This window comes from Sturnira hondurensis, unplaced genomic scaffold (assembly GCF_014824575.4).
Source record: "Sturnira hondurensis isolate 20B ecotype Veracruz unplaced genomic scaffold, ASM1482457v3 Scaffold0000880, whole genome shotgun sequence".
Lineage (NCBI taxonomy): Eukaryota > Metazoa > Chordata > Mammalia > Chiroptera > Phyllostomidae > Sturnira > Sturnira hondurensis.
Genome location: NW_028073511.1, coordinates 3802166 through 4012806, shown reverse-complemented (window position 1 = coordinate 4012806; position 210641 = coordinate 3802166). Strand labels below are relative to the sequence as shown.

Genomic DNA, 210641 nt, shown 5'->3' with positions numbered 1-210641 from the left:
GTTTGCACGCTAAGGACTATACATTGATTCCATTTATGTGAAGTGTCCCAAAATAGAGGCAATGGTTTAGTGATCGTCTTGAGCTGGGGGAAGTGGAAGAAATGGGAAGTGACTGCTAGCGAGCTGGGGCTTCTTAAGGAAAGGTGTCGGAAATGTTTTAAAATTGATTGTGGTGGCTCTGGCTCAAACTCAGTGGATTGAGCACTGGCCTGTGAACCAGAGGGTTGCCAGTTTGATTCCCAGTCAGGGCACATGCCAGGGTTGTGGGCAGGGTCCCCAGTGGGGGCAAGTGTGAGAGGCAACCACGCATTGATATTTCTCTCCCCCTTTCTCCCTCCCTTCCTCTCTCTAAAAAGAATAAATAAAATCTTTTTAAAAATTTATTGTGATAGTGGTTGCACTATTCTATGAGTGTACTAAAAATCACTGACTGGCACGTTTTTTGTTTACTTTTTAAAAAAAGATTTTATTTGTTTTTAGAGAGAGGGGAAGAGAGGGAGAAGGAGAGGGAAAGAAACATCAGTGTGTGGTTGTCCCTCACGTGGCCCCCACTGGGGACCTGACCTGCAACCCAGGCGTGTGCCCTAACTCAGAATCAAACTGGCTGGTGTAGCTCAGCATGCAGGCTGCTGACTTGTACATTTAAAATGAGTAAATTGTATGGTATGTGTGAATTATATCTCGATAAATCTATTACAATTAAAAAACAACAACAATAACAAAACCCACCCCAACAAATCCATAACTGAAGCTCAGAGCTCTCCAATGTCTCCCCCGCATCCCTGAACGGAAAAGTCGCGGTTTGAAGGCTTGGGAGCCCACACAGCCTTGCCGTGGGCAGAGGTGTTCTCGACCAGCCTTTGTCTGCAACCCCTTCTCATGCTGGGAAACTCACCACCATAAATCTAGATGTAAGAGCCCACCTCCCGCCATGTGAAACAGCAGGTACTTGTTGCCTTCCCAGCATCCTCTTGCAATCATGTAACCAAGGCTTGGCTAATCAGATGCCTCTGCCAGTACTTTCTAAATTTAGAGCCAAGCAGGAGGAAAAGTGGATCGTACTCTTGGTGACAGCAGTAACATCTTCACATCAACACTCCGGTTCCAAGGGAGGATTAGAGTGCTTTTCACTGCTCAGAACCACCTCCCTTCCCAACACACACTTTTGAAAGCTACTCTCCAACCTTCTTAGTGTTTCTGTGAACCTAGTAGTTCAATAGTCTTTTTCTGCTGTTATCAGCCAGAATCTGTTCTTTGCCTTTAAAATAGCATTGTCACATGTCATTGGGGACCCTACAGCTCTAGACCCCTCCTCCCTCTGGGCAAGGCAGACTTGCCCTGTACTTAGCCGTCTGCTTACATGCTTCGTCTCAGTCACTGGAACATCTTGTACCCCATTCCAGAAGTATCAAGCAATAGGCATCCTAGGGTTTTTTTGTTTAGTTTTTCTTAGAGTTTATTTTTAGACAGAGGGGAAGGGAGGAAGAGGGAGAGGCAAACATCAATTGCCTCTCACATTGCCCCTACTGGGGACCTGGCCCGAAACCCAGGCATGTGCCCTGACTGGGAATCGACCAATTGACCCTCTGGTTCTCAGGCCAGCAGTCAGTCCACTGAGCCACAGCAGCCAGGGCACAGCCTAGTTTCTTCCACCTTTCCCCTGCCCCCTGCTTTTTTTTTTTTTAATTTCATTTTAGAGAGGCAGAGAAACAAACATTGGTACATCGGTCTGTTGTTTATGTGCTCATTTGTTGCTTCCTGTGTGTGCCCTGACCAGGGATCAAACCTGCAACCTTGGTGTATCAAGACTGCTCTCAACTGAGCTACCTGACCAGTGTGCTCTTCCTTTTCTTTATAGCTGTTTTTTAGATGTTAGTCTTCCTGATGTCCTGTTAATTTGTGCTTTATCTAATATTTTTTCCCCTTCTGCTTGGAATTTCCTGAGCTAGGGTTTATAAATTTCAATTCTAGAAAATTTTCAGCCTTATTCACACCTTCTAGAACTTTGGTATGTCACACCTCACTCTATCTCGTTTTGGAGGGGGCAGTTTTGGTATTTTCCCCCCATTACCATTTAGTTCCCTTATATCGTCCTCCCCACTGGTGTTTTCTAACCTCATTTCCTTAGTCTCCACTTCTTTGTATCCTTGTGCTCCACCTGTATAACATCTTTGGATTTACTTCCGGGTCATCCTCTTTTCAGGTGTGTCTAACCTACTGCCTAACCATGAAGTTTCTAAATTTGTATTTTCACTTTTAAGTTTTAAACAAGCTAATCTGGTGCTTTTCTCATATCCTTTCCATTTGTCATACTTTTTCATTAAACATAAGACATTTTGTACTTTGCATGTTTACATCTGTCTTTGCTGGTCTGATTCAGTTATGTATTGTTCCTAATGACTTGCTCATAGTGGTTTCTTTCCCTGTGTGCATGCTGTTTCATTGTAAACTCAGAATCTTTGAAATCTTATCTGAGGTACCTAATTCTTTGAGGCCTAGGTTTAAAGGACAGGTGTCAAGAGACCTGCTTTTGCTGCAGCCAGGTGCCTGGAGGCACTACCAAACTGAACTGTCAGCTTGAGGATTTTCCAGTCCACATGGGTAGTGTGATTCCGAGATCCAAACAGTATGGAGAGCCAGCTGTGCTTACATCATTGGGGAAGCGTTTTTCCTACTTCCTACCTCCCCTTGCATCCAAAATAAAGTAGGTGAGTTGTGGGATTGGTTCACTATTTAAATGATCGTATCATCTTTTGGGTTTAAATAAAAGGGATCTCTGATCTCACTTCCCACTCTGTAGGGGCCTTAGGTCTCCACTGCCTCCACAGGTGACGCACCAAGACAGTAGTTCTAGGCCACCCACAAACCCCAAACAAAAAGCAGAATAGAAAGATGAGTGACAAGAATGTTTATGAACTGGCTCCTACATAAAGTCTGAGTCCTGGGAGCCATCAATAGACTGCATGGCCTTCTCCAGCCCGAAGGCCACTGACCCTTTTTTCCTCAGTCAGAATCATTGGTTTAAGGCAAAGACTGGAGGCCATGAGGACACGATGCACCAGGTCCAGGCAGAGTAAGTGTGGCATGGCAGAGGCTGAGTTGCTGTTATTGTCCAGCCCCGGGGCAGTCCAAGAACCCTCAAGTCATTTCTAAGCCAGTCTAGCTGAAGAGCAGCTGTGATTCATGTCCTCGAATGGGAAAGAACCAGGGCAGGCCCAGCCCGAGTTTGTCCCCACAGATCCATTTCTCAGCTCTGGGGCAGCGGCAGGGCTGAGGACAATTCCTCTAGTCTTTGTTCAAAGGGAGATGTCTCCTGTCCTTGCCTGCATTTCGGCGCCTTTTTCGACTCAAGAAACTGTCTAGCTTCTTGCTGCGTTTCAGCTCCTTGAACTTTTCAGCTAGGGCCAACTGGCGCTGCTCAGCTAGACAACAGAGAAAAAAAAAGTTGGTGAGCCAAGAAGGACGCACCCCTCTTTCCCTTTTCCCAGCAATAATTCTCAACCACTGTGCTGAGATACACAACTTTATGAGTTCTCTGGTGTGTGTACGCAAATCAATGTTTTCTGACTCTACTCTTTCTCAGTTCAACTGTTCGTTACCTCCGGTGTTTCCAGCCCAGCATATGTCGGGAGTAGGACAGAGATAAAAGCAACATCCTCTGCCCACAATCTAATTAGGGAAACAAGAATTGTTACAAATAACTCCCGCCTACTACACTTCTTTCCTCCAATTTACCATGGGATCATCTTCATGCCCCCCTTAGGGAGCTCATGGACCTCCAACACAGTACCCTACTATGGCCTCCGACCCCGTCCCTGTAACTAGCCTGTAACAGCTGTGCCCCACTCACATTTCTTCAGGAAGTATGGACGATGGCCCTGCTGTGCCTGAGCCCGCCGCTCCTGCTTCAGAGCCAGGTGCAGCTCCTGCTGCCGCTTTCGTTCCTGCTGTGCCATTTCTTGCTGCTCCTGAGGAGCAAAGGTGAAATGGGTGAATAGGAGACTGAATCATCTCTTGCCTTGAACTACTTTTACCACTCACCCACAATTCTGACTCACCATTCGCTGAAGCAGCAGCTGCAGCTTCTCATGTTCCTCCCCTGAACGGTGCTTCTTCAATTGCTTTTTCACAAGCTCCACAGTGGAAAATCAATATGATGGTTAGCATTCTGTAAATGTTAGCTGAAATTCTGGGCCAAGCATTACTCTAAGAGGTACACATACATTAACTCAGTAACACTATAAGACAGGAATTATTACTCTTTTTATTATTAGAACACTGAAGCAAAGCCGGGGTAAAGAACTTGTGCCAATGATCAGCTAATAAACTGACAAGCCAGGATTTGACTATAAGAACCAAATTAGGAAGCATTAGCCCCGACTGGCGTAGCTCAGTGGCTTGAGTGCGGGCCTGCAAACCACACGATCACGGTTCAATTCCCAGTCAGGGCAAATGCCTGGGTTGCAGGCCAGTTCCCAGCAGGGGACTCACGAGAGGCAACCATACACTGATACTTCTCTCCTCTCTCCTTCCTTTCCCCTCTAAAGATAAATAAATAAAATCTTAAAAAAAAAAAAAAAAAGAACCGAATTAGGAAGAATTAAACCTGCCCCACCACATGTTCCTGGTTCCCTCTGCCAGACTCTCTGACCTGTGCCCTAGTTTCCTACCCCTCAGAACCCCGTGAACCAGCGTCACAGAGCATACCTCTTTCTCTTTGGCTCGGATATCATCCAGGAATTGGTATGTTTTGTCAAACACTTCAGGATTATATTCCCCTGACAAATCATCAAAACGAGGGTCCCGGGCTACCTTTGGGGAGAACACAAAATATCTTAAAAAACCCAGTTCAGTCTCTTTTCACACGAAAGCATTTCCTGCCTTTTTCTTACCTTCTTACTGATGGGAACAACTTGACGCAAAAATGGCACCCGGACCTTGGCTGACATTTCCAGAGGCCTATGGAAAAATTGAAGGACAGTTTAAGGGGACCCTAGTCTTGGTCAAAAGCCTACCACCTGCCACCTGAGAAAGCAGACACCTACTCAAAGTCCCAGTATCCTCTAACTCCTGGGGCAAGCCTTGCTCCTCACCTGTGCTTATCTGCAACACACGCATTTTGGACAGGTGGTCTAGAACCTTGCTTCTTAGTGCTGTTTCCAGCTACCAACTGTTTGTAATTCTTAGTCCCCACTTGGCTCTGCAATTCCAACAGCTCCTCAAATGACATGTTAGATGTGTCTGTGGAAGAGGGTAAGGTGGGGAGGGACACACAACTCAGCTCAGCACCTCCCGGTGCTGGAAAGACACCATCCCATCCACCGCCTCACCTCCTGCAACCATTGCTCAAATGTCACATACTCAGTGAGGCCTACTCTCATCACTTACAATTGCAACCTCTCCCCTGCTTTATTTCTTTCCATGGCCCTTATCACCTTTTGGGAAGACTGAGATACAATTCACATGCCATAAAATTTCCCATTTACAATATACAATCCTGTGCTTAATGTTATGTGTGTGTGTATGCACTTTTTAAAAGATTTTATTTCTTAGAGGGGAAGAGAGGGAGAAAGGGCAAGAAACATCCATATGTGCTTGCTTCTCAAACGTCCCCAAGAGGGACGTGTAACCTAGGCACGTACCTGACTGGGAACTGAACTGGTGACCCTTTGATTCACAGGCCAGTGCTCAGTCCACTGAGCCACACCAGCCAGGGATGTCTTTTAATATAGTAAATACGTATATTCATACGTATTTTAAAAAAGATTTTATGTATCTTTAGAGAAGGGAAGAAAGAGAGAAAGAAAGTAAGAGAAACATCAGTGTGTGGTTGCCTCTCATGCACCCCCTACCGCAGACCTGGCCTGCAACCCAGGCAATGCCCTGACCCGGAATCCAATCCGAAACCCTTTGGTTCGCAGGCCGGCTCTCAATTCATTGAGCCACACCAGCCAAGACACGTGTTTTTTTTTATTTTTTTTTATCTGCCTTTTCTAAAAGGTAAGTTCTATAAGAACAGGGGCTTTTGTCTGCTTTATTCATTACTGTATCTCCAGCATCTAGAGCTGTGCCTGCATACAGATGCTAAATAAATGTTTGCTAAACTTCTTGAATATTGACCTACTAATCCTTCTTCACCAGCAACCCATGCCCTTTTCTTTTCTTTTTAAGATTTTATTTATTGGCCCTGGCTGGTGTAGCTCAGTGGATTGAGCGCGGGCCTGCGAACCAGAGGATCGCGGTTCGATTCCCAGTCAGGGCACATGTCTGGGTTGCAGGCTGGTTCCTTGCAGGCCAACTACCAGCAGGGGACGCACGAAAGGCAACCATACATTGATGTTTCTCTCCCTCTCTCCTTCCCCTCTAAATATAAATAAGTAAATAAAATCTTAAAAAAAAAGATTTTATTTATTTATCTTTAGAGGGGGAGGGAAGGAAAGAGGAAGAGAAATATCAATGTATGGTTGCCTCTTATGGGTCCCCCGCTGGGAACTGGCCCGCAACCCAGGCATGTGCCCTGACTGGGAATCAAACCGCGATCCTCTGGCTCGCAGGCCCGCGCTCAATCCACTGAGCTACACCAGCCAGGGCAACCCATGCCCTTTTCTGACTCTGCTTTTGCAGCCACCTCTTTTCCTTAGGGAATATTCCTTATCCTCGCTTCGAGAAACTGCTCAGGATGTCCTAGCCCGGTGAGCATCCCCTCTGACTCCTCATTTCTCTTTGTGCTGGGGACGCTCCTCTTGTAGGCCTTAAAGAGAATTTAGCAGGCTCACAGTAATTGCGCTGCATGCAGACTCGAAGCCCGCACCAGAGAGGGAGTCCCGCATCTGGCCCTCCTTCCGTCCCGCGCTACCGCGCGCCCTCACCCTTCCGTAGGTCCCCGGGCCCCACGTCCCCGCCGTCCTCCTCGTCGCCCCGGGCTCCGCCGGGAGACCCGGGGAGCGCCGGGACACGGCGATTCGCTCTCCTCATCGGCTCGCTACGCGCGGCGAGGACAAATGGCGCTACTTCCGCCCCGAGGACTCCCGTCCCGCCTCTTCCGGAGGCTCCGGAGGCCGAGTCCGCACAAGTAACTAGACTAACGTGGCGACTGCTAACTGCTGGGCGAGACCTGGGAGGGCGGCCTGGAAGCTCTAGGTCGCAAGTGACGCCCATTCGCACCTTTTTGTGGCAGGGCCCTGGCCTCAGCGCCGGAGAAGCTAGGGCCTGGCCCCAGTGGTATTCCATTTGCGGATGCTCCTGGCTGAGAAGCCAAAGTCAGCCCCCAGCCCCCTTTGCAATCTCATTCCACAAAAAACAGATTATTGCGTTTGGAGGTTTTTAATTCATTTTTATAAAATCTGAGCTGGCTGACAGCATCAGGGTTACAGCAACAGCTCGGAAGGGGGGTGGGATTATCTGCTGGTCCTCGCCTTCCCCAGGTCAGGGAGAAGGAGGTTTCATGGCAACAGTTGCAACTTCTCTCAGCTCCCAATCAGTTCTCTTGGCAACAGTTGCAACTTCTCTCAGCTCCCAATCAGTGCTCTTGGCTTAAGCAGGGACGGAGTGAAAATAGAGCTGGGGGAAGCTGCTGAGGCCCAGACACTGCTTGCTTCTCCCTTCTCCCCATTCCCTTCACTTCTCAGCAGAGCCGGGCCGGCCTGGGGCAGAGCAGAGACCCAGGAGCAGTTGGAAGGAGGTGGATGGGACAGAGCACCAAGGGAAGGGGCCCTCGGCCCAAGGAGGGAGGGAACCTACCCCTCCCCCCACAGCTCCCCACTGAGTTCACAGCACTAAAACACCTCTAGTCCAACAACTCCACGTAGAGGTAAACCAGGGTCCAAAGGGGCAGGCAGGTGAGAGATGGGCAGGGGCAGTGAAGACAAGAGCAGGCTCAGTAGGGGTGCCGGCAGAACTTCCTCCTACCCATGGGAGGAGACAATGGGGCGACTGATATTGCTGTTGGTGGTCATGGCATTCAGCTCCCACCTGGAAGGCAAATGGTGACAGGCATAAAGGACAGAAGGAGGAGCCTCTACCCCTCCAAGCCCAGAACTGTTAACAAAACTATGAATACACCAGTGCCTTCAACTTCTTTAAAGCTTAACTATCAACAGCCACCTGTTCCTTACAGCCCTACTATGTTTATCGGGTCCCACCCACCACCAAATCCAATACCACCCACAACTCCACCTGCAAGCTCAGGTGAACTTCCTGTTTATGTTTATATACATACTCTTGGGCCCAACACTTGGAGAAAATCATAGGTGTACACATCTCAGTAAAGTTCCCAACCTACCTTTTCTCTTCAGCTCAGATCCTACCAGGTAGCTCCTCCTCCCCACATCAGGAATGCCCATTTTGCTCTGAACTACCATCCCTTTCAAGGAGCCTAATTCCGCTCTTCTCTCCCTAATAAGTCCTTTCCCACTCATCCCATTCACATTAAAATTAAATCTTTTTGACAATTCTGTCATTCTAAAAAGATATACCAAGAACCTCCTTATGCCAAAATCCTCACTGTAATCTACTTGGTATTAGGTGCCTGCATGTCAGTCAGTCCTGGGCCAGCCTATGACCCACCAGTTCAGCCTTGTGCACACAGACCCTCAGCAAGTAACAGTTAAATTAAACTGATACAAGGAGAGGAATGTGTCATAGAATGACCCAGAAGGGCACAATTATACACAAAGGACTTTCAGTGCTTGTTTCGGACCTAAGAATGATATTCAAAGGAAAGTAGCTAGGAAAACTTCTCTTAATTCTGGCGCTTCTCTTTACTTTGCAGCTAGGTCCTAAGATTTAACCAAACTTTCTCAGCATGTTAACAAAAGCAACTGTATAGGCTCAGAGCTCAAGAAGTGATGCTTCTGCCCTGGCTGGGTAGGCCAGTTGGTTAGAGTGTTGTCCTGACAGGCCAAGATTGCAGGTTTGATTCCAGGTCAGGGCACATACAAGAAGCAACCAATGACTGTATGAGTAAGTGGAACAATAAATCAATGTTTCTCTCTCTCTCTCTCTAAAATAAAATGAAACAAAAAACAAAAACCCCTGACTGGTGTGGCTCAGTTGGTTGGGTGCAGCCCTACAAAGCAAAGGGTCGCTGGTTCAACGCCTGGTCAGGACACATGCCTGGGTTGCCTGTTGCGTCTAGTCAGGGCACATACGAGAGGTAACTCACTGGTGTTTCTTGCATCAATGTTTCTCTGACTCTCTGTGTCCCTTCCTTCCTCTCTCTCTAAAAATAAATAAATAAAATCTCTTTAAAAAAGTAATGCTTCTGATCTTGGTTTGAAAAACATTTTGTTTCATGTAATTTACCCAGCGGACGGTTTATGTCCCCTTCCACCTCACTCTTCACAAGTCTGCTCCACCTCTAGCGGAACAAAAACTCTGTTCCGCACTGAGACCGAGCTAACCAGGTCGTGCTTGTGCTGCCTCCCACCCTCAACCAATCCCTCCTCTCCAATCACTCACTGTACCTGATGTCATGGGGCAAACAGGACTGGTCTAGGTTATACTGAATGACAGCCAGTTTGCACAGAGTCTTCAGACTAGGGCCTTGAGAGGAGGAACGAGAGAGAGGGAGATGGTCAGAGCTGAGGAAGGGTTTGGTCCTGGATGTCGCCACCCACAGACAGGCACCTGATGGCGGGAGCACTTTGGGAATAAGTATACTTACTAAAGTCCAAAATGTGTAGGTCAGAATGATCTATGAGGTCAAAGTCATCCACCAGGCCTTCCTCAGGAGATGGACTACAGGGGTCCAAAGAGAAAGGAAAGAAGAAAGCAGACCCATGAGGCCGTCTTGCTCAAACGCCTCCCATGTCAGCCACAGACTTGGTCCCTTCCCTGAGCCCTCCCTGCTCCCTTACCAACCTGGTACCCCCAAAGAGGACAATCTTGTCACCAACAATACAGCAGCACTGGCGCCGGCGAGGACATGGCCCCTTTCCCTTCGGTTCAATCTTTTTCCAGGTAAAGGACACTAAAGAGAAGTTTATATGGAGATTTAATACCTACCCAGTCAACATCCTCTCCAACCTCGACCTCTCACCTACTCAGGATTATTTCTTTCTTTTACGCCCCCTTCAATTGCTCCTTGTTTCTTAAAGGCAGTGTTCTTTACCAGGGTTAAACTTCCACAGGTCATGGAAGTGCCGGTTCAACCTTGCGTTATAGCCACCAAAGATGTACAGCTCTCCATTGTAGCCAACTGGAAGGAGACAAGAATGTCCAGAGTGTGAGGACAATGGGCAGGAAGGGGAGTCTGCAGGGACATAGCAGATACTCACAGGCTGAGTGGCTCCGGCGCCCCTCTGGCAGCACCGGAGTGGGCGGACAGTCCAGCCAGGCCTCAGTCCTGGTGTCAAAGACTCGGATGCGGTTGCAGTAAATTTCATTGTTGGAATGGAATGGCCCAAAGCGGTCGGCGCGGCCCCCAAAGACATACATGTGACTGCCCAGCATTGTGGCTGAGTGGAAGTCCCTCCAGCGTGCAGGATTGCCCTGGGCAGGAGCAGAGAGATGAGGGTAAGCACGAAGGCTGCGAGGGGATCTGCTCTTACTATCTGAGCTTCCTACAGTATCTTCAACTGAGGGTGGGGACCTGGGATAAAGAAGAAAGGGCAGACCTTTGTACAGATAAGGGTCCATGTCATGGTGCTGGTGTCCAGCTTGTGAATGTCATTGGAAAAGCAGTCAGCCTAAGTGGGAAGAGACAGGAAGTAGAGGAAGGAATATAAGATGGGGTCAGCAGTCACTCTCTGACCCTCCATGCCTCCTCTCAAAACTCACAAAGCAAGCCAGAGCCTCCCGTCCCACCCTCCTCAGTTGCCCTCCTCTTTCTTATTCCCACCCTAAACTTCTACTTTCTTCCCAGACCTACCAGCTGCTCGTAGCCTCCGAAAATGTACATGGTCTTGCCCAAGACACAAGCTGAATGTCCATCCCGGGCTCCAGGAACTGTTCCTGACACACGGGGCGTGGACCACTTGTGAGTATCTGAAGGAGGTGAGAGTGTGGGCCAGGTAAGCACCTCTGACAGTCCTCCTAGACTCTGGAGCACCCCCTTCCCAGCCCAGCCGACACCTTCCCAGCCCCACGAGGCCCCATGTGGGAGAACATAGCTCCATACTCACTGACGTCAAAGGCATAGAGCACATTGCAGGCCCCTTCTGTGTCATTCCGCCCGCCCCAAAGGAAGACCGTGTCGTCGATGAGGACGGTAGAGTGTCCATACCGCATGTATGGTACCACAGGAGCATGCCCACGGATGGTGGGTCTCACTGGGGGCAGCTTTGTCCAGCGCAAGGACACTGTGGACACAGCTCAGCTCAGCCCTGGGAACCTTCTTCCAAGGCTGTCTAACTTCTCTCAAACAAGATATCATTCTCTCATCCCCGGTGGCCATGGGGCCCACCACCAAAATTCATTCAACCACCTATTCCCCTCCCTGAGGTGGGCGCCCAAGGATGTTCCCAGCATTAGCCTACCTGCATTGAAAATGTGCACATCAATCTGACGCAGTGTTTCATAGTCTTCACCAGAGCAGTAACCTCCGAAGGAGTAGACTCGGTGCCCAACAGCCACTGCAGCATGGTTCACCCTGCGGGGCCCGCCCTCCAGGTGCACTGTCCACCGTAACATCCCCTGGGCCACTGGTCACAGCAACATGCCCCCCCGGCACGGCCTGCTGCCTCTGCTACCTGCGCACAAATTGGGGCCACAGCCTACTCAGGCAAGGCTCTTTGCCTGCCTCACTAGAACTCTGCCCAGGACCAGCCCTTTCCTCTATGTGTCACCCTGGTGTCCGTCCCACACCAGCCCTCCACAGCTCAGGTGGCTGGCCCTGCCCCAGAGGACCTGCTGAGGTCAAGGAGCTAGCCCTGGTTCTGTGTTCTCCAAAAGCAAAGGGTGGGGCCACTCTGACCTGCCTGCTGGCCAGCTCAGAGCCTGCTGATGGAGGTCTCAGCACGATCATCCCTTACTCACGGAGGCTCCACCATGCCTGTGGTCTGGCACAAGCCCCAAGCTTCCTTCCCAGGGTGATGGCTTCTCTTGTATCTGACTCTGCTCTGCTTACTGCCACCTCTCTAAGAATCTCTGTGCTCTTTAAGGTGGGGAGAGGGATCTCAAAATACTCAGAGCTATTAATAGCCTAGCCAGCCCCAAAGAGTCCACTGAAAGCTGACAGGGGTGCTTCCAGCAGAAAAGCTTTTAGGCTTTTACAGTGGGACAGTCCCACTTTCTAAGACAGGGTGGGATCCAGGATAGGGACCTCCGTGTTACCATGGGTAGGTAGCCCCTCATAGGAAGCTCTTGTCAAATCGAGCTGTTGTTGTTGGGGTCACCCAGGGCACCTCACAGGCCTGGGGAGTTCCTCTGACAGCTGGGCCTGGTATGCTGCCAAAACTAGGATCTTAAGCCAGAAAGGTATGTGTCTGCTGTAGACTGAGGGAGTGGGGGCGGGGAGGAGGGGTTTTCTTTTCCTGCCACTTCCCCAACCCTATGATTGTGGTAGAGATACAGTGTTTCCAGCAGCTGTTCTCCCACTTGGGTCCCTGAAATGGGGGTGGCGATGTGGTGTGCCCTAGAAAGAAAGGGAGCAAAAGTGGCAGGAGAAGAAAAAGACCCAAGTATTAGAGGTCATGATCTCTTTAAGACAACCTGCAACCTAGTGAGAATGTATACATTTGAAAGCTCTGACAGGCAAAGCCTCCTGCAGCTGGCACTGCCTTGGCTGGCAGGCACCTGCCGTGCTTGGATGAATCATTTGCTCTTTGTTCAAGGCAGAACTTCAGGCACGGAGAAAGCTCAAGTAAAGGAGGCCCCTTGCAAAAAAAGACATGGCTTTCAGCTGGCTTGCAAGTCCCCTACCCCTCACCCAACTTCCCTCAACCCCCACCCCAGGCTTTAAATAGACACCCTGCCAAACTTGAAAGAGCACCAGCGGGAGCTCTTTATTACTCCTGTTTTCTATCCAAAATATCTTGGATCTGGACTTGCAGAGATGTTGAAGTGCTTAAGAATGGGAGTCCGTTGCCTTCCCTCATAGCTTCTACTCCCCTTCAGCTGTGTCAAGGTAAAGAATTCATAGGGGCAGAGAGAAGCGATTCCACGCAAAGTTGGAGAGAGAATCTTAGCTTCTCTTCCACAAGGAGCACTCAAGCTCATAGGAAACAAGCCCCTACAGTCTCAGGGTCTCTGTTATCTTGGGGTTTCCCCCATACTCCATGATTACCACATTCTTAACTTCTTTAATTCCCTCCACGTGCCTACTCCCTCCCTGGTCTTTTGCAATTTTCATCCCCCATTTCTGGCCCTCTTCGATTTGGGAGCTTTGCGGTTTTCTCCTTTTCCCAACACTCCAAGCTCCATCCGACAGCTCTCCATCTTCCCTCTTCCACTAAGGATGAAAATGCTAATAGTCATTGACATCTTCCGGCCAGAAGTATTCCTCCCTGTATATGACGCGATCTCTGGATTCTTCCAGTCATCCCAACCTCCCCTCCCCCACAGCGCCAGACAGCCCCTCCACCCGCGCTTCCATTATCCTCAGCTTCCCCGTTCTCTTCATAACCAGCCTTCCTTCCAATTTCTTCAATGCCTTCTCCAGCATTGAAGGAGAGATCTCCACCAGATCTCTCTCACCCTTCACCTCTCCATCCTCCCCCGACCCTTCCTTCCCCATTAACACTCTCCTTTCCCATCATTCCCTTAGTTCCCTCCCCACCCCCACCTCATCACTCTCAGGCCCCTTCCCCACGACTCCAGCTCGGGGAAGGACGTCCCCAGCACCTCCAATTTTCCTTGTAACACCACCCATCCCGCGCTACCTTGCCAGGCCGGGCCGGGGCGGGGTCGCGGGCAGCCTGGAACCCGCTGCGCGTCAACCGACGACTCGGTCCCCAACAAGATAAACACAGCCAAGCTCGATTCTTCCGGCGGGCAGCTGAGTGCGCACGTACAGTCAGAGCTAAGTTCCGGAAGCCTACCGGGACTTGTAGTCCCCCGGTTTCGGGACGGACGCGAGGGGCTGAAGAGTGGGCAGGATCCCAAACAGATTCTACGCCTGTGTGTAAACAAAACAAAACAAAACAAAAAAACCGCACACACACACAAAAAAGAAAAAACCGTGTGGAGGTCATTGGGTAGTGTAGTTCTTTGTTTTCTGGACCAGGAATAACGGGGGGCGGGGCAGGGGGCGGAGTCGTTGTCCTCTCTCGCGTCAATCATGAGCATGGGGCGGGGCTGGAGGACTAGGCACCCAAGCACTTCACACCCCGCCGGAAGTGAAGGTGAGGTTTGGGCCCTGGGATCTGAGCGGGTGAGGCGCGCGGAGATACCGGCGCGGACAATCGGTGGGGGCGGGTGGGGAACGCTCAGCTGGGTCCATTTAAGGGAAGCCCCTGGGCCTGAAGGGCCTTTGTCAGGTGGTACAGAGGGGAACGATATTGAGAGGGGAGGAGGGAACGGGTACTCCTTGTCTGGGGGAGCTTGTTTGGTGACCCGGAGTTCCCGAGTCAGGAGTAGGGGCGGGGAGGCGGGGTTCTGGTAGGGGGTGTGTTTTGGAAGAAAGCTTGGTCTGCGGTTGGGCTGTTGTTTAAGATAGGGCCGAACGAGGCGAGTGGGCCTCGTCTTGAAATAAGAACTGACTTAAAAGATGGAAGGCCAAGGAGATGCTGGGGTGGGTTGGGGGGGTTGAGATGTTTTGTGGACCCAGGAAACCACAAGAAGTTGGATTGGAGGCTGAATGTAAACCTGATTTCATCAGAGTCCTATCCTGCCTCCCTGTTCTTGCAGCCCTTGCCCGGATGGCAACAGTACTTCTAAGGGGAGACATCATGGGCCCTGAGCGTATCTTCCCCAATCAGACTGAGGAACTAGGGCCGCAGCAGGGCCCTACAGAAGGCACTGGGGATTGGAGCAGTGAGGAGCCTGAAGAAGAGCAAGAGGAAACCGGGGCAGGCCCAGCTGGCTACTCCTACCAGCCCCTGAACCAAGATCCTGAACCAGAGGAGGTGGAGTTGGCACCAGTGGGGGATGGAGAAGATGTAGTTGCTGATATCCAGGATCGGATCCAGGTATGGTGGAGGAGGCATTGTTCTTGAGCAGATAAAGCTGGGACCCTTGAAGGGCTGGCCCTGAACTGTCTTCTCTCTGGCTGTTCAGGCTCTGGGGCTTCATTTGCCAGACCCACCATTACAGAGCGATGATGAAGATGAGGAGGGAGCTACAGCATTGAGCAACCACAGCTCTATTCCCATGGATCCAGGTAAAAGAGGTCCATTTTTATGTTTATTCTGGCATAATTATAGAGGAAAGGGACTGGCCAGAGTCAATAGAGGTCACAGAGCAACACTCTCTTCCTAAAATGAGTTTGTAATCTGTATTTTGTAGACTTCAGAATCCAGGTGAAATGCCATTCCGCTAGACTTAGGGAATGGGCAGGATTGCCCAGAAATACCAGATGGGTTTGGTGACTTTGCTAACCCAATGGCCCTGGTTTAATTCAACAAATAGAGAGGGAGCTGGTCCCATTGTTTCTATCCACTAATTGGTCTCTACCTGTGCTTTCAGAACACGTAGAGCTGGTGAAAAGGACAATGGCTGGAGTAAGCCTGCCTGCACCAGGAGTTCCTGCCTGGGCTCGGGAGATATCAGATGCCCAGTGGGAAGACATGGTACAGAAGGCTCTCCAAGCCCGGCAGGCATCTCCTGCCTGGAAGTGACCCATCTTGAGAGCTGCCTTACCTGCCAGCATTCCAGACTGGAACCAGCACAGGACTGGACACATCCTTGGTTGTAATGTCCATCTCCATCCTCCCCATCTCCCTTTCCACATCAAGGCAAACCAGACTTCTTCTCAGAGATCCACTTTATTCAGTTCTGTACATATGGGGACACTGGCCCAAGCCCAACCCACCACAGCATGTATCACTCTGGAGAATAAAGCACCCTGTGTACACAGCCACAAGCTGCACTGCCTGTGCCCCTGGAACCCAGGCCTGGCTCTCCCAAGTCCCTTGCTCCTCCATGATGCCTAAAAGGGACAAGTGAGGGTCTGCCCATCACAAACAAACAAATAAATAGGTGTTGAGGGGGAGCCATGCTTAGGACACTGCTCCCTGCTTCCTTCTTCCTAACTTTGGGAACCAACAGCACAGGAAAGCAGTCAGCCCCAGGTGGTCCCTTCCATATCTATGATCCTAGGGCTGCTGCTCACCAAAGACAGGGCACAGGTAGGGTGTTTGTTCATCCCCTTCTCTTGATCCAGCTGGGCTCTTTATTCATCACCTGTTGGCCACAGCCTATGCAGTTCTTTTGACCACCTACATGGTCTTCTTGGTCAGGCAGGGGGTAAGAGGAAATAGTACAGCCCTGTCAGCCTGCACATTGCAGGGGCTGGGGGCCTCTGTGCTGTTGGGGGCTGGCAACCCTCCAGCTACTGACGTTAGGGGTCAATGGGGCTTGATATAACTTTGGTGAGAAGAATCTCCTGCTGCTCCCTGTGTGCTCTGCAGAAGAGGAAAAAAGGAGACCCCTGGAGTTCAGATGAGGATGAAGGGAGGAGGGGAGGAGCATATGGATTCCTGTGTGTGTTTCTCAGCAGCCTCAGATAGCTGTGGGGTTGGGAGCAGGAGGGGACCAGCATCCCGGCTGTCTGAACACTAAATGTCTCAGACAGTGCTCAGCCTGTCTGCGCTAGCCACTGGGAGGCATGGACACATTTTGGGGAGAAGAGGGACCACTCTGTGAGTGTCCCTGCTTCACATGCCCCATCACCCTCCCTAGAGCAGCTAGAGAGGCACTGCCTTGCCCCAAGTCAGCCAGTGGGGAGCAGAGGGTGGAGGGTGGGGCAACGTCCCAGGGCTGAGTGGGCTGTGGCCCTGCGCAGGGAAGGTGAGGGCGTCAGAGAGCCTCCTGGCTGGCAGTTAAGAACTCTTCCGCCCGCTTGTGAGCCTCTAGCGCCTTAATGGTGTACACGTCCTGGGGCAGCTCTGACTTCCTCCGAAGCAGCACTTTCTCCTTCTTGATGTCTTTTAGCATCTGTGTGTAGACATGGAGAAAACAAGGAATGGTGACCAATTCCCAGGAAATTCTATTCTATCCCCCCTCCCTCCTTGGCTCTGCTATTCCTGTCTCCTCCCCCTTCCAGAGCTGTCTTTATTTCTGCTCCACCCCCCCCCCCACCTCCCGCCGCCTCCCTCTGTGCCCTGTCACCTGCACAGCCTCTGTCTCCACTGTCCTCTTCAGAAGCTGGATGTCCTCTGCTGTGGGGGTCTCTGTCTCCATGGAGTACACAGGAGGCAATGGTGGTGGAGCTCGGAACATGGGATACTGAGGAGGCACCAACAAGTGGGGGGGACCACTTCAGAAGCCTGGACCTGTTTGCTCTAATCCTCCTCAAACCTGCCCCCAGCCTAAGTAAGAGGGTCCTCAGTTCTGGGCAGTGGCAGGAAAACCTCACCTGGGGATTAAGCCGGGCCAACTCTTCAATCTTTTGCCACATCTCTTCTCTTTCCTTCATTCGGAACCGGCCCCTGAGGGAATGAAGACAGAGGAGTTTGAGAGAGAAGCCGAGGGGGCTGGTGATGGAGGACCAAAGCCCACAGGCACAGACACACTCACTTCTGCTTTTCTGCCTTGTACTGCTGTGTGCAGTCATCGAACAGCTTCTGATTCATCTCCATAAACAGCTTCAGGGCATTGTAGATCAGTCCATGGATTGTCCTGCCACCGGGGGAAAGGTGAAGTGTGGGGCCAGAGCCTGTCCTTAGTGCCAGGTCCTACTTCGCTCTCTTCTAGGAGTTGTCTCTGCTAAGAGCTTTCTCATTTACCACGCCCATTTCCCAAACCTCTACAGTGTAAATCTCTGGTCAAATCATGTGACGAGCTTGACATTTCAGGGTCTTCACAGATACTGGTGGGCCTGTCCATCCTTCCCCTCACCCTGTGCTCCAAGACCTGCCTTCCTCCCACCGTCTCCTCCGCTGCAGCCCACACTGATGGCCTCCCGGCAGTGGGACATGTGTCTGCACTGCACTGTGTTTGTGTTTAGCAGGAAAGTCTTTTTATAATACGGATTCAACACATTAAAAAGATCACATCAGCTTCCTAAAGCATGGAGTTAAGTCTCCCAAAAGACACACTATCTGAGTGCAGGAAGCGGTGTAATGCAGGCCACTGCTCTGCTGTTTGTTGCCCCAGAGATCTATCACACAGGTATCTTTTCTCCCCAGTCAGTCCCTCAAGGTCCTAGGAACGTACAGTGGGCACCATCCCTGCTTGCAGAGTGACCAGATGAAATCATCGGCTCTTTAGATCTCCCACGCCCTCACAGCGTACAAAACTAGAGCCCCACCGCAGCCTCCTACTTGTTCCAGTGGCTCTTGGAGTTCCTGTAGAGTGCGGGGAACATGATGGGGAGGACTCGGGCAGCGTTGTCACTTATCAGGCTCATGATGTACTCGTTGTTCCAGTAATAGAGGGCGCGCTCTGCCACCTGGTGGAGACAGGCAGGACTCGGTGTGGGTACAGCTTGCTTTGCTCAAGAACCCCGTCAGTTCCCGGGAGGCAGGGCTGGGATTCTGCTGGGTCTGGATCTCACCTGGAAATGGGGGCTAGAGACACACTTGGCCAGCTGGCGGAAGAGTGGTTCCATCACTTTGCTGAACTCTGAAGGTTCAATGACATCCAGAATCTCCTCTAGCTCATTCAGGAACATCACCTCCTTTGGGCTGTGGGTCTTTGGCCAGAACTTGAGAAGTCCCACAATGACCTGTGAGACAAGAAGGACGTGGGGACAAAATTCTCAACAACTACCTGGTTCTCCAGGAAGTCTCCCTCCCCCTCCCCACCACAGTAGGCAGGGCACGGGTGACCTCAGCTGGCTGCTGATGTCTCTGGCTTGGATCTATCTCCTAGGTGTGTGTAGGTTTTTCTTCTTCAGAGAGGAAGCCATGTCACCTGTTGGGCTATACCCCTCCGCACCTGCCTATGGCAGTGCGTGGCAGATACAGACTGGCAAGAGCTACTGACAGAGGAGGACACTGGGGCTTAGAAAGGAAATTACCGGTTCAGTGAGACTGCTCTCCTTCTCCAGGAATTGCACCACGCAGTATGCCAGCTGCAAAAGGTTGAGGTAGAAAGGAGGTGAGATGCAGGGCCCAGGTCTCCCGCAGGTCAGTGACAGAAGCAAGACCCCAAATGGAAAGAGGTGTACACAGGAAATGACCCCACCCACTGGCTCTGCCTCCCCATCCCAGCTAGAGAGCGTCCTTCCCTGTCATTCCTCTGCTCTCAGCGTCAGGGATAGTCAGGAGGAAGGCAGCTCACCTGAGGGTGGTAGACACTCAGGGACTTGACTTTGTGAAGGGGAAGCAGGACACGAATAAGGAACATCTTGTGCTCTTCCTTAAGGGGCAAGGCAAAGCCATTGATGATGCTAGGAGTTAAGAGAGGTTTATCAGGACCAAAGGGCCTGGTTTAGCTGAATGCACCAACCTCCCAACCTTCATCAGGCATATGCGCCCCCACCCAACCTCTCACCTGCCCAGGATCTCCAGGAGCTCGGCAATCCCGTTGTGATGCTCCGTCTCGTAGATGAACCTGAGAGAAGAAAAAAGGGTCTCTTGACAACCCTGATGCCCCTTCTGAAGTCCCCCTACCTCCCTCTTCCCCCAACTTAGTGGTGTTTGCTTTGCTCCTGAACCTGGGGTCCTAGCCTCACCTGTAGAAGATGTGGTTGATCTGCCTACGGATATAAGCCCGGAGCCCCAAAAACTTGCCATAGATTCGATGCAAGATAGTCTTGAGAAAGTCCCGCTCTCGAGGGTCCTCGCTGTCAAACAGGTCCAGGAGCTGGGAGCAGGCAAGAGGAAAGGCAGCGGGTGAGGTGGGAGCTGAGAAAGGCAAGGCTGGGGTAACTTAGGGTCCTGTTGGGAGAAGCCCAAAGGCTCTGTGGAGAGGGGGCCTGGAGAAGAGTGTCTGAGGGGAGTGATTTTATACTGCTCTACCCAGGGTGACATCTGAGTATGCATGTTTGCATACTCCTATTGAGGGGGCTGGATAACTTGCTTTTTTGTTTCATTTCATTATGCTGGAAGCTTCTGAAGGCAGAGTAGGTTGGTTTAACCCCCAGTCTCCTGTACAGACACAGCTGAAACCCAATATATTCGCAGAAGGAGAAAGAGCAGCTGGGACTAGAGTAAGGGAGGTGGGTCTAGAGTTCACATGCTAGAAGGAGGGAAAGGACAGGAACTTCAGGGACTCACAGCAAGGACAAACTTCTGGTCAATGTACTTCTTGGCTATGTTTGGCTGGAAATCAGGAGACTCAAGGAAACGTAAGAAAAACTCGTACACGAGCTGTGGGGAGAAAGGAGCGTACACTCAGGGAGTATTCCCAAGGACCAGGAGACACCCCTGTCTCAGAGATACTGGTCTCAGAGAACCCCAGTCCCTGCAGCCAGTGCCAACCTGGAGATGTGGCCAGGCGGCTTCCAGGGTGGGCTCATCTTCCTCTGGGTCAAACTCGGCCCCGGTGGGATTTGATGAAGGCGGCAGTGTCCGGAAGAGGTTCACTGAAAACTGAAGGTTGGGCCCAGGTGAGAGCTCTGGTCGAGCTTCTCCAGAGTCCCCAGCCCTGCCCACGCTCCCCTTTCCCTGTGCCCACCATGGTGACAGCCTCAGGGTAGATGGCCTCAGTGACAACGTCTCGGCTGTGGGTGATGTACTCCACCATTTCATTGAGTCCTGCCCGCTTCACCTCCTTGAATTTGAGGTCACTGAGTGGGTCTGACACAAAGTCGAAGAGGACACAGCACTGGCGAAGCTTCTGGATGAACAGCTCCTCCCGTTCCTGGGTTGGGGAATCTAGAGGGGGCCCAGTAGTCAGGCTCTCCTCCCCAGGGCATCGCCGCCACTCCCTCCTTGTCTTACAGGGCTTCTGCCAACCCACCCCGCTCCCTGGCACCCTCAGCCCAGTGGAACTCCCCTTGCATTTGCTGAAGCCCCATCCTCCCAAAATACCTCAAGCCGCCATTCGCCAATGCCCCATGCGCCCAGGCCTGGTACACCAGCCCCTTGACCTTCCCCAGGTACCTTTCAGGGCAGGAAGCTTCTGCAGCTCCCGGTTCTTGCTGAGATTGAAGCGAGAGGAGCTTTGCCGTCGCTCTTTCTTGACAATCTGGGGGCCCCCTGAGTACTTGATTTTGCTGAGCTGTGTCGGGGGTGGTGTGCTGTTGCTGGGACGCTTGTTGGACGGTGGGGGCTGAGACTGGGGCTGGGGCTGTGGCTGGGGTTGAGGCTGCAGCTGGGGCTGAGCCTGGTCAAAGAAGTGAATGGTTGAAGTCCACTCCCTAAGTGATGTCTGCCACCCTAGGCCTGGACCATCCCTCACCCCCCAGCCCACTTATGTCCCTGCCCTGAAGGATTAGAGATAACTGTGGCTTATCCCTGGAAGGGAATGTTCATGAAGTCATGTCTCTCAAAGTAATGCCCACAGCCTGTGCGTGAAGAACCTTCAAAATGGTCACTCCAGGCCTGGCCAGTGTGGCTCAGTGGATTGAGCGCCAGCCTGCAAACCAAAAGGTCACTGGTTCAATTCCCAGTCAGACAGAGCACATGCCTGGGTTGCAGGCTAGGTCACCAGTAGGGGGCGTGCAAGGGGCAACCAAATGATTCTCTCCTCCTCTTTCTCCCTCCTGCTCCTCTCTAAAAATAAATAAAATCTTAAAAAAAAAGCCACTACAGTTCATGAACAGGTGGTGACAGAAGTCAGAAAGGCAGCTGCGTTTCCAGGGCTGGGCTAGCACGGTGAGGGGTTTGTGTGCGTACTGACTGAGAAATGGCAAGAGGAACCTTCTGAGTAATGGGAGCATTTTACATCTTGACTGGGTCTGGGAGAACATCCATAGAAAAACGTATGTAAAAACTGATTGATCAGAAACCTAAGATTATGATACTGTATGACTTTACTGAATGTGTGACATTCTTCCATTAAAAGTTAAAAGAAATCCATTCCCATTTCTTAGTGGTTTAACTACTAAAAATAAATATGGCTTAAGAAAAATTGTACGTATAAAAAAAAGGCTTTGGCATTTTTATACTTTTTACAACCTTATTTATAACAGCAAATAAATAGATGGAATATCATGGACTTAAAATTATGTTTGTGAAAACTATGTACTAAATGTAATCACACATGGTTCAGCTGTGAAAAATATTTACTCAGTGGCAGTCACATACCCAAAATTGATGGCAAGAATTCTGAGAGGAGGGGAAATGTGTGTGCAGAGTTATAAGACAGAGGTTTTAATTTTCCACACTAGCGAGTCACTAGTTAATATGAAAACCTCAAAAATTTTGGAAAAAAAGCAGTAAAAGAGTCTTATTTGGAAGTACAGAAGTCACTCTCCAAAGAGAGAGTTAGGAGTTGGAAGTGGTTGCCACAGAGCAGCGGGAGGAGCGGGGCCCAGGCATGGCTGTCCTCCTCGCCACAGCCCCCGAGTGCCACCCACCTTTCTGAAAGCTGTATGTGTTCGTGTTTATCACACTGATAAAAATTCACCATAGGACAAAAAGCCTAAAACTACGTAGTGACAGAAAACTGCTTGCTAAGGGAAGTAAGGGTAATACCAAACTGGACATGCCTGAGCCCCCACATCGCAACACACGGAACCTGCAGCCCACCTAAGACGGGAGATCAAGAGAAAGCCCACCGCTGCGGTCGGGACCACCTCCTGTGGCAGCAGAAGGATGGTGACTTTCTTCTGCTTTTCTGTATTTTGTAAATACAGCTAATTATGAAAAGCTATCTCTTTACTTCTTCCCAGACACGGGTGTCCGAGCCCCACAAGGCCTGTCTTCAGCAGCCTGCACACAGACATGGGCAGGGCTGCCCCGCCCCCACGCAGTCCTGGTACCCCTCCTGGGAGAGCGGAGGGGCTGCGCTCCAGGATGGCCCTCACCCCCAACCAGAGACCCGCTGCAGCTGGACAGGTGGCCACATCCAGCTGGGCCCCGCCCATAGGAGAGCAGTCCTCCCTCCTGTCCCCACACCTGGCAACCCTACCTCCTCTCCATATACAGCACACACATACTGTTCATTTAAACCCCTTACTGTTCACAGTTCTATGAGATAGTTATTATTATTACTTCCCATCCCCTGGGTTTTAGGAATGCAGCCTAGAACTTCCTTCCTCAAATGCACTGTCCTTGTTTTAAAATGGGGACAGCAGAGGGCACTGCATCTTTCGAAACCCAGTTTAAGTCCCACCTTTTTCTAAAAGCCTTCTCAGATGACCCCAGGCCCTGGGTGTCCATCCCCTGTCCCCAGCCTCCTGACACTACTTCTCTATACCACTGGCTCTCTGATCATCCCCAGTGACACCTCTTTCTTGGTCTGTTTGAGTATCATTCCCCCACTGGACAGCGAGTCCCTTGGAAGCCTGAACGTTGGTTTGCACTGCGCTGGGTCTTCTCAACACTGGCACCTAACAGGCCTCCAGCGAATGTCTGGTTGGTTGATCGGGGGCCAAGGCCTTTCCTGTCCCAGCTTGGGAAGCCTCAGAACAGAGTCCCCAGCGGCGGCAGAAGCAGAGTGGGAGGGAGAGACATTAGTGATAGTAGGGTGAGAGGCCCCGAGGAAGCAGAGGAACAAAAATCAGGGAAAAACAAGTCCCTCTTCATCCTCCTGGGTAGGAAGCAGACAGCCTGCACCTCGACAAACCTCACACCAAGAGGACATACAGGGGAAGGAGGCACTCCTCCCAGAACATGCTGGGAAAAGCGAGGTCTCAGTTTTCTCCACAAATGAGGAGGGGGCGGGACTAGATTACTGGTTTCCCAACCATTCTGCACGTAGGTTTCAAGATAAGGTTGCATGGCTAAAAACAAAATTTAAAAACTACACTGGTTTTGTAGGGACCACTGGCTCCCAGACCCCAGACCCAAGGAGCACCCCTGGTCTGTTCTCCCTTCGCTAGGAAACATGCTGGCCAGAAGAGGGGTGTGAAGATACGCCAGAGACTCACTTCACGTTCAACACTTTCCCCTAAAAGCTCCAGCTTCTGACCCCCACTCCCTGACCGGGGCTGGCTGTGGGAGGCAGGTGGGTCCCCTGAAGGACCCTCTGCAGCTGTCAGAGCGTGAATGGACCAAAGACAGCTCGGCCAACCTGCTCCCCACCTTCTACCGTGTCTTGCCTGTTCCCACTTCTGAGAATGGCCCACTCTGTAGAGGGCACCGTCTCTGCCTGGACTCCCAACAGGATCCAAACTCCAAGAAGCCCTCCTGGTCTCAGGCCTCCAGCTGTCCAGTGGCGCTTTGATTTATACACCATGCTGACACTCAGGGAACGACAACTGCACTTGCTCATTCTGAACCAATGCTGGTCCGACCGCATCCTAATAGCCACCATTAATAATTCAACCCACATGTGGGCCAGGTCCCCCATCAGGGATGTGTGAGAGGCAACCCCACATTGATGTCTCTCTCCCTCTTTCTCTCTCCTATCCCCTCTGTCTCAAAATAAATAAATAAAATAAAATAAATTTCAACCCACATATTCAAGCATAAAAAAGGAGGAGGTAGGAATATTATTTAAGCACTATAGAAAGTGCTGAAACAGAAAGATGAAAGATAAACAGTGAAAGATGCCAAGACTAAGGTTATAGATTTTATATAATCAATTAACTAGCCAAGTAAAGATCATTTTAGTTTAAAACCCTGAAAATCACAGAGGTGTTCCCTCCTATACTGACATCTAGAACTCTATCTAGTTGTGCTTAATTTTTTCCTTCCTTCACTCATTCAATAAATATCACACTCTCTGCATGATATTTAATCTCAGAGATTAAAAGGTGGATGATGGGACACAGCCCTTGCCCAGGACGAGCTCAGAGTCCAGTGGGTGAGACAGACACAGAAAGCAGCTGTTAGAACAAGGGAAATGCAAAAGCAGAGAAAGCAACAAAGCATATGGAGGGGCCCGGAGGGCTGAACTACAAACTCTGCCTAAAGGTTTAGGGAAGATGTTCTTGAGGAGGTAACTTATTTTGGCCCTTAAAGGATAAATACGACTTTAGGCAAAGGAAGAAAGGAGGAAAATAAAGCAGTCCAGGCCAATGGAATCATATCGATAAGAACTGTGAGCCGTAAAAGGGCTCATGCGACCAGAAACCAGGCTGGGGGTTACAGGAATGGGTAGGCCAGCTCGGCGGGGGCGAGGGCGTGAGTCTGAGTTTGTGAACAACGAGATGCCAACAGAGGTTTTGAAGTGGAGGACCGATATATGACCAAACATGGTTTCAGGGTAACAATCTGGCTACAGGGAGGTCAGGCTAAAGTGAAAGTGGGGGAGAACAGGATAATTTCTTCCTCCCTCCACCTCCCCTCCCAGAACTCAAGACTGGGCACAGTGCATAAGAAAGCCCACAGCCCCGAACTGCTTCCTCCAAATACAACCGAACAAGAGCCCAGCGCAGGTCAGAGTAAGTCTGACTTAATCTCCTGAGGTCCCTTTCCAGTCTGAGACTGTCTCCAGAATCTCAGGGCCAGTACGCAGTGTCATCAAGGACACAGAAGAATTGGCTTCTGAGCCGCACAGGCCTAGGGAAGATTCTACCTCAGCTGTTTTATGGCCACGTAAAAGCTACTTTGCATTATTAAGCCTCAGTGTCATCTGTTGAATGGGGATAATGATAATGAAGTGACCCGATGGGAGCACAGGGATTAAAAGAGAAGGTTATAAGATTAAACGCACACAAAGTACTCAACACAATGCCTGGTATAGAGTGTAGTGAGTAGAAGAACAGTGTCCCTCCCCGAATTCACATCAACCCAACATCTGTAAGTGTGACATCACTTGGAAATAGGATCTTTGTGGACGTAATCTAGTTAAAACGAGGTCATACTGGGTTGGGGCGGGCCCTAAATCCAACAGGACTTGTGTCCTTACTAAGAGGAAAATCTGGACACAGAGACACGGGCACACACACAGGGAAGAAGGCTATGTGAGGCCGGACGTGGAGAATGGAGTGGTGCATCTACAGGCCAAGGTGCACCAAGGATCCTTGGAAGGAAGCCGGGGGAGGGGCGTGGGAGGGGCGTGGGAGGGGAGGGGCGTGGCTCAGATTCTTTCCTAGAACCTCAGAGGGAAAGGGCCTGCTGACACCCTGATTTTTTGGAGACTTCTGGCCTCCAGAACTGTGAACAAACAAACCCGTTATTTTCATCCACCCAGTTTGTGGTCATTTGTTCTGGGTGCCCTAGGAAACTAATACACGCAAATTCAATAAAATCAATGTTGCCTGCTGTGATTGTTAGGGTCAACTGGAAAGACGGGCAAATGACTAACACAGGGCAAATTTGGCTCTAAGAGCCCAGAATTCTGGACTAGATGAGGGGCGAGGACAAGACTGCACCAAACAGCTTTTGATGAGCTGGGCCTCACAGCCTGGCCACCAACTTTTTCACTGTCCCTCTCCCTGGAGCCACACGGGTACATCTCTAGAAAAGCGTGGAGCGGAATTCCTGCAGCTGCCGTACAGTGAAGCCCTGAACAGTGTTGCACAAAACAGAGCCAAAGGTGAACTCACTCCTTTCCCAGAGCGCTTGCCACTGACTTACTGCCTTTATCAGATTTGTCCGGAAAGGTAGTGGGGAAATCCTAGGAGCTGGTCTTGGCATGTCTCTTAACCTGCTTGGCCTTCGTTTTCTCACCTATGAAAGGAGGGGTTAGACTCTAAGGCTCCTTCCAGCTCTCATTTGAAATTGGTTTATTTGCTCATTCATTTTTCACTCACCGATGCATTTAAATGCCGGTGTCTCTGGCGTGCCAGGTCCTCTGGCATTAGAGGTCATCTGCTAACAAAGGAGCCAACCGATAAACAAGGAATTCACGTGGAATTGCTGCACTACAGCTCTGATGAAGTGCTGCCGTGGACGGTACTGGGTGCCCGAGGAGCAAATAGCAAGACCCCTGACCCTGTCCTGGGGGGCTGGGGGGGTCAAAGTAGACCGATTTCAGGAAATGACATCAATGGAACAACGGAACAAGTATGAGTCAGTTAGGCAAAAGGTACAGCTCCTAGCTATTCCTTTCTGTCTCTTTCTCTTTTAAGGTTTTATTAATTTTCTAAAATAAATAATACAATTTATTAAAATAAATATTTTTATTATTAAAAAATTAAAAATATTAGGGGAAGAAAGGGAGAAAGAGAGGGAGAGAAGCATCAATGTGTGGTTGCCTCTCACACGCCTCCAACTAGGGACCTGGTCCGCAACCCAGGCACATGCCCCGACTGGGAATCCAACAAGCGACTCTCTCTCATTCGCAGGCCAGCACTCAGTCCACTGGGCCACACCAGCCAGGGCCTTTTGTGTACTTTAAATCCTGTTTCTAAGGCTCTCTTGATGCTTTAAATTCAGGTGCCAGTTCCCAACTACCTTCTCTGTGGGTTCCACTGATGTCGTTGTTCCTAAAGGGGAGACGGAACCCAGAGGGAGTGCTCCCCACCAGTGTTTACTGAGCTACTGGGAACCGCGTGCACGAGCACACAGGGCGGGAAAGAAGCCACTTCTTCCCTCTAAGTCCACAGTCCAGTGGGGAAAAATGCTTGGGAACAAATAGTTACAACACTCAGTGATCAGGACTATTCTGGAGACCTAATCAGACTGCTATATCAGTGTAGAGGAATTTATCTTCTGTGGTCCTCAACTCTCGTGTTTGTAAAATGGGGGACAACCACCCTGATTCTTTGATGACTCCAGTGAGGCCCAACGCAATAACCGCAGGTGTGAAGAGTGCTTGGTTTTCTTTAAAGGTGATAGGATGGAGACAAGAACTACCCGGAAAAATCTAAATCCAGAGTTAACCCCAAACACTTGTTCATAGATCTCTTTTCCCCGAAACACCCCAGAGCTGCCCCTATTTCCTGTGCATCCCTCTGAACAGTCTGGAAGAGGAGACAGGAAGCAGAGAAACAGAGGACCACCAGCCCCTGGGTAACCCAGGCACGGGCTCAGTGTGTTCACAGGGCCACCCACCACCCCAAGCAGCCCGCTGAGCACCCTCGCAGACCTTCCTGGACATACCCTGGGCTTCCTTAAGGCCCTCCTCCCTGCAGTGTTCTCTCCGCTTGCCATTTATTGCTTTACAGCCCTAGATTACTGGGTTGCACACACCTCTGCTCATGACTGTCCTTCAGTAGCTCCCATCTGATCAGGACCAAGGGCAGTGGGGCCAGCCCAGCACCACTGAACACCCCAACCAGGAACACCAGCCACTTCCGACTCCCTACCCCGCCCAGGGCCACTTGCCACCCCACTGAACACCCATGTACTTCTTCTCTTCCCCAGAACCTGGTACCCCTAGATTTTGGCCCTAAGGAAAAGGAATTCTCAATATTCAAAGCTGGTAGGCAGAGAACCAACTTTCACAGGAACCACTGGGGAGTCTGAAGAGTAGGAGAGCTTCTCTGCTCTATACCAGCCAAAGGGACGGGCTGCCTGAGAGCAGGCTGAATGGGCAGTCCTGGGCCTCCTGGGCTGTGGAGGCTCCTTCCCTGGAGCTGGTGCTGGCAGCATGACCAGGGCAGCTCCCACATTCGTATTTATTACCTCCTCAGTGCTCTCGCCTCCACCATCCTTGCCTGAGCTGCTGGGCTTGGCTGTGCCTTTGGCAACCTTGGGGGGCTCCTGAAAGAAGAAGATGAGTTAGAGTTAGTACATGCCAAGGGAGGGAGAGGACTTGTCTGGACTCTTTCCTTAGGTCTTTGCTGTAATTATCCTCTGTCCAGTTGAATCAATCGATCAATAAGAATCACCAAGAACCTACCTTGTACCTAGCCCAGGGGAGGAGGGGTTGGAATACACAGAGGGAAACTTAGCCCCTCCAAAGAGTTTAGAATCTGGTTGGGAAGACATCTCTAACACACAGTAATTAAGCATGATAACGCTCTTCCCCTCCCAAGGCTGGTGTGTGAATTGGGGCCAGGGAGGGCCTCTGTCAACATCCAGAGTGAAAGCACCACGGAACAAGCTACCGTGGGCAGAGGGTGCCTGAGGCTCTCACACTGGACAGGAAGGAGTCACTCCTCCCCCGCCAAGGCCATTGGGAAGAGCAGGAGGCTTTTCATTTTTGATGTCACAAACTGTACCCACACAAGAGGGTGCTGCCGGCACAATGGGTGAGGCCCAAGAATGCTAACAGGCATAGGAATCGTCCCAAGAACACCTCAGTGGACAAGCACAGGAGTGGGGGTAAGGCCCTGAGTTGCTGCAAAAAGTGAGTGCTAGTCCCAGTCTCCCGTGGGGACCTGGCCATTGGCTCAAAGCCCTGCTTAGCAACTCCTTCTATGCTTCAGGCCAAAAAAAAAAGCAACTGCACAGGGACAGGATGGGGGAAATGTGAAAAAGATTTGGGGATCATGGTCTGACTGCAAGCTCAAAACCAATCATCTGTGTGCCACAAATGTCTCGGCAGTCCACTTGACCTTCCCTCCAGTTAACAGTGTGGAGTGCTTGGCACAGGGGTACATGAAAGCACCCCTGTCCTTGGCACTGATAGCCACTCTGGAGGCTCTGGTTCAGCTGTGAGCATCAGACTTTGGGAGGGACAAAGACAAATTCTAGGTTTTCCTAGGGGCGGGGGGGACACGGAATATAACCCATAGTGGGAGTAGATTCAAAAGCTTGCCCTAAGAGCAACAGCCGCAGGAACTGGGAGAGGTAACAATGGAAAGGAGGAGTCACGGTGGGAGGGGGAGCAACAGGGAGCCTCACAGATGACTGAAGGGCTACCCTGTGGACAAAAGATGCAACTTATTCCATGTGGATCCAGAGGCTTAAGAGCCACAAGCTGAAGTGGCAGGAAGATGGGATGACACTCCAAACAAGGAAGAATTTTCTCCCAGAGCAGCTGCACAGAAACAGGCTGCCTGGTGAGGCTGCGAGCTCCCCAAGCCCAAGAGCAATCAGGCAGGGGGGTATTCACGCCTGCTCCAAGGCATGTCACTGAAGGGACTCATGCCCTAAATGAAGACAGGATGGGGGGACCTTGGAAATCACTTCCAGCTCTGAGATTCTGTGACTCAACGACATCCAAGCCCCCTTCCTTCAGTGAGAAGTGTTAAATCAAATGACTGTGACTATGGGGGCAAAAGGATTTTGGAGAGAAGAAAGCTCTGTGTGGGCTGGAGTAGGGGGAACGCTTCGTGGGGGCGGGGAGGAAGAAAGGCTTTCGCAGGTGCGGAGCAGCTCCCGGCAGTCACATCAGCAGGCAGGCTCCTTCTTGGTGCTGAGTGCTCTCCTGGGGCCTACTGACTGGGCTGGGCACACCGACCCCTCCTCAAGGGGCCAGAGAGTAGCTCAGACCATGGGGTGGAGAGGAAAAGGCTGAGGGGGTGCAGGCAGGACACAACACGGAGCAGGCTGCATACACCCCAGTTGTGGGCCTCTTGCACAAAACTGACCCCTCTTCATATATGTCTCATCTTTCTACTTAACATAAGCTCCTGGATCTCTTTTGTGCCGCTCCACCTACCTACCTACCCTACAGCATGTCTCTCAGGAAGTGTACCTAAGAGAGATCTCGGCTGCCTGGGTGTGTGCAAGCGTGGGAAGACCAGGCCCGCAACTTGCCCCGCTTGCTGGCTCCTGCAGAACAGGTGAAGTGCACACACGTGGGCCCAGCCCAGCAGTCCAAGGCTGTAAGGCACAGTGGGACTAGCCCTGTGTTCTGGGCCAAATTCTTAGTAGTTATATAATCAGAGCAGCAAGTTAACTAGCCTCTCTGAGCCTCAGTTTCCTCATCTGCCAAATGATGACAATCATGGTACCTAATTCCCTTAGCATAGTACCTGGCACATGAAAACCTTTTTTTTATCCTCACTTGAGGACATTTTTTTCCCACTGCTTTTAGAGAGAATGGAAAGGAGACACAAACACATCGACACAAAAGAGAAGCATTGATTAGCTGTCTCCTATAAACACCCTGACTGGGGATCAGAGGCGTCCAGACCAGGGCTCACAGGCACCCACACACAGACTGGGGATTGAACCCACAACCTTTCGGCTATAGGATGATGCTCCAACCAACTGAGCCACAGCAGCCAGAGCGAGTACATGAAAACTTTAATGTTAGTCAATGTTATTACTATCACTATGAACAAGAACAACAAAGCTGGAGGGAGCAGGGGCACCTGACTCAGGAACCTGAAAGCTGTAAGTCCCAGGTCAGAATACAAGGGAAGAGGAGGGATGCAAATCCCACGCAAGGGTTTGACTCAGCACCCATGCACTGAGCACCTACTGTGTGCAAGGAAGATGCCAAACCATAATGGAACTTAGTTATTACCTCAAGGAGAAAAAAAGACTTATCCATAATTAATTCCAGTCCAAGAGAACACAAAAGGGGCATAAGTGACCTAGCAAGTGTTCTGTAAATCCAAGGGAGGAGGGAGAGCTCACTCCCAATGAAGGGGCCAGGAAAGGCTTCAGGAATGAAGCTCTGAAAGATGCCCAGGATTGGGAGCAACAGAGATGAAGGAGAAACAGGAGAAGTGATGGATGAGCAATAAAGATGCTCTACCCACCCCTCCTTTTGGTCCCCACTCCATCCAGGAAGACCTCAGTCACATATCACCTTTCTCCTCCTCAGGACCTGCCAACCAAGGAGGAGGCCAAATGCAATTGGAAATCAAAAGTGGAATGTTAAACCTTGAAGGGGGTCAGAGATGCCTGGCCCCTAATCCTTCCAACACGCTTTTCCAACCAAATACTTATACCTGTGGTCCTAGCAAGTCTAATCAAAATTTTTCTTCTTCTCCATCATCTAATAAAGAAAGGCTTTCTGTGGATGGGACAGTGCCTGTTCCGTCCGACTAAAAACTACCAATAGGTAGAAACCTCACCAGCTCATCCTGAATTCCATGCCCCTCCGCCCTTTTGAAGGAGCCCTTTCGCTCCCGGTGTGGCTGACTTGTGGGTGTATCATCAAAGCTAAGCTGTCCAAACCACGGCAGCATGCCCACTCCCCAAGGACAGGGTCTGGGTGAGGCACACAAGGCTGACCAGCTCAGCAGCCCAGGAGGTTCAGTGACTACTACAACACCGCCAACCCTACGTCAAGCCCTGAGAGGTTATGGGGACAACCCTGACAGATCTCCAACAGCCCCAGGATAAAGAGTTTAATTAATAAGGTCAGAGATGACAGCCCAGCAACCCAACCAATCAGAGGGTAAATGAAAGCATGACACCTCTGGGGTCATAAAGTGGGTTGCTTTATATTGGTGCAGAACACCAGGCCAGAGCTGCCCCCCACCAGGAGGGGCCAGCCCAAGAGAGGAAAAGCTGGGGGAGGCTGGAACTGGTATTCTAGCATCCTCTGTGTGAGTCTGTATCTCAAAGGAACCACACCTCTGAGTCAGACCTCAGCAACAGCAGGAAACAGAGGGTAGAGAAAGGCAGGGATGAGGAACAGGGGAAGGTGGTATAGAGGTAGATGGGGAAGGTGAAACGAAGGCAACACCAAGAACAGCCTGCGTCAGGACACCATAACAAAGGTGAGGGTGTTCAGGGGTGGCTAGTCCAGGGAGTAAGAAGGAAAATTAATCTGTGAGGATAGATTTCAGATTTGCGGACAGTATGGCCCAGGGAAGACATAAGTCCAGCACTGATGCAAAACGGGAAAAGTGCAAAGGATTAAGGGAAGGAACCTGCACAGATTAGGAAAGGTGACTGGTTTAGAATGAACCTGGGAGTCGGTTGATGCCTCTTAGAAGAGCCCCGATATTGCAGCTGGGCCTCCAGCAGGCTGTGTGACCTTGGCCAAGTCCCTTTCCCTCTCAGGGCCTCAGTCTCTTCATCTGTATCACTCCCAATTGCACTGACTGCATTCAGAGGTCCAGTCCAGCACCGACATTCTGAGGTTCCACGGACAGAAGGAAAGGCTCAGTCCAGCCTCACAAGTTTGTATGTGAAGAAAGAACTAGAGGGAGGGGCCTAGGCCAGATTTGATGGAGAAGAGAGAGGAGAGCTGTTCTAGGTCAGGGAGCTTGGCAGAGCAGGAGAAGGGGCTGTAGGGGATGGTGGAGAAGGCCGGCCCAGGCCCAGGCGGGTCAGAAGGGGAGGGAATGGGCTGGAAGGGGGAGTAGTTCTAGAGGGACTACCCCAGATGGCAGGCTGTCCCAAATGGGCAAACGGGTGGGGGCCTGGAGGGAGGGAGTGAGTGGTAAGGGGAGAGAAAGCAGGGAAGTGACCTGGGAGTGGGGCAGATCTGCAGAGAGGGGGTTACCCAGAGCCCGGGATAGATCGGGAGGTGTAAGTGGGGAGGACTCTATCCCGAGCAAGGTGAGGCGCTTTCCCAGCTGCAGCACAGGATAGAGGTGCGACCAGCAGCGGGGCCTGAGGGCTGGCCCAGGGAGTCCTGCGGGGGCCGGACGGGAGGGTCAGTCTGGGGCTGTCCCGGGCCTGGCTCGGGCCCCTCCCAGAGCTCCGCGCAGGCCCCAAGGCGGAGGCGCGGGTTAAAGGGCCAAGCTCACCTTCTCCTTCTTGAGTTTATAGGGCATCTCGGCCGGTCCGGACCCGGCCCAGCTTCTGCGGCCCCGCTCCGGCTCCGGCTTTGCTCGGCCGCACTCGGCCCGCTCGGCGTCTCTTCGCCACCGCCTGCGCGCTGCACCCGGGTCGATCGGTGTCTGCGCCTCCAATTGGCTCGAACTCTTACAAACCTGCCTGACAACCAGGCACCGCCTCTTCGGATTGGTCATTGGAGCCAAGCTGCTTCCTTTTTTTCTCATTGGGAAGGAAGAGTACAAACCGCCAGGGTTAGACTCCAAGAATTGGCTCAAGTGGGAGGTCCCGCCCCAAAGTGGGTCGAGCTTAGAGAAAGAGGCGGGGGTAAGGGGAAGCCCAAGCTTAGTACAGAGTGCCGCACTCCGGCGTCTCTGGTACGTTGGCCTCGGCCTTTCTTCGCAGCCAATTCTTTTCTAAAGTGGCTCTCACTCATTCCCCACTCTGCTCCTCCTCCCAGTTCAAAAGAAGACCTAAAATGAAGGGGACCTATCTTCATTAGGGTATTGCTGCACTAATTGCATGAGCAAAATCAGTGCAGAGAGCGCCCAGGAATACTAGAGGGCATCCGTTTCCTAGACAGGGCTTGCAGAGAGTCAAAGGGGAAGCCCGGCAGGCCAGGGCATGGGTAAGATGAGATGAGAATCCTGGGTTTGTTGCACCTTTGGAAAGAGGATCAGTGTTTCTACTCCAAGTGTCCCGGGATTGGCGAACCAGCTAGATTTGCGCACTTGGGAACGCGGTGGAAAAGCTACCTCATTGTTCAGTGTCTTGGGAAGTACAGCCCTTAGGACCCACCCTTGCCTGCCCACACCAATGTCCTAAAAATGGATAAGATCAGCTCCTGCCCTCAAGGAGTTCCAGCGTGATGAAGTTCACAGACGTGTATAAACAGGTGATTAAGATACAGTGTAATAAATTGCACAAACCTAGAGGCTGCTGGAGGAATATGTTTCACAAAGTGGATGCCAGTATCAGATTGATTACATGAAGCAACTGGAGAAGGCTCAAGAATAAGCATGTGGTCCTTGCCCAGCAGAACAATGTTATAAAACAATGGCCACGGGCATGGAGAAAGGATGGAATTGAGAAATGTGTAGAATCAACAGGATTTGCTGATTCACTGGATTGTGGGGAGGATGGATGGTAAGGGAATGGGAGGAGTTGAGTATCAGAGATGTAGGAGGAAAACTAGTGTCATAATGGCAAAGGAAGTGAAAGAATTGGTCAGTAGTGTAAGATTCCAGAGAAAGATAAAAATCAAACAGTATCACCTCGATTCCACAGTTGAGAGGTTGTGGGTGATCTTTGCAGGCAAGTTTCAAAGGAGTAGAAGGAAGCTTATAGGAGATTGAAGAGCCTAAAGAGGTGTGGGAATAAAAACAAATAAATACAAGCTTCTGGCTGTCTTACAGAAGTAGTATTTGGCTCCCAAATGACTAATGATGATTTCAAGGTAATGCAGAGTGGCCTGCATGCCAGCCTTTATTTGCTGGGGGCAATGCCTGAAAGGACATTTATTTGTGGATGGATATTTGTGTCTTTATGGGTGCCAACAGAGACAGGATACCAGATGTATTTACCAGTTCCTAAGGCCTCAAGGGGGACCATAGTTCTAAGGACTAGAGCTTGCCTGCTACTGTACATGAAGAAAGCAGGCATATCCTCTTTGGACCCACACTACCATCCTCCAGTCCTTGGTCCCTCTAGTAGGAAGCGGACAGAGGCACATAATAGTTTAGAACTACCAAATAGGAATTTTTATTAATGCAAATTCAGCTGTCTAGTACATTCTCTATACATATATATTCTCATACACGTATACATTTTTAAAATATTTTATTTATGTATCTTTAGAGGGGAAGGAAAGGAGAGAGGGAGAGAAATATCAATGTGTGGTTGCCTCTCGTGCATCCCCTGCTGGGAACTGGCCTGCAACCCAGGCATGTGCCCTGACTGGGAATTGAATCCCGATTGTCTGATTCACAGACCCACGCTCAATCCACTGAGCTACACCAGCCAGGGCTTTACATTTATTGATTTTAGAGAGAGAGAGAAACATCTATGTGAGAGGGAAATGTTGAATGGCTGCCTTCCACATGGGGTCCAAACCCAAAAACTAAGCATGTGCCCTGACGCAGAACTAAATGCTCAACTACCTGGTACAAGGGATGATGCTCCAACTGGCTGACCCATACTGGCCAGGGCTACCTAGTACATTCTTGCACGCTTCTGTGAAGATGTAGAATTGGGCAATTTCAGGTTTAGAACTAGAGGTACCTCTGGGAACTATAATCAGGCATTTAAAAATATATCTTCTGTCCTGGCTGGTGTAGCTCAGTGAATTGAGTGCAGGCCGGCGAACCAAAGCATCGCTGGTTTGATTCCCAGTCAGGACACACGCCTGGGTTGCAGGCCAGGTCCCCAGCAGAGGGCAAACAAGAGGCAACCACACATTGTTTCACTTCCCCTTTCTCCCTTCTTTTCCCTCTCTCTAAAAATAAATAAAATCTTTAAATATATATATAATATATATAAATAAAAAATATATATATAAAATCTTCTTGTGGCTTTAGGGATGGAAATACCTTATAACATGTAAGTCTCATATTCAACTCTTGGATTTCCAAGAATGCATAATGTTCAGAGTAGAAGACTGCCTCAAGATGCTTGATGTGAAGGAAAGGGGAAAGTTGGGAAGGAGTAGCTGGAAAAGAATGTAAGGTCCACAAAGACTAGATTGCCACCAACCAATCCATTGCTTCTAAGTACAAATATATTGTTAATAACTGGAAGTATGGCCTACCAGTGTCTTGTACAGAGCAAGGGGACAGAAACCAGTATGGGATCCAAGTGACAGAACAGGCAGGAAACAAGCTGTTAGTTTGGCGCTCATGACTGAAGCATTGAACCCCTGTCTTCTGCCTGCTCTGCTGTCCACTGTCTCCCCAAGCTAGAAACAGGAAATGGATCTCGGGTTTGTAAGGATTGGCTGGGGGAGAACAACTGGTTTTGGAGGATGGAAAAGCGAATCTGCTTTGTCTTTGCTTCACGCTTGGTGGGAGTAAAGAAACAGGACAAGAAACACTGGAACGTGGGTTTTGTGTAGGATGTGTGGGAACAGGTGTGGCAGCACCAAGCACTCCAGGGCCACATGAATCACACTCAGTAATTCAGCCAGCAGGCACTACATATCCATAAGCATGTCAGAGACAGTCTTATAATCCTACCTCTCCCTTCTGCAACCTTCCCACAACCCCCAAACCTCACTGCCTACAGTTCCACAGTGGAAACAGTGGGAAGTGTAGAATTTTTACAGAGGAATGCACTCCTTTCTTACCGCTCCACCCACAGCTCCCAGCCCCAGGCCGAAGCTGGTCCACGGATGGCTGACCCTTCATTGATCATTCAATAAACTGTCAAGTATATGCTATGTGTAAGGTAGTTGAGAGGACGTTACTTCCCTAGCAGGCGAGAAAGGCATATTCCCCGGAAACAGTTCAAAGGACGTGTGCGTAAAGACCTTGCAACCGCGGTAATTAGGTTACCGCCACCGACGCGCTATTCAGGTCTGGCCGGGGGGCAGCTCAGCCTCTCGGAGCAAGCGCGCTGCACTCGACGCCCCACCCACTCGCCTCGCACCTCCCCCGACGGAAGCGGAAACGGCGTGCGCGCCTGTGCTATCCGGCTCTCGCTCCGGAAGGTGCGCTGCTTCGCTTTCCTCCCCGGCCTTCTGTCACCATGGTGTTGGCGGTCTTGCGGGTCCTGGAGCCTTTCCCAAACGAGACAGCCCCTTTGGCGGTGCTGCTGCCGCCTGGGGGCCCGTGGCCTGCGGCGGGGCATGGCCTGGTGCTGGCCCTGCGGCCTGCAGCGGAGAGCCCGGCGGGGCCGGCGTTGCTAGTGGCGGCCCTGGAGGGAACCAGCGCAGAGACCCAAGAGCAGGGTCCTGGGCCTCCGCAGCTGCTGGTTAGCCGTGTGCTGTTGCGGCTTCTGGCCCTGGGCTCTGGCGCGTGGGTGCGGGCGCGGCCTGTGCGGCGGCCCCCGGCGCTGGCCTGGGCGTTGCTTGGCACCTTCCCCGGGCCGGGGCTCGGACCGCGAATCGGGCCGCTGCTAGTGAGGCGCGGAGAGGTCCTACCAGTGCCCGGACCACGGGTGCTGGAGACGCGGCCGGCGTTGCAAGGACTGCTGGGCCCAGGGACGCGGCTCGCTGTGACTGAGCTCCGTGGGCGGTCCAAACTGGGCCCGGAGACTGGGGACAGCAGCCAGCCCACACCCCCGCCCTTGGTGTCCTTCTTCGCGGCTTCCGGTACAGTCCGGAGACTCCGGGGAGTTCTGGGAGGGACTGGAGATTCACTGGGGGTGAGCCGGAGTTGTCTCCGTAGCCTCGGCCTCTTCCAGGGAGAATGGGTGTGGGTGACCCGGGCCGGAGAGTCAACGAACACTTCCCAGCCACACTTGGCCACGGTGCAGGTCCTAGAGCCTCGCTGGGACCTGTCTGAAAGGCTGGGACCCAGCTCCGGGCAACGGGGAGAGCCCCTCGCTGATGGACTGGCCCTCGTGCCTGCCACTCTGGCTTTCAATCTCGGCTGTGATCTTCTAGAAGTGGGAGAGCTCAGAATTCAGGTAGGATATAGGATTGAGGTCAGGAATTCTTATCCCCCTTATCCCCCCTTCTTTGTTTTAACTGATTGGAAGACCTGAGCTGTGATATTGAGGTCCCGTACTCCTTAGATCTTGGATTTTTCGCTTAATGTCTCAGCTTTATTCATATTCTACGTTCAAAGTATCATTATCCTCCAGAGTGTGGTGGTGCATGGGAAGGGCTGTCTTCTATTCAGGTGAAATGTGAGATGCACAATGTATTAATGTATACCAGGGGTATACATTAATCTCAGTCTAATCAGAGACTTGTTGAATTGCTACAGTGTATCCAGTATTGTGCTGGGTAATATGGAGGATGATACTGAAAGGCTTTTGCCCATGCTCATCCTTGGCTTCAAATTCCTTCCTATTCTTCTCACCTTTATGTGTTAAAATGCTACNCTATTCAGGTGAAATGTGAGATGCACAATGTATTAATGTATACCAGGGGTATACATTAATCTCAGTCTAATCAGAGACTTGTTGAATTGCTACAGTGTATCCAGTATTGTGCTGGGTAATATGGAGGATGATACTGAAAGGCTTTTGCCCATGCTCATCCTTGGCTTCAAATTCCTTCCTATTCTCACCTTTATGTGTTAAAATGCTACCATCCTTTCCTTCAAAGTCCATCTAAAGATACCACCATCTTCACAAAGCTTTTCATAATTTCACCATCAACACTTTAACATGACATCTTTCTATAGCATTTTGTTTCTTTATTTTTTAAGATTTTATTCATTTATCTTTAGAGGGGAAGGGAAGGAGAGAGGGAGAGAAATATCAATGTATGGTTGCCTGTTGTGCATCCCCCCTTGGGAACTGGCCTGCAACCCAGGCATGTGCCCTGACTGGGAATCGAACTGTGACCCTTTGGTTCGCAGGCCCGCGCTCAATCTACTGAGCTACACCAGCCAGGGCATTTTGTTTCTTTTTTATGGCGTTTATTTTATTCTGCCTTATTGTGTTCATGTAATCTGTCTAATCCCCAATTATATATTGTAAATTCCTTGAAGGGAGGGTTCTTTAATATGTTTGGTGCCTAGTGTTTCATTTTAATATCTTTTTTTAAAGAAGTTTCTCTTTTTTTTTAATTAAGATTTTATTTGTTTATCTTTAGAGGGGAAAGGAAGGAGAGAGGGAGAGAAACATCAATGTATGGTTACCTTTCGTGCGTCCCCAGCTGGGAGTTGGCCTGCAGGGAACTGGCCTGCAACCCAGGCATGTGCCCTGACTGAGAATCGAACCGTGATCATCTGACTCGCAGGCCCGTGCTCAATCCACTGAGCTACACCAGCCAGGGCTCATTTTAATATCTTATTAAATACAATAGCTCAAGTGAGATTCTTGGTTTCTGCCTTTAAGGAGGTTACTTCAAGAAGATAATTGTATTGGGGGGGGGCAAATATATCCTCCCAAATGTTTAATGTTTAGTTAAGCACCTAGATGGATAGTTAGGCCTGCACTGTCCAATATGGAAGCAACTGTCCACTTTGTGACTCTTTAATTTAAACTAAATAAAGTTAAAAATTCAGTTATTTGGTGGTTTTAGTCACATGCTGAATGCTCAATAGACACATGTAGATGTAGAACATTTCTATCACAGCACAAAGTTTTATTAGATGATGCTGGCATGCCCAGTTAGGGGCATGCGGTGTCAAGAAGAGATACAAGACATGCATGAATGGGAGCCAGGAGTGGGTTTCCTTCTGAATGGGGGAAAAACTACTGCAGTCCTCAGACTGGAGCTCATCCAGCTAAACCAACCCTTTAAGCTTCAGCGAGATCGTATGCTTTTCCCACAGCCTGAATTCAAGAGTGTACCCACTAATGTCCACTCAATATCAATCCCAGTGACTGCCTGGTGCCATTCAAAGGATGGTGGGAATTAAATGTCCACCATTCTAGTGGCTCTGGCCCAACTTAAATATAAGCCTCAGAAGGGGGAACTGGGGAACTTTACTGGGGAACTTTTTGGAACTAATGTCAGAAAAGTCACAGAAACCTCTTTCTGGTGCTCACTAGGAGAGGTTTCTGTTTTCTAGGGAAGATACTGGTATTCAGCTCTGCTACCCTAGGCCTCTCCTTCCATAAGCCTTGTGGGAATGAAAGAGGATGAAAGTAGAAATACTGGCTGCTAGGAGATAGGGCAGAGTGTGACTCTTTGGAAGAAGATTATAAGGTGGTGGATATTTCTTTCATAGAGATACTTGGAAGGTTCCAGCACCCCTGAAGACAAAGGAAGCTGCTCGGTGCTGCCTGGGCCTCCATTTGCCAAAGAGCTACACATCGAAATTGTGTCATCTCCCCACTACAGCACTAACGGGAATTATGACCATGCTCTTTACCGGCACTTTCAGACACCCAGGTTAGCTGGCCATACCCCCCCTCCTTTTTTTTTTTACGATAGCATCTTTTTTTTTAGGAGGATAGCATCTCACCCTAGTTGCTCTCCCATCCCATCATACCTAGATCCATGCGCCATGGAGCCTCCAATTTTAAAGAGCCACATTTTAAGCAATACTGTGGCTAGAAGCCTCTTGGCATGTCAGACACTAGTAGAGAAATCTGGACATTTCCAAACTGAGAGACTGCTTTGGTTTGAGAGGGCTCCAGGAGAGCCAGGATCCTGCTTCACCCCTCTCTGGTTTCTTTCTTATTCTTTTTTTAGATTTTATTTATTTCTAGAGAGTGGGGAAGGGAGGGAGAAAGAGAGAGAAACATCAATGCTTCCTCTCACATGCCCCCTGCTGGGAACCTGGCCCACAACCCAGGCATGGGTCCTGACCAGGGATTGAACTGGCAACCCTTTGGTTCGCAGGCTGGTACTCAATCCACTGAGCCACATTAGCTGGGGCTCTCCCTGGTTTCTGATTCCCCTTTCTAGCCATTTCCTCCAGTTCATTCTAGGTCAAACTTGTTCTCTGGGCAACTGCTTGGGATCTCTGGGTGGGCAGTAGGCTCCCAAGAACTAGTCTTTTTGTTGGGGGTGGGAGTGGGGAGGAACATATCAGGAACATGCTCTTGACTCCCAGTGTGAGCTGACCAGGGCCACTGCTGTGTTACAGGGCAGTCCAGGAAGGGGATGTTCTGTGTGTGCCAACAGTTGGGCAAATAGAGACCCTGGAAGGAAGCCCAGAGAAACTGCCCAGGTATGCAGCTGTCTCCTATATTTCAGCTGGAATTCTTAATCTGGGTGCAAGAGTTCTACATCCCCCTCTTCCCACGTGGTATGGAATGATTTTGTGCATAAGAACATTATGTTGCTACACACTTTTCTGGAGAGAAGGTATGCAATCTTCAGGTTCTCAAATAGGCACATGACTGAAAAAATGTGAAAAATCACTGCCTGCCAGCTTTGGGAGGGGTTTATCCTCAAATTGAATGGTGGTCCTAGATAAAGTAAAGCATTTAAAATAACTTAATGGCCTAGACCAAAGTGGAATACCTTTTTTTCATTCTCAATCACAACGTTGTTTGGGCCAGGATTTGGGCCATACCTCCCACATACCCAATGGCAGGAGACCCTAACTGTTGGAGGTTACACAGCCTGCTTCTCAGTCTTATGTCCCAAAAGAAGGAGAGAAGGATCGTGCTGTCCTTGAGAGCCTTCTCTCTGTCCTTTTCCTCAGCCGAGAATGAGAGATAGAGCAGAACTGAGCCAAGGTACAGTCTCTGGACCTTAAAACAGGAAGTCCAACCTTTCTGTTGACTCTCGACCCTGGAAGTTTCTTGTAGAATCGTCAGGCAAGGAATTCAGAGACTGCTTTGGCCTTATGTGACCGGTGAAGAATATGAGGCCCCTATACCCCAACCAGTCCCTCTATTCAGGACTGATTTCCTATAGCAATTTACTAGGAGAACACAACTGGTAGATACATACACCCAACTTTCAGGGAAATCTCAGTGAGGTGGTGGGACCACCTTGCGGGAACTTGGGTGTAAGAACCATCAGGACCAATGTCTTGGGCCAGCCAGCCAGGGTCGTCTTCCCAGAGAGAGACCTCGTGTCTGGCCTGATTTATCCTTGACTGACATACAGAGTCTGGTTCTGGCCATTGCCCAATCTCAGGGCTGTGGTGGTGCCCTGAGAAAGCTCATGGCACCTCTGAGCTTTCCCAGGTCAAATCTACATCGGGCTGGGTGGAAAATGCCATGCTGGCACATTTCAGTCACTTCCTCCTTCTGTCTAACATCCTAAATATAGCAAGTGTCTGTGAGCTGGCTTTCTGCAGGAGAACTACAGAATGTCTGCCCTTCGTACTTTCGAAGGAAAACAGGCACTGGGCCCTCCTGAGACAGCAGCAAGCCAATCCTGTTCCTGGGTGTCTGCCAGTCTAACCTTGTAGAGATCTGTCTCCCTCCTCTGGGTGCTGAGCACATCTTCCCCCTGTGCAGGTCCTGGAAAGGGGTGGGGATGGGTGGCTGGGTCCAAGGACAGATGAGGATAAGTGCTTTAGCCCTCTGCCCTGGACTTGGTAAGGGACGCTCTGCAGGGAGCTTCCTATGATAGAGTAGCAGCTTTAGATTCTACCCTGTGTTCTGCTCCCCTAACCAGGCTGATAGGAGCCTGCTCCACTGTCTCCCATCTGGCTCTTAAAAACATAGTCAAGTGTTTTCCAGCAGAGTCCAGATATATTCCAAAGTTCCAGAGTCCACTATATTCCACAGTCCGTGAAGTGGCCCAACCGCCCTCCAAGGAAGAGAGGAGTCTTTCCCTAGCCCTCCAGTGCAGTGCTGGTCCTCCTTGGGCCCCCGTGCTGGCCACATGCACTATGACTCAGGATGTTGGCATTGAGTGAGAGCCTAGGTTGTAGACCCGCTCACTGTTTACAGTGATGAATAGTGAGACACTTTTCCCTGTGTACTAGTTCTTAGCATAATCACTGCCTACTGTAATGGTTCCAAGAATTTCATGGTCCTAACGTGGTGTGCTTCCCCTGCTGCCTCGAGTCGTTCCCACCCCTCCCCATGTGCTACCAGAGGGAGCAGCTTTGTGACCGGGGGACACTGTGAGCAGAGGAATTAGCACCTTGACTGGACCTTAACCAGGTGGAGGCTGTAGACTGACTCTCACTGCCTTGCTGCCTGAGGATTAAAGAGGGGAGTGATTCGTCATTTCTTTATCTGGAAAGGTGGGCTAGTAACTGCTACCTGCAGTAGCAGCAGCAGGAGGTTGAGTAACCCTGATACACTCTGACACTGGGCAGTGACTGTGTAGTCCTGTTTATGACTGGGCGGCTTTTGAAAAAGACAGGTGCCTGAGCCCCACCCCAGACAGGTAGGGGAGAATCAGGTGAAACTGGGGCCTGTGCAGTCTTTTGATTTTTTCCCAAAGAATGGGGAAACATTAATTTTTTAAAAATTATTTACTTCAGAGGGGAAGGGAAGGAGAGAGGGAGAGAAATATCAATGTATGGTTGCCTTTCCTGCGTCCCTTGCTGGGAACTGGCCTGCAACCCAGGCATGTGCCCTGATTGGGAATCAAACTGGTGACCCCTTAGTTTGCAGCCCGCACTCAATCCACTGAGCTACACCAGCCAGGGCTAATTTTTAATCGAGAAATAATTCATATATCATAAATTCATGCTTTTGGAATGTACAGTTCAGTGGTTTTTACTGTATTCGCAAGGCCGTGTAGCCTAATTCCAGGACATTTTCAGGACCCCTAATAGATACCTTGACCCGTTCTTGGCCACTCCCTACTCCCTCCTTGTTTCAGCCCCTGGCAACCACTTATCCCTAAATGGAATTGTGTGAGAGATGTTGATTTTTAAAGGTTTCACAGTTCCAGTTTCCTTGGATTATTAGTGTCTTTGTTGCTGATTTCTAAGAGCTTATTTATTACTAAAATGTTAACCATTTCTCATGCATTGCAAATGAAGTTCCATGTTTTTTTGTAATTTTGCTGTGGTGATTTATTTTTTGGTTGTACAGAAGTTGTGTATTGAAGTATGTTCTGCTTTGTCTTTTTTTTAAGTTGCACATATAATTCTAATGTGCAGCCCAAATAGAGAGTCCTTAATCATTAGATGTCATTATTGAAGAATCCGCCTACAGTAACGTTTTGTGGATTATTGACTAAGAACCAAGGGCCCTTCCCTCTGAGGTTTTGCCGGCATAGGTGGGTGCATGCCTGGGAGAAAGACTGTATTGTGAAGCCACTGGAAATGGCCAGATGACCACTGCTCCAGGCAGCACCGTCTCCCATTGGAGCGAGCGGGTAGGCCATTTGCCTAGGCAACCTCCTACGGCTCTCTAAGGTTGCCATGTGGGATGTGGAGGACGGGCATAGCTCTGGCCCTCGAAGTGAGTGTGATCCAGTGAGAAAGATAAGTAGGAACATCTGCTTTTCCCCTACTCTCCCCCAGCCCAATCCCCAACATGTCTGGGTACTTTTTTGTGCTGCTCTTGAGTTTGTCCCCACAGTGGACCTCTGTAGTGGAGACAGCCACCTTGTCCTTGGGGAGGGGATACGTGGGTCTGGATCTGGGATTCATTGGGCCTCTTTCCTACAGGTGGCAGGAGATGTTCTTTAAAGTGAAGAAAACAGTTGGGGAAGCTCCAGGTGGGCCAGCCAGCACCTACCTGGCCAATACCACCCACACCTCCTTGTATTTGGTGAGGCTCTGGGGTAGGAGTAGACCTGAGGAAAGGAGTAGAAACAACTTTTAGAAACTAAGGGTTCTCACGCCTTTCGCAGGTGGGTGCCACCCTGAGCCCTGTCCCGAGGGTCCCTTCAGGAGAATGCAGTCTCTGGAGCAGCTTATCTCCTCCAGGCCTGGAGGCCTTGGTGACCCAGCTGTGTGCTGTCCTGAAACCTCGCCTCCAGCCGGGGTGAGTGAGGCTGCAGCCTCAGAGAGTGAGGAAAGCCTGCGTGCAACATCCCTGGGTGTGGTGGGTGGGCAGCAGGCTGGACACGTAGTTCCTAGTGCCCCGGTGGAAGCTCTATTGGGGGAACCTTCCTCAAGCCATTATGCCAAGGCCACTAGCCCACACGCTTTCTGTCAGCCGATCCCCAGACCCCTTTCCTAGGATAATATCCACCCTCCAAGGTTGGCTGTGGAAGAAGACTCTCCACCAGGGACAGCTGTCTCTGAGACTACTTTTGCCCTTGGGGAGCCAACCAGTCATCCCAACCTTCACCACCCAGACCCTGAAATACGCAGTCCCCCACACCACTGGCCCAGGTGTAGACACAGACCCCGCCCTGATTCCGATATGGTCCAGACCAGACACAACAGTCAAGGCTTTATTGAAAACAGCAGCGACGAAAGGGACTTAGTCCTGGCTGCCGGACTTGGCTGTTTACTCTTGGCACTGCCAGAGCACCACAGGCGGTGTGGGAAGTATGGCCTCACCATGTGGAGACAGCCCTGGGGGAGGGGTGCCTCAAGGAGGGAGAAACGGGGTGTCTGCGCTCTAGATCCAAGGGTACCTCTGTTCCTGGGGACACCTACGTTCAGGCAGAATGAAGGAGATGAGTGTCTGTTCTCTGGCTGCAGGGGCGCCCTACTGACAGGAACTGGCACTGTCCTCCTACGGGGCCCCCCGGGCAGTGGGAAGACCACAGCAGTTGCTGCTGCCTGCAGCCGCCTTGGGCTCCACTTACTGAAGGTGAGGGTACCCAGAGGGTAGAACCCCAACTGCTTCCCCTCCCCAACCCAGATTCTGCCTCTCCCTCTCCCCTCTCCCTTCTGGCTACCAGCCTGGCCCTGACACTTCAGGCCAGTGGGTCAGCTATTTTTCCATGATGCTCAGCTCCTGAGAGATGATTTCAAGGAGGGGGTTTCAAGATTTTGGTGGACAGTCCAGGGAGTGAGGTTGGGATAGAGAAGATGTAGGACTTGGCCAGCATTACCTTCTCCCTCCATCCCTGCCCTTCAAAAAGAGATGGCCTGCACCTTCTTCAGACTCCTCCCCCCATTCTCCTGCCCCAGTCACACCTGCCCCTGCTCACAAGCCCTTTGGGACCCCCTCCCCAGGTGCCCTGCTCCAGCCTCTGTGCAGACAGCAGTGGGGCTGTGGAGGCAAAACTGCAGGCCACCTTCTCCCGGGCCCGGCGCTGCCGGCCTGTGGTTGTGTTGCTGACAGCCTTAGACCTTCTGGGCCGGGACCGTGATGGGCTAGGTGAGGACGCCCGTGTGGTGGCCACGCTGCGTCGCCTCCTCCTTGACGAGGACCCCCTCACCAGGTAATGTACAGAGCCAGGCCGCGCCCTCCTCCCTCTCCTCAGCCTTTCATCCTCTCGCCCTCGCCAGCCAACCTCGACTGCCAACTTGGCTGCTCTCCCGAGGAGCTTAGGGACGTCAGAGGGAGAAGGATGTGGCCCCTAGTTTTTCTTAGGGGACATTAGGACACAGGGTCCCCTCAAGGAATTCCCATGGAGCCCCATCCAAGAAGCCTTGGGGTGCTCATCTCCCTATCCCATCTCAGCACCCACCCACCTCCCCGCCCTTCTGCACCGGCCTCAGGCCTAGCAGTGCTCAGGGGCTGCCAGCCACACTCTCCCTCAGTCCCCCTCTGCCTGCAGCTGCCCTCCACTAATGGTTGTGGCCACCACAAGCCGGGCCCAGGACCTGCCTGCCAACGTGCAGACAGCGTTTCCTCATGAGCTGGAGGTGCCTGTGCTGTCAGAGGGGCAGCGGCTCAGCATCCTGCGGGCCCTCACTGCCCGCCTCCCCCTGGGCCAAGAGGTGAACCTGGCACAGCTGGCTCGGCGGTGTGCAGTGAGTACCTCGTTCTTTGTCATGGGGACTCACACCCACTGCCCTGCCAGTGAGGGCAGAAAGCCCCAAGGCATCAGTGTTGGGCCTCTCCTCCAGCTGGGGGACCAGCCGCCAAGAGCTCCTGCCTGCTGCACCCTGTTCACCTGTCCTTTCCTGTGGTTCCCCAGGGCTTTGTGGTAGGAGATCTCTATGCCCTTTTGACCCACAGCAGCAGGGCAGCTTGCACCAGGATCAGGAACTCTGGGTAAGAAAATTGGACACAGAAGGGCAAAGGAGACAAGAGGAAATAATGGGTGGTTGGGGCCTGGTGAGGAAGGGAGTAGGAACAAGGACCCGGGTGGGGAGAGGGGAGAGAACCTCCCGTCAGGTCCTCCAGACAGGTTCCTGAGTTTCTCCTTGCAGTTTGGCAGGCGGCTTGAGTGAGGAGGATGAGGGGGAACTGGTTGCTGCTGGCTGTCCTCTCCTGGCCGAGGACTTCACGCAGGCCCTGGAGCAGCTGCAGTCAGCTCACTCCCAGGCCATCGGAGCCCCCAAGGTAGACACATTCCAGGCCCTTGGAGGTGGGACCTGAGCGTACCCGCCCGTGCGTACCCGCCACTGTGCACTTTGCTTTTCCTAGATCCCCTCGGTGTCCTGGCATGATGTAGGCGGGCTGCAGGAGGCGAAGAAGGAAATTCTGGAAACCATCCAGCTCCCTCTAGAGCACCCTGAGCTTCTGAGCCTGGGCCTGCGGCGCTCAGGCCTCCTGCTCCATGGGCCTCCAGGCACTGGCAAGACCCTCCTAGCCAAGGCAGTAGCCACTGAGTGCAGCCTCACCTTCCTCAGGTGGCCAGGGGCCCTGAAGGGGTGAAGGGTGGATTGAGCGCTGCACAGGCTGGGAACCAGCAGGGCAGACCGAGAGGCCAACAGTGTGTTCATGCACCTAAACAACCATTACCCCCTCAATCCTCTCCCTCAGCGTGAAGGGGCCAGAGCTCGTCAACATGTATGTGGGCCAAAGTGAGGAGAATGTACGGGAAGGTGAGTGGACAGAGCAGGCCTTCCAGTCCCTTCCAAACCCTGGAGGCCCGTGTCACCCAACCCCCTCGCCTTGCCAACCCTCAGGCTGCTGGTGGTTATTCCTACTCTTCCTTTCCACAAGTTGGGTTCCTGCCAGTGGGGCCTATCACCTGGAGTGCTAGTTATGATTGTTAAACCTGGGTTTTCTTCCCCCATATCCTGATTTCAACCCCCCCTGATCATCCCCCTCCTGTGGGCCCTCTCTCTCTCCTCAGTGTTTGCCAGGGCCAGGGCTGCGGCTCCATGCATTATCTTCTTTGATGAACTGGACTCGTTGGCCCCAAGCCGGGGGCGGAGTGGAGACTCTGGAGGGGTGATGGACAGGTGGGGGTGTGGGCCAGAATGGAGCCTGGGGCCCAGGACCGAGGGATGGGAGATGGGCGGCAGAGTCTTCAGAACCCAGAGTCCCTGCCCTCCGGCTCGCAGGTGGTGTGGTGGAGGACAGGGGGTGTGGGTGTGGGTGTGGGTGTGGGCCGCTGAGGAGAGTGGGCACCTGCACAGGAGGGTACACAGGACACGGCTGAGCAGGGGCCCTGAGGAGAAGGCCTGCAAGGAGAGGCACCACAGGCAGGCGGAACCTGAGGATAGGCCAAGGACTGTCTCACCTTCACGCCTCCTTTGCAGGGTGGTGTCTCAGCTCCTGGCGGAGCTGGATGGGCTTCATAGCACTCAGGATGTGTTTGTGATTGGAGCCACCAACAGGCCAGACCTCCTGGACCCTGCCCTTCTGCGGCCTGGCAGGTGCGCACCCTGTACCTCTCCTCTACCACGCCCACTTAGGCTTGTTCCTTGAGCCCGTCCTGTGTCTTCTCCACTCACCCTGATGCTGGGCTCCCTGACATGTGTGCCCACCTCTCTCCTTAAAGATTTGACAAGCTAGTGTTTGTGGGGGTGAGCGAGGACCGTGCCTCCCAGCTCCGTGTTCTGAGTGCCATCACACGCAAGTATGCCCTGTCAGAGATGCCCAGGGGGTTCGGGCCTTGGGCTGGTTGGGTAATAGTGCAGTGTGCAGAATAGGCTGGTCCAGGGTGCCTTTGGAGAGAGTAGGGCATGCAGGGTAGAACTTTATCCCCACAACAGGTTCAAGTTAGAATCCTCTGTGAGCCTGGTGAACGTGCTGGATCACTGCCCTCCCCAGCTGACCGGTGCGGACCTCTACTCCCTCTGCTCTGATGCCATGACAGCTGCCCTCAAACGAAGGGTTCAGGGTCTGGAGAAAGGTGAGCCACTTGCCAGCCTCAGAGGTCAACCAGAATGCTAGCGGGAAAACCAGGCCCAGTTCCAGATTGCAGAGGAGGGACTCTGGGCGAGAAAGTGCTCCTCCAGGGAGGAGCTTGCTTGGGCATAGCTAGAGTTTGCCAGCGGGGATGGGAACCCTGGCCTCACCTTCCCCCTGGCATCCCCCTAGGGCTGGAGCCTGGGAGCTCAGCGCTGCTGCTCACCATGGAGGACCTGTTGCAGGCTGCCACCCGGCTGCAGCCCTCCGTCAGCGAGCAGGAACTGCTCCGGTACAAGCGCATCCAGCGCAAGTTTGCTGCCTCCTAGGAGCCTCCTACAGTCCGGGACCCAACCTGCCTACTGTGCTGAAGGTACCTAGGTATCTCCAGAGACCTGAGACAGCAAAGAGCTCTTTCCCAGGCTGCTGCCAACTCCTCTGAAGGCTGCCTATCTCCAGGAGATCCCCTGGGTGCCAAGTGGGGGAGTCCTAAGAGATTTCAAGAGGCATCCTCTGTCCATTTTTCCATGCCAGCCCCAAGACTGAGGCCTCTCTGCTTAGGTAGAGGGGTGGGAACCTGGAGTTCTGGGAACTGGGCCTGGAGGGAGCCTGGTCTGTGGCTGAAAATAAAGTGTATGCTGCCCTCTGCTGGTGGTGTGGTCTGAGAGATTGGTGTGGTGTGGGGAAGAGTAAAATTGTGAGAGGAGGAGTCGGCCCCAAGGGAGGGAAGGGTGGGTTCCACCCAAGCCTGATTCTTCTGACTTAAACACAAGGCATGCAGGAACTGAAAAAAGAGCGACTATATTGTCATCCTTCCATTAGCCTAAACCCAATCCCTGCACCCCAGTTACAGTTGGCCTCTGCCCACACCCCCAGGATCTATACCTGGTGCTGCTGGTGTGGGGCTCCCCAGACAGAGCCTGGCAGCGCCTGGGCAGAGGGTTGTGGGAGCTGAGGCCACGCTCAGTTCATCTTCTTGAGCACGTGGATGAAATAGCAGGGAATGTAGGTCTGGCCTGGTTTGTAAGGCTTGAAGTCCCCCAGGATGCTGTGCTGGCACTTGCCCCCAAAGGCTGCTTGGAGCAACTCCGTGAAGGACGATAGACAGTGAGGATAGTAGGAGAGCCGGAACTTACTGCAACAGAGATGCTGACCAATCAGGAGGACTGGTGGCCTCGGCACTCCCCCCAACTCACCCCCACCTAGCCAAGCGGGTACCTCAGACCAGGAGAACCGTCCTCGCCAGCCCCTGGCACCTGCACTGTGTAGTCCAGGGTCACCATGTGGGCTTTGTTGTTCACTGTCAGCACTGATGTCGTAATGTCCTTGGTCAAGTCGCTCTGTAAGTGGTGGTGCAGGCTGCATTAGTCTCCACAACCAGTGTAGAGGGGTGGCTGGGCCCCAGAATCACACCTCCCACTCTGGGCCCTCCCTCAGGGACCCACCTTATAGTAGATGTTCTTTCCTGGGGGCGCGAAGCCTGTGCTGAGGATGTGGTCGTAGTTACGATGGTCGATGACCAGCAGGCCCCCGGAACACACCATGTTCGCAATGTTCTTCAGCGCCAGCCGGTGCTCACTCTGGTCCCCTGAACTCCGAGCAGGGGCAGAGCGGCTGTGTCAGCACCAGTCTCTCACCCGTGTTTCTACTCCCCAGGGCAGCAGTGCCAAGGTGAATAGGGGCAAAAAGCATAGTCTGCTCTGGCAGGAGAGCAGGCGCCCAGGGGTCTGTGCAGAGGGGTATAGCCCAAAGCAAGGACCGTGCCCAAGGCCACACCCTCTCTCACCTTTGCAGTCTGGCAAGTGGGCAAAACTGTTTCCAAGGCAGATGACGGCATCAAAGCCACCCTCTGGAGGCTGGGGCACATCTTTGTCCAGAGTCATCCAGTTGGCTTCCTCAATGACTGGGGGCCAGAAAGGGGCGATCAGGCTGGTACCATGGTACCAGCAGAACCCATCTGTGCTGAGTGCAGTTCTGCCTCAGTTTCCCCTTCAAGAGACACGCAGGGACTCCACATCCAGTTAGAGGAAAGGGATCATTATGGAGATGGAGGATGAAGGGGGGGCGGGGTCAAGAGAGAAGGGAGACATGGTTCAGGAAGATGACTCTGTGCTTATGGGGTTTTAAAAAATTATTTTATTTTATTTATTTATCTTTAGAGGGTAAGGGAAGGAGAGAGGAAGAGAAACATCAATGTATGGTTGCTTCTCGTGCATCCCCTGCCGGGAACTGGCCTGCAACCCAGGCATGTGCCCTGACTGCTTATGGGTTTTTATTTGGAGGGAGGGACAAGACATTACGAAGATAATTAAAACTAGCCCCTCACACCTGATACCTCATTGTGGTAACTAAGTCTCCCTTTTCAGGGAAATGACAGTAATTTTGCTTTGCCCTTGAAGAAAACAAAACATCCCACCCCAGGAGCCCAGGGCAGAGAGAACTGTGTCCTTGGTGGCTGGGCTGGGAGGGCCTGCCTGGCTGGACCCACATACCCCACTTGTCAAAGGCGGGCTCATGCCGCCGGTTCCAGCGTTCTTTAAGTGCGTATTTCAGCATCTTGTCACTGGCATCCACGCTTGTCACGCTGAATCCCTCTTCCACCAGCATGATGGAGTCCACCCTGGGCAGGGCCGCAGATGAGAGGCGGAGAGAAGCAGTCAGTGGGCCTGGGAAGGCGAGGAGGCCCTCCAGACCCCATTCCTCTGCTTCCTCTCCCTAGGCCCTCTCCATGGAACTCAAATGACCTGACAAATCTGGTTTTTATCACCAGGAAGCAATATTGCATTTTGGTTTTTAGCACCCATTCAGAGGTAGTCTACAAATGTGCATTCATCCTCTTGGCAATCCTGTGAAGTTCCCCATTTGAGAGCTGGGACAAACTGAGGCTCCCCAAAGTTAAGTAACTTGTGAACAGAAGGTAGTTCTCAGGGTGGTTTAAAGCCCAGGCCAGACCCTAACCACCTGATCTGGCCCTCCGCTCCACCAGGTGGGGGGGTCTCTATTTCTCTGAGACAGAACCGCCACAGCGTAAGTGTGATATTGCTACCCCTCGGGTTTTATGAGGATAATTTTTAAATAGATTTTATTGAATGTTAACTTCCTTTTTTTTTAACCCTCACCTGAGAACATGCTTATTGGTTTCACAGAGAGGGGAAGGGGATAAGAGATAGAGAGAAATATCGATGCGAGAGAGAAACATCCATCAGATGCCTCATATGCGCCCAGACTGGGACCGAACTTGGAACCCAGGCATGTGCCTTAACCAGGAATCAAACTTGTGACCCTTATGTTTATGGGCCAGTGTTCCAACCAACTGAGCCACACTAGCTAGGGCGGGTCTTCTGAGGATTTTTTTTTTAATGTGTTTCAAAAGTTCCTGGCAGAGTGCTTGGCATGGACAAATGCTGAGCAAACATTAATTGTTAGCAATTATCATCACCCTAGGAATAATGCTGGATCCAGGCTTGGGTCTCCTGCCACAGTGGCCCAAAACAAAGCCCAGCTCTGGCGCTGCCGGGGCGAACCACCTTCCCCACCCGCTGCGCCTACACCCTCACTCCCAGCCTCGTCCTGGCGCCCTCCAGTCCGCCTCGCCCGTGCGCCCGCCCAGCCGTTCTGCCCGCGCAGCGCAGACACCGTTCCTGGCCCAGGCGGCCGGGGCTGCTGGGACGTGTCCGGCCATGGTCCTGCAGTCCTGCGGCCACGTTCCCCGGATCCCGGCCCCCCGGACAGGCTCACCCAGTGCCACAGGCCACGTCGAGCACTCGCCGGCAGCCGTGCTGGTGCAGCAGCCCGAGCAGCCAGGACTTGTACTCGGCTGTGCGGCTGCGGGTGTCTCCGATGTAGAGCTGCCACACGCGCGCCGCCTCTCCATCTGCGTACTGGTCCGGGACCCCTTCTGCCGCCACCCCCAGGGAGCGGGTTCGGTACACACTGTCCACCATCCTGCCACGCACCTGGCTCTGGGGCCACCGGCCCGAATTTATAGACTGGCCCCTGCGGGAGGCCCGGCAGTCCCACCTGCCCAATAGCAGGTGAGAGTTCGGACACGCCCCTCCTGGGTCAGGGCCCGGCACCCGCCGGGAAGGCGCCACCTCAAAATCCCGATGAACCGCTCTCTCCCGCCTGAAGATCAAGCCCTCAGGCCAGTCCGTGGCAGGAAAGGACCACCCCAGCACCCTGCCCACTTTACCCAGCCGGCAGGACGACCAGGGAGGGTCCAGGAGAACGGGGAGCAGTGAGATTGCCCACCCCCCCAAACTGGAAAGAAAGGAAAGAATTTTCTTCGGTGCCAGCTGGTGCCCACTCTGGTCCTCTGAGTTCCAGATGCGGGGTGGGGGGGCAAAGAGGCTGTGTCTGCTCAATCTTCTGTCCGTATGGAGCTGAGTGCCCAGGACTGGACCATCCTTCGTGAATGAAGGTATCCGCATATGTAAAGCAGAAATACCCAGCTGAAGGAAGGCCTGGTCAGCCAGGAGAGGGTGGAATGAGGGGTCTGTGGGGATGAGACTGATCTGGCCACCCAAGTTCAGGAGCAGTTCTAGATCAAAGGAGGCTGGTGCTCCTCTGTCCCGTAGGTGACACACCAAGCTCCCCGCACCGCCCCCCCCCCCAGCGGAAGTCTTTGCTAACCAACCCTGCTTCTAAAGACCATCTGCTTTCTGCGGAGGTGCCCACAGGGTAGGAAGTCCAGAGTCAGGGGTGAGAGTACTTGGTGCTCTTGCTACTGCTCATTGTCACTTCATAAATTGGTCTTGGTTTGGTTGGTGTTTTCACCAACTCTTCCTTCCAAAGCAGAAGATCTTAACCTAAAAAAGACTCTGGACTGAGGTGGATTCAGTAAAATGATTGCACCTGGTGAAGCCCGAGGCAGCAAGAGCAGCTTTCCCCACCCAGTCCGAATTGTTCCGCTCACTTATGCATCATTGCTTGATTCCTGTATGTGCCCTGACCACCTCAACTGGGGATGGAACCAGCAACCCAGGCACGTGCCCCGACCAGAAATTGAACCAGTGGCCTTTTGCTTTGCAGACTGACACCCAACCAATTGAGCCACACTGGTCGGGATATAATCATTAACTCTAGTACACAGACTGCCTCAAATGGGCCTGTCCATGACCAGGTAACAGAGCCTTGTGTTTATGCTGACCCTACAGGCAGGTCTTTGGCAACAGGCTTACAAAGGCATTGTATGGGGGAGCTGCAAGTAAACCCAGGGTTTCCTTTTGTCAGAATAATCTGGGGGAAATCTGCTTCACCATTGCTTGACTTTGAGAAAAATCTCAGGTTAAAAGAATTATCCTCAGTTGTGGACAGCAGAGTTCTGTATCTTTGCATCAAGGCACAACACAGCGTCCAGCACAAACAACGCCCCCCCCCAACCTGTTTTGTAAATCTTTTTAAAAAAGATTTTATTCATTTATTTTTAGAGAGAGGAGAAGGGAGGGAGAGAGAGAGAAAAGGAGAAAAACATCAATGTATGATCGTCTTTCATACACCACCAACCAGGGAGCTGGCCCACAACCCAGACAAGGGCCCTGATTGGGAATTGAACCAGTGACCTTTGGTTCTTAGGCCAGCACTCAGTCCACTGAGCCACACCAGCCAGGGCTAATGCCCCATTTTTTTTTTTTTGGTTATAAGATCATAAGTATGTAGTTCTGTAACATAGCGACATCACACTCAAGCACACCATATGACATTTCAGGTGAAACGTTCAAATTAAAACTCTAGCACTGTCTGGTGTGGCTCAGTGGACTGAGTGCCAGCCTGCGAACCAAAGTGTCACCAGTTCAATTCCTAGTCTAGGGCACATGCCTGGGTTGCGGGCCAGGTCCCCAGTGTGGGGCGCATGGGAGGCAACTACACATTGATGTTTCTCTCCCTCTCTTTCTCTCTTGCTTCCCTTCTCTCTAAAAAGAATAAATGGCCCTGACTGGTGTAGCTCAGTGGATTGAGCGCAGGCCTGAGAACCAGAGGATTGCAGTTCTATTCCCAGTCAGGGCACATGCCTGGGTTGCAGGCCACTTCCCAGCCGGGAATACACGAGAGGTAACCACACATTGATATTTCTCTCCCTCTCTCCTTCCCTTCCCCTCTAAAAATAAATGAATAAAATCTTTAAGAAAAAAATAAATAAAATCTTAAAATAATGAAAACTCTAAATTATTATACCCATATTATTACCCTACCAGCCACACTCAAGCAGGTGTTACTTCTACTGGACTCTATAAGCCACCTGTCTCTATGGGGTGGCTTTTTTTTTAATATGACTCTTTTCCAAGAAAATTAGTTCCTCCCATGGGAAAAAAATCATTCTCGCTTTTTTTTTTCATTTCTTTTTCTTTCTTTCTTTTCTTTTCATCAATGTATGGTTGCCTTTTGTGTATCCCCTGCTGGGAGTTGGCCTGCAGGGAACCAGCCTGCAACCCAGGCATGTGCCCTGACTGGGAATCGAACCACGATCCTCTGGTTCGAAGGCCTGTGCTCAATCCACTGAGCTACACCAGCCAGGGCTCGCTTTTTTTTTTTAAAAAAAAGGAAAATACGCCCTGGCTGGTGTAGCTCAGTGGATTGAGCACGGGCCTGCGAACCAGACAATTGCGGTTCGATTCCCAGTCAGGGCACATGCCTGGGTTGCAGGCCAGTTCCTGGCAGGGGCCAGTTCCCAGCAGGGAATGCATGAGAAGCAACCATACATTGATGTTTCTCTTCCTCTCTCCTTCACTTCCCCTCTAAAGATAAATAAATAAAATTTAAAAAAAATAAAAAATAAAAATAATAAAGGAAAATGCATTCTTAAACTGATATTTATTCTACCCCAAATCAGAAGGAAAATAATTATTTGGCTGTAAATTACTGAGCTGAGAGTAATATCTGTTAACTTACAATTTGGCCATAAGAAATAAAATTTTAAGGAAAAATAGACCTACTAAGTTATTTGCTTTTGCATACTAGAGTTCTGAAATGCACTTAAGAAATTTGAGGAAAGCCCTGGCTGGTGTAGCTCAGTGGATTGAGCACAGGCCTGCGAACCAGAGGATCGCGGTTCGATTCCCAGTCAGGGCACATGCCTGGGTTGCAGGCCGGTTCCCTGCAGGCCAACTCCCAGCAGTGGACGCACAAAAGGCAACCATACATTGATGTTTCTCTCCCTCTCTCCTTCTCCTCTGAAAGTAAATAAATCAATAAAATCTTTAAAAAAAAAGAAATTTGAGGAAAAATGATGAATTATATTAAATTGGAATGACAACCACAATAGTAGAAAAATAATTTCTTTGTCACTATTTATAAATTAATTTACTAGATAGAAAATATTTGAAAATTAAGTGGCCAAGGGCAATTTATTCTTTTTCCTTTTTGTTTTATTTTCCACTTACTTTTGCCTCTTAACCTTCTCCAAATGAATCTGAGGTAAACCTGGAATTTCCTCTGGACTCCAAATGCTGTTGGGGAATGTCACCTTTAAAAGACTAGAATAGGGTTCTGGCTGGTGTGGCTCAGTGGATTGAGCATGGGCCTATGAACCAAAGGATCGCAGTTCAATCCCTAGTCAGGGCACATGCCTGGGTTGCAGGCTAGTTCCCAGCAGGGAATGCACGGAAGGCAGCCATACATTGATATTTCTCTTCCTCTTTTCTTCCCTTTCCCCTCTAAAGATAAATAAATAAAACCTGAAAAAAAAAGACTAGAATAGGCCCTGGCCAGATAGCTGAGTTGGTTGGAGCATTGTCCCAATATACTAAGGTTTCGGGTTTGATCCCTGGTCAGGGTGTGTACAAGAGTCAACCAATGAATGCATGAATATGTGGGATAATAAACTGATGTCTCTCTCTCTCCCATTCTCCTTTCTCTCTCTAAAAATAAAAATAAATAAATAAGAAGACCAGGATAATTATGTCAACAGGTTTACCAGATTCTTTGGTTCTCAATATTTAAGGACAAGTACTCCTGTGATTTTGAATCCTCTCTTCTCCTAATATTTTTATATATGTGTGTATATAATAGTGAAGCTTGGGAGAAGAGCATTTATTGGTAAATTTAGACACCTCTGCCCACATTTTCATTTAGAAAGCGTCATTCCAAGATTAGATTCTGGAGCTCTTTTTTAAATAAAGATTTTACTTATTTTATTTTTTAGAGAGTAGAAAAAAGAGATAAAGAGAGGGAGAGAAGCATCAATGTGTGGTTCTCCACTGGGGACCTGGCTCTGAACTCAGGCATGTGCTCTAAGACTGGGAATCGAACCTGCATGCCTTTGGTTCACAGGCCGGCATGCAACCACTGAGCCACACCAGCCAGGGCTAGACTCTGGAGAGCTCTTTGGTAAAACTAAATTTAAAAAATTACTTTGCTTTTCTTCTTTTATTTTATCTAGAAATAAAATCACCTTGGGGGGGAAACAGAGAAAAAACTACCTAGAACAATTATTTAAGTATTTTGCATTTGAGTTGGTGTAACATGATTACCCACACCCTTCCCAGAAAAATTTTTTCTTGGCCAGAAACTGTTTCAGCTCTTTTTCCCCGTTTTCTGTTCTAAAACAAAGTTGCTTGAATGTTTATTTAGCATTTTTAAGGAGTTTTTTAAAAAGATTTATTTATTTATTTATCTTTAGAGGGGAAGGGAAGGAGAGAGGGAGAGAAATATTAATGTATGGTTGCCTCTCTGTGGCTGATAGCCTTTGTGTCCCTGTTCCTGGGCACAAGATTTGGTGAACCCTGGCCAGCAGAGTCCACCTGTTGTGGCTTATGGTGAGAATGAATGCACAGGTGACAACAATCCTGTGGAGAAAAAGGGAACAAGCACGACTACTCTCTCAAGCGGAGAGTTGCCTATGGGTGCCTCGGCCACTCCCTCAAGAGGGGAGTGCCACGACCCTTGCCTAGACAGGCTTTTATTGTTTTCCTGGGGTCTTGCATCCCAGGAAAGATTTATTATCTATTACATAGAATATTATTGTCTGCATTTTAGGTACAATAAAGAAAATGAAAATAACATGCAGAGGGGAATGTCAATGAGCTGATTAGCTCTCCTAATCAGCTTGGGAGAACCAACCTTGGGAGAACTCATACTGGCTTTGGAAATTACCTTGCAGATAGACAATACACATTTGTTGTTTTAGACCAGGGTGGTGGAGTTTTAGCAAGAGCAAGCCATTAACAATCTGTATGCATTTTCTAGGCCTGATTCCCGTGGGAAAACTCAGTTTGAAAGTCTGGCTCCTGCCCACCACTTCGCTTCGGTAGGTTTTCCATACAGAACTGAGTCACATTTGCCAGGCCAAAACAACCTGGTCCCCTACACCTCTCGAGTGTCCCCTGCTGGGAACTGGTCTGCAACCCAGGCATGTGCCCTGACTGGGAATCAAACCGTGATCATCTGGTTTGCAGGCCCATGCTCAATCCACTGAGCTACACCAGCCAGGGCTATTTAGCATTTTTGTGATTGTTTTCAGCTTTTTAAAAAAAGGACCTTATTTATGTATTTATTTTTAGAGAGGGGAAGGGAGGGAGAAAGAGAGGGAGAGAAACATCAGTGTGTGGTTGCCTCTTGCACCCCTTACTGGGGACCTGGCCAACAACCAAGGCATGTGCCCTAGGCTGGGAATCAAACCGGTGGTTTGCAGGCCAGCACTCAATCCACTGATCCACACCAGTCAGGGCTGGTTTTCAGCCTTTAAAGGCTAAAGGCCATACTCTCCATAATGATAAGAAATTTCATTGAAATATTTGGTTTTAATTTAAATATTCATGCTTAAGATTTTTTTGAGAAATATAAAATCTTTACTCACATAACCATAATACAGTTTTTAAAAATAATAAAAATGCTGCTGTTAAATCTGGATTAAAAATTATAGGTTGTGAGTAGCCTCTAAATGTACTTTCCATTTCTTGGATGAAAATTTTTGTTCCTGAGTTTATACTTATTTGATTTCTTTCTCATCCAGAGATATTTTTTAAAATGTCAAGATATAGTGCACGTGAAATTTCATGGACCTCTTTTCTTTTTTTAACTATCAAAAGCATATTTTCTGGTTTTGATCATACATGTCCTTAAGCATCTTTTTAGTGGCTACACTGAGTGGATGAGCTGAGACTTGTTCATCATTTCCCAAGTTCTGAACATTTAAGATGTTCCCACAATTTTTTGAGAGGGTGAACATGTGGGTGATTATGATCAAATAATTTCCCAAATGGAATTTTTCTATTCATTGACACTATCACCCAAATTGAATGTTTGTTTCAATTCTTCTCTACATGAAGATATTATTCTTTGATATTTCATTAGGTATAAAATTATATCTAATTGTTTTAATCTTCTTTAATTACTACCAAATGTACCAAATAATTAGTCCTTTATCTCTAAATTGTCCATGTCCTCTGGCCACTGACATATATTGAAGCTGTCTTTTGTTTTCCTTGGTTAGACCCTGTGAATTTCAGGTAACCCAAATGTGAGGCCCTGGGCCAGGAATAAAATATCACAGAATATAAACTAAAGTACAGTTTGACTTCACAGAAAGTAAGAATAGGTATTATTTTACATATGCAGTGCTTATTGTTTGGAATTGGCTGAAAAGGCTAAATTCTTCATCCCAAAATGTTTACAAAAAGGCATTTAGCTGGTATAGCTCAGTGGATTGAGTGCGAGCCTGAGAACCAGACTATCGCCATTCGATTCCCAGTCAGGGCACATGCCTGGGTTGGGGGCCAGTTCCCAGCAGAGGACCCATGAGAAGCAACCATACGTTGATATTTCTCTCCCTCTCTCCTTCCCTTCCCCTCTAAAGATAACTAAATAAAATCTTTTAAAAATGCATTTAGCTTGAACTGTTATATGATCTAATGCTTCCACTTCTGGATATTTATCCAAGTAAAACAAAAACACTAACTCAAAAAGATATATGGATGCCCATGTTCATCGCAGCCCTATTTATAATATCCAAGATATAGAAACAACCTAAGTGCCCACTGTCAGATGAATGGATGAAGATGCGATATATGTACACAATGGAATACTACTCAGCCATAACAAAGAATGAAGTCTTGCTGTTTGGGACTACGTGGATGGACATTGAGGGCATTACCTTAAGTGAAATAAGTCAGAGAAAAATAACATGATATCATTCATGCAAAATATTAAAAAAGGACAAAAAAACCTCATAGATACAGAGAAGATATTGGTGGTTACCAGAGGAAAAGGGGGTTGGTGGGGCTTGGGCAAAATGTGTAAAGAGCGTCAATTATATGGTGACGGATGGAAACTACACTTTTGGTAGCGATCACATTGTAGTATATATACGAGTTGAACTATAAAGCCGAACATCTGAAACTCATGCGACGTTAAAAATAGATGTTACCTCAGTCAAACGAAGAGGAAGAGGGGCAGGGGCGCGGGGAGGAGTGGGAGAAGCAGCAGCAGGGAGGCCTGTGAAAAAATGGAGTGGGACGTTCTTTTAAAGGAAAAACACGAGGGGTGAGCAGTGGGGAGACATTTGGCAGCTAGTGTGTGTGTATGTGGGAGGTGAGTCTGGAATCCAGTCTTTGAGTCGACCTCAAAGATAAGATTTAAGATAAATGATTTAAGATAAGTGATTTAAGATAAACTTGGGGCGGAGCTTCCAGGATGCTCCCGGGTGGCAATCCGTGTAGCCCGTGGGAACTGCCCTCAGTCTCCACACAAGTGGAGACATTGGAACGTGCGGGTCCCCGGAGGCGAGCAGGCTAAGCGCTCAACACTACGCGCTCTATTTGCGGACTACAAGAACAACAGGAAGTATAGCGACAGCAGCCGCGTCGTATCACAACAGAATTTTAACTAGTGCATCGTCTTGTAACTTTCAATCCAGACGGCGCCCGGAACCTTTGTGCACTACTGACGTTGCAACTCGGGCGGAAAGACAGACGGATTCGAACTCTGAGAGGCGGAGGTGGAGCTAATAAAAAGGGCGAAAGTTAGATCCTGTGGCCAATAACAGAGGCAGAAAAAGTGACGTAAACGGAAGTGTGCGGGGACGGTCGCGGCAGTTCGGTAAACAGGGATCCTAAACGGTTCTGTGCTAGAGAGAACAGAAGGCCAAGATGTCGGAGCGAAAAGTTTTAAACAAATACTATCCCCCCGACTTTGACCCATCAAAGATCCCCAAGCTCAAGCTCCCCAAGGACCGGCAGTATGTGGTGCGGTTGATGGCCCCCTTCAATATGAGGTGTAAGACGTGCGGAGAATACATCTATAAGGGTAAGAAGTTCAACGCGCGCAAAGAGACAGTGCAGAACGAGGTCTACCTGGGCCTGCCCATCTTCCGTTTCTATATCAAGTGCACGCGCTGCCTAGCAGAGATCACCTTCAAGACAGACCCCGAAAATACAGACTACACCATGGAGCACGGAGCCACGCGGAACTTCCAGGCTGAGAAGCTCCTGGAGGAGGAGGAGAAGAGAGTGCAGAAGGAACGGGAGGACGAGGAGCTGAACAACCCCATGAAGGTGCTGGAGAACCGAACCAAGGACTCCAAGCTGGAGATGGAGGTACTGGAGAACCTACAGGAGCTCAAGGACCTGAACCAGCGGCAGGCCCACGTGGACTTTGAGGCCATGCTGCGACAGCATCGCCTGTCTGAGGAGGAGCGCCAGAAGCAGGAGCAGGAGGAGGATGAGAGGGAGACGGCGGCCCTGGTGGAAGAAGCTAGGAAACGAAGACTGCTGGAGGANAGCCACGCGGAACTTCCAGGCTGAGAAGCTCCTGGAGGAGGAGGAGAAGAGAGTGCAGAAGGAACGGGAGGACGAGGAGCTGAACAACCCCATGAAGGTGCTGGAGAACCGAACCAAGGACTCCAAGCTGGAGATGGAGGTACTGGAGAACCTACAGGAGCTCAAGGACCTGAACCAGCGGCAGGCCCATGTGGACTTTGAGGCCATGCTGCGACAGCATCGCCTGTCTGAGGAGGAGCGCCAGAAGCAGGAGCAGGAGGAGGATGAGAGGGAGACGGCAGCCTTGGTGGAAGAAGCAAGGAAACGAAGACTGCTGGAGGACTCCGATTCCGAGGAGGATGCTGCTGCACCTGCCCCACCCCCACCGACCCTCCGGCCCAAACCCACCGCTATCCTGGACGAGGCCCCAAAGGCAAAGAGGAAGGTGGAGAGCTGGGAGCGGAGCGTGGGCACCCTTGGCAGTAGGCCCCAGCTCTCAGGCCTTGTTGTGGTGAAGAAAACTGATCTGAATTGCAGCACCCCACAGGACCAGCCGGCACCCACCCTGGGCACTGTGAAGAACGGGAAGGCGGCAGTCCCTGCACTCAGGACACCTGGCACCTCCTCCCTGAGCCAGCTAGGTGCGTATTCGGATAGTGAGGACAGCAGCAGCAGCAACTGAGGCCTTTATCCAGTCCAAGGCTCATATGTCCAATTCCAACTGGTGGTTGGGGCAAGAGGCACCAATCAGAGCACAACCAGACAAAATGAATGTCTTCTGAGGTTGGCAGGACCAGCCAGGGCTTCCGCTGAGGGACTGGGTTTCTCTCCTGTCCCCTCAACCACCAGTCGAAAGCAGCTCTTGCTTTCCATCCACCTGGCACTAAGTCAAGGACTGCAACATCCCTGGAGTGATACATCCTTTCTTGGACAGCCCTTGAGATGTTAGCCAAGGTTTTGGGCCTACCCCACTGTTGGCTCCATCCCTTTACACCACAAAATCGTCTGGAACCAATAAAAGGGACCCCCACCCCCCAACCCACAAAACCATTTTCGCTTGGGAATATTGCTGCCACTGGACATAATTCAAGTCAGTTCCTACATGAGGACACATTAAAATCCTAGAACTGTGAAATATACATAGTAAGTCCAAATGGAAGACATCCTGGCTGTTTTCAACTTAACAACAGGTAGAAATTTATTTTTCAGATGATGGATTCTGAACTCTAGTCCAAGCTACTGGAAAAAAGTATTTCCTGCTGACTGCCTACCTAGCTTGAACACTGGGATGCTGTGGGAAAGGTGGGAAGCCATCACTTCCATGGACTCTGCTAGCAGATTTATTACGATGGATCCTTTTTTGGACTGTTTAATATACCAAATAAGACTCAACTTGTTTAATAAAGTTTCTTTAAGTGACTGTAAAGTTGGTCCCTGTATCTTTGGGTTGTGACACTAATTAATGGTGTCTACATTTCTATTAGCTGTGTGCATCTATGAGAGTTCCACCAATGTGTATGAGAGAAGTTCTTTTTGACCTTTCCACGCTTTGTTAAAAGCAGTTTTAAGGTGTGCTAACCTCCAGTGATATCTTCTTGGTATATGCCAACCTGCTCTCTGAGCTATTTTTCCACATAAAAGTGACCCACTTCTTGACCCCTGGTAACAGGCTAAGCATTGCTTATGAAACAGGTGACTTACTACATGCCATCATGTATAGGTGACTTGGAGAGTAAAACACCAAGATCACTTTGGTAAGTAATTCCTAACAAAATAACATTTTTTGGAATGTTATGTTTTTTGTACAGAGCGCCTTTTGTATTCAGGGGGTGGTGTGGTTAGTGGTTAAGTATTGCCCCTGAAACTGGTGATGGGGTCAGCCTGCTTCTCTCCCCTCCCAATGTGCAGCGACAGCCCCTATACACCATCAAAATCATTTTGTGGAATTTTAAGTTCTATTGGCCTGCACAATCTTAGTAGATGGAGGGTGCAATTTTAGAGATAGAGTGAATAAAATTGGATTCCTCTTAGATTGTGAAGAGAGGAAAGCCAGGCTTTGGGGGCAGCTTAAGGATCAAGCTGGCTTTAAGTTATATGCAAATATAAAATTCGAGAAGATAGACTTGAAGGTTAACTCACTGAATTCCCAACATTCAATTCGGAAGACATAAATAGACTAGCAGACAGCAGCTGGTCTACTTTCTCGAAGAGAGCTGTCTAAGAAAGGGGAGGGGGGCGGCATTCAAACCAGCTGTAGCTGCAGGGTACTATGGCATGTGGCTGTGTCCCAGGTTACTGAGCCATTCCACCTAGGCTTACCCTGATTGGGCCACTTACTAAATGTGTGACCTTGGGCAAGTTTAATTTTCCTATGCTTCATTCATTCAAAAGATACTAATTAAGCAGCTACTCTATGCTAGGCACTATATTAGGTGTTGTGGGAACAAAATAGACAAAACACTTGTTCTTTTTGTGGGGTGTGATGTTTCTGGGGTGACGGCAATAATGTTTCATGGCCTGGATGCTGGTGACTTAGGTAGTGTCTGCAAAAATTCATGGAGATGCACTTTTCTGTAAATGTACTTCAATATTTTTAAAAAGTCTATGGCCGTATAGCAATCACAGCTATATTAGATGAGTAAACCATGTAGAGCTGTGTGCTTGCCACATAACACTCAGAGAAAGTGGCTTCTATTATTAATTCAGTATAACTCCTTAATGAAACAAACTAGGCCATCGGGGATGGCCTAGAGATCCAGCTGGCTCTGCCTCGAGGATTAGTTCACAGAGCCCCTCCGTAAGCCAGTTAGGCATGGATCATGCCTCCGTCATGAAGAATGTGCTTTCTTTTTTTCAAGATCAAAATATAAAAGGAGTTTTGTTAGCACTTTAAGCTAAACAATGCAGAGCCGCTGTGAACATTTCGGGGGGCTGTGCGCTTCACAAGGGCTCCATCTTTAAGGGGCTGCCATTCATATCACAGACCTCATGGGTTTGTATATTACATTTTTCTGGCAGAAATTCTGGCGATCAAGTGTCCAATTTTAACAACATTTGTATTAAAACATCTTTCTGACAGGAGTCAAAGGTGTGAGGAGCACCACTTTCTAACTTGCAAAAAGATGCTGCGTGGAAATACCACCCAGGGACTTGGAAGCAGAGAGGAATCTGCCTTCTGGGAGCTGCCCTTTCAAATGGATGCAGAGGCCCAACCCCTGAGACTCGCCTATTTGGGCCTGTGGTTCTTTTAATCATTGAATTGGAACAAACTGGCCTTATGCTTTGTCCATTAGCCTCTGTGACTGTGGCTGATGGAAGTCTTCCACAGAGACAGGTCCTCTCTGGGGTTCCGACCAGTCATGTTTCTGAGGATGAGACCCTGACTGTGAGACTTCGGTGAAGCCTGCTCCTTCCGAGCACAACACCCCCAGTTCCTGCTGGTGAAGTGGGTTGCAGCTGGCCTCAGCTTAGTAACCATGGGAGACCTTTGCGAAGTGTGCCAGCTCCTAGGTCGCCAACCCAGCAAATCTGAGGTGGGCCCAGACATCCGTATGTTAACAAGCATCCCGGGGGACTCTCTTGTCCTATTCTAATGGGGTTTCTAAGAAGGGGGCTGAAATCAGGCTAACTTGAGCTCAGGCAGTCCCTTTACCTTATGGAGGGAAAGGGTGTGGGAAAGTGGGAGACAATATTCAAATTCAAAAAGGCTTATATGTGTCAGGGGGAAGAGGAAGAGAAAAACCTGGCAAGCTGGAGCCTGCCTCCTGCCTTTTAGGCTGGGCTGGGGAAGAAGCTGCCTGCTGGAGTGCTGGTGAGTGTGCAACATGCTCGCCCTTGAGGGGGCTGGGAGGAGGGTTCTTGTCATGGGGCAGCTGCAGGTCGAAGAGCAAAGTAGTCATATCGCTGTCTGCCCTCTGGTCTGGGCCTGGCTTGGGATTGGGCCACTGAGCCAACACCCTGTTAAAAGGACAGATCTTTGTCTCATCCTAGTCTAAGGATCAATAAAACTTTGGGGACAGACGTAAGCCAGGCACTGAAGTGTTGTGGGCTCAGGTTAGTGACAGAAGGGGGGGGCGGGGCGGGGGATCAGAGACTGGTCATCAAAGCCTAGACAGCTCAGGGGTTTGCAAATGGTTCTTCAGCCCTGGGTTCCAGCCCCCAACCCTCCCCCCAGTCATCGTCTATGCTCAGAACGAAGTTGAGGTCAGGATCCCACAGCCCTTTTAACAGGGCAGTGTGAGTCCTGCAGATGGGGCAGTGGGGGGCTAGACCAAAAAGTATCATCCTTCAAGGACCTGTTCTACTCAGGTGGGTGGGGCAGGAAGGCTTTGATCTCCACAACCTACTGATCAGAGTGTACTTACATTTGTCACGCTGTTTGTGTCTGACCCCCCAGCTTATGTAAGATCCCTGCAGAGTGAGAAAGTTCAAAAATGACACCCACTCAGTGCTCACCATCCAGTCTGTTAGCACATATGACTGTTAACACGGAGGCTTGCCTGGCTACTTTTTAACATATTGCTAAGTAATATTAAAATCATGTCTTTCTTGAAGGTTGGAGAAAAATAAAGCATCAGCTCTAAGCCTCACTGGTCAGTTTGTTCCACTGTCTCTGGTCTTGGCTACCCGACTTGGGAAAGGGGAAGGACTGAGCCCAGGCTGCGAGGGGACTCCTTACCCCAGGAGTTCAGACCCCAGAGCTGAAGAATCGGGGCACTTCAGCAGTGCATCCCCTCCTGCCAGCTGGGCCCAGCCACTTAGTGTGAGGAAGCCTCTCAGAGTGGGCGCTGGCGGGAGACCCCGTGGGGGCGCTGCGCTGGAGGGTCCTTCCACCATGCTCTCTAAGAAGCAAGGGCTGCTTCCCATTTTCCTTTTAAAAGAGGCTTGTCAGTGGAGGTGGGTTGTGGCCAAGAAACCAAACCAAACCAGTTCAATGTGAATCACGCCTCCTGTGCCAGACAACGGAGGACAGCGCCCCGGCAGCTGTGGGGAAATGCGATGGCTGGGCTTGCAGCCTGTGGAGAACACCAGAGCCTGCGGGCCAGCTGTGCACTTAGTAACAGCAGGACTGGGCAGGTCACCTGACTTGAGCCTCAGTTTCCTTTTCTAGAATACAAGGTTAACAGCACCCAGTCCACAAGCACACTAGGGGGAACGCACAGCACTTTGAATATGCAGTTGTCCTCACCACTGCAACTGCCTGCCCTGACCCCTACCCTCAGGGCAGGTGCCCGAGTCCCACCCCTCATCCCCAGAGGCCAGCCTTCCTGTCCCCTGCGGCTCCCAGGAACATGATGTAACCAACTGCTGTTAGATGACGAGGGTGTCCTCCCCTTCAGGCTCCAGGAACAGCCAGAGCAGAGTAATCAATTAGGAAACAAGGTTCAAGACCAACAGTCAGGGCCAGATGGAGGTGGGAATGAGGGGCAGGAGCTGGTGGAGTCACCAGTAAACTACACAACGAATGTGAAGGCCTTGGGGGAGAGAGGAGAGGCAGGAGGAGGGGAGTGAGGGCAGCCAGGTGCCCAGGGTACAAATGAGGCCCCCCCTGGTCTGGGGAGCTCAGGGAGCCGGAGGGCAGCCCAGGGGAGGGGCCGGAGCACTGTGCTGGGCCTCACCCCATGCCCATCCTTCACCCCTCAATGGCCTGGGCCCTCCTCATCCTCAGCTCCCAAGCTGGAAGATGAGGGGTGGGGAAGAGCAACAAGGGGCTTCAGGCCCCTCTGAGGGGCTGAAGGTGACTCAGAAATCAGAACCAAAAAGGCCAAAAGGTGTTTACTCTGTGAGCCCTGGGGAGGACCAGGCAGAGCACAGGTGTCCACAGGAGGGTGAGCAGAGAGGAGGAGCTAGGGCCTGTAGTCTTGCTTTCCTGTGCAGGCAAGGGGAAGTGAGGTCAGGTGTGCCCTCCTCCCACGCGCCAGAGGGCTCCAGTCCCGGGGCCCAGCGACACCTGACCCTCCTGAGTTCACACTGGAGTCCCTGGCAGTCCTGAAATCGCATGGTCTGCCTGAAGCCTTGAGGAGACAGAAATGCTTGCCGGAGGGAAAAGGCTGGTGCGGACTGACTGCAGCCAATCCGAGTTGTTCCCAGGATAGTGTCTTTCTCTGACAGGAAGAGGACACATGAGGCAGGGAGGACCCGAGGCCAGGAAATCTGTCCTTGCCGGCTGGAGCCATGCCCCAGATTCTTCAACTTCCGTGCCAGGGGTCTGGGTTCAGGGGGTGCTGGGTGAGGCTCAAAGCTCATCAGGGGGGCTGTGTGTGAGGGGAGATGCCTTCTGGATGCCCTCATCCTCCTCGGGGCTGGGGTCTCCCTCGAGGCCACCCAGCTCCTTTCTCTGTTTGCTGCTGCCGCTGCCACTGCCACCGGATGCTTTGGCTCTGTTGCTCTTCTTCTTGGACTTCTTCCCTCCTAGGGTGGCTGTGTCCCCCTTCTTGCCAGACCACTTCTCTGCTAGGCAGCCTGGGTGAGGAGAGACACCCTCAGCAGACTGGTTTCCTGGGAACTGGAATTGGTGCCTGACGTCACCACCTCCACCTCACTGTGGCTCCCAGGCCCCTCTGGGGGCACCTGAGTTCTCTGCGTGTTATTCTGCACCTGGTGCTGATGCCTCTGACCCTGCCCTGTCACATCAAGCTCCCTGAGAGCAGAGATCCTACAACAAACTCTGTTTCTTATTTCTTTCCCATCCTCTGCCTACCCGCCTCGCCCAAGGGAAAGCAAACAATGAAATGGAAGGCCAACCCACCCTGCCTCCTCCCTCACTCAGACTCACTGGTGTCCTTGCCCTTCAACACGTGGTTGGCACAGAGGAACTGAGTCAGGTCCTCCTCCTGGTGGTTTCTGTACCAGTCCTCGATCACTTCCTCAAACTCTTCCACCAGCACGTCACACTGTCAATCACAATACCGCAAATTGGCAAAGCCCTGGCACCGACTCTCATCCGGAGGAGCTCGGCTGAGCCTCACGACCCACCGCAAGGCAGGCAGGTGGCTGTGACTCTCCCGAGGAAACTGCAGCCAGACAGGTGAAAGGACCAAAGTCCCCCAACTCTTGGTGGCCTTCCTCATCAGCAGAACCAACTGTCACCCACCCCTGAGGGCCCCCCCACACCGAGAGCCAAGGGCCTGTACCTGCTTCTTGAGGTCGGCCACTTCTGCAGAGGTCTCGTTCCACAGCTCGTAGGGGATGTCCATCACCACCTTGACCCCTTTGTGTACCAGGTTGTGCAGCGTCTCAAAAGTCTCTGACATGCCCTGGAGGAGGTGACCACACATGAGAGGTAGAGTCACTCCTCCACCCCCTGCCCTCCTCTCCAGGTGGCATCAGAAGCCCAAGGACCTGGCTCTGAGGAGTCGAGACCTCCCAAGCTTCTCACATTTAACCTCTCCTTCCTCTCCTGTCCTTTAGGCCTACCTCCCCTAACCCTACACACACACCGCCTGTCCTGCCCCCTCACCCCTCGTCCTTTCCAAAAGACCTGCTGTGGCCCTCGGGCCCTTTGAAGGAGTACATACTCCTTTTCCAGGAAATGAGTTTGTCTGGGCTCTTCTTCACTGTGGCTGGGCACACTCCCCACCTAGGTTCTTCCGAGGGCTTGTGTCTTCCCTTGGTGGGAAGAGGGCATGGGCAAGGCAGGAAAGACTCTGTTCTATAAAATGCGTTTCTGCCAGCTACCTAGGTTTCTCCCAGGACACAACACACTATCTATCCTTCCAGAGATAATGTGTACAAATACACCCTCCTCTCCTCCACCCCCACATTTACACAAGCAGTAATAGATCATTATTATGCACCTTGCCTTTTAAAAATTTAATAACACACCTTGGAGCTAATTTTAATTCAGTTTGTGAAGAGCTACCCCATTCCTGGTTTTTCAGGTGTGGAACAGTCTCCCGAACGGCCACACCAATTTATTTACCACTCCCCCTACAGGTGGATGGTCAGGTTGCTTCTCATTTTCTTGTTATGGAAAATAATTTCTAAAAATTTTCCATTAAAGCAGACATTATTACCAACTAGGGTACAAAATGCATACAAATTTAAAAAATAAAACCTAAGACTTCTGTTGCTTGACCCTATCCCTCTGGGTTCCCCAGGGGTTTCTGACTCATCCCCTTTGCTAGGAGGGGGCTTCGGTGGAGAAATGTGCCAGGCACGGAAGATGCAGAGATGAAGAAATGTGTGCTGTGCTGCACAAAGCTCCTTGTCTGGGGAGAGGAGCATTTATCCACACATTAAACACCTTACATGGCCCAGAGGCACCTGAAGGAGGGGAGGGTGGGTGCCCTGCAGGCCAGAGGAGGGACAGGAGTCACCACCCGCTAGGAGGCTCTGAGCCTCTAAACCCCTACATCCCGATGCCTCCTGCACACGTGCTTTCGGTCCTCCTGGGGGCTGCGCCTGGGAGCATTTCTGCCTGTCTGAGACCAAAGCGGGACCCTGATGGGCGAGCCCAGGCCATCACGAAGGTGCCTATTGCCATGGAAAAGTCAGACCACCCAGCAGAGGAGGGGTGCAAACGGCAATCNTTGCTTGACCCTATCCCTCTGGGTTCCCCAGGGGTTTCTGACTCATCCCCTTTGCTAGGAGGGGGCTTCGGTGGAGAAATGTGCCAGGCACGGAAGATGCAGAGATGAAGAAATGTGTGCTGTGCTGCACAAAGCTCCTTGTCTGGGGAGAGGAGCATTTATCCACACATTAAACACCTTACATGGCCCAGAGGCACCTGAAGGAGGGCAGGGTGGGTGCCCTGCAGGCCAGAGGAGGGACAGGAGTCACCGCCCGCTAGGAGGCTCTGAGCCTCTAAACCCCTACATCCCGATGCCTCCTGCACACGTGCTTTTGGTCCTCCTGGGGGCTGCGCCTGGGAGCATTTCTGCCTGTCTGAGACCAAAGCGGGACCCTGATGGGCGAGCCCAGGCCATCATGAAGGTGCCTATTGCCATGGAAAAGTCAGACCACCCAGCAGAGGAGGGGTGCAAACAGCAATCCGCGAAGAATGGGAAGAAGCCAAGGAGGGAAGCTCCTTCGGCAGGATCTTCAAATCGCACCCACGCCAACAGACATGCTCAGCCACATGCAGGCTGAGCCCAGCAGGAGGAAGGACAAGCCAGTCCCACCTTGGCAAACCGGTTGCTGCCAGTCCGCTCCTTGTGTAGGCTGTAGTCCAGGAGCCGTTTGCAAATGGTCTCAGTGACTTCGATTAACCGCAAGTCCCTGCCGAGACAGCAGCGCAAGGGGCTGAGTCCCCTCCCAGCCCCGCGGGTCAGTGTCCGTCCCTCCAGCCCTGCTACCCCAACGCCTGCGAATCTCACCAATGGGAAGTCAGAGCTGGAAGGAGGATAGGTCATCTGGTCTGGGTGCTCTGAAATGCTGGAACACAGACCAGAGAGACAAAATTTTAACAGCTCTACTGGAAGGGATTTTTTTTTAAAGCTCAATGAGTCAGTAGATTTTTTTATAAAGTAAAATGTATAAAAGTTTGATGTTAAAATACTGCATTTGAAAGGATGATCATAGCCGAGGGAAGTTTTTTGTTTTTAAATATACCTAGCGAAAGTAAAAGTTGGTAATCGTACGTTACCAATATTTTAAAAATTGCACTGGTCTATGAAACCTAAGAGTTTGGGAATCACTGATAAGGTCCAACAGTCCTTCTTCCTTTACGGATGGGGAATGTGAAGCCCAGAGAGGTTACGGGATTTAGGAAGGCCACCCAGGTAGCTGGGTGAGAGCTGCCTCCCCCTGGTGCGTCTGCCTGGCTACAAGGGAGAATGGAACTCCAAGCTGCTGAAGCCTTGAGGAGCAAAGCAGGCCAGGCCAGCGGGTCCCCGTTCACTTACGACTTGGTGTATTTGACGCCGGAGGCCTTTCGGTCCAGGATGCCATAGCCTGTGTCAATGACCTCCTTGGTCTTGCCAGTTTCCTCAAAGGCTGACTTCAGCTCCACGGCGACATATTTACACACTGGGGGAGGGAGACACAGCACAGCCTACTGAGTACAGGTGTCTGTTGGCAGCCAGCTCCCAGCAAAACACTCAAGCGCAGGCCTCTCCCAGAATGGGCTGAGTCAGTGCTCCAGGCAGGGAAGGGGTTAGCACCAGACCACCGAATGGAGTTCGGTGGGTGAAACCTGGCCTCAAGATCCATGGCTTCATGTCTACTCTCGGCCCTTATCCCACGCCGACCTCATTTCTCCCAGCTCCATTCTGCTCCTCTGCTCCCTGCAATCATTTTTCCCTTACAGTTTTCAAACATACAGAAAAGCTGAAAGGGTACAACGAATGTATTATACCTTCCATTCATATTCAACAATGGTTAATGACGCACCAAGGGCTCTCTCCAACATGCAACATAAAACAATGTGATAATGTAGCAACAGTGTTCAGGATGGGCCAAGCAGATTTACAGTCACTACAATCAATAACACAGGAGTAACTGTTTGTGCACTCGCAACTGTAAACCTACTTTTGCCCACACCTGGATACATTGCTTCTGCTAAACCATTTGGAACGTTGCAGACATCACCATCTTTCACCCCTAGATATGGCACGTGTACTTTTTTAGAACAAGACCTTCTACCTACCCATGAAACAATTTTGATACTTGAAAAATTAACAGTAATTCCAAGATCATCTAGTACTTAGTCCATATTCAAATTGCCCCAATCGTCCCCCAAATGTCTTTTATGACTGTTTCATCACTGGGTTTCATATGCTGTGACAACCCCAGCTCACAATCCCTGCGAAGTTAATTTGTTCAATCCCCTCCACAGGCCTTGTTTCTACTGTTTCTGTACATTTATTTCCTCATTTCCTCTTACTCTTCCACAAATAATTATTACGCAACTCCCATGTGTCAGGCACTGCCTGGGAACACAGAAATAAAAACAAGTTCCTCCTTTTCAGATGCTCAGTCTAACGGAGCAGAAAGAAGTATAAATGAATAATTTTCACTGCATAAGGAGCGCTACCATGGAGGTGTGAGGTGCCTCAGCCTTAGGAAAGGGCTTACTGCTCTCTGGGGCCTTCCGGCTTTGCGGCCAGCTCTCCCAACCTCACCATAAAAGGCTCTCCACCCAGGAAGCCTTTCTGAACTAATCCCAGAAAGGGATTGCTCTTAATTTCATTCTGGGACTGTGCAGAACCCATGTTCTCACTAAGGGCCTTTGGTCATTTCACACGCCTCTCCAATTAGACTACAAGAGTGCCCCAAGTGAGCGTCATGGCCTGGACTTTCTCTGTATCCCTCCAGTCCGGGACTCTGTACGTGTCAGATACACGGTGAATGTTGCCAAGAGAGACTGTGGCTGAGCAGCTTCTGATGCATCTGAATAGAATATGGCCTGCAGACTAAATGCCATCAGCGTTGTTATAACACAAACAGCAGAGTTAGGGAGAAAACCAATTTACCACCAAAATGAATACACCCCCTGGAGGCTTGCTTGATGAAATTTTATAACACATACATTACTAGATGGCTTGGAGAACTTGGAACACACAAACATTCCAAAATATAAGCTGGTGATCTCAGAGTCTGCAATGAATTGAGGGCGTCTCAGCTCCCTGGCTCTCCGTCCAGGACCATCTGGGCTCCCTCCCCTCTTCTGTCCTGTACTCTGTGCGAGGCCATTTTTCCTGGCTCTTCTGTCCCCTTCTCCCACACCCCAATGTGCAGTATTCTAGGTTCAGGAGGTTGGAACCCTCAACTCATCTCTCTTATACTCAGTAGCCACAATCTTGCTTCTCAGTTCTTCCAAACCTTAACTCTTCAAGAGCCCCTCTGGGTTACCCACCCAGAATCACTTAAAGGAGACTCATGACACAGACCCCGGACTCCCATGGACATCTTCCTACTCTTTTTCTGGGCAGGTTCTCCTTCCTGTGTGTCAGGGCCTGTTCCAGTAAAGCTACTGAGCCAGGAGGCAGGCTTTGTGGGCCAGATGCAATTGGCATTTAATAACAAAGGTGGAACCTGACCAAGAAAAGTAAATACACTATTAAGAGAAGCCTAAGGGTTGGAATTTGCCAAGCCCTCCTGTGACTGCAAATCCCTTTTAAAGCAACCTTTATCAGTTACCTCCAAAATAAGACTGGACAAGAATAATCTCAAAGATCCTTGCCTGTTCTATCCTTCTATGAGTCTGTCAATACCTAAGAAAAAGAAATGTGAGCTTCTTAGGCTGAGAATAATTGGAGAAACAGTAGGGGCTATTTGGTATCAGAATAAAACAGAAAACAGAGAAGAGGAAGCGAAAGCCCCAAAGGATGTCTGTTAGCACTAGAGGAAGAGTGAAAAAAAGCACAACCCTCTGCCTGTTTGAGGGACGGAGGGAGAAGGTGCGGCCGGACTGTGCACCAGGGTCCTACTGGTGAAGCTGGCCCAGCTCTGAGCATCTCCCCTTTAATCTCACCAACGGGAGGACTGTGTGTCCCAAACCAGTCCACCCCCACTTCCCAATGCTCAGGGAACATCTGCTCTGCTGTTGGCTTTGAACTAGGATGGAATAAATTTATAGCCAACTTTCTGGATGGCCTGGGGTTAGGGAGGTGAGAAGGAAGGAGTGACTATAAAGGCCTGAGGAGGGATGGAGGGATGGAGGGGAGGATGGAGGAGGGATGGAGGGGGTGGAGGGATGGAGGAGGGATGGAGGGGGTGGAGGGATGGAAGGATGATGGAAGGATGGAGGAAGGATGGAGGAGGGATGGAGGAGGGATGGAGGAGGGGTGGAGGAGGGGTGGAGGGGTGGAGGAGGGGTGGAGGAGGGGTGGAGGGATGGAGGAGGGGTGGAGGAGGGGTGGAGGTGGGGTGGAGGGGGTGGAGGGGAGGGCTACCTGCAAAAGGTAGCCTTGACTTGGCCAGACAGCTGTTGCTTAGGGCAGCATCCTGATATGCCATTGTTACAGGTTTGATCCCTGGTCAGGGCACATGCAAGAACCAACCAGTGAATGTATAAATAAATGAAACAACAAATTGATGTCTCCCTTCCCCCTCTCTCTAAAAATCAATAAAAAAGAAAAAGAATAAACAAGAAAGGGTAGGCCCTTCATAGTCCTGGGTCACTGCTTTGTGTGGTAGCACCTCTCTCTCTGAATCCTACCCTCTGACATCGGGATGCTCTCTTTGTCCATATCCCTAAAATCTCCCTCCCTCATCAAGCTCTCTCAGGCTCTATTTTTCTCCTAAAGTTACTCCTTAGGCTTCAGACCCTCCTCTTTCCTTCTCACACATCCGCAGTCCCCCGTTTATTTATATGTATTTTAAAAAATACCTGAGAGAAGGTCCCTGTTTTCAAGGAGCTCAAAGCTAGTGAGGGAGACAGACAACTACACAAATTAGGTGTCAGTGAGCGTGCAAAGAGGAGTCTCAGGTTCTCCCTCCCCTCAGACTAGTCATAGGAATCTTTTCAGTTCCTCAAACTTGGTCTTTCCATTTGTCGTTTCCTCAGTGGGGCCCTCCCTTTTCACTTCTCTTCACTCAGCTAATTCCTAATTACTCTTGTGCTTCCTATACGAAGCCCCTCTCTCTCTACACCCAGCCTTTCCCATCTCTGGGAGAGGCTGGACTAGCGCTCCTCACCCGGCCCCCAAAGCCCTGTACCTCCATCTATCACGGCACCTACTACCCTGGATGATAACTGAGTTTTGTTTTGTTTTGCTTCATTTTTTAAACCATTTGTGAGCTCCAGGTGCACCGAGACCTGATCTCTCGCTCGGCCCCGTATCCCCAGCGTCCCGGACAGAGCCAGGCACACAGTAGGTTAAATGAATGGAGAGACCGCTCGGGAGCCAGCAGCACCTTTCACCGCCAGGGTGTTCTCCGTAAGCCCTGCCCCTCCAGCAAGGCAGTCCCGTGGGCCCCGCCCCTTCACCTTCGCATTTGCTCGGCAGTCGAACCCAGTCTGTCTCCTCAGCTTGGGCCTGGCTCGGGCCCAGCTCCGGGGTGGACAGTTGCAGCAGCAGCAGGAGAAGCAGAAGCAGAAGCCAGCGGGTCCCAGGCTGGGGCGCGGGCTCAGGCAATGGCTCCATGGCCCAGCGGGACCCGACCCGGAGGGCTGCGCTTCCCACGGCTGCGCGTGCTGCGTGGCTTCTGGGAGCCGCTTGCGGCACTGCACACGTGCCTCGGCTTAACCGGGGCACCGGGGAGCCCCCGGCCCGCTCCCTCCTCCAGCCGCCGCGGCCCGCCCCCGGAGCCGACGAAGGCCGAGGGACTGCGCAGCCAATGGGCGTTTCGGGGTTCGTCCTGTAGCAAATGAAAGGATGACCTTTTTCGGTTTGGGCCAATAAAAGAGCCGATGGTGTCCTCAGTGACCAATGGCAGCATCTTTCCCCACACCCCTAACGGAGGCTCTGGGAGGAGCTAGGGGACTGAGACGCTCGGAAAGGAAGCTGCCCGCTGGGCCTGAGCCGGCGCGGGTGGGGCGTGCTGGCCCTAGAAGACTGGAGGAAAGCGGTCTTCACTGCCTTCTCCGCCTGCTTTCACGTCACTTCCCTGCTGGGGCCATAATGCAGCGAGAGCTCTTACTGAGCACCCGTTTTTAAATTTTACTATTATTGTTTTTATTGCCAGCTAGTCAGGTAGGCTCTGTGAGTGAGACTAGGACGACTCAGTCTCCAGCCTTTAAATAGCTTTCTTAGTGCCCAAGGACCCTAGGTTTGTCCCAGTGAGAACTTGGAACAGGTCCCTTCCTACCTGAGCCTCAGTTTCTAGCTGTATGATGACCAAGCTATCCTTCTAGCGGCTATTCAAGGCCTATGTGGAAGTTCAAATAGGTTAATGGACTTGAAGCTTATCGAGCAGATTGTCAAAAGTGAACGCATTAACTTTCTTTGTAGTGTGTAACCTTAGTCCTTTAATGCCCTTATTATTTAGTTGTTTGGATTTTGAGTTCCCAGAAGTCAAGGACTTCATTTATTAATACCTAGATCTAGGAGCCCTCCTGGAAAATAACATTAAGCCAGTTTCAGTGGGGATTTATAGTCTGGAGCAGGGCAGGATTGGGGGAATTGGAACAAAATGGAGAGGGGTGTTGAAGCTAAGGGAAACCCTGCTTGCAGAATGAGAAGACATTTACTGAGGCAAGAAGCTCAGCATCTGACCTGAGAGCTGGGAAGGGGTGATGACTGGATAAAGTCTGAGGCTGTGACTAGACTTGCCCCTCCCCGACTCAGCCTCTGCCCTTCGCAGTCTGTGTTGGAGAAGGAGCAGGCCCTGTAGGCATGGTGGACAGACTCATCCCTAGAGGTTGTGGGACACTCCCCCAACCCCAAATAATCCAAAAAGAGGTGGGGGGATCTTCCTACAGGTTGGTGAGAAGTGGGCAGTGGAGGAGACTGAGGGTTTTCATGCACCAGCAGCTCAGAGGGCACGGAAGCTCAAGGAAGCTGGAGGTGTCATTGACACCATATGGGGGGGCAATGTTAGAGCATAGTTCTCCGCCTGCACCTTGGGGGAAGACCAAGGCAGCACCATTTATCCAGTATGTGTCCTGTGCTACCCAGGGAACATTTAGATTCACATGAAAGCACCCAGAGATTCTTGAGCTGGTTACTGAGAGGAGCCTCTGGGAGAGGCTGGATTTCCTGGCAGTGTTGAGGCACGCAGGTCACACTCCACCCTGGGAGCCGCATAGTCTATCAGTGCAAAAGCCCTCTGTAGGAAACAAAACAAAACAAAACAGAAACCTCCATAGTGCCTGGCTCAGAGTTGATGCTCAGTGAATGTTTGTGAAATGAATAATGACCCTTCATTGATTCATAATGTGTAAGTTTGGAATTACCATCAGAGCTCTTGGCACTGGACGGACTCCCGTTACTCTGGGATTCTGGCCCTGTTCATGGCTTCCTGGGCTCTTCGCCCTGACCTCTCAAGGCGCTGGGCCAGGGTGAGGAGACAGAGAAGGGGCCTTATCCCATGCCTGGCTGTGGTGCAAGGAGGCAGGGGGTGACAGAGTCCTCCCCAACCTTTAGCCCCACTCTGCAATTCCCAGGGTCTTGCCCTCAGTAAACCTTCTTCCTCAGGTCAGCCTTCCCAGATTTCTGCCCCTTCTAAATCTGCTAAATTCCCTCCTCCCAGAGGAGACATGAATTAAAATACACATTTTTCATTCGCTTGTGCCACTTAAATTCTCCTTTAATAGTCCTCAGTTACCTGCACCTCACAGGTCCCAGTGCCTGGGTCAGTCACAACCCTCCAGGGGCTCCCAGTCTGATGAGAGACACGCAGCCCTTTCTCTCAGAAGGGTCTCCGTGGGAAGGTGGCGACGGCCTCGCCCCCAGGAAACTCGGGGCTGCGGGAGGCAGGTTGCACACAAATCTGCCAAGGCAGGAGGCAGGGAACCTGGGCGCGGGTCTTGAGCACCAAGCCCAGGCTGGGTGGGTGGAGAGCGCCCCCTCATCCCAGATTGGTCTCCTGCTGGGATGCGGACCCGGACACGGAGGGCGGGTGTGAACCCCGCGGCCAGCCCGGGGCTGCCCTTGGCCTGCGATGCCCCTCTCACTGCGGCGACTGAAGTCGGTGCCAGCGCAGGGCTCTGCTAGGCGCCGAGGCTGCGGGCTCAGGGCCGGGGCGGAGAAGCTGGGGTCCAGTGGGCGAGTTGCCCCAGACAGGTGCCCCCGCGTGGCGGTCCAGGAGCGGAGGCGGCTGCAGGTCAGGAGCAGGTCAAACAGCAGCAGTTTAAACAGCAGCAGCCGCAAAGCCCCGAGCCGCAAAGCCCCAAGCTGCAGCGCCTCACCCGGCGTCCCTGCGGGAGGGAGAAGGAGAAGCTGAGAGCCTGCGGGATCCTCACGCACCTGCCGCCCGCAACGTTCACCTGAGAAGAGGGGTGAACGTTGTCTTCTGCTCTTACCGTTCCTCCTCTGTGAGGTCCCCCAAATTCAGGGGAAGTCCTTCCTGGTATCTAACCTCAACTCTTACTGGTAATAATAACAAATATGTGCCTAGTCTTTTTTAAATTTTATTTTATTCCTCCAAAACCAGGGGGATGTAGGCCAGGCAGGAATCAGCATTTGGCGCAAAGAGGAACCCGCTCAAAAGTCTTATTCGGTCAGGAAGAGACCCCGACTGGTGACGCTGTCCTGCGGGAGGTGGGACTTTACACCACCCAGACACTCTCCCAAGAGTCTCCCAAGGCTCTGACGCTGAGACTGTTCATCTAGGCTGTCCAAGGAGACCTTCAAAAACCCTTCTGTCAGCTCTCACCTATGCTTCTCATTTGGTGTCCAGGAATTGGGCTGGGGTCAGCGAATCTTACGCACTGGTGGACAGAGGCCCAGGCTGTCCAGTGCATCAACCCAACAAGGCAGCCTCGAAGGGAACACCTCCCAACCCCAGTAGCACCCATCAGGCCAGAACCCAACAGAGCCCAAGGTCCTGGTCCCCAGTACTCACCCCCAAGAGGTTCCCAGAGGCAGGTCCTAGCTGAGGGAATCTCTCCTGCCAGCCAAGGAGAAGGGAGTGAGATTTGGGGTGGGCTGTGCTCTCCAGGCCAGGGCTATGCTCTCCAGCACAGGGCTATGCCCCAGCCCTGGAGCAGTGCAGTGTTCTTGGCACGTTGGGTAAATGGACAAATCAGCCAGCAGTGGGAACCCTGAGCTCCTTCGCTGCAAGTCCTGGAGGGGCCCAGGTCTCCCTCACTCCCCTCTGTCCCCAGTTCTGTTCCCGACCCCGACCAACGCTGAGGTGCCCCAGCGCTTTCACATACGGAATCGATCTTCTCAGCAGCCTTCTTTGGAAGGCAGGACATTTATTCAACAAACATTGCCATTTGGAAGGTCATGAAACTAACATAATCCAAAAAAGAGGAAGTCAGTCATCTGGTTATTAATAAAGTAATAATAATAGCTGGGCTTGACATATTACTTAACTTCCCCGTGCCTGTACAATGAGAAAAATTGTACGACCTACTTCATAAGTGTAAAGTGTTTACAATAGTGCCTGGCACAGAGTAACGCTGACTAAGTGAGTGGTAGCATTTTATTATTTAATTATGGTTTGGTTCTAATACGTAGGGTGTCGTATATAGGGTGTCTGACACCCTATATACGTGTATCTATTAGTACATAGATACTAATCCTAAAGATATATATATAGAGAGAGGTTAGCCCTAGGTAGTAGGGTTTGTATATACACATATAAACCCTATTAATGTATACCTCAATCCCAGGAGAAAGGAGGCATTATCACCTCTTGGAAGTCATGCACCAGAGCCTGGAGTTGAATGAGATATCACATTTGCAAATCCCAGGACTCAGGGCCCTGAGTTGACCCTGCTCTGGACCCAGGCATCTCTTCATCTAGATGGTTGGCACTTGGACACCCTTCATGCCCCCATGGTGTGGCCCTGCCTTCCCTCCCACCACATCCTGGTCCCCGGGTGTGTGAAAGGGGTAGGGAGCACCCACAGGGCCCCAGGCTCCATCCCCACCTGTCAGCAGTAGGGGCTGCGTGCTCTGGCTGTGGTCCCCAGCCCCAGCCCCGGTGTGGCAGGCCAAGGTTTCCCAGGATGTCAGCTCCTCAGAAGGCAGGGATAGCTGGGCCAGGCTAGTCCAGGTACCGTCCGCGGCTGGGGAAGGGCCGTAGGTGAAAGCATCCAGGGCACTGCCGTTGCCAGCTGAGAACCAGATGGGGCTCTCAAGGCCAGGGGGTGCAACATCAAGGACCAGGCAGACCACCAGCATCTGCTGCTTCCCATCCACCAGCAGCATGATTGGGGGAGGCAGAGAGGGGAAGGGTGTGCCGCCCACACCTGTAAGAAAGCACGTGCCTGTGGGGGACTGCATCTGTCCGTGCCTCCCCCTCCACCCCCGGCCCAGGCCAGCATCTCACTGTAGGTCTCTATGCTTCTACCTGTCCTTTCACCGCCCATCTATCTGGCCATCTTCTCAACCATCTCTCTGTCCTTGCATTTCCCATCTAAACACCCTTTCTTCCCCGCATCCTTTTATTCACCCATCTGCTTATCCATCCTTTCTTCCCTCATCCATGTTTCCCACATCTATTCTCTCTACTTTCCATCTCTCTGTCCATCCATCCATCCGTCCATCTGTTCATCCATCCATTCCATCTTTTCATCACTTCTCTGTCATATTTGAATCTGTCTGTGCAAGGCACTGGGGATACAACATGAATTAATATATTGTCCCTGCTTTCACGGAAGCCAGTCTCATGGAGAGACAGCAGATGCATAAACAAACGCACAATACCTTGTTGCACCAGCCTCAGGAGAGAGGTGGCCTCTGGGGAGGAAGGCAAGGAAACGAGATCTGGAATAAGATCAAAGGGGCTTCAAAAGTGTCTGTAACTTTTTTGTTTCTTTAAAAACAAAAACCAAAAAACAGCTCTGACCAGCGTGGCTCAGCGGATTGGCACCATCCTGCAAACTGGAAAGTTGCCAGTTTGATTCCCTATCAGGGCACACGCTTAGTTGTGGGCCAGGTCCCCTGCTGGGGACATGCAGGAGGCAGCCCAGCCATGTTTCTCTGGCACACCCATTTCTCTCCGCCCCTTCCCCTCTCTCTAAAAAATAAATCAATAAAATCTTTAAACAAACATACAAAAACCTGATTCACTTTTCCCCACAGGCATGCACCTTCTAAACTCTAAGGGTCCACCCCAGACTTGCAACCTTGGGAGCAGTGGGCAGCAGCAGCTCACCCTGGGCTGACCCCCTGAGCCTGTCTCCAAGGCCCCTTTCCCCGACTCCCCAGGGACCCAAAGCAGCTCCGCCCGGGCTCTCCTGGCGCTTCTTCTGTGCTGAGCGCTTCCTATTCATTGTCCCCACTTTAATAAATGTACTTTCAAAAATAAAAAATAAAAAAATAAAAATTAATATATAAGTTTGATTCAAATATGGCAAGATTTTAACCATTTGTTAATCTGGGTGGAGTATACAAAGGGGTTTATTGCATTATTCTAAATTCTTTTGTGTAAGTCTGTAGTGTGTATGTTTTTTAATATGTTTATTGATTTCAGAGAGAGAAGAAGCGGGAGAGAGACAAACATAGATTGCTTGCCTCCCATATGCACCCCGAACAGGGATCGAACCTGCAACCTAGGTGTGTGCTCTGACCAGGAACTGCCCCCTGCCACCTTCTGGTGTACAGGATGACACTCCCCTCAGCTGAGCCACACTGGCCAGGGCTGTAGTGCTGTGCTGTGTTGCGTTGTGTTGTGTGGTGTTCACCAGCTGTGCTTAGATATAATTCATGCACCGTACAAGCCACCTATTTAAAGTGTGGGTCTGTATTATTGCATAATTAAAAAAACAAAAACAAGCCCTGGCTGGTGTAGCTCAGTGGATTGAGTATGGGCCTGTGAACCAAAAGATTGGGGTCCACTCCCCAGTCAGGGCACATGCCTGGGTTGCAGGCTGGTTCCCTGCAGGGGACTCAGGAGAAGCAACCATACATTGATATTTCTCTCCCTCTCTCCTTCCCTTCTCTTCTAAAGATAGATAAACAAACAAACATGTCCTAATTATTAAAAACAAAAAAACAAGCCCTATAGACCCTGCAAACACCTGTCCTGTATTTTCCCGAAGAGCCCTAACTTTCCACAAACTTATTCTTTTCAGCAAAGAGGACTCATTTAACATATAGAATGATGTTATTTTTAAATAGTTGGATATGTGTTCATGTAAATGAAATCTCAAAGGTGAAAGCCTCCAAACAAATTAAAACTGATTAAGTGCACCCGGGGCAGAGAGATGCCCAGGGTGCAGGGCAGGGTGCCAGGGTACCTTGTGGGGATGTGGGGGGTGCTCATGTGGGATTTCTGGGAGGTCAAGTAACTGACCTAGTAGCACACAGACGGTGAGTAGCCCACTCAAGATCTGAATGATCTCTGTGGCTCCAGTCCCGCATATCACTCTACGTGGAAGGATGGCTAACATTTTGCTAGTAACACAGTGGACCAAGCCTGGGATGTGACCTCGGACAGAGTTGGTTTGTCTCATTCACTTAATATACTGAGTCTCAAAGATCCCATCAATAATATGGGGTTGATAACACCAGCCCCACAAAAGTGCTGTGAAGAATAAAGTTCATGCCCTGGCTGGTGTAGCTCAATGGATTGAGTGTGGGCCTGCGAACCACATGATCATGGTTCGATTCCCAGTCAGGGCACATGCCTGGGTTGCAGGCCAGTTTCCAGTAGGGGCCAGTTCCCTGCAGGGGATGCATTGATGTTTCCTTCCTCTCTCCTTCCCTTCCCCTCTAAAGATAAATAAATAAAATGTTTTTAAAAATCTTTAAAAAGGAAAAAAAAAAGAATAAAGTTCATGAACGTGAAACACTATGGAGACGAGTAGTTGTGTCGACCGACACCAATATTAGGAAGGTATGACAAACAAAGGGCATAGACAAGGCTGGGTGTGAGCTCCAGGAATCACAACCGGAACCTTCCAGTTACACGGACAGAGACACTCCCCAAGTGAAGTGAAGCATCCACCTCCTCCACAAAGCCTCCCAGGATTGCTCCTCCTCACCCTGGCTGCCTCCTCACCCCAGCTCAGGCCTCCTGCATTGGGCATGTCCTGCTCCACATCAGTGTGGCTCCCTCCTTAAGAAGAGCTGGTGGCACATTGGGGGCCAGCTTTAGCTCAAGGAGACATCCTAATTCAAAGGTCAAGGACTTTCCCTCACTACACATGTGCAAATATTCCTATGCTTCTAGATTAAGCTGGAATTCTCAAAATTTGAGTCCTTTGGCTCTAGTATTGATCTTTGGAGGACGGGGGGTAAGTACACCTTGGAAGTAAGGAGGCCTTGGGACTTCTCTTGAGAGCCCGTCCATAAGGAGGACCTGGGAGTGGATCTGGAACACCCTGAGCCCTGTAGAAATAGGGCATGCTGAGGGCAGGAGACCTGGACTGGAAGCACAGGAGGGGACCTTACAAGGTTGCCCACATCCCATCACCCCATATCACGTACTACAGCCCCGGCTACCCCACCTTGATGCCCATGGACACCCATCCAGCTTGCTCTTGTTTCTCTGTACCTCCAACAGGCAACTGCAAATACTGTGGGCTCCAAGGGAGCAGGACTTGGGGCGCCAGAGCAAGGCAGCTGGGAAGCAGAGTACAATGGAGAAGGGGAAGATGGCCTTCTGGTGAGTCCCTCTCCAGGCGGCCCCAAATGCCGCTGTTCTGTCTCCCTGAATCTCACCCACACCCGGAGGCCCAGAGGGAGTGGGGCTTGGGGCAGAAGAATGGGGCACAGAAAGGGATGCAGGGAGGGGACTCACCTGTGGGCAGGGCTGGACACCCGAGGGCCAGGAGAAGCAGCAGCCAAGTCCTGGCCATGGCCCACCTGAGAGGAGGCCAGACACAGCTGCAGACCTGAGGTGTGGGCTGGGGAGGAGGCACCCACAAGACCGCCTCCCAGGCCACAGGCCCAGCTGCACCTCAGCTGCTCCACCGCGGAACCGTTTCCCTCGAGAGGGGCCCCTCCCACTCCACCCTGGCCCCCAAACCCGATTCTCTCTCATGGGCCAGGAAACTCAGGGCGCCCCTCCACAGCAGGAGCTGCGTGCCCATGCTCCCTCCCTTCTGAAGAGCCTTTTCCCAGTCACCAGCCCTGCCATCTATAGGATACGAAGTGCGAGGTAGTATGGCAAGGACTTGTAACACAGCAATTCATTCCATCTGCTCAAAGGCTGTGAGTTCTGTTTCACAGGTGAGGCAACTGAGGCTCGGAGAGATGGCGTGGCCTGCCCAAGTCCATATGGCTGGCAGGTGGAGAGCCAGGGCTTGGATGTTTCGTGATGGCTGGCCTTCCTATAGCCAAACAGCCCAGTGAACTTATCTCCATGTTATCACACTGCCCCTTTGAAACAGAATTTATTTTTCTTAGAGTAGTTTCAAGTTCACAGCAAAACTGAGCAGGAGGTTCAAAGAGTTCCCATATATTCCCTGCACATAAAACCTCCCCTTAAAAAAATAAACTTTTTAAATGCCATTTTCAGTGGCTCCACAAATTTTAGCTAGGTGTCATTTTGACCCTAAAACTTCTCATTTAGCCCCAGCTGGTGTAGCTCAGTGGATTGAGCGCAGGCTTGTGAACCAAAGCATCGCCGGTTTGATTCCCAATCAGGGCACATGCCTGGGTTGCAGGCCATGTCCCCAGTATGTGGTGTGCTGGAGGGAACCTTACATTGATGTTTCTCTCCCTCTCTTTCTCCCTCCCTTCCCCATCTCTCTAAAATAAAGAAATAAAACCTTAAAAATACTAAATAAAAAACCACCCCAAACTTCCCATCTAGGTATATACCCTAATGGAATAATAAGAGATTCAGTCATTACAAGACAAAGATTTATGCATACTTTTGTGCATAAATCTTTGAAGTGTTACATTGAAAAAGCAATAGGAAACAACCTAACTGTTCAGTGCTAGGGGAAGGGTTACATGAATTCATGTTCAGTGTATTTATATTAGTGAATATCAGGCAGCTGCTTCAAATCAGGTTTTCAAAGAAGGTTGTTTTGTTTGTTTGTTTTTCCACTTTTTTATTGAATTTATTGTGGTGCATTGGTTATATAGGTTTTACGTGCCCAGTTCTAAAACACATCATCTGTATACACTGTGTTGTGTTCACCACCCTAAGTCTCCTTCCACCACCGTCTATCCCCCTGTAACATCCTCTACCTCCCCTCCCCTCCCCCCAAAGAGTGTTTAATGACAGGAGATATAGAATGGAGTTTGGTTCAGTGTGTTGCAAAGGCAGAATGCCTGGCTCTCAACACTGACTAGGTCCCTCAGGAGTCATGTGACTTTCACCAAATTACTTACTTCCCTAATTCTCAATTTCCTCATTTGTGATGGGGATGGTAATACCTCAGAGGGTCCTGTGACCTTTAAACAAGATAAACCACGGAGAGGATTTAGCATGATTCTTTATATGACACGTTCTTGAATAATACAGTTCTGTTCAATGTTGTTTCTTTATAACATCAATGAGAAAATAAAATTGTTTTCTGCTGGGGCCACTGTCTGTATAGTTTGCCTGGGTTTTCTCCAGGAACTCAGGTTTCTTCCCACACCCCAAAGATGGGGTGAATTGGGGGTCTACGTTGTCTCAGTCTGAGCGAGTGTGAGCGCATGTGATTCGCCCTGCAATGGAAGGGTGGCCCGTCCGGGGTGTCCCTCCTCCTGGTGCCCTGGGCTGCTGGGGTGGTCTCTGGCCACCTGTGACCCTGAACTGGAATAAACAGGTTGGAAAGTAATTATCTCATTTTTCACTAATCTTTTAAAAATGCATGTGTACTTCATATGTATTTTAACATTTAATATTAGAAGTGCCTTGGGTCTTAGAATTTTTGTGATGCTTTTGTGACCAGAAGTATGCCTCAGGAACCCAAGTCTTGTTTACTAAGTCGATTAGCCTGTGGTGACATTGGTCTCCTAATGCATCATTTTGCCGTAAGTCATATCGATGTTGAACACCTACAGTGCATAGTAAGAAGTCACAAACGTTCTCTCTTTACATGTGTGAGTACATAATCGCATACACGGAAAGTTTAAACGAGCAGGATACAAGTCTAAGTAGACTCTATATTCCCAATTCGGTGTAAGAAATACATAACTGTCCCTCGAAGGAAGCAGACCAGCCATTAAAAAACGTCATCTGCTATGCTAGGATTTTGGATGGTTTTTCATTTTCATCTTCAGAATTGTTTATTTCCCAAATTTTCTACAGTGAATCTGTATTATTTTAAAACCATAAAATTAAACATTATTAAAAAGCAAACTACATATGTACTATAGCCTTTATTCCTTTATTATTAAACATTTGGGTTTTCCAGTTTGGGGCAATGGATATATATCTTTGTTCATAAAGAATTTTCCTTAGAAGTATTGGCTTAAAGGCCACTGAGTTTTGGGATTAACTTAAAAATTTGAAGCTGTAGACAACCACACATAACATAAAATCCTCCCTCTTGTCCACTCTGAAGCGCACAGCGCTGGGCTGGGGCGTTGATCACCTTTGCCGCGCGCACGCGCGCGCGCAGCGCCCCAACCCCGAGCCCTGCCGGAGTCCGGAGTCCGTCTCTCCGCCACATCGTAGCTCAGGCCCGCTGAGCAGCCCGGGCCTCCGTTTCCTCTCCCCGCCCCTGCCGCCTGGCAGTCCACTTTCTGTCTCTGTAAATTCGACTGCCTCATCAAAGAGACATCATAAAGAATTTGTCTTTTTGTGCCTGGCTTATTTCATTTAGCATGATGTCACCAAGGTTCATCATCTGTGTTGTGGCCTATGTCAGGATTTCCTTTCTTTTTAACGCTGAATTATATTCCCTTGTCTCTATATGCTACTTTTTGCTTCTTGTGCACTCATTTCTCAACGCACATTCCTCAGTGGTTGCTTCCCATTTTAGCTGTTGTGATACCACTGTGAACCTGGGCCACTGATACCTCATCACGCCCGCCTTCCACTCCCTTGTGTACACACCCAGAAGTGGAATTGCTGGATCACGCGTTTTTAATTTTATTTCTTCTAAAGAGTTTGTTTCTTTATTTTTAGAGACAGGGGAAGGGAAGGAGAAAGAGAGGGAAGGAAACATCAATGTGTGGTTGCCTCTCGCACACCAACCACGAGGGACCTGGCCCGCAACCCAGGCATGTGCCCTGACTGGGAATCAAACCAGCGACCGTTTGGTTCGAAGGCCCATGCTCAATCCACTGAGCTACACCAGCCAGGGCTATTTTTAATTTTAATTTGATAGCAGCCATCCTAGTGGGCGTGAACTGATACCTCACTATGTTTTTTAAATGTTTTTTAATTACTGATTTTAGCAGGGGGAGACGGGCACTGATTTGTTGTTCCACTTATGTATTCATAGGTTGATTCTTGTATGTGCGCTGATGGGAAAGTGAGCCCACAATCCTGGAGTATCCAGACAACGTTTTAACCAACTGAATGAACCAACCAGGGCGAATGTCAGTTTGCATTCCCCTAATGATTAGTGATGTTGAGCATCTAAGGCCTCTGTATTTAAGGCTCCCTGACACACATCTGCTCTACTAATTTATACTCTACTATAATGTACCAAAGGCCCACTTCATCCCCATCAGCATTTGGCATTTCTTGGGGGAAAAAGATCCTAATTCAGTTAAAAATGGTATGTCACCTCTCTGACCACAACCTCATTCTCCCACTTGGTCGTTTCCTTCCCTGTGCAGTCTGAGTTGACCTCCCGCATTCCCCGCATCTTGGTGAGAGCTTCTGGGACCCACTTCCAAGGATACCAGCCCCTTGTACACTGCACTTGGCTGGATGGAGCCCTTCCCAATTCACTGGCTACTCTTAATTTCACTCTTCTTTTCTAAACCTGCAGTTTTTTGTTTTGTGTGAACCAACATAGCCATCTTCCCCGACTGGGATTTATCGGGATTTCTCTCATGGCTTCGAAGCCTAGCAAACATCCCCCCTTGACAGAACCATTGTAGACTCGCTTCTAGTGTCCATGGTGCTTGTAGTTTAATCCCTGCTGGCTCTGTCCCCGATTTAATGCCATCAGGAATTAATTTTGGTGTAGGAAAAATGTGCATCTGAATTTTTTTCCCAAAGAGCTAGCCAATTATCCCAGGATTATTAATTGAAAAATCCGTCCTGTCCCCATTATTTGGGAAACGTTACTACATGTTAATGTCTTTTACATTGGCAGGTTCACATCTTTTTGGCTCCAATTTCTTTATTCTGATGCTAGCCTCACTCAATTTTCTTTTGATTCTTTTAATAATCTCCCATGATTCAGTGTTAATAATCACGTCGCTGACAATCTCGGATATCCTGAGGGAAGCCCTCCAGCCAGGGCCTCCCTCCCGCCCCTTCCCCGCAGGGCGGCCTGGAAGCCTCAGGCGCCACGTGTTCCCAGGCGCTGCCTGGCCAGGTGTGGGTTCCTGCTGGGAGGGGGCGAGAGGGAGGGAGGCAGGTGTCCCTAACGACTCTCCCGCCCTGCAGCCTGGGGAGGTCTTGGCCCGGCTCCCTTACCACACTACAGATGGGAAAGAGCCTGTTGGCCTCTTTTGGTTTCAAGATCTTCCCAAGGAGCAGAAGGTGGAGACCCCACTGATCACTTGGGCCCCCTTTCGCCGCTAAAGCTGCCCTTGCATGGGCCCACTCCAGCTCCCTGGCCGGAGGTCTGGCTGGAAGCGTTCTTTGTTCTCACGCAGGTTCCCTCCTTCCAGGATCTCCAGCTGGTCCTAAAGATGCCCTTCCTTAGGGCAGGGGGTGGATATGCAGACAGCTGGCGTCAGATCCTGGGGCTGGATCCCCTCTCGGAGGCCCTCCCTTGGGGCTGAACTTGCCACGTGTCCACTGGCTGCTAAGAGGGAGGCTGTGTTCACAGACATTTCACTTAATCCTCACAGCCACCCCCTCCTCAGGGTATTTTCATCCCTGGTTTGCAGTCAATGAGACAGAAGCTCAGAAAAACTAGGTTACATGACTGGAGTCCCCACTGGCTGAATTGACTCCAAGGGGAGGGTGTGTCCTTTGATGCAGCTCGGCTCACCCCAGCTCACCCCGGCGCGGGGTGGGGGGTGGGGGTGGGAGTAGTGTATCTGGAGGGTCAGGGGAGTTCCTCTGATCAGTGGTTCAGATTTTAAAAAATCCCTGTCCCCAGCACAGAAGACTCGCCATGTCCCATCAGCTACTATTGATATGTCACTGGGAGGGACTGTCAATCTGGCAATACTACTATCGAAACCTATAAAATGTTAGCTACCACCAGAGATCTTCACGGAAGTTAGCAGGGTTCAGTTGGGGTCATGAGGTCTGAATTTATAACCCTGGCCACCTGCTTTCACCCCCAAGGATGCTGTCTGATGATTCTGTGCCTACACTTTGGCTGGACGGGGTTCTTTACCTGGAGGGTGACTCAGACCTTTACTCTGACAGGGTCTGAGCTCTTGGGGGTCTTGGCTTTGTTGGGTTGCTGAGGTTTTCTGTTAACCAGGACTATTGGGCAGAGGATTATTAAGAGGCCCTTCTGTGAATGCCCTGGGTTCCAGACCTAGTGCCGACCTCTATTTCACCACAGCAACCTACTTTCTCTGGTATTTGGGAAGAATCAAATCAGACCCCTCTCTCTGCCTGCTGGTTTGGTAGTATGAGAAACAAGAACGGTCAGGGGCTGTCTCAGCTTCCAAGCCATCAGTAGTATGATTGTTCCATGGAGGAAATGTTTCTCCCAGACTCACTAAGTCCAAGGTTATGGAATGGGTAGCAAAAATTACAGGCTTTGGGGTCCTGGCTGGGTAGCTCAGTTGGTTAGAGCATTGCACGTTTAATCCCCACCCAGGGCTCACACAAGAAGCAACAAATGACTGCATAAATAAGTGGAATGACAAATCGATGTGTCTATGTCTTTAAAAAGAAGATTTTTGAAATAATAGTGAGGATGCTGCTATACTAACCTTTTGGCTGTATATGATATTGATTCTGGTTTTGGTTGAAAGAATACCTTGAATCCTGTAGGATGGCACCTTCACCTTGCAGGATGCAGTTTCTCAACTTGGCTCTCCCTGAGCCTTCGGCTGGCTAATCCACTACTCTATCAAGTCAGCTGCTTCGGGTCATGGGGCACACGGTAAGACCAGTAAATTCTCTGGGCATGAGCTCATTCGTTCATTTCCTTGGGTGTAAAACATAAGCCCTGGTTGGAGGAGCTGTCATGCCGTGGTGATGGATAAGGTATTTTGTAATCCACAAATGGTGGTGCTGACGGAAGGAGAGCAGGCAGAGGTGACTTCATGCCTGGAATGGGTCTGTTCTTGTGAGGCTCAAGCATAGCCCCAGTCAAATCCATCTACAGCCAGGTGTGAATGATGCCCAGTTGAGGAGTCAGCATTGGGCTGTAAGTAGGAAGGACAGCCAGAACTGCCACAGCCAGATTAGCCTTGGAGAGGGGAGGGGGACTGTATTACTGAGACAAAGCATGGCTTCCATCCCGCCATCATAGATTGACAAAGCAAGCCCTAGAGCATCTGAGGAAAGAGGCTCATCGTGGTCAACAGAACTGTCGCCTTGTCTACCCGATGACTGTTCTTTCAATGACCATGGTTTATTGTGGGTCATCGCCATTTCCTTGCCTTTGGCTGGTGAAGATCACTACCTGCCTTTTACATCAGCAGGATGCCCCTACTCTCCCTGAGCTTGGGCAATCCAGTGCCAGTGCCCCTTCCAGCGCCCCAGCAGCATTTCCAGCCTAGGGAGGGCAGCCATCAGAGCAAGTCAAGAATGCTGGGGTCCCTCACCAATGCATTTCTTAATGTTTTGTCAAAGAGAGTGTTTTCCTGACCCCCTTAAACTGTGTGGCTAGAGGCGGCTAAGCCAGTTACAAGGTGTGAATCCAATCCAGCATTCCTATCGCTTTGAGATTTCAGATTCCTTCCTCTATAGCATGCCAGGGAAATTCTGGCATTTCAAGTTTATTACCTATAGGCCACCATTCAGTTCAGGCTTAATTAACCCACCCAGCAGACTATTAATGCCTCTCCCAGGTGCTGGAGCCAATGCATTAAATTCCAAATCCTGGAGGAGCATCCACAACCATGAGTTTGGCCAAGCTGAGCCCTACATTCCACTCTCCTGGGTCTATTTCCCACACATGTTCCCATGGCTCCTGCCAAGGCAGTTTGGCAAGGCCTGTAACTCTTTCTGTCTGGGCATTCTCCTCTTAGCGTGGGCTCTGTGCTTCCCCACCCAGGCTGTGCTGGGCTCTAACTCATAAAGGGTCTGGGGTCAAGGTTGGAAAGGTTCTGAGGCTGATACCCTGGGAGAGAGGAGAAGTACAGAGGACATGTCTCCACAGACAAGACCATTTCAAGAGAATTTGGAGATTCAAAGTCCTCAGCTTCATCCATGTCTGCCCAAATGTCCCATCCCACCCATTCCGCACCAATGCCCTTACCTTAGCATAAGAGACCTAGAGGGTCGAGCGTTTAATTAGCACTGCAGCTTGGCATCCCTTACGATGACTTCCTGGGCCAGACCTCAGCCATGTGAGCCCTCTCTGCCTATAGGAGATGAGGGACTTTTTCAAGGTGCCATCAAGCTGCCCTGATTGCTCACTCACATTTTCCGTCAGATATCGATAACTTCCTCTTCTCCTTTCCCCTGCATGTGTCCCCTGTGGCCCTCAAAAGCCAGATGATTCCACGCCTCAGTGAAGAAGAGCCACAGCCATTTCATCTCCCATCGCCCCACCCCAACAATGCAGTACCCTGTACTTGGCCCACCCACCCTCAATGAAAACTCGAGCCATGGTGAGGCCTCTGCAAGCAGTGCGATACTTGGGTGTGTTTCCCCTCTGCAAGCAGGCTTCCCCTGTACTCCTTGAAGTTATGATCCATCCGATCCCAGTATCCTGTTTGAGGCTGTTTCTGGAACCCGTTCCTGTATTGGTGAGTATGGGCAGGCTTATTGGGTGATTGGAGCAGATTTTCATAAAAGGACGATTTCCAGAGGTGTGGCAGCATGAAGGGAAATCCCGAGGGACAGTGTAGTACCTGGGACTAGTAACAGGCCTGGCGGAGTGAGGGGAGGGGACCATGGCAAGGAGCTTTGTGGGGGATCCTGAAGCCAGCAGAGGTTCTGTAGAGAGGAGGACTGGGGAGTAAATGCCCTGACCTCCTTTACCTCCTTTTTCCTGCTGGCCCTGCATTGTCCAAAGCCAAAAGTCAGAGGTGAGGGAGCCTATAGAAGGGGTCTGTAGATGCCACTGTCCAGGAGGCTGGTGAACAAGGGCAGAGAGAGGACCAGGAGGGGCCAACAGAAGAGAACCAGCCTCCACCCTCAGTCATCGGATGAGAATGCTGATGACTGCCGCATGGACGTCTCTCATTTTCCCATGTAATCTGTGGGACAGCCCTATGGGGTGGGCACTGTCACCACTCTCGGTTTACAGATAGGAAGTCAAGTGCAGGTACGTGAACTAACTCACTCCACAGTCCTGCAGCTCTTAAGAGCTAGAAGTGGGATTAGGACCTGGGCTCCAGGGTCAGGCTCGGGCCAGCCCTGCGGGCTGACAAGTAGACAGACCATAAGGGCAGCTCACACCCGTGTGCTGAGATCGAATACATTTTAAAACCAGTATAGAGAATGGTAATGGATTCGTGGTGGGCCCTTCTCCGTGGGCCTCTCATAGTGTACTCATGCCAGAGTAAATTGCAGCCTCGAGCTATTTCCCAGCCTCCTTACGTGTGGCCGTGAGCATGGAAGGGGGCTGCACAGTGATAACAATAAAGAGGCTCTCTCTGTGGAGCACGCCCACACCTTTCCCCCAGGTGCATGTTCCTTGTCTCTCTCTCCTAAGCTCCAAGGGCCCTCCTTTTGCCTCTGTAACTTGTCTCCTGAGCTAATTTCTTCCACAGCCCACTTCTTCTACCTCTGTTACTCTCTTCTTTAAAAAATAGTTTTTAGCCCTGGCTGGTGTAGCTCAGTGGATTGAGCACAAAGAATTAAAAAACAAAAACAAAACAAAAACAAAACAAAAACAGTTTTTAGCCCTGGCTGGTGTAACTCAGTGGATTGAGTGTGGGTCTGCAAACCAAAGGATCATGGTTCGATTCCCAGTCAGGGCACATGCCTGGGTTGCAGGCCAGTTCCCAGCAGGGGACGCACTAGAGGCCACCATACATTGATGTTTCTCTCCCTCTCTCCTTCCCTTCCCCTCTAAAGATAAATAAATAAAATGTTTAAAAAATAAATAAAAACAAAAAACAATTTTTACTTATAGATTTTCAAGAGAGAGAGAAAAACATAGATTTGTTGTTCCACTTATTTGTGCATTCGTTGGTTGATTCCTGTATGTGCCCTGACTGGGGATTGAACCCACAACCTTGGTGCATTGGGATGATACTCTAACCAACTGAGCTATCCAGCCAGGACTTATCTTTGTGACTTTCTAAATGAACTTTCTGGTATAGATAAATACATACATACATACATACATACATACATATATACCAGTATAATGTGTAGGCTGTTGATTTCAGTTAGCACATAACCACACTGGGCACCACACTATATTGTTTATGTAATAAGCTTTAGGATTTACCTATATCATTTGATTACATCGTAATTACTGCAGTACTTACCTCTGTGACATTTCCCCTGGGATGAGTGTGAGCCCCTCGAGGACAGAGATCTGCGCACCAAGCATCTGGCACTGTGGGCAGCACACGGTGGGTTCTCCATCAGTGCTTACGTGGAGTTGAATTCGACCTTTCCTCTTTAAGTTGGTGATGATACATTCAGTCAGTCAGTCATGTAGCTAACACTTTGTGAGTACCACCAGGTCTCTGAGGTTTTAGTCTAGGCACACAGGGACACTGGATGAGTAAGACCCTTGGCCTAATCTACACACAATGTGCAGATGGTGAGGTGAGCAAGGGGTTGTGGGAGTGCAGAAAAAGAATCAATTAACTCTGATGGTGACATAGAAGGGGTGGGTCCATTGAGGGGAAGCCTTCAAAGGATTAATTGGGTTTCATTCAGTAAGTGAGAGAGGAAAGGGCATTTGCTGCTGAGACAGACCTTTAAAAATCATGGACGACCCCTGGCTGGTGTGGCTCAGTGGATGGAGTGCCTGCCTGTGAACCTGCAGGTCGCCGGTTCGGTTCCCCTCAGGGTGAGTGCCTGAGTTGCGGGCCTGGCGCCTAGTGGGATCTGCAAGAGGCAAGCGGTGGGTGTTTTCTCTCCCTCTCTTTTCTCCCTTCCTTCCCCTTTCTCTAAAAATAAATAAATAAAATCTTTTTAAAATATGTAAAAATCATGGATGAAAGGTGTCTAGTGAGTTATAAATGAGCTTGGAGGGTTTGGATCCTGTCTCCAAAATTGGACTTGATACCTGGCCTTTCCACCCCTGCCAAAATGGGGTCCCACCTGACACGTGGAGAGGCTGCGGATATGCCTGCATGGGAAACGTCTTCCACCTCCCTGTCTGTGGGTTTCTTCAGTTTTCTTCCTTTTTTTTTTCCTTGCCTTCTGTATGCACATCTATGGCAGTGCTCAATCTCAGAATGGCTGCCCACAGGGGAGGGGCCTCTGTGCACGATGAAGGAGAGGCAGCCTGGGACAGGGAGAAACTACGGGATTGAGTCAGGAGCTCTGTTACCCCCTTTCGTGTGCTCAGTTTCCTTCTCTGTGTATTAGAAAGTCGAGCTCAGCTGGGTCTGAGGTCCCTTTTGACGACCCGATTCCTAGGCTTATCCCGCCCACCCTATGGCATTGTGCTGAGAATAAAAGGGAGAATGCGAGAGAAGAAAAAACGATGCCAAGACAACTCCCAACTTTGCAAGCACATACACATCACTGTTCCTAATTCGGAGAAAATTTCGTCATTACAGTGCCTGGGAGGACACTCAAGGTTGTTGTCATAGGGTCATTTTTAAAAATTTTATTTTCAGTTACAGTTGACATTCAATATTCTTTTGTACTAGGTTCAGGTGTACAGCATAGTAGTCAGACAATCATATACTTACAAACTGTTGCCCCCGGTATTTCTCGTACCCACCTGGCCCCATACACAGTTACTGCAGTATTATTCACTGTATTCCCTGTGCTGTACTCCACATCCCTGTGACTGCTCTGTGACCACCAATCTGTACTTCATAACCCCTTCACCTTTTCACCCAGCCCCCCAACTCCCACCCCCTCTGGCAACCCTCAGTCTCCAAGGGTGGTCTCTCTTTTGTCTTTCTTTTTTTATTTTTAAAAAAGATTTTATTTATTTATTTTTAGAGAAGGGAAGAGAGGGAGAGAAACATTAATGTGTGGCTGCCTCTCACACACCCACTACTGGGGAAGGATCAGGCCTGCAACCCAGGCCTGTGCCCTGACTGGGAATCAAACCAGCCACACTTGGATTCAGGCAGGCACTCAATCCACTGAGCCACACTAGCTAGGGCCCTTTTAAAAAACTTTCATTTATTGGAGAGGGAGAGAGAAACATTGATTTGTTGTTCTACTTATTTATGCATTCATTGCCTGATCCTCTCAGGTGCCCTGACCAGAGATCAAACCTTGAAGTGTGGGGATGATGCTCAAACCAACTGAGCTCGCCGGCCAGGGCCCCGTGATTGGTTTTGACCTCACAGAGATGTTTTCATCTTGTACTTGGCTGGTAGAAAGAAGGTGTGGTGGCACAGAACACCAGACCCCCGCCCCAAGGACATCTAAGAAAGTGAACCTGGTGAATGGGAGGGCATCCTTAGGGCAAGAACTGCAGGCGGTTGCCCAGGAAACTGATGCAGGCCACAGAGAGATGGATGAGTTCCTCACTCAGTGTCCTTTTAAACCCCCCACTGGTGTACTGCACTTGAATTCTGGCGCTAACCATATGGAGCTAGCACAGACCCCATGAGGTACAGGGCATGGTCCCCAACAAGACTGCTTTTACTTCAAACTGCAAGTTCAGGGGGGTCCCCAGGCCACGGACAATTCTGATGGGCTGGGTAAAAATTGGGGGGATCCCACAACCTTCTTCAGGTTCAATAACTCACTAGGACAACTCACAGAACTCAGGAAAGTGTCATTCTTTTTTTTTTTTTTTACCTGTGCGCCATGCGAATTTTTATTTTTTATTTTAAAATATATTTTATTGATTATACCATTACAGTTGTTCTATTCCCCCCCTTCATTCCCCTCCACCCGCACACTCCCTCCCCCACCATTCTCCCCCCTCTTAGTTTATAACCACGTGTCTCACGTTCTTTAGATTCTATATTTCCCCCACTATTCTTGCCCTCCCTCTATCTATTTTCTACCTACCATCTATGCCATTTTCTGTGCCTTCTCCCCCCTCCTCCTCCTCCCACCCCCCTGTTTCTAACCCTCCATGTGTTCTTCATTTCTATGGTTCCACTCCTGATCTAGCTGTCCTCTTGGTTTGCTTTTGTTTTAGGTGTGGTTGTTAATAACTGTGTGTTTGCTGTCCTTTCACTGTTAATATTTTTTCATCTTCTTTTTCTTATATAAGTCCCTTTAGCATTTCTTATAATAAGGGCTTGGTGATGATGAACTCCTTGAACTTGACCTTATCTGAGAAGCACTTTATCTGTCCTTCCATTCTAAATGAAAGTTTTGCTGGATAAAGCAATCTTGGCTGTAGGTCTTTGGATTTCATGACTTGGAATACTTCTTTCCAGCCCCTTCTTGCCTGTAAGGTCTCTTTTGAGAAATCCGCTGACAGTCTGATGGGTACTCCTTTGTAGGTGACTGTCCCCTTATCCCTTGATGCTTCTAGGATTCTCTCCTTCATTTTGGTCTTGGCTAATGTAATTATGATGTGCCTTGGTGTGTTCCTTCTTGGGTCCAACTTCTTTGGCACTCTCTGAGCTTCCTGGATTTCCTGGAAGTCTATTTCCTTTGCCAGACTGGGGAAGTTCTCTTTTATTATTTGTTCAAATATGTTTTCCACTCGTGGCTGTTTCTTTCCCCCTTCTGGTACCCCTATAATCCGGATGTTGGAACATTTAAAGATGTCCTGGAGGTTCCTAAGCCTCTCCTCATTTTTTTGAATTCTTATTTCTTCATTCCTTTCTGGTGGGATGTTTTGTTCTTCCTTCTGGTCCATTCCATTGATTTGAGTCCCCGTTTCCTTTCCATCACTATTGGTTTCCTGGACATTTCCCTTCATTTCAATTAGTTTAGCCTTCATATGTTCCTCTAATTTGTGACTATAATCTACCAGTTCTGTGAGCACCCTGATAAATAGTGTCTTGAATTGTGCTTCTGAGAGGCTGGCAATTTCTTGGTCGCTTAGATTTATTGGCTCTGGGACTTTGCGTTCTTCTTGCACCATCTTTTGGGCTGTTTGTGCCTGTTCCGTACCAGGATCGGAGCCCTAAAGTGTTCACTAGAACAGGGCAAGTAAGTCGCTGGGTTGTGACGTTGTATGTGGGGGCGGGGTCAAAGAGGGACAATGGCCTCCCGCCTGCCGCCTGCTGCCTCGTCCCCCACCGGCGCCGCAACCACCACCGTCACCAGGCCCACGTGTTTCGTTCCACTGCACACGAGTGTGCCACTGCCGTCAGCCCTCCACCCCTGGGTTCGTCCCCTGGGGCCTGCATGGTCCGTCTCACTGTGCGCGAATGTGTGACTGCTGTCAGTCTGCCCCGCACCCCGACTGGTTCTGGGCTGCCTGCGCGCCTAGGTCGGGGATCTGTCCTGCCCAACCCGGGTGTGTCCTAGTTCTCCAAACCTTTGTTGTATTCAAACTTGGTTGTGGGAGAAGGCACAGTGTTTCCACCTATGCCTCCATCTTGGCGGAAGTCAGGAAAGTGTCATTCTTATGATTAATTTTATTAGAGAGGACATAAGTCAGCAGGACGAGACAAATGAAGAGGTGCGTAGGGCAAGGTCTGGGAGGGTCCCAACCGCACAACTTCTGTGCCCTCTCCTCATGGAATCAGGACATGTCACCTCCCTGACACATCAATGTGATCACCGATTAGAGAGCTCCACTAAGCTTGGTGTTCAGAGTTGTTATTGGGGTTTCATTACGTACGCAAGGCTGATTAAATTAGTGGCTGGAGATTGAACTCAATCTCCAGGCCCCCTCTTCCTCCCAGACTTCACATGGCTCAAAGCCCTAACCCTCTGATCACATGGTTGGTTTTTCTGGCACGGCCAACTGCAGGACTGAAACTGCCAGAAGCCACCATGAATCACTTCGTAGCTTAAAATATCAGGGCCCACCATAAATATCACTCCTAATGCTTGGGAAATTCCAAGGATTTAGTCTTCCTCCCAGGAATGAGGGACAAAGGCCAGACAAAGCTTTTGCTCAGTGTGGTCAGTCTCCTCCAAACTGGCTTCTGAAGCCCTGCCCCTCCCTAGCTTTTTATTTTGACCAATGTCAAACCACTTAGATACACTAATTCTTAGCAACTTCCCACAATTTGCTCTCATTGTCTCTCTGTCTCATCATGACACTTCAACCGTAAATAAGCCAGCACGTATCATTTATGAACAAAGTCATCCTTCTACATAACTAAAGCACAATTGCTGCGCTCAAGACCTTTACCATTGCCCTGTCTGGGTGGCTCTTTTGGTTAGAGCATTGTCCCCGATATCCGAGGTTGCAGGTTCAATCCCCCCGCCCCCCCCACTGCAAAGCACATACAAGAATCAACCAACAAGTGCATAAATAGAACAACAAAGTTGATTCCTCTCTCTGACTCTCTCTCTAAAATCAAGAAAGAAAAATAAAAATAATAAATTCAGCATCTATATACGGCAGACCTCCCCTTTCTTCATTTTCTATGGTTTCAGTTGCTGAAGGTCAACCATGGTCTGAAAATATGAAGTGGACATTTCCGTAAATAAACAACTCATAAGTATTAAATCACAAGCTGTAGCTATGATAAAATCTTGGGCCATCTGGAGCCCTTCCACCCAGGACATGAACCATCCCTTTGTCCAGCGTCTCCACGTTGTATGTGCTCCCTGCCTGGGAGTCACTCAGTAGCTGTCTGTTATGAGATGGGTTCTCAGATAAAGAGGGACTACATTCATGTAACTTTTATTACAGCATATTCTTATAATTGTTCTATTTTATTTTGAGTTATTATTGTTACTCTCCTACTGGGACTAATTTATAAATTAAACTTTATCATAGGTATGTATGTAGGTATGAGGTTAAACATAGTATATGTAGCATTCATAGTAGAGGTACCTATGGTTTCACGAATCCACCAGAGGTCTTGGAATGTACAGTCTGCAGATAAGGTGGGACACTGCAACACTATCATCGAGGATACAGAATCACATTCCAATTTTCCCAAGGGTAAAAGGTCCTTTGTAACTGATTCCCACCCCACCCCCATCTTAGATCCAATCCAGGATCACACTTTGCACTTTCCCTGTCTCTAATCTGACAGTTCCTCGGTCTTTTCGTTTTTCTTTCCTTTTTATGATATTCACATAAAAAACCCCACACATTTGTCATCTCACAATATGGAGGTCAGAAGTCTGAAATGGATATCACCGGGCTAAAATGAAGTTCTTATCAGGGCTGAATCCCTTCTGTTTCCTTGCCTTCTAGAGGCTTCTTGTATTCCTCGGTTTGTGGCTCCTTCCTCTGTCTTCAAAGCCAGCAGCCTGGCTCTAGCCCTCCTTTGTCCATCTTCTAGGAACCAATGTAATGGTATTTGCCCATCCAGATGATCCAGAATAATCTCCCATGACACTAACATTTATAAAGTGTGCAGGCCAGTCCTTCTGCAGGATGACTCTCCCTTCCATTTGTTTGTTCATCTCCTCAGGGTTAAATTCAGGGTGAATATTTGGGCAGGAATTCAACAGAAGAGATGTAGTATTCTCACATCTGTAGTGTCCTTCTCAGTGCATATCGGGTGACACATGGTGCTAGTCTGTCCTATTAATAGTAATTGAACTTTGATTGTTATTAAGGCTAGATCAGGCTAGCTTTCAATAAACATAGAAACTGGAGAATTATTGGCACTGACTGCAGCACACCTGGTCTGGCTTCATCTGTTCTCGGTCTCTTTGGAAATGAGTCTTTAAAAAAAAAAAAGAAAAACGTAAAAAAAAAAAGATTTTCTTTATTTGGGAAAGGGAGGGAAAAAGAGAGGAAGAGAAACAGGAAGAGAAACATTGATTGCCTCCCGCACATGCTCCGACCAGGGACCAACCGCAATCCAGTCCTGTGCCCAGACCCGGAATCAAGCGGCGACCCTTTGCTTTGCCCAGCCAGCTGGGGCACCCCAGTCAGGGCGGAATGAACACTGACTGCAGGAAATGTGAAGTGAATGGGCTGGCTCCGCAGTGGTGTCACTTGTTCCCCGTTCTTTTGAGGCAGGTCCCTGGAGACGGCTCCATTTCCTGTTTGGTGCTAAGGAGGCAGAGATGGAGATTATCCCTCACCTGGTATCTACATCGGTGTCCATGTGCGTGCGCACTTCCGTGTGTGCCTGAAAGTAAAAACGCGAATAAACGTTGGCCTTTTGACTTGCATCAGCCTGTCCACATGCACGTTCAGTTCTGTGCAAGCCTTCCAGTTTCCTCTTAAGCCTTTCACATTGGAGGTTCCTGGGTGGCTTAACTCTGTGTATGTCAAGCGTCTCCGCATAGAGCCAGCCATGGTTCTCAGTTGCTCCCTTGTCTGGGCCAGCTTGGTATGGCCTGTGACCCCCCTGTCCCCTGCCACATGGTGGTTGCACCCACACTTCCCGGAAATGTTTGCCTCCGGCACACCAATCCCCTGTGCTCCCCAATATGGACCCGTCAGCCAGTCCCAGCCTGTCGGGACGAGCTCGCACGCCCGCAGAGCCACCCGCAGCCTCGGTGACCCTGGCGCAACTCCTTCAGCTGGTCCAGCAGGGCCAGAAACTCCCGGGCCTGGAAAGGCGCCATATCACGGTGACCCAAGGCGAGCCCACGGCGTCCCAGCTCCCGCGGAGGCCCAAGCCCTGGGAGGCCGCAGGCTCGGCCGAGAGCCCCGAGCAGCCGCCCTTGACCCGGGCCACAGGCACCGCCGACCCCCAGGTTTGGAGAGAGGAAGGCCCGGGGGGAGCCGGCTCCACGCACACAATGACTGAGTCTTCTTAAATGTCAAGCAGTCGGTTCTCGAGCCTCGAGATCCTTTGCAGCTCTGAGGTCCAGAGGGTGTTGACCAGTTACTCATCTTTTGTGCTTTCGCCCTGACCGTCTGAGATGAACTTAAAAACCTCTTGAGAGCACCATCGGCGTTTTCTGCATTCGTATTTCCGTACCATGATACTCATTAAAATTTTTTAAAATCCTGTTTCAGCCATTAAATGCAATTGAAACAAATCTCATACTATCTGCAATGCATAGTTTTGTTTTCATTTAAAAAATGCAACTTAGGACACATTGGGGTCTAACCCACTGGAAACTTCTTAGAAATACTGAGAATGTATTTATCTCACCCTTCATCTTATTCTGGTGGTTGTGGAAGTGAATTTGTGATTCAAGTGGCATTTTGGTTTTAGACAGCCATTCTCCAGAATGGCTTAAAAAATACACCCAACAAATGATATCCCAAAGCATTACACAGTAGCTGGTCAGTGAAAACCCTAGAACCCTTGGCTCTGAGAACCAGATGGGTAAGACAGTGGGCCTTGTGGCTCCTGCAGACTCTTCCTTCACTTTCCCCAGAAATATGGTCCCGCTTGCTCAGGGAATGGCACATCATGTTACACCACAGAGAAATGGTTTTTATAACCTCCTTTTTATATGCAATTCTAAGTTAAAACTTATTTTTCTTAATCCTTTTATCCATGTGAGACAGATAGGCTAGACTATACTATCCCCACTTTATAAGCTGGTAGAAACATCATTCCCACATTTAGTATAAAATCTGGGATAGAAACTCTGGGCTTCCACACGACTGCTCTCTGCCCATGACCTTTTGCTACATCACTTTTATCTGACTGCACAATGCTTTACAGTTAAGAGTAACACCCATTTGAGGCAGATTAACTCCTGAGCCAACCAACCCAATTAATTACCTAATAACCCGGCACATTTTAAGGCATTGTTGTACTGCTCAGTCTCACAGCTGTTTGAGGACCCCATGGACCAAAACTGTTGCAAAGCTGATCCTAATGGACCAGGCAACACAACAGCTATGCCAGTTCTCAGGTCTTTAATCCGGCCTGGCAGACCTTCACCAACTGCTTACTTGCCAGGTTGAAGAGACAGGACAGAGGAAGACTCAGGGTGGGCAGTGGTAGCAACACAAGCACATCCAGACCCCGTTTGCCAGCACGAAGCCCCAGAAGCCCAAGTGTTCTGGTGCCGGTCCACACCATTACCAGCCCAACAAGCAGTCCTGGAGTCCAGGGTATGCAAGGAAAGGGGGTAAACAAGCTAGAGCAGGGCCCAAAAGACCAAACAGTCCAACTTCATTCACACCAAACCAGGAAAATTGTTGATTCTTTCATGATGTGTTTACGCTATTTTATTGAATTGCCTCCTGACATAAAATGCCAAAATAAACTCTAATTGTATAAAATGCAAACATGATTGTCAAAAATATTTATTCCCAAACTTTCCCTTTTTATTTTCCCATTACTGTTCATTCCTACACCGTCTTCCACCTCCAACCCCACCCCTTGCTATGATTTGGGTTTTTAAGGACTGACCATCAGGGAAACCAGACACCACCACCCTAAAGCACAGCAGAAATGAAAGGTGGGCAACTCCCACAGTTAAAGATGGTACAGGGGCTTACACTCTACCACTGTGCTAACAGGAAACACCCATTAGCTTGAAGGGAAGCAGCTCTGGTCTTCCACAGGACGTGGAACCAGAAGAGCAAGGTCAGGGCCTGGGTGACCAATCCTGACAGTGCAGGACTCTCTGACATGAGGAGGATCCATGGGTCTCTGAGAAGAGTCTATGAACACCCTAAACTTCCAAGCAAAAACTGGAGTGTATGCATGTTTTTCTGGGTAAACGGTCCTTCCCTTCTCATACATCCAAGAAGAGTCTAAAATCCTGAGCTACGGAAAGGAAGCCACCAGATACATTCAGAGCCAGTCAAACTTGAGAGCTCACAAAGCTGTCACTGAAAAGCTGGAACATGGACTCACAACAGACACAACTGAACACTGTTTTGTGCTCTTCTAAATGTATTTCAAGTTCTTTGCAAAACAAAGCCTTAGGAACCCCCAGGTTCAAGTATGGCTCTGGGCTTGGCATTCATCAACATTAAGCCCCTGGAGAGAAGATAGGACAAAGCAGGACCCCTCTTGCACAGCATGAGTCCTTTGCCGACTTCAAGGTGTTGGCAGTGGCGAACGTGGAAAACACTCTGGACTTTTCCTTTGGATCGGGGCTGCGATCAGAAGTGTCTGCTAGGAACACGCCATATTTTCCCCTGACTCCTCCCCTCCAGTTTCTGAAGATATAGCAGAAAATAATCTTCTTTGAAGATACTGGTAATTCCCAAAACCAAAAACACAAACTTCCAAGGCATTGTGCTTTCAGATATTCTGGGAGGAAGAAAAACACAATTTTGTTAATACAAATTAACTGTGACTTGGCACCTAATAGTAGTGACTGCAATAAAGACCAACTTCAGAGAGTTACGCTTCCTTCCACAAAATACTGTTTAGATCTTCAAATCCTTTAAAAAATTCATTGTTCCCAGTCAGGGCACATGCCTGGGTTGCAGGCCAGTTCCCAGCAGGGGACTCACAAGAGGCAACCATACATTGATATTTCTCTCCTTCTCTCCTTCCCTTCCCCTCTAAAGATAAATACAAAAAATTAAAAAAAAATTAAAAATTCATTGTAATATTACCTACTCCCCAATACAGACATTTTTTTTGTTACTCAGTATTCTCTATCCTATAATTCCTGGGATACACACAACCATGTCCTAACCAGGCATTCACCCTCTAAGCATGTCTCCCTCCATGAGACTTGAAATACCCTCCTCCTCTCTCCCCCTAGTGCCACAGTTCTTCTCAAACACTTATAAGTCCAAAAATAATTTTTAAGTGAAAAGACGGCCCACAAAATGTCAGCTGGAGGGTGGTCTGCAGCCCCGCCTCACCTGGGTTTAGTTCAGCTGTCGGATGAGCTGATTGATGCGTTCGCCTCGATAGCCAGGGAAGCCCATTTCCTTGAGGAAGCCTACTCTATTCTTGGTGGCATGACGAGCCACTGAGAGCTGGAAAGGGCATAAGAAGCCTGAGATTGCCTGGAAGTTCTTCCCCGGGAAAGCAATTTCGTGAATGAGGTCTTCCAAGCAAATGACACCAAACTTCCCTAGGAAACACAAGTGTGGTTCCCTTTATTTAACATTTCCCCAAGATACACTGAGAGGTTCTCCTATGTCAGAGTTGGGCACTCTGGCAGATTCTTGGGACCTCCAGAATACAACCTGGTGCTGGCTGGTGTGGCCCAGTGGATTGAGGGTCAGCCTGTGAACCAAAGGGCTGCCTGTTCGATTCCCAGTCAGGACACATGCCTGGGTTGTGGGCTAGGTTCCCAGTTTTGGGGGGGGTGGGGGGGGCGGGGGGTGAGAGGCAACTGATGCATCTCTCATACACTGATGTTTCTCTCCCTTTTCCTCCCTCCCTCCCTGACCCTCTAGAAATAAATAAAATCTTTAAGAAAAAAAGAAAGGAAGGAAGAAATATAACCTGGACCCCACACCAGCACCACCAAAGATTCTTGCTTTTTGCCAAAACTGACCCCTAAGATGCAGCACTTACCCAGGTGCTCCTCAATCACTGTGTTGTCTGTCAAAGGGATGACTTTATTCCTGACCTTGGCTTGTCCACGTTTCAAGATGAGTTCCCGGACAGACTTCAGATTTGGAAATCTATTCAAGGCAGAGAAAAAGCACAGCCTTAGCTATCCCCTGGCACACTGCGTTACACTGGCCACTCAGTCCCGCAGCCCGGCTGGGGAGAGATTCTCCCAACTAGCCGTTCCCTTCACTCGAAGTGTCCTGCAATCACGCTGCACCTGGGATGCTAGAGAACAGTTAAGAAGAGGGTAAAAAACCGGAGTGGCCCTAACTGTGTCATTAAAAATTAAAATTTATAAACACAAATGTTACCGGGCAAGAATTTTATTTCCCAGGCAAAGATAAGTCCTGGTTTATACAGTCTAGGACAGGGGTATCAAACTCATTTTCACCGGGGGCCACATCAGCCTCGAGGTTGACTTCAAAGGGCCAGATGTAATTTTAGGACCATATATATGCAACTACCCTTAACAGTTAAATGAGCGTTCGTTCGGTGCTGCTGCCGGGTAGAAACAAGGTGCCGGGCCGGATGAGACAAGGTAGAGGGCCAGATTCGTTAAAGGCCCCCATGGGCCTTGTATTTGCAATAGTAGTCTAGGACTTTGGCCTTAGGTGATCCTCTACTCAAGATGGTACAAAAATTTAAAACGAAATCCAAGCCTTCGTTAGGTTTTAATATCTGAAGGAGTACTCCTCTTTCACAAGTGCTGCTCCCAGTTCTCCCTCAAGACTCCAAGAATTAGCATCTGCTCTGCCCGTCTCACTCAGCCTCAGCCTACACAGGAACAAGCCCTGCCACAGTCCTGTTTGCCGCACATTAGCAACAGCACGGGCATCTCCGGCCCCACATTCCAAGGTTCTCATGGCTGGCCGTATGATTTCTGGTGACTGTGGTCACAGCAAAATGTTCTTTCAATCCAACAACAAGAGCCTGGGAGAACAGTGCCCTGTGCATTTTAACGTCTCCACATGCCCAAGTCCAATCTAATAGAACCCATGCACAAAGAGCCCCACTCACCCCCAGGTCACATAAGGTTCCACTATGCGCAGCGTTTTGATGCTTCGGGGGGTCACTTTGAAAAAGACACCACTGAAAATCTTCTTCAGGCGAAGCCTTGCAATGGTCCTCTGCACCGTTAAACTCACTCCATTAACCCTGAAATGAATAGCAGAGGAAGTCAGACTCTGTTCTGTTAATGCCAGCCTGGCAAGCACCTATGAAACCCGTGCCACTACTGGACATCCAGAGAGAAAGACACACTGTGCCTTACGGAGTTCAGCCGAACAGCAGGCAGCTACATAAGCATTTCCACACAACTTGGAACAATGTCTGAGGTGCTACACAGAAGTGGTCCCTGAACCTTGGTGTGTCCCACTGGGGGACGCAGGACTGTGTATGCCAAGTTAAGGAAGCTGGATTTGCTTCTGTGGGCAGTAAAAACTCTGGAAAATTTTAAGTGAAGAAGGCTAGATCAGATTTCTTTTTGAGCACAGAGGACAGATCTGAGAGTGTGACACCAGAGACAATGCGATAGTCTGGGGAAGACTCTGGCCAGCAGGAGGAGGGAGGGCTCAGAGGTAAGGAGTTAGCACTCCAGGTTTCTGTGACTGGGCAGGGAAGCAGGAAGAGGCACAGTTGAATGTGCAGGTAGGAGCGGGCAAGGAAAATGCCACCAAGTGGGTAAAAAGTCCTTACTGCACTCTCCCTGGCATGGCATATGCTCTATTCACTGCACTTCGGTTCGGCTGCTAGAAAGAGCCTTGATTTCCCTACTTCAGGACCCTTTTGCATCCATGCTAAAGAGCCTTTCCCAGACACTGGTGAACTCCTTACCTGTTCGCAGGCCTCAGCTGGAAGTTCCTGCTTTAGAAAAGTGTCCTCAACAAGTAAGTACACATACGGCCCCTCTCCCCACTCTAGCACTTGACCCCCATAGTACTTAGTGTATTTTCATGTCTATTTGCCTCAGATCAGTCTCCTTGCCCCCTGAGACAAAACCTATGCTGTGCTCAGCCCTGAACTCCTAGCACAACCTGCCTTGGTGGCTTAAGGCCTATTATCTTCTCCCCTTACCAAGGGTCAAAAACTGAATCAACGGCTTGCCCCAGTCACCTACCTTTGGATGCGCACAACAAAGGCCAAGGAGTGTTCATCTGGCACTTCCAAACCATGAGGTTTCACTTCCAGGCGTCGGAGGCGTACCTTGTCACGCTGCTGCCGCCAGGCATCGTGGAGGAACCATTCCAGTCGCTTAAACTGGATATCTTTTCCTTTCCTCTGCTACAGAGAAGGCAGACCATCACCACCACTCTGTGTCTCCGATCGTCTCCACTTCCTCAACAGTAATTCTTCAGTCTAGTTACAGAGCTCATTTCCCCCATGTTCCACAAAGGGGAGCCCACAAACTCCTTCATTCTTACATAGAGGAAAAGTGAGACACCCAAGGGAGGGTGTAGTTGGGAAAACGTGGCAACTATTGGGAAAAGTCTCTGATAAACAAACACATTGGTTCACACGCTGGTAGGCAGATTTTACCAACAAAAGTGTATGGAACCTAACCTTGAAGCACCATGAAGTACAAAAGAAGCAGGAGTTTGTTTTGTTCCCTGCCTCCAAAATATGTATTTATCCAAAAACATTTGGCAAATAGCAAGCCTGGCACATTTATAAAAACCTGTTTTCTTCCAGGTACACACATCTCATCTCTCACATCACCTGGTATGAAGCCGAATGGCACAGGCTCCACTACACGTTCTCTATAACAAACTACTACAGTACTTTGTCCAACGAAAATGTTTGATAAATATTTGCTAAATGAAGCCATGAACCATGTACCTGTACAATCAAACTGATGCGGGTGGGTGGGTGAGAAGGGTTAGTAAATTTAACTGGACAAAAATCACCAAATATAAATTCTAATTCCATCCTCCTGGTCCCCCACCATTACCTCCTTCTTTTCCAAAAGTGCCTGCTTTGCCTGAGTGGCTTTGAGGGCCTGATAAGCCTTCCTCTTCTTCAGGAGATTTTCTGGAACCAAAGGGATCTTTTTTCTTTGCCTGACACAGAAAATTGAGAATGTGACAATATTTAGGAAAAGACTCTTCAGTGGATTTCCAAACCATTCTTTACGCTTCAGGAAACATTACTCTCTTGAACCCTTTGGCCACTGTTCGTCGTAATGTCAATGCACTGTTTACTGACACAGCCTTTTATAAACTCTAGCAGCAATGACACCCTACTGAAACACTGTGGGAATAGGGGATGGGGGATAGGGAAGGGGGTGTAGACCCATCTGCAGCGGGAATACCTAAGTCACGCTGGGTGAACACAACTCTAGCACTCTCCCTGGAGGTCAATCTTCACCCCACTACGTAACCCGAATTTGACGACGGCGCCCTCCGTCCGTCCCCGCCCCCCCAACCCTAGGGGTCCTCGCCCTTCACCCCCCACCCTCTGTAATCTGGAGCCCTTTCTATTCTCTCCCTTCAGCCCACAGATATCCTTGTTTTTCGCCACCGAGAAATTAAACATCGTGGATGGCACTGGATGCTCAAAGACCCACGCCGGCAATACAAAGCCCCAAATACTCACTCTTCCTCCGCCATCTTCGCAATGCTGCGGCTACTGCGCAGGCGCAGTTCGACTACGTGGGGAAGAGAGGCACCACTCTATGTTTACTTGACCATAGAGATGTCTCTTCTGCCCCTCGACCCGGGTCGCAGGAGCCCTGTTAGCAACAGCGAACCGCTGAGGTCTTGTTAAGTCCGATTCCTGCTGAGAGTTGCGAAAGCTTTCTTCACACTGCTTCCAAGTGTTCTAGAGCCCCTAAATCGTCAACATCCAGCCCTTTTCAGTTATATTCTGACGCTGGCGGCTAGACTGTAAACAGCGAAAAGCTTTCCACAATGCACAACATCCGGTGGAGGGTGGGCTCTGCTCTCCGGCTTCCGCTGCGCCGCGCGACCGCGGAAGGGAATATCGGCAGCTTCGGGGTGCCTTCGTCTTCTCGCGCGCTGCAGCAGCAGGGCTGCGGCTTTAGCTCTCACGTGTGGGGGGAGGTGTTGTGGACGACTTAGGATGGGAAAATGCAGGTTTGATTCTGCCTGCCCAGCTCCATCAGTGAGCCCTTTATCTGTATCTTAGTTTCCTCTAGCCATGCAATGGGTGTAGTAATGGATTTTACCTAAAATCATCATGAGGGCAATATGAGCTATTTCACATAAAGCGCTTAGCGCAGTCTGACGGTAAGCAGTCAACAGTTTGTTAGATATCACTGCTGGGCCGAAAACTAGAAATTCTTCTTTGTCATCTCAGCACATTCCCACTTACCACCTGGAATAGGCTTACTTCTTTCTCGGTCTTCATAAAACAAGGAAAATAACTCACATTCTCTCTTCTGAAAACCTCCAGAGCATCGCGTGTCGAACATCAATGTGCATAGGAGCCACTGAGGATCTTGTAAAATGCAGGTTTTTATTCAGGAAGGGATGGGCGATTCGAGAAGATCGTTGGCATTTTTAACATGCTTCAAAGTGATGGGGGCTTCAGGTCTGTAGACTAGATTTTGACTAGCAAGTTTCGGGTAGTCCCTTTCTCTGGATTCCCTCAGCACATCATTATATTTTTTATATCCCTGCCCCCCCCCCGCCCCCCACACACCCAAGATACTAGAAAGGCAGAGACCATACCTGCCTTGCTCATCCCTGATCCTAAGAGTCTAAGCACTGGTGTCTTGATCTCGGCACGATCGGCATTTTGGGCCAGATAATTCTTTGTCGTGGGGGCTGTCCTGTGCACTGTTGGATGTTTAGCAGCATCCCTAACCTCCACCCCCTATGAACCAGTAGCACCTCCAGGCCAGCTGTGACAAAACTGTCTAGGCATTGCCAAGTCTCTGGCACAGTGTATTTATCCTAAGGGTCTAAAGTAATGGTATTGTATGACAGTCAGCACTTGCAGACTATTGTACTATTTGGCTTATTTCCTCCCCCCCCCCCAATTAGATTGGGTGCTCTGAAAGCAGGGAACTTATCTTCTACTTCTCTGAATCTTCTACAGCACCTGTCAGAACAACGGGCACTGTGGGGATCATACTGGTATGTGTCCTGTAACTAGTGCAGCCAGAAAGATAGTGCCCTGCTCTGACCTCAGTACCTGCTGAATGAATAAGGACAATACAGTCTTCAGGGTCACAGACTGATGTGAGGCTTACTCTCACTCCAACCTTATCACGTGTCTCTGTAAAGAGCCAGAACCAGGAGGGTCACCAAAGTGTAAGACATCCTTTAGACAGTGAACAAGGAAGAGAAATAAGTCAATATTTTGTAATTTCCCCTGTCTATAGATAAAATGTAGGTTCTGTGGTATTGACGTACTCGGAGGAGGAGGCATTTCAGGGATTTCAACAATACTCCTTGCTGAAAAGACTGGGATTCAGGAAAGGTTTCCCATGCCAGCACATGGTGCCTGGAGCATAGTACTTGTCGGTGCCAAAGCCATTGTTCCACCAGACTGGTCAGAGAAAAGGGGTGGAACCCTTTCTTTTTTTGTCTTTTTTTACGAGGTTTTATTTATTTATCTTTAGAGGGGATGGGAAGGAGAGAGGGAGAGAAACATCAATGTGTGGTTGCCTCTGGTGCATCCCTTGCTGGGAACTGGCCTGCAACCCAGGCATGTGCCCTGACTGGGAAACGAGCCGCAGTTGTTTGGTTCCCAGGCTTGTGCTCAGTCCACTGAGCTACACCAGCCAGGGCTGGGTGGAGCCCTTTCAACCAAAAATTGTTCACTAACTGAACATGTTCACTCGGCTTTTGCCATGTGCTCAAATAGTAGGTGAAGTACAGGTTTTGGTTTTTGTTTTTTTTCAAGGTGAGGTTCTGGATGAGAGTGGCATGGGCATTTGCAGCCTTATAAAAAAAATAACTCTTTTTATCTTGTCCTCGGGGCCTCTGTTCTCTTGACCGCTTCAGTTGTCCATCATTAGGTGATGATGACGTTGTGGAAGGCCGTGCAACTATCTGCAGTGAGGTAGGTCTTCAAGTCCCCAAATCTCAGCGGCAGATGTTTTTCGTTTTTTGGCCTGCTGACATCCATTCCCATTTCCTAACAGTCTCCTGTGCACTGGTCTGTACAGGCTTGTGGGAGTAGAGTACCAAATCCATACGCTTGGCCTCCGTACGCAAGTTGAAAGTATCTCTGGGAGATCTGTTCCAATCTTCCCACATGCCCAGTCGGAGGGCCATGAGACCCTGAACTTTTTCTCTTGGTATTGAATCTGGAGAAGTAATGATGGGAGAAATGTAGGTTTGGGACAAGACTTTGAAGAACTTCCATCTGTGAGGAAGACCTCTCGGAGCTTCCTTGTTCCTCTCCTTCTCAAGCCTGGTGTTTTTTTCAAACTCCCCTTCAGTCCTTAGACATCCTCTAAAACTCCTTTACGCTAGTTAAGCAGATCGGTTTCTGTTGCTTGTAACCAACCAAAGGATCCTGATTATAATATTCCCAACATTTGGAAAATATCTGTATTGTATTGTGTTTGAAAAAGCAAGATACTAAGCAGGTCTAAGTGGTCCTAGTAGTTCTAGTTTTTGGCTGTAGATGTAGTGGTATGTGATATTTTGGGAAGGATACATAAGAAAGTATGGATGGGTGTTATTTTGGGGAAATGGGAGTGGGGCCTGGAATGGGAGCAAGATTTACATTTTGTAGTGCGCCCTTTGTGTGTCACGTAGTTTTTTAGTTTAACAAAAGCTCTCTGGGTTCTTGTGATTTGTCTGTTTCAGAAACTACTTGACTATTTTTTTAATATATTTTATGGATTGTGCTATTACAGTTGTCCCAATTTTTTCCTCGTTGCACCCCTATGCCTGCTACCCTCATGCCCTCCTGTGACCCACCCCCTTAGTTCATGTCCATGGGTCATGCATATACATTCTTTGGCTTCTCCATTTCCTATACTGTACAGACTAGACAGGGGGACATTTCCTATATCCCCCCGTTTATTCTGTACCTACCAATATGTACTTCTTAATTCCTGCAACTTTTCCTCCATGCTCACCCTCCCCCCTCCCAGCTGAGAATCCTCCAAATGGTCTCCATACCTATGATTCAGTTCCTGTTCTGCTTGTTTGCTTAGTTTGTTTTTTAGATTCAGTTGTTGGTAATTGTGCATTTATTGCTATTTTAATGTTTATAGATTTGATCTTCTTTTTCTTAGATAAGTCCCTTTAACATTTCATATAATAAGGGCTTGGTGATGATGAACTCCCTTAGCTTTACCTTGTCTGGGAAGCACTTTATCAGCCTTCCATTCTGAATGAGAGCTTTGCTGGATAGAGTCATCAAAGTGGGAGGTCCTTGCTTTTCATCACTTTGAATACTTCCTGCCAGTCCCTTCTTACCTGTAAATTATCTTTAACTCTTTGCTTTCCTCTTGCTGCTTTTAAGATTCTCTCTTTATCTTTAACCTTTGGCATTTTAATTATGGTGTGTCTTGGTGTGGTCCTCTTTGGGTCCCACTTGTTTGGGCTTCCTGGCCTTGTATGTCTATTTCCTTCACCAAATCAGGGAAGTTTTCTTTCATTATTCTTTCTTTCTTTCATTATTTTTTCAAATAAGTTTTCAATCTCTTGCTCTTCCTCTTCTCCTTCTGGCACTGCTATGATTCAGATGTTGGCATGTTTGGAGATGTCTCAGAGTCTTCTTATACTATCCTTATTTTTTTGAATTCTTTTTTCTTCTTGCTGTTCTGGTTGAATGTTTTTTTCTTCCTTGTGTTCCAAACTGTTGATTTGAATCTCAGTTTCATCTCCTCCACTGTTGGTTCCCTGTGGATTTTTCTTTATTTCACTAATGCAACCTTCATATCTGCTTGGGTCTTTTTTTTTTAAGATTTAAAAATTAGAAAGTTTATTTTTAGAGAGGGGAAGGGAGGTAGAAAGAGAGAGAAACATTAATGTGTAATTGCCTCTCATGGGCCCCCTACTGGGAACCTGGCCCAAAATCTAGGCATGTGCCCTGACTGGAAATGGAACTGATGACCATTCGGTCCACAGGCTGGTGGCTCAGTCCATTGAACCACACCTGCCAGAGCCTGACTGTATTTTTTAAGACTCCTTTCAGGGCCAGCATTTTGTGGCTGTCTGAGTCGACCCCAGGACCCCTGTGCCAACACATCCCACAGTGCGTCATGTCAGTATTCTCTGCACTTTGGGGTCACTGGGAATTCTACTCTTTTTCACTTGAGCTAAGTGAGCAGTGCCTTCTCAGTAAGGCCAAAACACCACACCCAGCACACCTGAAATGCGCTCTCTGTAGCTTCCTATCCTTCTTGGGTAATGAATCGTAGTTTCCACGCCTTTTTCTTGGATAATGACTCGTCTTGCAGCCTACTTTGGTTTCGAGCTTTCCTTGTTGCTTCCTCATTGAGCACCATGGCTTACCAGGCAGCGTGTGGGAAAGACATTGTAGCAGGTCCTGGAATAACATTGTTTCGTCATAACATTGAGGAGATGCTGTAGGAATTTAACTCTTGTTTATATCAATTAAATTATGGTAGAATTGGTTTTGTTACATGTCGTTTCACCGTACTTTCAGGAACCTCTCAATGACCTTAAGTGAGGATTTACCATAGGGTGAGGGCAGCCAGATTAGCCTGAAGTTGGAGAAGATGACATGGACAACAGCTTTTGGTCTTGAGAAACAAGCATAAGGGAGCGAAAGTGGGAAGGAAAAAGAGAACAGGTGAAGGGCAGCAGCCTTTTGAGGGTCAAGGGTAGACACAGGAAAACTAGGGTAGGAAGGAGACTGCAGTCCGTAAAACTAAAACCCAAACCTCTTCTGAATTGTTTCAGGGAAAATGGAACAAACCTTTTCTGAATTGTTTCAGGGAAAATGGAACAAACCTCTTCTGAATTGTTTCAGGGAAAATGGAACATTAGCTTTTTCTACCTCCCATACTTCTCCAATAACACCTCATTTCACACCTACGAAGTGGAGGGTCAGGACAAGTCTTCCTAGTTTACCAGGGAGGAAGCTGAGGCTGAGAGTGACCCGCCTGAAAGTGTCTGATTGTGTGTTAGGTGAAGTGCTGGTACCCATTTCCAGATTCTGCTGCCAAAGGCACTTTCTATCCACAGCCTTGCACTGCTTTCTTTGACCTTCAGAGAAACGACTTTTTTCCATAAGGATCTTCTTGCCTTTGCAAATGTCCAAGGACAGGCTACAGCGCATGCCTACAAGGGAGACAGATTAGGATTTCCTATAAAGGTCTTTTGCCTGTAGCGATGTAGACACAGGCTGTTCGTATAACAGAATCCACTTTATGCTGCCAATGTGCCTCTGCCGTTTGTGTGTATACTGAACCAGGTTTCTCCACATATCTAACACTATAATTACTAAATTCACTTATCTTAATTCCTACAGAAAGGGGTTTCTCCCTCTCAAAGATAACCCAGGAAACTGCACGAAGAACCAGGGCACGGAAATAAGGCTTGTAGCCCTTACCAAGTGGCAGTCCTAAAGAGGTGTGGTCCTGGTTTCTTTTCTGTGCAACTCCAGTCAGTTTCCAAGTGTAATGTAGTTATTTGCTTGTTTTCTCTCGAGACTGTGAGCTCCTTGAAAAGAGAAATCCTTCCTCCCTGGCTGGTGTGGCTCAGTGAGTTGAGCGACTCTTTGGTTCGCCAGCCTGCGAACCAAAGGGTCACTGGTTGGATCCTCAGTCAGGGTACATGCCTGGGTTGTAGGCCAGGTCCCCAGTAGGGGCCGCGCAAGAGGCAACCATACACTGATGTTTCTCTCCCTTTCTTCCTCCCTTCCCTTCTAAAAGTAAATAAATAAAATCTTCAAAAAAAAAATCCATCCTGAATTACACACCTATCCCCTGTGTCTGTAGACTGCCCAGCTGGATCCCTTGAGGCCCTCACTCTGTCCAGGAAATGGGAGAGCACACGGGGCCTGAGCGGAGCCATAGCTGGACCCAGGCTTAGTCCCTTGAGGACAGCACAGCTGGTCCTACTTGAGTGATGCCGTTTCAGAGATCCCCAGATGGTGGCATTTGTTTCTCTTCCCTTCTCTTTACCCCCAAGAATCTATTGGCTACTTTCTCCCCATCAGGGAGTACTAGGGTCCCTCTCTAGAAACAAAGCCGTGCACACATGAGGCTTTAACCGTCTTCAGAGCAAGTGCCTGGTGCCTCCTCTGGGCCTGCCGCTGGGGAACAGACCCTAAGTAGCCAGGTGGCTCTTCTAACTCCTCACTCATGGGGCCCCCATTGCAAAGGGCTCAGAGAGGGACAAGAATGTCATGTTGGACACACATTTATCCTTAGCCAAAGAAGCTTGACACCAGGGCAGCACTGCAAAAAACATTAAGGGATCCATCCAGTGATGTAACGATTCCTGCAATAATTATTCTAATTTCTGTTAGTTATATGCGGACAATTTCCTATTTATGTTATATACTGATTACTGCTGAATCTCGTGTTCATGACTGCTACTGCTTTCAGGGCAGGGGGAAGCAATGAAGCCATAAAGTAAGGGTATTAGCCTGGATTCTAGGCCCCTAGAAATACATTTCATCCTCTGGTAGTGTCCTTAACAACCTGGGTAGAGTCGTACACATGAGGACAAGAACTCAAGGGCCTCGTGGTGCTCATTTTACAGATTAGGTTACAGACTTTTTTCTCAATATCATTTGGTCAAAGGTGTGACTCCAAAGAGAAACATGTTAATTCTGGAACAAGTCTTAAGTAAAACAGTTTTATTTTCCTCTTAGCCTTCCTTTTTCTTTTTTCCCTTAGCCTTCTTGTTCTGGCAGAAACAACATGGAAGACTACATGGAAGAAAACTTCCTGCGGATTGAAGCTCACTGATGTAACTTTCAAGTGACCTCCTTTGCCCTTCCTTGGTTATGGAAGGGCCCCTGTGACAGGAGCGGGACGAGGCCAGAGGTGCGCGTGATTAGTCTTTGTCACTGACCAGCTTTGTTTAATTTGCAACTGTTTGGAAAGGCCGATCAATTAAAATCCTGCCCTCTCACTGGTTAGGCTCCTTTTTGGCAATGGGAAACATATTTTACACTCACACTGAACACTTACCCTTTTCTTCTGGGAGAAGCAGCCATTCCTACTTGCAAAATCAAGACAATCACAGTTGCACATTTTCCCAAATCTTTGGCTGTATTGCAATGGTTGGTTCATTTTGTAATCTCCAACTGAACATTTCCTAACCATGGATTAACAATATAGTTACTGACTGGTTTCTTTAACAGTATTTATCCAACATAACAAAATAAACTGCAATTTGTTATACTTTTTTTTTACAAAACATTTTATAAATATTTTTACAAAATGTATACAAAGCAATTTCAAGTGAGACATACTATACAAATGAAGGTATTTAAGCAAATAAAGCCCACACCACACTGACAGTGAGTGACGCGTCCTCTTTTAAGTCAAGTCAGTCTGTAAGGCCTCCCTAATCTAACAAAGTCTACTAAATTCTTCAGAGCTAAAATAGTTCTTTTTTCGTAATTGCCAGTTTAAAATTTGCTTTACCTTTAGGCAGTACTTAAGGACACAGAAAATCAAATGCTTAATAACAAGTCCACACTTTTCCACAACAACAAAAAAAAATGATTTTTGTTACTGAGTACAAGTAGTTCTAAAACTTAACTTTGACTATGAACCTGAACAGTTAACTGAATGTTGGCCACCCGAGGCTGAGCTCTCTTACCCTTCGCTGGAGGGGGCTCGACATGCAGGTTATGACCTATGCGCACATAACCTAATCACAGGAGTAAAATGCATTTCATAATCTTCATTTGCCGTTATCTAGAATCTTTCCTCCATAAAAAGTAAACTTACATATAAGGACACAGAAATTTACAAGTTTCATTTTGGTAAATCTTAGGCTCTCCTTTTGCCAGACAAGTGTTAGGGCTTAACAACCCTTTCAGATGGCGTACGGGAAGGCTGGGGCTGGAGGCAGTGGGACAGGTGAGGGAAGAGGTATGACAAGTGTACACAAAACTTATCGTCTCTTTAGAATTCCACTGATTCGCAGTAATTAATGTAGCTCATTAGCAGCCTTCATGAAGGCTTCCAGGTATAAAGTTGCACAACGAGAAGAATTTGATCAGGAGGGACTATCTTTAAGACTTGCTAGGAATTAGGGGGGTATGAGCCCTAAGGGAAGAACAGCCTATGAAATCAGGGGTTCAGGACAGGCTGTTACCCTAGTGCTGCCCGAACTGAATGTTCCAACTGGCAACACCAACTTATCTTTCTAACACATTACAATAAAGGAAAAAGGGGCAACCTGCAACTTGGGCATTGGCACAAATAAGGAAAAAATGGTGACCCTAAGATGGCCCAGATTTTCCAATTTCTGTTGGCCAGAGGTGGAAGTGGGGAGGAGGTACCCCGCTGTCAAGAAGACTGGCTGTCTCACAGGGTGCCTTCGTATGGGGGACACGGGGCAGGGAGAGTATGGTCTTCTGTTGCTGTGTTTTCTAGTAATCAGAGGCCTTCCTTTCCATCACAGGGCAATCTGGAAAATAAATGTCCAACATGATGACAATGGGAGTCATCCCCATTCAGGGACAGCCAGAAGCAAATCCTGGCGATGTGTCAGAGTGGAGACCAGTGGGTGCACCTCTGAAGCCAGAGAGATCGAATGAGTGAGCGAGTGCGTACACAGAAGGGGGGATGTGCGCACGCGCTGTAACCACAATGACCTCCGGATCGGAACAGCTTGGGCACGTTCGCATATACATGTGTGACAGTACAGGTCAAATACCACCAGGCGGCTTTCCCACTGGCAGTACATAACTGATGGTTACAATGACACTGAGTGAAAGTATCAACCGAAATGGGGTGACCTGGGGCAGGTACAGAACCAAGGAAAATGGGGAAAGCTCCCTGAAAAGAAATATAAATAAATAAAGCAACAAGTCATGTTCACTAATATGAACATAGGCCAAACACAAGCCATGACAGGGCGTGTCCTTTGGCTCTCAAGTGGGAATCCCACGTCTCAGATCTCTCTCTCCTTTCTGTGGTGGGCTGGCTGGGTACCTTTGGTTTGTTTGTGTTTTGGTAATGATTGCTCCTAGAGGTGACTACTGTTCTCAGACAACAAGAAGCAGAAACAAGGCCAAAGTCCCCTTAAGGATTCAACTGAAAAATTACAACATCGTTTTCAAATGAAAGTGCTTTGACACTTGGCTATTTGTGGTGGGAGAGGGTGCAAAGACAGGTTAAATGAAACAAAACCCAGCAACAAACAGAAACGTACATTGTATGTTGACTATATCCAATCATAAAAGGTAAAATGCTTGTTTTTTCTCAATAGTTAACATATATATGCTTTTACATATATACATATTATATTCCTCATGGCTCTATCCTGGCCTCCCCTGTACACTGTGCCATTAACTGGTTTCCATTCTCCTTTATTTAGCTTGGTGAAATGATCTCAAGTCATGTCATTAAGAACAGAGCATTGCCCACATGAAACCCAACATGGATCTGCTGACAAAGTGCGAGGTTTTGCTCCAAGAGCATTGGGAAAGCACTCGGACAGTGAACAAGGAAGCCCTGCAGACGCCCTTATCGGGTGCTGCCCCCGCGCCGAGCGGTCCCCCTCGTGGCCACCAGCATCCTGCTGCCCAGACGTGGCTGAAGGGGAGGGACCTTGCAGTCTCCCCTCCAACAACAAAAAAACCCAAAAGTCAAAATTTTAAGATAAAGTGGGGAATTCTTTAAAAAGTAGCTTCTATCAGTCCTATTTGATTTTCTTTAATAAGCCTATTCTTTTCAAATGACTTATGATTGTCAGAACTTTACCCAGGGCCAAGTATACTGTGATCTCATTGAGTTACAGTATTAAAAAAAATAAAACAGGTAAACAAACAAAAAAAGACTAAAAGCGCTTTCAGAACACTTGAAATACGTAGGGCCTGTCAGACTGCTTTCTAACAAGGATTAACTTTACGAAAGGATCTCCCTGTAACCACGATGAGTATTGCTCTTAAACAAAGAAGAGAGTTGAGATTAGAAAGGATAACCTGTGATGAAAGATCAAGCAGTCCTGGGGACAGGAGACCGGTTCCATTTGCTTTTGCCAGGAAAGACTGTAAGGTGTCTGGGGCGGGATCGGGGGTGGGGGTGGGGCCGCTGCTACTAACACTCTAGAATACTATTTACAGCTGCTTCTAAAATGGAGTCAGTTTCTACAACACCTTCACTGTGGTCCGGGATGAACTTTTCCAGGCAGTTTTCCTGCGAAGCCATTGGAGAAAAGTTGGGGAAATCTAACTCAACAGAGCCGCTAATGGCGGGGTCACTCTGGGTCTGCCGCCCAGCCTTTTTGAGTTCCAAGATGTTTTTAAACGTTGTTTCCAAACTCTTAGTGAGCTGGAGGTCTGGCTGCGGCTCGCCTGACCCTTTCATGATGTCTGTGTGTAAAACTTCATTCTTTGGAGAATTCCTCAGAGTTTTGTCCTGGAAGGAATTGTTACACATCATCTCCAAGTGAGAATCTGCTAGTGTACTCGAGAGTTTGTTCTCGGTACCATGATCTGGTCTCGACGAGGTTCTCCGGGGCCCTTCGGGGACGGGAGTGCACTCGCTGCCCTTCGCGGCATCTCTCCGGCTGCTTTTCTCTTCAGATGCACTCCGGTACTGAACTAAGCCCGCTCTGTCAAATTTCAGTGCTTTGTTGAGGCATTCAGTTTTTTTAGAAATGTTTCCTTCCGCGGAGACCACGATGTGATTAGGCACTGGATGAAATTGGTCATGATTCACCGGTTCTGCCATGCCTGGTTTGGCTCGGTCTCTGCTTTGGGCCTTGGCTGTTAGATGGAGAGAGCTGGTTGTTTTACTGCCTTGCTGGTCACTCCTGCCAAACTGCGTCTCCTGAGCAGCTTTATCAGGTTTGAAGGAACAGCAGAAATCAGCTTGAAAACCCTCTGGAAATGGGAACAAAAATAACGTTAATGAATGAAGGAGAGATTAGGGGCAATACGACAGACCCTCAGTGCCTCAAGTGCAAAGCCATCCTGCTCCAGCCCTGCCCGCCCCACTGAGATAATCTTTCATGTCCAAAAGGTACAGGGTCACAGGAATCGAGGGGGCACCCTGTAAATGTAACGGGGCTGTAGGGCCACAGCCTCCAGATGAGCAGCTCAGACCTCTCTGAAAAGATAGCTGCTGGATGACAACAGGAAAAACCAGACAGGTGAAAAGCTCCATTTTGATTTAATCTCTTACTGTTACTTTTAAATAGTTTTTTAAATTACCAACTGCTTTGAAACAGTCTGAAAACAGAAATTAGATGCTAGTATCAGCCTGGTTTATTTCCTTGGGGCACCGAGCTCTAGAAGGAGGCTTTGGCAGGGCGTGGTGTGCCTTTGGGTGATGGAACTCTAGTCACTCTGGACATATGTGAGGGGACCTGGCATAATTAGCTGCATTTTGCCAGTAGCACAAAACAAAGGTCGATACTGATCCAAAATGACATCTGCTTGGAAGGACACTGGGGTCTGGCGGCACTGAGTCTGTGAGTGCACACTGAGCTGAGCCAGGCTTGAAGAGCCACAGGCAACGGCAAGAGAAATGTTAGTGAGGATTTAGGGGGGTTGAAGGTTACAAAGGATGGAAGTTAGACTGTCATTATTGCTCAAGGGCAGAGAAAGGGTTAACTCTTAAGTCATGAAAGTGAAATAGGGCTGGGGTGACATCTATAAACCCACAACCATGAACTTGTTCACCAAGTCCCCAAATAATAAAAGTCTAGCAGATACAGTCTTGAAACCTCAAAGGCTGATTCCACCCAACAATTGGATGTGCTGGCACAATACGGAGGGGAGAAGCCCCAGGCCACGCCCTCGCCCGAGGGGCTGTGACTCCGAGTAAGGGCTTCTCCACAAACCCAGTTCACCTCACACAGCAGAGCTCAGGCTCTGAGGAAGGTCAGAAACCTATCCTACGCTGTGCCCTTCCTTTTTGGAAAGATGTGAGGACTCTCCTAGGTACACAGCAACTCTGTTGGACTCTCCTTTTAGACTGAGTGCAAGGGCTGTATGTTCTCTTTGGAAATTTCCTGAGCCACACCAAACACAAGGCAGAACCTCAGTCTTTGTCTTCAAGTGTCAGAAAGACATCAGCAGGATGGGAGCAGAGCTGCAGGAAAACACAGCAGTCCTCAAAGGCCGTTTTGTTCAACACTGTTTTCTGTATCACTGATGAAAGTAACAACCCTATTCCCCATCGGGGCTGCTGTCCGTGTGGACTCGGCATGTTCTCCCTGTGTCTGGTTGGGTTTTCTCTGGGGACACCAGCTTCTACCCCGACCCCAAAGACATGCATGCGACGTGAACTGGGTGTCTACAGTGACCCTGAGTGTGTGTGTGCGCGCGCGATGTGTCCTACCATGGACGAGTGTCCTGTCCAGGGTTGGAAAGGAATTACCTTGTTTTTATCAATCTTTCTTAAATGCATGCAGAGCTCACATTTATTTCAGTGTTTAATATTAGAAGTGTTTTGGATCTTTATTTAGAAGTTCACGTTTCTGTAACCAGAAATACACCATAGGAACATAACTCTTTTTTTTTTATATCAATTAGCCTATGGTAATATTAGTTTCCTCAGACTAGTTTTGCATAAAACCACAGTTTCTAAGAAACTACAGATATTAAGTGAGAACTTACTGTAATAGTCCAATATAGGGGAATGGATTAGTTAAGTATCAAATTAATGCACTAGAATTTATTAAATATTATTTTGAAGACTTTAGCAACATGACAAAAACTTCAGATGGTTAAATGGAAGAAAATTAGAGTGAAATTAGCACATGACATATGATTATAATACATAGAAATGATACAGGACTATGGGAACCAGAACTGGAAGAAAATTTGGAGAATAAATACATTTATTTTATAAGATGGTGAAAGAATGGGTAAAATCTATGTGGCATTAATTGTTATAATGTTATTTGACTTAAACAATTTTAGAGGCTAGAAACAAGTACAGAGATTTCATTTTCACAAGGCAGAATGCGAGTCAAATCTAACAGGTGCACACTTAGCAGGAGCAGGAAGCTGACGGGTGAGAGAAAAGTGCTTAAGTCACAATTACATCACAGTTTCACAGCTTGTGGGCAGGGAGCATGTTTTACTGATTTTCCCTCCAACAATGCCCTCTATATAGTAAGGTAACTCAGTAATTTGCTGGTGTTTAATTGCTTCTAGGAGGGCTTTGGATTTAATTTAGTTCTCAAAAGTTAGAAAACAACTGAGCAGTATAAGTTTACAATGGGGAAAAATAATTACTAAACCGAGTGTAAAATTCTAGTTTGGATTCTACAGAACATAGACCTTTTCGGAGTATTCATATCCTGCTCTCAACTCTGAGTTTTTTCTCCCCAGAATTCATGTTCTACCTTCAGGTTTCATACCAAAGGTGGGTGCAGAGGGACTCCCCAGAGGCCCCGCCCCCCCCCAGCCACAGTGAGAGCGCCCCTCTGCCTTCCCCCCCGACGCATCTTACCAGGGTCCACAAGTGCCAGGCGCTTGTCTCGGGACAGAGACGCTCGTTCCTCCTGGTTGAACATTCTATCGATCATCACCATCTCAGCAGAGGGATTGATCCGCTGAAAATAAGAGAGTCCAGTCATTTCAGGTGCCTTTTTTATTTTCATTTTTTTTCCTGGTGCCTTTTAACAAGTGCAAACATCTCCCTGTACCTCTGGAACAACAGAAGTGATCAGAAATGAGAATTCAATGTCTAAATTCAGTCATGTCTCATTTAGTCATATTTTTCCTTGCTACATACGATGCATTTTTAAAAACTGTGTTTTTTTTGGGAAAGGATAATTTCCACATTGGTACAAAATTCAAAAAGCACTAAAGGGGGTGGGAAAAGTAACCCTTTCTTTTCCGCCTCTCCTGTGCGTCGCCCCCACCCCACCTCCGGAGGCGCCCCCAGGCTTCACAGTTCACTGCACTCCTCCACAGACATGTCATGCACACGCACATGTATGTTCTTATTTTTTTTGGTATTTTTTGCACACAAATGGTAGCAACAATACACTCTGTTCTGGTACCTTCCTTATTTCCCCTTCTGCTGATAATATTTTGGAAATCTTCATTAGGATGACCTTTTACTTTATACTCTGCTATATTTTAATCTGTGTTTATTTTATTAAAGCTTTCCTTAAAACTATTTTTTTGCTGTACAGAATCAAATCTTAAATTACATCTCTAGGTCTTATTTAACATGAAAATTCATGGCAGATACAATTTGACCACATAAGTGGTCCTCTTCTTAAAAATGTTATTTGACTTAAACAATTTTAGAGGCTAGAAGAAAGTATAGAGATTTCATTTTTACAAGGCAGAATGCAAAAATAACAGAGTCCAGTCATTTCAGGTGCCTTTTTTATTTTCTTTTTTTTTCCCCCGGTGCCTTTTAAACATCTTGTTGATGTCTCAGAGTTTTGTTTTAGACATGGTTGTCAATATAAGAACAACTATTGCAGACTTTGGAGCCATCATTTTAAGTAAAAATATATACATTTAAGTAAACACGAACACACATAATACATATTTACATGACAATGTGTATGTGTGTAAGGTATACCACTGGTCCCCCACAGCACATGTCCAAAGTTGATCTCGAACTGAAAACCACTAGTAAGAGATGAATTTATAGATTAAAGCTCATATGATTTTAGAACTGCTTATAAAATCTCAGAATAGCTTTGATCTCTCCATCATTTCCTGAGATATCTTACTCCTTTCTCCAATGAAATGGTGCTTTAAAACCAATTTTATTTCTTATATGAAGTGATGAAAATGTTCTAGAATTAGTGGCAATGGTTGCACAATCGGGTGAATGTTCTAAGAACCATCAAGTTGTACATTGGAAAATTAAGTGTGAATTTTACAGCATGTTAATAATTAAAAACAGGACAAAGTCAATGCTAACTCTGCCGTCATCCAGTCTCCTCAAATGTCACTTGGAACAACTGTCCCTGGCTGTGCCCCCGTACTCTTCCGTGTCTCTGGGCTGGTGAGAGGCAGCACCCAGCGTTCGAGTGTGTGGACCGGGGGTCAGGTGGCCCTGGTCTGCATCCTGGCTGGACTAGTTACCCTGCAAGCCCACTGGCTATATGATCTTGGGAGAATTCCTTAGCCAAAGCCTTGGGCCCCTATAGGAACAGCCACAGCAGTACTGATAGTGATCGACCATGTACAGTGCCGGTTACTAGCTGCTGTTAATGTTACTAACAGTCAAGTGTAAGGTTTTCCACAAACTTAAGTATCTGTGCCTTTTAAACTACACTGGGAAAATGCAGTTCCCTGGAGTCTCTCTCTGAACTAACAGCCCTGACCGGTAGACTGTAATAAACAGACACGCTTAGGAGCAGAATTTACCATGGCGTCTTCCAGGAGCAGGCATCTGTATTTGTTAAGCATAGCTTGGGTCCTTTTTAGGAGCTGAGTGGCAACTGTTTCAAATTCATTGTCAACTTTAAAAAGAGAGAGAGAAAACAGTCAGAAAGTGCAAATCACCCACTTGGCCTTCCATTTCTTAGGATAGGACCGTGATGCATTACTCTTCCACTGTTCACACATGTCATATCTGTGCAATTTTCTCTTCTTAGGTAGCTTTTCTAGGATTAAATGCAATGCTCCTGCACTGCTCTCCCTCACTGTCCACTGCTATGTGAACACAGAAAGTCATTTCGATATTAGCTCATATTAACTTTAATTAAGAAGTCAGCCCTGGCTGGTGTAGCTCAGTGGATTGAGCGCAGGCCTGTGAACCACACGATCGTGGTTCGATTCCCAGTCAGAGCACACGCCTGGGTTGCAGGCCAGTTCCCAGCAGGGGACTCACGAGAAGCAACCATACATTGATGTTTCTCTCCTTCTCTCCTTCCCTTCCTCTCTAAAGATAAATAAATAAAATCTTGAAAAAGAAAAAAATATTTAAAAAAATAAAATAAAAAAATAAAAATTACTTAACATTTAAAAAAAAGAAGCCAAAAACACAGTATCTTTAATATCACCTATAAGAGAAAACCACGTTACACAGACAAGCAGCAACAGCGAGCCTCCCCTCTCCCCCAATAGCACGAAAACCCACTGCAGCAGTGCAGCCCTCCTGTCTGGGCTGGGCAGGCCGGCCTTAGCTAAGGACACAGACTAGTTCGGGGCATCTCGCAGGTCACAGTGCTGTGGCTCTGTCTTTGTCTGTTGGTCTCCAAAGGTCTCACATTTCCGACTTCACTCTTCCCAGACTCTCACAGCCCTGTTTAATTCTGGATCTGCACCTTATTCCCTGGACCTCCCAGGGAAGCTCATGGTGGACTGACTGAGATCCTGAGACTCAGATTAGACTCCTGCCAGGGGAGCTGACCCGCGGCAGCGGGGGGAAGAACTGAAGCAGTGGAGGGCAATGGACGGTGTCAGTGCCAAGAATGGTGATGGGAAGGAGGGCAGAGCTAAGCTGCACGGCTGGGAGAGGCAGCAGGGCCAGGCATGAAAATGGGCTGAGTTCTAGGTTGGGATAAGGAGTCTTCATCCTTAACCTTTTTTTGGCCAGTTTCTTGACATACAACGATGCTCTGACTCATTTTGGAACCTCAAAGAATTCTTTCGGGGGCTGAAGGATTGATCTAACTCATGCAATCGGTAGTTAGAGCTAAGGGCACACATTCTGTCTAAACACAGAACTATGCCTAAATCACTGTGAGTACCCAGTGCAGAGCCATCCCACGGCAGCCAGCAATGCAAACAATGCTTTGCATTCATTGCCCCCCAAATCTGACTCTGACATTGGGGTACCCCCACAGAATAGTGAGAAGAATAAGTCACAACCCTAATCGTTGTGGACTGGGAAACAGAGTAAATGGGGAACAAGTAGGTCTGTCATGAAAAACAATGACCTGGCTACCATGTGGGGGCTCAGGGCTCTCCCTCTCCTGTGGGGAACTCTCAGAGGGGCCTGGGATCCAAGGGCCTCTGGGGTTACAGTCCGACTACCTTTCCTCAAGTCTTCCTCAGTGGGCATGGAGCCCTGGCACACGTGGTAGGAGAGCAGCCTCTGCACCGCGTCACTCAGCGACTGGAACTGACTTTTATCAGGCGTCACAGCGTGGGCTTGGTCCCTCTGGAGCTGCTGGAGAATGCTGGAAAAGAGAAACTGCCCGTCAGTGAGAGTCCTGTTAAGAAACTGAATCCTCTGCATGCAGAGAGAGAGACACACACAGAGCTGGTATTCTTGACAGTGCAGTAGTTCTGTTTTTCTTCAGTTTTATACTTTGTATACCAGGGTGAGTTTAGAGTTTGGTCTAACTGTCTCCACAGGTGACTCAGACTGTGGCCCTCAGAAGCCCAGTGTTCCCACCAACCACTCATGTGCAGGGACTCACAAAGACCCTGGCAATGCCTGAGCATCGGCCAACTAAGCTTGTGCTAACACTTCTGTTCTGAACACAGGAGTGCACCAAACCATGCTTTTGGCCAACCAAACGGTATGTGGTATGCTAAAAATGCAAAAAGCTCTTCTGAAGAACAAAAGAGCAAAGAGTAGGCTCAAACTACACTTGAGGTATTTATCAGTCTTAATGGAGACAAACTATAGGAAAAGAGTTTTAAAGAACATTTAAAAAATATTATATATATTATTATAACCTGACTTGTGTTGTACATGTATTGAAGGTTAGGAACCTAGAGAAACATTCAAAATGGGTCATTTCCAAGGTCACTCACAAAGCTCCCTTAGTTAGTTGTTTCGCAGCAGGCCTCTTCTGTCCTCCGGAATGACCATCCACCTAAACACAAAGCACACCCTTTAGTACTCCCTTTTGGTGGAAAAACAAGCAGAATAGCCCTTGCTGGTGTGGCTCAGTGGGTTGAGCACCAGCCTGCAAATGCTGAAATGCTGCCGGTTCGACTCCCGGTCAGGGTACAAGCCTAGGTTGTGGGGCAGGTTCCAGTTGGAGGCGTGCAAGAGGCAACTGATCCCTGTTTCTATTAGATCTTTGCACATCAATGTTTCTCTCCCTCTCTTTCCTTCTCTCTGCCTTCCTTTCTCTCTAAAAAATAAAGTCTTTAAAAAAGACAGAAAGAATAAGCAGAATACAGTTACACATGAAGGTCCCTGTGTTTTGAATACTTTCAGCTCCCTATCAAGAGCATGTCCTAACAATGTGGAATTTGACCTGCTAAAAAATTAAATAAGCAAGTCTGCATGCCCATGCAGTGAAATTGCCCTGTGTGGAGATTACAGAAAGCTGTCCTATCAGGTCCTTGGAATGACTCAGCTTGGACTGCACAGCCTGACCCCAGCTTCTTCTGCAAATGCATCATTATATCTGTGAAGAAGAATGTTTGGATCCTAAGTCCACGAACATCTGGAAATCCAGCAGCTGTCCCTAATTCATTTTCTTTCTTTCTTTTTTTAAAAATATTTTATTTATTTATCTTTAGAGAGGAAGGGAAGGAGAAAGGAAGAGAAACATCAATGTATGGTTGCTTCTCATACATCCCCTGCTGGGAACTGACCTGCAACCCAGGCATGTGCCCTGACTGGGAATCGAACCATGATCGTCTGGTTCGCAGGCCCGCGCTCAATCCACTGAGCTATACCAGCCAGGCCTAATTCATTTTCTCAGTGGTAAATAAGGGAGCAAACGCCGTACAGTCAGAGGTGTGATCCAGCAGGCATTTCCATGTCATGTCACATTAAGGAAACAAATTTGCCTAATGAGAACCTGAGAACTGAATCAGTGGTTCAGGCAGGCCCAGACTATAACAAGTTCATTAAACTATTAATTGCTCAGTTTGATGGAGAAGTAACTAAGGCCTTAGCTAGTGATTTTCAACCTTTTTCATCTCATGGCACATATAAACTAATTAGTAAAATTCTGTGGCACACCAAAAAATATATTTTTTGCCAATCTGACAAAAAACAGGTGTAATTTTGATTTATTCACACCAAACAGCTATTTTGTTGGCTGTTGTCATTTTTTTACTTGACAGTCTAAGGGGAAAGAGGTCAGTGCCCCTGACTACGTAGCCAGGTATTGCATGTTTAACAATTCTTGTCACACACCAGTAAGAATCGCTGCCCCAGTAAGCTGAAAACCAAATTTTTCTCCCTTCTTTTTTATTTTTAAAATTTATTTATTTATTTATTTATTTTTTAGAGAAGGGGGAAGAGAGGGAGAGAAACATCGATGTGCAAATGAATTGATAAAAACAGGGATCAGTTGCTTCTCACATGCCCCCAGCTGGGGCCCTGGCCTGCAACTGAGGCATGTGCCCTGACTGGGAATTGAACCAGCAACCCCTTGCTTTGTGGTCCAGCATTCAACCCACTGAGCCGCACCAGCCAGGGTTCCTTGCTTTTTATTATTTATTTATTTAAAAAAAGATTTTATTTATTTATCTTTTTAGAGGGGAAGGGAAGGAGAGAGGGAGAGAAACATCAGTGTATGGTTGCCTCTTATGCGCACCCCCTGCCGGGTACATGGCCTGTAACCCAGGCATGTGCCCTGAGTGGAAAAAGAACCGTGATCCTCTGGTTCGCAGGCCTGCGCTCAATCCACTGAGCTACACCAGCCAGGGCTCCACTTGCTTTTTAGATCAGTGGTTGAGTTAAAAGCCCATAGGGACTACTTCATACTTTCCTAGTTGTTATTGCAGAAAAAAAACATTTTCTCAGCATGAGGAACAAATTCACTTTTGATATGATAATAAGCAATAACATTCAAATGTAAACTACATTTTTGAGTGCCTAGTATGTGTTGGCTTCTGGTATATTATTAACTCGTGAAAAAATGATAGCACTGTAAACACGTGGCAAGTAGAATGGACACCTTCATCCTATAAACGTTAACAACAAGGCCTGGACCGCTGGGGAGGTTTCAGTGAGCACATCTTTATGGACACACAGACACCCGGCTGACTACGTAGGCAAAGCTGGGCAGCAACAATGGAGCAGAAGATGACAACTACGCTTTCTCTCAATTATGCTGAATATTAGAAAGAAGCCAGGTAAACTGTGTTCTACCTGCACAGCAGGCTGGCCAGGCGGTGATCCAACTTTTTCCTGCTGTGGTTGTGTGGTTCCTAAGGACGCTGGTGTAACTTTGCTTCCAGAATCCTGCCCTGTTAGAATTAACACATGAGACAATGTTCAACAGAAAGAGTAAATCAGGCCCATCGTATAACCTTTGCGTCCAATGTCTGCGGAGGGTAGAATATTCCAAAGGGATGTCTTTATCACGGATGCTTGATGTGATTAGGAGAGCAGAAAGTTCATTTATCTACGAACGCTCTAGAGGCACAGGTTAGGATTATTAGAGGCTATTTAGGTAGGAAGTAGAAATAAATAAAGAAAAGGTGCCAATGCCACAGTTTCAAATTATATAAGGTCTGAGGAATAGGCCTCAAGCCAGTCATCTGTTAGTATTACCAAGACCCAACATACAACTTAAGGAAAGGGAGGCCTAGTTAGGGGACTGACTAGGAGTGCTCATGTTTTTATCTTTCTAGTACTTATGGAGCAATGCAGGTGTTCGAAGCTTTCGAAAAAATGGAAGACAAAGCCTACAGTGTTTTAGTCTCAGAGGGATTCTAAATATACATACATAAAGCAACATGAGGACAATCACAGAGTCACCTGTGCTATATAACACTACTTTTATTGTTTCTAGCAGCACACTTTTTTCATATAATTTAATGCATCATAACTTAATTAGAAGTGCTTTTTACTTGCTTAGTAGTACATAAAAATGGTGCTACAAATGCCATGTGAAAAGGATTCAGAAAAAAGAAGTGATCAGAGTAGAGGTGAGACTGAGTCAGGAAGACTGAGGTGGAGAGAGGGGAGCAGGAAGCACGTCCCCGGGTGCTGGGAGGGCAGGGACGCGCTGGGGAGGCTCCTCACCTGGCAGCGCGGTGCTCAAGAGGCCAGGAATCTGCGCTTGCCGCAGGCCGTCTGGGGTCTTGGAAGCAGAAATGGGTGAAGTCTGATTCAAACATTTTTTCTGAGCCTGTAAAAAAATATTACCAAGATGGAAAAATTAATACCATGACTAAAAGTTTTAATAGATTCCTTAAAATGCCAACCCAGCCCATTCATTAATGCCTACCTGACACCACCTTCGGGTTAGATGACAAGACAAAACAAATGTTTTAAAACATTATTTTCCTATCACGTTGGGAGACTTGCGAGAGTACCCTGTACAATCCGCAGGCACACTGGCCTTTGCAGACACTGTTCAGTGGAGGCTGAGTTGATACGGGCCTGCTTTCTCACTCATGCAACAGTGCTCCCGGTGCTGAGACCCAAAGGCTGAACCAGGAACCCAGTTCCCGGCCCTGGTAATTAACCATCACACCAGCGAGGTCTGTGACCCTGCCAATCAGTGTCTATGCGGCGTCTACGCTGACTCTGAGCGCCTGCCCGGACCGAGGGCCAACCCCAATCTACTGCCGAGACTCGCTGTGCCTCCTGGGCGGATGGCCTACAGTACACTGCAGGCCTGCTGCGTGGTCTGGCTCCAGTCTGCATACTGGCCATGTCAGGTGGCATGTTGCTGGGAAGTGTAAATTCAACTGATTATTAGCTTACACAGATATTATTAGAGAAATTAGTCTGATGTTTAAACTGTTGTGTACCTCTTTTGTATAAATGAGGAAGATGAATTAGATGATGTTTAAGGACTATCAAATTCCTTTTCACTCTTAAAAAATCTGTTATCTCTATAATCATTTAAGGTAACCAATAAAGGGTTTTTTAATTATTTTTCAATTTTTGATCCTTTGCCATTACTACTTCATAATGCCTTAGGTTTTCAGAGTTTTTCCTTCAGTTTTATATTTTGTACAGTAGACTTATAGTTTAGTCTAACCATTTCCATGGGGGCCTTACATGTCAACCTTGATTAAAGTGAAATGTTCTCACCGACCATTCATTAGTGGGTGTTATATAGACCTCGGCAATGCCTGACCCGCTGAGCACATGTTAATTCTGAGCAATTAAACAATTAAACAATTAAATGTCTCTTTGGTTCATTCTTGTACCATAAAAATGAAGAGGGACTGGACCTCACCCAACAAAGACTGGAAGAGTCTTAATCAGTATGGCTCAATTAAACTCTTATTAAAACTCTAAAAAAACCTGACTTCTCACTAAGATGGAGATGTAGATAAACACACTTTGCCTCTGCACATCTACAGCAAAAATTACAACTAGACTCCAAAACAAATAGTACCCAGATTTGTCAGAAAATCGAGCTGTGTGGAAGTCCGACAACAAAGGGTTTAAAGAAGCCACATCACCCAGACAGTAGGAGGGGTGGAGATCTGCAGGCCCAGAGAGTCTGCAGAAAGGGCGGTCCCACATTCATGAGCAGTAGATAAAAATCAGGAGGGATACCTCTGGGCAAGCGATCCCATACCAGATCACCGAGCCCAGGGCTCCAGCACCAGGAAGATAAGTCCCCATAAATTCTGGCTGTAAAAACCAGTGTGCTTTAGGGGTGTAGAAAAAACTGCAAGATTCTCAAGAGACTCTTCTTAAAGGGCCTGCAATGGACTTAGGACCCACGCAGACCCACCCGCTCTGGGATTCAGCACCAGGGCGAGAGCTGGAAGGGCACGACTGGCATAGGGGAGAAGGGGAGAGTGCTAGGAGACAGCTTCCTATATAAGAAAAAGATGATCAAAACTATGAACATTAAAATGGCAACAAATGCAAGACTGTCAACAACTGAATCTAAAAAACAAACTAAGCAAACAAGTACAACAGAAACAGAATCACAAAATGGAGATCATTTTGAGGGTAATCAGTGGGGGAGTGGAAGGGGGAGAGAGGGGGGAAAGTTGCACTAATTAAGTACAAAATAGACAGGGGAGTGTTAAGGAAAGTATAAGAAATGGAGCAGCCAAAGAACATATATGCACGACCCATGAACATGAACTAAGGGAGGAGATTGCTGGAGGGAATGGAGGTACCAGGTGGAGAGGGACAAAGAGGGAAAAACTGGGACAACTGTAATAGCATAATCATTACAATATATTTTAAAGAACTCTAAAGAAAATGCCTGGGCTGGTGTGGCTCAGTGGATTGAGCACAAGCCTGTGAACCAAAAGGTTGCCAGTTTGATTCCCAGTCAGAGCACGTGCCTGGGTTGTGGGCCAGGTTCCCAGTTGGGGGCACATGAGAGGCAACCAATTGATGTATCTCTCATGCATCAATGTCTTTCTCCCTCTGTTTCTCCTTCCATTCCCCTTTCTTTACAAATAAATAAAAAAAATATTTTTAAAAAAATGAGTGAATGCAGTGTGCTCTCTCTGGAGTGTGCCCACACCTTTCCCTCCCTTCTTCCTTTCTTCCAGTTACTTTTGCCTTTCTCTCTCCTAAGCTCCAAGGGCCCTGCTTTTGCCTCTATAACTTTTTTCCTGAGCCCACTCTGTCCTGCTGGCTCACCTCTTCTACCTCTGCGACTTTCTAAATAAACTTTTCTTATGATTGGAAAAAAAATGGATGAATGAATTCCACTGTAGCAGAAGTCGAAGGGGCCTGACCCTCCCAGCAGTCCTTGACTCGCTTCCGTCCCAATCTCCTTCTACTCCTATGCCCATAGAGGGACATCGTCCGGAAGTAGTATTTACAATTCTGTTGTTTTTACTGAGGTCTTAGAGAAGACCTTCTTTTTTTAATTTTTAAAAAATATATTTTATTGATTATGGTATTACAGTCACCCCATTTCTCCCCTTCACTCCCCTCCACCCTGCACACCCCCTCCCGCCCACATTCTCCCCCTTTAGTTCATGTCCATGGGTCATAAGTTCTTTAGCTTCTACATTTCCCATACTATTCTTGTTTTCTCCCCTGTCTATTTTCTACCTACTGTCTATGCTTCTTTTTCCCTGTACCTTTTCCCCCTCTCTCCCCCTCCCACTCCCCTGCTGCTAACCCTCCATGTGATCTCCATTTCTGTGGTTCTGTTCCTGTTTTCTGCGGTTCTAGTTGTTTGCTTGGTTTGTTTTAGGTATGGTTGTTAATAATTGTGAGTTTGCTGTCCTTTAACCGTCTATGTTTTTTATCTTCTTTTTCTTAGATAAGTCCCTTTAACATTACATATAATAAGGGCTTGGTGATGATGAACTCCTTCAACTTGACCTTATCTGATAAGCACTTTATCTGCCCTTCCATTCTACATGAAAGCTTTGCTGGATAGAGCAATCTTGGATGTAGGTCTTTGGATTTCATGACTTGGAATACTTCTTTCCAGCTCCTTTGTGCCTGCAAGGTCTCTTTTGAGACATCAGCTGACAGTCTTCTGGGCACTCCTTTGTAGGTGAATGTCCCCTTATCTCTTGCTGCTTCTAGAATTCTCTCCTTCATTTTTATCTTGGGTAATGTAATTATGATGTGCCTTGGTGTGTTCCTCCTTGGGATCAACTTCTTTGGGACTCTCTGAGCTTCCTGGATTTCCTGGAAGTCTATTGCCTTTGCCAGACTGGGGAGGTTCTCCTTTATTATTTGTTCAAATACGTTTCCCACTCGTGGCTGTTTCTTTTCCCCTTTGGTACCCCTATAATTTGGATGTTGGAATGTTTAAAGGTGTCCTGGAGGTTCCTAAGTCTCTCCTCATTTTTTTGAGTTCTTGTTTCTTCCTTCTTTCCTGTTTGGTTGTTTGTCTGAGAAGACCTTCTCCTGAAATGCACTTTCTTCACAGAGAGGCTATTATTTCGTTGAGCACTAGGCCCCAAGAACTCTGCTTAAATCAATGTACAATTTTAACTCTTTAGACCCCCATGGATTATCACGACACCACGAGTCAGAGTACTTAACATGTTGACTTGACCTCTGTGGTACAGTTTGAAAGAAGCCAATTACTAATTAGACAGATGATCTGACCACAAATTTGGTTATCAATGCATCCCTTGGGTTGATTTCTGACAAAAATGGGGAATTATGAACAAAAAAGGGGTACAGGAAGGTATCCTAGCAATGTGTTCTGATCATAAATTCTTGCTAGGCAGGTCATGGTGGATAGTCACATTTAGGCTTATAACTTTTTAGTAAGAGGTTTATCTTCAGATCTGGCCAGTGTGATTCACTTGGTTGGAACGTTGTCCTATAAACTGAAAGGTTGCAGGTTCGATTCTAGGTTAGGGCATATGCCTGGGTTGAGGGTTCATCCCTGGTCTGGGTGTGTGTGGGAGGCAACCAATCAATGCTTCTCTCTCACATGGATGTTTCTATCCCTCTCTTTCTCTCTCCCTTCCCCTCTCTCTAAAATCAGTAAGCATGACTTCAGGTCAGGATTTGAAAAAACAGCTTTAGCTTTGCCTTAAATAAGCTCTGTCCATCGTTCCTGTGCATCTAGGGTAACACACAGTTGAAATAAGAAAGACCCACCCTCAAGGAAGTACATAATCTTGTTAAGTACCCTGTAATCCAATCCCCATCTTGCTCCGCCCCCCCCNTTTCCATTTTTTTTACCCCCCCCCCCCCCCCCCGGCCTCGTCCTTGTAATCTTCCTTACATTTCTCCTTAATTTCAAATGCATGAAAGAAGCTGCAAAAACTTATTTTGGGAAGCATTTGAAATCTTGTTCCTGGCATGTCTCCTTGGTTTGACTCAAATAAATTCTTGTAAAAATTAAGCACAAATAAATCATTGACAAATTAGCAAGATGGTATTTATTCAACAATAGGCATTTACACCCCATTTGCTAGCTACCCAATCAGTCTCCTCTGAGAAATATCCCATTGACACAGGAATACGTCAGAGCCAACAAGGTTCAAGAGCACACAGAGATGTGCTACCTGCCAGAGGCTGTGAAGAGCTAAACCCGGGAAGCAGTCTGCCAGTGGGGCGGCTGATCTACCTAGAGTGTGGTCTTTCTTTTCTTACTGCCTCAGAGGGGCACTTTTTCCTACTTTGAACAGAATCCTGGTATGAAGCAGCAGAGGCCCCTCCTGGCCACTCCCTCCTGTCTGTCACAGCCCCATCCTCTGATCACAGTGTGCCAGTCAGACTCTCCTGGGAATTTGGAATGTGGGCAGTGGCAGTGGGTGGGGGGAAGAGAGGTAAATACCTAAGGGCAGTGCTTCTTCTATTTTATTTTAATTAATTTATTTTTTAAGGATTTTATTTCTTTTTAGAGAGAGGGAAAGGGAGGGAGAGAGGGAGGGAAACATCGATGTGTGAGAGAAACACAGACCGGCTGCCTCTCCAATGCCCTAACTAGAGACCTAGCCCATAATCCCGGCATGTGCCCTGATTGGGAGCAGAACTGGTGACCTGTAGGATCGCAAGCCAGAGCTCTATCTACTGAGCCAAGCAGCCAGGGTGGTGGGGGTTCATTTAATGCACTTTGATACATGTTGTATCAAGATCACCTGGGGAGTTTCTAGAAGACAAAGTTTTGGGGTTCCAATCACAAAGACTGACTCAGAAATTCAATGTGGGAGTGACAGGGGAACTCAAGAGTCTGATTTTAGCATTACTTGACAGGCTTAAGTGATTAATGCACATGGGAAGCTGTTATTCCAGGGACTGTAATGCATGATCAGTGACCCCAGGAGGTCCACAATTAATTTGACCTTTGTGCCTCAGGGGGTCAGCAAGCCTTGAGAAGGTATCTGAGCCACTGTGTTCTATGGAAGGAACACCCGTGAGGCAGATAAAGAATTGTTGATCAACAGATAAAGAAGTACTAGGAAAATCACCTCAGGACTCCAACTCTTATTCAATTGATCTTTTTTTCCCAAACCCTTACCTACCCTTCTACCCAATTAACCTTTTCCCAAACCCCTTACCCACCCTTTCTTCTCCTTATAAAAGGGTGGCTTGAAATGAGATGTTAAGATGGTTTTTGAGGGTACATAACCCACTATCTTCTCAGATCACCAGCCATCTGAGTCAAGTGCCCATAGAGATTCAATCCTTGTCTCTACTTACTGGTTCTGGTAGTGACAGCAGCAAGAACAACAACTTTTCTGATTTCAGGGCTTAGGAAATTTTAAGTTTAAAAAACCTCTCCTGGTGATTCTGACGCATAGCTAACTTTGGAAACCACTGCATTTGTAGTCTCTGTCACATGCTTGGACAGTAATGCAGTGCTGGCCTGGTGTGGACAGTCTGGCGCAGAAGAGTGAGCGAGAACAGTGAAGGACAGATGAGAGGCCATGCTATCTTGAAGAGGCTGAGAGAACAGCAGAGTCTGGTTTCTAACCCTTATAAAGAGCTGCACTGTATTTTCTGTACCTTCCCCCCTTTTTTTGTTTAAAAGTATTAGGGTGAGTTCTAAAAGTACGTAGACTGAGACACTGGGTGTCAACTGCATGTACATTCACTGTGGTAATCACGGAGAAGGCAGCTGAAGAAGACCAAACACACTATTTGCCCTATGAAAGTTTACCATCCAGGCCCACACAAACACATTTTATCAGTGTTCTGTAATTACGGTATCTAGCCTCAAATGGGCCCTCTTGCCTGTTCAGCAATCCTTTCTTTCCCCTGGACAGCTCCTTTGCTCATTTCCCACTGAATGCTATTTCATTATTTTCAAAACTGTAAGCCAGGTGAGAACTCATTTAACTTTCAAAGATACAACCTTACCTGCATCCCTCTTCACCCTTTCCCCCTTCTCTAGTAGCAATGGAAAAGGCATTCCTCCTTCTTTCGACAAAGAACCCCACCAGTGCTCTAGAACTCGTGTCCTTTTCCTTCTGTCAGCTTTGAAAAAAGCTCAAGCCTTTCCCGAACCTTAAAAAAAAAATAATGCTCTTGATCCCACACATCCTCGCAGTCACCACTGTCTCTGTTACGTTCATTTTTCTGAAAGCTGTCTGTACGCATTACTGCCCCTCTCGTTCTCTCCTTGGTCTACTGCAGTGGCCCTCCGCACCTATCATTCCATGGAAACAAGTCTTACCAAGGCCACTACTGCCTCCTTCTTGCTAAATCCGTCAGCAGTGTCCTGGTTCTCAGCTCCACTGACTTCTCAGCAACACTTAACCCTGTGCACCTCTTTCCTCCTACCTGCAACACTCTCTCTTTAGCTTCCAAAATGCTGAACCCTATTCACTTTATTCCTTTTTTCTGGAACCTTCTGAGTTTCATGTGAGGACTCCTCTTTCTGTTGAAGAGGAGTCCTCACTAATGTTGAAGTGCTTTGGGGTTCTTTTCCAGCCATTTTTTCTTCTCTACTTACAAACTCTCCTGGTCCATTTCACTCACTTCCACTGCTCTGATTACAGTGGATATGCTGGTCAGCCCCAGTTCGGCCCGTATTTCGGTTGTATGCTCCAGTACACATGGCTGTGTACCACACAGTTACCTGGGAACTGACAAACATCTTGAACTAAACTCTGAACTCCCCTTCATGTCAGAGGCTCTGTCTCACTGGACCTGGATGTCCCTGCTTATTCCTCCACTACAGCCAATCAACCGAAAGTGCCATCTAACTCAACTGTCTCCAGTCCATTCACTGCTCACCGTTTCTGTGGCCACCAGGCTAGGTCTTCACTATTTCATGCTTAGATCACAACACTGGCTCCTTTATGTGACACACAAGGCCTGGATGACTCGGTCCTTGCTCACCTTTCACACCTAAGCTTTCCGCACCTCACCTGAACATGTCTTCCTTCCCTGCCCCTCAGTACCATGGGCTCTTCTCTCTCCAGGCTGTGCACCTGCTATTGCCCCCACCTCATGGTCTTCACTCAGGCCCTCTCTTGCTGGATAACTCTTCCTCCTCCCTTAGAAGGCCTCAGTCAAAAACCACTCTCAAGGAAACCTTCCCCAATCATCTCATCTGGGTCAGAGTCCCCCCTCCAGAGCCTGGTATGCCAGACTGCTTCTACCAGAGCCCTTAAATACGGGTTGGCTGTTGGCTCATCTGTCTGCCTCCCGACCTACGACAGATCGTTGTGTGCCTGGGACTTGGCCATGGTGGGTACTGAATTAATGAAAGAAACATTTAGCACAGTCAGTGATTAGACATCTAGTGGGCAACACAAACCAGAAGTGTGGAGAAGAAATCAAGGGAGGGACTGAAAAAGCCTGTATTCTTCTAGAGACGTTGGTTGGAGCCCAAAAGGAGGGGAAGCATTTAGCCCCGACAGGAAAGGCCATTCAATACACAGGGGTGGCAGACAAAAGGCCGGCTTGATAGGGTACATGAATGTCTTACATGAGATGGAAAGCAATTTGAACATTTCCCCTAAAATGTCATACAGTGTTCTTCAGTGTGATATTGTTATGTTACAGAATTACATGCTTATGATTTTGTAATTAAAAAGGGGCGTTATTTGTGCTGGACCCTGTAAACCCATCAGCAAAGTCCAGAGGCTCACAATGAGTCTGGCCTACTCAGGGAATAATGGAGTCAGCCTGGTTAACCTGGAGGGTTCCTGACTGGAGAACCTTACCTGCCAGGTGGGCAGAGGTTTGTGCCTCCTCCTGTGGCAACAGGAAGCTCCCAGATGATTTGGTTCAGGTGAGGAAACAAACGTTTTAGGAAGATTAATGTGGTGGAAATCAGGCTTTCAGAAGAGAGGGAAGGGGGATTAATCACCCAGACAATTGTTTCAGTTGTCTAATTAGGATATGAATGAGCCTTGGAAATCACCTAGATCAGTGGTTCTCTCTCCTGTTTGCACTTTAGAATCACTCGGGGAGCTTCTGAAAAACACTGACACGTAGAGCCCTTTCCCAGAACGTTTAAATCAGCATTTATGGAGGTGAGGCCCAGGCATCCATATTTTTAAAAAGCTTCCCGAGTGACGCTATTGCATAGCTGGGGCTCCTCATTCTCAAGGAGAGAAATCTAGGGCTCGCAGAACTAAGACACAAACTTAGACCACAAAACCAGTCAGTGGCAAAGCAGGACTTACAAATGACCTCTGACTCCTAATAAAGGCCCCCCTGTCCCCTGCACACGGTGGTCCCTCTTAGAGTCTAGGTTGGGGTATGAAGGCAGAAAAGGAGAGAAACGGAGAGCAGTTTGATTTAGATCAGCAATTTACAACCAGTGGGCCATGGCACGCCAGTGCCGCAAAAATTTTCTAAACAAGCACTGGCTGGGGTAGCTCAGTGGACTGAGCACGGGCCTGAGAACCAGAGGATGGAGGTTTGATTCCCAGTCAGGGCACATGCCTGGGTTGCAGGCCACTTCCCACTTCATGGCAGGGGACACATGATACACATTGTGTGTCCTCGGCAGAGGCAACCATACATTGATATTTCTCTCCTTCTCTCTTTCCCTTCCCCTCTAAAGATAAATAAAATCTTAAAAAAATTTTCTTTCTAAACATACGCACCTGACTATTTAGTCAGGAACACTGACCTCTTTTTTCCTTAGACTGCCAAATAAAAAAATGACAACAGCCAACACAACAACAGCTGTCCAGGGAGAATGAATCAAAGTTATACCTATTTTTTTGTCAGGAAATTGGCAAAATATTTATTTTTTGGTATGCCACAGAATCTTAATAATTAGTTTATGTGTACCATAAGATGAAAAAGGTTAAAAATTGCTGTATGTGAACCAAAAAATGAGCCCTGTGCTTAACCTGCCAAGCTCGGGTGAGGCCCATGCCCTGGCCTTACTAAGTCAGAGACCTAAAGTAACCACACAGGCTGGTCTACAGTTAAAATTCTCTAACTAAAAGCAGTTCAAGGCAAGCAGTCATGTCTTAGGGCCACATTTTTCCCTAATAAAGGTCATTCTTTATTGGACTGAGCCTGTCTGTTGTCTTTTTGTATCTACCTAACAGGCCTTTGGAGTATCAGGGTCATTTCCTTTTTCCAGACCCCTCAGGGCACCAATGGCACCAAAGCAGAGATCACAAAACCCCTCATTGTTATTGTTTTCATGCTGAGTTTTTTTTTCTTGGCTTTTGCTTAACTATTATTTTTCTAGACTTTTATTTTATTTTTAAAAAAGATTTTGTTTATTTATTTTTAGGGACAGGGGAAGGGAGGGAGAAAGAGAGAGAACCATCAACGTGTAGTTGCCTTTTGCATGCCCCTCACTGGGGACCTGGCCCACAACCCAGGCATGAGCCCTGACTGGGAATTGAACAAACAACCCTTTGGTTTTCAGAGCAGCATTCAACCCATTAAGCCACATCAGCCAGGGCTCAGAATTTTATTTTATATATATATATTTTTTGGCATTACCATTTATCCCCCTTATACCCTCTTTCATGTTAACAGTCAACTATCCTATACACACCAATGTAAAAGACGTGTCTATTCCTTTTTTTAAAAAAGGATTTTATTTATTTCTTTTTAGAGAGAGGGGGAGGGAGGGAGAAAAAGAGGGAGAGAAAAATTGATGTTTGAGAGATATATCGATTAGTTGCATGTCCCCAACTCGGAACCTGGCCCACAACCCAGGTATGTGCCCTGGCTGAGAATCGAACCAGAGACCTTTCGGTTCACTGGCAGGCACTTAATCCACTGAGCCACACCAGCAGGGGCAAAGATGTGCCTATTCCTCTTGGTATTTATCCAATCCCAGAGACTTCCCCTCTTTGCTTTCTCCCACCTTCCTAATTTATCAGCAATGGATTTCGTGCAACCCCCTTACGTCTTCCCCACTGATTCTGATTATAAAATAGGCTTTAAAACTGCCATTTTTCTAGAGCATTTTCCTCAGTCCTTTGAGATTTTGCTTCCTGGCAACTGTCATCAGTTTGGCTCAAATAAACTGATAAAAATTTTTACAGGTTTGAATGTTTCTTATGTTGAGATACAGATTAGTTAGCAGATAAAGTCTGCCTTTATGAGCAATTCACCCAGCTCTGAAACTCCACCTCTTTGACCGAAATGGGAACAACGGTGCTACTCGTAGCCCCTGACTCTGCACCTGTTGTTGGTAATATGATCACGATTTTCATTATTATTGGAAAGAATGGATACATGACCTTCCAAGAACGTGTAGGACTTGGTAACTTAGGTCTGAAGACACAAGGGCTCCACAGTAAGGCCGGCAGGCTGATCTGGAGGGAGGAGGAAGGAGCTCCGGAGGGGCCAGTGGGGCTGGGGACCTCAGCTGTGATGACTCCTCTGGTAATCTGTACCCAAAGCAAGGTAGGCACTGCTCTCAAGGAGACAGGGACTTAAAATAATGTTTACTTTAGTTTGATAGGCTAAACTCTTGTAAATCTCCTCCTTTAATAACTGGCTTTCAAATATTAATCCATTTACAAGAAAGTTTAAATCCTATAAATTACTCTCTGCATTAAGAGATTTCAGTTTGCAGGGCTCCTTGGAGAAATGGCTGATTCTGGGTCTAATGTAAGGTAACCACAAAACAAGCCCACAGTATCTTGTGCCAGGAAGAGCTGAAGGGAAATGGGAACATGTCAAAAGTATAGAAGCTGCTTAAGCAGGCCTTCGCTGATCAAATTTGCAACAATTTAAACACTAAAAAGAAGAATGAAAGTAACAGACTGCAACACATTAAATACAAAAGAACACAAGATCTTTTAGAGATATACACTAAAATACTACAGATAAACTTGTATGTCTGGATTAGGTTCAAAATAATATTGGGCAGGGGAGAGTTAGTGGGATATGGATGAGACGAGAGTACCAAATATTTCGGATGGTAAGACCCATTGGACCATAAGATGCACCCAGGTTTTAGAGGACAAAAATGGTAAAAAAAAAAAAAAAAAAAAAATTCTGAAGTAAAAAATATGGTAAAAAATTAAATAACATAAATAACATAGGCTGCTGCCCTACCCCCCACCCCCCGCGAGCCAGTTAAGCTGCATTTGGACTATAAGATGCACCCCCGTTCCCCAAAATTTGCGGGGGAAAACAGTGTGTCTCACACTCCAAAAAATACGGTAGCTGGTGAGCACTGCAGCTGGCTGAGCATGGGGGCTCATCACACTACTTTGTCTACTCTTGTTCATGCTTAAAATTCCCCGTAATGAAAAGTTTTAAATGATGTAAATAGATAAATAAATAAATAAAAAGCAAGAGGGAAAGAAAAAGCTGTTTTACAGGAAAAAATCTCAGCCAGTAACTGTAGGTAGGATAACACCATTAGAAAGTCATTTTGCACCCACTGATGCACTGCTCAGGTGAGGATACCAATGCAGTCTCAAAGCCCTGGGTGAGAGCCTGGGGGAAATGAGAGTCATGTGGTCCTAAAACACCATTCTGGAAATTACTTCCTTACAAAGGGAACAAGGTACTTCTGAGTACTCTTGAGAAAAACCTGGTGGAGGCCACCTTGACCAAGTGACCACACTCAGAATCACCAGTCACAGGTCACAACAACATTGCACGTCATGCCAGAGCCACTTCGCCTGAATCTAATCACAAGGAAACATTCCGACAACTCGACACTGAGAGCCATTCTGCAAGCTAATTGACCTGGGCTGCTGTGGACTAAAGAGAGATGTGACAATAAATGAAACCAGTGCCCTGGCTGCTGTGGCTCAGTGGGTGGAGCACTGGCCTGCAAAACAAAGGGTCGCCAGTTCAATTCCCAGTTAGGGCACATGCCTTGGTTGCGGGCCAGGCCCCCAGGGGGTATGCAAGAGACAACCACACATTAATGTTTCTTTCCCTCTTTCTTCCTCCCTCCCCCTCTTTCTAAAAATAAGTAAAATCTTAAAAAACAAATAAAATAAATGAAATTAGTGCACTCCGGTTTGAAGAGTGAAGCATTATGGTAAAGGGCATTATTGAGTTACATGGAAGAAATCTGGTATAATTTTATTATAGTAATGTTAAATTTCTTCGATGTGGTGGTGATATGGTTGTATTGAAGAAAGTCCTTGTTCATAGGAGATACCTGCTGAAGTATGTAGCAATAAGGGGTCATGATCTTGGCAATTTACTTTCTTTTTTTAAAATCCTCACCTGAGGACTTCCGGCCAAGATGGAGGCATAGGTGGAAACACTGTGCCTCCTCACACAACCAAGTTTAAAAAGCAATGAAGTTTTAGTAACAAAAGCGCAGCCAAAAACACAGAAAATTGAACTGTACAGAAGTCCGACAACAATGAACCATTCAGCCAGACCAGTAAGAGGGGCGGAGTCAGGGGCGGAGTCAGCGGCGAGTCAGCAGCAGAGTGGGGTCGGGCAGGAAAGATTGTTTGTTAGGTACCGACCCAGGAGCCTAGGTGGCTGCGGCTGGCGGATCCCAGGCATGGGGTGGCAACGGGCGGACCCAGTGAGGGTGCAGGGTGGCTGACTAACCGCAGTCACACATTCCCCCACAGATAAACCAAACGAAGGAGCGAACAGTGAGACAGACCACGCAGGCTAGGGCCCCAGCAATGGGAATTAGAGCCTGAAAACACCAACTGGAGAGACTTTCAGGGTCAGGGTGCCAGGAGAGGCTCCTAGGCTCACAGAGAGTTCGTTGGAGAGACCCACAGGGTCCTGGAGGGTACACAAGCCCACACACCTGGGACCCAGCACCAGGGGAGCCCAATTTGCTTGTGGGAAGCCAGAGAAGGGAAAGAAATCTAAGAGAGAGCAGAGCAGAGTGCCATTTTTTTCCTCTCTGACCCCGCCTCCACATACAGTGTCACAACCCAGCAACTGGTGAACACCTAAGGCTCTACCCTTCATACATAACAGGTGCGAACAGACCAAAACATGGCTCAAGAACAGCTCAAAGCCCAGAGCCTATAATTCTAAGTGACCAAAAATTGCCAGCCTTTCAGATGCACAGTTCAAAACACTGGTGATCAGGATGCTCACAGAACTGGTTGATTTTAGTCACAAATTAGAGGAACAAATGAAGGCTAAACTAATTGAAATGAAGGGAGATGCACAGGAAACCAATAGTGATGGAAAGCAAACTGGGACTCAAATCAAGGGAGTGGACCAGAAGGAAGAAAACAATGACCAATCAGAAAAGAATAAAGAAACAAGAATTCAAAAAAATGAGGAGAGGCTTAGGAACCTCCAGGACATCTTTAAATGTTCCAACATCCGGATTATAGGGGTACCAGAAGGGGAAGAGGAACAGCCATGAGTGGAAAACTTATTTGAACAAATAATAAAGAAGAACGTCCCCAATCTGGCAAAGGAAATAGACTTCCAGGAAATCCAGGAAGCTCAGAGAGTCCCAAAGAAGTTGGACCCAAGAAGGAACACACCAAGGCACATCATAATTACATTAGCCAAGATTAAAATGAAGGAGAGAATTCTAGAAGCCAAGAGATAAGGGGACAGTCACCTACAAAGGAGTGCCCAGAAGACTGTCAGAGGATTTCTCCAAAGAGACCTTATAGGCAATAAGAGGCTGGAAAGAAGTATTTCAAGTCATGAAATACAAAGATCTACATCCAAGATTGCTCTATCCAGAAACTTTAATTTACAATGGAAGGACAGATAAAGTGCTCCTCAGATGAGGTCAAATTCAAGGAGTTCATCATCACCAAGCCCTTATTATATGAAATGTTAAAGGGACTTACCTAAGGAAAAGAAGATAAAAAATATGAACAGTGAAAGGACAGCAAACTGACAGTTATTAACAACTACACCTAAATCAAAAGCAAAGTAAGATGACAGCTGGATCAGGAGCAGAACCATAGAAATGGAGATCACATGGAGGGTTAGCAACAGGGGACTGGGAGGAGGAGAAGGGGAGAGATGGTACAGATAATAAGTAGAGTAAATGGTGGGTAGAAAATAGACAGGGGGGAGGGCACGAATATTATGGGAAATACAGAATCTAAAGAACTTATGACACATGGACATAAATGAAAGGGGGAAAATGGTGGGGGAGGGATGTGCAGGGTGGAGGGGAATGAAGGGGGGGAAAAGGACAACTGTAATGGCATAATCAATAAAATATATTTTAAAAAAATAAAATAAACCCTCACCTGAGGACATGATTATTGATTTTTAAAGAAGGGGGAAGAAAAGAAGAGAGAGGGGGAGGGAAACATTGATGTGAGAGAGAAACATCAATCAATCGGTTGCCTCTTGCGTGCATCCCATCAGGGAACCACACTGGCATCCCAGACATGTGACCTGACCAGGAATCAAACCGGTGACCTTTTGTTTGCAGGCTGGCACTCAATCCACTGAGTCAAACCAGCCAGGTTCCAAACTATTTTGGAATTGTTTGTAATTTTCACCAATTGCATGTATCACTTTTTTTTTTAATGCACAAAATGGTTAGATAAATGCTGTCCAGGTATCATTCTCTCTATGAAGGTTAAGTTTTTAAAACTACAAGAAAATGAGAATAATCTGTAATTCCACCATCCAGAGAATTGCTGTTAATATCATAGTGTATTTCCTTTTAATGAAGTTTCTGAATGTTTTATAAGCAAGAGGGTTTTCTATGATCTAACTTGCAATATTGTCTCTCCTCATCATTTGTCTAAAAGTGAAAACAATTTATTAAATATTTTACATTTTAACACACATTTTATTTTAAATGTGCACTTAAAATTATTTTGGCCTTGGCTGGTATGATTTAGTGGATTGAGTGCTGGCCTGTGAACCAAAGGGTCTCTGGTTTGATTTCCAGTCAGGGCACGTGCCTGGGTTGTGGGCCAGGTTCCTGGTGGAGGGCGTGAGAGAGGCAACCACACATTGATGTTTCTCTCCTTCTCTTTCTTCTTCCCCCCCCCTCTCTTCAAATAAATAAATAAAATCTTTAAAAAAATTATTTTGAAAGCTATTCCCAAAAGTCTTTATTTTTTGAAAATATTTAAAATGACTATATAGTATTCATCATACCCAATCATTCCATTATTCAAAATTGGGTCTTTAGAAAAATTTTTGCAATACTTTGGTTGCAAAAAGTATAGTGTGCTCTATTTGGAGTAAGAAAAGGAGGGAAATAAGAAAATACACATGTATCTGCTTAGTTGTACAAAAAAACATAGGTTAAGAAAATGATGAGATTGATGCATACAGGTGATGGGTGGGAATGGCAGGAAAGGACAGGTGTGGGACAGGGAGAGGGGCTGGGGGCGAGGCTGCCCCAGGTACACTCTCTGCACAGCCCTGACTTCTGGGACCATGCTAATTGTACAGATACAATCAACAAGGATAATGGTGAACTATAAACAGAACTACATTTCAAATGAATAGTATACTAAGGGAGAAAAGAAAAAGTAACTGAAGTAATTTTTTTTTTAATATTTTTTTTATTTATCTTTAGAGGGGAAGGGAAGGAGAGAGGGAGAGAAATATCAATGTATGGTTGCCTCTGCCAAGGACACACAATGTATCATGTGTCCCCTGCCGGGAAGTGGCCTGCAACCCAAGCATGTGCCCTGACTGGGAATTGAACCACAATCTTCTGGTTTGCAGGCCCGTGCTCAATCCACTGAGCCACACCAGCCAGGACTGAAGTAATTTTTAAACACAGTATTGTGACTATATACCTTTAGACTAAATGCAGGATTGTAAGTCAACACTGAAGTCTAATTAGTAGGTCTGTGTTTCACAGTGGTATAGATCAGCAATTCTGAGATGATTCTCTCTACATTCTTGTATTAAGCAAATAAGTAAACACGCTGTGGGGCTAGCTTTCTCCCTGTAAGAACAGGGGGTTACAAACACAGAAAAGGAGGAGACTTCAATAATGAGCCCTGAGGTCCTGGATTAGATGGACGTACCAACATGGACTAGATAATACAGGTTGATAGATAAATAAATAGCTACAAATATTGGGTATGTGTAATGCACATAAGTCCCAGCAGAGGCATCCTCAGTAGTATGTATACATAATGCTGAGAATTTGGTTTATAAATACTGTTCTGCACTAGAAGCAATGGGCTCCTTAAGGGAGGGGGTGATTCCAGCGCAGGGCAGGGCGGGGCAAGTAGAAGATGACATGGAACATCCTGTTCTGCCAGAAAGTGAGGAACATGCTCCAAGCATAATGGAGACACGTTGGAAAGGCCAGAGGCTAATTTACAGGGGCGCCCACTGGCCATCAAGTTAAATTGAGTATCAAAATAAATGATAGTAACAAATTATAACCCATTGAATAAAATAGAAATCTGTGAGTCCATACTGATATAAGCAAACATAAAAGGAGGAGAAGCAAAAGGTTTTCCGTAGATTACAATGCCAGCAATTAATGCAGAACAAATGACAGAACTAGAAAATCTGTATTTGGCGACCATCCTAAGAACAGCTGATTCGGTAATAACTGACTTGGTCAGGAATTATCAATGGAAGCTTAAACTGGCATATGCAAATCTGATGAGCAAAACTGTGAATATCTACACAGTTTCAAACCACTTCACAGAAGGGACATAGTAAGATACACCAGATACCACTTTAAGCAAGTGGTCAAAGTTAACATCACCAGTAATGGGACAAGTCCCCATTGTGAGGACACATCGTTTCCGTGGCAATCCTACCAAAAATGTATAACCTAAGTCTAATGAGGAAATTTCAGAGAAACTCAAATTCAGGGACATTCTATTTTTTTAAATATTTTATTTATTTTCTTTAGAGGGGAAGGGAAGGAGAGAGGAAGAGAAACATCAATGTATGGTTGCTTCTCGTGCACCCCCTGCTGGGAACTGGCCCCTGCGGGGAACTGGCCTGCAACCCAGTCATGTGCCCTGACTGGGAATCGAACCTCGATTGTTTGGTTCGCAGGCCCGTGCTCAATCCACTGAGCTACACCAGCCAGGGCTCAGGGACATTCTATTAAATAATTAGTTTGTACTCTTCAAAAATATAAAGGGCATGAAAGACCAAAGAAAGAGAAACTTCCAGACTTAACGATGTGACAAGAAAATTAGACAGTAATCCTGAATTGGGTCCTGAACCACAAAAAAACCCACAAAATAATTTTTCTTTTTTTGCTAAAAGGGATGTTACTGTGAAGACTGACTAAATTTGAATAAGTTCTGTAGATTAGATGATACTATTGTAATAAAGCTGATTTCTTGGTTTTGATAATTATACTAAGGTCATGTAGGGAATTGTCCCAGTTTTTAGAAAATAAACACTGAAGCCCAAAGTAGGGGTCAAGAGGCAACATGCCTGCAATTTACTCAAAAAATTTTTTTAATTTAATTAATTTATTTTTAGAGAAGGGGAGGGAGGAAGAGAGGGAGAGAACATCAATGTATGGTTACCTCTCACATACCCCTAACTGGGGACCTGTCCTGCAACCTAGGCCCGTGCCCTGACTGGGAATCGAACCAGCAACCCTTTGGTTTGCAGGCTGGCGCTCAATCCACTGAGCCACACCAGCCAGGGCTAAAAAAAAAATTTTGCTTGTGTGTGTGTGAGAAAGAGAGACACAAAGAGGATGAAAAAATGTGGTAGAAGTTAACACCTAGGGAATCTTGGTAAAGGGGACATAATTCTTCTTTTAAAGAGATTTTATTTACTTTTTAGAGGAGAAGGGAGGGAGAAAGAGAAAAACATCAACGTGTGAGAGAAATGCTGATCGTTGCCTCTCACACGCCCCCAACTGGGGACCTGGCCTGTACCCAGGCATGTGCCCTGACTGGGAATCAAACCAGCAACCTTTTTTCAGGCTGGCGCTCAACCCACTTGAGCCACACCAGCCAGGGTAAAAATTCTTTATAATATTCTTGCAAATTTTACTTTTCTATAAGTCTGATATTATTTCAAAACACACACACATACACACACATCTTTGATACCAAAAGCAATGGAGGACTCGGGAGGGTTGACCATGGGGTGAAAGCAGGTGGGGAATGGACCTAAGGAATGCACTCGGAATGAGTGGGGACCGGAAGCTAAGATGGGCAGATGGGGGTGAGGACCAAAGCTGATGATACCTGAGACTGTTCGGAAACATAATCCTCATGTGGTTCAGCTGACTGCCCTTAGTTAATTTACCTACACAATGGCATGGTAAGAGCAGATTCTAGTCCTTGGTCAAATAACAGTGCCCTGAATCACTCCGTGTATATGCACCTCCCTGGTGCAGACCAGTTATTCACTGATCAGTCACACCAAGTCCCTGAGACTTTCTGGTTGGCACCCAAGAACTGGTGACAACTAGTACATGGTCATGTGACCTAGTGGCTTGCTATATGATAGGTAAGTAAGTTATACATTATTATTTAAGTAAATAATAAGTGATCTATAAGTAAATATAGATTTAATCTATAATAAGTAATAATACTTATTTTGGTAATACTTATTATAATCTATAATAAGTAATAACCTATAATAAGTAACAAATATAATAAGCTTTCATTTTAAATGCCAATAATACAGTCAACCAAATATATATATAAAGTCTACACTTTAAAGTTGCCTATAGGAGGAACGCAGGCAGCCGTGAGCAGATCTCAGGTGTGGGGTAACAACGGGCAGACCCAGTGAGGGCTCAAGGCGGCAGGCTGACCAAGGTCACACATTCGTGCGCACAGATAAACCATCCAAGGAGCAAGCATTGAGACAGACCGTGCAGAACCCAGCAGTGGGAAGCAGCAGAGGGGACCGCCGTTGCCCCTCTCTGACCCCACCCCCACATACAGTATCACAACCCAGCGACTGAGTTGCCCTGCCCTGGTGAACACCTAGGGCTCTGCTCCTCATACATAACAGGTGCGAACAGACCAAAACATGGCTCAAGAACAGCTCAAAGCCCCAGAGCCAATAATTCTAAGTGACCAAGAAATAGCCAACCTATCAGATGCACAGTTCAAAACACTGGTGATCAGGATGCTCACAGAATTGGTTGATTTTAGTCACAAACTAGAGGAACAAATGAAGGCTAAACTAATTGAAATGAAGGGAGATGCACAGGAAACCAATAGTGATGGAAAGCAAACTGGGACTCAAATCAATGGAATGGACCAGAAGGAAGAACAAAACATCCAACCAGAAAGGAATGAAGAAATGAGAATTCAAAAAAATGAGGAGAGGCTTAGGAACCTCCAGGACATCTTTAAATGTTCCAACATACGGATTATAGGGGTACCAGAAGGGGGAAAGAAACAGCCACGACTGGAAAACTTATTTGAACAAATAATAAAGGAGAACTTCTCCAGTCTGGCAAAGGAAATAGACTTCCAGGGAATCCAGGAAGCTCAGAGAGTCCCAAAGAAGTTGGACCCAAGAAGGAACACACCAAGGCACATCATAATTACATTAGCCAAGATTAAAATGAAGGAGAGAATCCTGGAAGCAACAAGAGATAAGGGGACAGTCACCTACAAAGGAGTGCCCAGAAGACTGTCAGCGGATTTCTCCAAAGAGACCTTACAGGCAAGAAGGGGCTGGAAAGAAGTATTTCAAGTCATGAAACCCAAAGACCTCCATCCAAGACTGCTCTATCCAGCAAAGCTTTCATTTAGAATGGAAGGACAGATAAAGTGCTCCTCAGATAAGGTCAAGTTCAAGGAGTTCATCATCACCAAGCCCTTATTATATGAAATGCTAAAGGGACTTATATAAGAAAAAGAAGATGAAAAATATGAACAGTGAAAGGACAGCAAACTCACAGTTATTAACAACCACACCTAAAACAAAAGCAAACCAAGAGGACAGCTAGATCAGGAGTGGAACCATAGAAATGAAGAACACATGGAGGGTTAGCAACAGGGGAGTGGGAGGAGGAGAAGGGGGGAGAAGGTACAGAAAATAGCATAGACAGTAGGTAGAAAATAGATAGGGGGGAGGGCAAGAATAGTGGGGGAAATATAGAATCTAAAGAACTTGAGACACGTGGTTATAAACTAAGGGGGGGAGAATGGTGGGGGAGGGAGTGTGTGGGTGGAGGGGAATGAAGGGGGGGGAATAGAACAACTGTAATGGTATAATCAATAAAATATATTTTAAAAAAAGAAAATGAAAGAAAAACAGATCACATGGAGGGTTAGCAACAGGGGAGAGGGAGGAGGAGAAGGGGAGAGAAGGTACAGAAAATAGCATAGACAGTAGGTAGAAAATAGGGGGAGGGCAAGAATAGTATGGGAAATGTAGAATCTAAAGAACTTGAGACACATGGACATAAACTAAAGGGGGGAATGGTGGAGGAGGGGTATGCAGGGTGGCGGAGAATGAAGGGGGGAATAGGACAACTGTAATGGCATAATCAATAAAATATATTAAAAAACAAAAAGAAACAAAAAAAAAGTTGTTGATAGGTTCTGCAAGTTTAAGTGACATGCCGTATAATGAAATGAGGTTCACCACACGTTAATTGATATAAACAAGAGTTAAACCCTGGCTGGTGTGGCTCAGTGAATTGAGTGCTGGTTAGTAAGCCAAAGGATCCCTGGTTTGAAATCCAGTCAGGGCACATACCTTGGTTGTGGGCCAGGTCCCTAGGTGGGGGAATGTGAGAGGAAACCACACACTGATATTTCTCTCCTTCTCTCTCCTTTCCCCTCTCTCTAAAAATAAAAAAAAAAACTTCCAGCCACGATGGAGGCCAGATAGGTAGACACTTTGCCTCCTCACACAACCGAAGAAGAACAACAATTTTAAAAGCAACAAACAACCAGAACTTCCGGAAAATCGAAATGTATGGAAGTCCAACAAACAAGAAGTTGAAACATTCACCTAGACTGGGAGGAGGGACAGAGATAGATAATGGGGGCAAAGAGGATGCATGGCAAGGTGGCAGCTGGAGGTTCAGATGGGCGAGGCGGCAGCTGGTGGACCCACATTTGCACAGGCGGATAAGCCAGGAGGAACACCTGGGGAGCGAGACAGACTACGCAACCCAGGTGTCAAGCAGGGAAAAAGAAAGCCTCAAAATATGTGGCTGTAGAGGACTTCCAGCCAAGACGGAGGCGTAGGTAGACACACTATGCCTCCTCGCACAACCAAAATAAGGACAACAACAATTTAGAAACAAAAAACAACCAATACCGACAGAAAATTGAACTGTATGGCAGTCCGACAACCAAGGAGTTAAAGAAGAAACATTTTCCCTGGCTGGTGTAGCTCAGCAGATTGAGTGCAAGCTGTGAACCAAAGGGTTGCTGGTTCAATTCCCAGTTGTGGCGCATGCCTGCCAGGTCCCCAGTGGGGGCCACATCAACCACACATTGATGTTTCTCTCTCTCTCTTTCTCCCTCCCTTCCTCCTTTTCTAAAAAGAAATAAACAAAAATTTAAAAAGGAAAATAAAAGAAGAAACACTTATCCAGACCTGTAGAAGGGGCGGAGTTGGGCAGCTAGGAGGAGAGGGCTTGCAGCGATGCGGTGGATTGTGGAGGGGAGCCAGCGCACAAGGTGGCTGGTTGACAGGGTGGCCCCACATTCGCATGCGGATAAACCAGGCGAAACTGGGGAGCAAGACAGACCGCACAACCCAGGGTCTCAGCACCAGGAAATAAGGCCTTAAAACACTGATTGAAAACACCTGTGGGGGTTGAGGTGCAGGGAGAGACTCCCAGCCCCACAGGAGAGTTTGTTGGAGAGACCCGTAGGGTCCTAGAACGTACACAAACCTACTCACACGGGAATCAGCACCAGAAGGGCCCAATTTGCTTGGGGGAAGCGGTGGAAGGGACTGAAATCCGGCAGAGAGCTGAGCAAGTGCCACTGTTCCCTCTTGGATCCTGACCCCACATATAGCATCACAACCCAGAGACTGGGTTGCCCCGCCCTGGTGAACACCTAAGGCTCCGTCCCTCACTATATAACAGGTGCGACCAGAACTGCTCCCCGCAAAATGGTTGAAGAACATATCAAAGCCCCAGAGCCAACACATCTAAGTGACCAAGAAACAGCCAACCTATCAGATGCACAGTTCAAAGCACTGGTGATCAGGATGCTCACAGAAATGGTTGAATTTGGTCACAAATTAGATGAAAAAAAATGAAGGCTACGCTAAGTGAAATAAAGGAAAATTTACAGAGAACCAATAGTGATGGGAAGGAAACTGGGACTCAAATCAAGGGAGTGGACGAGAAGGAAGAAACAAACAACTAAACAGAAAAGAATGAAGAAACAAGAATTCAAAAAAATTAGGAGAGGCTCAGGAACCTCCAGGACATGTTTAAATGTTCCAGTATTTGAATCATAGGGGTGCCAGAAGGAAAAAAGAAAGAGCAAGAAATTGAAAACTTATTTGAAAAAATAATGAAGGAGAACTTCCTGAATCTGGCAAAGGAAATAGACTTCCAGGAAGTCCAGGAAGCTTAGAGAGTCCCAAAGTTGGACCCAAGGAAGCACACACCAAGGCACATCCTAATTATATTACCCAAGATTAAAAATAGGAGAGAACTTAAAAGCAGTAAGAGAAAAGGAGACAGTCACCTACAAAGGAGTGCCCACAAAACTATCAGCTGATTTCTCAAAAGAAACCTTGCAGGCAAGAAGGGGCTGGAAAGAAGTATTCCAAGTCATGAAAGGCAAAGGACCTACATCCAAGATTGCTCTATCCAGCAAAGCTTTCATTTAGAATGGAAGGGCAGATAAAGTGCTCCCTACATAAAGTCAAGTTAAAGGAGTTCATCATCACCAAATCCCTATTACATGAAATGTTAAAGGGACTTATTTAAGAAAAAGAAGTAGAGAAAACTATGAACAGTAAAATGACAACAAACTCACAACTATCAATAACTGAATCTAAAGCAAAAACAAAAATCAAGTAAGCAAACAACTAGAACAGTAACAGAATGACAGAAATGGAGATTACATGGAGGGTTATCAATGGGGAGGGGGAGAATGGGGGAAAATGTACAGGGAATAAGAAGCATAACTGGCAGGTACAAAATAGACAGGGGGAGGTTAAGAATAGTATGGGAAATGGAGAAGCCAGCAACTTTACATGTACAACCAATGGACATGAACTAAAGGGGGGGAATGCTGGTGGGAGGGGTGGTGCAGGGTGGAGGGGAATAAAGGAGAAAATAAAATGGGACAACTATAATAGAATAATGAATAAAACAACTTAAGAAAACAAAACAAGAAAAGGGTTAAGTTCCTATGCAAGTTGATCATTGTAAAAAAAACAACGTGGAATGAAACGGTGTTACTCGAGGACCTGTCCTATGTTAAATTTCGGCGCTTATCAAAAGCTGGCTATTTGCCAGGGACTATGCTGAACGCTTCCTGCGGATTATCTCATTTAATCCTTCAAATAACTCTGTGGGTGGCAGTATTATTATGTCCATTTCACTGATGAGGAAACTTAAGTCTACAGAAGTAAGGTAAAACTTAACTATTAAACACAAACAGAATTTATACACACAGAATTTATATTACATACAATTTCTACCTTTCCACTTTGTAATTATCCAGGCATTTGTTTGATAAAGGGAACATACCTGACAGAAGAACTGTTGCTGGGTTCCCGTTCCAGGTGTGTTACTGAAGGTGCTGGTACATTTGGAAGAAGAAACTGGAAGACGATGAGACACACTGACCGGTACCGAAGTCCTGTTTGGCTGGGCCAGCTGATCTGTGAAGTTCGATCCTGATGCACCCGACTGAACCGCAGAACCAAGACTAGGATGGGCAGTGCTGGCTGAGCTGACTGGGAACCGACTGGGTCCTGACATGCTTGTCACTGAGGGCATGGTGGTGAAGCCCGGTCTTCCTTGGGAGACACTGCTCTGCCCAGGTGACAGGTGTAATACTGTTGGTGATGCCTGCTGCAAGGGCATCTGTCCACCAACAATCTGAGGAGAGGCATGATTGACTATCACTGGACTTCCAGATGCAGCAAACGTCTGCCCAGACACTAACTGGACAGCGGTGTTCTGGTTGTTAAGCATCTGTCCGGAATATGGTTGGTTGGTCCTGAGCATGTTGGATGAGTTTCTGTTCAACATGACATGTTCTGAGGCCACTTGGCCAGAAATGAGCTGAGAAGGTTGAGTCTGAAGAATTTGCCCATTTATGGTCTGGACATGGTGTACCGAGTTGGAACTGACAGAGAGGCTTGTAGGTACGAGGAACTGACTTTGGGGTGTGTGAGGTTGGCCCATGGGAGAATGAATGACGATACTGCCTGCAGCACTGCTCACTGCCTGTGAGGTGACTGGTTTTCTTGTGTTCTGTTGGTTGACGATGTTCACAGACATGTGTGGACCGACCACTGAGCCCTGGGGTGAACTTGCAGAGGCAAAAGAGAGGCCTTGTTGCACGTGATGCTGCTGCATTCCCAGATTGTTTACATTGTATGTACTTTGCTGACCCATCTGGATAGGCTTTGGCTGGATATTAATTGGAACTTTATTTGAATTTGGTGCAAGACCCCTTTGTATGATGATATTATGCACAGGTAAAGATGTTTGAAAATTTGTGCTATTAAATGGAACGGTAACAGGCTGTGCTACAGGACTGGAACTTGAGTTCCCAAACAAAGAGTTGCCATTAGGAGTCTGTCTATGAACCAGAAGCCCTCCACTCACATTTGATGGGGCTTGCTGCCCGCTGCCCTTCAATATGATTTGAGATCCATCTAGGTTATTAATAGTCATCATGGAAGGCTGATTGCCAAATGACCCAATTAACTGTATTTGACCGGAACTGCTAAGCTGACTGCTATTGGATAAGTGCTGGCTGGGAACACTGATCCCCACGTGTTGCATAAAGCCATGTTGCACACCCACTGTATTGCTTGCAAACGATGCTCCAACAGGCACGTGAGTCACCCCTATAGGCTGCAGCGTCTGACCTGAGTAATTAGAAACATTAGAAGCCTGAGTAAAGGATGCTGATGAAGAAGGATGAAGCTGAGCTTGTGCAAACTGTTGGCTTGAACCTATATTGGCATCCAAATATGCCTCTTCTGCCAACGTCTGTTCAGTGATATTGGCCTCCTGCAAGGATTTCTGAAGAATGTCGAAAGGTTGGTCCTCACTAAGATCAGGAAGAGGAGAAGACTCAAGTTCATCTTCAAGAAACTGAAGGCTACTTGAAAGTGGCAGTCCATCACTGGGCCCTTCTCCAAGCTGGTTGCTCACAGCTTTGAGAGATGACTTAGGATCAGCATTCTAAAAATAAAAATAAAAAGCAATGTGTTACATGTCATATCCAACCTTTGAAAGAGATTCTTATAAAAAAAAACTAATCTCACTTTTGAGTAGGAATAAAGTATACAGTCTGCTTTTCAAGCACAGCTCTCCAAACTGCTCATCTTATTCTGGTAGTGTATTGCTTTTTAAAAAAAAAAAGATTTTATTTATTTATTTGTGGAGAGAGGGGAAGGGAAGGATAAAGAGAGGGAGAGAAACATCAATGTTTGGTTGCCTCTCATGTGCCCCCTACTAGGGACCTGGCCCATAACCCAGGCATGTACCCTGACTGGGAAACGAACTGGTGACCCTTTGGTTCACAGGCCCACACTCAATCCACTGAGCCACACCAGCTAGGGCTGACAGGGAATTTTTTAAGTAATGAGGTTGAATGTTATTTTTGTAATTGTGTACATTCACTGCCCTGATAAACTATTTTGTAGAAAATAAATAAGTAACAGTAACTTAGTGATAACTACCTAGAGTTTAGCTTCCTTTTTTGAGATACTGGCATAGAATTTAATTTTCAGGATTGCTTCTAGTCCAAGGGGGACTCAGACCAGTGTGAGTGTGTGTGTGTGTGTGTGTGTGTGTGTGTGTGTGTGTGTCGAGGAGATAGCCATATCTAGCCCTTTTTACTACAGGAGTCTAGGTGAGTTTTGGGAGTTCAGGGTATTGTTCTGTTAGAGGTTCAAAAGGTATCCCAGAGTCAGCCCTGTCTTTCAAGATTTCTTGGAACTTCCCCAGTTCTAACTCCTACCACACCAGGCAAGACCAGGCCAGGAAAAACAAGCTTCTCACATAAAATGAGTAAATGGTCATCTGATTTCTTCGAAGTAATTAGTTTATTATAATGCTTTAAAAACTACTTTAGCCCTGACTGGTGTAGCTCAGTGGTTTGGGCATTGTCCCACAAACCAAAAGGTCACCAGTTTGATTCCCAGTCAGGGCACATGCCTGGGTTGTGGGCCAAGTTAGGGGCATGAGAGAGGCAACTAATTGATGATTCTCCCACACAATGATGTTTCTCTCTCTGTTTCTCCCTTTCCCCACTCTCTAACACTAAATAAATAAAATCTTAAAAAAACCCCACCTACTTCAGTGTCCTATTCAAAAATGTCTATCAACATTTACTTATCCAGCACCCAGTTACGTGTTAGCCTCTGTCCTTAAGGTATCCTTAAGGAACAAGCATTCCAACTTGAGTCGACAACATGGGCATATACAGAGAACTGCATATGGTCACTGATAAATAAGGTGTACTCCATCGGCCAGCAGTTTTTCCTGGGGTGTGTCGACATTACAAGAGAAAAGATATGGACTCTATCCATCATCCTGGAGCCTCTAAAGCCTGCTGGAAGCAGGACTCTATAAGACAAACATGTCTGGAAGGCTGTGGTCCGAGGCCATTTTTGCTGGCTATAAGCAGGGTCTCTGGAACCAGAGGGAGCACACAGCTCTTCTGCAAACGAAGGTGACTGTGCTCCAGATGAAACTGAATTCCATCTAGGCAAGAAATATGGTTATGTGTAAAAATCAAAGGACAACGTAGTGACTCCTTGTGGCAAATCAAACAAAACCAGGGCATTCTGGGGAAAGGGAACTTGTGCTCATGGAAACAGTGAGATGGTTCTTGCCAAATTCCCAAGCCACCTTCCTGCTAAGGCCATTGGACACAGAATCTGTGCAATGCTGTACTCCTCGTGGATTTAAACTTATGAAAAGTAAATGAATAAAGGTGGATTTTTTTCCCTTATTAAAAAAGAAGATACAGAATCAACGGCTATTTAAAATAAGGTGAAGATAGGCCCCAGCTGGGTAGCTCAGTTGGTTAGAGCATCATCCTGACATGCCAAGGTTGTAGGTTCAATCCCCAATCAAGACACACATAAGAATCAACTAATGAATGCATAAAGAAGTGGAATGACAAATTGATGTCTCTCTCACTCTCTTTGTCTGTCTCTGTCTCTCAAATCAGTTAATACATTTTTAAAAGGCTACCTTGTCTCTAATTTTAAATAAATAAATAAGTAAATAAATAAATAGCCGTGGCTACTGTGGCTCAGTGGATTGAGCACCAGCCTGTGAATCAAAGGGTTACAGCTTCAATTCCCAGTCAGGGTACATGCCTGGGTTGCAGGTCAGGCCCCTCCCCAGTAGGGGGTGTGCAAGAGGCAACTATACACTGATGTTTCTCTCTTCCTCCCTCCCTTCCCCTCGCTCTAAAAAATAAATAAATAAATAAAGTGAATACAGTGTGAATGTACTTACCACTACAGAACTGTACAATTAAATAAGATGGAAAATTTTATGACATATCTAACACAATCAAAACATTTTTTTTAAAAGGTGAAGAAAAAAAAAGGTAGACAGTTCAAGAATGAGTGGTCTAAAACCAAACAATGAGTGGTCCAATGTGCAAACTGTGGATATTCTCAGCCCTAGGCTAATAAGATGTTGGAGGCTAGATGATGGGAAGAACTACATTGAAAAGACAAGACTGGCTCTTTCTACCCTCAATCAATCAATCCATAGTTGAAAGGGGACTAATGTGGTCCCCATTAGCTGGACACCATCTTAGGACTTGAAGAACATAGGCTTAAACATAGTAATTTGGATACAGCCTCTAGGCAGGAATCCCCTATTCTCCAGGTCAGGTTTCTTGTCTAGATGCTCCAGGAACTTAAGAATATGGGCTCTAGAACCCGGGGGCCTGGGTTAGAACCCTTGCTCTGCCAGTCCTGGCTGCATAATTTGGGGAGTACTAACCTCTCTGTGCTTTGGTTTCCTCATCTATAACATAATGACAGTAACAGAAGCTACTTCATGGAGTTATTGTGAAGATTAAGGAAGTTAATTATGTTAACCCGTCAGTGCCACAAACATACTATACTAAATGCTTAGTAAGTTTCAGTTATTATTTTTTTCTTGTTTAAGACGAAAATGTTTAGCAAGTAACTACAATTAAGAATAATTTATTTAAAGCTATGTAAACAAGGTGCAAAACATTATAATACTACTTTCTTAGATTATAACATTTGAGTCAGTTTTTAAAAAGTTGAGAGCTTAGGAAGATGGCAAAATAAATCTCATATACCTTGTCTTGACTAAGTTAAAAGTAGAAGGTACTAATATAATTCAATAGATTTTCCTTTGGTGTCAATTACAAAAGACAATGTAATAATTCTCACCATGATACAAAGGCAAATAAAGCCTCAATTCACAAGGCATGAACGAGACAGAAACACTTGGTCACTGCATTCGGTTTCTAATACTCACACTAGAGTTGGCGAAAATTGAATTTGAATTGGCTGCAGAATATCCTGCATTAGTCAAGTCATCATTGCTCTGCAAAGGTATAAATTCAACAGAGTGATTACTTTAACTGTACAGAAGAAACAAAATTTGTATCTGTGATGTTCTAAGAATTACTTACAGATTTATTACTAGGTCCATGTAGAAAATAGTTCAATGCTTGTGGGTCTCTAGAAAACAATAAAAGGGGGAAAGCAACAATAAATATGTTACCTATATTTAAGATTATTTTTTCTACGGTAAAAGAAAATGACAAATTAGCCTGAGTAAATTATCTCCCTATTTTAAAACAATTTTATTAGTGTTTTTTTTGTTTTACTTTTTATTTATTTTTTGATGTTTCTCTATTTCCTATTATCTCTCATTTCTGCCTACTGGGACTTGTTAGAAAATAAATTTAATAAAGGATAAATAAAGCATTACCTAATTATGACCCCTATCATATTCAAGACTATTTGTTAATCCACACTACGATGATTAATATTTATTTAAAAAACCCATCTGGTTTTAATAGGCTTATTAGGTAGCTTTAGTAGAGCAAACCGCACACATTCGATGTGCCCTGAGTTTGAACAAGAGTCTTACCCAATAAGATCAAGGAGACACGAGTCGTCATCATCATCCATGACAACTATAAGAAAAGGAATAAAAAAATACTGTTTTAGCAAAGTAGATTAAAGCCAGTAGCATCCATGAAACATACAAATATACTATATATTTTCCCATATCAATAACTGTACTTCATTTGAGTTTTTCCTCTAATTATTTATTACTAAGGGGGCTTTATTTTTTTGATCATTCGAGAGATTAAGTGTTCAATCTAAATAGTTTTAATTGCATTCAAGTCCTTAACTTACAAGTCAGAAAGGAATCTGGACAAATCAAGGAGAGTTGGCAGCAACCCCTCACACCAGATCCCCCAGAGGGGCGGTAAACCACGAACGGTAACTTCCTCAAAATGTGTCATGAACAAGGGGAGAAAAAATATTTGTTTTAGAGAGAAATCTCATGGATACAGAGGTCTTTAAATTTTGTGACTGGATGTTTCCCAACATGGTGAGCAATCTAGATTTCTTGCCATATTTTAGCCATCTTTAGGAAAACAGAAAAGCCAGCTCTTCTGACTTTTTGAGACAAGACGCACCATAGTCCCAGGCAGCACTGCTACGGGCTTCGCCCCGAAGGCCCAGGTTCCTCCCGTGGCAGCCATGCTGCCAACTGTTTGATTCTAAACAATCTACACCCCAACACTAGAATGTCTAAAGTAGAAAGCCTCAGCCCACATCCACCCCAGCACTGGGCTCAGAGCCCTCGCCCTCCCCGGCCACCAGCATCGTCTGCTCAGCCAGCACAATCACTGGGTTCTGGCTCAAAGGAGAGCAACCGACGAATTCCAGGAGCAGTTCTCCCCTCTCCTTCCTCCCCAGAGATCCCCAGATCCTTTAAACTTACACTAGTGATCCGACACATGGCAACACTGCTTCACGCCCATTTGGAGCCATGCGTGGAATAGTTTACAGCACGGAATGCCAGGGCCAAGGGTTCTGCAGCAGTTGGAAAGGGCGGTGTGTGTGAACGGCAGTTGGAAGAAGGAATGAAATCCTGAAGAGATGCCAAGAGGGACACGCCCGAAGAAGGCAGAAGGGATCATTTCGACTAAATGTTTTTTCTCTGTTAAAGCTGCCATCTCCTCTCCGCTCCCCGTAAGTTGCTTATGCTATCAGTCACAAGGCCAAACAAACATAAAACTGACTCCTGCCACATGGAAGGAAACTTGCTTTCCTCTGGAAGGGTCTGGAAGGGGTAAGTATCCCCTGATGTGGGACCTTCCCATTGGTGGGTGAATTCGTTTAGTTGCCGAACGATCCGGGTGATTACAATCCATTTGAGGGACACTTCAGGGGAGAGGAGAGAAGATGTGTGAGACAGGAGCAAGAAAAGAGTGGCAAAGTTATCAAAAGGTAATGTCCACGGCTCACACTGTGAAACCGGCAGCGGGCACAGAGAAATTTGCTGTTAGGACCAAGGTGTGGGGCTCCTTGATGGTGTGCTGGCATGGCTGCGCTGCTACAACACCCCTTCTGAGGAGTGATAATGGGCCAGGAAAGAAGAAGAGGAAAATTGTCATTAAATAGATGTGCAGAAATCCGTGTGAAAGACTGCCCTTGAACCTGCTATTGGACGTGGTAGAACTGCATTAGCTGTCGGTAATAATTGTACCATGCACCTGTCTCCCAGACATCACAATCACGTGGACTAAATCACACAGTTATGGTGTATAAAGTGGACATTATTTCTTTACTTCAACATGACCGTTTATTTAGAATTTCACTATATTCTTTGTAAATTTATTTTTTAAGTGTTTAAGTCTCTGGAACAAACTAATCAATACAAATGTAAGTGAAAAGTAACCTGAAGAGAAAAACCGCCAAGCCCCACGACACTTTCACAGCTATCCTAGCTTCCCTCGCTACTTGACCCTCGGTTCCTAGTTCCGCTAGAAAACGAGACTCTGGGGCTAACAAACGAACTGAGAACGGAGGTCAGCACAGGCACTCCGCCCAGCTGTCACTGCCACTGGGACTTTTGACACACTGGGACTTTGCTACCCCAAAGATCAAAGTGACAAGCTACCAGAGGAGCCCGAATTAAAAAAAAACAATTTTACAACAGTGAATGAGATTAAAAGCCATTGTGCACCTTCCCCAACCCAACCACGCGGGCTGCTCCAACACTGGGTTTGACAGGACGCCTGGAGACACCCACCCCTAGGCAGTGGCATCGGTCCTACCAGACAGACCTACCCCACTAGCCCCCCTTGGGTAGAACTCTGAGAGCCTTTATAGTCTAGGGTGCCCTGAGAATTCTGCTTTTTAAAGGGCCACACTCATTTCAGACTCCAACAGTTTCAGATGAAAAGAACTGACCCCTACCCCTCTATCACCTGCTCTACATAGTGACAAAACCCAGTCATAATATAGCTTAATCCCGCAGCTCCTTTCCCCAGGGAAGGCCTACCAAAGCACATTTACCTGAGCGAAGCTGTACAGTTTGAGCATGACTCTAAGGAGGGAAGACCATCTGAGAGTCAGGAACTGACTCCAAAGTGAAGAGCTCAGTTTTCTTTGAAAAGGTTCTCCCTTTACTTCCGGACTCTTGTTAAGGTTCTTCTCTCATTAAAGTAACAACCCTGGAATCACCAGAGGGGCCTCTGACAACAGGTGAGTTGCATAAGTCCCCCTCTAAAGGGAAATCCCTAGATCAGTGCTTAAAAGCTGCTTCTTGGCCCAACACACTCAAGCAAGACACATTGCCCCCAGGAACAGCAGCTTGCCACAGGAGAACCTGTCACGGTGAAAAGGGGCTGGAGCTCTTACAGAATCCCGGTAGGCAGGCACCCCAAGAGTTCAGAAATCACTGCCCCACAGAGCTGACTACCACTCTGAAATTAAAGCTCCTTTCTAAAACTGTTCCAGAGACAACACACACTGAGTAATACCTTTAGTCAAGAGAACACAGTGTATCCACTGATCCATTTGGTCCTTCCTGAGAGACAGAGAGACAGAGAAAGACAGAGACAGAGAGACAGAGAGAGACTGAGAGCAGAGAGAGACAGAGAGAGAGAGACAGAGACAGACATACAGAGAGAGGGAGAGAGAGTGCACTCACTAAATCAGGGGGAAAATGTTAGCCATATAAAGAATGTTAGCCATATAAAGAACTTACACAAAAATAAGTTCCAGATGAATCTAAGAGTTAAATGGGGTTGGAGTGGGGGAGGAGGACCTTTAAGTACTAGACCAACACATAGAAGAAGCTGTTTTTTATAATCTTGGAGTGGGGGAAGTCTGTCATAAGACAAAGAAGTCATAAAAGATAGATCAATTTGATGACATAAAATTTTAAAATTCTGTACAATAAAAAATATAAAGCCAAAGACTAAAACACCTAAAAACTTAAGTGGGAATTACACTTCCAACTCATATGGCAAAAAGGGCTCTTCTCTCTGGTATATAAAGAATGATTATAAATAAGAACAAAAGAAAGAAGCTACCCTGCAGAAAATCAAAGGGTATGAATAATTCATAAAAAGACAGCCCCCACATTTATAAAAATAATCAACTTCACTTAGAAGTTTTTAGAAATCCCTGTTATCCATGGTTTCACTTTTTGTGGTTTCAGCTATCCAAAATCAACCTCAGTTTGAAAATATTAAATGGAAAATTCCAGAAATAAACAATTCGTAACTTTGAAATCGCATGTTGTTCTGAGCAGTATGATGAAATCTTGCCGTCCTGCTGTGTCCCACCAGGGACATGAGTCATCGTTTGTCCAGCAGCTCCGTGCTGCACATGCTCCCGCCATCCGTGTCACTGAGCAGCCTGTCGGTTACGGGATTGGCTGTCACAGTGTGGCAGTGCACGTCACCCTTATCTCACTTGATAATGGCCCCAGAGCACAGAGCCGCGATGCTGGCAATTTGGATGTGCCGAAGAGAAGCCATAAAGTGTATATAAGTATAGGAAAAACAGTATATACAGGGCTCGGTACTGTCACAGTTTCAGGTGTGGGGGGTGGGGTTTGGAATGTACCCCCTGAGGATAAGGGGGACTCCTGTAAATTAAAATTATGATGAGATACTATTTCCTGTCAGCAAAGATAAAGTTTGGTTAAGAACTATGCTGGTCAGGGAGTGGAAAAACCAGAATTTTTATACCTTGGCGGTGGAGAGTGTAAACTCATTACTCCAGAGACAGCAATTGAGCAATATCTTTCAAAATGTTAAGTGCAAAAATCATCTCACCTGGCAAATATATTTCTGGGTATGTGTCCTGCTCACACTCTTGCACATGTGGGGATGACATGTGCATAAGAATATCCAGTGCAGCATTATTGGTTTTAGCAAGACTGTGAAAGCCTAGATTTCATGGATATGGAGTTTCTTTTTGGGGTGATGAACATATTCTAGACTTAAACCACTAAATTGTACACTTTAAAAGGGTAAGTGTTATGGAATATAAATTATATCTGAATTTAAAATATTTTTTCTTATGATTTTATTATTTTATTTAGAGAATATGTGTATTAACACTGGGGACAGTGAAACAGGAAGGGCCCAGCAGAGGCGGTAACAGGAGAGCCCAGACTGGGCTGCCTTAGCTCCCCGGGAAGTCAGACAAAGGGGGCCCTGGAGGCAGGTTTGTGGGGTTGGCTCAGGATAAGCCGCTGCCGCCCACTGCTCCCTTGGCTGTAAGTCTCTGGGGTCCTGCAGGGTTCAGGAGATGCACACCCAAGGAGAAAGGAGCAGCCATACTCCTGGGGGGACAGCACACTGAAGTATTTTTTAAAATGGTAGATTTCCAGAATGAGACTTGTTAAGCAAATTATGGTTCGCCTACACAGTGGAATACTACACAGCCATTAAAAGTAAAAAGACAGCCCTGGTCAGCGTGGCTCAATTGGTTGAGCATCATCCTACAAACCAAAAGGTTGCTGGTTCGATTCCCAATCAGGGCACATGCCTGGCTTTCGAGTTTGGTCCCTGGTCGGGACCTGTGCAAGAGGCAAATGATTGATGCTTCTCTCTCACTTGGATGATTCCCTCCTTTCTTTCTCCCTCCCTCCTCCTCTTTCTAGAATCAATTTTTTGAAAAAGTAATGAGGCAGCTTCATACAAACTAACTTGCAAAGATACATGGTGAATGGGAAAAGAAAGGGACAGAACACTGTGCACACTGTCCTCCCAAGTACTGCATGTGGACAACATATACATGTGCTTACAAAGGGTCAGACCCCATGTGCAGCACAAATAGCAAGTAACACTAGCAACTTCTGAGAGGGAAACTGGGTGGCTGAGAATGGAGGAAGGTGTATACTCTCACTTATATGACCTTCTGTATCTTCTGAATGCTGTGCCACATGCATGTAAGGCCTATTTTAAAAAATAAATACAATTAATAAAACGAAAAGGAAAGAGGGGAGACCCCTGAAACACAAGAACCTTGAGTCAGGTTCACCCTAGGTAAGCATCAAATACAGTGGACCCTTATAGGGTGCCAACCTGCCCTCCAGCGGTCAAAAATCTGCAGGTAACTTTCAATCCCCTAAAAACTTAACTATAGTCATCTCTTAGTATATCCATTGGCGGTTGGTTCCAGGACCCCCCAGGGATACCAAAACCCCAGGGTGCACAAGCCTCTTACATAAAATGACATAAAATAAAACATACAGTCAAACCTTTGCATTCATGGATATTGTTTTGATCCATGCTTGGCTGAATTTGTGAAACCCAGGAATACAAAGGGCCGACTGTGTATTTACTGAAAAAAAATCCACGTGTAAGTGGGTCTGTGCACTTCAACACATGTTGTTCAAGGGTCAACTGAACTCAGAAAACTTAAGAAATCTAGTGGCCTCAAGAATAACTTACAAGAGCCATCTTGAAAGAACTGTCTTAAGGACAGTTTGATTTTCATTAAGATCACATATTTCAAAGACCTCCATGGCAGATATGATGAAAGATAACAAGCTATTACATTTTTTTCACACAGGGGTAAATAATCTGAGTTCTCATATCCAGAAACATTGGTTTCAAGAAAAAATATTCCAGGAAAGCTAGCTAAACAAATCAGTTCCACCTACATTGGAAGTTAGTAGCAGTATAATAACACTTTCAAAGCCATAATGGGATTCAATGGGATTCAGGCACTTCACAAACTAGACTTCAATATGTGACTGCTGTAACAAATGCGTTTGTTCTCTGTCTTACATGCTTCTTTCCTCTTTTTCTTCTGCCAAAAACAAAACCTAGGGAAAATGATGATTCATAAGCTAAAACTTTAAAAGACAACCAAGAACCAATAGGCTATCGACATAGGAAAAATGACTGACATTTGCTTTATTTGTATTAATTTAGTATAGCACCAGTACATGCCAAAATTTCCCAATCATTTACAAACAGATTTACATCTAAAATATGCTAAAGTTATGCCAGATGGGTACTAAATGCATCGGGGTGATCATTTCATGAGTTGTACAAATGACACATCACCACGTTGTACACCTGAAACTAATGGAGTGTTGTGTGTCAACTGTAATGGGGGAAAAAGATGGTGCGGTTAACAGAGGGACCACTGAGAAACTCTTCTGAAGCAGTCACAAAATATGGAATGGTTTCAGTCTCCAGAAACGTGTCCTCTGGGTTACTGAAGGTATAATAATCTATTATCATTTTTATTTGTATTTACATATTTACCATTTCCAGTGCTGTTCATTCCTTTGAGTAAATCCAGATGTTCATCTGCTATCATTTTCCTACTTCTGAAAGACTTCCTTTAATATATTTGTACTACAGATGTACTGGTGGTGAGTTCTTTCTGCTTTTGTACACTTTAAAGTGTTTATTTTGCCTTCATTTTTGAAACGTATTTTCCTTGGGTTACACTGAATTTTTTTTGTTTCAGTTTTTAAGCCACTGCTACACTGTTTCTGGCTTGCATTATTTCCAAAGAGAAGTGTGCTGTCACTCTTATTTTGTGTCCTGTTGTGCATAACAGGTCTCTCTCCCCTCCCCAATGCTGTGAAGTTTTCTCCTTATCTCAGCGTTAAACACTTTGATTATGATAGGACATGGCAAAATTTTCTTCATGCTTCTTGTGCTTGGGGTTCATTAAACTGCTAGAATTTGTAACATGACAGTTTTCCTCCCATTTAGAACAAATTCAGCCAGTGTTTCATATATTTTGCGTCCCTACCTCTTCTTTGAGGACCCCAAGTATATGTATATAATTGGGCTGTTTGAATGTGTCCCATGACCCATGATACTCCCCACCCCCCAATCCTCTAATTTCTCTGGCTTTCATTTAGCACAGTTTCTGTTGCTGTGTGTTCAAGCGCACTCATCTTTTCTTCTGCGGTATCTAATTTGCTGTTAATCCCATCCAATATATTTTTATTTTCAAACATCATAGTTTTCGTCTCTGGAAGTTGGGTCTTTTTATTCCCTATCTTTCCTATCTTTAATTTATTAAAGCTTTCCTCTACCTCCTTCAACTTACACAAAATAGTGATAACATTTTAATGTCCTTCTCTACTAATTCTATCATTTGTCTCCTTTCTGGGTCTGTTTCTATTGATTGATTTTCTCCTCTTCATTATGGGTGTTATTTTCCTGCTTCTCTGCATGCCTGGTCATTTTTTATTGGATGACAGACATTGTTAATTTTACATTACTGAGCACTGGATATTTTTGTATACCTATAGATATTTTCAAACATTGTCTTGGACACAATTAAGTTATTTGTAAACAGTTTGATTCTCTTGAGGCTTGCTTTTAAACTCTGTCAATCTCTAGCCTATGTCTAATTTGCCCTATACCAAGGCAATACCCTTCTGAGTACTTCACATGAAGTCCCATGAATTACAGGATTTTTACATTCTTGCAGGTGGAAACACAAACTCTCCGCGGCCCTGTGCGAGCTTCAGGTTTTGTTTTCTCTAATACTTTGGTACTTTCCCATGACTTGGGTTGCCTCCCGCACCCCCGGCCCCGCACACATGCACTGATCAGCTGTTATCAGCTTAAGACTTGAGGGAGACACTGCGAATCTCTAGGGTTTTCTCTCTGTACAGCTCTCTCCTCTCTTCAGTGGGTGGAAAGAGTATTCATTATTCACTTAATAAACATTTAGCACGTATAATGTGCCAGATACTGTGTTAAGGGCTGGGAATATCAATGAATATGACATAAAATGTAATAATAAATGTAAACACCCTTAACAATTTGGTAGAACTTTAAAAGATTTTATTTATTTATAGAGAGAGGACAAGGGAGGGAGAAAGAGAGGCAGAGAAACATCACTCAGAAACATCGGTTGCCTCTCATACGTGCCCTAATCAGGGACCAAACCCACAACCTGGGCATGTGCCCTGACTGGGAATGGAACCAGCAGCCTTTCACTCTGTGGGATGATGCCCAACCAACTGAGCCACACAGGTCAGAGTTTTTTGTAGAACTTCAAAAGCAAGGCTGAAAAGTGAATTATTGGTTTAAGCAAACAACTTTTCAATGAATATTATGATCAAAAAGTTATACCAGCCCTGGCTGGTGTAGCTCAGTGGATTGAACACGGGCCTGCGAACCACACGATCGCGGTTCGATTCCCAGTCAGGGCACATGCCTGGGTTGCAGGCCAGTTCCCAGCAGGGGACACATGAGAGGCAACCATACATTGATATTTCTCTCCCTCTCGCCTTCCCTTCCTCTCTAAAGATATATAAATAAATATTTTTAAAAGTTATGCCATAAAATAGCTACTTACCCAGGGCAAGTAACGGTTAATGTCAATTAGGACATAAAATCTTCTCATTTACTCCTTTTAATACATTCTAATTGTTATGGGCTGATAAATTTTGTAATTGCAAAACTGTGTGAAACCTTCCGCCATGGTTCCTCATTTTAAGGAACTCACTCTCTTTTGGAAGAGAGACATGCAATGATTTGTTACAATGCAGTACGAGAAGTGCTTGAGTTTTGGGCAGGGGTCCACGAGCTACTTCAGGTGAAGTCAGGGGGCATTTTTATGAAATAATGACATTTCACTAGAAGAGAAATGACTGTATTTTCACAGTTGTACCCACTTGCAATAAAAAGGGGCTGTCAAACTCAACATGATGGGCTCTGAGTTTTTCAGTAATTATTCAACCAAGAGCTTCATCCATGTTGTCATCAACTAGAGGCTTTTAGCAGCAAGAAAGAGAAGGGAAGACTAAGAAACATTCTTAGGAGAAAACTTTAGGAATTAAAAAATTCTTCAAAGTCAGAACAGATGAGCATTCATGTCAGCAGTTTACACATTAGTTCAACTCATAAAAGGCAGAATTAAAAAGCCTTTACACTGCTTTAATCCCTACTTAGCATGAGGTGGGGGTAGAAATAGACCTAATAGCCCTGGCTGGTGTGGCTCAGTGGATTAAGCGCTGGCCTGCAAACCAAAGAGTTACCGGTTCGATACCCAGTCAGGGCACATGCCTGGGTTGTGGGCTGGGTCCCCAGTAGGGGTGGTGTGACAGGAACCACACACTGATGTTTCTCTCATTCTCTTTCTCCCTCCTTTCCCCTCTCCTTAAAAAAAAGAGAGAGGGAGAGAGAAATAAACTTAGTAAGTCACGCAGTCAAGCTGGATGAACAATGTGCTGTAACATGAGGCTATAACACGGGGGAGAAAAGTGACCCCCTCAGGGAATCAGGGAGGTCTAGCAAGGCTAGGGACACGTGGGGGGAACACTGACGCTGAAGGTCAAAGCACCTGTTTTGAGTACTGACATCGACTAATCTTGTGATTCCTGACGAGCTCCAATCTCCCACAGCTCATTCTCCTATTCCTAAATCAAGTTAGTAGTCAAATCAGTGACTTTTTTGAGCTTTGTTGCCTGGGGACCTAAGATTCTCCAACACATACAAGAGGTACTGTGAAGGCCTAAAAGCTGTTGGTGGAGGCACCCTGACGCTCTCACTTCTCCCCTTCAGCTGAGTGACTAAATTCTTATTTAACTGGGAGGGAAAAGTTTGAAAACTGTTTAATTTGTCCAACTCCCAGAATTCAGTGGTTTGCTGTGTGTTGTGAAGGAATGGTTATCAATGGTGGTCAGTCTGTAGACGAAACGAAGTACAAGGATCCATAAAATTCAAGTCATTCATGATTATTTTAGCAGCAAGAGAACACAATAATCCCCCTTTACCCATGTTTTTGCTTTCCAAGGTTTCAGTTACTCACAGTCAACCTCAGCCTGAAAATACTAAGTGGAAATTTTCAGAAATAAACAATGCACACGTTTGAAACGGTGGGCAGTTCTGAGCTGAGATGATGAAATCGCGTGCTGCGCCCTGCTCCGTCTTGGCCTTGACTGAGTCATTCCCCTGTCCGTGTACCCATGCTGTCTGTATATGCCACCCACCCATTAGCAGCGTCTCGGTTACCATCTGGTAACCGAGACGCTGCTAATATCACAGTGATATGCTCCTGGTATCACAGTGCTTGTGTTCAAGTCCCCCTATTTCACTTCATAATGGACCAAAGCACAAGATTAGTGATGCTGACAATTCAGATGTGCCAAAGATAAGGCCTAAAATATATGTACATATACGAAAAAACAGTGTATACAGGGTTCGGTGCCCGCCATGCTTCCAGGCAGCCACTTAGTGTTTGGAGCACATCCCCTCAGACAAGAGAAGACTACTGTAGTAATATACTATATGTATTATATATTATTATATATCTCTATATATTATTTGATTAATACATCAAACTTCTTTAAGATAAATTCCAACGCAGTATTAACAATCTCAAGTTTGTTGACTACAGCACCATACAGTTTCAATGTTTCTCAAAAAGGGGTCTGAAGAAATAAACTTAGGGGGTTTGAGTTCTTGAGTTTGAGAAACATTAATAGATTCTAAAATTGTCCAGCAATATACACACTGAAAAATTGAAGGGCTCATAAAAAATCTGCTTAACATGTTTGCAAAATCGTGAGACCCCTTAAGAATCTACGCTCAAAAGCAGGAATCTTATCACATTCATCTTCACACCCCCAGCATGGCACATAAACACGTGTAATAAATACTGAATAAATATCCAGGGTTTAAATATAGCGCAGCCGTATTGTATGCAAAGACTGCATTCCCAAAGCCCTTGCACAACTAAAAACTAACACAATTCTAGAGTAATCCCAACAACAGAAGTAATAATTTCCAAGATGCCCATTATCATTGAAATTTTCCAATTTCTGATGACTTATAAATAAATACATTACATTTTGTTAAAAAATTTTAGGTGTAATAATAAAATTGGGATTGCATTTTTAAAAAGGGACCCATATCTTTTAGAGATCCATACTGAAATAGGTGTAAATGAACTAACGCCTGGACTTTGCTTCAAAATAACATAGACTGGCCATTAAACACGTGGAACCCTGTCACCCTCATATCCTCCAGATTTGCGGTCGCCAAAAACCTGCGGCTACTGTGGGGTTTTCCCCCTGACCCCCTGAGGCTGGTCACTACTTCCCCCCATGTGATAGTACACATGTGGGCACATTTCAGGCAAACTGGGAACCTGCCCCCAAGTGCAGTCAGGTGGGACCTGCAAACAGGACTCTGGTCAGCTCCGAAAACACAAATTGAGGCTGTTGACTCCCAACGTGGGGGAAGGGCTCAGTTTCTTGGTAATGTGACTGAAGGAAGATGTTGTAGGTGAAACCTTACTCGGGGATGCATCACCCCAAACGACTTTCGGTACCAGTGTCTTTCCACCCCTTCCCAACAAACAATTCCTTTATGTCTTCTGTACTATCGTTACCCACATTTACTTTGGAATGGCAGCTCTACCAGGGCAGAGGTTCATGTTTGTTCACTGATGAACCTCGGCACCCGGAATAGCACCCAGCACACAGCAGGAGCTCAGTGCACCTTTTTTCTCACCCCCCAGCTTTCCTGCAATACAACAGACACGTAGATAGTGTCAATGTGATGAGTTGATGTATGTATACATTTTGAAATGATCATCACAAGAAGGTTAGTTAACACATTCATCACCTTACCTTGTTACCTTTTTGTGTGTGTGTGTATATGTGTGGTGAGAACATTTAAAATCTACTCTTTTGCCCTGACTGGTGTGGCTCAGTTGGCTAGAAATTGTCCCATAAAGCAAAAGGTTGCTGGTTTTACTCCCGGTCAAGGCACATGTCTGGGCTAAGGGTTTGGTCCCCAGCTGGGATGTGTGCAAGAGGCAACCATTGATGCATCTCTCCCTTCCTTTCTTCCTCCCTTCCCTTCTCTCTAAAAATAAATAAATACAATCTTTTAAAAAATACTTTGAAATGGCAGTAGTTATAAACAATTTTTTCTTTTATTAATCATTAGTATTAGCAATCTGGTTAAAGTTATTATGCAAACTCTTAACTCTCATTGCTCTCTGTCAATGAGTAACATTCAAAATATGTTGGTTTACAGTATGTTCCCCCCCAAAACAAGCCCTAAAGAACTAACAATATTAACAAACAAAATTCCATTTCACAAAGTTAATAATAGTACTAAGGAGGAGGTGCCAATGATTCCCTTTTATAAAAGCAGACACAAAAGGAAGATATGTAGACAAAATCAATTTTTTAAGGAGGAGAAAATGAGAAAAACTTTAAGTTTAAAAATGATTTAAGAAAAAACGTGGACAAATACATATGTGGCATATTACTCGAAGCAAGATTTCACAGTTTCTACAAAAACTTTACAGATGAATTAATCTTGCCTTTCTAAACTCCATTTAAGAGACACAGCCCTGGCTGGTGTAGCTCAGTGGATTGATCGTGGGCCTGAGAACCAGACGATTTCGTGGTTTGATTCCCAGTCAGGGCACATGCCTGGGTTGCAGGCCAGTTCCCAGCAGGGGACGCACGAGAGGCAACCATACATTGATGTTTCTCTCCCTCTTTTCTTCCTTTCCCCTCTAAAGATAAATATATAAAGCCTAAAAAAAAAAAGAGAGAGAGACACAGACTTCTATCTAGTATGAAATTTTTAACAAACCCTAAGAAATACCATGTGAACTGAAATTTATATTTATAGTTAGTTATTTCTATCAAAGACCATTAAGATACTGAGTTTCATATGAGGAAGATGAAAAAGTTCTATCCATTAGTTGCCTCTCACCGGCCCCCAACAGGGGACTTGGCCTGCAACCCAGGCATGTGCCCTGACCTGGAACTGAACAAATGACCCTTTGGTTTGCAGGCCAGCACTCAATCCACTAAGCCACACAATTCAGGGCTCACCGGTTGCTTTTTGTATGTGCCCTGACCAGGGATCGAACCTGCACCCTTGGGGTATCAGGATGATGCTCTAACCAACTAAGCTACTTGGCCAGGGCCAAGAGTCACTAATTTTAATATATTTTATTTAGTCCAGGATGTCCAAAAATATTTTGGACTAAATAAAATATATTTTTATTTATGTTTATTGATATTTAGATTGGGGGTGTAAAACTCATTTTCACCAGGGGCCACATCAGCCTCACAGTTGCCTTCAAAGGGCCAAATATAATTTCAACTTCTTAACAATTAAGGAGTACTTACATGTACACAGTCCTAAAATTACATTCAGCCCTTTGAAGGCAACTGCAAAGCTGATGTGGCCTCTGGTGAAAATGAGTCTGACACTCCTGATTTAGATAATCATTTCAACATTTTTTTAGATTTATTTATTTATTTATTTTTAGAGGGTAAGGGAAGGCGAGAGGGAGAGAAATATCAATGTATGGTTGCCTCTCATGTGTCCCCTGCTGGGAACTGGCCTGCAACCCAGGCATGTGCCCTGACTGGGAATCGAACCGCGATCGTGTGGTTTGCAGGCCCGTGTTCAATCCACTGAGCTACACCAGCCAGGGCTCAACATTTGACTAAAATAAAATTAATGAGATATTTATATCATTTTTCATACCAAGTCTTCAAAATTTGGTGTGGACTTTACACTTTAAGCACATCACACTGGTGCTGGCCACATTTCAAGTGCTAACAGTCATATCTGGCTAGTGGTCACCAGATTGGGACTGTTTAGGTCTATAGATTTATAGAACCTAATTTAGGAAAAACACCAGCCTAGAGGTTCGTTTCCCCTTGTTAGCCCTTATGAAGAGGACAAGGCAGAAATCTTTAAGAGGATTTAAGAACAGCTGAAGAGGTAAGATTAATATTTACCCTAATTATTTATATAGAATTTCCCAGAGATTTTGTCCATGGGATTTTTTTTATGAAAGAGGGTTGGAGGAAATAACTTGTATTTTCACTGGAATGCAAACCACCACCATCAACACACACAGATTTAATCTGGAAAAGGAAAAAAGCTGAATATTAAAAATCAGTTCCAAAGATAGCCCTAGTCTAGCTTAGGTTGAAATAATGCTAATCTAAGAAAGAAAGTTAATGTTACATGCCTCTTACGTACTTAAAGATTTTAATACATGTTTCTAAAAACAAGTTATTTCTTCATGTTTGTGTAAAACAACCATAATTATATGGGAAAAGAAAATCCAGGAGTAAATTGTTTGAAAACAAAAGCAGGCCAACAACGTGCTGAAAGGGCACTGAAGATGACACTCCAAGTCCCCGATCTGCTTCTTCCCCGTCAGCCTCACAGCTGACTCCCAGGCCCCCTTTGTAAACAGGGAACCCGGCCCTGCTCTAGCCCAGCGGTCCTCAGTCAACTCGGAGCTTGTCTGAAATGCACACTCTCAGGCCCATCCCAGACCTGCTGGGTCAGGAACACGGAGGTCTTAACAGCTCTCTGGGTAGTTCTGACATGCACTCGAGTTTGAGAACCACTAGATTAACACAGAACTGGTATTTAAACCCAATCTAACTCCAAAAGCTGTCTATTTTTTTTTTAGAAGGTTTTGTTTTGTTTTGTTGGGTGCAGGGCTAAGGGGCTAGGTGTGATAAAATACACTGAACATAAAATTCGCCATCTTACACCATTTTAACCACACATTTCAGTGGTATTAAGTAATTCACGTTATTAAGCAGCCATCACCACCATCCATCTCCAGAAGTCTGTTCATCTTGCAAAACTGAAACTTCATACTGATGAAACCCTAACGCCTGCCTTCCCTTCTCCCCAGCACTTGGCAACCACAATTCCACTTTCTGTCACTGAATGTGACTACTCTTGGTACCTCTTATCAGTGGGATCTAGAGGTGTTTTTCACCCAATACCCTAACTGTATAAAATCTGGAGAGTATGGAAATGTACAGAGAAAATGAAGACTACTTATGATTCCACTGCCTAAAGGTGACCGCTATTGGACTGAACTGTGTCCCTCCAAAAACTCATACTGAATGAAACCCTAACTCCCAGTGTAACTGTATTTGGAGATAGGGTCTGTAGGAGGCCATTAAAGTTAAACGTGGTCCCAGGGGTGGGCCCTAATCCAATAGGGCTGGTGCTGTTATAAAAAGAGGAAGAGTCCCAGCTGGTGCAGCCCAGTTGGAGCACCGACCCATAAACTGGAACGGTCATGGGTTCCATTCCCGGTCAGGGCACATGCCTCGTTTGTGGATTTGGTCCCTGGTGTGTCTGACTGATGTGTCTCTCTCCCTCTGTTCCCCTCTCTCTAAAAACAAAACAAAAACAAACAAATAAAAAAAACATTTCTCTTTTTTAAAAAAGGACAAGAGGAAGAGACTAGAGCCTCTGTGGGGACCCAGAGAGAAGGCTGCTGTCTGCAGAGCAGGAAGAGGACCTTCCAGGGACTGCATTAGCGGACACCTACGTCTGCGATGGCCCGGCATCCAGAACTGTCAGAAAATAAATTTGTTGGTTAAGCTACCTGGCCTATGATATTTTGCTATGGTAGTCAGAGGAGACTAATACCTTGGAATATTATGAGTCTTTTTTTTTAGTATATTTTCATTAAGATATGTTTTTATATTTAAATGACACCAAAGCCCATACCCTGTTCTTTATTTTCCCAGCAATTTCTAAACCTGTGTTCTGCTGATCGGTGTTTATCAGAACACTCATTTTTAGAAACTGGGTTTTAAAGGGACATCAGGTTTCTGCTGCTACATTTCTCGGAACCTTTTCTGTACTAAGCTGGGACCATCAAGAGGGGAATCTTCAGACTGATCTCTGAATCTATCATTGGGGAAACACTCCACGTCACATGCCCTGCTGTTCTGATGACAGTAACTAGACACGCAGCAGGAATTTCAAGGGGCGATGCCCAGGCCCAGATGGAAATATTGGTGACAGGAACAGTGCACTTTAGATAAAAAGTCTATTTTATTTTCTAGGGGACCATTCACTCATGCACTGTTAGCAGACTAGTCTAATTAAACACTGCTTTAATATTACTTTTTTATATTAGTAATAATTTTAAAAAGCAGTGATAGCTAAGACCCAAATGGGACAAGGACCATGTTTATGTTTTATATGCACACTTTCACTTAATCACTACGAACTCCCTCTGAAAAGCAAATCTCAACCCTGACGAAGATGCTGAAGCACATCCTCTCCCAGGGTTACCGGATGCACTGAGCACAGCAAGGAAAAGAACAGGAGCTGGAATCCAGATCGTTAGTTACAATGCTGCTTTCTTTTTAAGTCAAACCACTTCCTTACTTGAAACCTTCATGATTTATTAATGAGGAAAAAATCAAATACCTTGGCCCTGCATTCAGAGCATTTCACAAACTGATCCCAGTGTCCCTTCTCAGCCTTCCTTTTATTTTCCTCTTTCCTTTTACAAACTTCCCACTCCACCCAAAAAAGTTTCCTCACTGTCTTGCCCCTTTAACTCCTCGCCTAAGTTAGTTCTTTCCCACTTAAATTTCTCTGCTTATGCCAACTCTTGGTCAACAAATTCCTTTAGGCTTCAGTTCAAACTCCATTTCCTAGACGTAACTCTTGACTGCTCAATCTCTTATGCTCCACACCCCATCCACCAAGAAATCCCATTGGCTATGCTTTCAAATTGGATGCAGAGTCCAACCGCGTACCACCTCCACTGCCACCTGCCTGGTTCGAGCTATGGTGTCCCACCCGGTCTCTCTGCTCCCGTTCTTTTACTCCCTACAGTCTGTTCTCAACCCAACCTTCAGAGTAATCCCTTTAAAACATAAATCAAAGCCCACCAATGTATCCTCATTTCCCTCATGGTAAAAAATCCTTTTCTATGCTCAAAATCTTTTTCTATATAAAACCCTACACAACTCTCTCCCCTAGCTGCCCCTCTGCCCCCGCCCTTCTCTCACTGGATTCTAGCTCTTGCTGACTTCCCACGCCCTGAACTCACCAGATATTCTCAAGTCTCCGGCCCTTTGCACTGGCTGCTCGCTGCCTGGAATGATGTTCCTTCAGATTTCCTCGGGCTCACCCCTTACTTTCAAGTCTTGCTCAGGTGATCCTAACCTACCATGGCCACCTTCCCAACCCACCCAACATTCTACATCTTCCTTATCTTGCTTGATATTCACCCTTTAACCTACCACGAAGCTTACCTAGGTTTACTGTCTGTCTTCCCATGAGAAAGATGGCCCTGGTCTTTTGTTCACTGAGACATCCTAGAACCTAGAGTGGCACCTGGCATACATCAGGAGCTCAGCAGGATCTGCTGTATGAATGATGGATAGATGCTCGGTCAAAGACCCTCTCTCCCTTGCTCCCACCTGTTCCACTCATCTGGCACCTACCAGGTCCTGGTACTCATTTCTCTCTTCCCTATTGTCCCTCTAGCTAGATTGTGTGTTCCTGTACTCTCCAAGTGCCCTCTACAAAACTGGCACTAAGTAAATATTTGATGATGAAATTTCAGTGCAGTGGCTTTTTCTTTGATGGTGCATAATTACAGTAATAATTTTCAAATTTCATTTAGAAAAGCATTCTGGACACATGGACAACTAAGGGGGGTGGACATGGGAGGGAGGTGGGAGCACAAGGGGGTGGGCTGGGATGGGAGTAAAAGACAGAAAACTGTACTTGAACAATAATTAAATTTAAAAAAGGGAAAAAGAAAAAAAACATCATGGAGAGCAGTATAAGTTCAAATATTTAATTTTAAAAGGATGGAAATATTTTAGAGGTGTGTGTATATGGTATAAATACATCACACTAAATCCATGTCATGCTCCTGGTACAACCATTATGGAAAACAGTATGGAATTTTCTCAGAAAACTAAAATTGGACTTGCCTTTTGACCCAGCAATTCCACTGCTAGGATTGTATCCTAAGAACCCTAAAACACCAATCCCAAAGAACCTATGCACCCCAATGTTCATAGCAGCACAATTTACAATAGCCAAGAGTTGGAAGCAACCTAGGTGCCCGTCAGTAAATGAATGGATCAAAAAACTATGGTACATATACACAATTCCATATACATTGAATTTTATGCTGCAGAAAGAAAGAAGGAGCTCCTACCTTTTGCAACATCATGGATGGAACTGGAAGGCATTATGCTGAGTGAAATAAGCCAGGTATTGAAGGACAAATACCATATGATCTCACCTTTAACAGGAAGCTAAACAACAAAACAAACAAGCAAGCAAAATATAACCAAAGACACTGAAATAGAGAACAGGCTGACAGTGACCAGAGGGGAGAGGGGAGGGAATTTCAGGGGAAATAGGGGAGGGATTTAGAGGAACATATATAAAGGATACATGGACAACAACTGAGAAGGGTGGGAATGGGAGGGAGGGGGGGAGAACGGGGGGTGGGATGGGATGGGAGTAATAGACAGAAAACTGTACTTGAAAAATAATGAAATAAAAAAATTGGGGAAAAAATGTAGAATCCAGGTGGTGGGTGTACAGGTATTCGCTATAAAATTCTTTCAACTTAGCATATGCTTGAAAGTGTTCATGATAAAATGTCAGAGAGAAAAATCAGGGTTTAACTGTACAAAAAAGTGCACAAGCCTGCCTTTAATTTTCAAACAACTCTCCCCATGAACAATTCCAGTGCTTCTCTACATGGATTCACTTCATATGAAATTGTAATCACTGTTTGCATGTCTTTCTCACGTGTTTCTAAAACCTCATGTGTCGATGTTTAATGTCTGCATGTGACCCAAGTAAATATGCTGTATGTTACATTGGGGAAAAAAATTAAATAAGTAAATAAATAAATCCATGTCATGCTCTTTAAGGAAAATATGGGCTTTGTGACTTTTATAGCATCTTATATCCTGAGGACATTCCTGAGAGTCAGGCTCAAGGTTCCATCTTGATAGTAAGGTAATTTGAAACACAGAACACATTTTAAATAATAATTAGAAGTTTGGAGTGCATGTAATATGTTACAAAAAATAAAGAGTTAATGCCAAATAAGTTTTAAATAATTTTTTTAAATGTTATTTATTTTTAGAGAGAGGGGAAGGGAAGGGGAAAGTGGGAGAGAAACATCAGTGTGTGGTTGCTTCTTATGTATCCCCTACTGGGGACCTGGCCTGCAACCCAGGCATGTGCCCTGACTGGGAATCGAACCGGCAACCCTTTGCTTCACAGGCCTGCACTCAATCCAGTGAGCTACACCAGCCAGGGCTAAATAATTTTTTAAATCTAATGATAGCAGAAAGTTCTAGCTGGGGAGCATATACTAACTATAATGAAGAAAATGTGTTCTTTAAAATAATTTATCTCAATTTACACTATACACGTATTCACAGAAATAAAGCATTTTCAAAAGAGAGTTTAGACAACTTCCTAACATTAGAGGAAAAGCCTTCTAGTCACCCAGCTGTAGCCCAGGTACATTTCTTGGTGGTGCTGGAGGGAAGGGTCTGAGAGCAGAGCCCTGCTCGACTTCTGCTGATTTTTAAAAGATTTTACTTATTTATTTTTAGAGAGAGGGGAAAGGAGAAAGGTAGAAAGAGAAACATCAGTGTGTGGTTGCCTCTCGCACACCCCCTACTGAGTACCTGGCCTGCAACCCAGGCCTGTGCCCTGACTGGGAATCAAACTGGTGCCCCTTGATTTTCAGCCCTCACTCAATCCACTGAGCCACACCAGCCAGGTGCTAATTTCTAAATTGGTTAAAACTTTAACACGACAGTGCAAATGTAAAAAGAATGTATAGTAATATGTTACTACTCACAAAATATCAAATAAAAAAGATACACATTTTCTCTAGTGTGCTTCAGATATTCTGTGTGGCACACTATTCATTTTATATTTCCAAGTAAGCTTAGGTCCTCCCCACCCCTCTTTTTAAACAACATGGTTACCCAAATTTTAAACTTGTACAAATTATCCAAATTTGTACTACTCCCTGGACATCTACTTTCAGATGGTTTTAGCTACATAATATATGCCATAACAAAAAGTGATTCTAAGTATATATCATATAACATATAAAGTCAGACTAATAATAAGTAAAACAGTTTTAAAATTTGAAAATAAAAACAAATCTTGAGGTTTCTGGATCAAAGCAGCTCCAAAGACACCCAGTGTAAACCCCCCTCCTTAAGTGACACCACACCTAGAGGAAAGGGCTGGGACTCCAGGGGCCTGCCTGCCGGAGACTCACAGAGTTGGCGTACAAATGGGAAATAAGAACGAGCCAGCCCATTTTGGACTGTATTTCTTTGCACCTCTGGGAAACATGCGAGTTAAAAGAAATCTGAATACAGCAGCACTCATTTATTCTAAATCCTAGAAGAAATACTTCCAAATCAAAACCATACGATCAAAATAATTTTACTCTCAGTAATCAGGAGGAAAAAACCTATGAGTCTCTCTCTATACGTGGAGTTACTTTTAACTTTGAAGACATTTCTCCACATTAGAAAAAAAATCTACCTCCAGTGTTAAGTCCAATTTAAAAATCTAAAGATTGCTTTAGAAAACTTTCTTTGATACTAATTCTAACTTTGTAATACCTTTGTCTGCCAAACACAAATATAATGATTTTAAACTTAATCTCTCCAAATGGCACCCAGGTTTCTCTAGTTCTATTACTTATTGAGAAGTCATTTCAGAAAAGAAATTATGAACTACTCTAAGTCATTTTATATTTGTAAGACCTTCATATATATTGCACTAAAACTAAGTTTAGTTAACAACTATAGGTTTTCTTTTTAATTCAGGGGAAATGCTTAGGTCTTTAAAAATTATTGCTAAGGCCCTGGCTGGTCACTCAGTGGGTTAGCATCATCCGTGATACGCTAAGGTTGCAGGTTCAGTCCCTAGTCAGGGCACATACAAGAATTAATCAGTAACAATTTAAAAAATGAAAAATAAATAAGTAAAACAATCAAGTAACAAATGAATAAATGGAACAAACTGATTTTTTTCCTAAAATCAACTTTAAATTTTAATAAGTAAATAAATAAATAAAGTCAAAGTTATTGCTAAAAACCCACTGATAGGGGTGGCCCAAATACTATACAATATTTTCTAAGGAGAACTGAATACAATTCTGAAATGAAAACTTAACCAAGAAATCAGATAAACTGACTTAAAAAATTACAATAAAGAGTCCTATCTGAAATGTGAGTAACTACAAGTAACTTTTAAGGATGGTTGATTCATGTACAATAGCAGTTTCAATACTCCTTACTCGTGTTCAAAATATTTAGTCTCCATAACAAATTTTGAAATTCTCTCTCACAATACACTTACCATAAGATTTTGAAATTCTTCATTGCCCTAAGTTAGTCTTACCACTAACAGGTAGGGAGAGGGCTGGTCTCACTGGGCAGGGAAGGAAATTCATCAGCTCTCACAGCCTTGTGTGAAGCGCTGCCTCAGCCGGTTTGGTGAGTGACACACTGCTCCTGAGTCTGTCAGCCCAAGTGAACTGAAGAATCCTCAGTGAGACTGTCTCAAGGTCATTTACTACTGTTGCCTATCAGGGCTAACCTTTTTCTATAGAGTTAAAAGAAAAAAAAATTCGGTTCTGGTGAACACCTAGGGCTCCGATCCTGATACGTAACAGGCACGAACAGCCCAAAAGATGGCTCAGGAAGAACTCAAAGCCCCAGAGCCAATAACTCTAAGCGACCAAGATATTGCCAGCCTCTCAGATGCACAGTTCAAGACACTGTTTATCAGGATGCTCACAGAATTGGTTGATTATAGTCACAAATTAGAGGAACATATGAAGGCTAAACTAATTGAAATGAAGGGAGATGCACAGGAAACCAATAGTGATGGAAAGGAAACTGGGACTCAAATCAATGGAATGGACCAGAAGGAAGAACAAAACATCCCACCAGAAAGGAATGAAGAAATGAGAATTCAAAAAAATGAGGAGAGGCTTAGGAACCTCCAGGACATCTTTAAACGTTCCAACATCCGGATTATAGGGGTACCAGAAGGGGGAAAGAAACAGCCACGAGTGGAAAACTTATTTGAACAAATAATAAAGGAGAACTTCCCCAGTCTGGCAAAGGAAATAGACTTCCAGGAAATCCAGGAAGCTCAAAGAGTCCCAAAGAAGTTGGACCCAAGAAGGAACACACCAAGGCACATCATAATTACATTAGCCAAGATTAAAATGAAGGAGAAAATCCTGGAAGCAGCAAGAGATAAGGGGACAGTCACCTACAAAGGAGTGCCCAGAAGACTGTCAGCTGATTTCTCCAAAGAGACCTTCCAGGCAAGAAGGGGCTGGAAAGAAGTATTCCAAGTCATGAAATCCAAAGACCTACAGCCAAGGTTGCTCTATCCGGCAAAGCTTTCATTCAGAATGGAAGGGCAGATAAAGTGCTTCTCAGATAAGATCATCATCACCAAGCCTGTATTATATAAAATGTTAAAGGGACTTATCTAAGAAAAAGATGAAAAATATGAACAGTGAAAGGACAACAAACTCAGTTACTAACAACCACATCTAAAACAAAAGCAAACCAAGAGGACAGCTAGATCAGGAGTGGAACCATAGAAATGAAGAACACATGGAGGGTTAGCAACAGGGGAGTGGGGGGAGGAGAAGGAGGGAGAAGGTACAGAAAATAGCACAGACAGTAGGTAGAAAATAGATAGGGGGGAGGGCAAGAATAGTATGGGAAATATAGAATCTAAAGAACTTGAGACACGTGGTTATAAACTAAGGGGGGGAGAATGGTGGGGGAGGAAGTGTGCGGGTGGAGGGGAATGAAGGGAGAGAATAGAACAACTATAATGGTATAATCAATAACATATATATTTTAAAAATTTCATTTTGACATGTTATCTCACTGGCCAATTTGTCTTACATTCAACCTACAGCATGACCTCTTCAAAATAACATTTTTTCAAAGCAAATCCCTCTTTGTATCATTTTAAACACTTCTTTTCCCCCCAGTCTGCATCTGCACTGTGACTACTGTGCTACACTGACAATATCTCAAGCAAGGGAGCAACGCGAGCTACACAACAGCGATTTTAAATAAGGTCTTATTTTTAAGATTCTCTTTTCCAATTAGAATTTTTTAAGTGAAAGATATGATTCCTAATCCCTGGTTGCTGCCAAATGTAGCGCTAAAATGGTCCCCATGTTTGACTCATAATACTGTGCAAATAAAGACTGAACTATCTGCAGGGGGGAGGGGCAGAATAACTACTTTGACCTAAAATTTGACTATCAACCCAAGAGATCTCGGTTTTTTGGTCACAATTTTTATTTAGCTATTAAATCACCATTCCCACTATTCCTCATATTGAAACAAAGGCCATCCAATTTTAAGACCTCAAAATGTTTAGTGTAGGCATTTGTAGGTTAAATTTATACATGGGCTTAAAACCAATGGCAACATGTAGCACAGGTCTGCAGTGTATGTTCAAATCCCAGCTCTGCCCCATAGCGATGTGACCTTGGACAAGTTATTTATCCTTTCTAAACCTCAGTTTACGATCTAGGAAATCGAGACAGGGTTGTTGTGAGAATTTACTATTAAATCCACCAGGGCTTGAAATAATATTGAGGTTTAAGAAATATTTCTTTCCCCCATTTTTTCCCTTGTGAAATGTTTCCATTACAGGTTAGGACATAAAGTTTAATTGCTGATGATATAATGAAGCATACTGGATTTTGGTTGAACTGAAATAAGTCTTTTCTAGAAAGGCAACACCTTTCATTCTTCATTCCTACACATCCAGGGTTTTTATTTCAGGTAACTCAAGTGTTTAACGGCAGGTATAGGGAGGCAAAGAACCCACAAAAACAGAAAATGTTCAATTTCACAACTTTATTTGAAAAAAGCTTATAATTTAAACATCACAGCTATATAAATTAAAGTTCATTAGGCTTAAGGGGAACCTAGGTTTAAGGAGGTATAGGGAGGTGGCAGGTATAGGGAGGTCGCAGGATCTTTTCCTGAGTGGAAGTATATATATAAGGTAAGGGAAAAAAATAGATCAAATCCCCCAGCTGCTTCTCTCCAAGATGTCTTTCACCTCCCTTATAACATATGTTAACAGCCTCTCAGCCTCTCCAACCACACTCCAAAAGGGCTAGACACCCCCCAGCAGGGCCGCATCCTGGGCTCCACTCTGCTAGGTGCCACTTACAAAATTCCCAGTTTAGGGCTTTCCTTCCAAGTCCACACTCCTTTCCTTTTCTGTGAGCTCTCCCACTTCTCCACACCTACTTAACTGCCTTCGCCCCTTCCTGCCAGCCGCCTCACCCACTGCCCTTTCCACTTCCGCTACAGAAGGGTATTCTGCCCGAGAACCATAGCATGCACAGATGCATCTGGTGTTGCTAATTCACACTGCCTCATCACAGCTGAGTACCATTTCTTTGATCCATTCCCCCCAACTGATACATTCTGCAAGTTTACTCCTCTCCTTAAACTCAAAGCCTTTTTTGCCTCTGTCCCTGACATGTGACCTTGCTATCTTCTAAGGAATTGTAGATGTCTACTAATATATTGAACCCCATCATCTACCCTCCTCTCCTGTTCTCTAATCTCACATCACTATTACCTATTCTGGAGACAGCTAGGGAACAGAGAAACCTCAAGAAAAGGTGAATGGCAGCAGATTCAGAGGAAAGAATGGAGAGAGGTTATGAGCAGTGCACGCTTCCACTTGGTGTTGTTTGAATCTTTAAAAAATCATTACCAAATGCTTGTTTCAGTTGCACTCCTGAAACAAATGCTTGTTTCAGTTGCACTCCTGAAACCCATGTAATTTTATTAACCAATATCACACTCAAATAAATTCAATAAAAAAGGAAAAAATACTTATTTCTCTCCTCCTCCACCTCTCAAAAATAATCTGATTTTTCTCATCACCCACACTCAGAATGTCAAACCCTAATGACGATCACATCCAATGGTCTCTCTTGTTCTTTTTCTCACATATCCCTCAGTAGTGTAAGGCATCACTCATCTCCACCTAAATGTCTGAAACCTGCTTCCCTTTGGTTCCCTTCATTCTACTCTACCTGGGTTCTCTAGGTATTTGGTCAGCAAATGTTTACTGAATGCCCAGCTTGTTTTAAATGCTATGTTAAAGTTTTACAACAAATCAGTGCAAAGAGAAAGGACGTACGATTCCTGGGCCCCACCCCAGAACCTCTGTCTATAGGGGACTGTTACACACACTCGAGTTTGGGACCATGGTAAGAGGGAGTACTCTCTCTTTAGTCTCAGGAAATTGACATTTGATTTCTAATACTACTTTCTTCCACAGAAAATACAGTGCTTTCCAAATAGTCCAAGGCAGTATAAAAAAAAAAGTACCTGCCTCAGTGTGTAAATGTTAGTTCTTTTTTTATTGTGGTAAAATATACATGAGAATTTTTTAAAGATTTTATTTATTTGTCTTTAGAGGGGAAGGGAAGGAGAGAGGGAGAGAAACATCAACGTATGGCTGTCTCTTGTGCGTCCCCTGCTGGGAACTGGCCTGCAACCCAGGCATGTGCTCTGACTGGGAACTGAATCGCGATTGTCTGGTTTGCAGGCCCGCGCTCAATCCACTGAGCTACACCAGCCAGGGCTACATGAGATTTTTAAGTGTACAGTTCAGTGGCACTAAAGCACATTCACATTGTTGGGTGACCGCTACCACTATCTGGCTCCAGAATGTCATCCCAAATTGAAATTCTGTACCCATTAACTCATTTTTAACCAAGAATGATTCCTGGTTAAATTCATGGCCACCACCCCCACTAGCTTCCCCCTGCTGGCCTACCTACCCACCTTTCCAAGGCTCAGCACTGCAACCACCCTCCCTCCCCCAGCCCCTCTCTTCCTCTGGCGCACCTGAAAGGCCAAAATTCCAATCTTGGCTTAACTGATCACCTGCCTTCCTTTGCTTCCTTTGTAACAGCTGAATGTTGCTGGCAGGAAACCATAAAATTAACCCTGTTGATTGGTTTCGCCTTAAATTCAGACCCTCCCCTTGCCCCCAGCAAGCCACAGCCAGGCATTCCATGATGCCCAGCAATCCTACCTCGGTTCCCTCCTGCTACCCAGTGTGAGGTGTCCTGGCCTCAAATCATCCATACCCCTCTTTCCTGTATTTTAAGTTGCTAGCCTCACCTCAGACTTCACTGAGAAACGGAACCCACATGCCCTGCCTCTAATTCATAAACCTCTTTGCGCTCGTGTCCACATTCTCTGCCTTCCCTCCCGCCACTGCCAGCCTTCTTGCTCCCAGTGTTCTGAACTGCTTCTCCAGAACTCTGCTGTTTTGGTGGTCTCATCTCTCTCTGTCTTAGTCTCTCTATTTCTATTACTGATTTTCATTAGCTAACTTGAAAATGCTCTTGTTTCCCAGCATTTTTTTTTATAAAAGATCTTTGGCCCCACTTCTCTCCCCTATCACTGCTATGCTGTTTCTCTCTTCACTTTACAACCAAACTTCCCCAACAAGTGGTCTACATTCGCTTCACTTCCCATTCTCAGTGTGTTCCAGTCTGGCTTCCACTCAACATGCCACTGAAACTGCTTGTCAAAACGGCCACCTCAGTGACGCCAAATCCAAAAGGACACTTTTCTATCCTCACTGTTCACCTTCTCAGCAACACTGCAGATGGACCATCCCCTTTCTTTAAAAGGATAACTCAGCCACTCACTTTAAGGGCCAAAACTTCTCAGTCTCCTTTAGCCACTGGAAGTGTTTTAGGGCTTAATCTTGAGGCCTCTGTGATCAAAGATAAACCTCAACCATTCCATGACATACCACATGTATGCTAGTGAGCCCCCAAATTATGCCCACTCCTCTCAGCTTGACCTGAACACTCACGGCTACTTGACTTTCCATTTGGATGTCTCACAAATATTTCCAAAAGCATTAACAGGTTCCACAGAGAAGTCCCATTATCCACCCCTCCCACTTGCTCCTCTTTCCGTCTTCTCCAACCAGCAAATGGCACCCTCAGCCCCCAAGGTTTAGACCACAATCTTGAAGCCATCCTTGGTTCCTTTCTCCTTCCAGCCAACCCATTAACCAAATACTCCTAATTCCACCTCCAAAATATAACAGAAACCCACCATCTACTCTGCTCCATCCCCGCCGCCACAGTACTTGCCTCAGAGGCCATCAACCTCGAGCTGACTATTGCAGTGGTCTCCTAACTGCCCTCTCTGCTTCCTGATTTTTTAAAGCCTAAAAACAAAACAAAAACATACTACTGCCCTAATTAAAGCCCTCAAAAGCTTCTCATTCTCACTGATGTAACATCCCCAAACCAGATACTGCCTAACACAAGAGGCCTGTAGGATCTATCCAACTCCATTTCAGTCCTTCGTCCTCCCACCACCCACGATGTTCTCGGCCTTTCTGGTCTTTGCACTTGTTACCAGGCCAGGAACGGCTCCCCAGCTTCTCACGTGGCTAGCATGAGCTCATGTTTCTAGTCCCAACTCCAAAGTCCCCTCTCCATAGGGGATGCACCTTGACTTTTCCTAGCCAGCCATTCCCCATAACACACTCTTTTAGATCTACCAGCTTAGTTATTTCTAGTAATTTTTCTTAATCTGTAATTACCTTGATTACTTGTTTGCTTATTTCCTGTTTTCCCCACTATACTGTAAGTTCCATGAGGACAGAGATCCATCTGTCTTGAATTCCACTAAAGGATACTTTAAAATAAGGCAGCTACTCTTTCCCTCTAAGCAGATTTACTTTATTTTTTTAAATATATCATTTTTATATTTTTCCCATTACCATTTAGTCCCCTTTTACCCCCCTCCCCTCAGCAATCACCACCCTGGTGTCCATGTCCATGAGTCTTTTTTCTTTTTTTATTTAATAAGCAGGTTATTTTAGATTTCTCTTCATTTCAAGCCTTATTGGAATTTAGTCAAAGAATATAATTACTCTGGCATTTACCATGGAAAAACAAGGGGAGAAGAACCACAAAGGCAGTCCAAAACCAGAACTCCACCCAGCCACTGGTCTAGACTGGACACGGGCATTCAACAGTTGCTCCTTTAAAAAATTTTTAAGTGAGGACATATAATTTTGCCATCAAAAACCCAAAAGTTTTCAACCATTTCCTCTAGCACTTACTAAGCATAAGAGTGATCTGGGAATAAAGAAGGGAAAACACAAAATAAGTCTGCGGTCCTTGCCTCAGAGAAGTTAATGATTTCATCAGTGACTGGGTTCCCATTTTGGTCGGGTTGGCTATTCATCATCACTGACCTAAGTGATGAAGTTTCTTCCTGACCTATGCATAGTCTGTCATCAGGTTTCGTGTTTAGAATAATTTCCTCATCCTACTTCCCAAAACCCCAAAGATTCAAAATTCAGGGGGAAAACTCCCCTTTTCCTAAGGATTTATCTCTAAGCTTCTATTTCAAGATCTTTTCTACCCTATTCCTAATTTATCAATCCTGGATTCAATTCTCTTTGCATTATATATAACTGCCTTGATTAAGCTAGATGGCCCATCTAGACCTAAAAAACTGTTATTTAACTTCTCAGTAGATTAAGACAGGCTTTTAAAAATGTCCTGAGCTTTTAGTCTTTGGATATCTAAGCCTTCTTTCTGTAAGAAAGTACTTCTAACAATTTGGTAAGAGGCAGCTATAGTAAAAAAATAAAAATGAGGATGGTCCAAGCAACAAACTGTGGAAACTCAGAATGATATGGCCCAAGTCCCAAATTCCAACGCTGAAAGAGCCGGCAGCACAGCACAGCACTATTCCGAATGCACCTCTGTGGCACAGGGACCACCTGGGCAGCTTTGGCCTCATAGTGACTGATGGTACCTAGTCCGATATAAGGAGGTCCTGGGTGGGCCAGAACTTCAAAATTGGGAGGATTTAGGATCTAGAAGTTGAAAAGTCAGCTTAAAACTCAGATTGTCTAACACACTGGAGCTTGTGAAAAAACCAACTAGCCCTAACAAATAATGAAGAGGTGATGTTGCAAATCTCTAAAAACTTCTCCCCAGTGGATTCTAACGCTCAGATTTCGAAAACACAAGTTCAGGGCCAAGAACATGGCTTTTGGGATCCAATGTCAATTCTACCACTTAAAACTGCAAGATCTCAATACCTGAGTTAACATTAGTTCCTCCTCTGATAAAGAGATTAATAATACAATCAATATTGCAGCCCTGGCTAGTGTGGCTCAGTGGACTGAGTGCAGGCCTGAGAACCCAAGGGTCACCACTTGGGCTCTCGAGGGGCACCTGCCTGGGTTGCAGGTGTTCCCCCCCCACTCCCCCTCCCCCGTGGGAGAGGCAACCAATCGCTATCTCTCTCACACATGGATGTTTCTGTTTTTCCCTCCCTTCCTGTCTCTCTAAATATAAATAAAATATTTTAAATAAATAAAATAAAAATCAATATTGCAGAGCTGATATGATAAATGGAAACTAAATAAAGCACCAAGCACTGTTCTTGGCATACTATGTAGCAGACTTTTTTTTAAAACACAAGGATACACTGCTGCTACTATGTTACTTTTATTCACTAGAAATTAACTGTTTACTTTCCACCTCTGCGGACTCCTGAAGAGATCAAAGCCTTACAAACTTATTCCTCTTCCCAATAATCTTTTCAGTAACAGTTAAAGTTAAAACCTACGCCTCTCTTAATACGGAGCTACTAGAGGACAGATACTTACATGGATGCTTTTAAGGAAACAAAAGTGAGTCAGGGAACTGACAAGGGAACTGCCTTATGTCGGTGAGGGGCTACGGCAAATACGGGGCAGTTTTTCTATTTTGTTTGTTTTAAGAAAAAGAAAGGGGTTAAAGTCTCAGTGAGTCAAAGCAAATTTAATTTTCCAGATCAGAATTCTAAAACACTTTTAATTTCTACCGTTGGGAAAAATATAAAGGCCAACAAGAAGTTTCAAATCACTAAAACCCATTACCTTCCCACAATTTGACAACTACAGAAATGTCTCTCCAGGGTTACTTTAAAATACAACCAACTAAAAAAATAAAAGCAACGTAGGGTAGCTACACAGGACCACGTTACTGGAAGGCAGACAGCCACTGTCCTGGACTCATGCAATTTTGTAACCCGGTTTCACTCTACTCAAAAAATTAATTGAAAGGGATAAAGGAAAAGCCTCAACGCCCTTGCCCGCCGCCAGGACAGGGGAGACAGAGCCGTCCAGTTTCGGGCAGCAGGAGGGGTAACGGGAACCCCTCACCCCAGTGTTGGCCGAGGGGATGCGGGCTCTGGGAGGGTCCCCGTCGGCTGCCAGGCCGGACGGACGCGCAGCGCACCTTTCTTCAAACACAAGTGGGAAGGAAGAAACGGGATGCCGCAGCCCCTTCCCCCTCCCGGCCTGTGGCCCGGTCTTTTGGGCCTGGGTAAGGATAGGGCTCCGCAGGCCCCCAGCTCAGCAGNAACGGGAACCCCTCACCCCAGTGTTGGCCGAGGGGATGCGGGCTCTGGGAGGGTCCCCGTCGGCTGCCAGGCCGGACGGACGCGCAGCGCACCTTTCTTCAAACACAAGTGGGAAGGAAGAAACGGGATGCCGCGGCCCCTTCCCCCTCCCGGCCTGTGGCCCGGTCTTTTGGGCCTGGGTAAGGATAGGGCTCCGCAGGCCCCCAGCTCAGCAGTGCGTCCCCGACCCCACCGGCCGCTTTCAGCACCCGGAACGTGGTTCCCCCTCGCCCCGCACCTCACGGAGCCCAGGCAGGAGAAGCGCCCAGGAAGGGCGCTGCCTGCGCCGCTGGGGAAGATGGCGCCCGCGGAACAACTGCGCCACCAGCCCTGGCGACCGGCCAGGCCCAGCGCCATCTTAGCACCTTCCAACCGCCGCCACTACCCGCCCTCCGCAAAATCCCGCATGCGGGAGACTGCGGGGCGTGGACCGCAGCGGGCCCACGCACTCTCGGCCAAAATAGTGCCACCGCAGTCTCTCTCCTCTTCGGCCAGGCCGCGGGGCCCCCCCCTCCCCGCCCCGCAGGTGGCGCCTGGCTGGGCCGCAGGTCCTCTGCGTGTCGCGAGGGCTCGTCCGGGCCGGGCTGCGGGTCCTCGGCAGTGCTTCGAGGTCAGGCGGCGGGGAAGGGACAGTCCCGCCGGCAGGCGCGCGCCAAGAAGCGGGCCGGGGAGCTGGCCGGGGCGGGCGGCCGACCCCGAGCTCTGCCAGCTGCGGCCCGGCCTTCGCTCTCCTCGCTGCGGCCGCCCAGAAAAGCGGCGAGGAGAAAACCAGGATGAAAAATAAACCTGGACCCCGCCGCCGCCTCCCTCCCCACCCTCTCCCCTCCCCCTCCGAACACGCGGGGTCCATTTTGCCGAGAAGAAAGAAAATGCGATTCACACCCAAGAGCTTCCGAGGGAGAAAAGGAACGAGGGGGTGGGGGGTAAAACAGAGGGGAGGAGATTGGAAAAGCCGATTTTTCTTCTTCGTCCGCCGTCACTCTTGGCCCTCCCTGCCCCCTGCTCGCGGCCCCGCCGCGCCGTCCTCCCCTTGCCGAGCCCTACTCCCTCCTTCCCTGCTCCTGGCGGCTCCGGGGGGCGGAAAACACACTCACACTCGCGCACACAACTAATTTTAAACCGGCTCAATCAATGAGTCATTAAAAGGCTTCCCTCCCCTCCCTTCCCCACCACCAACCGCCACGCCAACCCCCTTCCCAGGCTCTCCCTCTCCCCGCTCCAGAAATTTGCATCCTCGGAAAAGGAAAAAAAAAAAAAAAAGGCGCTGGGGCCCCCACGCCGCCGCAGCGCCCCCGGCCCGGCCCCGCCATCCCCTGCCCGCCCGCGCCCGCGCCCCCGCCCGAGACTCTGAACTTGGTCTTCCCGGGCCCGGGCGGCGCTGGGAAAGGCATAAACACTCGATTCCCCTTTTCTCCGTGTCCATTAAACATCCACCCACCACCACCATCACCCACCCACAAACCCACCCCCCCCCAAAAAAAAAACACAGCCTTAGCCAATAGCTCTCTGGGCTGAAACCTAATATCCTGGTTTTGGCAACTCGGTGTTTAATTTGCTCCTCTTTCTTTTCTGTCTGTCTGGAGATAGATCTCCTCCAGTCCCCCCTCCCTCGCTTGTCCCCTCCCCGAAGGAAAGAGGCAGAGGAAGGAGGTTGTGTGTTTTTTTTCTCCTTGAAATTTTTATCACAAAATTATAATACACTCAAAGGGAAACTCACCGTCATGAAAAAGCAGTGCCTTGTCAACGGGGTTTCTGCGCCATCGCACCAGGGGCGGCGGCGGCGGCGGCGGCGGGCGCGGGGCGCGGGGCGCGGGCGCGGGAGCTCCCGGCCGAGCGGCGCCGGCCACACGCGCTCCGCTCTCTCTCTCTCGCTCACCCCCGCGCCGGGCGGCGGGCGCCCGCTCCCCGCGCCCGCCCGGCCTTCATGCTCTGCGCCCGGGCAAACGGTTCGCCTGCTCGTCTACCTCCAAACTCCGGTTCTCGCCTAGCAAAAAAATGTTAAGATTAGAATTTTTTCAATTAAAAGATTTTTTTGAAATCAAGGTCCAAAGATGTTAATTCCCGTTTCCTTTGGGATTTTTTTTTTGTTAACTTCAGAAATGTGCTGGTTTATTCAAGAAACAGGTTTATTTGACTCTTTTTAAAAAATGAATATCTACAAGATATGTGCTATTCTCCGCAGGCGTCCTGCGCGCACACACACACACACACACACTCACACACATAGAGTCCAGTTCTAGCTCGAAGTAGGGAGGGTATTAAAAAAACATTTGTTTAGAACTCTAATTAGAACAAGCCCCATTAAATACTTTTTTACATGTGCTTTAAAAAATAACACTAAAAGGTCACTTTTAACTTAGTTATTTGGCAAATAACTGATTCTAACTTTAAACTGTACTGAGCTTTCCTTTGCAACACACTCTTTGCATTCCCAAATGCTGTAAAAACCTTATCTGTGAAACCTGTATGTCAACACTAAAGAGACAAGACAAAACAAATTTAGCGGCCAAGATAAAGGTGAGGAAACAAGTCACTCTCAAAACATTCAATTCCTATTGTCTTCTCTTTCCATGTAGATAGATATCCTTTCTCACCACATTTGTGGAACTTTCATTACACAATCCCCCATCTTCAAAAGGGATCTACCCAACCTTTTAAGTGTAATTAACACCCATTTTAAATCTCAAATCTCATTGTTGAGAGTCTCCATAAATCATCTAGCTCACTGAGAGTGTTTAAGTAAATTTTAACTATGACAGTGTGGATTGGGAGAGGGTGCCTTTGTGGTCTAGATGATCTACATTTATTTTTCCTGAAAATGCCCACAAAAATATAGAAGAGGGGGTTGTTGTTGTCTTTTAGTTTAAATAAACATCAAGGATAGATAAAGGATGGATTATATAAGTGTGTGATTCAGATTTAAAACGTACATATGTGAGCCCCTGAAATGTTCCAAATTATTTTAAAGCAGTTTATAATGCTTGTAGCAACGGGTTCTGTGATGAACAGAATGCTCACAACCATGTTCTTCAGATACTGAGTGGCTTCTAAGTAAAATTATTCCTAGATTTAAATTATTTACATGAAATTATTGTTTAGTTTCTATATCCCCTTAGCATCAAAAAAGGTAATGATAGCGCACCTTGCTTGCTTATATAAGGATACTGTAACTATACTACCTTGCACAAAATAAATGTAAAGTTTGGCATACAATGTTATATTCCAGATAGATCTTTTTAAAAAACAAACCATATCTTGTTCTAGTAACTGCCACTCTGTCCTTCGCAATGTATGCGTTGTATTTAGACATTCCTTAAAAATACATTCAGCAGTTTTGTATCACGGTATCATAGAGGTGTTTTCTCACATGTGTTTCACAGGCAGCCAAGGCCTTCCTGGAACAGTAGTCTTTGCATAAATTAGCATATTTCTCTATACTTGACAGTTGGACCAACCAGTTTTCTAATTGGCTTGGGAAAATTTTAAACATGCTTTAAAGTGCATTTGGATTGGCTGGAATATAATTATAATACCCATTTTGAAGAATTACATTTCAAAAGAGTCCATAGACTATTCATCGCAATTAGGACCCACCAAGCAAGTTTCACAGCTGCTGCTCCACAGCTCCAATGAAATATTAATGGGTCTCAGAAAGCTATTCTCCCAAGTTGGCCAAAACCCTGAAGAAACACAAATCTGACTTTGAAAGATCACCAAAACAAAAAACAAAACAAAAAACCCCCCAAACCAACAGCATGAATTCATATGCCTGTAAAGACTGTGGGTTTTGCAGGCTTTTAAAAGAATTTCCAAATATAAGAGCACTGACATTTATCGAAGGCCTACTAAGTGCCTCCTATATATATATATATATATGAGTAATTAATATATATATATTAATTACTGGCTGAACCTTCATGGAATCCTGTAGAATAGCTTAGTTACCCTGATTTGGCAGGAGTCTCCTAATGGCTTTGGTAACTTGTCTGGGGTCATTGGTCTGGTAAGAGCTGGTGGGGGAAACCCAGGTCAGGTTGATTCTAAAATTCACCCTCTCTCTTCAGGCTCTGAAAAGGATCTTGGAAACAAGCAGTCTTTGCTGTTTTAATATAAACAGGGTTCAGTGCTGTGGTATAGGCAGAGGGAGCAACCCTCTACTTCATGAAGACCTAGTTTGAGAATGCCAGTTGTCAAATCTCATTTTAAACTTTGAGGGATTGCAAATTATTGGGGCAGCACTGGGGAGAATTTCAGATTCACCAGGCACCCCCAAAATTGAAATCATTTAATATAACAAAACAAAAAACAACTTCTTAATTTTTCCATGTGATTAAAAACTTAATGCTTTAAATAAGGAATATGCCTGTGTATATAAAATTTAAGTTATTATTCATATAGACAGGATTTTGGTATCTAAATATTAAGATTAGAAAACTTTTAAAGAGGAAGTTTCTTAAAATGGCTTAACTATATGCAAATAACTTTAATTGTACTTCATAGAGTTTAATTATGTACAATGAAATGGTCACTGTTTGGTTCCTATCTGTGTAGGTGACCTAGAAAGAAAGATGATTGGACACAGGAAAGAAAAAAAAAGGGGAAGTAATTATAGTTGAAATATTCTAGCCTGAGCCTGAGCCTCCAAATAAGCAGGCCCAGTGTCCACATAACAGTTAACAGTGTAACTGCTTTTGGGTTTTTTGTGGGGTTTTTTTTGCATTCTCTCACCAAATGTTTCCCTTTTCAGTTGGCTATTCTCAAAGGGAGTGAATGCAAATGCTAAACCAGATGTGTACAGATCACAGAAATCCTCAAATACACCAGATGAGTCAGTAAGTGCTCTATGCAGTGTTTGAGAAATAAAAATGTAAGAATTCTCAACATGCATTAAAAAGGCACACACCTTTATTAGTACCCCTAGAGGAACTTAGGTACCTACCGGGCTGTAGTGCACTTGCTCTGACTGGCCTGGGTTCAAACTCCACCTTTGTCACACACCAGGGGAATGGCTATGGGTAAGCCACTTCACCCTTCAGTGCTTCAACTTCCTCATCTATAAAGTGGGGATAATTACAGCACTCGTGTTTGAAAGTTATTTTAAGGATTCAGGAGCTAGAGCATGTAAAGTGTTATAATGGCGAGTTATTTTACTTGTATGTCAAGTTGAACCACGTGACATCTTCCCATGTAAATTCTGGTGGCGATCTCAAGAGATTCAACCTCCTGTATCTCTCTTACATATCCTTCCTGGGTAGGAGGCTCCTCAAAGACTGTTCCATTCGTAAGGGCCTAGCAGAGTGCTTTGTACATAGTTAGCTTACAACCAATACGTGTATGATAAAAGAGAAAAAGTCCCATCCACGAGATGTGTAAGAATACAAAAAATGAATATGTCTCTACCTCTACACCAGGGTGGGCAAAAGTAGGTTTACAGTTGTGAGTACATGAAACAGGGTTTATTAATGTATTATTTATTAATTATTGTATCATTTCCCTATATTAGGGGAGTAAGTAGGTCTCCCTGAACTGCATTAAGCCATTATGCAATTGATCACAGGCAGTACAGCCTACGGTTCAGAGTTCTCTCCTGCCCTCCAACAGTTAGAGCTTTATCATCGCCACTTCCTGGCCCTATGATCTTGCCCCTCCTTTTTTTTCACTTCGCTTGGTTCAGTTTCCTCATCTGTCAAATAAAAGTAACAATACCTGTATCTCCAGTTGATAGGGAGACACTAAGTGACATTAGGTATAAAAACTCTGGCTTTAGTGTCTGCTATAGAGTAAATACTCAGTAACAGTTGCTATTACTGTTGTGATTAATACTATTATTAGAAGCAACATGGGATGTTTTCAAAGCAGTACTGAACAAGCAATTGGGTTGGAGAGGTCACAAATGTTTTCAATACTTTGCCTACATTTTTATTTTAGTTGATACATAAATAAACACTTCAAGTCATCTTTGTAGAGACTAAGGCTAGCTAATCATGACATATTTCAAGCTGGTTATTTTCCTGACAGATTTTAAAATAAAAACCTAACTCCTAACAAGCTTCTAGCACAAGGATAAGGAGTACACGCAGAACTGTTTTTTAAAAAGAGGCATTCAGCACTCCCACCGGCCTTGCTGTCTTCCACATCCAGCCTGCTTCCCCACGGAATGTGAGGGGGAGGACACTCACCAGGTTAGGACGGTGCCACATGCTGTTGGAAGGCATAGCTGGGAGGTGCCACTCACCAGCTCCCAGGCCCCAAAACAGAGCCTCCCTTTCCACGCCCTGCGCTGGGGCATGGTGGACTGTAGTCCCACAGGCTGTAGGGTGCTCCTGTAAAGCACCCTGAGAATTTGGTGAGAAAGTCAGCCTCTGAGATGGAGTACCCATGTAAAGGGGCTTGCCCAATAAATGCCAGTGTCCTTTTTGAAAATAAAATGACCAAGTGGTAAGACATCCAAAAAAGGAACCACCCCACAGAGATGACTTGTAAGTTCAAGTTGAAGCAAAAACAATTAGTAGGTTCTAAGTAGGTACTAAAATATATTCTTAACACTGAAGGAAAAAAATAAGCAAGTATAACCTCCATAAGCATTTTGATCACCAAAATCACTAAAGAGCCACCTTCTCATTTGAGTACAGGAAAGCTAATCAGATATTTTAAGAGTCCACATGAAATATTCCTCAGACCACCAATTCTCTTTCTCCTATATCTTTTAATTACTAGTTCTATTTTCCAGGTACTCTGATACTGTAAAAGGTGACGACATCCTGAGCAAAGGTGCAAGTACCCTTGTTCCCAAAAGGGTTCACAACATTGGCCTCACTGTAAATCGTACTGACCAACTAGCAGCTGGGTGTATTTATCAGTCACTTGTGGGTTAGATTAACCCGAGTCAGGTCTCAGACAGTTGGGAGGAGGTTGTGTAGAGAGGGGTAATCAGAGCAAAGGAAATGTGCGCCTGGCAGGCATAGTTCCCATGGGTTTTGGTGGGCACAGATGATTATTCCTTCCCACCATAAGCACAAACCAAAAGTCAAATAATCATTTCCCCCCCAGAACACGATCTTCTCCCTAGTCTCTGTGCTCAGGGACCAACCCCCGCCCCAGCTATTTTAGGGTTGTCTACGCTTCCTTCTCATTCTCTCACCTGCCTTAAACCATGCCACCCACTTCCGAAACCTCCCTCAAATCCGAGTCCCTCTTTTCCACCAACTGCCTTCATCCAAATTCAGGTCCTTATCTCAAGCCGGTCTCCCGATTTTAGTTTCAGTCAACCAATTTTCTATCTGAGTCGCCTTTTGTAAAACACGGAGCTGGTTGTGCCACACCTCTGTCAGCACCTCGCTGCCCAGAGCAGCGTGTTAGAATACAGATTCCCAAGACCGAACCCATCATCAGAGAAATGGAATTTTTAAAAAGATTTTATTCATTTATTTTTAGAGGGGGGGGGAAGGGAAGGAAAGAGGAAGAGAAACATCAATGTGTGGTTACCTCTCACACGCCCCCTACTGGGGACCTAGCAGGCAACCCAGGCATGTGCCCTGACTGGGAATGGAACCAGCAATCTCTTGGTTGGCAGGCAGGCACTCAATCCACTGAGTCACACCAGGCAGGGCAAGAAATGGAATTTCGGAGGAGAGCTGAGGCATGCTACTTTTAAGGTTAATTCATTAGCTCCACCTGTCTCCCCAGGGCCATCTCCAGCCTCTCCTCCCCGAGTACCCTGTGGTCCAAACCAGAGAATACCCTGACCCTGAACAAACTGGTCCACATTTGGGCATATCCTTTGCCCTCTGCCTGAATGCCCTTCTTCCTCTGGGGCAAGTCCGCCATTCTCCAAGGCCCAGCTGAAACGCCAGCTCCTCTGGGAATCTTTCCTTCATCCCCAGCAGCAGCGGTTTTCCAACATCTTGGCCTAAGATTCACTACCAAGAAATATATTTCACATTGCAATGCAATAAATATATAACTGAAACAATGGCTTAGGAAAACACTAACTAAACTCTTTCCCATGGAGGCCATGACTGGTGTGGCTTAATGAGTTGGGTGATGTCCTGAAAGGCAAAAGGTCACTGGTTTGACCCCCAGCTGGGGTACCTGCCTGGGATGCCTTTTGATAGATGGGTGTGAAGTTTCTCTCTCACATGGATGTTTCTCACCCTCTCTTACTCCCTCCCTTCCTCTCTCTTTAAAAATAAGTAAGTGAAATTCTAAAAATTGAACGTACTACAGAGAATGCAACTTGATACATTTCATTCTATTCTATCTCACTTAAAAAATGCTGTTAGTTACCTTGTAAATGGATTTTATGATCCACTAATGGAGGTGACCCTCGTTTGAAAAATACTGCTTGAAGTGAATAAACGACTCCCTCTCTGTGCACGTGATACTTCTATTATACTATTTGTCACAGTCACAGGAATTATCTGTTTACAGTCTGTCTTCGCCTCCCTCCCAAATACACACACCACACCCAAGTCAGCATATCCTAGGGCACTTACACAGCCATGACAAATGCAGAAATGAAAATACCAGTGAAGGGATAATTTAAGAGCTTTTGCTCGTGTCTATTTTTTTTTCTTTTCCCAGTATGGTTCACAGCATAATTCATCGGCGACTCCCAAGAGGCTGCTGGGCCTGGGAACCACGCTGGCTTCAACCCTTACGTTAACAGCAAATTTTAAAAACAGCCATTGTATTTCAGTACAATTTAACCAAAGATTTCCCCCCTCAAAAATAAAAACCATGTACAAGCAAAACCAACCAGAAAATATTTTGTCAGATTACTGGCTTGCCAAAAGAGTGCAAATGCGGGCAAGCAAATCTCTTAACTTCAGTACGATCCTTAGAAGCAAATATTCAAAAACCTCAAAACCCTCCTTCCGTACCACTTCAGAAAGGCACCCCCTCCAGCAGGGCCGGTGCAGACGGATAGGCCTTTCTGTCTGCACTGCCTAAAGCTCCATTTCTCACTAGGCTGTCCCCGTCAACACACACAAACGAAAAAAAGTAGAAAAACCAAAAAGAAACCAGAGCAGCTAAAATGAACCGCGGTGAGGAATCCGGGCGGCAAGTTCCGGTGCGAATTGTACCTGCGATGGAGCGCGGGCGAGACAGCGGCCCGCAGGGGGAGGGAGCCTTTTTCGGCGGCACGTGGCTCCCTTGACAGGAAACCTGCCTGCAACACCCCCCCAACTCTGCACACCGCTCATTCGCAGCACCGTCATTTCTGCGATGCTAATTTGCTCAAAGTCCTCGGAAACGTACTTGGAGTGGTTCGATGAAAAGATACCGTAGGCTTGGTGGGGGCAGGGGGGTGCCAGACATCAAGTGTCACTGCAGTGCCCTGGGGGCCACAGGAGGAAGAGGGCCTTTCTGGCCAAGGAGTGGGAAAGAGGAAACACTCAACAGCTGGGTTTTAAAGGACGAGTAAGAGTTCTCTAAATGTGGGGAAAGAGGGGGAGGGCTCTGGGGGTCGCTGAATATAAATGAGGTAGGTGGGGGCTGTAGCTCATGGCGGGAGTGTGGATGACTCCAGGCTGCGTTCCACACTGCGGGTCACAGTGCAATAGGTTGTGAAATTTGTGAGACTGTGACCAGCTTTCATGGAAAAGTGACGTAGCTTAGAATAGAAACTATCCGGCTACGTGGCAAGTAGTGACTATAAATTTGTGAAATTTGTTTCTGTTATAAATGTGCCTATGTATGTATGTACGGGTTTGTGATATAAAATACATTTCTTTTTTAAAAAGATTTTACTTCTTTATCTTTAGAGGGGAAGGGAAGAAGAGAAGTATCAATGTATGGTTGTCTCTCGTGAGTCCCCTGCTGGGAACTGGCCTGCAACCCAGGCATGTGCCCTGACTAGGAATTGAACTGCGATCACGTGGTTCGCAGGCCCGAGCTCAATCCACTGAGCTACGCCAGCCAGGACTAAAATATATTTCTTACTGTGGGGGTGATTAAAATCTTTTTTTAAATCTTGGCAAAGGGACACTTGAGGACAGTTAAATAAGAGACCACTATGAGCAGATTTGAATTCCAAGAGGACACGTGTCCTGGCGGTGTGAAAGACAGGTGGACAGAGGAGAAGGCTCTGGGGACAGAATGGTGGTGTTTCCTGCACGCCCCCCCCCCCACCGTGCCATGTGAGGGGCTCAACAGCAGAGACCCACGTCACACGGCCCTCAGTTCTTGGCACAAGACACACAGTGGGCACTACTCTCTGACTGAGTCTAGTAACGCATCTTCAAGCTGACCCCCAACGAGCCTCACCTCTTGGTATTGTCACTGTATAAACCCCCTCCCACACTGCGCCAGGGTTGGTCNTGGGGACAGAATGGTGGTGTTTCCTGCACGCCCCCCCCCCCACCGTGCCATGTGAGGGGCTCAACAGCAGAGACCCACGTCACACGGCCCTCAGTTCTTGGCACAAGACACACAGTGGGCACTACTCTCTGACTGAGTCTAGTAACGCATCTTCAAGCTGACCCCCAACGAGCCTCACCTCTTGGTATTGTCACTGTATAAACCCCCTCCCACACTGCGCCAGGGTTGGTCTGTGTGACCAGTGAAGTCAGGCAGAAGTGACTGTCACTTCTGAGGTTGGTGTACAAAAACCTTCAGCTTCCCTCTTAGGTTCTTCCTCTCCAACACTCGCTCTGGGGGTAGGGGTGGCAGTGGCCACACCATAAGGACGCACCGTCCATGGAGAGACCCGAGTGTTGAAGAACAGGCCTATGGCCCATAGTCAGTGAGGAACCAAGACTTTCTGCCCGTCCTGGACCCAGGTCACCCCTCAGACCACCCTTCGGATGACTGCAAACCCAGGGGACAGCTTGACTACAACCTGAAGTCAGACCCTCAGCCAGAAACACCCAGCTCAGCTGTCCCTGGGCTCCGGACCCACGGACCTGAGAGAATGAATGCTCGCCGTGGCTGGCTGCTAAGTTCTAGGGGGACTCCGCCCAAGCGGGGTTATGCAGCCACCGACAACCAACCCACTGGTCTGCTCCTGAAGTCTCAAAGAGTCAAACGATAACAATATATTGTTATCGTTATCCATTGTTCACTACTGTTTTGCTGTTTCAGAGTCTGTCGCATCACATCTTCAGCTGGACTAGGTTAAGGAAAAGCCCCAACCCAACCTAGACCAATCAGAGTCTCTCCTGTGGTATAGAACTTGGGAAACTGGGTCAGCTGTGGGGAGCAGGCTAGAAGGTTGGAAAGACTTGGGGTCAAGGCCATCATGCTGGGGCACTTATGATGGGACCCTGAAAGTGGATAGAAACAGAAAGGCCAGTGTAACAGGGAGGAGAAGAGATTCTCACTAGGTGTAGAGGAAGGGAAGAGGGGAAAACAAAGAACCTGATCATTTCTTTTGAGATGGCTGCCATGCCATACATGGGGGTTATGGTGGGGCGGCTGGACGATGGAATTACATTTATCAGAGGAAGGAGAGCAGGATGCAGAGGAGAGGTGTGGGGATGGAACCCTGGGCCTAGGGACTTTCAGGGTCCAGAAAAGTTGGAGGGTTCCGTAAACCTGACGGACCTGACTCCTGCTCAGGGAACGACAAGGACAACGTCCCAAGCAGTTCACGATGCTGGAGGAATACGCCTGCTTAGGCCTCTTAGGAGGCAAATTAAACAGCAAAATGCACGGGTGTCTCAGATCAAGACTACATTTTTTCCCCTGAAAAAGTAACTTTGCTTTTTAAATTCTCTGGCCTCTGAAACCCATCTGCTTCACCACTGGCTGACTCCCCTGTAGTCATCCCGCACGAAGTGAGAAAATTAATGACGTTTCTTACAAAGATGGAATCTAACATTTCATAAAGTTAACATACTATGTATAGAAACATTTAATTAAAAATTCATTCATTTTCATTCTACAAGTTTCCTTTTGTGAATTTTTTGGTTTCTACACATTTTCACAAGCTCTGGAAAAGGCCTGAGTCCTCCTATTGGGGACTGCTGGCAGGGTGTTTTAGGTGTTCAGGGGCTCCTGACTATAACTTCTGGACATTCTAGGGTGTCCTGTCTGCATAGGCCCAAGCACATGGACCCACGGGTGAGAAGGATGGGACTGTCTTCCTCTGCAAACATTCATTCAGAAGAGGCTGGTGAGTCCTTAATTTCACCATCATTTTACAGTGAGGTACACTCTGCCCCAGAGAGGCAAAAGGTACCCAGGAAGTCACCTTTGGAGTACCTTATGAGCTAGAGGCAGACACTGGCCAGAAAATGGACCCCTGGCCTCCCTTGGGTGGGACCTCGCTTGCAGCCTCTACCAGCGCTACAACCGTTAAACCAGTAGGGGTTAGGGGTGGTGGCAGGAGATCCAGGATCAGGGCTTGCCCCAGAAGGCTGGCCCCTGGTCGCCCCAGCTCTGACGCTTGAGGACAACTATGTACCTGGTACTTTTCCGTAATGGCTCCCGTCCTCCCTCTCCCTCGGTTGGGTGCCGGAGGTGCACCCCCAGCCGATGCCTGCAGTTGGACCCTTGACTGAGCATGCTCAGTCGGATGGCGTCCAGGCGAGCACTCTATACCCTACCCTGGGAATGACCCTAGCCCTGGATGTTATCGGGCTGGCCACGCAACCCTCCCTGCCAAACGGTATTCATCTGGGGGGCACCGGTGTCCCTCTGGCAGGCCCTGATGATACTGTAAGCCCCGTGAGGCCTAGCAGCCTTTCTAGTGTTTGGGTTGGAAGATTCCCCTTCCTTACAATTTATTCCCCATTTTACCTACTCATCTCTGAGTGAGTTCCGTTTCTTGCAACCAAAAGATCCTCGAATGCACCAATGTGCCTCCAGCCAGCTCCTTCCGGCGCTGGCCTGGCCGGGGGAGCAGTCCTCCTGCGGCGTCAGGCCAAGTACCTCTCCGGAGAGGAATAACAACTCGCCAGAGACTAAGCTTTACTACTCCTGCTATGCAAATACTGCTAGTGATTGAGTAAAAGGTCTTCAGACCATCCAGCTCCTTCGGCCGTCATTCCATTTGCACCCAGTACACCTTTGGTTATTAATGTACTTCGGTTTGAAAAGCTGTGTTCTGGCCAGCTGACTTAATCATCCCGGTGGCCGGGTAGACTTGTGGCCATTATAAATCCACAGACTGGCTTTTGAGTACAAATCATTCTTGAGTAACCTTCACTTCATGCCCACTGGCCTCCACTTCAAGCCCTGTCATTCATCCAAAGCACCATTGCCACAGCCCGCTCGACAGCGCTTCCCCAGCTCCGACCCTTCTCTTTAGCTCCTCTTCCCGAAATACCAGTCCCACGCCTCCCTCCCTGATCAAAACCCTCAGGTGGGTCCAAGGGTCTTCCAGAGCGACTGTAGGCTGAAGCCCCATCTTCCCCCCACCCCTCTGCTCCTTCCAACTACCCTCCACTCTTGCCACCAGGCATTACTCCAAGCTCCTCAAATACAACTGGTGCCTTCCCATCTCTGCTCCAGTGTGTCCCATCACCTGGCACTCCTTTCCCCTGGGACCTCACCTGCCCACTCACCGCCCTCACTCCTCTTCTCTGTCCTTTGTGCTTCCATAGAACTTCCTCCTTCATAGCTACACATACAGCAATTGGCTTGACTCCATATTAGTTGTCTCCGTGTCTATCCCAGGATTGTCAGCCTCAAGGGAACAGGACTCCACCTTGTTCATTTCTATACCTCCCCTCACCCCAGGGCCGGTTACAGCGTCTTACGTCAATACATTAAGCCAGCGTTTCTTGAGGTTTACTGTATCAAGGCACTTGGCTGGTGCTGGAGGTAGAAGGCACTCAACAAATAGCCACTGAACTGATCACAGTCAATTGGGGTGGCACAGACAAGTCTTCCATGCATAGAATGGTCCAGGTGAGGTGCCCACCTGGCCTCTGCATGTGCAGAGCTCAGAGAGCAGAGCTGTACCCCTGGTGACACACACAGTACAGTGATGAATGAATCTCAGCCGGACTATCTTTTGAGTAAAAAGTGCAGCACCATTTCTCACTCTCTGGTAAACTAACATCCTTTCCCCTCATATTCTCTTTCCCTGGCTTCCTACAGTTGCAATTATGAGTCACAGGCACTTCACAGAATGCTAACTTTAGGTCAACAACTACTGGAGAACGGGGGTGGGGTGACCCCATCTCCTCCCCAGTTATCAGTTTAAGTGTTTTAGAAGAACTGCATGTGAGTCAACCCACAGTGACTTTATCGAAATTCTTTCTAAAGAGTCAGCATCTCCGTGTGAAGGTAGAAGCAGAATCTGGTCCTAATTTGTCCACTGACAATCCCTGTTCTGTCCCCAAATCTTCTGTTCCACGCCCCCAGGCTTGTGCAAAGGCCTCAGCTCAGGGAAAACTCAAGACACACAACACAGCATCCTAAGGAGCATAACCACTCAGATTATATCAGAGTTGACACAGCAATTCCCAAAGCATCGGTCAAGAAGTATTGGAATAAGCAACAAAAACAGACAAAAAACCACACACACAGGTTGTCTCCTCTTTTTAAACAAACATGAAGATTTCTACACACTAAGTTTTCATCTTCCAGAGGCTACAGAGGGTGGGTCGAAAGTAGGTTTACAGTTGTGAGTACTCACGGCGCAGTTAATTCCTGTATTATTATTTATTAATAATTTATTGTTTTCCACACAAATAACTGTAAGCCTGCTTTTGCCCCGCCCTGTATAATCAATGAACACAGACTCAGATCAGTGCTCACCCCCAGGTTCTGAAAAGGCAGCAAAGCCTATTACACAGGCCCCTGACCGCCTCTGTGGCTGCTGGCACTGCTCTCCCGGACTCGCTGAGTTGAGGAACGCAGAATACCTGCAACAACTTTGGCTTTTTGGGGACTCACACCCTTGTCAGGAACCTGTCCTCCTCAGCATATTCTCACATCACAAGTTCCACTCAAGCTTCACCCTTCATTTCACGGTCATTAAGAGAGAAACAAGCTCTGTATTACTACAAGGAAGTTTGCTCTTAAGGAGAAGAATAGAAAAATCGCACCCAATGTTCAAACACAGATGGAGGGCAAGGGGTGTGGCTCACTGGAGCTAAACGACTCTCTGTCCTGACTCACGGGCCTTGCCTCCCAGGATGTATTCAGATTTGTGCCTCAGCAAGTTTCAAATTCCTGCATGTCATGGGCCACTGACTCACCACGGAGGGCGGAACTCCCAGCTCTTAGAGCCACTGACCCTTGCTTGCACTGTGGCCCCCGCAACACACCCCCATAGGCTACGGCTCCCTCCTCCAAGTCAGCACCTTTCACTTTTTATAAGCAAACTTTCATTATTCTTACAAAAGGAGCAGAAAGTATCTGCAGTTCAGACAGGTTCCCACTTTGTACTTTGCAAGAATTGGCTCAGCATCCACATTTCCTTATAGCTATCATGTCAGAGTGACACAAAAGACATCCCTTATCCATGTCAGTGAGCACTTATGAGAACCACACTATGCAAGGGCTCACTCATAAAACTGTTTTCCCAAACTTATACGAGGAAATACATTTTATCTTACAAGTCATGTATGTGTGTATTTAAAATACATATAAATCTATTTATACCACACAATGTATGTACTCTGACACCTTATATTCTATTTTTTAGTCATTTTTAATGTTTTTTCTTTTACCATTTTTTAAAAGATTGTATTTATTTGAGAGAAGGGAAGACAGGGAGAAAGAAAGGGAGAGAAATATGTGTGTGGTTGCCTCTTGCACACCCCTAGATGGGGCCTGGCCTGCAACCCAGGCATGTGCCCTGACTGGGAATCGAACTGCGATTGTGTGGTTCGCAAGCCCGCGCTCAATCCACTGAGCTACACCAGCCAGGGCTGGCTGTGTCTTTTAAAGAAGAAAATTACTGTTGCTTCAAATGCTCTCCATCCTGGCACAGTTACTGGGAAAATTAAAATAACCTGAGGGAGGTGCCTGGGGGCTCCCGGAAAGGAAATATCGTCAGTTCTCGATTACCTTTCCCCTGGACTGTCTGATCTCCAAGGGACCCAAGGGCTCAATTGCTCCCTGAACACCTGACTACGGGGCCACAGAGAATAGAGGGTCCCCTCAAGGAGTTTACTGACTAAATGTATCATCATAAACTCGGATTCTAGAGTGTCTGGGCTGAGTATTTCATTTATTCCTTCTACAGATGATTACTGTGAGCCTTCTATGCTGGGCAGGATTCCATACATTGGGATTATGGGACATAAAAATAGTAGATACAGCCAGAATAATCATGGAGCCCACAGCCATGTGAGAGTTTGCATTTGTGAAAAGACGGCACATGGCTTTCATATTACATATCATATGATTGTTTTTACACTCCCTTATCTGTAAAGTGAGGCAAGATTAGATCAGTGGTTCCTAAAACTGAAGATTTCAGAGAGAACAGCTTTCATACAAGAAAAACTTTAAAAAGAGAGGAAAGGGATATAACCTCACAATACTGTTCTTTAAACTGAATGAAGCAAGTGGCGTTAAAAAAGAATCACTACACATCCTTATTTTTTCCTTTTAGTATCAGCCAATTTTTGTCCTGGTATTAAAGGATCCCTCATGGGCTTGGCCAGCTCAGTCTTTCTAGGATTCCTTGTGGGGTTGTTGTTGTTTTTTTTTTCAGCACTATTTACATGCCAGTTCTGCCCAGCTTTCCCCCAGAACCGTAGGAAGGCCAGAGACCTGTTCACAGAATAATCTTACCAGACCCTTTCCGAGGAGGTCAGGATGCACATGGTAAATTCTGGCTCACCCCCTCCCTCTGAGGGCTGGGTGGTGCAAGGGGATGAAGATCCAGGGACTGGAAGACAGAAAGGAACCCGGCGACTGCTGAGGGTCGGCTGTAGGTCCGGCCCAGTACTCGGTGCTTTGCCATCCATTTCTTTATTTAACATCACAACAGTCCTGGGAGCAATATATGTCTTTTCATGCCCACTTTTTGGAAACTGAGCTCAGAGGGTTAAGTGTCATGCCCAATGTCACACAGCTAGTGATCAGAGTTTAAACTCAGACCCGTCCGCTTATTACCACCGCCACAGCTCACTAACAGGAAGAGATGTGAGAAAAAACAGGTGCAGAACTGTTTTAAGAGATTCCTGTGCCTTTGACATGAAAGGAATTTGAAACTATATTTCATAGACAATTTAGACAGCAACTATGTCTCTTACCATAGAGTCAGCAGCTCAGGTACCTCTAACTCGGCCTCTTTCCTGACCAGCTCGGCAGTGCCCGCCCTCTGTCCCTTATGCCAGAAACAGCAGCAAGCCCCCCGACTCATTTCTAATCACGGTCCTGGGAGAGGTCTTGCTTCTGGCCCAAGTCTTCATCCACTGACACATCTAGTTCACAAGCATTTATTATGCACCTCCTGTGTATCAGGCACTGTGCAACGCATACAGTGTGGAAAATAAACCTGGAGGAGCCCAAGCTGCAGAACATCCTGGGCTGGTAAACACCATGAGCTAACAGAAGGAAGAATCCAGATAGACTTCCTGGAAGAGATGTGTAAAACAGGTCTTGTAGGAGGCAAGTGATGTAGAAAGGATAAAGCACAGGATCACAGGCAGGAGACAAGGAGCAGCAGTAGGTCCCAAATGGTCCCACAGCCTCTCTCCAAACCTGCCCCTCTTGGCTCACTGTCTCAGGCACCAAGATCAGCTCCTCCAGCCAGAACCTCCCATAACTTTTTGCCCTCCCGAATGCCTGACTTCCGATTAATCACCCAGTCCTGTCTGGTCTCCTCCTACATCTCAGACATTCCCCTCCCCTCTCCATCCTCACCCCATCTCTGCAGCCCAGCAACACTTCCTGGCTCCTGGGACAGCCTCCAAACTGACTCCTTCCACTCCACTTGAATCCATTCCACAAGGCTCATCCAGACCGATCTTCCGTTAAAGGGAAAAAGGGGAAGGGGGAATAATTTGATCCTGTCATTACCCCGATTAAATCCTTCAGTAGCTCCCAGTGCCTTCAAGATTAAATCAAAACTTCCTACAGGGATTTATGAAACCCTTGGTGGCCTGGCCTCTGCCCACGTCTCTGACCTCCTCCACTTGCAGCCTCGGTGTATGTACTTCAGTTCCTCTAACACGGTGGGTGGCTTACCACCCCGGTTGCCCATTAGAACCACCAGGGAGCTTTAGCAAATCCAGTGCCAAGGTCCCACTCCCAAGGATTCTGATGGAATTAGCGACGGAAGGCCTGGCCATCAGGGTGCTGCAAAGCCCCCACAGGACACTAATGTGAAGCCAGATCTGAGGACATTGCTCTAACACATCTCTCTCTCACATCCAGGTTTGCTGCATATGCTCTGTCTCTGCTGCTTGCTGGCCACGAGTCAGAGGCTTTTTGTCTCCGCTCACTGTTGGATTTCTAGCACCTTTAACAGTGCCTGGAACATACCGGTAGTTGGTGCTCCATGAATATTTGCAGAAAGAAATGAATGCATGAGAGACTCTGCTTTCTCCCTTCATTGGGTTAGGTCTCAGTCATTCTTCAGGATCCAGCTTAGATTTCTTAAGGCCCCGTGACTACCAGCCCTGATGCCCCTGGTTGGGGTTAGGTAACCTTTGGTGATCTCAGCACCTAAGATCCCTTCCAATATACCATACGTCACACCAGCCTGTAATTGTATCCCTCACTTAGCCTGTAAGCTCCAAGGGAGCCCTGTCTGTGTGGTCATCAATATCCCTCCATCACCTGGCAAAGAGCCTAGCACATGGTGGGTGCTGACTGAACAAACAGAAGGAAATGAGCACAGTGTGTCAGTGTAATGGCAGGGCGCTGTGCAGCTGGAGCAAAAGCAACCATGGGAGATGAGGCTGGAGAGGCACACAGGGCACATAGGTTGTGAAGGGCCTGGCACCCATCCGCACCAAGGAGTCTAAATGGTGTTAGACCATAGGGAGCCAGCAGAGGTTTTAAGTACAGTGACATAATCAGCTTGACCTGTGGGACAATAAGTTGCTGAAGCATGCGGGACTGGCGGAATTGAGAGAAACACCAAGGTAGGGGACCAGAGAGAGAGGGGTGTAGAGAAGATGGGGAGAGGACCCAGGCATGATGAGAGGGCCAGACCTGAGAGGCAGACAGAGATAACGGCGCTTGCAGACCCTGTAGGCCAGTGGCATCAGGGGCACAATCGGGTGTGGTATCGCTATCGGACAGGTGCAGCTAAAAGCTTGAGCTCAGCAACCAGACTGCCTCCACTCAAATCTTAGCTCCACCACTTGCTAGTTCTCAGTCCCAAGGAAGTCACCTTCTGTTCAGTTCATCTGTTAGTGGGGACAGTAGTACCCACATCGCAGGGATGTTGTGAGGACTGAATGAGGTAATACGTGTAAATGCTCAGTCGTTGCCTGGCACATCGCAAATGCCATAAAAGAGTCAGCAAAACTATGGATACACAGCCTGGTGGATTATCTGCAAAGATGGCTGCCAGCAAGTCCTTCTATCCCTTTAAGAGGTACAGTCTGTTTCTCACCTTCTTGAATCTGTGCTGGCTTTGCGATGTGCTCTGACTACCAGAGACACTGTGCCAATTCCAGCTGCAGCCTTAAGAGGCCTGGGGGCACCTGCTTTCGCACCTCGATCCTGCCCCGGAAGCCAGCCATCCCGAGAAGAAGCTTGAGCTTGACTCCCGAGACCACCGAATGCTGAGGCCCAAGTGTGAGAGGGAGCCACACTGTGAGGACGTGAGGCACACCAGCTGACAGCCAGCACCAAGGCCCCAGACGCGTGAGTGTGGCTGTCTTGGAGGCTTACAGCCTTCTGTGGTCTTCTCTCAGCATTCTGTGGTCTCTTCAGCTGAGACCACAGAGTTATGAGAAATAATAAATTATTGCTGTTTTAAGCTGGTAA

General features: G+C 47.1%; 10 protein-coding genes, 3 long non-coding RNA genes and 1 other non-coding gene across 28 annotated transcripts; 7 read left to right on the top strand and 7 right to left on the bottom strand.

Moving 5' to 3' along the window:
- Positions 1-2893: 2893 nt before the first annotated feature.
- On the bottom strand, positions 2894-14077 carry LOC118991640 (kelch domain-containing protein 3). Of its 4 annotated transcripts, XM_037053008.1 has the most exons (15): positions 13821-14077; positions 11478-11690; positions 11124-11300; positions 10871-10986; positions 10617-10688; positions 10278-10491; positions 10112-10198; positions 9862-9970; positions 9665-9738; positions 5094-5241; positions 4893-4959; positions 4708-4812; positions 4059-4133; positions 3851-3968; positions 2894-3422 (listed from the first exon to the last, which is right to left on the bottom strand). In XM_037053008.1, the coding sequence occupies exons 2-15, from the start codon at positions 11629-11631 to the stop codon at positions 3286-3288; spliced, it is 1653 nt and encodes a 550-aa protein (XP_036908903.1). In that variant the 5' UTR covers positions 11632-11690; positions 13821-14077; the 3' UTR covers positions 2894-3285. The 4 variants fall into 4 exon arrangements, with proteins under 4 accessions (XP_036908903.1, XP_036908893.1, XP_036908885.1 ...); XM_037052990.1 differs by lacking the exons at positions 2894-3422; positions 3851-3968; positions 4059-4133; ... (1 more) ...; positions 4893-4959; positions 5094-5241 and adding exons at positions 7311-7971; positions 9465-9543; positions 13260-13390; XM_037052981.1 differs by lacking the exons at positions 2894-3422; positions 3851-3968; positions 4059-4133; ... (1 more) ...; positions 4893-4959; positions 5094-5241 and adding exons at positions 7311-7971; positions 9465-9543.
- A 156-nt stretch (positions 14078-14233) lies between these two features.
- On the top strand, positions 14234-15954 carry MEA1 (male-enhanced antigen 1). 3 transcript variants are annotated; one of them, XM_037053127.1, is made up of 4 exons: positions 14234-14282; positions 14788-15068; positions 15157-15259; positions 15565-15954. In XM_037053127.1, the coding sequence occupies exons 2-4, from the start codon at positions 14799-14801 to the stop codon at positions 15714-15716; spliced, it is 525 nt and encodes a 174-aa protein (XP_036909022.1). In that variant the 5' UTR covers positions 14234-14282; positions 14788-14798; the 3' UTR covers positions 15717-15954. The 3 variants fall into 3 exon arrangements, with proteins under 3 accessions (XP_036909022.1, XP_036909040.1, XP_036909032.1); XM_037053145.1 differs by having other exon boundaries at positions 14267-14311; XM_037053137.1 differs by lacking the exon at positions 14234-14282 and adding an exon at positions 14335-14417.
- PPP2R5D (protein phosphatase 2 regulatory subunit B'delta) lies at positions 15845-33766 on the bottom strand. Its single transcript, XM_037052968.1, has 16 exons — positions 33533-33766; positions 28611-28688; positions 21090-21312; positions 20662-20861; positions 20466-20576; positions 20262-20354; positions 19718-19848; positions 19537-19596; positions 19324-19432; positions 19061-19114; positions 18596-18766; positions 18363-18490; positions 17617-17718; positions 17456-17528; positions 17209-17325; positions 15845-17034 (listed from the first exon to the last, which is right to left on the bottom strand). The coding sequence occupies exons 1-16, from the start codon at positions 33755-33757 to the stop codon at positions 16897-16899; spliced, it is 2013 nt and encodes a 670-aa protein (XP_036908863.1). The 5' UTR covers positions 33758-33766; the 3' UTR covers positions 15845-16896.
- A 3446-nt stretch (positions 33767-37212) lies between these two features.
- PEX6 (peroxisomal biogenesis factor 6) lies at positions 37213-49853 on the top strand. The gene is made up of 17 exons (XM_037052957.1): positions 37213-38183; positions 40406-40569; positions 41270-41353; positions 44720-44822; positions 44905-45038; positions 45707-45818; positions 46187-46395; positions 46735-46930; positions 47098-47174; positions 47333-47465; positions 47550-47755; positions 47889-47950; positions 48205-48313; positions 48614-48730; positions 48856-48933; positions 49070-49209; positions 49398-49853. The coding sequence occupies exons 1-17, from the start codon at positions 37302-37304 to the stop codon at positions 49532-49534; spliced, it is 2943 nt and encodes a 980-aa protein (XP_036908852.1). The 5' UTR covers positions 37213-37301; the 3' UTR covers positions 49535-49853.
- Positions 49854-49981: 128 nt separating this feature from the next.
- GNMT (glycine N-methyltransferase) lies at positions 49982-53174 on the bottom strand. Of its 3 annotated transcripts, none has more exons than XM_037053102.1 (6): positions 52944-53174; positions 51698-51825; positions 50992-51108; positions 50651-50793; positions 50424-50545; positions 49982-50354 (listed from the first exon to the last, which is right to left on the bottom strand). In XM_037053102.1, exons 1-6 carry the CDS (start codon positions 53147-53149, stop codon positions 50174-50176), a joined length of 897 nt encoding a protein of 298 aa, XP_036908997.1. In that variant the 5' UTR covers positions 53150-53174; the 3' UTR covers positions 49982-50173. The 3 variants fall into 3 exon arrangements, with proteins under 3 accessions (XP_036908997.1, XP_036909007.1, XP_036908986.1); XM_037053112.1 differs by having other exon boundaries at positions 49982-50340; positions 52944-53173; XM_037053091.1 differs by having other exon boundaries at positions 51698-51871; positions 52944-53171.
- Positions 53175-61069: 7895 nt separating this feature from the next.
- On the top strand, positions 61070-64530 carry YJU2 (YJU2 splicing factor homolog). Of its 3 annotated transcripts, none has more exons than XM_037053068.1 (2): positions 61070-61633; positions 61956-64530. In XM_037053068.1, exons 1-2 carry the CDS (start codon positions 61289-61291, stop codon positions 62577-62579), a joined length of 969 nt encoding a protein of 322 aa, XP_036908963.1. In that variant the 5' UTR covers positions 61070-61288; the 3' UTR covers positions 62580-64530. The 3 variants fall into 3 exon arrangements, with proteins under 3 accessions (XP_036908963.1, XP_036908971.1, XP_036908954.1); XM_037053076.1 differs by having other exon boundaries at positions 61070-61693; positions 62016-64530; XM_037053059.1 differs by having other exon boundaries at positions 61071-61615; positions 61938-64530.
- A 3116-nt stretch (positions 64531-67646) lies between these two features.
- Positions 67647-76112, bottom strand: CNPY3 (canopy FGF signaling regulator 3). 4 transcript variants are annotated; one of them, XR_005067459.1, is made up of 7 exons: positions 75771-76112; positions 71743-71866; positions 71215-71272; positions 71020-71116; positions 69031-69153; positions 68673-68790; positions 68241-68359 (listed from the first exon to the last, which is right to left on the bottom strand). XR_005067459.1 is itself a non-coding variant. In XM_037053021.1 (6 exons), the coding sequence occupies exons 1-6, from the start codon at positions 75925-75927 to the stop codon at positions 68133-68135; spliced, it is 1002 nt and encodes a 333-aa protein (XP_036908916.1). In that variant the 5' UTR covers positions 75928-76106; the 3' UTR covers positions 67647-68132. The 4 variants fall into 4 exon arrangements, 3 of the variants coding, with proteins under 3 accessions (XP_036908916.1, XP_036908925.1, XP_036908934.1); XM_037053021.1 differs by having other exon boundaries at positions 67647-68359; positions 71020-71272; positions 75771-76106; XM_037053030.1 differs by lacking the exon at positions 71215-71272 and having other exon boundaries at positions 67647-68359; positions 75771-76104.
- A 1896-nt stretch (positions 76113-78008) lies between these two features.
- Positions 78009-84440, bottom strand: PTCRA (pre T cell antigen receptor alpha). The gene is made up of 5 exons (XM_037052904.1): positions 84143-84440; positions 81103-81162; positions 80325-80645; positions 79289-79333; positions 78009-78641 (listed from the first exon to the last, which is right to left on the bottom strand). Exons 1-5 carry the CDS (start codon positions 84198-84200, stop codon positions 78082-78084), a joined length of 1044 nt encoding a protein of 347 aa, XP_036908799.1. The 5' UTR covers positions 84201-84440; the 3' UTR covers positions 78009-78081.
- Positions 80954-101139, top strand: LOC118991619 (uncharacterized). Its single transcript, XR_005067456.1, has 3 exons — positions 80954-80980; positions 84516-84520; positions 100014-101139. It is a non-coding gene; the product is annotated as an uncharacterized LOC118991619 (long non-coding RNA).
- Positions 92997-93132, top strand: LOC118994543 (small nucleolar RNA SNORA42/SNORA80 family). Its single transcript, XR_005068074.1, has one exon. It is a non-coding gene; the product is annotated as a small nucleolar RNA SNORA42/SNORA80 family (small nucleolar RNA).
- A 1783-nt stretch (positions 101140-102922) lies between the features above and the next one.
- Positions 102923-109037, bottom strand: RPL7L1 (ribosomal protein L7 like 1). The gene is made up of 7 exons (XM_037052919.1): positions 108745-109037; positions 108101-108209; positions 107270-107433; positions 106171-106308; positions 105115-105224; positions 104451-104665; positions 102923-103884 (listed from the first exon to the last, which is right to left on the bottom strand). The coding sequence occupies exons 1-6, from the start codon at positions 108756-108758 to the stop codon at positions 104457-104459; spliced, it is 744 nt and encodes a 247-aa protein (XP_036908814.1). The 5' UTR covers positions 108759-109037; the 3' UTR covers positions 102923-103884; positions 104451-104456.
- Positions 109038-109091: 54 nt separating this feature from the next.
- LOC118991622 (uncharacterized) lies at positions 109092-118693 on the top strand. The gene is made up of 3 exons (XR_005067457.1): positions 109092-109244; positions 115952-116101; positions 118614-118693. It is a non-coding gene; the product is annotated as an uncharacterized LOC118991622 (long non-coding RNA).
- Positions 116311-199965, bottom strand: BICRAL (BICRA like chromatin remodeling complex associated protein). Of its 3 annotated transcripts, none has more exons than XM_037052884.1 (13): positions 199874-199965; positions 192505-192771; positions 160035-160080; positions 159571-159619; positions 159414-159482; positions 154440-156113; positions 130121-130226; positions 129242-129339; positions 126937-126998; positions 126208-126353; positions 124594-124688; positions 122705-122807; positions 116311-120123 (listed from the first exon to the last, which is right to left on the bottom strand). In XM_037052884.1, exons 3-13 carry the CDS (start codon positions 160073-160075, stop codon positions 119336-119338), a joined length of 3231 nt encoding a protein of 1076 aa, XP_036908779.1. In that variant the 5' UTR covers positions 160076-160080; positions 192505-192771; positions 199874-199965; the 3' UTR covers positions 116311-119335. The 3 variants fall into 3 exon arrangements, with proteins under 3 accessions (XP_036908779.1, XP_036908778.1, XP_036908787.1); XM_037052883.1 differs by lacking the exon at positions 199874-199965 and adding an exon at positions 194382-194467; XM_037052892.1 differs by lacking the exons at positions 192505-192771; positions 199874-199965 and adding an exon at positions 160902-161472.
- LOC118991614 (uncharacterized) lies at positions 146443-157624 on the top strand. The gene is made up of 4 exons (XR_005067455.1): positions 146443-146453; positions 150191-150203; positions 150806-150808; positions 157510-157624. It is a non-coding gene; the product is annotated as an uncharacterized LOC118991614 (long non-coding RNA).
- Positions 199966-210641: the final 10676 nt, after the last annotated feature.

Excerpts from the sequence above, each read along its gene's own strand:
- LOC118991640 (XM_037053008.1), bottom strand. The coding sequence starts at position 11,631 with ATGTTACGGTGGACAGTGCACCTGGAGGGCGGGCCCCGCAGGGTGAAC. Across the intron at positions 9,739-9,861 it reads GTCCTCTTTGGGGGTACCAG|TCCATCTCCTGAGGAAGGCC; the intron begins GTTGGTAAGGGA and ends GGACCCCTGTAG. Across the intron at positions 4,960-5,093 it reads TGTGTTGCAGATAAGCACAG|GCCTCTGGAAATGTCAGCCA; the intron begins GTGAGGAGCAAG and ends ATTTTTCCATAG.
- MEA1 (XM_037053127.1), top strand. The coding sequence starts at position 14,799 with ATGGCAACAGTACTTCTAAGGGGAGACATCATGGGCCCTGAGCGTATC. Across the intron at positions 15,069-15,156 it reads ATATCCAGGATCGGATCCAG|GCTCTGGGGCTTCATTTGCC; the intron begins GTATGGTGGAGG and ends CTGGCTGTTCAG. Across the intron at positions 15,260-15,564 it reads CTCTATTCCCATGGATCCAG|AACACGTAGAGCTGGTGAAA; the intron begins GTAAAAGAGGTC and ends CTGTGCTTTCAG.
- PPP2R5D (XM_037052968.1), bottom strand. The coding sequence starts at position 33,757 with ATGACCAATCCGAAGAGGCGGTGCCTGGTTGTCAGGCAGGTTTGTAAG. Across the intron at positions 19,115-19,323 it reads TGAGTGTCTACCACCCTCAG|CTGGCATACTGCGTGGTGCA; the intron begins GTGAGCTGCCTT and ends AACCTTTTGCAG. Across the intron at positions 17,719-18,362 it reads TCCAAGAGCCACTGGAACAA|GACAATCCATGGACTGATCT; the intron begins GTAGGAGGCTGC and ends CCCCGGTGGCAG.
- PEX6 (XM_037052957.1), top strand. The coding sequence starts at position 37,302 with ATGGTGTTGGCGGTCTTGCGGGTCCTGGAGCCTTTCCCAAACGAGACA. Across the intron at positions 40,570-41,269 it reads CGGCACTTTCAGACACCCAG|GGCAGTCCAGGAAGGGGATG; the intron begins GTTAGCTGGCCA and ends GCTGTGTTACAG. Across the intron at positions 47,466-47,549 it reads AGGCCATCGGAGCCCCCAAG|ATCCCCTCGGTGTCCTGGCA; the intron begins GTAGACACATTC and ends TGCTTTTCCTAG.
- GNMT (XM_037053102.1), bottom strand. The coding sequence starts at position 53,149 with ATGGTGGACAGTGTGTACCGAACCCGCTCCCTGGGGGTGGCGGCAGAA. Across the intron at positions 51,826-52,943 it reads GACGTGGCCTGTGGCACTGG|GGTGGACTCCATCATGCTGG; the intron begins GTGAGCCTGTCC and ends GGCCCTGCCCAG. Across the intron at positions 50,546-50,650 it reads GAAAGAACATCTACTATAAG|AGCGACTTGACCAAGGACAT; the intron begins GTGGGTCCCTGA and ends CACCACTTACAG.
- YJU2 (XM_037053068.1), top strand. The coding sequence starts at position 61,289 with ATGTCGGAGCGAAAAGTTTTAAACAAATACTATCCCCCCGACTTTGAC. Across the intron at positions 61,634-61,955 it reads AGGCTGAGAAGCTCCTGGAG|GAGGAGGAGAAGAGAGTGCA; the intron begins GAGGAGGAGAAG and ends AAGCTCCTGGAG.
- CNPY3 (XM_037053021.1), bottom strand. The coding sequence starts at position 75,927 with ATGGAGCCATTGCCTGAGCCCGCGCCCCAGCCTGGGACCCGCTGGCTT. Across the intron at positions 71,273-71,742 it reads GGCGTCAAATACACCAAGTC|CATTTCAGAGCACCCAGACC; the intron begins GTAAGTGAACGG and ends TCTGTGTTCCAG. Across the intron at positions 68,791-69,030 it reads TGGCCGACCTCAAGAAGCAG|TGTGACGTGCTGGTGGAAGA; the intron begins GTACAGGCCCTT and ends TGTGATTGACAG.
- PTCRA (XM_037052904.1), bottom strand. The coding sequence starts at position 84,200 with ATGGCCAGGACTTGGCTGCTGCTTCTCCTGGCCCTCGGGTGTCCAGCC. Across the intron at positions 80,646-81,102 it reads CCTGAGGCTGGTGCAACAAG|GTGTGGGCGGCACACCCTTC; the intron begins GTATTGTGCGTT and ends GCTTTCTTACAG. Across the intron at positions 79,334-80,324 it reads GCAGCCCCTACTGCTGACAG|GAGAGATTCCCTCAGCTAGG; the intron begins GTGGGGATGGAG and ends CTTGGCTGGCAG.
- RPL7L1 (XM_037052919.1), bottom strand. Across the intron at positions 107,434-108,100 it reads CACTTTTGGAAAAGAAGGAG|CAGAGGAAAGGAAAAGATAT; the intron begins GTAATGGTGGGG and ends CCTTCTCTGTAG. Across the intron at positions 105,225-106,170 it reads GAACCTTATGTGACCTGGGG|ATTTCCAAATCTGAAGTCTG; the intron begins GTGAGTGGGGCT and ends TGCCTTGAATAG.
- BICRAL (XM_037052884.1), bottom strand. The coding sequence starts at position 160,075 with ATGGATGATGATGACGACTCGTGTCTCCTTGATCTTATTGG. Across the intron at positions 159,620-160,034 it reads TGTCTCCTTGATCTTATTGG|AGACCCACAAGCATTGAACT; the intron begins GTAAGACTCTTG and ends ATTGTTTTCTAG. Across the intron at positions 156,114-159,413 it reads CAATTTTCGCCAACTCTAGT|AATGCTGATCCTAAGTCATC; the intron begins GTGAGTATTAGA and ends TTTTATTTTTAG.